The 281,437-nt window shown below is 45.4% G+C and overlaps 1 protein-coding gene across 2 annotated transcripts; it reads left to right on the top strand.

Annotated features, from left to right (window-relative positions):
• The first annotated feature begins 51,341 nt into the window (after positions 1-51,341).
• LOC138268424 (semaphorin-7A-like) lies at positions 51,342-239,309 on the top strand. 2 transcript variants are annotated; one of them, XM_069218045.1, is made up of 14 exons: positions 51,342-52,093; positions 85,666-85,805; positions 89,368-89,430; positions 132,468-132,566; positions 139,440-139,533; positions 144,050-144,148; positions 169,108-169,247; positions 170,764-170,939; positions 180,496-180,604; positions 186,680-186,884; positions 202,108-202,223; positions 206,201-206,373; positions 206,507-206,562; positions 238,450-239,309. In XM_069218045.1, exons 1-14 carry the CDS (start codon positions 51,958-51,960, stop codon positions 238,791-238,793), a joined length of 1,950 nt encoding a protein of 649 aa, XP_069074146.1. In that variant the 5' UTR covers positions 51,342-51,957; the 3' UTR covers positions 238,794-239,309. The 2 variants fall into 2 exon arrangements, with proteins under 2 accessions (XP_069074146.1, XP_069074147.1); XM_069218046.1 differs by having other exon boundaries at positions 51,818-52,093; positions 85,663-85,805.
• Positions 239,310-281,437: the final 42,128 nt, after the last annotated feature.

The raw sequence follows: 281,437 nt of genomic DNA, 5'->3' as shown, positions 1-281,437 counted from the left end.
TGAGGATGCCTCGATGACAAGACTCTCAGGTGTGGGGTGTTGAGACAGGAATTGAGGGTCGTTCGGGGTGGGTCGATGGTGGCCTGTGATGGTCCTATTCACAGGAGCCCCTGTGTTGGGTCTGGACCAAGTACCCAATAGGACATCGGTAAGGGCTTCATTAAATGGCAGAAGAAGCTCAGATGTGGAAGCCCCTGGCTGAAGCACCTCCGTCAGGAGATTTGACCTGACCTAAACAGTAGGCATCTCAAGGCCGAGGACCTCAGTCACCCTACTGACCACCTTAGAATAGATCACTCCCTCCCCCGTAGCCAAGGTAGGAGGAGACAGCGTGTCAGCGTCTGGAGAAGTGTCCATGCCACTAGCGTTGCCCAACTCCTGTGCCCAGTCCAAATTAGGGTCATCCTGGTACTCATAAGGGTCCAGGAACCCCTCCAATCCTTCCCCAGATTTGTATCCATAAGAAAAAGGGTCAGAATGCGACCTGGGGAGAACAGGCCCCATCGAAGACAGAGGCGGTGTCAGCTGATGCCGGTCAGACTCCAAGTCGTTGGGGATGAGGATCGGGTTGCCGTCAATGGTGGGCACCACCGACGTCGGGAGAGTCGACAATATAACTGGGGTCGGGGAAGGTCTCAATGTTATGACTGGCACTGGTGCAGATCCACAAGCGGATCTGGAGGGGACCTCGGTGGCCGGAGCTGCCAGCGCGGAACCGAAGCGCGGGCCCAGAGGCTCCGTATTGGGGTTGGCCTGCCCAAAAATAAGGCGCGTGGCCTCATACAATTCCCTTAATTGGTCAGATGTAGCTCCGGCTCCCGGAAACTCAGGAGTAGACCCAGAAGCAGGCTCCGAAGACAGAGGCCTCGAGCGTCGACACTCCTCCTGCATCGCATCAGCCGAGCGACGGAGTGAAGTTGAAGGATGATGAGATCTCTTCGACTTTCTCTTCTTACTGCGTCCCGAAGACTTCGAAGAGGAAGAATGGTGGTGGCTCTGCGAGCGGTCTCGAGACCTTCCCCTCGAGCAAGGCTGGGACCTATGTGGAGTCGAGCACCAGGCCGCCATAAGCTTGAGGGACTGCTTCCTCAAGGCCTTTGGGTGCATTGCACGGTACTCGGAGAACGACTTCGGGTCGTGGTCGTGCTCCAGGCACCACAAACAGACCCGATGCTGATCCGTCACCGACATCATGCGGTAACAGTCCACGCACAGTTTGAAACCAGTCTTCCAGGACATCCTCGACACACCAAAAAATGTAACAAAATGGTCGAAGTCAATCAAAAAGAGATTAGGGTAGCTCTCTCCGGTTCAGAGCGTGGCGCAGAAAGAAAAGAACTGACGTCACTGCACTGAGGAGGCATCTATGTACTACTTCCGACGTCATCACGGCGACTACGACGCCAACGACGCCTGCGGAGTCTACCGATGCCACCTACCAAGGTGCAAGGGTACTGCTCGAAGAAAAAAATCTCCAGATCCAGTCTGTCACCTGGGGAAAATTCTAAGGTAAGGACTCTGCAACTAGAAGTCTCTATCATATAAGAAGCACCGCAAAAGGTACTTTCAGTTAGCCAAAGTCTATAAAATGACATGGAATGTCAATTTCAATCATATAGGTATAGAGGAAGGGGCTAGCACACCAGCACACATCATTGCCCAGATTCAAGATGGTGCGGAGTCAGGCAGCCATGTCCATATGATTGAAATAGACATTTCATGTCATTTTAAATATTATTTGTGCAAAGCTACCCAGGGTTAACCACAGATTATTATAATTACTTTTTGTGGTCCACCATTCCAGGAACTGTGACCGTTGCTTGACCAGGGCTCAAACGTCAGTCAAGCAACAACCCACATTCTCACAAAGAATATTTGCAGTCTTTCTTGACTCTGTTGTGTGGTAGTGAGATATCCTTGGTGCTCTATATCTGTGTTTGTGCACTTCTGGGGTGGGCTGCTGGCTTCTACAAAGGCAATATCAGCTGCATGGTGGGCAAGCAGATCTCCAGTTGGGTATTACCTTTAGTCTTTTTCTTGTAAATATTTATGTGTGTACCAACATCAATATATATTGTGAAAGGAGTGCTGAATAATGCTGACCATCAAAGGATTGATTAAATGTTCATAGACTACACCGTAGGCACATTCTGGTGAATTATGGTATGATGATCCTTAAAGACGTACCTTCAGTTTCTCCCTGAATTACAGGTGGGTCTGTGCATTTTGGATACTAATAAAAAAAACTGCTACTGGTCTTAGGTGCTTAAATAGAGAAGGCTTGTCTTCTATTTTCTTCCTTCTTACACCTTATGGTCCCCCAGTTTGGCAATGTCCTATTTCTGGTTGTGATACTGACCAATCGAAATGCCGACCCCAGTAAAACCCCACAGAATTTGAGCTTACACCATCTTAACCTTCCACAAGCACGAGAAATCAACCATGATCAGTGAAGAGAAGGTACCACAGAAAGTAAGACACAGCGAACCGCCATTGACTATAAAAAGTCTATGACTGGGAGCACACTGTTGATGGCACCAAAACAAAAAGAGTGAAAGACAAAACAAATCCCGACCAATAACGCACTTTACCCATTGTTCATGTGCAATGTTTATCTCTCTCACATAACAAGTCCCCTCTATGAACACTCACATGCAACCAGGCCTTGCACAGGAGACCAAAGTTATCAGCAAAGTTTCCTTGGACATGGTATCCTGGAGAAAGGGTGCAGGTCAAAACATGTGCCAGTTTTAGGGACTATGGTATTATTTTAGAACACATATTTTATTCAATAAATGAGATGCCATGAATTAACATGCAGTCTAACAATGACATTTGCTTCAGAAGGCCAAAGATACCTGGATCATGGCTGGCAGCAAGAAGTGCAGCAAAGATTCAAAACTGTGCATAGGGCAAGATTTCTTTCTCTTCGGAATGTCTATGTCTCTTGTCTAATTCTCACTTTCCATTGGCTGATGATTGCTCACTTACTCTGGCTAAACCAAATTTTAATCAAGCTCAAACCCAAAAGCACCTTCTTGCTGACTTACAAACATGCACCTAAATTCTGTCCAATATATTCTTACCCCATACTAAAATAAACACCTGGCGTCCTAGTGAATGTCTGATCTGTTCTCCCAGTCATAGGCCCTTACTATGACCTTGAAGGTAAATAATGAATAATGCCATGCTGACTGCTGCCAGCATACCGCTGAGGAGGAGGACATCCGTCTGCCACATAATGACATAGACATACAAAGTCGACCAAAAACAGCCACAACTACAAATCCGCCAGACCTACTGAATGTGATAAACTGTCGGTACTACCACCCATACCGTTACGCCACTAACACTACCACTAACACTATGCCCTCCAAATGATGACCCTCCAATCACCACAGCGGACATTCAACTATGGTAAACCATTGGTGGTGAATACCGCTGCAGCGGATAAGGCTACCCAAAGACAAACAAGACAACATTGGCCAGTACAAAAAACCCACACCTGACACAATTACACACACCCCACGCACCCACCAACAGCACCATAAAATACCCCCACACAATCCTTTGCCAACACAAAAAGTCCGCAATAGCTAGCCATGCAATCACAGAGACAACCACACACAACACAACCACCCATTCAACAGTCATGCACCGCACACCCCACCACCTTACTCAACACCCTCTGCACAACACACAACACCCATGTCCCCACAAAGGCATCACTGTTTCACTGATGAGGAGTTCCGGGTCATGGTTGAGGAAATAGTCGGGTAGAGAAACAGCTGTCTGAAGCACAGGTACAGCAGATCCCCGTTGCCAGGAAGATGGAGCTATGGCGGAGAATCATGGACCGGGTGAACGCCGTGGGACAGCATCCACGAACAAGGGTCAACCACAGGAAGAGGTGGAACGACCTATGGGGGAAGGTACGTTTCATAGAAGCAAGGCACCAGCTCGCTATCCAGTGGACTGGCGGTGAACCCCCACAGCTGACAGCATGGGAGGAGCAAGTCTTGGCAATCCTGCATCCTGAGAGACTCCCTGGAGCTGCAGGAGCACTGGACACTGGCAAGTCAACATTTACTACCTATCCCCCCCCATGCCTGTATGCCACCACCACCCCTCACCCTGAAACCCATCACTCCACGCCATCCCACCCAGTACACCACCACAATTAACTAACCTAAATGCCAAGCCCTGCATGCCATACACATTGCATTCACATCCCTTCAAGCCCTGCATGTACACCCACCCCCAATGCATGCACAGCACAGAGAACTAACAATCCCACAATACATCACCATACACAAACAAAGGTGGCAGTGCTACATCAATAATGTAGGGGTAGCTAGGGATGCAGAACATGTCACAGACATAATATGCCACTTACATCCCCACAGGTGCCCCAGCCAATCTCAGCAGGGAGGAGGTGCCACGGATACCCAGTCTCCTACCAGAAGATGCCCCCAGTGATGACAGCAACTCTGGAGTTCTGGATCTGGATGAACTCTCTGGCCCATCAGGGACCACTGATCAGTCAGACACCCCAGCCCAAACCCAGTCCACCACAGAGCTTCCCATCAGAAGATGCCCCAGTGATGACAGCAACTCTGGAGTTCTGGATCTGGATGAACTCCCTGGCCCATCAGGGACCACTGGTCAGTCGGATAACCCAGCCCACACCCAGTCCACCACAGAGCCTCCCCTCAGTATCCAATACCACAGCAGCCACCCAACGTCCCTGACCTCTATCCCCAGGACACGTCTTTCAGCAGTGTGCCCACCTGTACAGGGACCCCAGTCCACACCTCACAGGCAAGACAATGAGGGTCCTGGGGTCGGTGGCAGTGGGCACACCGTTCAGGGGACACAGGCACAGGGGGCCACGGACACTCTGAGGACAGATGTAGGCCCGGGGGTGGGGGCGTGGGGGGGGGGCAGGCCCAGGAAACCGTCTGTCCAGGAGGCACTCACTAATGTCCTAGGGGCTTACCAACAATCCCAGGACAAGATGGGTCAGGTGAAAGACATCATGCAGGAGAACCAGCAGCTGCAGAAGGAACACCACCAGGAGATCAAGAAAGAATTGCAGGCCCTGAACACCACCATGGTCTCCATAGCATGGGGTGCTGGGTGGTATGGCCAACATCATGAGGAAGTACACATCACACCAGCGGGCCCCTTCCACTAGCCAGTCAACTGACTAGCCCTCCACATCTGCTGCAGCCAGTAGATAGAAGGCCCTGCCACAGGACCCACAGGCCACCAGCACCACTCTCCCTGCAGAAGGTGAACCACCACACAAACGTTCCCTGCGACCCGGAGAGACACCAGCGACACTTGCCAAGATCAAGACCACCGCCCGGAAATGAGCCCCTCCTGAATGTTCCCCTTGTGTTCCACTGTGTCACCTTGTCCACTTTGAACTGCCATTGCTCCGCTTCCTATGGTCCCTTGGATAGTGGACCTGGGCTACAAACAGGCTGGCCCACTACCCTGGACTATTCCCAACCATCACCCCACTCTATTGCACTTCCCATTGCAGAACAATTTTCAACAAACACCCTTGGACACAACTTGAGTAATAGTGCTTTATCTACAGGTAATGTACAATGTAACGAAGTGTAATGAACTGTATGATCCTTTTGTAAATGTCTAGTAACATGCTGACCGACCAACAAATGTGTCTCGGCAGTCTGTACACATCAAAGCAGTACACTGTTGGCACAACACCAACATCTGCAATAAGAGAAGATATAGGTGACAGACAGGTGGGATGCAAAGGGAATGACTGGCATCATGCTGCAGTCACACAGTACAACACTAAAATGTAGTATTGCTTAGTTCAACAGGCTTATCTGAGTGTTATTGGATCAAATGTGACCTGTTGTCCACATCCTTCTCCTCACTGTCCTAAGTGTCCACTGTTGCACCAGCTGCATTGTCACCCCCCTCCTCCTGCAGATAGGGTACATGCTGTTTGAGGGCCAAACTGTGCAACATGCAGCACACAACAATGATTCTGCCGACCTTTTCAGGGGAGAAGCATAGGGATCCACCGGTCATGTGGAGGCACCTGAACCTAACCTTCAGGAGACCGAAGGTCCTTTCTACAATCCTCCTGGTACACACATGGGCATCATTGTACCTATTTTCAGCCACTGTTCTTGGATTCCTAACAGGGGTCATCAGCCAGGAGAGGTTTGGGTTGCCGGAATCACCGGCAAGAAGTAAGGGACACACATTAGCCCTGCGCAGTGGCATGGGCCATGAATCCTGAAGGCATACACTCACAAACATTGGGTGGGGACACAGACTCACCTATTAGCCACACTCTGTGCCTCTGTAGTTGTGCCATCAACTGTAGGACACTGCTATTCCTTAGGACAAAGGCATCATGCACCGACCCTGGATACTTGGCAGAGCCGTGGAAGATGTACTGGTCAGCCACGCACACCATCTGGACATTAAGTGAGTGGAAACTCTTACAATTCCTGTAAACTTGTTCATTGGCCCTTGGGGGGACTAAAGCAATATGGGTCCCGTCGATGGCCCCAATAACATGAGGTATATGTCCCATTGCATAGAATCCAGCCTTCACAGTGGGTAAATCATCTACCTAGGGGAATGCGATGTAGCTGCACATGTGTTTGAGCTAGGCAGACAAAACCCCTGCAAGCACTATCGAGAACACTGACTGTGACATCCCTGCAGCCAAGCCCACTGTCACCTGAAAAGAGCCTGTTGACAGGAAATGGTGCACTGAGAGTACCTATACAAGAGGGGGGATTGCTGTGGAGCTATGGATAGCATGTAGCAGATCAGGCTACAATTGTGCACACAGGTCTGATTGAAGTCCTGTCCAAACGATAGGTGAGTATGATGTGCCAGTCCTACAGTGTAGCCAAGTCCACAAGGGGTCTGTACACGGGTGCTTGCCTCCTCCTATTCCTCCGCAGTGGTTGGTAACTAAGGGACCCAAATGTAGAAAAGGAGTGTCAACAGGAACCATGAACACACTACAGCAGTGTACACAGAGCATGTTTGTATGTTGGACTGTAAGGAAATGCCTCCTTGGCATGGTTACCCCCTGACTTTTTGCCTTTGCTGATGCTAAGTTATGACTTGAAAGTGTGCTGGGACCCTGCTAACCAGGCCCCAGCACCAGTATTCTTTCCCTAAACTGTACCTTTGTCTCCATAATTGGCACAACCCTGGCACTCAGGTAAGTCCCTTGTAACTGGTACCCCTGGTACCAAGGGCCCTGATGCCAGGGAAGGTCTCTAAGGGCTGCAGCATGGTTTATGCCACCCTGGGGACCCCTCACTCAGCACATGCACACTGCTTCACAGCTTGTGTGTGCTGGTGGGGAGAAAATGACTAAGTCGACATGGCACTCCCCTCAGAGTGCCACGCCAACCTCACAATGCCTGTGGCATAGGTAAGTCACCCCTCTAGCAGGCCTTACAGCCCTAAGGCATGGTGCACTATACCACAGGTAAGGGCATAGGTGCATGAGCACTATGCCCCTACAGTGTCTAAGCAAAACCTTAGAAATTGTAAGTGCATGGTAGCCATAAGAGTATATGGTCTGGGAGTTTGTCAAACACGAACTCCACAGTACCATAATGGCTACACTGAAAACTGGGAAGTATGGTATCAAACTTCTCAGCACAATAAATGCACACTGATGCCAGTGTCCAATTTATTGTAAATTACACCCAGAGGGCATCTTAGAGATGCCCCCTGAAACCATACCCGACTTCCAGTGTAGGCTGACTAGTTTCTGCCAGCCTGCCACACACCAGACATGTTGCTGGCCACATGGGGAGAGTGCCTTTGTCACTGTGGCCAGGAACAAAGCCTGTACTGGGTGGAGGTGCTTCTCACCTCCCCCTGCAGGAACCGCAACACCTGGCGGTGAGCCTCAAAGGCTCACCCCTTTTGTTACAGCGCCACAGCTAGTGGAGATGCCCGCCCCTCTGGCCACTGCCCCCACTTTTGGCGGCAAGGATGGAGGAGATAATTAGAAAAACAAGGAGGAGTCACCCATCAGTCCGGACAGCCCCTAAGGTGTCCTGAGCTGAGGTGACCCTTACTTTTAGAAATCCTCCATCTTGGGGATGGAGGATTCCCCCAATACGATTAGGGATGTGCCCCCCTCCCACAGGGAGGAGGCACAAAGAGGGTGTAGCCACCCTCAAGGACAGTAGCCATTGGTTACTGCCCTCCCAGACCTAAAGCACGCCCCTAAATTCAGTATTTAGGGGCTCCCCAGAACCTAGGAAACTAGATTCCTGCAACCTTAACAAGAAGAAGGACTGCTGACCTGAAGCCCTGCAGAGAAGAAGGAGATGACAACTGCCTTGGCCCCAGCCCTACCAGCCTGTCTCCCTACTTCAAAGAAAAGAGCGACGCATCCAACAGGGACCAGCGACCTCTGAAGCCTCAGAGGACTGCCCTGCAACCAAGGACCAAGAAACTCCAGTGAACAGCGGCCCTGTTCAACAATCTGCAACTTTCTTGCAACAAAGAAACAACTTTAAGGACTTCACGTTTCCCACCCGAGGCGTGAGACTTTCCACTCTGCACCCAACACCCCCGGCTCGACCTGCGGAAAACCAACACTACAGGGAGGACTCCCCAGCGACTGCGAGCCCGTGAGTAGCCAGAGACGACCCCCCTGAAACCCCCCAAGCGACGCTTGCAGAGGAAATCCAGAGGCTCCCCCTGACCGCGACTGCCTGTAACGAGGGACCCGACGCCTGGAACCAACACTGCACCCGCAGCCCCTAGGACCTGAAGGAACGGAACTCCAGTGCAGGAGCGACACCCAGGCGACCCTCTGTCTAGCCCAGGTGGTGGCTACCCCAAGAGCCCCCTGTGCCTGCCTGCATCGTTGAAGTGACCCCCGGGTCCCTCCATTACTTCCTATCTAAAACCCAACGCCTGTTTACACACTGCACCTGGCCGCCCCTGTGCCGCTGAGGGTGTACTTTCTGTGCCGGCTTGTGTCTCCCCCGGTGCCCTACAAAACCCCCCTGGTCTGCCCCCCGAGGACGGGGGTACTTACCTGCTGGCAGACTGGAACCGGGGAACCCCTGTTCTCCATTGAAGCCTATGTGTTTTGGGCACCTCTTTGACCTCTGCACCTGACCTGCCCTGAGCTGCTGGTGTGGTAACGTTGGGGTTGCCTTGAACCCCCAACGGCGGGCTACCTTGGACCCAACGTTAAGACTTGTAAGTGTTTTACTTACCTGCAAAACTAACCTTTACTTACCTCCTGAGGAACTGTTGATTTTTGCACTGTGTCCACTTTTAAAATACCTTTCAATTGAAGTATTACTTGTAAATCTTAAACCTGTGGTTCTTAAAATAAACTAAGAAAATATATTTTTCTATATAAAAACCTATTGGCCTGGAGTAAGTCTTTGAATGTGTCTTCCTCATTTATTGCTTGTGTGTGTACAACAAATGCTTAACACTATCCTCTGATAAGCCTACTGCTCGACCACACTACCACAAAATAGAGCATTAGAATTATTTCTTTTTGCCACTATCTTACCTCTAAGGGGAACCCTTGGACTCTGTGCATACTATTTCTTACTTTGAAATAGTATATACAGAGCCAACTTCCTACATGGACTCTTTAACTGTGCAGGTGAGTACATTCGACTACAATGACGCACTTATTAATCTGTACAAGTGTACCAGAATTAGAAAATGGCACCCGCATGTCCTGTATTCAGGGACAGGTGGAAGTGACCTCACACCGCTGGCGTTGCCGTCATGGCGGAAGGCGGCCCGCACCGCCGTGCAATTCCTCATTGGCTAAGATGGCCCTTCATGGAGTATGGGAACCAATGATGATCAACGCCTGCGGTGATGGTGTTCACCACCGCAGACGTGACGGCCATTTCCTTTCTAACACTTCACTTGAATCCTGACTTTCCACAGAACGACATCTCCTCTGCGTGTGCTGCTGTGACCTGTGTCTGGACCCTGCCATGGCTCATGCTACAGGGGAAAGCGCCCCAGCCTTCACATCAGAGGACTTGGAGTGCCTCGTGGACGGGGTCCTACCCCAGTATGGGCAGTTGCAGGGGCCTCTAGACCAGCAGGTGAGTACACCATGGGTACGTTGCATGCAACATGACTGCATGGAGATGTGGGTGTGTGTGCTGGCAGTGTGTCGGGGGATAGCTGGTGGCAGCGTCAATGCAGAGGTACGGGTCATGTGTGTGCCTGATGAGGGGAAATGCTTTTTGTGGGCCATATGTGTGACAGGCTGGATTGTCAGGTTCATGGTGTACTGCCTTCTGTGTTTTCTCAGCAGGTCAGCGCCCATCAGAAGAAGGGATTGTGGCATGCCATCGCCAAGTACGTGTGGACCCTGGGGGTCTATAGCAGGCGGAGCACCCACTTCTGGAAATGGTGAGAGGACCTGAGACGCTGGGCCCAGGAGACTGCGGAGGCCCAGCTGGGGATGGTCTCCCAAAGAGGGAGGGGTGCCCGTCGGAACCTGACCCCCATGATGGCCCGCATATGGCGGTGGCCAACCCAGAGCTGGATGGGCACTTGAGGGCATTATAGCAGCCACAAGGGGGTGTATACAGTGTGTATGTCAACCATCTCTGTTTCCTGGCATGGGATTTGGGTGCATGGTACTAGTCAGTGGATGCCCCAATATGCCAGTTCAGATATTGTTGTGTGGTCCAGCTCAGATACTAGGTTGTAAAGCATGTATTAGATTGCTAGGTAGGTGGCTTCCTATGACAAGCAGGGCTTAGCTGGTCCCAGTTGGTGTGTAGCTGGCAGGGTTTGGCTCCTACCTGCTGCGGTACTTAGCCAGTGGTAGGCCAGTGTGATCCATACTGCCCATTCGCAGTCTCAGTGTGTGACAGTGATGTGTCTGCCCTCCAACTACCACTACCCAGTCCAGTCTCCTCACCCCCAACCCATCCCACGCACACATTCACAGAAATATGCACCCAAAACAACACACAAGACTCGCACTGACAAATACACACTTCAGTCCACAAGCACACCCACAGCCCACAGACAGATGCACAAACAACATCATCCACTGCCTCGACTGTCTTCTTCTCCTCCTCCTCCTCCTCCTCCCTCACAGTCACATACTCACTAACACTTGCATGGACTGCATCAACAGTCGCAGATACTGCCACCTGCACAGCCTTGCCCACAGTCACCACAACAGCAGACATGCACCCCACACACCACATACACAGTCACCACCACCTCATGCAGCACACCCACCTCACTTTCAGACACCACAACATCCATCCACATGTCATGTTTGTCCTCCCCCCACCCTGTCTGTTCTCCCTCCAGTAACACACACACGCTCGCACTCAGACCCCCAACAACCATCCACCTCACACACGCACTGTCAATGCACCTGCACCCAAGTCCAGCACACCACCTCCTCATACAACCACTCCCTCTACCTCCACTCCCATGCCTCCTCCCACATCCCGCCCCATTGGCTCTTAGAAGTTTTTCCTTGCCCGCCTTGACCTCTTCCCTACCCCTCCACCCCCTCCTTCCCGTAAGAGGAAGGTCACACCAATCCAGGCCAGTACCTCAAGCACCCAGTCTGACACAGCTCCACCCCCAATGTCTCCAGCTGCCACTACGGGGCACATGAGTGAAAAGCCAGACCCCCGCAACACGGACACTCCCCCCCCACAAACGGAGGGCTAAAGTACCGCCCCCTCCCCAACAGACTGGCAAGACCATGGGACCACCTCCAAAACCCAGGACCACCTCCAAAACCCAGGGCCAAGGAGGCCCCAAAGAAGTCCTTGTCCAAGGAGGTCCCCCAGACATCCAAGGCCAAGGAGGCCCCCCAGATATCAAAGGCCAAGGAGGCCCCCCAGATATCAAAGGCCAAGGAGGCCCCCCAGATATCAAAGGCCAAGAATGCCCTCCAGAAATCAAAGGCCAAGGAGGCCCTTTAGAAATCAAAGGCCAGGGACGCCCCCCAGACATCCCTGGACAATGAGGCCCCCCAGACATCCCTGACCAAGGCGGCCCCCAGAAATCCCTGGACAAGGAGGCCCCCCAGAAAAACCCTGGACCAGGGGGCCCACAATATAGTGGCCATAGAGCAGCACCTGGAACCAGAGGCCAAGGAGCAGAATCCGGAACCAGAGGCCAAGGGGTAGCATCAATACCCAGTGGGCAGCCAGCCCCCTCCTCATCCTGTGCGCAGGAAGACCCCTCCAGAACCAGTGGGCAGCCAGCCCCCTCTTCATCCTGTGGGCAGCCAGCCCCATACTCATCCTGTGGGCAGGAATCCCCCTCCAGCACCAGTGGGCAGCCAGCCACCTCATCTTGTGGGAAGCCAGCCCCCACCTCATCTTGTGGGCAGCCAGCCCCATTCTCATCCTGCGTGCAGCTAGCCCCATTCTCATCCTGCGGGCAGCCAGCCCCATCCTCATCCAGTGGGCAGGAAGCCGCGTCCCCCCCCCCACCCCCCCAGAACCAGCGGGCAGCCACCAGCTCCCTCCTCATCCTGTGGGCAGGAAGCCCCCTCCAGAACCAGTGGGCTAGGAGTCCAGTGGGCTAGGAGACCCTCACAATGAGTTGAACCTCCACAAACCCAACCCCCGCCCCCTGAGGTGCCTGCCCATTTCCAACATGATGCCACTGAACAGTGGAGTCCCAATGTTGTCAGGAGTCAAGCTGGGGCTTGGACTTTGTCCTGTGGGCATTAGTGACTTTGGACTGGCCATTTGGCCTGCATTTATTTATTTTTGCAGTTGTACATGTTTTTGCATTTTACATATTCATACAAAAGGAATACAGTGGTTGGAACTGTGTGTGTCCTGCTTTTATTTACTCCGGGGTTCTGTTACTGTTTCTTCCTGTGCATGTGGTTCTGGGTGTGTTGTGTGTGTGTGTGTGTGTCACTCTCCCACCCTCTCTCGCACCCTTGTGTGCTCGGCGGCTGTAAGCACCGTCCTCGTCGGCAGTGGTGCTCCAGGGCGGCCATGGTGTGGTACAGTATCGGGAATATTTGCAGATCAGGATCCATGGCAGCCGCGGACTCTTGTGTGTCCCTGGAGGTGAATGGCTCCTTTTAAATGATGTGTTTCTGCCAGGCTTTTAGTGTCGTTGCTACCACCCCGGAAATCGTGACAGTGTGCTATGTCATAATATGGTGGGCAGATCGTCCACTTCTTCCTGCCTGTAGGTGGCTACCGCTGTGTTCGGTGTTCGTAACGCGCTGGCAGTTGGTGTGGTACATTGGCTGTCTATGGGAGGGATCACCGCTATGGGCATAATTTGGCAGTCGTTACCGCCAGCCTGTTCGCGGTCATACCGCCACATTAACCACCAGGGTCATAATGACCAACACAGTCTTTTAAAGAACTGTCTAAATGTCTGTAATATGATTACTGAACAGAATTTCAACATTGCATTTGTTTGACTGAAGTATGGCTCACCGAATGCTGTTGCTCACTTGTTTAAGACATACTACCCCTAGCTATTCCATTGTATTGACTTACGCTAATGGTAAAAGGTGTGGTGGACTTTCAATTATTTACAAACAGCCGATAAAATGTTTGAGTCTTTCTGCATCCCATCCTTAAAAACACTACAGTACAAATCACAAATTGGGGATTTCAAAACTGGAATATGTTATCTGCCCCCACAGATCTCCCCTTGTGAAGTTCTAGATATATTTTATAAACACCTAGCTAATTTATCATTAGATAAAAACCACCTGATTCTTATGAGTGATTTTCAAGTCCATGATGATGTTCCCTCTAATCAGGCATTTTCCAGAATCCTTTTAACACTGTTTACACTAGCTAATTGTGGAACCAGACACTGTGTGAGCTGACAATGATTTATGCACTAGTGTATCTCCACTAACCAGTGTTTGGTCAGATGATTTTGCAGCTCCCTTTCTGTGGGATGGTGAGCCTTTAACTTCAAAGCATGCGGGGCAGCTTTGGTGTCAGGCCTGACATTGTTGTGGTCTTCCTCCTAACTTATTAACGTCACCCCTCTTATCTTCAGAATTTGCTTGTTGGAATTAGGACCGCCATTCAGTATCAATCCAATTTATGAGATATGAGTACAAGCATAACCCTGGAGTTTTTCATGTAGCTTTCATTCATGTTTGTCTATGCGTACGAAGGCCCCAAAAGTACTTTGGCCCTGTATTTAGAAGTTTGGATATAACACTTGACAAAGTACTTTAACAGTGATATACTGCAACCCACATTCACTAATGTACATATGTCATTTGTTTCAATTGCTTAGGGTGTACACCTCCTGCTGAAGACACAGCTCCAAAAACTGTAAACACATGGGTCGAAATGTCGACATCGATCGTTCCATGAGCTTGATACATATGGTCTGCTAGGGGCAAAATATGGTCTGACTTTTTGCCCTATGGACTGTGTATAGAATATCCACAAGCTCTTTATCCGTTTTAATACATGTTGTTCCTGGGTTGTATTGTGACTTCATCTTCACTTTCACATGAACTGTGCCATTTTCCACATTGTGGAACACCTCTATGTGATGCACTGTTTGCTTTACATTGGGTAACAGGGTTTGCTTCCATTACATTGAGTGTTGAGGGTGTTCAATACATAACTTGTGAAGAGGAATCCTTGTGCCCCCTGTATTTTCCGAGTCCAAAAACCCTTTTGTTTCTTCAAAACAAATTGGTTCTCCAACTGCACATGGGATGTTCGAATCCTGGCTAGAATGGATCTCATCCAAAACTGATGTTCTGAGAATCTCAATGCTGCTGCCTGAGCAGAGCCCGGCTTTCGAGAGGTGCAACTTTGTCCTTTACAAAAAGGGACAACTCACTAAACACCGCCTGCTCAAGAAGCTTTACTAGAAATGGTAGTTGGGAAATAGGAGCATAGATATTAATCCTATCAGTGCCTAGCATTCGCTTCTTAGGCAATGGAATAACCTGAGTCTCGTTCTAGTCATCTGCAGCACATGCACATCCCGGATGAAGGAGGTAGTAATAATGTGTTTTTCAGAGGAGCAGAAGTGTAACAAAAGCTGTTTGTACATTTTGGCCGGGACAAGGTCGGCTCCTGAGCCTGATGCATTCTTTGCTCCACATTGCCTAAAACTGTTTGCTTCCCTTAGATAGAGTGTTGTGGATGGTCAATACATACGTCTTGAAGGGGCTTCCTTGTGCCTCCCTTCTTTTGGAATTCAGGATCTCCTTTGTTTTTTCAAAACAAGTAGGTTTCCTGGCAGAATCACTTTGTAAATGTTTATGTAGTAGAACCAGGGTTACCTGGTGTAATTTAATTTTATGATTTTAACATCCTGGCACCCTTTTTCCTTTTTGGCTGGCTTACTTTTATGCATTTGTTCAAGTACTTTTAAGCTGACTGGAGGCTCTCCGTAGATTGGGCACAGCTCCACTCTAGCTATAGATATTTTACCTCGGAGCACTGTCCAAGTCCACCTGGACTCCCCCTTGGCCAATAACATGTCACTGTATGTGGAGCCTGTAAGGACTCTGTATTGTCTTCATTACTTTTTAATATGTACACTGTCCCTCTGGCTGCCATCATTCAGTTGTTTGGTATGTCAGTGGACATGTATGCAAATGACACAGATAATTATCAGGATTGCTGGGGAACACAAGAGAGCTGCTTCATTAGTTACCTGCTTTCAGTCAGTTCAGGTTAAGTCAGTCAGTTCATACTTATTTCAACAACGCATTTTAAAACAGATTATTCCTGTGTTCACTTTTCCTTATTGAGTTAAAAACATCAGTGCGTTTTATTCAATGTGATCGGTTTGCTATAATGCTTTTATCTAGACCCTTACAACAACAAGATGTTAAAAACTCTAAAATGTATTTTAACGAAGTTAGTGTCATTTCTTATCGCTCTGTCCTGGTCTGTTTGAAGCAATGACAGGTTCGCAGTTCATTTTAGCGCTTCATGCACATCATCAGTACATGTTATGCAATAACACTATTAGTCTGTGTGCACTGTATTAGTCTAATAACAGTCGGTGGCTGTATCACTTGTACAGAATGCCACATATATAAACGGTTTCTAATCTGTGTATTCACTCATGCAAATGGTACCTGTTCAGTAGCTTTCTTTACTTCTGAAGCATGACATAAGTTGTGGCTAGATCTTAGCAACTCTGTTTCTTAAATGAATGCATTTCAAGTTCTTGTTTTTTCTTCTCTTCAGCTGAAGTATCAAGAAGCCTTTGTTAGTTTTAATAGGCCCTTTATGTTGTAGGGAACTGTCAAGATTAGTTCATCTAATTGAAATCTCGCTGCAGCTATGTAGTGCGCAGGGATGAGGGAAGCCTCCTGCATCAGTCTGTCTGTACTGTTGCTAACTTCAAGGCCATGCAGCTGTGTGTATCCTTGACTGACCCTGGGAACCTAGGAAGTTTACTTGCTCCCAGAAGATATTGTCTCCTGAATGGACTATCTAGAGACGGTTGATGGGTAGAAGCTTCCAGAACTTCCCATTGCTTATTAATTGTGTGTTATTTGGAATAGTTTAGCAGATCCTGTCCTGATTTGGCCCAGAGAAGATCTTTTTCAACTCTGTCAATTTCCTCTCCACCTGATGATGAAAGCTTCATGCTTGAATGCCTGTTTCCTCCCAAGAACCTTAATTTGTTTTTTCTAATGCTGACACATTCCTCTTTTAACTTTCCCTTGCCACTTTCCATGCTTTATTTACAATACGGAAATTCCTCTATGGAACCAATCTATTTAATACTGTGTGCTCTTTACAATGTTATAATTCACATGTTTTTTTCACTATATATATGAATTTAGTTTGCATGATTAGCCAAACATACATGCCTTGTGGATAACATGATTTACTAAATGGTTAATTTGTAACCTGTACTGAATCAGCTAGTAAACCTTCATGGTTTGGATGCTATCCTCTCTGTTGTTATCCTGAAGTCACATTGGTTTCATTGTGCTGACTGTGTGGTACATGCTAGCTCCTTTCATAAGCTTTCAGTAGACAACCAAAAGTCCATACGACAGGTGGAGACTTCTATATAATGATGTACAAGAACAAAGCACTGGGTGCGGTCTAGGCGCCCGTCTGCGCCTGGACCGAACCCAACGCCAGAAATCCTGGGTCCCGTTAAACCAACCCCTGGACCTCCGCCGTTACGACTCCGAGACCCTCCTCCGCCTCAACACCAGACGTCTCAACAACTGCTGTACCATCTCCCCCAAGGACACCCATGGAGCTTTCACCTGCAGGAACTACAACTTCAGTGTCAACCTCAACAAACCGAAGATACTCTCCGCCAGTGCTTAATTTGTAAATAAAAAGGTGCCGGTGCCCAAAGCCCTCCTCTTAAACACGCAGCTGCTGCAATTAAATGTGTGAACATGGAATACTGAGGCAGCGTAATCCTCGGCCTCTTCAATCCATATAAGGCCACTCCCTGCCGCTTCAGCTCACTCTTGCAGCTTTCTACTTTCTCCCTTTGTGACGCTTTTTCATTGTTCCCTTCATCCGTCTTTCCCATATGTGTCTTTTGCTCGCAACAAATGCTTGAGGCAGAAGAATAAGCCCCGGCCCTCAAAAATAAGTGCTGGTGCTCAGCACTGGAAACAACAAATACAAATTAAGCACTGCTCTCCGCACACAAAGATACCAACAAGACCCTACTCTGCCTCAACACCAGACGTCTCAAAAACTACTGTACCATCTCCCCCAAGGACACCCATGGACCTTTCACCTGTAGGAACTACAACTTTAGCACCAACCTCAACAAACCAATGGTACTCTCTGCACACAAAGACACCAACAACCTCTACAATTCCATCAACTGCCTACTCCTGAACAGCCGCTCCCTCCACAAACATGCCACCGATCGACCCCACCCGACCGGACTTCGCCTTCCTCACCGAACCTGGACCAACCCCACCTCGGGTCCAGACATTGCCATTCCCGACGGTTACAGCATCCTAAGGAGGGACCAGCCCTTCCGCCCAAGTGGAGGACTCACCATTGTACACAAGTCCTCACTATGTGTAAAGGCCGTCCAAGAAGATCACTTCACCACCATGGAACACCTTCACTTCCTGGTCCACTCCAACCACAACTCCTCCATCCGCGGCACCCTGGTGTACAGGCCACCCGGCCCCTGTCCAGCTTTCATAGACGACGTCGTAGACATTGCTACTCCCCAGGCCCTGGCGTCAGTCGACTACCTCCTCCTCAGCGACTTGAACTTCCACCTGAAGGACTGCACTGACCCAAACACCACCGCTCTAATCGACAATCTCACCACCCTTGGCCTCAGACAGCTGGTCTCCACACCCATTGCAGGACACACACTGAACCCCATCTTCACCTCAAGCTACTGGATCACCATCAAGAGCATCTCCACCCCAGACTGGACCAACCACTGCTGCATTCACTTCACAATCACCGCACCCTGCACCCGCACCTCTAGGACCCCCCCCCCCACAGTAAATGGAACGAAATCACCACCAAACTCACCTTATCGCTCGCCAAATCCCCCCCCCATATGACGTCAACACAGCAGCACGCAATCTCAATGCATGGATCACCAGTTGTACAACACTCTAGCCCCTCTCCGGCTGACATCTGCCAAACGCATACCTAAGAAGGCCAGGTGGTTCACCACCAAACTCCAGGAATCAAAGCGTGCTTGCAGACGTTTAGAGAAAAAATGGAGGAACAGCAAATCCAGCAAAGACCTCGCCTCATTCGGAGCCGCAACCGCTGCTCAACACCGAAAAATCAAGACCTCAAGGAAGGACGCACTACGGAAGCACATCAACTCCTCCGCACACAACTCGAGGGAACTCTTCTCAGTCATCAACGAGGTCACAGACCCCCTCCAAATCCATCAGCATTCCCCCATCGCAGGACCCCTGTGACAAACTCACCTCCTTTTTCCACCACACGATCCAGGACATCTACAACAGCTTCCTGTCACCTGGCACCGTAACTGCGACCCCCCCCCCCCCCCCCCCCCCCCCCCGGAACCCGCCCAGACCATCCACGACTGGTCCATGCTCACCACAAAGGAAACAGTCAACATCATGAATAGCTGTAAGGAAATGCCTCCTTGGCATGGTTACCCCCTGACCTTTTGCCTCTTGCTGATGCCAGTTATGACTGAAAGTGGGCAGGGACCCTGCTAACCAGGCCCCAGCACCAGTGTTCTTTCCCTAAACTGTACCTTTGCTTCCACAATTGGCACAGACCTGACACTCAGATAAGGCCCTTGGAAGAGGTACCCCTGGTACCAAGGACCCTGATGCCAGGGAAGGTCTCTAAGGGCTGCAGCATGTATTATGCCACCCTGGGGACCCCTCACTCAGCACATGCACACTGCCTCACAGCTTGTGTGTGCTGGTGGGGAGAAAATGACTAAGTCGACATGGCGCTCCCCTCAGGGTGCCATGCCAACCGCACACTGCCTGTGGCATAGGTAAGTCACCCCTCTAGCAAGCCTTACAGCCCTAAGGCAGGGTGCTCTATACCACAGGTGAGGGCATATGTGCATGAGCAATATGCCCCTACAGTGTCTAAGCAAAACATTAGACATTGTAAGTGCAGGGTAGCCATAAGAGTATATGGTCTGGGAGTTTGTCAAACACGAACTCCACAGTTCCATAATGGCTACACTGAAATCTGGGAAGTTTGGTATCAAACATCTCAGCACAATAAATGCACATAAATGCCAGTGTGGAATTTATTGTAAAATGCACCCAGAGGGCATCTTCGAGATGCCCTCTGAATACCAGTCCAACTCCTAGTGCTAGGCTGACCAGTTTCTGCCAGCCTACCACAACCAGACGAGTTTCTGGCCATATGGGGAGAGTGCCATTGTCACTCTTGTGACCAGGAACAAAGCCTGTACTGGGTGGAGGTGCTTCTCACTTCTCCCTGCAGGAACTGTAACACCTGGCGGTGAGCCTCAAAGGCTCATGCTTTTTGTTACAGCACCCCAGGGCAACCCAGCTAGTGGAGATGCCCGCCCCTCCGGGCACTGCCCCTGTTTTTGGCGGCAAGGCTGAAGGAGATAATGAGAAAAACAAGGAGGAGTCACCCACCAGTCAGGACAGCCCCTAAGGTGTCCTTAGCTGAGGTGACTCCTGCCTTTAGAAGTCCTCCATCTTGATTTTGGAGGATTCCCCCAATAGAAATAGGGATGTGCCCCCCTCCCCTCAGGGAGGAGGCACAAAGAGGGTGTAGCCACCCTTCAGGACAGCAGCCATTGGCTACTGCCCCTCAGACCTAAACACACCCCTAAATTTAGTATTTAGAGGCCCCCCAGAACCCAGGAAATCAGATTCCTGCAACCTGAACCAAGAAGGACTGCTGACCTGAAAGCCCTGCAGAGACATCGGAAGATGACAACTGCTTTGGCCCCAGCCCTACCGGCCTGTCTCCTGACTCGAAAAACTGCAACAGCGACGCATCCAACAGGGACCAGTGTCCTCTGAAGCCTCAGAGGACTGCCCTGAACCTAAGGACCAAGAAACTCCAGTGAGCAGCGGCTCAGCGCAGAGGATTGTCAACAAGGTGGATGCAGTGGGGAACCATCCACGCACAAGGGACGACATCAGGAAGAGGTGGACCGACCTGCGGGGGAAGAGTATGTTCCCTGGCATTACAACATCAAATTGCAGTACAGAAGACTGCCGCCCCCCACCTCCCGAATACACCAACTGGAAGGAGAAGGTCTTGGCTATCCTGCACCCGGAGGACTTACTGGAGGACTGGACTCGGGTAAGTCATATATTCTCCCCTACCATGTGTCCCACCTGTAATGCATGTCTCAACCTACCCCTCTCACTACCACTGAACACACTATCCCATACACATCCAACATCCCAAATACAACAGTACCCAGAATCCTTGCATGCCCACAACACCCCATCCAACTCACAACTCATCCCTTTGTGCGCAATCACCAACCTCTTCATGTAATGCATCCTGCCCTACATCACCCACAATGCACCACCAATGCCTTAACTAAAAATGCATCACACCTATCCCAAAGGGCTCCTGCATGCAAGTGACTGGGAATGGAAGCACAACAAAGAGGTGGCTAGTGCTGCAAGGGATATGGCAATGTCAGCCTAAGGGGCAGAAAGCAGGAGAAAATTACGACAATGACAATGACTACAAAACAAACACATAGAACGATAAAAATACTCAGGGACAGTACTGTCAATGCCAAATCCTCTCCAGCACTGCCACTGCACTACACCCACTAGCCACAATGCATAACACATTGCAGGAAACCAAATTCTCATTGATTTGACACACAGGTACCACAGCCCATGCCACCCGGCCTGAGATGGCAAGAGGTGCAAGTCCCCCACCAGAAGAAGAAGGCGCCAGTGAGGAGAGTGCAGCTGGATGTCTGGACGAAGAGGAATACCCTGGCCCATCCGACAGCCCTGGGCAGTCAGCCTCCAGAAGTCCCACCCAGGACACCACTGACACCGCCACCACTCAGCCACCACCATCACCCGTGGCCCAACGTCCTCACACCAGTGTCTCACCGCCACGAACTGTCTGCCCACCTGTATAGGGATTGGAGTCACCACCCACCACCAGCCTGGACGATGAAGGCCCCAGTGCAAGTGGGACTTGGCCACCTGTGGTGGGGACACAGAAACAGGGGGGCTAGGCCCAGTAGGAGGGTGTCAGTGGTCCGGGGGGGGGTGGGCTAAGGAGGGATGCGGCTGCCCATGAGGCCATATCAGAGGTCTTGAGGACATACCACCATTCCCAGGACAGGATGGGCCAGATCCTGGCCATGTTGCAAGACAACCAGAGGCTGCATGTGTTACACCACCAGGAGGCTGTGGAGCAATACCTAAATGCAACCATGGCCTCCATTGCAAGGGTGCTGCAGAGGTTGCCTTACATCTTACCAGAGTCTACCACCCAGCAGCAGGCCCCTTCTACTAGCAAGGACACAGCCCAGCCATCAACATCTGCAGCAGCTAGAGGAATAATGGCCCTGCCAGAGGGCTCACAGTGCACCAGCACCACTTCCCCTGTAGCCCAGGAAGTCCCTCGCAAACGTGGCCGGGGAGCCAGACAACCCAGTGACTCTGTAGCCAAGTCCAAGCCCACCGCCAAGAAGTCACTCCTACCCTGAACTGCCTCCCTTATGTACCACCGAGCCATCTAGTTGACTATCCACTGCCATTTGCCCATTTCACATTGGCCCCATGGATTCTGTCCCTGTGCTTCCAACAGCTGTGTAAATGAAACGTTCACCATGTGCCCAATCCCTTCCACATTCCCATCCCTTTTGTCATGCACAAAATCAATAAACAGTACCTTATTACCCCAAATATTATTTGTTATTATTTCATACTAATGTACCGACATCATCAAACATGAACCTTAGTGCACACATCTTGCAGGAACACATTGTACAGAGAAGTGGATGGCAAGTACATGATACTGCACAGGCTATGAGTGTTAAATACATCCCTTCAACATCATGTAGGATCTCATTATTCTGTTGGGACTACTGGATTTTGAGCAGCAGGATCACCTGCGTTGTGGGAGACTGGGTCTGACCCACTACAGGTGACACCTGTCGCCCCAATCCGGGTTTTGCTCCGGCTAACTAGCAGTACCTCATCTCCACCCAAGGGCGGGGATGATTGGGCAGCCGAGCGCATGACATAGTTGATTTCTCAGGGAAACCGTGGTCACTCAGGTCTCATCCGGTTCTCTCAATTACATTAGTCTGACATGCACAGTGACAAACAGAGACAGTATATGTTTCAATAATATTGTAATGAAGGAACTGCATCTTAGATAGCAAAGCATGGGCTGCAATAATCAGGACGATACAGCATGACAAGATTAAAATGGTGACAAGGACAGTGAAGCATAGAAATAACGCTACTATATTGTCACTGAAGTCAATAGACTAATTCCTACCTAGGCTATAATAGAGCACAGCGTGTTAAGCTCTAATTCTGCCCTTCAGGTTTCCCAGGGAAGACATTATCCCCCATACCTGAGCAAAGGCCTGAAGTCTGCATAAGCAGCTGTAGCAAAGCATTTGGCAATCAGCATACAGTTGTGGTTCTCTGGCTGGAATTTCCCTCTAACGTGTAAAGGACAGGGAAGTGTTTTTATAATAAAACAACTGATATTCTGAGAAAATGTCCCTACGTAAAGATGTGTGTTTTTCTATGAGTGTCAGAGACAAACATTGTACCACGTTCAACGGCAACCTATCTTACTACAGCCTTGAAAGAAACACAGAGTGAGCAAGAATGTCTTGTTTGAGAACGCAGTGCTGGCCTAGGCAAAAACAGCTAGATAGAGTAAAATAAAACAAGATTACAAAAGTGGCTATTGTAAGAATAATAAAATGAAGCTGAATAAAATATATCTAGGTTAAAGTGCACAACGGCAGGCCTAGTATGCTAAAATAACGTGCATGGAGCTATGACTAAAATGGCTACACAACACCCTCCCCTTGTCGGTTGAAGGTGGTTTAAAGCCTAAATATATATATATATAAGCTTCTAAAACTTAACCTAAGATATACATGTAAAAAATGTCAATAATGACAAGTTAAAGGGACACATGAGCATATATGGAAGGACAATTTAAAATGTTAACATGTGTCATAAAAGGACCGAATTTCAAGAGTCAGAGTTCTTTTTAGAATGTCCAATCGAGTCCGGGACAATGGAGGATAGGAAATCTTCCACTTCTGCAGGTGTTAAAGTTGGAAAGGCATTGCCGAGAAGAACCAAGGAGCAGTTGTGTTCCATAGCCTGAGCCTCAGCCAAGGCGGCATCCCATGGTGTGCCCAATGAGTTAAGAGCCACATCCTCCAGGAAGGGCAACTCATAAGCAGCTTCCCGTAGCAAACGCACCCTCAACACACATGTCTGGTAACGAGCCCTCAGCAAGAATATCAACAGACCAGCGTCCAATGAAAGGAAGCACTGCGTAAAAAGACAAACTTCCAGTGCATGTTCGAAAGAGCCCCAAAGGCACTGGATGCACACAATGCAAAACCGGTTTGAATGACAGGGACCAGTCACACACCAATTGCTCCAGGAGTGTTGCTCCAAAATACTGCATTGTGCGTACACGACACAGCTGCACTGATGGGAGCACTCTCATTCCTTCTTGTTTTGCGGCGGGACAGCCATTGCGCATGAAAAATAGCAACAGCAAAATGCCAACTATTATAGCCAAAGTTATTGGAAATCCACCCCAAAATACTGGAGAATACTGAGTGAATGGCTGATGTATTAAACCGAATATGGAGGAGAATGTGAATGAAACCAGAACCAACAGCTTTAAGGAAATGTGCGATTCCAGTAGTACTGGACGCATTAAATATCCGTCCCATGAGTTCACCAAAGTGTCTCGGAAAGTTGGTACTTAAAAGGGACTGTTTCTCTACTGACGACTTTGCCACTCAAAGTGCGTATGTCTCGCGTGCAGATGTGAGGGCCACATGTTTTTGAAACAGTAAAGCTTTGAGTCTGCTCAACGTGTCAAAATTCACATTAGAAGTAGCAATATGAGGCCAAATGTCAGCTATCTCTTTTATTCTAGTGGGAGGAAAAAGTACGTTCCCGCAGCATGTGACAATCTTAGAGACCGAAACAACAAACTATTCTGGCTCGCATCCCACAACAGTCTCCACCATTGAGGAGAACATAGCTGCCGTTTGAAAGCACCTGGAACATAGGTCTAATCAAGGTTACCAGAACTCCCTTCAGATAACAAGCCAAGTTTGCAGCAGACGCGTTACACGCCCCATGCAAGGACAGCTGTTTACAAACCATTGAATGGCTGACAGAAGTCTTGCATTCACTTCTCCTAAGAAAGACCTATTTCATGCCAGTGAGACATTTATATGAGAAGGGTAGCTCCCACACCTCATGGATGTAACTATCTCCCAGCCTTTTATATCTACCTACCGGAATGTGTTTTAAACAGGAGGTGAATTGAAGTGTGGAAATAGGCAGATTAATGACCCTGTGTTTTAACCACTCAGCAAATGGTATTTCAGCCACAGTAAAAGGCAACTTTTTGCTGTTTAGCATGACATAAGCCGCTTCTTTCTTAGCCATTAGTTGTTGTTGCGTTAAATTAAATGTGGAAAATATTTCCCTTGTGCTGACGTGTTGCCAGGGAACGCGACCTACCTTCACTGTTTGATGTGTCCAAACCAACTGCATAATGGACCTTAGTTGACTCTGTCCATGGTGTAAGAAAGACATATCTGTTTGTATGATGTCTATAGCAGAAGAGACAATGTTGTTTAAGGTGCATATTCAGTCGGAGAGGGTATTAATCCCATTATCTACAACAGCTAATACTTTCTGTAAGTTTTTTTGTTCAATTTGCCATAACCGGGCAACAGCTTCTTGTTCGGAAAACTTCCAAATTTCATTATATACTTCATATAAGAAGTACTTTCTGCGTTGTTTTCTGGGGCCTAACAGTAAATCCTGTAAGTCGGTGTTATTAGACAGGAGACTGAGGTGTTCTCTAACTGTGTCTACTGAGGAAGTTTTTAACCACTGCTGGCATAGTTTCCCTACACTGTATGTTGTTACTATACCCGCATGTTCGGACGATATATAACGAGGGTCCGGCCTGCTAGTTCTAAAAACCCCCATGGAGTTTATAAAACGTTTATGACACCCATTGGCATTTTTTGGCCACAATAACCACCCACCAGGGCGTGATAGTGAAGCATTAAATGTGACATTCTGGACCCATTCATCAAGCTGATCTTCAGTTGCATTGATATATTTTTGCCATTTATAAAATTTAGCAGGTGTAGGAATACTGGGCGTGTTCAATTCCTTAATCTTTGCTAAGCCTAAACAACTTGTTTGTTGTACAGTTTATTTTAAATATATAATTTTAACAGGTATCAAGCATGTTCTAAACAAAGCTTCTTTCCCCCGTATTTGCCAATGTCTAGTTGACCACACGTTTCTTAAGTCAATCGTCTTTAGCCTATATTCATAGCCTTCTATGGTCAATCGGGAAACAAAGGAATCCGAATAAATACATTTCTTATGTGTCAATAGTATGCATACATTTACTGTCGGTGGCAATTTAAAATAATATGACTCAGCATTTTTTACATCATGGCCAGAAAAAAAGGTGAACCTTTCAGAATACGTTTTATAACTCTCTTGCGGAGGAGTTGGACAATGTTCCCATTGTGTGTAATTAAAAACAGTCTTTGGGGTAATTGCTCTGGGGATGAAATGGTGCCCATAATAATTGTAGCAAAACATATCACCATAATTCTCTTTAGATTGATAAACATCTTCGTTTTCAAAGACAGTATAATACTGCAATTCAGTCATCATAGAATCAACTGTTTTCACATCCCAATCATCAGAAACAACTCTGGGTATTATTAGATTGTTCATTGAAAGTTTAAACACATATAGTATTTGAATGACCTCTGTAGGGCTGGATATATCAAATGTTACTTTATCTCAAACAATCCCATCAGGAATTGGTATGGCTGAAATGTTCACAAATGACAAGTCTCTGCGGACCTTGTGAGAAGAAAAATGTGGTGTTAGGACCTCATCCACCAGTTCAACTGTTAATTTTTCAGAAAGAAAATGGACATGTATTAATAAAAAGAACGTTATGACAACCCCAATCCAAAGTAGGAAAGTTAGTACAGTCAAGGAAAGCCACAGATAGTTCCATGGAAGAATAAAGTAAGTTGCTTTAAGCCAGTTTATCATCTTACATGTTTTTGACAGTTAAGGTGTCAAAGAGGTGAACGAGTCCGAAACGTTGAGGTTAATGTCGACAAAGTATTCAGAAGCAGTTTGTCCAAAAACTGAAGTCGTATCTGTAGGTGGAATGGGTATTTCCCACAGTGGCTCAGAGTAAATGTTGCCATCCGTCTGTGTTGAAGTTGTCAAATCGATCAGTTATTTCTGTATTATTTCATGTTAGTGGAACCAATGCAAGATCGTTTTCCACCCTCCCCAAGCTCAGAGAGGTGTCAGTGTTGCTGCTTACAACTTGTAGAGGAACTTCTTGACCAGTAGTGAGAGGGATTTGGGAACTACTGGCTGTTCCTCTTGGTCTGCTGTGCAGGATCGGCCATATGGTGTAATTTGACATTATTGATAGAGACAAAGCGTTTTCTCTTTGGCACCTACCACTGGTGGTAAAATGGCAGTTCTGGCACAGTGTATTCCCAAAACTGGGACTGGTGCACATTAAGAAGGGCCAAATCTTTTCACCTACTAGATCCCGACTTTAGGAATCCAGCCTGTAGACGTTATAGGTACATCTTTAATTCCTGTGAAGGCAGCACTGGCAGAAGCGTTGTCATCACTGAACTGTTGCAAATCCTGTAAGACAGCGACACGTTCATTTATGTCAAAGGGTGTTTCTGCCGCCTCCAAGCCAGGACCATCAAGATCTGGAACATACATTTGAGTTCCGAACAGGCACTCATATGAAGTACGACACCCCAGTGTCATTCTAGGCAGATTGTAAAGTGCTCTCTGGACTCCATAGAGGTGGTTAAGCCAACTACAACCCGTACCTAGGACTCTGGCTGTTACGTATTGCTTTAAATCGCGGTTTAATCGCTCCACAACACTATTTCCCTTGTGATGAAATGGAGACAAGTACTGGAGTTAGACCCCCAACGAAGCCATGGCGTTCCTGAATGCCCTGGAGGCGAAAGCAGGGCCTTGGTCTGAGTGGAAAGCTGCAACTGCATATGTACTGATAAAGACTCGCAAATCTTTAATAACAGTCCAAGTGTCAGCAGAGCATTGTGGCCACACCCATAGAAATCTGGAGCAAGAGTCAACAGCGACTAAAATATATTTGTATGCACTGTCCGGTCTCAGGGGACCGCAGTGGTTCAAGTACACACATTGTAAAGGTTTATTGGAAATTAGGAGGTGTGTCTGCGGTGGGCGCTTAACAGTGGAAAGTTTAATTTGTTGCCAGAAGGCACAACAAAGGGAATACTGCTTGGCCTCTTTGTATAGGCCTGGCCACCAAAAACGGGCTTGTAACATTGATATTGTAGCCCCCTCATGCGCTGCTTTAATCAACTCTGGTCATATATCTTTATTGGGAATTTCTCGAACTCCTACGCCTGGTATCTTAACCTCAGCATTTAGGCAGCCTCCCATGCAGTAGGAATATTTAGCAGGACATGCTTCTGTGTAGGGCGTACCATCAGCAGTAGCTTTCACAGCAGCCCATATGTATTCAGGGACAGGTGGAAGTGACCTCACACCACTGGCGTTGCCGTCATGGCGGCCCGCACCGCCGTGCAATTCCTCATTGGCTAAGATGGCCCTTCATGGAGTATGGGAACCAATGATGATCAACGCCGGCGGTGACCGTGTTCACCACCGCAGACGTGACTGCCATTTCCTTTCTAACACTTCACTTGATTCCTGACTTTCCACAAAACGACATCTACTCTGCGTGTGCTGCTGTGACCTGTGTCTGGACCCTGCCATGGCTCATGCTACAGGGGAAAGGGCCCCAGCCTTCACATCAGAGGACTTGGAGTGCCTCGTGGACGGGGCCCTACCCCAGTATGGCCAGTTGCAGGGCCTCTAGACCAACAGGTGAGTACACCATGGGTACGATGCATGCAACATGACTGCATGGAGATGTGGGTGTGTGTGCTGGCAGTGTGTCGGGGGGGATAGCTGGTGGCAGCGTCAATGCATGGGTAAGGGTCATGTGTGTGCCTGATGAGGGGAAATGCTTTTTGTGGCCCATATGTGTGACAGGCTGGATTGTCAGGTTTATGGTGTACTGTCTTCTGTGTTTCCTCAGCAGGTCAGCGCCCATCAGATGAAGGGATTGTGGCACGCCATCGCCAAGTACATGTGAACAGTACTTTCTCGCCAATCAGCTACAGTGGGTACATCCCCCACAATGCTCATTTCTGTTTTATCCAATGCTACATCACCCAAAGAGCCTATCTCACTACAGAAAAGATAAACTGCTATTTTTACAGTGCCGATGCTCAATGCCCCAAGTGTCATCTAGTATAAGCCAATCTTCTTCACATGTTATTAGAGTGCCCATCCTTAACGAACTACTGGAGCGGCGTCATAAGGCAATTAATAACTGTACAGCTCGCACACTTTTAAACACTTGGGAGGTGTGCATTTTGAGACTTTTTCGTAGGAGCAAGGGTCACAAAGTCACATCTCATTTTATTGACCTACGTCAGTTAATGGCTGAGTGACTAATCACAAGACATGAGAAATCGCCTGCACCCCCCTCCTCCCTAATAGCCTGGAAACAATCTCTAATAGTGTGGGCCCATGCAGAGAGCACAGCGCTACACAGAGAAGACTCCTTGAATCTCTGCAAATACCCTATTGCTGCCAATTGGGACACCATCCTACGTGACTTCCAACACAAACCAAACCCAGATACAGAACACTTGGAAACAGAGAGAATTCGAGACACACCCAAAAACAACCTAGGTTAGCATTCCACATAAGCTGCGTGGATAGACTTTGACATGCCAGCCCCTCGCTCACCGTATAACCTGTAAAACTATTGCTTGAAGTGATATACACAACTGAAGTTCCAATGGGGGTGGAGAGCCAAGGGGGGTAGTTGAGGTTACCAGTGTTGGGATAGTTTACTCTCTTTTGTATTAATTTTTTTTCCTCCTGTACAGAGAAACTGTTTAACATAATACGCCATTTCTCCATAATGCGTACTGCAGAAAATATACCTAGATGCTCAGTAACACTTAAATACAAACTCAGCAGAATGGAATGTCCCAAAATACTAAGCCCCAAATGTAACTGAATGTTTGCCAACCACAACCAATGCCATTCATGAACATAATGTATTTTCGACCTCACTGAGTTCTATGCATGTATCACATACGTTCTTGAATTAAGTTTGACAAAACTCTTTATTCTAACAGAAATTGCTAGTATACAAACGTGTATCACATATATATTGTTTTTTTTGTAAACAAAGCAAATAACAAATAAAACAGATAAAAAAAATGTTGATAGGTGACGTTTATGGCAAATGGTATTGTCTTAGCCATGAGGCAGGTGAAAGAGTGGTAGAAGGAAGTTCAAGGGCAGCATGTGATAGGATAAAGAGATACTGGAACTATGAAGGCAACCAAAGCTAAAATAGGTAGGTAGATGGAAACAGTTGTGATGTGTGGAGGAACTGAAGGATGATGGGTGTGGCAGTCCTAAAAATAAATTAATGAGTGCATCAGGATGTGGAGTGGAAGTAAAGGCTGATGTAGAAAGTGTCTGGCCTGCTCATGTGGCAAAACATGTTGAGAAGGCTATGGAGTCCCATGTGCTCGATCGGTTTTGAGTCAAAGATTGTATTTGGCCTGTATTTTATATCTCTTTGAGAAAAAAACATTTCTGATAAAAGTGCTGTACACAGAAACATTAAATGAGTGTTTACATTTAGTTAAGAAAGGTGATACATGATTGCTGAGAACTTAGTAAACAATTTGCAGCAATATGCATGTTTAACATTATAACACAGTGGCCAGCATGGGGCAACACAGGGTCAGGAGCTGCATTCTGATGTCTCTTTGGGGGAGAAGACAGAATTAAAGTGGCAAGTAATATGGGACAACTGTGAACGCTGAATTTTACTAATAAATATTAATGTGTTCTTCACTATGAATCTGCATAGAATTTGACTTAATATCGAAAATAATGTGCGATTTTGAAAATGTGCCCACTTGAGTGGCCATTAGTCTTCTCTTCACGAAGTGTCCTTATTAATTGCTTATTAAAATGAATTGATGTGCTCATGTTTAGATTAATGTAGTAGTATGTTATATTAATGATTACTTATTATGTATTCGCTTTATTAATTGTAGGCCTTAAGTTAGCGAGGTCTTGGGCCTATTTGCACAGCCTCATGTTAAGCTACACTGTTAAGATAACGCTGTGAGAAATGTTTGCTTGAAGAAATTAATATGTGAATTGTTCTTTTCTACTGAGTTGACCAAACAATAGCAAATGGTTTTCTTTTCCCATGAGAACTGCTTGCTAGAATGTGTTGTATTAGTTACTGTTACATTGTATAGTTTAGTGTGTGAGAAAGCTATTTTCCCAGGAGCTAACAATGGATGTACTGACTGGAGAATGTAGTGATACAAAGTTGTAACCTGACAAGCCTGATGATGGGAACAGGAGAAGAGGAGCCAATCATCGACATGTGAAAGGCAGTTTAGTTATATCTTAGATTTGAAGTTCTGCCTTTATTGGACTAAATGTAAACGTACGATTCTTTGACCAATGGCTTCGTAGGAAGTGTTTGAGATGATTTTAACTTAGCCTGACTGCACACAGAGAGAAGCGATCATTCTCATTTCCACCGACCAGGTGTACTGGCCTTTTGATTCTCCTATTTAGAGAATTATATCTTTAACTTTATTGCTTAAACTTCTGATGCTGAGTGCTGATCCCTTAGACATCGCTTTACATATGGTTCAGATAGCTTAACAGTCCCCATTTCTGAACCATTCTCTTTCATGGCCCGTTGCTGATGCTGACCGACCAGATGTCCAACTGACGAAGATAGTTACAGCTTGATGATCCATACTGAGGAGAGGTATAACAATATTTTACTGTTCTTGTTGTATTTTGTTTCTAGGTACCAACCACAATTTTGATAGAGCCATTGCTAGATGCTAGATGTTTTTCAAATTTATGTTGACTAAATTGTTTTGCATGAAGTCCAAACATGCTATTCTAATCAGAAGGTTTGTAAAGGAAATCCTAAAATGCTAATAGGTTGCTATTAATAAATAATTGATGTTACTCAGTTGCTGAATCTAGATGTATGCTATTAAAATTATGCAGTTGTCCTTGCTATTGATTTGTACTGTAACTCTAGAGTGTGTAGTAATTCATGCTTTAGTTACATTGAAATTCTTTAGAAGGTTTGGTCAACTAATGTTGTTTTTGTATGTATACAATTTGATTTTGAGACTAAGGCCCTCATTCTGACCCTGGCGGTCAGTGATAAAGCGGCGGCCAACCCGCCAACAGGCCGGCGGTCCAAAATATGCAATTCTGACCCTGGCGGGAACCGCCAACACAGCCCGCCGCATTAACACTCCGCCCGCCACGGCGGAACAAACAAACAGCGCGGCGTTCCCCGCCAACAGCCAGGCGGCAGACAATGTACCGCCCACCCTATCACGACCCACCAATCCGCCACCTTTTCCGGGGCGGGAGCACCGCCGATAAAAACAGGGCGGAAACAGACTACGAACGGGAAAACGCTCACCTCCACATACACCACGCGAGATTCCGGCAGTATGGAACCCGAGTTGCAGGTCATCCCCGCACTCCTATACCTGCTCCTGTACCAGGAGCACGCCCGGCGGCGCGGAAGACATCGGTGAGTACTGCACCTACGACACAGGGGAGGGAAAAGATCACCGGCACACACCCACCCACCCACACCCACTACAACACACACATCAATGCATTCCCACAGATCACTGTCACAACCCACAATCCCCCCCCCCTTCCGAAATAATGCAAAGACCAAAAGAAGAGATCTCAAACGGGCAGATATATTGAAAAATGGACAGCAGTAATCCAAATAAATAAATAAACTATGTACAAAATATATACAGCTACTAAATGTAGTCCAACCACTGTCCGTGGACCACAGGGGTCCTGAGCAAAGGGGCAAGGCCCAGTCCCACGACAAGAACTCCACGGAGAGAACACTGCAGGGGCATCAGAAAGAAAAAAGGACAGGCACCTCAGGGGGAAGGGAAGGGGGGGCACCTCAGCCACTTGAGTACACGACGCCAGATCCACGAGGGGACTCCATGACCACTGGCCCATCCTGGGGAGAGCAAAGCCACAGTCCAAACAGTCCATACAGTGGGTGGCCTGCCCACTGGGCCATCCTGGGGAGAGCAAAGCCACAGTCCAAACAGTCCATACAGTGGGTGGCCTGCCCACTGGGCCATCCTGGGGAGAGCAAAGCCACAGTCCAAACAGTCCATACAGTGGGTGGCCTGCCCACTGGGCCATCCTGGGGAGAGCAAAGACACAGTCCAAACAGTCCATACAGTGGGTGGCCTGCCCACTGGGCCATCCTGGGGAGAGCAAAGCCACAGTCAAAACAGTCCATACAGTGGGTGGCCTGCCCACTGGGCCATCATGGGGAGAGCAAAGCCACAGTCCAAACAGTCCATAACAGACTCCACTGCCACTGGAGGAGGCATGTTGGCCAGAGGACATCCTGCAGCCCTGCCCGAGACAGATCCTGCCCTGCCACGTCTGCCAAAGGGCCAGCGGTTCTTGCCTTGAAGGGCCCAGTTCAGCGGTTCTTGCCTTGAAGGGCCCAGTTCAGCGGTTCTTGAGACGGCGGTCCCCAGCGGAGCGGTGCTGGAGACGGCGGGGCCCAGTTCAGCGGTTCTTGCCTTGAAGGGCCCAGTTCAGCGGTTCTTGAGACGGCGGTCCCCAGCGGAGCGGTGCTGGAGACGGCGGGGCCCAGTTCAGCGGTTCTTGCCTTGAAGGGCCCAGTTCAGCGGTTCTTGAGACGGCGGTCCCCAGCGGAGCGGTGCTGGAGACGGCGGCCATTCTATGGCCAACTGCTCATTGCCTGGTGGTGCCCTCCTGGGCAGCGGGGATGGTGCTCCTTCAATGCCCACCTGGGCTGTGGGTGGTGGGGCCCTCCTGGACAGCTGGGCTGGGTCCTCCCTGGGCAGCGGCTATGGGGGTGGTGGGCTCTCCCGGGGCAGCTGTGCCGGTTCCTCCCGGGGCAGCGGCTATGGGGGTTGCGGGCTCCTCCTGGGCAGCTGTGACGGGTCCTCCATGGGCAGCAGGCCTGCTGCCTGACTTCTCGGCCTTGCTGCCCTTGCCCTCTTTAGTCGGGAGTCTGTGGCCCTTTCCTCCCTTTGGAGCTGTGGCTGTTGACGGTGGCTGGCTAGTGTCCTGGGGGGATATCGAATCCGGGCTCCGGCGGCGGCCCTTCCGCCTTCTGCTCCTCTTCCCAGGGGGTGGGCTGGCTGTCCCCTTGCTGCTGGGCGAAGATCCAGACCTGCGGGCTGGTGGGCTCCAATACCCCTGCACCCTTGTCAAGGGGGCTGCAGGGCTGGTGGTGGCTGAGGTGCTCTTTTTACCCCGACGAGAAGGAGGGGGGGGGCTCAGGGTCAGGAAAGAAGGTAGCAGTAGAGAGATAGATTTTCTTGGGACAATGGAGAGTGGTAGGTACAGTGGGTATGGGAGTGGAGGGAGAGGATGTGGTTGTAGGTGAGTCACGTTTGCTGTCTTTGGGTGCAGGTGCAGGAGGCTGTCGTGAGGTGGATGGCTGTTGGGTGGGTGGGTGGCTGCGTTTGTGTGGTGTGGAAGAGGGGGTGACAGACACAGTGGGAGAGGACACAGGGGACGTGTAAATGGCAGTGGGGGTGGTGACTGCACGTGTGCGGACTGTACTGGAGGGTGTGCTGGTGATGGAAACACTGGCTGATGGTGAGGTGAATGAAGGTGTGAGTGTAGACGTCACAGGGAGGGAGGAGGGAGACGAGGAGGTGGGGGTCACAGAGGTGGTAGTGACTGTTGGCATGTCTGCATCGGAATGTTGCTTGTGTGAATGTCTGCGTGATCTGTGGTGCTTATGTTTGGATGAGCTGCTCTTGGGTGTTGAGGTGTGTGCAGGCTGGTCTGATGGTGTGGGTGGGACAGGCAGAGGAACAGGAGACTGGGAGGAGGGAGTTAGTAGAGGGAGGCAGGAGACAGGGACAATGGCTGCCGTCAGTGCTGAGGCCAGAGCCTGGAACGATCGCTGATGGGCAGCCTGACCCGAATGAATGCCCTCCAGGTACGCATTGCTGCGATGAACCTCCCTCTCCACCCCCTGGATGGCATTCAAAAGGGTAGTCTGCCCAACAATGAGCGTTCAGAGGAGGTCAATGACCTCCTCACTGAGGGCAGCGGGGGTAACAGGGGCAGGGCCTGAGGTGCCTGGGGCGAAGGAGATGCCCGGCTTCCTGGCAGAGCGGGCACGGGGCGAACGCTGAGGGGCTGCTGGGAGGGCGGAGATGGTGCGCTGGGTGGCGGCTGTACCTGTAATGGCGGGGGGCACGGATGGTGCCACCCCCGCAAGGGAGCTCCCTTCCGAGGACGTGTCCGTGTCGCTGCAGGGTCCAGTCGTCCCCGTTGTGGAGCTCCCCTCGCCCTCCGTCTCACTGGTCCAGTCAGACTCTGTGGCATGGCCCTCCTGGGCCATGTGAGATGCAGCTCCCTCCTGCCCCGATGCCACTTCTCCTCCGCCTGATGATGCTGATGCACACAAGCACAGAAAGACAAACAAAAAGGGGGGGGGAGAGAGAAATAAAGAGATTTTGAGTACATGGATCACCGGTACAGTTAGCGGACATGACAGACACAGATGCCCCCTGCACTAAGTTGCGCACTTGGGGTCCGCTACGCATTCCGTGGAACATGCCCTACACGCCTAGAGTTGACAACTGCACCCATGGATGACACGGCCCAGCGATGGCTGTACTGACACACTACTGAGGGTGGTGGCTGGGGACACAGGGGCTTACGGGGGTGCCCAGCCTACAGATATCGCCCTGGCCTAGGGGGACCCACAGCCCTCCTCCCCCACCCAGACACCTCCACTGCGCGACAACAGAGTAGATAATGCTTGTACTCACCCCCTTGTGTCTGCTGTGCTGCCCTCACGCGCCCATCCAAATCAAGGTAGGCCACCGCCAGGATCCGGAACATCAGGGGGGTCAGGTGACGGCAGGCACCCCGCCTACGTTGGGAGGCCATCCCCAGCAGAGACTCGGCGGTCTTCTTGGTCCCGCGGCGGATGTCCTCCCACCTCTTGCGGCAGTGGGTGCCCCGTCGATGGTGGACCCCCAGGGTCCGGACTTCCTTGGCGATGGCACGCCAAATCCCGATCTTCTCATGGGCGCGGACCTATGTGACACGTACAGGGAGGGAGAAATACCACGTTCAAGTTTGTCTGCATTTTCGTTGCCAGTGGCCCAACGCCCCCCATCCCCGCCAGGCCCCCCGCCAGGCCCAACATGCCCCCCATCCCCGCCAGGCCCCCCGCCAGCCCCAACATGCCCCCCATCCCCGCCAGGCCCCCCGCCAGGCCCAACATGCCCCCCATCCCCGCCAGGCCCCCCGCCAGGCCCAACATGCCCCCCCATCCCCGCCAGGCCCCCCGCCAGGCCCAACATGCCCCCCATCCCCGCCAGGCCCCCCGCCAGGCCCCCTGCCAGGCCCAACATGCCCCCCATCCCCGCCAGGCCCCCCGCCAGGCCCCCCGCCAGCCCAAACATGCCCCCCATCCCCGCCAGGCCCCCCGCCAGGCCCAACATGCCCCCCATCCCCGCCAGGCCCCCCGCCAGGCCCAACATGCCCCCCATCCCCGCCAGGCCCCCCCGCCAGGCCCCCAAGCCAGCCAGTGGCCCCAAATCCATATTGAATTAAACTCACTTGTTGGTCTGGAGGACCGTAGAGTAGCGCATACTGGGGGAGGACCCCATCCACAAGTTTCTCCAACTCCTCTCCAGTGAAGGCAGGGGCCCTTTCCCCAGTCGCAGCAGCCATTGTCCCTTCCAGACCGAGGTCACAGCAACACTTGCAGTATAGGTCCTCTCCTGTGAAAGTTCAAGTCGCAAGTGGATAAGTAGATAGGAAATGGCAGTCACGTCCGCGGCGGTGCGTGCTGCTGCGGTGCGTACCGCCACCGCCGGCGCCCTTCGCCATTGGCTCCTGAAACCCATAGGCTTCAATGTTAACCAATGCGGCTTCGCGCCGCGGTCTTCGACCGCCGACCGCCGCGGTGTGCCACGCCAGCGCATTGACCTCACATCCCATTGTCACACTTCACAGGTCAGGCAGCCGCCATTTCGAGGGTCCACATGGCTCAATTTCAACTGCGTCACACAGGCCTAGGCCTTGCATAGCCACTCAGACACGCCATTCACTGCATAGAGAATCGTTTACTGTGCAAGCTGTGAGTACGTACCTGTGGGTTGCTTGACTCTGTGCTCCATGTTGTCCTTCCTAGGCACCGTCCGCTGGGTTTGGCGAGGAGACGGATGAATCCTCGCGTGTACCGACCACTGGTGGACCTGTCGACAATGGAAGAACGCCACATTATCCTGACCTACCGGCTTGACCGTGCCACTAACCATGAACTGTGTGCCCAGCTGGAGCCCGACCTGATGTCCCCCATCCGCCAACCCACAGGGATTCCCCCTCTGGTGCAGGTCCTGTCAGTACTCCATTTCTTGGCAAGTGGGTCATTTCAGACAACAGTGGGAATTGCTTCTGGGATGTCTCAGCCCATGTTTTCGAAGGTGTTATCCAGAGTGTTGTCTGCCCTGATGAAATACGTGAGGAGCTACATCATTTTCCCTGAGGTGGGCGAATTGGCTACAGTGAAGGGTGATTTCTACGCCCTTGGACATATTCCCAATGTCATTGGTGCCATTGATGGGACCCATGTGGCTTTGGTTCCCCCAAGAGACAGGGAGCAGGTGTACAGGAACAGAAAAAGTTACCATTCCATGAACATCCAGGTGGTGTGTTTGGCTGACCAGTACATCTCGCATGTAAATGCCAAATTCCCAGGGTCAGTGCATGACGCCTACATCCTGAGGAATAGCAGCATCCCTTACGTGATAGAACAGCTAGAGAGACACCGTGTTTGGCTATTGGGGGACTCTGGGTACCCCAACCTGTCGTGGCTACTGACCCCAGTAAGGAATCCCCGGACCAGGGCAGAGGAACGGTACAATGAGGCCCATGGGCGTACTAGGAGGGTGATCGAACGCACCTTTGGCCTCCTAAAGGCCAGGTTTCGGTGCCTGCATATGACAGGTGGATCCCTAATGTACTCACCTAAGAAGGTGTGTCACATCATCGTGGCCTGCTGCATGCTTCACAACCTGGCTTTGCGCCGCCAGGTGCCTTTCCTGCAGGAGGATGGTCGAGACGGTGGTGTTGTGGCAGCTGTGGAACCTGTGGAGAGTGACGAGGAGGAAGACGACGGGGCTGAAACAGACAACAGGGACAGAATCATTGAACAGTACTTCCAATAGGACACAGGTAACAATTCAAACATAATTTAGTAAATGTGAACTACTCTCCTGCATCTCTGCTGCCTGTCTATTTGCCCCAGTGTATGATGACTGAGTTGTGGCTTTTCCCTCCCTATTTCAGATCTGGGGTCCCCACTACGAGTCCTGTGCTTCGTTTCCCCATGGACTACAGCTTTGTGGCAGCTGTTTGTTGACTTCACTATGTACAAGGACATATTTGCACTGTCATGTCAATTACAATATTTTGAAATCACAGCCAGACTCCAGATAGTTTTGTGCAAAATAGGTGTTTATTTCAGTGCTCAAAATGGGATGGGTGGTTTCAAGTGGGTGGGGGCTATGGTGAAGGAATGTCCATGGCAGAGTCCAGAGTAACAGTCACACAGGTGCATTGTCCAGAGGCCTGTGGAGAGATGGAGCATGGGCAGTTCAAGGATGGACAGGGTGACAATGTGGGACAGTGGGATGACATCAGGTGGTATCCTTTGCTGGCGGGGGTCTTGACATCCTACTCTGTCTTCTTGCGAGATCTCAGGGCCCTCTTGCGGGGTGGTTCTTCTCCTGCAGGAGGTGGGGGTCTGGTGGGCTGCTGTTGTGCGGGGGCCTCCTGTCCACTAGCGCCGGCGGAGGTGGTTGGCTGTTCTTGGTCCAGGCTAGTAGCAGGGGCCCTTTGTTGTTGTTGAGTGTCCGTCCTGGTGTTGATGAGGTCCTGCAGCAGCCCTACCATGGTAACCAGGGTGGAGGTGAGGGCTCTGATGTCCTCCCTGTACCCCCGATAGTGTTCCTCCTGCAGTACCTGGATCTCCTGGAACCGGGCCAGTACCGTCGCCATCGTCTCCTGGGAGCGGTTGTATGCTCCCATGATGGTGGTGAGGGCCTCGTGGAGAGTGGGTTCCCTGGGCCCTTCCCCCCCGTCGCACAGCTGCCCTCCGAGTTGCCCTGTTTCCCTGGGCCTCTGCCCCCTGGCCGGTGTGCCCACTCCCACTGCCCCCAGGTCCCTGTTGTTGTTGGGGTGGTGGGTTATCCTGGGTGCCCTGTAGTGGTAGACACACCGCAGATTGACGCGCCCTGGAGACAGAGGCATGGGCCCGCTGGGTGGGAGCTGTGCTGGTGTTCCCAGAGGGGTTTGGGTCTGTAGTGGCCTGTGCCTGTGTGAGGGGAACCGACTGTCCAGAGGTCCCCGATGGTCCGGGCTGGTCATCAGTGTCCAGGTCGACAGAGCTGCTGTCATCGCTGACGGCCTCTTGGGTGGGGGGTGTGGAGAATTCTGGGCCCTCCGCGGCGGTGTGTTGACGGTCGGGTCCTGCAGGGGTATAGAGGTATGGTTATAGTTTCAATGTGTGGCATATGGGTGTATCTGTGGGTTCCCGTGTCCCCAAGTGCTGGCATTCGTGTGTGGGGGCTTTGGTGAGGGTGGCTTGTGGGGGGGATGTGTATATGCATTGGGCATGCTTTGGTGATGGGTGTCCATGCTTAGTGGACGCATGCAGGCCTAGGTTTTGGGATGTGTGGGTTGTGATGGTGAGACATTGGCAGGGAATAGGTGTGCTGGGGGTGGGGGTGAGGATGGTGGTGGGGGTGAGGATGGTGGTGGGGGTGAGGGTGGGGGTGAGGATGGGGGTGGGGGTGAGGGTGGGGTTCGAGGATGGGGGTGAGGGTTGGGGTATGATTTGGCATGCAGGTGGGGGGGAAGCAGTAGTGAAGCTTCAACTTACCAGTATCCATTCCTCCGCCGACTCCTGCGAGGCCGTCAGGATGCAGGATGTTCAAGACTTCCTCCTCCCATGTTGTAAATTGTGGGGGTTGAGGTGGGGGTCCTCCGCCAGTCTTCTGCACGGCGATGTTGTGCCTGGATACCATGGAACGCACCTTCCCCCGTAGGTCGTTCCATCGCTTCCTGATGTCTTCCCGATTTCTGGGGTGCTGTCCCACAGCGTTGACCCTGTCGACAATCCTCTGCCATAGCTCCGTCCTCCGGGCAATGCTGGTGTATTGGACCTGTGTGCCGAAGAGCTGGGGCTCTACCCGAACGATTTCCTCCACCATGACCCTGAGTTCTTCGTCTGTGAAGCGGGGGTGTCTTTGGGGTGCCATGGAGTGGTGTGTATGATGTGTGGGGTGGAGTATGTGTAGTTAAGTGTGTTGAGTGTGGTGGTGTGTGTTGTTTTGTGTGTGGATATTGTGTGGGTGATGGTGTAGTGTGCCTCTGTGTGATGGTATTCTGTGATCGCTGATGTGTCTCTCAGTGCTTCTTTCTGAATTTTTGGTCGTAGGGGTTTGTGGGTGATGTGGGTGTGTGTTTTATATTGTATTGTGTGTGTGGGAGTGGTGTGTGTATGTGTATCAGGTGTGTGGAATTCAAATCGGCCAATGTGGCTGAGTTTTGTTCGTTTGTGTGTATTCTGACCGCGGCGGTGTGTACCGCCAATGGAAAACCGCGTTTGAAAGACCGCCGCGTGGATTCGTGGGTCGTAATGGCATGGGCGTATTTCTGTTGGCGTGACGGTGGAGGTTTGGTCACCTCCACTTTTCCGCCGACCGCTGGTCTGGCGGTCTGTTGTGGCTGTCGGATTTTCGGAGGTTTGGCTGCTGCGGGTCAGAATGACCGTGGCGGGTTACCGCGACCGCGGTGGAATTATGGAGGATTTCTGACCGGCGGTAGGCGCCTTTTACCGCCGAGGTCAGAATGACCACCTAAGTTATGCGATATTAGCATTGTTAATACGGGGAAATAAACATTCTAACTTTTACATAAAGGTGTGGTTATTCATGGCCAAAGGGGTCATGGTGGTGAGATTACTGACTACAAAGATTATTAATGTTGCTGTTTGATATTGTTTGATGGTTTGTATTGAATTCATAACTTGTGGTAGGATTTGCTCTAAGCGTAGTCAAAAGGTCCTTCGAACCGCTAAGGCGTCCCCTTATAAATTAAAGATAAGAAACCAAATAAGGTCAGAATCGCTAACACAACACAGACGTGAAAGAAGAGAATACAGGGAAGTGGGCTATCTCAGCATTTGATTTGAGCTCAAAGGAAAGATCTGTCCAGTGGCTTGTTGCATAGTTGCACTCTAAGAATTTTGTTTAGAAATGGGGTGCAAAAGAAAGAAAGGAAAAAAACTTTTTTGACGTCAGCATATTCACAAAACTTTGAGGAATGTAAAAACAATTACTTTTAAAATGTGGGATGGGGCTTAACGGGTAGGTTAAACATAGCCCATGCTAGTCTGCATTCTATTTCTACTGCTACCCAAATGGGGAGGATCTTCAGAAGCTGGACTGAGACAACCTGCTAATAAAAGAAAAGGTAAGTAACAGAAGCACTGTGGAGAACAAAATCTTTAACAGGAAGAGAGCCTTGTCAGCCTGAAAGTCCACAAAAATAATAAGGGGAAGGGAGCAGAAATAAAGAAAGGGGAAATGCAGCACAGCATGCACATATGTTTGCTGAAGAGAGCTACATTGGCCTCATGAGATAAACATACAATGAAAAAAAGAGGGAATACTGAAAGACATACAAGTGAGAAGCATTGAATTTGAGCAAGGAGGAGAACCCTGTGTAAAACATAAATCAGAATACTGGCAAAGCATTTTTTGGTTATGCTTTAAACAAGACAGGGATGTGGAATTCCTATCGCCCAATGCCTAGGACATATTGTTTGGGGTCAAAGGCAACATGCCGTCATGTTTATTTTGTCCTTGGGACAAAAATGCCCAATCGCCTGCTAGATAAACCCTTTGGCGGCTTGTTTACTGAGAAAGGAACTGTCAGCAGTTGAGGTAATATGCGTGTCCATATATTAATGCTGTTCGAACATGTATTTATGTTTCATTTTTTAAAAGCCTTCATTATTAGTGTGAGCGCTGTAAATAAACGTCTTAAGGTCACACTGAACTACAGACAGTAGTTGCAGTAAAAATAAAAAGTGTACACACGTTAGAAAAATTTAACAATATGAGGTGAAGTATAATGCTCCCAGAATGCTCTCTAATTAGATGCAAATGTTTGCAGAAACTTGTAAGCAAGAGTGATGATCCTTTGCTTTCAAGATAAATGTTCAGAAAAAAATGGAAGCAGGAAAATAAAGCTTTTCTGCTATAAAATTTTAGGTGCTATTTCTTTAAAGCGTCATTTAGTAAAATGTGTTGATGCATGCTAGTATTTCCCAAAAATATTCCTAATGGAAAATCTGTGTAACCATTTTCAACAAGATGATGGGAAGCCTGAAAAGAAACAAGCACTGGCAAAGCTGGTTTAGTCAAGACATGGCTTTTGTAACACTTTATTGTTGTGGGAGATGCCAGGCCCTCACCATTGTAACAAACACTGGCAAAACGAAAACAAAAAAAAGTTTTGGGTCTTAAAAAGCACACATTGCCACTAGTGGCATAACAATGGCCCTGCAGCCCCCTCCAGGGGGGTCCCTCTGCACAGCACCTACCCTGAGTGAGTCTGGAGTAGGGGACCCCCCTGTTCTTTGCAGGGGGGGACCTCCATTTTTGATACACCACTGATTGCCACAGTAGTTCCTGGCACTGAACAAAACTACTTTGCGTGTAAATATGTTCCTTGTGGAAGAGCCAAATGCTATCACTCACAGTAAAGCCAGCCGACAGAGAGAGAAATAGAAGATTAATAAAAACAAAATTTCTTTTTTATCGACAGGCCTAATAAGGGACACAATTCTTAAAGAAAGTCACAAAAGTGCACCCATGATATATGTCTTTGAATTAATGGCATTCATGAATTCACAAGAACTTATTGAAGTAGACAAGGCAATCGTACTCCTAGAAAATACTTGTGAACTGTATTTTGCATGAGCAAATATGCATGTATAGATTTGCTCATGTGAAAATCTATTGAGCGTTTACAAGTTTACTTTCCCCCCAACCACTTTTCCCCAACCCTGGAAGAACTTCTACTTCTGCCATGGTCAGGAGTAAATTTCCAGTCTTTCTTATTTTGGGAAAAGATTAGAGAAGAGCTGGTGAAAATCCTTAAAACATGCAAGTTAGTAGGTGTGCTTATTCAAAGCTATTCCAGCCCAGATCTATTGTTTACTGCTTCCTCCAGCCCCAGTATGTAGATCTACGGAAAGGTAGCAAAATAAGGAAATTTCTATAATAGGCATTGAGATTGCTAGTATTGAAGCCCTACTGTAGTAGTAGCCCTGGCATAATCAGAGAAGCTATTATCAGAGCTCTTACATAATGAGATTGCTGCCATAAGCTGTCACCGCACTAGTTGGCACTGAGTAGATTTTTTTTCAGGACAAGTAGATTTAAGAAGCAACCTGTCCCATGGACAAGTAGATATTTAATTAAATTCCACACCTCTGCAAGGTCAATAAATCTTTTCACCCAGCATGAGGGGGTGGAGAAACAATGCAATCAAAATCTCTACAAACAACACAATTTAAAATGATCGTATGACCCATGTGGCCACACAAGAGAAACTCCAGTCTGAAATAAGGTTAAGGGGTTTTATTACAAACTCAGACTCAAAGTCAGGTAGATAATTCTCAAAACAAACTTAGCAAGATACAGAATCACCATGAATTTACCAAGACCATGAAAAACATTCAAGCAAACGAACATCAAAATAACTAAACATTCAACAATGAAAATATAAAACAGCAACAAGCTAATCTGATGGGTGAAAAACAAAAGCTGTTCTGTACTTTTTAACATAAAGTCAATTTAAAAGCCATCTAAGCTTAGCTAGCTAGGGCATAGAAAACCCCTACAGATTTGCAAGTCACAAGTTAACGTGTTGGGCTAGAGCAAAAAGTTAAAAAAATATATATACAAAGAATTTGGAAAAATGAAATCAAAAGCGTCAAAATGTGAATAACCAAAGTAGGTAAAAAGGGAAGGCGTCAGCATTTCAGAAGCTTGGTCAAGAGTTTTCTTCTTCAGGTCAGAGGAAGAAAATCTAAGGGGGTCATTCTGACCCCGGCGGTCTGAGACCGCCGGGGCCAGGGTCGGCGGGAGCACCGCCGACAGACCGGCGGTGCCCCGCAGGGCATTCTGACCGCGGCGGTTCGGCCGCGGTCAGATGCGGGAAAACGGCGGTCTCCCGCCGGTTTCCCGCTGCCCTGCAGAATCCTCCATGGCGGCGGAGCGCGCTCCGCCGCCATGGGGATTCTGACACCCCCTACCGCCATCCTGTTCCTGGCGGGTCTCCCGGCAGGAACAGGATGGCGGTAGGGGGTGCCGTGTGGCCCCTGGGGGCCCCTGCAGTGCCCATGCCAATGGCATGGGCACTGCAGGGGCCCCCGTAAGAGGGCCCCACAAAGTATTTCAGTGTCTGCTATGCAGACACTGAAATACGCAACGGGTGCCACTGCACCCGTCGCACCTTCCCACTACGCCGGCTCAATTCTGAGCCGGCGTCCTCGTGGGAAGGTTGATTTGCCCTGGGCTGGCGGGCGGCCTTTTGGCGGCCGCCCGCCAGCCCAGGGCAAATCCCAAAATACCCTCAGCGGTCTTTCGACCGCGGAGCGGTATTTTGGTGGGGGAACTTTGGCGGGCGGCCTCCGCCGCCCGCCGAAGTTAGAATCACCCCCTAAGTCTCTAAAAAGCACTGGAATAAAGGGTAAGAGTAGAGGGATCTGTACCTCTCAGGGTCCAAGGGGATCCAGAAAGAAGAGAGGGCTGAACAGACTACCTTAAGTCCAACTGGGGAAAGGTATATTAAAGCCTATAGTGCAAGATGATTCACTCATCCATCACTCCACATAACTCGGAAGGTGTAATTGAAAGACTATAACACAACATAGTATTGCAACATCAGGAAAGATTCCCATTAACCAACATGGGAAAGGCATCCATCTTAGCTCATCTGTGTGTGTTGAAACAAATGTATACAGTCTACTTCCACAGCTCCTCAATGTATTGAGCTCAAGGTTAATTTATCATGCTCGCTAGGCATAGAACAGTAGGACATCTATTTCCAAGCTAGCATTTCATGGGAATGAAATCTGAAAGAAACATGTTAGTGAAAATGACTAAACATTTTTTCACAATACACATTTATGAAACAGGGACTTGCAGGACTCACTTAGGCTGAGTAAAATTTATTAAACTGGCACATTAATTTATATCAAACTAGACACATATGCAGTTCAAAATTATGAATTCAAACTTAATAAGCTTTCTCAGTGCTCATGTTACAGTTGTTTTAAAACTAAATAACTCTGTTAATATATTGCATTAACTATAAGGCAGAACTACATTTTTTGACATTAGAATATAACATTTAAAACATCACTTTTCAAAAAATCAGTATTGTTTTAGTGCAAACTATTAACATGATAAAGAATTACATGCAATTGAATTAATTAATTATACATATAGTTTTGGGGCTTTACCACAACACTTTAGTTCTCTATTCTACAGTGAACGCAAATTAACATAGTCTTTCAGTTTACTTTCACTTTACAATTATTCCATTAGTGTTTTGAATAACAAAATGCAAACATTGTCACATATAGGCAATTACTGTGATATCAAAAGTAGCAATAACATTTGGGAAAAAGAAGAAAAAGGGTTTATAGCAGGTAGATTAAAGTCAATGAATGATGAAAAATAGGTGCAACCCTGTTGAATGTCTTTTTTCCACTGACCTGAAAAAGGGGGTTCACCGTGTTGCATTTGTCAGCTTGTTGAATGCAATGCATAATGAAAAATGTGATGAATCCAATATGATAGGTCAAAGAAATCTCCTTATATGCCTTTAGGGACTGAAAGAGTTTATTGACAAAAGTAAAATTATCAGTCTGTGCTTTACAGAGCTAATTGGCTCAGGGTCTCTGAAAAGGTAGGTTTAGGTAAGCCTGCTAGAGACAGGCAAGGCACAAATGTATACTTTACGTCATCAATTCTTAACCTGTGGGCCGGAAACCAAAAGGGTCTGCTACATACTCTGCAGGGGTCCGTGAGTGCTTAGAAAATTGAATAGTCTTAACAGATTAATACGTTTACATAAAGAAGCAAAATTGACACTTAAAAATTTTAAAGCATTCTGCAAATGTGAAGAAAATTACAACTAGAAGCTCAAAATTGAACTAGTATCCTGTCATTAGTTTGTGCATGCAGTGCAAGTGTAAGTGCAATAGAATTTTCAAATATTCTGTAAATGTGAAGGAAATTACAACTAGGAGCTAAAAATTCATTTTGTATTGTCTCATTGGTTCGTGCAATCAGTAGAGAATATTGTATGAATGATAGGTGGCCTCCACTGAATTCTAAAAGTTGCAACATTCAGATTAAAATTATTATTATTTTTTTTATATTTGTTCCTGAATTAAATTAAATATTTCGTCATTTGTTTGATGTATGCTTGTTTCTGTATTTTTGTGTATTGTTTTGTAGTTCAAATCAACTGAGGTTCCATGCTTCCAGTAATGATTCAGTGAGGTTCCCTGGACTCCAATAATGATTCAGTGGGAGTTCACAGAAGTTTAAGAAACACTGTTCTACTGTCACATGGTAGGATCTCACACAACAAATAGGAACAGATGCCTATCTGAGAACACAAGAATAGGAAATGACTTCCATTTAGTAACAAAAGCATAAACATTTTTCAGTTAAAGAGTGTCACCTTGTAAGCCAAAACGCATGGCGCTTCAACGTAGGAAGAAGACATAAATAAAACAGGCTATAGTTGTACTAATACAGGCCAGTTTCACTGATTGAAAGGGGTCAACAAAACCTATTTCACTCGGGTTTTCCCATTTCCATTGAACTAATTATCTTTGTCCACATGAGGTGATTTTCAAAAAGAAGTAGGATGTGAAGTCAGAAAAGAGAGTTAAACGTTTATAACTGCCATCTGTTGTGACTGGATGGTCACAAGTTTCGCTCCTGTGAAGGCCACCTCAGACCTCCATCCTTCTGAGGTCGGTAACTTGAATGCCATTAGTTGTGATAACAAGTAAAAACTGTTCCTCGTAGTGCTTTCAAAAACTGTAGTGGGTGCTTACACCATAAAAAAACTATTTCCCACATTGGTATCTTGAGAGTGCAGATGGCTGCCATGATCCAGGCTTCAAGACAATGGGGAGACGGCTGGATGCCTCAGGAAGGATAGGGAGAATGAAAGCTGCCCTGAGTGAACCACTGAAGTTGTCCTAGATGGCTCTGTCAAGAACAGGGACCAGGTGGATGCACATGTGCTGTGGAGAATAGAGGCAGGGCTGAAGCTGATTATTGGTAGACGGACTTCAAGGTTGGGGTTATGGGGGTGGGAAGCCGAAGGACAAGTGAATTAAGGATGACAGAATTGAGAGGGGTCAATAGACGGAGGGCAGTGGGCGGCCATGTTTATGTGAAATGAGGCTGCGAGATTTGCACTGTGATTGAGTGGGGCAGGAACGGGTGTTAGAAAGGCAGAAGTTGGAGGAGTCAGATAAAGAGAATGGGCAGCATATGATTCTCAAGTCAACCAGTACTATGGAAGTGTTAGAGGAAGGTACACAGTTTGAGCTTGCTGCAATCTATCACTGTGGTGCAGATCTGCCAGCACATACAGCAAGACAGTGTGTCACATGATAACGCTACTGTCACACAGTCAGTCTGGTGAAGAGCCGCTATCACCAATGCTTAATTTGTAAAATACTGAGGGTGGTAGTACTGAATCCATCTCATGTCGCTTCAATCCACCACCAGACACCCCCCTGCCCCTTTATCTCACTATTGCAGGTCATGCTTTCCCTTTTGTGATGTTTCTTTTTATCTTTTTCTCACCCTCCTTCTTTCCTGTGTGTGTGTTTTAACCTTTCTTGCTTACTGGAAATGTCTGAAAATAAAAAATAAGTGCCAGCGGCGCCCACCAACAACCTCTGGGTTAAATTGAGCACTGGCTATCACATAGTGGAACAAAAACTGGGATGGAAGCACCTGAATTGAGTGGCTTTCAAGCTCGTACTTGGAACTCCTGCACAGCCAGTGCCCATTATGGGATGTGACAAGATCACAATACATGGGCGATAGACGGAGAATTATTATTATTATTTTTTGGGTGGAGGAGGCGTAAAAGTGCCTCACACGGAGTATTCTGCGCAAAGTCCCACCCCTCCACATCCCTGCCTAGTCTTCTCACACAATTAAAAATATTTAGAAGTTAGCTGCTGAGATGTTGTGGTGATAAACACAACTGACAGAAATTCTACGTCAGCGGGCGATGAGTAAAGCTGAAACAGAGGGCATCACCTGCCAGAGGAAATGGTAGCGGGGGTTGGTTGGTGGAGGGGGGGAGGGGGTTTGATTCCATCCGTTTTCCGACCTGGCAGGTAACGGAACAGGCCCAAGCGATAATGGAGCATTGATTGAAGGCAAGAGTGATGCGAGTCCAGGCCAGACAGGAGTGCTGACACACTCCTGCCCCAGCACTCTCTGAGCAATTTAGCCTTGTCTTCATTCCAGCTCGAAAGGGCACCTTCTGGCTGCTCAGCAACACAGGCGGGTCCCTACCCGCTGTGTCTCTTCCCACCGACATCCTCTGACCGGTTTCCCACTGCCGTACATTGCTCCTTTTATTTTCAATGCAGTCTCTGCCCCACCCAATAAGTTGGAATAAAGCACTAACATTTTTAAAAACACAAATAGAAAAATTCCACAAAATTATTCAAAACTTTCTTTTGCTTTCTTGTTACGAATTTCTTTATTGTAGCACTCAAAAATATTTACGATACCGTTTTTGTCATTTTACAACAAAATATGTTTCTGTCACAATAAGCATAACTGGTGGTTTAGTAATGAGGACAGTGAGAGATGAACATTTTCTGATACTTTAGTTTCCTGTACCGCAATAAAACCGGACTAATTGAAAAACACGAAGATAGAAAAAAAACTTGGCGGCGATGTTATAAATCGGGGTTTAACCCCCAGAGCGCTTGAAAAATCTACTGGGGAGTACTGCACCCCATGTTAAAAGGAGGGTTTAATAATGGGCATCTTGGCATTCACCCTTTCAGCCGATAAAGTGGCTGAGGCTAAAAGACACGCCGACCTTGACTTATAAGTTCTATACAATACGACTGAGTATTCTTCATGGTTGGTAAATGCCATTTCCCTGGCCTAAGCTATTTGTTGAGTTTGGAAAATATCTGGTATTCAGAACTTTCAACTTCGAAATGAAGCATCGCTCGCAAAACCATTTTAACAAATCAAGGGCCAGATGTAGCAAATTAGCAATTTGCGACTTACAAATTGCGAGTCGCAGGGACTCGCAATTTGCAAGTCGCAAATTGCTATGTAGTACGGTGTCTCAGACACCGACTGCACCTCGCAATGGGGTCGCAATGACCCACCTCATGAATATTCATGAGGTGGGTCGCAAATTGCGGCCCCATTGCGAGTATAGGCACTCCCTAACATGGAGGCCTGCTGACGTCAGCAGACCTCCATGTTAGCGACCTGCTTTTAAATAAAGCAGGTTTCTTTTTTTTTTTAAGTGTAGCCCGTTTTCCTAACAGGAAAACGAGCTGCACTTAAAAAAAAACGAAACCTTTTGTTTCGGTTTTTTTCAGGGCAGGGAGTGGTCCCTTGGACCACTCCCTGCCCTGAAAAAATATTTTGGGCTCCAGTCACAAACTGGAAGGGGTCCCATGGGGACCCCTTCCAATTTGCGATTGGGTTACCATCCACTTGAAGTGGATGGTAACTGGGATGCCATTTGCGACCGCATATGCGGTCGCAAATGGTATTGCATCCCAATGCGACTCGCAAATAGGAAGGGAACACCCCTTCCTATTTGCGAGTCTGAAATTCATTTTGCGAGTCGGTAACGACTCGCAAAATGCATTTCTGCATAGGAAACTGCATTTTGCGACTCGCAAACGGCACATTTTGCCGTTTGCGAGTCGCAAACAGTTTCCTACATCTGGCCCCAAATTCTGCATGTTTAACCTATTTACCAGTCTTTACCCATGGTAAAATTCAGTAGTTTGACCCTACCAGAGTCTCTTACGAGACGAGTGGACAGTGTGATAAATATCACACAGTGTGTTACCTCGATCACTGTGCAAACTCACCTTTGCTTATTTGCAAAGTGCTCAGAACTGACGCTTCAACTTGTAATCAAGGACAAAGTGAAATATCAGCAGTGCTTGAAATGGAAATATACAAGTGCAGGGACTCTTTCACGATACAAATTGCAACCCTTCTGAGAAGTACCTGTACTGTCGTTTTCGAATTGAGGATGTGTAGTACTCCCTATCTGACAGGACCTGCCTCAAAAAGCACCAAACGTCAAACTCTTGACATGTGAATGACCACTAGATCCAGCCGTCTTTTACAGGACTTGGCCTGGCAAGTGACAGGCACTGTCTCAGGCCTGCCGTCTTTTCACAGTGGCACGACTCTTCCCCGGCCCGCTAGACCATTAAAATAAACATCTTCCTTTCAGGAAATCACAGATTTCTCTAGAGACCTGTCTTGTCCTGGGTGGAAAAACGTACTTTCAGCATATTCCATAAGCAAGTAATGAATCTTTTCTAGGTCCTATCACCCCAGGATTTTGGAGATATATTTTGTAGCTGGCGAGTCTTTGTTTTTTAATGTTTTCTTACCGACACGCCGTTTACAGATATTTTACAATAAGGACATATTTTCATTTTTACCACAACATTTCAAAAACAGTGATCGAATGGCACAGAACCCTTAAACAACCCATTATTCATATTGGTTCGTCTGAAATACAAAGGTCATAACAGTTTCGGATACATAGGTACAGAACTAGTGTTTTCTTGAGTCAATCAGTGCAGCATAAAATGGAAACAACTGTGTACGTTTCATGGCCAGTGATGCTTCTTTTAATGCTTTTTTGTGCATTATTGCTAAATAATTTCCCGTTTGGTGTGCTTTCTATCCTTGTACACACTGCAACACTTCGAAATGAAATTGGATATGTCATGAAGACCCAGTGATTTTTAAGAGGACCTTCTTCTGATGCTGCGGGAGAGGGTGTAACACACAGGAAAATGTGAGCAGACTGCAGATTACCAAGTAAAGAACAGGGCGAGAGAGGAGGGTAGAGAGAATGACTTAGGGGGGAGCTGCAGCAGCAGAAATGTCTCCCACAAATAATATTTAAAGAGACAGAAGGAGGGAGGCAGTCTGTGGGCGGTGAAGGAGGAGCAATAAGGCAAAAAGACAGCGGCACAGAGGGCGACAGGGAAACAGAAACAGTGTCAGAGAGCCTGAGGCAATCAAACAGACGGGGGACAAGAAAGAGAGAAGGAGCCAGGGGGCACAGAGGACGGGGAGAGAAAGAGAGAAGGAGGAGACTGGGCCATAGATGAAGAGAGAGAGGAAGTGAGCAGCTGGATTTGGAAAGAGAGAGGAGACAGAGAAAAAGAATCGCAGAGAGCCAGACAAGGAGACAGAGCAAAGGAGGAATAAAAAACACAGGCGGATAAGACAGAGAGGTGGGGGAAAAAGAAAGAGAGGGGAGAGAGAGAAGTGGAGCCAGAATGTGGTAGAGAGATAAATAGAAGTAGAGCGTTGGAGAAACCGAACGGCGGAGAGGATATCGTGACAGGGGTGGTGGGAGCCAGAGAAAGAGGCAGAGATAACGTCAGTGAGATAGAGGAAGAGAGGTAAAATACCAGTGGAAGAAGGAGAGGGAGGGATCAAAGAAAGCAGAGTGTAGAGGGGGGAGGGCGCGTCAGGAGAAGCGTGGGTGTGGCACATAGCTGCAGCAGGATATGCTTTAGTCCCAGCGAGAAGCTGGTTGGCAGGTTTACATGCAGATGCTCTGCTCTGGGACCTTTGATGGTTTGGGAACTAACTGCTAAAAGAAACCCCGCATTTTCGATTAGAAACATGAAACTGCTGCATTGTTTCCTGTTGTCCATACTGTCTTTGGTTTCTGCAGAGAAGGTTCCACGCCTTAAACTGCATGAGAAAGGTGAGAACCCACTAGACACTTGTCATTCGGGCTTGGCTTAGATGTAGGGCTGCACTTTAATTTGGAATGTGTCGTTTGGTTTTCAGTGCGCTGTGTCCTTGTATGTTTTGACAGGCAGTGGTGGACTGGGTGGGGAATTGATGTGTTGCTGCACAGGACTGTGTCGACCATATGGTTGGTAGTTTACATGTGTTTTGGACATTCTTCCTTTATTCTATGCATTTATTTTGTAGGACATTTAGTATAGTGGCGGTTTGGGAAGTCGGGTCGAGCTGTGAGTTATGTGCTTCTTCTTTGAATGTTAGGAAATTTGGTGTTGTCGTTGTTTACTTGTGTGAAAGTTTCACCGTATCGTTTGAGTTATTTGAATGAAACTGATGTTCAGTTGTGATGTATGTGTGGAGGGGGTTGCTGCATCTGGATTTGGTGATGGGCAGGTTGCGGTCTCAGACCATTGTGCAATGGACAACAGTGTGCTTGGAATTTGTAGGTTCTTGGTGGGAATTCCATCTGATTGGTGTTTGATGTGGTTTAATTGCCTTCTGGCCTTATTGTGATTGGAGATTGTGGGTATGAGAGCAGATTTGCATGGTGTGTTGGATTTTGACTTAGCGTGGCTATTCTCTTTTAGGTGCGGATTGAGTTTATACTTGAATGCTTAATGTGTGCCATGTGTGCAAGTTACATTTTACATTGGGGTGCTTGAAGCTTCTGTGGGTCACTGCCCTTGATCTAAGTGTCATTGTTGAATATCTGGTAAGTTTATCATTTCGCAGTTGCGATCTCTGAGCTTCATAACAGTGATGTAGTTTTGCATGTTATCAATGTTATGTTTGGTATTGTTGTGCTCAGAGTTTCATATGGGTATGACTGCTGTTTGCCACAGAGCTGCAAGTTCCCATTGCTAAAAGCTGGAAGACGATGCTGCAATGTTCGGAGTTTCACATGGCTGTGATTGGAGTTTTGCATGTCAGTGGTCAGAGTTCCTATTGGCTGTAATTTGAGTTTTTGCTTGCTTACAGTTGAAGTTAAGCATAAATGTGATTTAGATTTGCCATAAGCTAAGGTGGGTGGAAATGGCTACGAGTAAATATTGCATGGGAATAATTAGTTTAACAAAACTGCGGTTGGAAATGGACATGCGTGTGTTGTGTCTTTGGCATTGGATCATTTGGAATTGGGTATGGCTTTGGTATGAAGTTGGCACGATGCATCGGAAAGTGGACATGTTTGAGGGTGAAGTGTAGTAGCATTTTGGGGGTTACAATTATGCTTGGCTATCGTTGCAAGATAACACAGATGTATTTGAAGGTTGAAATAAATGAGAATATAGTTTGCCATGCATACACTCAGTTGTAAAGACAGACATTAATACATTACTGAACCTAATTGTAGGGACTCCTAATCTTGGTTGACATGGAAACTGAGGCAAAGGTCAATACAATTATTTGCCCATGCTCACATAATGTGGTAAAGTAATTAAAAAGTAGAAATAAAGTCTCCTGAGTCCAACAATTCAGCCACAATTCAGTCCTTATCTTTTCTGCAATGTGGTTGAAGTATTCCATGATTGTGAAGATTGATATGAGTGCGACTCTGTTTTGCTGTGTGTAAGGTTAAAGTTAAAGTTTGTGCAGCTAGAGTTTGGCATGTCAAAGGTTTGAGTTTGGCATGGTGCGGTAGGACTTCAATATGGGCATTACACTTTTGAAATAGTGATAATTCGGTGTATATGTGATTAAATGTTTGGCTGTCAAAGTTGCTGTTTTGTGTGCTCTTATGTGATGTGATGTGCCAGTGATGTAATGGTGGAACTGGCTGGCGATAGTTGTGATGTTTTTGTAGTGCAACTTTGGTTTTGCATGTGGAGACAGATATAAGCTTGAGTTGTATATGGTATTTTGAAGTGTGTGGTTTCTAAGGTAATGATAGAATTTCGCTTTCCAGCAATCTGCTGCTATTATGAATGAGACATTTTTGATGGAGAGATGTGTGACTAATTCAAACTTGATGGAATTTGTGGAAGCGTTAAATAATATGATGTTGGTAGAGTCTGTCAAGGTGTTATTTGTGCGTTCTCGTGGGTACTGAGAGATATATCGGTGTGGAATTGTGAAATTACTGTTTGACTTTGGTACTACTGGAGTTTAGTATACGCGAGATTTGGGTATTGTTAAAATTTGGTACTGTGGTGTTGAGTGGTCATGAAGTTTATTCCAGTTGAAGTTCAGTGTAAACAGAGTTAGAAATGTAAAATTTGATCTGATCGGATCTTGGTTTAGATGGAATATTTGTTGGTGAAGTGTGATTCCACTGCAGCTTGGGACTGGTGAAGTTTGTTTCTGATGGAGGTTGGTTTAAGTATTTGTTATTGATAGACTTTGTTGATGGTGTGGATGGACAGTGATGTGATTAAACATTGGCCATACTTAGATCTGTAGTACACGTATTTTGTTGTGACGGTGTTAATAATGGTGAACTTGGTAGTAAATGTAATTTGACTGACTGGAGCTTTATGTGACTGAAAATTTGGTTTTAGTTTGCTTCCGTAGAGGTTGATGTGATTGAGGGTTGACACCAGTGAAGTTTTAAGTTACTGGTGTTTTGGGCTAGTGAAGTTTGTTGCTGTGATGTTGGTGTACTTTTGGGTTGGAGTTAGTGTTGAGGAACTTGCGGCTGATGGAGGGTCCTTGCAGTAGGCTTTGGTCTTTGCATAGTGGAATTTACTGCTAGTGCAGCTTGTTATGGTTTTCAATGTATTTACATTAGTGGAGTTAAACTGCAGTGGAAGCTGCAGAATTTGGTGCTGGCGTAATTTGCATCTGGTGAATTTGATTGATGGTGGACTTGGAGTGGGGACTGCTTGGTTTCATGCAAATGGAATTTGGTGTGTGTGATTGAATGTGGCTGTTGCTGGTGTTCATGATGAATATGTGAAGCTTGGTGTTGATGGAGTTTGATGTGAATAAAGTCTAGTGTATCCTGATACTTGTAAAATACACTATGTGGTCACGGTTGTTTTTGGTGCATGTGGACTTTGTTGGTATGAGGGTATCTTTGTGGTTACATTTGGGTCTGATGTAATTCAATACAGCTATAATTTGTTTCTGAGTTGGGTTTGTGTTGGTTTTGGGGGAGTGTTATGGTGGATAAGATAAAGGTAGGTGTGTCGGAGTTTGACGCTTTGGTTTCTGAGTTTTGTGTTGTGTAGTTTGATGCAGGTGGTATTTGGTATTGCTAGGGCTTGGTGCTAGTAACATCGGACTGCTGTTGAGTGCCCCATAAGTGGGTCTGAATTTGGTGCTGATGGGAACTGGTCTGGTTGGGTTTGATGCTAGTGCTCTTTGGTGGCAGCATAGTTTGATGGTGATGGCATCTGAGTGAATCACTGATGGAAATCAATAACCATGACATTTAACTTGGGTGTGGGAAGGTTTGGTGCACACACTGCAGAGCTGTCTTGCTTGCAAAGTACCATGATTTAATATGTTTGAAAGCTTGTCCTTCATCATCACCCACCATAGCTGGATCCCACGTGTGTTATACAAGCTACTCGTACGTCCTGTTTATCCTCGCATCCTCCTGCAGTCCTCTTAATTATAACCTCGTGAGGGATCCAGGACTCTCTCTGACCACAGTAGAACTCTTCACAACTACCACAAAAGGACGGATCATCACATATTTTGACTCTGGTTCTAAATAATTGGCTACACCTCAATTTTACCATGAGCCAATTAAGTTGCTCCTCTCGAACCATCACAAAACATACGTCTTGTTTCAGGGTTAGTATCAATAGGCTAGCTTTGATCTTAACAAAGCATAACATATGGACATCACAGCTGACTCAGTTTTAGTCGCATCTCCACACTGGTTTGGACAGCAGGTCAGATGATCATCCTTGTACGGATCCCATTGATAGGAAAAACACATCGCAAATAACGCTTCCTCAAAGGCTCAATTGCATGTCCATAGACAGCCCCTCGACCTCTCATTGACCAACATCACCCCTACTAACAACTGCCCCTATAAGCAACGGGACACCGTCGGGCAGCCCTCCATCAAAGTGCTGTGAGCAAATTTATGGACGAATGGGCGCTGTACTAAAAACACTAATATGGCATAACAAACATACCAAAATTACATAATTGTATTTCCGGTTCAGTGTTGGCTGCATTCTTTATTACCTACACAATTTATGGTGAACAACTGCAAGAAAGCTGAACGTCAGTTTCCAGTGCCGCGAAAAAAAATGCCTCGCAGCTGACTTTGTAATTCTTTCACACAGAGCCAAGAGAGAGCGAGGGAGGAAATGCGCAGCTCCGACTGCGCGTTCCGTAACAATATTACAATCCCTCGGATTGACCAGCGGTCTAGCCAGACGGCTGGGGAGAAATCCCCGCGCCTTTTTTCGGGAGATTCCTCTTCCTTTGAGCTTCGCGAGACTGGGTGTTATTCTAGGTCATTGCGTCGTGTTCTTCCTGCAGACAGGAGAGGGGCAGCTATTCTAGGTCACCCGGCCCCCGCGTTCTCTGCATTGCAGATACTGTAGACGTGAGCGGATGCTGCCTGCAGCACCGCAGGGACCACCTTGCACCAATGGCGCAGTGTGGCGGGGCATCACCGGATGCTGCCGGACGGAGGATGACGCAGGAGGGGAAGGATTCTGATTAGAATCCCTTCATCCATCCTCCTCCCATTACCCAGTTTGTCCATCTCCCTCGTCTTCAGTTCTACCGCAGTGAGGACAAGTGTTTCAGCACACAATTTACCCGCACTAACCAAAAACTGCTCACATGAGCCCCTCCCAGACTGTCGCCCTCCCCTCTCCTCCTCTTCCTCCCGCAGGGGTACATGAGCTGCGTTAGCATGACTGATTTTTGTAGCATCATCTGTATTTTCAGTCGGATATGGACAAGCTGAGACTATTAATTGTAGGAAGGACGAGAATATTGGAAACAGATCTTTGACACAAAAATGAATAGGTGCCACCGACGCAAAAGCAAATAATATTTTTGTGTCTGTAATGTTAAAGCACGTCAGAAATAATCTCCGTCCTATGTCGCGCCTGCGGTTTGAGGTGGAGATGGGCCAATGTTTTGAAGTGATAGTGAATTCTGAAATTTATAGCTCAATGTATAATTGGTACTGTTACATTTACCGCGTCAAACCACTGTTTGGTCCACTGAAACGCATTCCAGGATGGGTCGCAGGCTACTTCATTGTGGATTATATGGTTGGCAAAAAGTTGTATTTTGTTGTCCTCGTATGTGGAAAGAATTTTGATGCCCAGATATCTTGGCATAGCGCCTAGAAGTGTGACGCACTAGATGTGAGAGATATGTAACCAAATTATAATTATGATTGCAACTAAAACATATAGGCAACTACACAACACCAAACTAGCCTGAGGACGAAAAGGGTGCTGTGTGCAAAATGGGATATGTACACCAAAATTACACATTACACCAAAATGGCACATGTACACCAAAATGGTCGGCGGGGGAAATCGAAGAAGGCCTAGTAATCCATAGGTCAATATGTGCAAGGCAGAGATGCTATCAAGTGAGTACAGGAATGCTCAACGGGCAAGAGTGGGAGTTGGTGACCAGGAGCAGAGAAGGGAGGAGCACCCACCTGATGGTAGGAGCTAATTCAGATGCAAGAAGAAAAGAAGAGACAGAAGGTGAAGTGAACTAGCAGCTGGGAAGGGCAAAGCAGCCCCCCCAACGAAGGGGTGAAAAACAAAACACATACAGAAAACAAGGTCAGACAGATGAAATTGCAGCCATTAAAATAGGATTCTAAAAGCTTTAGCAAAATAGTCCAGCCAATCTAAACTAAGAGGCACTGTGCTTTTCCAAATGGGCTTGAGTTCAGCTGTGGCACAAAGACAGGTTGTCTCATTGCCGCAAAGAGGAGGAAAGGCCAGCACTTGTGAAAGTGTGACCAGGGCAGGGAGCAGCGGAAGGGGTGGCTGGATACAGTGGAGCTTGGGTTGAGGGAAAGCTGGGTGGGGGACTGAGGAGCAGTCAGCTCTTGTTTTCCCAAAAGGCCTTTAGGTCAGAAGAGGCATGAAGACAAGTTCTCTCAAAGCCACCAGGAACTACAGAAAGACCTACATGCCATGGGAGGAATGAAGGAAGTATTCGAACAGCAGAGTAAATGGCATAGTCGATTGTGCGGCAAGGGAATGTTTGGGAAGAAGCAGCTGCTAGAAGAAGGCAGAATACAACTGAGGGAGGAAAACAATACACAAAGAAAATAGCATCCAAACGGAACTGCAGCCCTAAACAGTTCTATCAGCTTTAGATTTAGAGCACAATTGTACTGGATTGCAGCGATTTATGCAGTGCTTCATTTACACACGTGCAGGACCGAGCACATTTCCCGATGTTCAGCAAATTACAGTGTTGGGCAGTGCGTGGTTGGCAGAGCGTTGCATTTGTTTTAATCCTATTTGGGAAGTGTTTCAGTGTTGTGTGTGAGTGGACAGAAAGGTCCTCTTGCCTTGTTTTGGTGTGCAGTGCCAAGCAGTGGGATGGGGAGAAGATATAAGGGACGGGTGCTTCAATTACAACTATAGTTAAGACTAAAATTTATAGAAAAATACCAACAGCAGCCCAACCAGAGGGGCGAGGAGTCTTGTGTGCATGTCGGCCAGAAATCAATATGTGCAAGGCAAGGGCAGGGATGATGCTGAATAAGTATAACGATACCAAAAGGGCAAGAGAGGAGTAGGTGACATGAGCAGGAGCCACGCACCTTTTTTTAAAGGCAAGGGTACTCCATAGTGCTGCACAAACACACCCCATGACGGTGCTGGGTGTCAAACGTTACATTTTACACCACGATTGGAAAGCAAGGTAAATGTGTACTGTCCAAGTCGATGCCAGAAGGGTCTCAGAAGCTTCTGAGGGAATATGCTATTGGTTTCGTGATTGGAAGTGGTTTAGATTTTTTATGTTATTTACCTTTTAGGGTCTTTTATGATAAATTATAGTAAGTGGCGAATTTTGATGTACAACATTGGACCTGTAATACTGGTAAAAATAGGAAAGTAATTAGAGAGAATTTCACACAATGATTTAGTGGTCTTCCTCATAGGACACTATTGTGAGGAAATCTATGGGATTGGCACATTTTTAAGCACACTTGCCAATTATCATTGGTGGCTGTTCTCCCGAAGAACCTTTTAGGAAAAGTTGTGACTAACATATTTTAAACCACAATCAGGTAATGATATTGGCCAAATCTGTTAATGAGATAAATGCAACACTGTAAAGGATTCACCTGATTACTCTTTTTTTTTTAGATAAGTAAGTTGAAATAGATAGTCTAGAATCGTATGTGGGCGGCTGTGTCAGTAAAATTGGATGGGGTTCACAGATGATTCTAAACATGATACTCTCTTGATAATCTCATAATGTTAAACTCGTGCCCATCTAACCAGCCTACACCCAGCAGGCCACATACCCGGTATAGCCTGGAGTGTCTGACTGTTGTGACCTCAAACATATGACATCCATTGTTGTGGTGGCATCACGCCTACATATTACTGCTATTGCACCAGGGGTAACATGGAAGTGGGAAAGCTTTGCAACTTGAATCAGCTTGCCCCTGCTTAGTATACAAACATGACAATATCCTTGTGCCTACATGGAAGTCCACGGCCCTTAAATGTGCGTACAGACCCTATTAATATAACCCTTCACAAATGGCAATAACCCACCACAGATGTCATAACTAACCATACACCTTGCCCATTTCACCTTCATTCCTTCTATCCACCACCATTTACTTTCTATATTGCCCTAACTCCTAGCCCTAAGCTAGGCTCCCATGAAAATGTTGTTGTACCTGCAAATCAGCATATCTTGTGTGATTAAAGTATTTGCATAACTTCTTCAACCTCAGATATCAACAGAAGTGTCTTGTGCGAAAAAGAAATTACGGCACAAGACATTTTCTCCGTGAACCAGAGAGTTTTGAATGTGAGGGATACCTTTGCATTCAGGTTTCATTCCACATATCAGCAAGTGCAGTTCACACACTTCTGTGGCAGTTTGTTTACATTTGTGAAGTTTCACAACATTTTGCAAAGAATATGCCTTAAGCCCCCTTTTTGTTCTGTTTCTCTCGTCACTTATTCCTGCTCTCTGTTAAGTCTTGTCCACAAATTCCCTTGTGGCATCCAGTCAGTACCATTTCGATTATACTATTGGGCAGACAATGTATTTGATTGCTGTGCTTCCGATTGATACAGGTTGTGGTCAGCCACATAGGGAAGGAAATGTCAAACAAATATGTGTATACCATAGGGGTAGTAGTGTAGCATACATAAATAAGGTGTCCTGGTACATTCTTGTCTCTGGAAGCTAGTATTATTGGCCGGCGATGGACATCTAACTTACAGCCAGGAGGACATAACCAGTCTCTCTTCCACAGGCCAATGAGGGAAGGGCCACTTGATCATAATGACGTCTCATGTTCCCTGAGTGAAAGCTCCTGTACACTCCACACACAGCAGAAAAAGCAAGCTAAAACGAGAAAGCACACATACGAAGAGGCCAATCACTTCAATACAGTTTACAAACCGCTGCTTGGTTATAGCTTCATAGATTTCCTGGCACCTGGTAACGTTAATCAACTCCCAATCCACGCCAGCCCAGTACTTCTATGCAGATAAATTGGACCTCCCAACTTCTCTCATGCACAGACACAGCCTGATGCTGGGTCACTTGAACCATCACACGCTTCTCTAGTTGTAAGCTGATCGGTGCCTCCTGGGCATAGCAGTTACTTTGGGGTGAAGTACCAGAGGAACCCTTAGTGGTAACAGAGGAGAACTGCTTGCAGCTTTGGATACATGGCGATGGGGGGCACACTGCTTGTCTGCTCTCTACCTTAAGTTTCACACTCTCAGGCCAAGCTTGCCATGCAGACAGAAGATGTTGTGTAATGGCAGAGCTGTCGACTTCGGAGCTGAGGAACCAGGTTACAACCTGTTAATCTTGGGCAATCACTTAATCTCCCAGTGCCTACCAAAAATTAATGCGTCCTTGTGTAATGTAACTGGTGCTCATGTAAAACGCTCCAATACCTTCAAGTCGAGATTGCGCTATATACAAATGCAAAAACAAGCATTCTCAGTGGGTCAGCTATACTCTTAATGAGCCACTGCAGGGTACCTTCAGCAAGGATCAATTCCAGCACCGGTCAACAGGAATATGATGCCTTCAGTGGGCAATACTGGGCTGTAAGAGGGCTGAAATACACTTGGTGAGGTGAGACATTTACTTTCCATAAATCTTTATCCCTGCAATGCAGAGCCACAAACTTGAGGAATGAAAAACAGAGAGCAGAGCACAGCCATACAAATCACAGCAATAGACAGCTGCACTACGTCACAACACAAATAATCTGTGTGCATGTACACATACCTGTGCCTTCAAGTATTAGTACTTGGCAGTCAGACTTGTTGGCCTTGACGATGTTATGATATTTCTTCTAATGAACTTGAGTGACATGGGCCTAGCCCCTGCTCATCCCGCCCCATCCCTTCTTTGCTTCGGTACAATGAACATAGGTGAGTGGCACTGGACTGCAGAGACAGGCATGCACCAGTGATTCTCTGCTCACCAGTGATGATAACGCAGGGTGGTGGCCTGATGAGCAGCAGCTGTTGGAGCTGGAGCAAGGCAGATGACAGCACACCAGGGTCGCCTGCCCCTTCACCCTCTCCATACTCCGCTTTGGTAATCCAAACAGGTGGTGGAAGCTGAGGCAGGTGCGCTCGAGTACGGTCTCACCCTCACTACAGAATCCTACCAGTTTTCTTCTCTGGCTGTCAGATTCCTTCTGACAGCGGTGTGTTTTGGATATCGAGGTGGTAGCCTCATTGCTCCATATACATTTTGAACTTGTTAAGTTGTTGTTTTGTTTACTTATTGATCTGTGACTCTTTGTCAGAGTTGAAGTTGGTTCACATGGTCAGTGCTGTGATGCGCTGTGTATAGCAGTCAAAAGGGTTTGCAGAAATGTAAACAAGTTTCAAATCAGTGGGTTTTCTTTTTGATCCAATCCTTTGTAGAATTTCACGTGGAGTTTGCGGAGATGGTCATCCAACTTCTCAACGCCCAAATCTCTGTGGAGGTCTGCTGTTCTTGCGAAGCAAGGAGCACATGCAGCTATCCATAAGGCCTTCTTCTGTAGTTCTGCAGAGGCTTCCGATACATCCAGCTTGCAACTGCTCCACACTGGTGAAGCATTTGTCATTGTAGGCCGAATAATTGTGTGTATTGCATGCACTTTGCACCCGCATAGTCACTGCTTTTGTTCTCAGAAGCGGATACAATGCAGCCAGTTTGGATGTTACTTTCTGGCATGTCTTCCCAATGTGGTTTCTCCACCTGAGTTTGGAGTCAAGTGTCATTCCTAGGTATGAGCTGCTGCTTTCCCGCTTTATCTTCTCTCCATTGAGGTGGATCAGTGGATGCTTTTTGATTTGCTTTCTGGTGAATAATGTTGCTGTGGTTTTGCTTATGTTGAAGTTTATTTGCCAGTCGCTGTACCATCCAGAGATTCTGCTGAGCGAAACTTCAAGATTCTTTGCCGCTTCCTTTTCGGTCAAAGATTGGGAGATGACTGCAACATCATCAGTGTAAGGAAATGCCTCCTTGGCATGGTTGCCCCCTGACTTTTTGCCTTTGCTGATGCTATGTTTACAATTGAAAGTGTGCTGAGGCCTGCTAACCAGGCCCCAGCACCAGTGTTCTTTCCCTAACCTGTACTTTTGTATCCACAATTGGCAGACCCTGGCATCCAGATAAGTCCCTTGTAACTGGTACTTCTAGTACCAAGGGCCCTGATGCCAAGGAAGGTCTCTAAGGGCTGCAGCATGTCTTATGCCACCCTGGAGACCTCTCACTCAGCACAGACACACTGCTTGCCAGCTTGTGTGTGCTAGTGAGGACAAAACGAGTAAGTCGACATGGCACTCCCCTCAGGGTGCCATGCCAGCCTCTCACTGCCTATGCAGTATAGGTAAGACACCCCTCTAGCAGGCCTTACAGCCCTAAGGCAGGGTGCACTATACCATAGGTGAGGGTACCAGTGCATGAGCATGGTACCCCTACAGTGTCTAAACAAAACCTTAGACATTGTAAGTGCAGGGTAGCCATAAGAGTGTATGGTCTGGGAGTCTGTCAAACACGAACTCCACAGCACCATAATGGCTACACTGAAAACTGGGAAGTTTGGTATCAAACTTCTCAGCACAATAAATGCACACTGATGCCAGTGTACATTTTATTGTAAAATACACCACAGAGGGCACCTTAGAGGTGCCCCCTGAAACTTAACCGACTGTCTGTGTAGGCTGACTAGTTCCAGCAGCCTGCCACACCAGAGACATGTTGCTGGCCCCATGGGGAGAGTGCCTTTGTCACTCTGAGGCCAGTAACAAAGCCTGCACTGGGTGGAGATGCTAACACCTCCCCCAGGCAGGAGCTGTGACACCTGGCGGTGAGCCTCAAAGGCTCACCCCTTTGTCACAGCCCAGCAGGGCACTCCAGCTTAGTGGAGTTGCCCGCCCCCTCCGGCCACGGCCCCCACTTTTGGCGGCAAGGCTGGAGGGAACAAAGAAAGCAACAAGGAGGAGTCACTGGCCAGTCAGGACAGCCCCTAAGGTGTCCTGAGCTGAAGTGACTCTAACTTTTAGAAATCCTCCATCTTGCAGATGGAGGATTCCCCCAATAGGGTTAGGATTGTGACCCCCTCCCCTTGGGAGGAGGCACAAAGAGGGTGTACCCACCCTCAGGGCTAGTAGCCATTGGCTACTAACCCCCCAGACCTAAACACGCCCCTAAATTTAGTATTTAAGGGCTACCCTGAACCCTAGAAAATGAGATTCCTGCAACTACAAGAAGAAGGACTGCCTAGCTGAAAACCCCTGCAGAGGAAGACCAGAAGACGACAACTGCCTTGGCTCCAGAAACTCACCGGCCTGTCTCCTGCCTTCCAAAGATCCTGCTCCAGCGACGCCTTCCAAAGGGACCAGCGACCTCGACATCCTCTGAGGACTGCCCCTGCTTCGAAAAGACAAGAAACTCCCGAGGACAGCGGACCTGCTCCAAGAAAAGCTGCAACTTTGTTTCCAGCAGCTTTAAAGAACCCTGCAAGCTCCCCGCAAGAAGCGTGAGACTTGCAACACTGCACCCGGCGACCCCGACTCGGCTGGTGGCGATCCAACACCTCAGGAGGGACCCCAGGACTACTCTAAGACTGTGAGTACAAAAACCTGTCCCCCCTGAGCCCCCACAGCGCCGCCTGCAGAGGGAATCCCGAGGCTTCCCCTGACCGCGACTCTTTGAATCCTAAGTCCCGACACCTGGGAGAGACCCTGCACCCGCAGCCCCCAGGACCTGAAGGACCGGACTTTCACTGGAGGAGTGACCCCCAGGAGTCCCTCTCCCTTGACCAAGTGGAGGTTTCCCCGAGGAACCCCCCCCTTGCCTGCCTGCAGCGCTGAAGAGATCCCTAGATCGCCCATTGACTTCCATTACAAACCCGACGCTTGTTTCTACACTGCACCCGGCCGCCCCCGCGCTGCTGAGGGTGAAATTTCTGTGTGGGCTTGTGTCCCCCCCGGTGCCCTACAAAACCCCCCTGGTCTGCCCTCCGAAGACGCGGGTACTTACCTGCAAGCAGACCGGAACCGGGGCACCCCCTTCTCTCCATTCTAGCCTATGTGTTTTGGGCACCACTTTGAACTCTGCACCTGACCGGCCCTGAGCTGCTGGTGTGGTGACTTTGGGGTTGCTCTGAACCCCCAACGGTGGGCTACCTTGGACCAAGAACTAAGCCCTGTAAGTGTCTTACTTACCTGGTTAACCTAACAAATACTTACCTCCCCTAGGAACTGTGAAAATTGCACTAAGTGTCCACTTTTAAAACAGCTATTTGTGAATAACTTGAAAAGTATACATGCAATTTTGATGATTTGAAGTTCCTAAAGTACTTACCTGCAATACCTTTCGAAGGAGATATTACATGTAGAATTTGAACCTGTGGTTCTTAAAATAAACTAAGAAAAGATATTTTTCTATACAAAAACCTATTGGCTGGATTTGTCTCTGAGTGTGTGTACCTCATTTATTGTCTATGTGTATGTACAACAAATGCTTAACACTACTCCTTGGATAAGCCTACTGCTCGACCACACTACCACAAAATAGAGCATTAGTATTATCTATTTTTACCACTATTTTACCTCTAAGGGGAACCCTTGGACTCTGTGCATGCTATTCCTTACTTTGAAATAGCACATACAGAGCCAACTTCCTACAATCAGCATAGAGAGTGAGGTCTGTTTTCTTTAAATCCTTGGGAATATAATTTATAAATATAGTGAAGAGAAACGGTCCAAGAATTGATCCCTGAGGCACTCCAGCAAGAACAGGGCGTATAGTTGAGCATTCCTCACGCATCACCACGTGGGAGGTGCGTCCTTCCAGCTAGCTAGTCAGCAGATTTACCAGGCAGCTGGGAAACTTCAGCCTAATAAGCTTGTAGATTAGTCCTCGGTGCCATACTCAGTCGAAAGCTCTGGCTCGGCCCAGGAAGACAACTCTGGTTGATTTGTTGATCTTGAATCCATGGCTAATAATGTCCACAACTCTGAGAAATGGATGATTTGTAGAGTGTTCTTTCTGGAGTCCAAACTATTCTTTGGCAAGAAGGTTTTCACTTGATGCAAAGTCACTGAGACGTGCAAGAATTACCTTTTTGAAGAGCTTTTATAGATCAGATAGCAGACTTATAGGGCGGTAGTTTGCAGGATCTCTTAGTGGCTTCCCAGCCTTAGGGAATACAATGACTCTTGTTCTTTCCAGGCTTTAGGGAAATGCTGGTGCTGGAGACATGTGTTGTAGATTTCAGAAAGATGATCCACTGCAGCATTTGGAAACATCTTGATGGCTTGGTTGGTTATTTCGTCTTTTCCTGGGGCCTTGCCATTTTTCAGTTTCTTTAATTCAGGCTTTGTATTCCGTCACTTGAGAATTCCTATATGGTTGCAGCTTCTGTTTCCAGTGGATGCTCCAGGTAATGCTTAGTGATTTCTTGTTCTACTTTGACTGTCAATTTGCTGGCCTGGTTGGGCTTGAAGGATGTCTCCAGGGTGCCAGCCAGGACCTCTGCCTTGTCTCGGTTGGTGCATGCCAGGTGAGTCTTTACTTTTATCGGTGGGTTTGGTTTCTTTCTTCCAGTCATGCACAGTGTCATTCTCCAAAGAGAATTGTCCAAATCCTTCAAATGAGCTGTTGCTGCTTCGCATTTTTCACCTCTGTGTTGGCTCATTTGTGTCTACAGCAGTTTTGTCAACATGTTGTACTTCTTCAGCAGGTCAGGGGTGCAATACTTCTGCCACTGTCTTCGTACTCTATTCTTCTCGGCAACTGACTGCTTGATGCCACTTGGGAGGTCGTAGAGATAGCAGTGTTAAGGTTTCTGTTAAGGAATGCTGCATTTGATGGCAGTGTGGACGGCTTCTGTGAAACGGTCAACAGCTTGGTCAATGTCTTTGATACAGCGTATTGGATCAAGAGTCAAGGTTTCATTCAGGCTTCTCTTGTAGCGGTACCTTGCTCCCTGCTGTTGGCATTTGATTTAGTCTCCAACAGTGATCAAAACTGTGTTGTCGTCGGACATCAGTGCTGTTAAAGTCTCTAGCTTCATAGACTGGGAAGGTTCTTCATGCCGACAATGTCCAGGATGTCCGGTTTCTGCCGTGTGGCACCTGGATAGTGCATTGGATGAGTTGGGCCAGCAACTACAAAGTCCTTTCTTGAGTGGGCAAGAAGAGCATGTCCTTTGCTGTTTGCGGTCTGAGAGTTCCAGTACTGGTGCTTGTCATTAAGGTTTCCTCCAATTAGGGGGAGGAGCCAAGATGGCGACCGGGATGGACGCCTAGTACGAGCACTCCATCCCGGCCCTGCTATAACTATCCTGCAGGACGCCCCCGGGGCGACGGGGGTGCGGCGGCGGCCGTGAATTGATTGCGGCATCCCAACGGTGCTTGGAGTCGACGGGGGAGAGCCTCCAACTCGAGCTTTCCTCCCAGACTTGGTGCCGAGGCGAGGAGCGCCCGCCATCTTGTCTCGGCGGAGGTGCGGAGAGCGGCCTGGGGCCGTGAGACGTGAGTGCTCGGCCCCCGACCCGGAGGACTTTCAAGAGACCTCCCTCGCCCGTGGGGCGCGGGGGAACGCGGCGCTTCGAGGCGGGGGCGCCTCTCGCCCGGAGCGGCCTCCAGAGAGCGAATCGCGGCCCGCCCCCCTCCCTCTGCAACGGGGACACCATCATCCCGGGGCCGAAAAACAGGCGGTGCCCGGATTCCAGGGGCGTTGGTGGCCAGCCCGCGAAAGGAGGGATCGCCGCGGGGAAAAGGAAAAAAAAAAAAATTAACAAACCAACAACTTTAAGAAAAAAAAAAAAAAAAAAAAAAAAAAGTAAAAAAGTGCCACTCCGGGCACGAGGGGTGCCCCCCCCCACCACCTGGACCCGTGGGGGTCGCAACAACTGCGAAGGCACCATATTTGTAGGGGCAGAACTGCCTGGCGTAGGCGGGCACAGGTGCCTAAAGATTTGCTCCCCTACAGGCTGACAAACTGTCCTACAAAACGAGGAGGGGCAGCAAGAGAGGGCTTGGGGGGGGAAAAATTATCGTGGCCTACCAACCACGGGTAGGTCGGAGAGGCCGGGCCCGCGCCTCCCCTCTCCCTGCCCCTTCCCCCTCCTGCCCCTGCGTCCCCACAGAGGGGCGCCCCGCCTGACGCCGAATCCGCCTCGGGTGTGCACTGGCGCGGGGGGACCGGCGGGAGCGGACTAGGGTATTGCAGGCACAAAGGCTGGCATGATTAGCCTCCACCCAGTCTGGATCAGACTCTTCCCCCCGCGCCAGTGGCAGCTGAGACCGGACGGCCCCCCCTAAGCGCCCCGGAAGTCAACAGGGGAAGGCCATGAACACTAGGCTTGCAAACTAGGTCCAACTAAAGCCTGCCCCCTGGCACGAGACCTAGCGACAAGGAATCATAATTCGAGCCGGCGAAGAGGGACAGAAGGGGGGGGAAACCCGCCACAACCCAACACCGCAGAGTGCCTTGCCGTGCCCGCGGGGGCCCCCCGCCGGGGGTGCACGATGGCGGGCAGACTGAAATCAGCCAAGAATCAAGATCGAACCACGCAAAGCCCAGCTGCCACCGACCAACAGCCAAGCCCGACTCTACAAACGCTGGAGAGTACACTTGCGTCACAATCTGTGCAATTGGAGAGGGTACTACAAGCGATAATGGACACTAAAACCTCCCTGGAAGGTAGAATAGATGCTGTATTGCAAGACTTGAACCTTCTTCGAGTGGATCACCGCAAGCTATCGGAAAGAGTCAAAACAGTGGAGGAGAGACTGACCGAGCTATCTCCTACAACGCAGGATAACCAAAAACAGATTCAACGCATGGATGCGGAATTGAAGGCGCTATGGAAACGAGCGGAAGAAGATGAGAGTAGAACGCGCCGGAATAACATTTGCTTTCTGGGATTTCCCAAAAATATGCAACAACAAAGCATGGAAATATCCCTAGAACAATGGCTAATCACCGAGGTGCTAGGCGGGGCCCCATCTAAGTTATTTACTGTGGAAAGGGTGTACAGGATACCGGGTAGGCCCCCGCTCCCTGGGCAACCACCCAGACCATTGATCGCCAGATTCTTAAACTTCCGGGACCGTGACGCAATCCTACAACAATTCCGCAACAAAGGCCCATTCAAATATGAGGAAGCAACCATCAATGCATACCCAGATTTCACCCAAGAGGTGCAAAGAAAACGCAACTCATACGTCAAGGTCAAACAACGCCTGCGTGAAACTAACATTAAATACGCATTACTCTTTCCTGCCAAGCTGAGAGTGATAGCAGATGATCGTACCCACATATTTAACTCCCCGGAAGACTCCTGGACGTGGTTACATGCCAAAGGCCTGGCACGCATGACTGATGAAGCGGAGGGGGGAGAAGAATGGTTGCCCTCGACAACAAGGAAACGATCCAAAAGGCGTACTGGGGTCCAGCCGTCTGCCCAACAGGCAGCGGAAGAAAGAGCAAAAGTCTTGAAAGAAACCCCCCTGCTTAGACGAAATAACTTTGAAGTAATTAGGGAACTACCTGAGATCAACTCGGACTTGGACACGACCAGCTCCGCTTCTACTATAATAGAGGACTCAAAAGGGCCGAGGGTCACCCCCAGAGTGGCGGATGATCTCTGACCACTCCCAAAGGCACCATCTTTGTTCTGATTACTCTGGGGAGATGTAGCCGAGCGCTCTGGAGGTCCTAGGTGTGATATGGTTCCCCGGAGAAGCAGCATCCTATTCAACAAAAGTGTATCTTTTGCATAATCTTATCCTTGCTGGGCGGGGCGGCGGGCTGGGGGGTGGTGGGGTGCGGGGGGTAAGTGGTTGGGGGGGGGGGGAAACACGCCCCGGGGGCGCCCACCAGTATTAGCAGACAAAGTCCACGGTCCGATGTGAGCCCCACAAATGAGCCACATTAGACCGTCATGACAACACCACCATGGTTATCCAGCAGGATAGTTTTTTTTTTTATATATATACGAGTTACGTAGTTCCATATCAATAGATAAGAGTGCGAGGTTATTAGTTGGGGGGAGGGTAGTAGTAAATCAATAGAAACACACATCATAGATCCATTACAAATCTGCAAACGCTGCTGGGATAGGCAAACATAATTAATGGCACAATCGGAGGGGCAACCCACTGGTAGATCAATGAGCAAGACTGAGGCACAGAAGCAGACCCACCCCACGCTTTCTCATGACACCACAAAATAACCGCAACAGTAATCAATACAACATATTGACGTGGAATGTGAGGGGTATGGGCACAAGAAATAAAAGAGCACGCATCCACGCACGCCTCAAGCGACTGGGAACACACATTGCTATCCTCCAAGAGACACACTTACTGGAACCAGACTTGCAGGAGCTCCGTGCGAAATGGGGCGGACAACTGGTAGGCACAACATACTCCGCGTTCGCACGGGGAGTATTGATATGGATTGCGGGAAGAGTCCCATTTCACCAAATAGCACATAGAGTAGACTCAGGAGGCAGATTTGTGGTGATGGAGGGCCAGCTAGACGGTAGACAACTTTCAATAATAGGTATATACGCCCCAAACGGTGGCACAGCGGGATTTCTGGGCACCCTCACACCGGCATAACTAACAAACCCATCAGCTCCGGCAGTTTGGGGTGGGGATTTCAATAGTATACTAGACACCACTATGGAAAAATCCAGCGCTCAAGCGAGCGCAGTAGCAAGGAGAAACACCATAACCCCACTGCAACATTGGGCGGGCGACCTGAGCCTTTACGATATATGGCGTAAAAGACACCCCCTCCAAAGGGAATATTCATTCTACTCAGCCCCTCACAGAACACATACTAGAATAGATATGATGTGGGGCACCCAGGACATAGTTGCCTTAGTAACCGTAACGGAATACCTAGCGAAAACACTTTCAGACCACTCACCGCTGAGAATATCATTAGGCTGGGGCAGGAGTTGACGGGAGATTCCAAACTGGCGATTACAAGTAGATGCGCTTCAGGACACGGCTTTTGTAGATACGTTAAACACCACACTACGACACTATTGGGAAACAAACAATATAACTGCAAACTCGAGCGCCGTGGAATGAGACGCACATAAAGCAGTGATCAGAGGGCAGTGCATCAATACAAGCTGGGGAGTAAGGCGCGCACTTCACTCGGAAATAAATAAAATTGAAAAAGATCTAAGATCGGCGGAAATAGCAACTGCACGGGGGGAAACCCCCTACACAACATTAAAAGCAATCCGCATAAAATATAACGAAGCAGACAGCAGACTTCGGTGTCACGACTACAATTATCACTTAATGTGCTTGCAAACGGAGGGCGACAGGTCGGGCAGAATGCTGGCTTGGTTACTCCGTGAGGATAGACAGCATTCTCCCATAGGAGCTATCCGGGTGGATGACCACACCATGGCCACCACACAGGTAGAGATAAATGAAAAATTCAGAGACTACTACAAGAACTTATACACCAAATGTACCTCGTGCACAGTCACACAATTTGAGTCTTTCTTAGGGGGCTCCCCTCTACCGCAATTATCCCAAGGAGACAGGGACACACTAGAAGCCCCCATCACAACGGGGGAAATAGACCTAGCTCTATCACAGATGCCCAGGAATAAATCACCCGGAATAGTCGCCCCGCTTGAAACCCCAACTACTGAAGGTGTTCGAGGAAGCCTGGACCACCGAATTGCTGCCCCCTTCCCAGACGGAGGCCATGATAGTGGTACTTCCTAAACCGGGCCGAGACCCTACGGACGTCAAATCCATAGACCACTCTCTCTTCTGAATTTAGACTGTAAGATATTGGGTAAAATACTGGCCAATAGACTCGCTCCCATCATCCATACCCTAATACATGAAGACCAGAACGGCTTCATCCCGAAGAGAAACACTTTTTTAAATATCCAAAGACTCTTGAGTGTAATAGGAGATACCCCCCTGAAGCATGTAACAAAATGGTGAGGTCATTGGATATCGAAAAGGCGTTCGATACGCTGGAGTGGGATTTCCTTTTGACTACAATGAGACAGATGGGAATAGGTCCTAACTATGTGCGCTGGGTCCGTACACTATACTCCAACCCGCGAGCCAGAGTAAAAACAGGTGCAGTGATTTCTGACAGCTTTTCCGTATCAAGAGGCACGAGACAGGGCTACCCTCTCTCCCCGTTATTATTTGCTATCACAATGGAGCCACTAGTAGCCAAAGTACGCTCCATGGCAGATAAATGGGGAATAATCAGGAACGGAACATACCACGCAATCTCGCTATACGCAGACGACGCTCTTATATATACCCGGAAGGGCACGGAGTCGTTATCCTCTATAATGGCACTCCTAGTGGAGTTCGGTAGGATATCTGGCCTGGCAGTAAACTGGGACAAATCGTGCGTGTTCCCACTGTCAAGATGGCCATTAGTAAGGCAGGAGGGGGCACCACGCAGGCGCCTGAAATGGTGCTTTGAAACATTTAAATACCTGGGGGTCCACATATACCACAGCTCGGAAGACCTCAGAGATGGTAACCTGGGGAGAGCACTAGCCTCCATGTAGGGATCCTTACGCCTCTGGAACAAACTACTGCTCTCCCCACCGGGCAGGGTAGCGATCCCAAATATGCAGATTTTGCCTAGGTTATTATATTACTTTGCAGCACTACCAATCATCCTCCCACGCAGCTTTTTTAGTAACCTAAACACAACGCTGCTACAGCTCATATCGGGGGTAGCAGAGCGCGGGTGGCACTATCTACATTGCAGCTACCGGTGGACATGGGCGGACTGGGGGCCCCCAACTTCGAGCTTTATTACGCAGCGGCGCAACTACAGTGGCTGCAGTTATGGCTCCACAGACCGTCGGCTGCTGAGTCTGTATGGATGCAGAATCAGCTTAAAGGAGCTCACCTGTTAACATGGTTGGCAAATAAATACCCCAAAAATTAATCCACCAACCCACTACTGGCTGTGGCACATACATGCTGGGCGAGGTATGTCCAGAAAGGGCACGGGGCGGTCCCATACACACTGTATGTCCCATTGGAGTATCTCCTAGACCAACAGACACCAACGTCGCACCCGTCTCGGGTGTGGTCAGATGCGGGAATACGGCTGGTGGGTGACTGTTTTGAGGATGGCAAACTAACGGATGTGAACCCTGGCCAATTCTTATCGTATCACACTATATGCCACGTAATAAAAAAAACTTGGGGAACAGGAGCCCTAGAACCAGATACGTCCCCCATAATACACCACATACTACAGGACGGCGCTCAAACAAAAGCAGTCTCTAGGCTATACAAAATCCTAAGCAAATCTTCAAAACCCTACCTAGAAAGAGCCAGGGAGAGGTGGAACAATGTCCTTCCCGTCCCGATACCTCAAGAAGACTGGCCGAAAGTACTGAGTCACGCCCGGGGGATATCGAGGAACCCCAGATTCCGGTATACCCAGTTCAACTATATACACCAAACGTATCTGTCACCGGCCAGACTAAAACGCATGTTCCCCGACACAGCACCGACATGCCCAAGATGCACGGAACCAGCAGCCCTCTTCTACCACATGGTCTGGGAATGCCCCCGAGTGCAAATAGAATGGAACAGGGTGGTGGAGCTACTGTCAGACTGGACTGGACGGGACTGGTGCTGGAAGCGGACCCCAGATCTTGCTTATTGGGAATGAGGACAAGGGCAAAAAACATAGACATCTACACAAATTTGTAGACTTACCCTATGTGATGTATAAAAGGCTGATAGCAATGCACTGGAAAGCACCTAACGCCCCGGACCAGAAATCCTGGCATACCCTCACACTGAAGTGGGCCCGCACAGAACACCAAGTGCTCATAAAACTGACACGAGAAGGTCAGACACACACGGGATGCGACACCTGGGAAACACTGGTATCCAAACTCGAAGCAAAAAACGACAACAAACCTCCATGATGGGGCCCCACACTCACAGGAACATAACCAGTTGTAATAGTAAAGGTAATGACTAAGACAAGCACACCGTATAGAAGAGCTCATCCCCACTCCCCTAAAAAGGGGTCAACCCTTACGCTCACACCGACATAGGAGTAATAGTAAAACACAGGACACATCAGGTGCTCCCACTGCCCATTGATAACGCGCGCAAGAAGGTACACCTTAGGTCTCCACTGGAGAGTGACCATAAACATCAGAGGTCCCGTAGCAATCATAGGGGGTGCCTCTCCGATAACCAGCTCAAGCCTAACATCAGGTGCAACGCAGCAGAAAACAATAATATTGTAAATTATACATGGTCAGTTAAGTGTGTAAATAGGGGGGTTTGGTTGTTTGAACGAAAAATTAATTCAGATAAATGTGATCCTGAAGTATTTCTGACTAATGCTTGTACTGTTATCTGATATGTAAAACCAATAAAAATGTATATAAAAAAAAAAGGTTTCCTCCAATTAATGTCTGGATGCTAGAGTCCAGTAGAGCATCCATGTCGCTTGGGCATAGCTGGCTTGATGGTGGGTACAGGGTGATTTGTTGTGCAGTTTGCATATATTGTAGGTTCTGTTTCTCTATTCCTTGTGCATTGGTTGGAGGGATGTTCCACTCCACAGCTTACACACCTTGGTTTCTGATGGCAGAAGGCAGAGGTGTGCCCCAAGTGTTGGCAGATGTAGCACAACTTGGCCCCGTTTCCCCTTAGGTGGTTCTCTGGTAACGGCGCATCTGCAGAGTCTTGTGACTACTGAGAGTTCAGCAGGTTTTCCATCTTGGCTTGCAGACAAGTTTACAATGAACATGGGGAAATGTCTTGTTCTTGTCCATAGGTGAAGCAATCTGTGCTATGTTTTTTACTGGAAGTCCAAGTTCCGATAAATCACGGGTGATGTGTCCAAGGGATGCATTTGCCGGTAATCCCCGTATTACAAAGCATTGTGCTTTTACTGTGGTCAAGGAGAAAGTATGGTATTCCAGCTTTTGTTCCATAAGTACGCTGGTCAAACTCCTATATTGGGCCAGTGAGGACCTGGCTTGGCAGTTCGGGCTGGACTGTTCCCATGAGGAACAGGGTCAAGACTGATTTGCATATGGCTGGGTCCAAACTGGGGTGGCATGGTGAGCAAAAGAACGATGGATTAAACCCAGATCTGTGACTGGGGGTGAGTGTTTGACAATGTTCAGCATTCCGTCCATCACTTGTTGTTTTTGCAAACTCCTATATTCTTCTGATGTTGTTAGCATTATTTTGGCATGGTCCTGCTGGGGCTATGTTGTGAAAGTGGAGGTGCCGTGCTTCCAAGAGTTCCACAAAATCGCTCTGAGTGGGCAAGGTCTTTAAAATGATAGGTGGAATCCACACTCGCTGTATAAGGCAAGAAACTGTTTCACTTCTGGTCGTCGCGTTGCTTTGTTGGTCAGTGTCGCAATCCATGATCTGCTGCAGAGCTTGAAAGTGATTAGCAGTATCAAAGCTTTTGAGTGGTGCACAGGCTAGCTTGGGTGCTTTTTGGCAAGGTTGGGCACTAGTTGCATTCTCTCTTTATTTTTGTGTGCCATTCCATGTCACCTGTAGTGTAGGTAGAGTGTGCACTGGTTTCTGCAATTGCTGCCATTGCGTTGCAGTGGTGAGGTAATTTCGCTGGAGAGCTTTGCAAGCTGGCCAGTTGTTAGTGCATTGCCGGATACGCCCACAACAGAGCTCTCTGTAAAGATATAATAGCAGGAAATAATAGCTTATTTGCACTCTAGTGTTCTAGGGCCATATGTTAGAACACTTTTTCCAGTAGACACAGAATGGGTAAAAACCTTTGCTACATCTGGCCCCTAGTGTCTCTCTATGTGAGACACAGAAGCAAAGTAGCAGTCTGCTGTAGAGGGTCTCTCAGCGTGAGGTGCAGTAGCTAGGTAATAGTTTCCTTTCCTCCTTTGCAGCGTCTTCTCTCTGCTAGAAGAAAGAAATGAGCTTCCTCTGTTGGCTCTCTGCCCTCTCATGCCAGGGCCGTAATAGAAACAGAAGCGGGAAGAGAAATCAGCATCATCGAATAAGGAGAATCATCCGAGCATCTCCCCTCAGCAGAATCAAATCGAATGAGATTGCCAGAATCCTAAGCAGTTCGGTTCTCAAAATGTCGTCATGCCACCGGCTGCATGAACCACGTCAGGTAGGGGCATAAGCACTGAGCAATGAGATTGTTATGTTGTAGGGTGGATCACTCAATTTTTTTGAAAGACCACTTCTCCTGCCCTTCTGATGGTCTCTACTGTCACATGGTTATTTTTTTTTTTATAAACAAATTTTTATTGCTTTTAAAAGGAACAGACAAAATATATAGGTAATATACAAGCCCTGGTCCGTTGGTCACCGGCTGAACAGTCAATTCTAATCTGACATTTCTGTACTTGGGATACACAGGATTCTCCAAGATTTCATAGTTTGATATTACAGCATATGCACACAATCTTCTAAGCCCCTTTAGTCTAGCAATCCCGTACATTTCCCCCAAATCTTCTCATACTTATGGGGACATCCCCTTGATCCGTACACCACTTTTTCTTGGGCTGCACACCAGTCCACCCCGCCTCCATTTCTGAAGGGAGGGGCCTCTGGTGGTCTTCTAAGCGGCCGCAATGTCTCTCTTGGCCACCATCGTCGCTGCTCCCACCAAGGTCCTGTCCGCTCTAGATCCCTCCATGTCGTCCATTACCCCCAATAGTACCTGTTTGGGGGTCAATACCTGCGTTACTCCCAAGACACTGTTCAGCTCATGGTTTACTCCCTCCCAGTACGCTCGAACCACGGGGCAGGACCATATCTTATGAAAGAAGTCGGCTTGGTTTTCACCGCATCGTGGGCATTGGGCCGAATTGTGGAAACCCATCTTGTGCAGTCTATCTGGAGACAGATATGCTTTATGTAGAAAATAAAATTGTGTCGCCCTCAGCCTTGCCGACATTGCCAGCGTTCGGGGAGCCATCAATGCCTCCGCCCAGTCCGCCTCTTCAAGTGGACCCACCCAGTTCTCCCATCCCTTCCTAAGGTGGTCAAGGTCCCCAGGTGCATTGGTAACTAACATTTTGTAGATCAGAGAGACGCCTTTCTTCCCCAGACTTCCCATGAGTATTTTAGCCTCCACTCGGTTGAATTCCATTACGGGAGTCGGCTCTTTTAGGTGCATAGCCAGGGCATGCCGGAGTTGGAGATATCTAAAAAATTGATTCGGGGACAATTGGAACTCTTGTTGAACTTCTTGAAAGGACTTCATCATACATCCCTTCCACACATCTCCCACCAAGGATATGCCCAATGTGTCCCAATTCCCGAATCCCTCCAGTTCGGCTGTCTCTTTCAGCCAGCTACCATGCCACAATGGGGTTTGCCGAGTAACCACTTTGTTCCAACCAGTGTGTCTTAGGGCCACTCTCCATGCTAAAAAGACCGCCTTGGTGATAGGCTCCAGTTCCCTAGGGATCGGTGCACCATATAGCACATTCAGGATACAGGAATACCCCAAAGCGTCTAATTCTACCTGGTAAGCCGGGTCCGACCAACCCCCGTTGAACCAATCGTGAGCCACCAGCAGTTGTGTCGCCAAGTAGTACAGGTAAGGATCGGCCATGCCCAGTCCCCCATCGTATACCCCTCTTCGGCAGTTCCGGGATGCTACTCGGTGCCTTGCCCCTCCCCATATAAAGGAAATGGTAATTCCATCCAGCTTTCTAAACCATGATCGGGGGATCGCGAATGGCAGGTTCCGGACCACATATAGAAGTCGTGGTAGGACCATCATCTTGTATAAAGCTACACGGCCCAACACATTCAGGGGCAGTGATTGCCATCGCTTAAGATCTTCCCGTATGCAAGACACCAGTGGAGTCAAGTTCAGGGACTAGGCTAGCTCTGGGAGCTGCGCAACCCATATACCTAGGTATTTAAAACTTATCCGATACAGGGGATCACCTCTTGCCAGTCAAAGCATTCTCGCGACCGTACCAGAGGAACCAGTACCGATTTGGCCGGGTTCATTTTGAGCCCCGAAGCCTCCTCGAAACGCCGTAATAGATGGAAACCTCGGGGCCGGTCACTCCCGGGTTCGCCATGTACAACAGGACGTCGTCCGTATATAGGGCCACTCGGTCTTCATACGAAGAGCCCCATTTCCAACCCTGGTAAATCGGGTCTTTCCTTATCATCTCCGCCATGGGCTTAATGGCCAGTGCAAAAAGGAGAGGGGAGAGGGGGCACCCCTGTCGGGTTCCCCGATGAATCGGAAAGGCCGAGGACAAGACTCCATTGACCTGCACCCGTGCCGTAGGCTTTGTATACAGGGCCCGGACCAGTCGACGGAACCTTGGTCCAAAACCGGCACGCCGGAGCACCGCCAAAAGGAACCCCCAGTCAACTGAGTCGAACGCTTTTTCGAAGTCGATGAAGAGGAGGGCTAGGTGTTGGGGCAGTCGGTGTCGCCCCGCGAGGGCCACCTGGAGCCTTCGTATACAGTGACGCGTGCTACATCCGGCCATGAAACCACCCTGATCCGGGTGCACTAGCAGGGGCATCACCCTCTTGAGACGAGAGGCCAGTATCGCGGCATAGATCTTTAATTCACTGTTAATCAGAGATATGGGCCTGTAGTCTGCGCAGGAGAGGGAGGGGGGTTGAGTCTTAGGTAATACAACAATAGTGGCAACATCTAGCCGCTCTGGAAAAAGGCCTTTCTGGTCAACTTCTGCATAGAGATTCATTAGATGCGGGACCAGGTCATCCCTGAACCTCTTATAATATTCTGGAGGAAAACGGGAGTTTTCCCCACTCCCATCGCCGCTATAGCCTCCCCAATTTCCGTTTCTGTGAACGGTTCCTCCAATGCCCAGACATCCACCTTGGTCAGTTCCGGGAGCGAAGTGTCTGCCAGGAACCCGTCTGGGGAGTTAATCTTCTCTGAATTTGTCGCTCGGTACAGGACCGTATAGTATTCAGCGAACGTTTCGGCCACCCCCTGGAGTTCAACCAGCCGTTCCCCATGCTTATTGCAAATCTCAGGGACGTTTCGGGGAGCTTGTTGTTGGGAAATCAACCAATATAGTAGTTTCCCTGTTTTATTACCCCAACCATAAACTCGGGCCGTGGAAGCGCGCCAAATGTGTTTGGCCGCTTCTAGGGATAGACTACGAATCTCCTCTTGAATCAGCAGGAGTTGTCTGGTTATCCGTTCATTCGGGTGTGTTTCTTGCTCTGCTTCGAGATGAATGGTACGGGCCTCCAGATGAGCAATTTGAGAGTCCCAGTCACGTTCCAGCGCATGGATTAGGCCCCTAGCTGTCCCTCTCAGCACTGCCTTGCTCGCCGCCCATAGGGTTCCGGGTGACCTCACCGAGCCCCCACTAATATTAAAGTATTCGCGTAACGACTTCCTCAAGCTATCGACGTAGTCCTCGTCCTGTAGGTACCATGCGTTTAGCCTCCATATGGGGCGGGCCAGCGGGTTTGCGAGGCCCATCCTGAGGCGGACCGGCGCGTGATCTGAGATCCCCCGCTGTAGAATCTCGATGTGGGAGAGATGACTGCAGTCGTTGGCCGACATGAAAACCAGGTCTATCCTGGGTTGTGTGTTGTGAGCTGCAGAGATATGTGTGAATTGCGTGCGGCTTAGGTGCCAAGCTCTCCAGGCATCACAGAGCCCAATTGATGACATCCATCCGGACAGACTAGCGGTCAGGGCCTGTCAGTGGGCTGAGGATCCCCCACTTGTTTCCAGCCCTGGGTTCGGGACTGCATTGAAGTCACCCCCAATTATCGTGTTCCCTAGGGGCAGTTCCGCCAATATTCGTGTCAGATCCCCCAGAGTCTTATGCACCATATTCGGGGGGGCATATACGCTCATGACGTTCATTGTTCGGCCCTCTATTGTACCTGATATCGCCACATATCTCCCTTGCGGATCTCTCCATTCTTGTCTCACCACCATTGGTAGTGAGCGATGCAGCATTATTGCCACCCCCCTTGAGCCTCTTGTGAACCCTGCGTGAAACACCCTGTCAAATCCTCTACAGGCTAAGAAGGGGCACTGATTTCCCATGAGATGTGTCTCCTTCATCAGGAGTATATTGGGATTATGTCTGTGGACGTGAGCAAGCACCGCTGACCTTTTAATCTTATCAAGGAGCCCGTTAACATTCCATGATATTATGTGAGTCGTTCCCATTTTTCCCCCTTTGTTTGTCTATGGACTGACCTCATTGATCTTTCCCCTGGCTCCCCCTGTGTGACCCGGAGCTGACGGGAATCAACTCTACTTGTATGCGTTCTTTGCTGGTGTGACCTACTTCCATTATTTCCAGCCGGTAATTGAGACCCTAAGCCTGAATTAACTGTGGAGAACAATAACAGCAGCCAGTTGGCTGGATGAAACCAAACATACCCCCCAACTCCCCACCCACCCCATACTTCCCCCCAGAAGCATCTGTCGCCCAATACCAACAGCTCACTCCTGAACATAGTGAGCTGATAACTTTAGTGTTCGAGCTATGGTGGACCCCTCCATTCTTGCGGATTAAGAAGTGTTACGTTTGAACATAAGTGCCATTACCTCGTCCTGGTCACTGGCTCTCTTGGCCCAGCCCTTCCCTCTCCGGAGGGGATTCACAACACTGGGCTTCGAGAAGGTCGGTATCCTCCGCTGTCACAGGGAGCAGTTCTCCAGAGTCTCCGACTCAGTGGTCATCTCCACCATCCCCCGGCACCCTCCCGCCTTCAACCCCCGAGCTGTTTCTCCCGCGGAACCCCGGGGGGAGCCCGACGGCGAGCCCCCTTTCTCTTTGCGTCTTCTGGAGCGAGTTATCTGGCGGGACCCCCCCAATCATGCGATTGATTGTTCTTCTGTTGACCAGTGAAGACCCGTCGCCGTTCCTCTCCATTAGGGCCCAACGGGACCTCTTCAGTCAGCCATGTCCATGCCTGTTCAGGGGACTCGAAGAAGTAAGTCTTGTTGTTGTAGACCACCCTTAGTTTGGCCGGGAAGATAAGGCGGTATGGCACCTCCATCGCTCTCAACTTTTGTTTACCTTCTATGAATGAGCGACGTTGCATTTGAACGTCTCTTGTGTAGTCAGGGAACACCATGATTTTGGTTCCATCACAGTGCAGGTCTCCTTTTGATCTTGCCGCTTGAAGTATCGCATCTCTGTCCCTGAAGTTAAAAAGTCTGAGGATCACCGGCCGTTGCGGGAAGCCGGGGGGGTCTGGCCTGCAAGGCCCGATGAGCGCCTTCAATCGCGAACCAGGGTGCTAGAAGATCCCGGGGCATCCAGGACCGGAACCAATCCTCCAGGAATGTAGCCAGGGAGGAGGCCCCTGTATTTTCCGGTAGTCCCACAATTCTGAGGTTATTGCGGCGGGATCTATTTTCGGCATCTTCAGCCCTTCGGTATAGTTCTGCTGTTCGGGCTGTTAGCGTTGATACCTGTGTTTTGAGGGCAGCCAGGTCATCCTCCACCGTGGAGATTCTGGACTCCGCGTCCGTGATCCTCGCTGTCGCATTGCGGAGGTCCTGGCGTACTAGGACCACATCCACCCTTACCTCTCCGATTTTAGCCTCCACCGCTTCTTGGGATGACTGTATCGCTTGGAGGATGGCCGCCAGGTCACTGTTCCCAGCTTGTTACCCTTCACCACCTTCCGCCTTTCGGTCATCCTTTGGCGCTCCACTAGGGCCTGTGGCAAATTGGTCGATACGCGTCTGTGCCGTGGCAGGCCAGGTTTGTCTGTCTTTCCCCATTACGTCTGTCCTCTGGAGCCTGCTTGCGGGCTACCTCCATGCAATGCTTCTCGCACCTCCAGACGTCGTCTTTTTAGACCGCTATTATCCAAAGGGGGGGGGGAGAAGGCAATCCTTTCAGTTCTACCGGTGTGTCTTTGATTTCAACTCCTCCACCGCCCCTCTCGCAGCACAGATCACTAGCCTCGGCTCCGAAGTTTCCTGGCCCTAGTCACTCCTCACCTCCGACCATGGGGGCCCCCCCCCTCCTCCTGCGTCAGGGTCTCCAGCTTGGCCCGCTCCACCTCCGTCCCCCATTCACTTCAAATCTTAGAGTTCCCGATGTCCGGCAAGTTATGAGTCCCGGCAGGTGGTCGGGGGGGAAGGCCGCTCCGTCCGCTCCCCAGAGCCTTGACCTCATCTGCTTGTCATTATCCAGGAGCCCCGGGGGCCACACCCCGGATGAGGGGGGGCCAGGGCCTTTTCCCACAGTAGCAGCCACTCACCGGTGCCCCCCCAGTCCTGGGGGGGGATGCGGGGGGTCGCCCCGTTTTGTTTCCGCCCGCCGGGCGATCTTTGGTGCCCGTCAAGCCGCTGCTCCTGCTCCTGCTCCGGCGCCACCCGTGCCTCTCCTCCGGGTCGGTGCCACCTCCTCTCCCCTCTGGTCAATGGGAGCACGGGAGGGGGGGGAGAAAAAGACCCCCGCCTCTCGCAGCCGAGCCTGCTAGGACCAACAGCTTCTTCTTGCGACCGGAGCGCCCGCCATTTTGTGCGCGGGGCGCTCTGCTTGAAAATCTCCATTTTTTTTTTTCAATTAGTGTCGCTGATTTTGCAGTGCGGACCGGCACCTATGGTCCCACGCGCTGCCTCTGCAGTCCCAGGACCGCCTGCAGCCTCAGCCGGCCGCATCTTATGTCTTCGGAGCGCCCGCCATGTTGGACGCGGGACGCTCCGTCCGTTTTCTGCTCCCCTTTGAGCTGAGAGCTCCGAGACGCGGATCAAACATCCCCGGAGCTGCCCACAGCCTTCCTCGGCTTCTCTTCTCCTCAATGGAGGGCCGTCGGTGCGTGTATCTTGAGCGGATGACTGAGGGGTCCGGAGCACTATTAAAGTGCGACCGCCATATTGACGCTCAAGCCACGCCCTCCCACATGGTTATTTAAGTTAATAAATAGACCTGAGAGAGGAAAGGAATGTGTTTATAAATAAATCTGCTTGCTACAAAGCCACTGCAATTTGGTCCTCTTTTAGAGGGGGCTCAGATTGGTAGTGGGAGTTAGCTAGTTATCTGCAGGGGATAGGTGGTGTTGCTGCAGAGCTTCATTGTGGTTAGTCCTTTATCCATCCCTACTCCACCTCAAGCCACTGACAAATCACTTCTCCGCAGACTCAACTGCACGCTCTGCCCCCTAGGCCTATGACCATAGTATGCTTTTACCATGACATGCTTACACAAAAAAAAACAATGCTCCTGCCTACCTCAAGGTGCCAGCCCTCCACTTCTGTACTCAATTTACCAGACCATTGTCCAGGAGGCACTCATGACTCCTATCATATGTCTTCATCCTCTCTATGTCACTCCTTCTGAAGAGTAAATGACTCCTGAAAGGTACCTTATGGGGAGAAACATCAGAAGTATCCAGGGAAGGCTCAGAGGTTTCTCCTAGGGCACCAGAATCATTCTCATGCAATTCTGTGACAGGCAGTTGTGGTTTATATGGTGTTCTGTAGCAAAGAAGGATCAGTTTATTTGCCCTCTACTCATCTCTAATCTGTAAGGATCTGCTTTCTCTCGCTGGATTCCCAGCTTAACATTAAATATCTTCCCACTGTTGTGATGTAATGTCTTTTCTGTTTGGATTTTACCTCAACTCTAAAATCACTATGGATATGTAAAAATATACTCCTGTCCCTTGGGGCACTCACTGTGTGGTCTCTAGCAATCTTTTAGTCACCCTTTGATAACCTCCAGTCTGTACAGTGTTGTAGTCTTGGATCCCAGCTCTCTCCTATTCCCAACCGAAGGGTCATTGTCATTCGGTGGAGGGAAAGGAAACTGCTTCTCAAAGCCGTTCATCAAGCCAGTGCGCAGCCAAATCCCAAATTTGTATCCAAAACAATCTATCTCCAACCTCTCAACTCCAACACATTTCCAAACAGTGATTAAATCCCACTGCCACAATTCTAATGCAATCACTCAATTCATACACAACTATTCAACAGTGATGCTCCTGAGAAGGCTCATGCAAACTACCCATTGACTTTTGACACCTATGCAGTGAGAAGGAAGAATAGACATTCTGGTGGATGTACTTTAATCCATCCATTGATGCAGTGAGAACTGGACATAGATATACAGAAATATCCATGAATACTCATTTTCAATAAAGGTATTCAGAGACATACAGGTGGAAATGTCAGTGCTGTTCCAAATCACAGGCAATGATACAGTGAGAAAGAAAGACAGACATATTTGATAATGATCTGTGTTTGAGGCAGTGATAGAAGGAGATAAAAGGATAGAAATACCTGATGATGTCCTGTGTTTGATGCTGTGACAGAGGGAGATAGGATAGACATATCTGATGATGTCCTGTGTTTGAAGCAGTGACACAGGGAGAGAGAAGGGTGGAAATATCTGATGTCCTGTGTTTGAAGCAGTCATAAAGGGAGATAAGATAGAAATATCTGACAATGTCATGAGTTTAAAGCAGTGACATAGAAAGAGAGAAGGATGGAAATATCTGCTGAATCCTAAATTGCATGCAATAATTGTTAGATGGATAGAAAATGCCTTGGAACATTCTTTATTCCATAGTGGAATGTGATGAAAAATTATAGCCGCTCCCCTGGAAGCTCTATATTACATGGCAATGAGAGGCAGAAGGATAAAATACTTAGGGGGGTTTTGTTTCACATGGGGAGACCATGCTAGGAGGATATAAATGTGGAATATTGTGTATGGGGAGGGGTATTTGAATCCATATGGTGGCATATTCTTTATTCGTCATAGAAATATAGGACCCACAATTTGAGAGTTGCAAACAATCCAATTCACAAAATTACAGGACTTGCAACTACAAAAGTGTGTTTTCAAATGTATAAACCCCCTGTTCAAGTTAGAAAAATCTTTCCAAGTTGTAATTGGGATTTTGAGATCAACTGAGAATTGCAAATAGGTGCGGGCATGATAGGTGTGTGACATTCCTATAGGGAGTTACAATGGATGTATCAATGTTTTTTTATTATAATTGCGGTAGCAAACCATTGATCAGATACTGGCACCTGGAAGGTGGGAAGAATATGGTTTTGAAAGAGAAAGTTTTTCCTCTGAGGTAGCTTACCCTTTTGGAACCATATCAGTCAGGGTCGGGGAGATCGGGCAGGGGTAGAGAGGACTGCCTTCCCCCTCTGGAAAGTTTAGAAACAGCATATGCCTCTTTAATAGATATAGTCAGCTTAAAAAATATATTTCCCATTTGTAAAAGCAATTGCTAAGGTGGTGGTATGCAGTCTATTGCAAGCCACTATCTCTCCATTCACAGAAAATCACAGGGATTACAAATTGTGACCTACCTACCTAATGATCATGATGTAATTCATTTTCCATCCCCCTTATGAATGTACAATTTGTGGTGTGACCTGTTGGTACATTTGTTACTTTGCTAACTGCACTCCAAGTTGCGCACCAGTAGGTGTGCAAATCACACACTCTGGTTTATGAATGGGACTTTGCATATTGGGTTCCTAGTTCCCCTAAAGTACTGAAAATGTCTAGAGGTCTTCGTTTTGTTTTCTGATACAACGGAATAGAACGAAATGATTAAATGTTCTGTATCCCATATAAATAAAAGACAGACAGACAGAGAGAGAGAGAGAAATATCTGAGAATGTTCTATATTCCATGCAGTAAAATAAGAGGTAGTGGACTGGAGATGTCTATAGTCCATACGGTGATACAGTAAGAGTGGTATTTAAATATGTCTAGTGTGTTCCATATTTCATGCTATGATACAGTGTGCTAGAAGTATATAAATACCTAAGATGTTTTATATTCCATGCAGAGATATAGTATGAATAAATGGACTTCGCTTACTGAAGATTTTTTATCACCTTTTTCTCCATTATCTTTCCAAGTAGATTCAACTGTTTTGAGCTTTAAAGGTGTGGAAAACTACACAGTGTATTTTCATGATGAGGGCTCCAGTCAGGTGTACATTGGTGGGCGCGAAGTGGTACGAGTCCTCTCATTCACTGATGGATTGATCACAGAGACTCAGGTGAGTGTCATTCCTCTAATTATTTGCTTTCATTGATACATGGTTGCAAAGGGAAATTACATTGCCTGTATGAAGAAGCATGATCTCTCAAGTGCATGACTGCACCGCGATATGACAAAGATATTTGCACCACTTCCACATTCTGCCAATTTCAACACATCTAAACAGGGTTCTCCTTAGACTGAGATCCATGCTTACAATTTCTAAAAGTGGGGTTCTCTATCCTCTGTTGGGCAACAGTAGGATTTGGTTCCATTAAGTTGGCCCGTGTTAGGTGTTCAGTAACTTATCTTTAATTAAGATCGAATTGCTTTTCCTTTCCAGGCCTTTTAGTCCCATATGTATGACTAGTAAAGTAAAACACTACAAGTACCGGGCTCAAAGTGGTGAAAGCCAAAAACCAGGATTCACTAAACATTTCTCATCTGTTTTCGGACTGCATGCAAGCAGCTTATATTCAGTATACATATTGATTGTGTATTTTGCTTGGTTAGCATACCCTTGGTGGAAAATTCTTGTAGATCGCTCAGTATCACCGTTACTATGGAAAGACATCCATATGGAGTGAGGAATAACATTGGTTTGGGTTCTGCAAGGTACTGTACCCCAATAGAGAACACCCTGGTGGATCTATTGACCTATGACACTAATTTAAGTTACAAGAACTGTAATTTTAGCAGCACACATAAAGTAAGGCTATTAGGCTTCTCTCTGAGCTGCACAGGCATTCAAGAGCCTCGCTGCTGCTTCTCGGATAGCTCTACTGCCAATCATAATTTATCGGGTTCTTGTTATCTGTAATGTAAGTGAATGGTGTGTGGCAACAAGAAAATGTGGAGTGGCATTTTGAACTATTCTGTATACGATAAATGTGGTTGATAAATGATGATTTAGAAACAATGCACTTAGCAACAAGTAGCCAATGTGTGCTTGTCAAGGCTGGCAAGAAAAGGTCATATTATTTCAGATTTCTGGTTAAGGCATTCTAAACTAACGGTGAAACCACCAAGGAATAGTTTGATAAGCAGTGGTACACTTTATCATAGACAGACATAGATTTGATAAATGTGTTTGGTGCCTAGGTGTGGGCCTGCCATCAATAGGAATATACTAGTGAGGCTACATATGGAGAATAGATGGTCAATAAGAATACTTAAGAACTTCACTCTTTAAACATAAGAACTACATTGTCTGTTTGATGTCTAAGTAGGTCTTCTAGACTGGTAAGGAGGGTTCTATTTTAAGTTCATTCAGCTTTATGAAACTGCTAGCCTGCCGTCATCGCGTCACTGCTAAGCAAACAGCAGAAGCAACTGACGTGGGGCTTAGGTGATTCAGTACTAGTGATGGTACATGCGTATGAATTCACAATGGTGACAGCACCTGTGGTGGGACATCCTTAATGGATTTCGCCTTATTACAGCTCATATGTGGTAAAATATCCCTATGGATTTTAGTAAAACATTTTAATGTATTGTGCTCGGCCACCATATTTGTGCATTGCACAAACCCTGTAGTCACACAGCCTCATGAATTCCGAATTGTCGTGATATTTGTGGTAGAACATGCCTACAGATTTCTGGAATCTATGTAGTGAAACATCCATATCGATTCTGCACAACAAATATAAGCAGTGAAGTACATGAACAGGGTTTCTTCTGGGTGTTTAGACCTTAATGGATTCCGTGCTAACTTTATTAAGCTCATTTAGACTAATTACACTTTTTCTGCCTACAATCAAGCTTTTCTTCAAGCCTCCTTCTGGCTTATCAAATATTTGAAAAAATCATGCTGCTTATTTCAGAAGACCATCAAAAGTCTGTGGCGACTGCTATAATTCATTTGCAGCTCAACAATATTAACCCATGATACTTTGCCCTATCCAATAATTAATAAAAAGACCTCAATTTGTTTAGAATTCTGTGACGCGTCGCATCGCATTCAGGGTCCTCTGTCAGGGAACTTGTATCATCTATTCTCGTTCAGCTACATTGACTGCCATAGAGCATAGTCCTTGTCAAAGCCACAGTAATTCTTCATTGAATTATCCATGGCTCTGCTCCTTCCATTCTGAATTCCAAACTCCATATCCATATGCCTAACCTGCCTTGCATTCTACTGGCCAATATTTGCTCAACGGCCTCAAGGTTCGAACTATTTATTTGGGTACCAAGCCTCTTCTGTGGCAGAAGCTTAAGAATGGGCTAAACCTGCTATCTAATTATGCATGCTGTCTTCTCTTCCTTTAGTCGGCACAGATTAAAAATGTGACTTTTTAAAATTGCATTAAACTCTTAAATAAGTTGTTTGTTCATATTTGTTTGGCAGACACATTTTCTCTTCTACCCTGTTGTGTTATCTTCTACAGTTCCAAGTAACGCTGGTGTTTGTGTACTTTACAATATCCAATACCTTAACACATATGTACTTTACAATATCCAATACCTTAACACATCATAACACACAGGTTAAAGAAAAAACTACTTTCATTATTTCATCAGACTCAGGAAAACAAGGCTTTCAGCACGCAGGGCCTGATTATGAGTTGTGAGAGTAATGTGTACAGGGTGGCCATAATTAGCGATTCTAGCTGACATCGCCATGCATATATCCCCTTATTATGAGTAAAATTCCACAGGATACGGAATAACTGAGTGGACCAGGACTTACTGACTCAAATTCCGCAGGGAATTCTCAAAACCATAGCCACTGGAGCTGTCCACTGATGTACAGTGCAGATAATTCTGTACTTCTCCCTGGACGGAAGCAGGCAGGCTATAACTGAAAAGAGAATGGTCTTGATGATGTTTGCGAAGCTGAGACATCACCTACATTATCCAAACTTTGTGTGTCTAATCTGAACTTGAAGATTCGTATATCTCCAGGATTATGTGTGGTAAGGGTTGATTATGTAAATTTTTTATTGATGCCTCTTTTCTTCTTTGTGTAATATTCTAAGGCTGCTCTCAGGTTTGGCTTGCTTATTCAAAGTTTTTTTAAATACAAATTACAACAAAATACAACTGCTGTTTGTCGTATCCAGATCTGCTGCCATCTATGATTGTAAAACTGAGGACTTTGTGCTTGAAAGCTTATTTCTGTTCCACCATACCGCCTATATCCATTTATGTTTTGTTGACTTGTTTAGTTGACAGACACTGGGCCAGGGTGCTCCTTTACACAGTAATACACACAGATATTTGCCATCCATATTGAATATATCACAAACTGAACTGACTCGAGGTCCATCACTCATGGGACTGGCTGTTGCTCATCTCAATTATGCTTATTTTTTTGGCCTTGGACAAATAAAGTAGCCTGATCATACCAAATACAGTGGCTTCTAGGCCCCACATAGACTACGGTAACACGCCCTTGGCCTACTTGAGTTCTCATTCCATCTTTCATCATGAGATCCTGGTACTCCTTCTACGACGCAATTGTTTGGTAAGGAATACATAAGACCGCAAATACAGCTTCCGAGGTGAGAGGGTGAGGGGAGCATGGAGCTGCCTCTATGAGATGGTGGTGTAAATTAGACCGCTTTTGTTCTTTTTTTCAGATTCGGTTCAGTGCAGATGAAAAAACGAAGAAAGACTGCAAAACCAAATATCCAAATTCAAAGGTAAAGTGAGCTCCTACAGGGCATTGGCACAACATGTTGGATGGCTACTCCAGTCACCTTGCATGCTTTCACACCATCCTACTCTGGTTTTATCCACTAAGGTCATTTATTTGCTCCGACATAGTTTGTTTTCTCACACACACCTTTATTCGGCTGTCAGCCATGAAAGGGTAAAACATCAGAATGATCATCATCATAAAATAATAAATAGTTATATAAATACTATAAAAAGTAGAAAAATAATTACATGAGTAGTAAATAGTACTTCTAAAAAACCTTAGATTACAATCAGTTATCATAAGTCCTTACACTAAAAAGCCAAATGTTTCTATAGTTTGTGTCCTGCCCAAAGCATTATCAATGTCCCATGGGCTTACAATAGAAGGCTAGATAACCATTTTATAACAATTGACGACTATAAAAAGAAAAGAAAAAAAGAAAAACTCCATGAGTGCAAAAAATGGTCATTTGAAATCTCACTTTGTGTAAATTAGTTGATGATACATCCTAAGCATAATGTCTATCCGGAGTCCATTAACTTGCAAGAAAGAGATCCCATTTGCCATTTCAGGCATCATAAATTTATCTGTAGGGGTTTATCGGGGTTAGAACACCTAAAGTCTCAGGCCCGCCTTGTCTCTGATAAATGAAATTGCTAAAAGAAACCGGCTTATACCAAAAACAACAAATGGAAGGTACTAGATCTCAAGAATCTAGCCGCTTCATTATAGTTTCTGATTCCTACGTTCCTGCAGATAGGTTGAATCGATTTTCTCCTTGGTTTGTCGTAGGCTTTACAGGTTAGGAAAACATGATCCGCAGTTTCAGAGGTCCCATATTACACAACCCATATGTCGCCTCGTGTCTTCTCTCACTCTGGGGGCCCCATTTAATAGTAAATGCCCTGACCTGGAGAATCCCATATCGAAACTTCATAAATAGTACTTTTGCTCGCCTGGGTTGGATTGTGTCTATCCATTCCTCAGCTCTCGGTATTGGTTTAATGTCCAAGAAACTTGAGGTCAGTCTACCTAGGTCCTTGCTGTGAAGGGGGCTGGTTAGAGAGAAGTCCCAATATATTTGCTTTAGTCGAATCTTGGATTGTGTTGTAAGTGTATGCGGTTCTTCCCAATAGGATTTCAGCCCTAGATTTTAGAACCAGTGCCTTATGTGGTGGAGCCACGGAAGGGAGTCAGTCTTATCCAGATCCATGATCTCAATTAGTACTTGCCTATATTGGATCAGTTCAGGAGTTGTCCAAAGTCTACACCAATAAAGCAATGGCCTCAGGGCTGCCAATTTGCCTATTTGTTTCATGTTAATGTCATAAGTTAGAGGAATCAATGGAGTAGATGGAGGCAATCCCAATACCCCCCTCATGAAATTGTTTTCCTGGATTGCCAGCGGGGTTAAGTTTGTGATTCCCCAGAGCTCAGCACCATATAAGGCAGCAGCCTGCGCTTTATACCTATAGATCTCAAACACTGGTGAAACTATCCGGGATCTTGAGCTTTTGTGATTTTTGCTAATCGCCATGGAACTGTGGGCTAAGGAGATTGCAGCTTTGTTGACATGCGGCGTCCATGACAACTTGGCGTCCAACAATATCCCTAGATAGTTAAAGTTTTTTACTCGTTCCAATTCCCGCCCTCTAATCAGAATATTTCTCTTGAGTGCTTTATGGGGGTTAACGGTCAGATATTTTGTCTTATTTGTGTTTATTTCTAGCCCCTTCGAGCTACAGTATTCACTGAACTTCCCTAGTAGGGTTTGTAGACCCATGGGAGTTTGGGATATTAAGATGGTATCGTCTGCAAAAAGGAGGGCAGGAACTGGATCTCCATTCAGTCTTGGCGAGTCATGATTACTCTGTTTTAGGTACTCTACCAGATCATTAATATATAATGAAAAGAGAGTTGGGGCAAGCACACAGCCCTGCCTCACCCCCCTCTTAATGGGTATTGAGTCTGTCAGCTCTCCCTTTGGACCCCACCGAACCTTTGCATATGTATTTTCGTGCGACCTCTCTATCTGGCGCAGGAGACTCCCGGCATGCCCTGTTTCCCTAACGCAGCCCATAATGAGTCTCTTGGCACCAGATCAAAGGCCGCGCGCAAATCCACGAACGCAATGTAGAGATGGCCCTTCATTAATTTAGTGTATTTCCACATTATTGCTAGTAGCCTAAAGGCCTGATCGATTGTACTTGTCTGCTGTCTAAATCCTGCTTGATATATAGTCAATATACTGTTTTCTTCTATCCAGCAGCTAGTTCTATTCAGCAACTGCCTAGCATATATTTATTGCATAACATTAATGAGGCTGATTGGCCTATAATTCCCAGGATCTTCCCTAGATCCTTTTTTATAGACTGGGATTATTTCTGCCCCTTTCCATGTCTCAGGTACTGGACCTCCCCTTGCTATAGCATTGCTTAGTAGATTTATATAGGGCGCCCATGTTTCTATACTATGTTTGAACAGATCCCCAGGGATCTTATCCAAACCGGGGGCTTTGCCTGTTTTGATCGCTTTAATGGCAGTCACCGTTTCCTCCAAACTGAATTGTATATCAGATAAAATGCCCCTAGTAGCTAGATCTTTGTGCTGGGAGGGATAAGAGTCAAGATTGGGGGGATCAGAATAAAGGTATGTAAAATGGTTAACCCACGCTTTGGAGTCTATATGGTGTTCTGTGTTGAATATCCCCTCTTTACTGCCGTGAGTAACTATTTTCCAAAAAGTCATTGCGTCATTACGTTTGGCTGCTTCCAGCAAATCATGCCATTTTTGGTCCTCCCAATTTTTTGGGGCTGTAGCCAGTATTTTCTTATAGCCAGCCCTTGCCTGTTGTACGGCTAGTGGATTTTTTTGTTTTAGGGCCTCTACCAATATTGTTTTCCCCTCCCTACATTCGGTGGTATACCATGGACTGGATGGGGTGGTTTGCACCTTCCCCTTTATATGCTTTTGCTGTATCTGTTTGGTGAGGTAGGGTCTTAGTGCAGTGCTCATTGATTGATGGATGGCCATAATGGGGATATCAATACAATTTTTGTGAGCGTGAGATTCCAAAAGATCAGCGTATATATTATAGATATTTGTCATGACGCCCAAATTGCCTAATATTGCCGGCCATTTTACAACCCTTCTATTATTGCTAAGAGTGGGTTGTAACTCCACCTTATCATGTTCTATATATTCCAAATCCAGGAGGTAGCCCCTAAGTTCGATTATTAGCAGAAAATGGTCGCTTTCCCTCCTTTTGTCTATTTTAAAAGTCACTATTCTTTCCCATGTAATTGTGCTATGCATAATATAGTCTATTTTCGAGGTTGTATTGCCTCTCTGAAAAGTATCCATATTAAGGCCGCCTTGGCCCACTCTACCATTACACGCCCTCAGTCCGTGCTTTAGTGTGAGGCCCATAAGTTGCAAAGCGGCCACAGCACTGGGGACAGTTTCTTCTATTGTTAGATGGGGGATTGCTCTTGCTAGATCTTCGTCTTCTGCTATATATAATTATAGGTTCGTAGTTACAATTAAAATCGGCCCCTATCATAATTGTCTCTCCTACTGGAATCTTTTTGAGCAAGCCATCTAATAATTCTACTTCGGGTGACTCCAGATTTGCCCTTCTAGGCCTTATATACACATTGAACAAGTGGGATATCACCTTATTTGTATTTCCCAATACCAACCACAGAATATCTTCAGACTCTGTGACTTGTGTACATATCTCAGTATTTAGGGAAATTTTCGCCCATGCAACCAACCCCCCAGACGGCCTCCCTCTGGCTGCTGAAGTTGCACTAATAAAAAAGGTTTTATATCCCAATTTGTGCGGTGGATCCTTAAGCCAGGTCTCTTGGAAGAGACAAACATGATATTGATCGATGTAGTCCTGCCATTCAGGATCTATGAGCTTACTTTTTAGGCCCGCTACATTCCAGGAAATCATAGTGACTATTCCCCTTCCATTTGAGGTCGTGACGTTAGAAGTGGGGCTCAGGGATGTGGTCAATTCATTCCTGCGGGGCAAATACTCCCCTATACTCCCTTCCCCTCTAGCGTGGTGTTTATTCCCTTTATGGGGCTCAGCTACTATTGAGTCCCCAATTGGTCCCACATATACCTGATCTAATTGGGTTAGTCAATCCACTGTTTCAAGATCAGAATCTCCATTTCTCATTTGCGTTCCCCCAATATTATGCTTGACCCTCTGGACTATAGGTTTGATAATGAATGGATCCGGGCTAAATCTCATAGCATTAGTTTTGGGGGCAGTGGTTCTCTGTTCCATGTCAATCAGACCTTCAGTTAATCTTCCATCCTTGAATGTCAGTACAACAACGTCCTACTTCCCCGTATCTCCTGGCATTCTTTCTGCCCTCATAATATCTGAGCGGATTATGGATAGGCAGTGTCGTTTATATCTGATCCAGTGTATAAGCTTATTCTTTAGGGAATCCTCATCTTCTATGCTATTCTGGGCCAATTTCGGAACATTTAACAGATAAACAACATTAGTCCTAGTGGGACTCTTTTTCCCCTCAAAGTAACGGCTCTGTGTGATGGGAGGGATAAGAACATTATGTGCTAGGGTATAGGGTTTCAAGGTAGGTTCCACCTTTTCTTTTTGTAGCCCTGTTTCCAGGCGGGGTTCTCTTCGAAAGTTCCCTGGTTCTTGGCATAGAACTCCAGCCTTGCTTATAGGATAATTAGGCAATCCAATATTTCCCTCGTTTACCCCTCTCATGCATCCCTGTGGTCGATGTAAAATCTTAGCTATAGCTGGGATAGGGTTTGGGTGGGCATTCAAACTTTGAGGACGTATAGATCTACCTTGTGCGTGTAGTGGTGCTAATGGGTTCTCATTTTCACTCTGAGTTCCCCTGTCCCCCCCCTTTTCCACAGTAGCTGATAAGGTTCTTACTTCATGTTTTAACTCCCTAACTTCCTGGATTAAGCCAAAAAGTAGATCATAAAGATCTACTAAACTTCTTGTTTTGTGTTTTAGATAATTCTCTAGTTCTTGATTGGTTAGTGATATCTTCTCTATAGCTGACTGTACTATGGGGATGGTTTTATCTAGCTTATCCACAAATTCCCTCTCCTGTGCATTCTGTACTTTATTAGTAACGGGTTCTGCCAGGACTGCGTACTTGTTAGAGCACACAACATCACTCTTCTGCATACAGCCCTTCTTCCTGGTACTATCTACGGTAATTGGATGTATGGCTCGAGTTATGTCATCTTTGGGGCTACCTGTCCTAATATCGGGCGGTACCTTTCCCTCTTGCTGGCTATCACTCTCAGTCAGTTTATCTTTCTCTATTTCAACTTTCTTTGTATAATAGGAGGTAATCTTTTTATCTGGACCTTCCCGAGGGGTAGCCCTATTGCTTAATAATGACTCTACCTCCTCAATGAGATCATCAGTTTCAGCTATAGTACAATTCTCGCCTGCATTCCTGAGTTTTTTTGTGATTTTCTTCTTCCCCGTGGGGCTTCTGATGCCTTACGTTTTCCCATGCCTTTAGTCACCTGTTTAATACTTCGGCTCTACTAGGTCCAATTCCAGGACTCTGGATTCTTACCCTGATGGTATTGCTTAAAGTGACCTAAAGTGCCAGGCACGGGCTACTTGGTCCCTAAGCAGACTAGGAGGTAAAATCCTCTAGAATACAGGTAGGTACTTTTGTTATTTTTGATTGGAGGACCCGCCTCAAAAATGTCTGGTCCTACCTGTCAGCCTCTGCTGAGGGGTGGGGGCATCCCACTCGCTGACTATAAGCTTGTTTAATGAAGCCCTCCAAATTATATCCAATTAGCAGTTGCAATAGGAGAATTTAGAGGAAGGTCTAGTGAAGGTAGGGCTGAATAATGAATATTGGCTTCTCAGGTTAAGCGTAAAAAATAGTACATTTAAGCTTTACTCTCTTAAATACAAACTAGTCTCTTACTGGAAATGAGAGAGATGGGGCCCAGCCTCCTCCGGTCTCTGGCGGTCAAGGACGGGCGCGCTGCGCTATTGAAGGGGGACTTGGCCCCCCCCCCTCAGTATGGCTGCAGTCCATTTTGAAAATGAGCGCCAACACTTATGAGCTGCCTAATCCAAAAGTCTTTGGAGGGATGTCAGGGGGGCTCCTGTCCCTGAGTTCAGCTCCCGGCACCACCAGCGTGCTTCCCGCGACAGTGGGAGCGCGAGATAAATTTAAAGGGCTCCTGCCCCTGAGTTCAGCTCCCGGCACCACCAAGGTGCTTGAAGTTTGTTTTCGCTTACTGGCACTTTTGTGCAGTGATGGAAACTACGGTACTGATACTTCAAGAGAGAGGAGTGGGGCTGAAAGGTACGGTATTCTACACAGCAGCAGGTCTCGACAAAAAAGTGTGTTCATTGCAGTGTGTTGTGTCATGGTGCATATTGGTGTAAGTCATGCAAACTGATTCATTTTTTCGAAGTCGATGCCAAAAACATAAACTTTGCTCTGGCGTTCACAAAGCATAAATTATATTTCAGGAAAATGGTAACACTGGTTCGGTCATGACCCAATTTTCTGGTGGGTCGTGAAAGTCCAAGCAATAAGTACAGATGCCTTGAAACTCTATTTATCTTGCCACATTTTCTGTGCTGTAAAGGCGGAGTTCAAATGCAAAACTGTGCCTGACACCTGTAGATGAACTGTACACATTCTGCAGTTATAAAAGCAAAAATGAAGCACGTTTTTTGTAATTCTAAAGTATCACGGAAGCAACGATTTTAACCCCTTAACTGCCCAGCCTCGCCCCAACCCACATGCTTAGCCCTTTTTTGGCTGTCTGGGGTAGTTCATGCTTAAGCCCCACAATGTAATGTCCACATAAGCTGTCCTTGCCAAATTTGTGTCCTTTTTTCCCAGCATCCTGGAGAGTGTGAAGGTAGCCAGGGTTTGTGGATTCCCCAGGAGGAAACCAAGAACATAGACAAAAAATAGCTAAATATAGCTACATTTTGATTTTTGGGGGAAAATAAGTAAAAAGTGCTCTGGATAAAAGTGTTTGTCTTTTCCAGAAAAAAATAGCACCACCAAATATTTTGATGTGCTAAAGTCACCATCTTCCCAGCTTTCAGGAACATGCAGAGCTAAATAAAAACATATTTTTTACCACAGTTTTGGCATTTTTTAAAGAGGTAACCCATTTTTCCTATTTTTGTGCTTTCAATCAAATTTGTTTGTGGATGAAACCCATGGGTGTTCCATGAAAGCTTATATTTCGGAAAAATAGACAAAATCACAAATTCAGCCATGGGTCATATGTATATATTCCTTAAGGTTTTCCCAAAGAAACTGTTAAACTACAGAAATACTGGAGTGAGTAGGAACAAACAGCCATTTGTGACAATGTTTTCATCTTTAACTTTCGTGGCAATGGCCAATTGTTAAACTTGCCATCTTTTGGCATGGTTCCCCCTGACTTTTTGCTTTTTAACCTCCTGTTTTGACTGTGTGCTGAAATAATTTTTTGCTGGCTTTAGGACTCTGTGCACCTTTTCACTTCTGACCAGTGCTAAAGTGCATGTGCTCTGTGTCTACAACATGGTAATATTGGCTTCTTCATGATTGGCATATTTGGTGTATTAGTAAGGCCATAGTAAAGTGCACCAGGGCCTGTAAGTCAGATGCTACTAATGGGTGTGCGGCACTGGTTGTGCCACCCACTACGGTAGCCTTACAAACATGTCTCAGGCCTGTCATTACAGAGCCTGTGTGTGCAGTTTATACTGCAATTTCGACCTGGCAAGTGTACCCACTTCCCAGACCAAAACCTTCCTTTTTAGGTCGAGCATAGCAGCACACAAACGTTGCTCTTCTTGACATGTTGTGATCTAATCTGTGGGCTTTAACCACACCCATCACTTTAATTCTTTCCTGGGCCTGCCTTGCAAAAATCCCTTGATGTAGTTAGTAAATGCTTCACGTTTGTCCTGCCTTGTCTTGCTGTTTGGAGACTGACCTGTTACATGGATTATTGTATGACCGGGAAAGTACCTTAGTGTGGAGCGCTATTTTTTCCTTTACCTCGCAGCTTCACTCAAGGAAGTATGCTGTTTCTCTGTTTTCCTTTGCTTCGGGCATCTTGCTGTTTCTTTGCGACATCTGCGGGGGCTTTATATATTTTTCCCCCCAAGTTTTATGTAACGCAAACTCGACACAAAGGTATTGGAGCGCTTTATTTATTTATTATTATTGCGGTTTTATATAGGGTGAACTAGACCCAAAGGTATTACAGCGCTTTACATGAGCACCGATTACATGACACAAGAACACATTAATCTTTGGTAGCAAGGGAAGATTAAGTGAGTTGCCTGGAATTACAGGATGTTGAGCCAGCGTTGAGACTCAAACCATGTTCCCCAGCTCCAAGTTTGGCAGCTTTGTCCCTTACACCACATACTTTCCCCTAGGGTTCTTTTTCTGGTGCATGTTGGACCATTCTGGGAATAACTTGTTTTTTTATATAGAGGTTGGAAATACAGATTCTGCCATTTCATAGTGCTGCAAAGCAGGTGCCATTCTTAACAAAATTGCTATAATTAATTTGCATCAACCTTTAAGAGATGAAGAGGAGAAAAAGCTATGTCAAGGTTGTAATCTGTAACATTCTCGTTCTATCAAGACCTCTGCAGTGGGTGCATTAACCAACTGACTTGAGTAGAACTTAACAGTAAGTGATAGCACGTGCTCTTGATAACCTCCGGAGGGTCACCAACCAAGCAATTCAGGACTGAGGACATTCTACCAGGAAGAAGGACCGCTGTGCTGTCAGGAGGGACTGCCACTTTGCTGTTTGCTCTGCTGTGTTGGCCTGCTACTTGCTACTTCTTCCCTGGGAGTGATAGGACTGGATCTAACTCTCTACATTATTCTAGGCAAGAAGATGGCAAAAGGTGTTGTCTCCAAAATGGTGGAAAAGGAGTCGTGACTCCAGACCCAAGCACTTCACAGCCTCAAGATTGATAGCAAAAAAATCTAGCCTTTGGATGTAAATTGGGCCTCTTCAAATAGAGTTCAGGTAGCACAAATTCAATACAAAGGAATTACAGTGCTTGACATGAGCACCAGTTACATTGCACATTCATTTTTGGTAGCAAGGGGAGATTAAGTGATTTGCCCAGAATCACAGGATGTTGAACCGGTGCTGAAACTCGAACAGTGTTCCCCAGCTCAAAGTCAGCAGCTCTGGCCCTTACGCCACATCCTCTCCCCTTGGGTTCTTTGTCTGGTGCATGCTGGGTCTGTCTGGAAATAACTTGTTTTTTCTTATATAGTGCTTCGTAATGCAGGTTCTGCCATTTCATAACACTGCAAAGCAGGTGCCATTCTTAACAAAATCACTATAATTCATTTGCACCGAGTTGCAGAGATGAAGAGGTGAAAAAGCTATGTCAGGATTTTAATCTGTGACATTCTCATTCTGTCAAGACCTCTGCAGTGGGTGCATTAACCAACTGACTTAAGTGAGCTTAACACTAGGTGATAGCACATGCTCTTGATAACCTCTGGATGGTCACCACCCAAGTATATAGGTTAGTTTTAGGCAAGAAGATGGTGAAAAGTGTTGTCTCCAAAATGGTGGAAAACGACTTGTGACTCCAGGCACTTCATGGCCCCAAGCTTAATAGCAAACAACATCTAGCCTTTGGATGTAAATCGGTCCTCTTCAAACAGAGTTCAATTAGTGTGAACCAGATACAAAGGTATTACAGCACTTTACAAGAGCACTGGTTACACTACACAAGAACACAATCATGTTTGGTAGCAAGGTTTGATTAAGTGATTTGCCCAGAATCACAGGATGTTGAGCCGGTGCCAAGACTTGAACAGTGTTCCCCATCTCTAAAGTCGGCAGCTCTGGCCCTTAAGCTCTAAAGTTGGTAGCACTGGCCCTTACACCACATCTTCTCCCCTAGGGATCTTTGTCTGATGCGTGTTGGGGCAGTCCGGGAATAACTTGTTTTCTCTTAAATAGCACTTGGTAACACAGGTTCTGCCATTTCATAGCGCTGCAAAGCAGGTGCCATTCTTAACAAAATTGCTATAAATCATTTGCAGTTAAGCTGCCTCTTCTGTTATTCTCATTGTATAGAATCAATGTTTCTAAAAGTTAGGCTGGTATTGCCAATGTAGAGGAATCATTATTTTAAAAGTTTAACACACAGAAATATATGGCTGACCCCTTTTCTTTGCTCCTAACTCTTTTGACCCCCCTCATTCTCCGGGTTAAATACCACAGAGGTGCCTCTTTGTGGCTTGGTTGGTGCTATTAAAGTTTAGGCAAACACACTTGAATGGGTTGCGTCTCTAGGGTATCACAGCCAGTCGGCAGGAATGAGGAGAAAACACCCCCAAAATGGTGGCCTTGTTCTGTCCTCTTTCCTACAGTGACAGGCCTGGGAGGGTTGCTGTGGCACGTGACATACATCCACTACACTCCAAACCAAAACAAACAGGTAAAATACATTGTCATTTAAAATACCAATATCTCTAACTCTCACAAATGGGAGACCCATTGCATTTCAAATGCTTATTACATGTAAGTCATCCCTAATTTAGGCCTTTGGTAGCTCCAAGGACAGGGTGCAGTGGATTTAAAAAGTTGGCCATGTACTTTTAACTTTAACATGTCCAGGTAGAGAAAAAAACTCTTAAATTTATTTTTCACTATTGCAAGGACTATCTCTCCCATAGGCTGACATTGGGAACTACCCTGGAACATCTTCTAAGTGTAATTTCCAATTGGGAAATGATAGAAAAATTGAGTTTGGTGTCTCTGGACTCATAATTTAAAAATACAGCTATTGGTAAAGTTGGTTTTTAAATTGCAGGTCAGAAAATGCCATGTTTAGAAAGATGGCATTTTCTTACTTTAACCATTCTATGCCTTAGCCCGTCTCTGAATACACACCTGGCTTAAGGTGACAGCTACATATGTGCATTCTCTCCAGACAGCTACAAAAAGTTAGGGCTGGGTGTGACAGGAGATACATCTGCATAGTAACAGTCCTGTGCAAGGAGAGGGAATTGACGCTTACATCTGAATAGGCTGTCCTGCCCTCACACAAAGGGCTGATTACCCCCTAATGGTAGTCTGGAGTCAGGGCTGGGTTGAAAGGGAATGTTGTGCACTTCAGAGAATGCTTTTAAAGTTACCCTTACAACTAGGGCCATTTTGGGTATAAGTACTTGGCCTCTGACACCATATACTCAGAACACCTCTGCACTGAGGACATTCTACCAGGAAGAAGGACCGCTGTGCTGTCAGGAGGGAATTCCACTTTGAAGTTTGCTCTGCCGTGTTGGCCTGCTGCCTACTACTTCTTGCCTAGGAGTTATAGGACTAGATCTAACTCTCTACATCCTGTAATCTAAAGTTTCTCTAGGGGCCTGACTAAGCTTGCCTCCTGTTTCTGCAGTCTCAGGAATATCAAAGACTTTACCTGCATCTTGCTACCAGCACCTGGGCTCCTCTACTGTGAGTCCTGCTCTGCCAATTCGTGTCAAATACAGTCCTGGGCCCTGGGGGTGAGTGTGGTGCTGCAACCCAAGAACTGACTCAACAACACTGGTGTGTCACTTGGAACTGACGCATTCTGCTGCAGAAACAAAGCTTTGCCGTTGCCTGCACCAAAGCTGCAGACACCTCTCGCCGACTGCGCAACGCAATGACTCTGACATACAACACAGCCCAGGATTGGCCCACACAGAACTGATGCATCAAAACCAGGATTTATCACTTCTGAACATAGACACATCAACGACATTGCCCAAACAGGAAAAGATGCATTGCCTGCAAGCACAACGCATACCCACCTCTAGATCAACACATAGTTCCTGAGCATCGATGCAACAAAGGTACTTTAAGCAGGTCTGCGTAACTATTGAACCCAGTCTACGTTCCATCGCAGTTGGACTAACCCCAGTCCAGCATGACCAGATAGCTCCACTTGGAGCTATTGCCTTCTAAGCACTGAATTTTGATTTAATATTTAAAAATTCATAACCTGACTTGAGTATTTTAGATTTTTGTTGTTTTGGTCTTGTTTGGTCACCCCACTTGTGCCAAAAAAAACGCTGCCCCACTTGTGTGCCTGGCCCTAGTGCCCATGACAAAAACAGATCAAACCAAGGTCAATGGGAGACCTGTTGCGGGGACTCCTACTGACTTCGCCCAACTACACAAGTGGTGCGGTGTTTTTATTGGCACAAGTAGGGTAGTGCTGTGTGGTAGGAATTTTGTGGATTCAGGCAGATTACGCAAGTATCCATTATAAAATATATAATGAAAATGAGTAATTTCAGGCAAAAGATTGAGGTGAGCAGGGCACTGTGGGCAAGAAAACTTTGATGGATTCATACAAGGCACACTATTCTGGAATCTCCTGGTTGTCTAGTTTTCAAAAAATGTCTGTGGTTGGTAGGCTTCCATGGGTGGCAACCAAACATGGCCCTTAATCTTGCAGCTACCCCTATTACTGATGTCTCCAGGTAGCACTTTAAGGCCCTTTGTGCCCCACCCTCACAAGTGCAGTACCATTTTTATACTTTTTTCCCCGGAAGACCTAGGATATGCTGTGTGGTAGGAAATGTTTGGCTCTCTGCAGATTACAGAAGATTTCCTCACAGAAAGGTGATTAAAATGTGTGTTTTTAGTCAACTTTTGAGGTTTGTAGGTCACTGTGGACAACAAACTAATGCAGGATGCATGTGAAGCACACCACCCTGGACTCCCCTGAATGTTTAGTTTTCAGAACTGTCTGAGTTAAATGCCCTATCTCCCCAAGAAGGGCAGCAAGTCTATTGGGCCTGGGGACGGGATGAAGCATAGGATCCAAGGCAGGGGCTCTCCCCCTCATAAGATATAACATTAATCTAGTACCTATTGTCGTTTGGGCTTTCTGCTCCTTGGAGGAAGATTGGGGTAATCACCCCATCTGTCACCAGGGGGGCAGAAAAGCTGCCTGCTTTGTTTTCGGGGTGGGACATGGCCATGAACAGACCCACCCCATGTCTCTTTTAAACTAAAATCCCTGGTAACTAATGGGTTTTCTTCCCCCCTGGCGGAGCAGATCGGGGGAATTCCTCCTTTTGCCCCCCAGGAACCAGAAAGACTGATGCCCCATTTAATTAGAGTGGGAGCATGGCCATGCCAATGGTCGGCAGCCCCACCTTTAAATTAAATAAAATGCTTTCCTTGGCATCCAGTAAGATTTCTGCTCCCTGGGAGCAGATCAGGGGTAATGCTTTCATCAGCCACCAGAGCGGGGGCAGAAAAACTGATGCACTATTTAAATGGGTTAGAGGCATGGCCATGCCTATAATGGGCAGCCCCCACCCTTATATTTAAAAACATATATAAGTCCTTTCTATAGCATCTAGTGGGCCTTTTGCCCCCATGGGTGCAGATTGGGGGTAACTAACCCCATCTGCCCCCTACGGCGGGCAGAAAGACTGATGCCACATTTAAACGGGCATGGGGCATGGCCATGCCCACCCCTATAGTTAAATGCAAATCCTTTCCCTGGCATCTAATGGGCTTTCCAGGGAGGGCAGATTGTGGGTTCCCGGTGGGGCAGAAAGACTGATGCCCATTTAAATGTGATGGGACATGGCCATGCCGGGTAGCCCCACCTCTGTATTTAAAAAAAAAAATTCCTGACATACCCCCCGCCCCGTCCCATACTTGAGGGGACAGATAGGGAATAAGGATCCCCATCCGCACCCTGGGGTTGGGTGGGGGGAAGAAAGACTGCAGTTGGAAATTATTATGCAGCAGCACAGGCTCTTGTCTAAGAGGCCGCTCCCCCATCCCTGGTGCCTAGTTTGTGGATCCCTGCTTGGGGATTGAACTCCTGTGACGATCTCTCAAGCAAGGATGTACTAGGAATAGGTATCATTTTCCAACTATACCTATCCCACCCCAATCAGTTGTTGCGGGGCTGAGATGTGCCCCTGCAGACTGATGCAGTGAAAGTAAAACAATCCCTTCAGCTTGTTTTATTTTCACTCTACATAATGATGTCAACGTGCTGATCGTCATTGCAGTAAAGTTTCAAAAACACAGGCTGCTCGGAAAGCTCTCCTGAGCAGCTTCATCTTGAAATGAAATAAAGGACTCCTTTTGGTGCAGTGCACCTGAGGGGCCTTTATTTAACTCTCCAGTGTCGGCCAAGGGGTTAATACGATCAGAACAATTCAAGGCACTTTACTTGGAGAAGCACAAATGATAAATATTCACTGAACCACGATTACCCCGAACACTATCATTTGTGTTCATTATAGTATTATCAGTAAAACCATATGTCTGTGCAAATTTAGTGGCCATTTCAACAGAAATGTTCTGTCTTTAAATGAGTGTGCTGCTACACAATGCTTTAGTTACATTAAATAATCGCCTACCTCATGGTCATTAGAGCTAGGTGAGTCCTGAAAGCTTGTTGTTCTAATAAGTGGGGCGTGGTGCTAAAATGTTTCGGAAGCACTGCATTAAAGTATGTCCACTATAGTATTAAAATGTATTTTTACTTCAAATATAAGAACATTCTACATGTTGCTCCAACAATCCATAAAATAAAAACACACAGCAGAAGGTAGTCTGTAAGGGACAACCTAAACATTAAATATGAGGTCATCTAAATACAGAAAGCATATAAAATGTGCCCAACATAGCAATCTTCCTCCAACAGAAGCTCTTGCAGCCGCTCAGTCCCTGATGAGCAGGTTTCACATTCTTTAGCAATATGCGCACCAGTAGGCAGTGTTATTTGTCACCGATTTTGAAAGGGGCTAAATAATAGTAATGAATGTGCTATTACATTACATCATATTTCTGCCTCTACATGTGCTCCATGTATTATGTCGAGCTGTCTTTGTCTCTATCTGTAGCTGTCGTTCATCTCTGTGTGTGACTATTTGTACATCCCAGTCGTTTCTGCTTTATCGCTAGCTGTTTCTTTCCGTCCCTCACACACCCACTTTCTGCTCTTACTTGCCTATTCTTTTTCTGTCTCCCTTTTCATTCTGGGGATTTCATACCTCTTTTGCCATCCAATCCACCTTAAGTCTACCATCCATTCTATACTCATCCTCTTTTCCCTCTATTTCACACTCACCCATTCCTTTTCTCACCAACAGTAGACTATAAACGTAAAATTATTTTTTCTTGCCACATCTTCTTCCTCTGATATACTCATCTCTCCCCACTGAAATTATATTTCCTCACTCTCTGCTGAGTTTTTGTAACATTCTCCCACCCCTCTCTTGTTCATCCTTTTACTCCAGTTACTTTAAACTTTCTTCCTCTATCTTTCCAATCCCTATCATGCCATGTACCTTACGTTCACCTTCCCCTTCCCTCTCCTGTTGTTCTCATTCTTTCCCGTCGTTTTTCTGTCTTGTCCTCCATTTCCTTTTCTCACCACCTTCTCTTATTCTTCTCACTTGGCTCCCTGCCCTAATACTCCCCTTGATGAATCCCACTGTTCACCAGCCACTGGGCTGTCTATGGTGATTGCTCTTTGTAGGAGCAGCTGCCTGACTGGGGGTGAGGTTAGTTGGCGTCAGATGGGTTTTTCATGTCCATTTGTGCCTCTCTACAAGTGCTGTTAATAATGGCTCTAATGTAACCTTTAATATTGTTAGATTCGGTGGCAGACCATTTTCAATGCAGGCCTCTGCTGCCACTACCATTTATTAAGATTTAGAATAACAAAAAGAGAAAAACACTTTAGACAAAGAAGCAAAAAAAAGCGCTTATAAACCATTAACCTTTCCCATCTCCATTCAAGGCTACAATTCTAAAATTCTGGTGAGCTCGTATTGTGCAAATGCGCTTTAGCAAGTTCAAAATAGAGATCTCCAGTACAGAGATATAGTAAAGTGAACATGTGCTAAAGTGCAAACACAGAGTAGAAGCAGCAACACACAAAAACCCTTAGACTTCTCCATCTCCCTAGAAAGCTAGTCTCCTGATGGACTCAGATTGTACAAATTTGCTTTAACAAAATCCAGAAGTGGCTAATAGATAAAAACATCCAGTGCAATTACCTATGATGCATATCCTCAAACTAGTAAAGTGTGCTAAACTGTAAAGACAATAAAGAGGCGAGAGATCGCGCCCATTCATCTCAGAATTGGACTGAGGATCCAAAGTAATGCATAATGGACATCTACAAGTAGTTAAATCCCAAAAATCCGATCCAACAATGCATCAAGCATTGAGTGACTGAAACGTAGCAAAATACTAAAAATTGAAAGAAATAACAGCTATACACATTTCATGATAAATCGTAAAGGTAGTACGCAGACTCAGTGCTACTAGTTCAATTGCTAATATGATACCGATTAAATATTGTTTCCCTGCATAGTCTACTATTACCAGGGCCTATCCAAAACCCAGATTTGCAAAAAAAGTGTGGCATTACTGCAATAATTTACCTAATAAGAAACCAACTCCCACATGTTTAATGAATTCCAGATAATGCCATAAAGCAGAGAAGTTCTTTAAGTCTCCAACCCTTTTGGCATAGGCCTCCTCAAACCTCCTTGTTCTGAATAATTTATTCAACCTGTCATCATAAGATGGAACCCTATCCATACACCAGAATTGTAAAATTAAAGAACTGGCAATAGATCGTGCAATTGACAAGAATAATTGTGCTGGTTTGCTCATTACGGAACACTGAGCCTGTCTAGTAAAGTCAAAGAGGATCAATGACGGTTCCAAATCTATTTCAACTCCAAGAGCCCAGCTCAAAGCTGAAGAAAGATGATGCCAAAAATGCACCAATCTAGAGGAAGAATATAAAAAATGCAGTCAAGCCCCTGCACATTGCTGCTTATACCGAAAACACTGACCCTCTACTGAGGAGGACATTCTATGCAAGGCAGATGGCGGTAATATCCCATCCATCAGGGAGAAAATTCCATCCTTTTAAAATCTGCTGCCCTTAAGGCTTTATGGCCTGCAAGTGATAAAGTTTGCCAAACATCCTTCGAAAACCGACACCATGTAGCCTCGCTGATTTTGTCTAGGAAATTGGACGGAGACCGCCGCAACCCTTGGTTACGTAATAGCTTATACCAGTCCCCTATACCCAAGAGTTTAGACCTGAAAAGCCCGTGCAGCACAGGATGTGTATCTTGGATAAGATCCTGGTAATGAGTCTGCAAGAAATGAGCTATCTGTTGAAAATCGCTTCCAGTAGTCACCACACCAGGCACAAATATCTAGCCATGTCAAACATTTACCCAGTAACAGAAAATGCCCTACCTATTTGAAACCACAGAGATTTCAATATCTAACCTGTGAGGAAGGAATTAAGAAGCCCGCATACCAGGCCTCTTGAAGTTTAAGAAATGTATAACCGGATTAAATGTGATTGGAGAGATATAATGCGATCAACCGAGCAATCAAATCCTGTAATAGCTTATTATCTGTTTTTCTCAGAAATCTCGGGACCTTGATAAAAACTGGAAGCTGAGTTCCAGCATTCTGCATCATTGCATCTAGAAAAAACAAATTAATTGTCCCTTCATTATCAAATGTTCTCACCAGTATACCTAGGAGAGCTGCCTCGTAATAAGTTTGAATATGGGGACGGGCCAGCCGACCCTGTGTGATATCAAGTTGAATACTTCATCCTAGGTGCTTTTACATTCCAGACAAACTGTCGGAATATTGTATCAAAATCGCTAAAATAAAATAAAATAAAATAGCTCTTAAAAAGAATTGAGTGTTAAAAAGAAGCAACTGTGACGCTTTGATGCTCAGAAAATAGTCTTGGTTATTTCTTTTACGCATGAGTGCAAGTTAAAAACATCTTAATAAGTTAATCTATAGAGCAATTGGGGAAATTCTTTGAGAGTCTAAGCTATTGGAAAAAAAGATCTGTCTGAAAAAGGCATAAAGATGAAAAATGAAATAATGGAAGGAAGGCAAAAATGAATGGGACATAAGTCAAGGGTCTTCTTAGCCTAAGCCACACTCAGAAAAGCATGGGGGATAAAGGGAAAATTCAGAGGTCTGTACCTCTCAAAGTCTGAGGGAAAGTGTCCTAAAATCAATCTGTGAAAGTCCTAATTAATACCACAAAATTCGATCAGGTAACACCTTCAATCAGGAGCTCCACTGTACTCTCTTGTCCCATGGTGAAACCTGCTACAAATTATTTCTCTCCCAGAGCAGCCCTGAGAACATTGCTGTCCTTGGTCTTCTAGATATCGTTTGCAACATTTATGAATAAGGAACAGTATTCTCACACTTGGTTTCTTCACGTTCTTTTATGAAGAACTTTTTTTCAGACTTTCTATTAGTAAAACCATAGCACATCTATTTCCAAACTAACATTTCGTGAGCATGCACCTGCAATGAAATGACACATTAGCAGAAATGGGAAATAGTTTCTCACATTAAAGAAATCAGGCCTACTCATAGCAATTTAGAATATTATTAACTCATGCACATTTAATTCCATGTTATACTGTGCACATATTTATTTCTACCTTTATATAAAAGTCAGTTACATAGTTTTAAAGGAAACATCATGTTAGGTTAAATAAATTCAGGATTCGTTAATACGAGAGTCTAAATATGGCTAAGAAATACATTTTCAACATTAACTATAAAACATTAGTGCACACTTCGCATAAATTGTTATTGTTTATAATACAAATACACTCAATTAACATGAGGATGGTTATTAAAAACAATCCAATAATTATGTTTCATTTAATAAGATTAAGGCACACTAAATACAGTTTTCCTAACACTACAATGAATGCACTTTATTATTGAATTTGAATGCACCACTTTACATTAGTATAATGGTAAAACACCCAATACATTGCCATGTTATGAAAACATAGGTCAAGACTGTGATGCTAGGGGTTGCAGCAAAATCTACGCAGCTCCAGCAGTATATCATAATAATTCCCAATTTACACACGTTTTAGAGTCAAATGAACACTTCCTCACTAAGGTCCTGATTTAGAAATTTGTTGTAAAAAGACAGCTGGTGAAAATTGACTGGTGTCCTATTCACACTCGTCATGAAACCTTGCACAACATACAAAGAAAGAATTGTTCTTTTCACATAGTAGTCTTTCAGATAAACAATTTCAGCGGACCCAAAGCCAACAAGAATGGCCTCCTGTTAAAGGGTGTCCCCGCGCAGCTCAAGCAAAGTGCATTAAGTCAACCTATGTGAGTGGGATTGTGATGGACGATGTCAAAGGCTACTACAAGACACCACACCTACTGATTATTAACGACTGGTGGAACAATACCCAAGTTGACCCGGCTGATGCAACAGAAAAATGTGCCCTGTGAAGACTCCTGTTCCACTTCGTCCTATATAGTGGGTGGAAGGACTTGACGCTCCCCCTGGCAACCGTGGTAGTGATAAAGGCATGGAACTTCACCCTCTCCAAGATGGGCTGGGGCAGCAGACCTAAGGAACAAACCATGCTTTGGGGAAAAGATAAGCTGAAACAAGTGTCTGTGTTAGAATCTTCAGACAGTGTCCTAACCTGCTTAAGCGCTGTTCTTGGGTAGAAAATCCTAAATCCTAAATTGGCACTTCTACATATGAGCGACGACCTAAATAGGGACAGATACAAAACAGCCCAACTAAATTAGGGATTATTGGGAGCCAAAATGGCACGGAGATGGGAAAACATTGAGCCCCCAGCAGTCAATAAATCGAAAAAGGGACTGGACCATTGCATGAGTTTAGATAAACCGATATATATGGCTAGGGGATGTCCCAGAAAAAATACATAAAAAATTGGCTGGTGTGGGCAAAGTACCAAGGGTTTTGATCTGGATGTCTGGACAAACAAATCAGAGTTGAAGTGTTTACTCCAAAGAAAGGATAAAAAGTGAATTGATATGAACACTCACCTAATATCTCCTCAAGCAGCATTTTCTTTCACAAGAGTCAAATGTTAAGGTTACATAAATCACTGATTAGGCATCTAGGCATTCACCCCTCACTTTATTTCCTACTCAAAGCTTTTTTTTTTAGCACAACAGTATAAGAAAAACCCACGAATGGCTTGATAAAGGTATGGATTACTCTTAGAAACAAAAAATGTGACAGCAGATAAAGACCACTGACTCAGTTCAGCAGACTACCATGTCTGTGGTTTACTTTAGATAAATGTTTTTTTTTAATGCAGCCAGCTTTCTTTAAGGGAAACATAGATGCACTTTTATTTTTTTTATTATTTTTAGCTTGCTTGAGAGATAGCAGTGGTCCATTTGACAACTGCTTACTCCACATCAAACTTTTTTTTGGTTACATCCACCAAAGTCAAGGAATCCAAAGGGGGCCCCTTCCCTTTTAAGAATGGGTTAGCATCCCAACTAATGAGTTGGTATATTTTCAAAGTTTTATTACTGGATTAGTTGAAAAAAATTGATACATCTCATACTGATTTGCGATTTGGAAGGGGCCACTCCAAAACACACTTTTCAAACTGAAAATCTGTATCCAATCAGAGTTCCGTTTTTGGAATCCGCAAACTACTACATATATGTGTCTCAAGTTCACCGATTTTGAGAATCCCACCAGGCCCTACATTTCTAGTAAAAGTGCAGCCTATAGTGCATGCCTCCGATGGGAACATGGATGCCTTTAGTTGTGTGCTCTGAATGTGCATACAGTGGTATACACCAAGGTTGCTATAGACCCAAATGCAATCAAGCAAATACCTCCTACTCCACCAGTTTGGAATAAAAGTGGTAATTGGGGTTGGTGGTTGGCAGCTACAACCAGGGCCACTGGACTTCATTAGTAACATCATAACACCCAATATAGCAAAAGGCAATGGAAATATAAACAGTCAACTTGCAAAGCGCCTTCCACTGTCATGTTCTTGTATTTTTAGTAGGTTGTAATCTGAGCTAAAATCAAAACAATTTTGGGGTACACTCAGCATATTATGCAGCAGATGAAGAGTTATATGGCAAATGCGGAAATACATAATTATTTGGAAAATGCTTCAGCCACACAATTGCATAATTCCAGTAGCCCTAGCTATGACTGAAGCATCTGATGCAGTGTCCCTTCACATGTTTAGTTTCCAGTGCTGCTGCGCCTTTTGCACCCATGTTATCCGTGCACCTCTAAACATGTCTGTATGTGTGTAGCTACATCTGTTTATTGGTATGTATGTGCGATTTATTTCAAAGGATGCATGAATGTGTGTCTGTGCAGGCTTTATTGGCTTTGTTAATGTTTCATTCATTTTAGCCCTGACTGAGAACTGAAAGGTTCCTCACAAAAAGATTTACATTTTGATAATTCTATCGAATGAACTTTGACCAATAAAATGACATGCTGAAGTATATTACCAGCATATGAACCACAGGTTTAAAACACATTCAGGGTCTCCCCTCTCTCTCGCTCTTCCTGCTCTACAGTCTTCCTGTTTGTCTGTAGCCTTCAGCGTGAGGTCCTCCCGCCCTAATGAACCTTCACTATCCTAAACTGACCAAAGCTAATTCCCGTGTGGCACCGGTGCATAGAAATGTGCCATTCCCACAAGGGGCACAAAGCAGGATTATATGGGGCTTTGGGGTGGGATCGGGGGGTAGCCGACCACGGGGTTATTGGGGAACTGGAGCAGGGCTTCTTAGGCTACTTTTAGGCTATCTGGCCTATGGCATGGGTGCAGGGGTATATAACTGGACATTTTGTCCTCCCTAGCCACTATTTTAGTGAGGTGACAAGGTGGCTGGGCATTTCAGCAGAGGCCTATTAATTTGTCCCCCACCCTCCTACCCCTAAGGTTAGTTGGTTAAGGTAGGGTGTACCTATTTAGTGGAGTGGTGTGCATTGTTATGGGTAGGTGCGCCAGTTAGTTAGATGGTTTGTTCATCGTTGCTTGGAAGCAGGCTCACAGGTCCAGTTGACTTGATTTTCAGCATTTTAGGCTTAAAAGTGGAAGCCCAGGTAAAAGGGAAAGAGTAGACTGGACTGCGCCCGGATGAGCCGAGCTGTTCAATTTTCAGCTTGACGTTATGCTAGTTAGAGTTGCAGAGTTATTATCAGATGAAAGTTTTTTTTTTCTTTTAGACAACAATCACGTAGTTATAAAAGAATTTCAGGATCGCAATAATCGATGTGGGGGGGAGAGCAGGGGTGGGGGAAGTTTTACAGGTATATTATATGTATAGTGAGGTTGTTAGTTTTGTGAACGCAAAGGCCTAAGTTGTGGTAGTGTTAGGTGTGCCTGTCTTCAATAAAAACAGCCTTTTCCACACAGCCCAGTGTCAGTCTCGGTTGCTCCCCCTTTTCCCCAATGCTTGCCATGAGTCATACTGGACTACAGAGACATGGGGAACTATCCAGTCAAACAGCAGATTTGACGACGTAACGGTCTAGTCCAATCCACTGTGCAAGGCTAACCAAGCTGCCTCAAAGAACTCGATTCCAGTCGAGTCTTTAGAAGCAGAGTGAGAAAGAGGGGACATGTAAACGAAACCGCAGCAGCGGCCAGCAGGGTTGAGTTTCTGGCCTGCAGCCAGTCAGCCATGATTCATCGCCTCTGTCCCGCGCCTCTGTTCCAGAGGCACCTGCCTGTATTTACTGTGCCGCAGTGGCAATTACATTCTAAGAAGCGTGGGTACAGAACAGAGGCGTGTGTTTGCTTCCGCTGGCATTCCCCCAGCAGCCTCTTCATGATGCAGCATGGTATTTCAGTCCAGTCCTTCGTTACTGAAGAGAGAGGAACACCTCCTACTGTGCCACCAATGGTGCCCTCCTAATGAGGGGAAGGGAGTTGTAAAAAATAAAATCATAATAAATGCAGGGGTGTAAATTTTTTCTTAGGAGCCCGCACCAGTGCAGAATGCAGTGTTTTCCATATGGCAAGGCTGCTTTGCCTTTCCCTTTTTGCCCCATGCTTTGCTTATTTTAGTGATCAGGACCTAATTTTCATCACTGAACTTTGACCCAAGGGCAATAGACAGGCAAAAAATGGAGAAGGACAAAGTAAGAGAAGGATAGAAAACAGTGTTGCAGCAGAGAATTTGCTGAGACCCTTGATGTTAAAATCATGACCTATATGTACTCATGACTTTTAATATAATGTGTGGATTAACTGGTTAACCTCTTATTAATGTAAAGTGGTGCATTTGAATACAGTAATAGAGTGCATTCACTGTAGTGTTTGGAGAAAATGTATTGTGTGGCTAACTTTATTAATGCAACTGTAATCAATGAATGCTTTAACCATCCTTATGCTAACTGAATGCTTTTGCAATAAAAACGATAACATTTGATGTAATGTATGCACTAATGCTAAAGGTTAACATTAAAAAAATGTAGATCTCCATTGTAGTAAAACCAGTGTTAACAATTTCATTTTGTTAGTCGTACATGAAGTTAAATTGAGAAGGTGTCACTGACATTACATAAATGTAGAACTAATATGTGCATACTATGACATAAAATCAAATGTGCATTTGCTTAACTTTAGCTTGACTAAGCCTAAAACTTATTTAACATGAGAAACAGTTTTTCATTTTCTGCTAACGTGTCATTTCATCACAGGTACTTTTTTCGTGAAATGTTAGTTTGGAAATAGAGGTGCTATTGTTTTACTAATAGAAAGCCTGAGAAAACAACCTTGGAGAAGGTACGTTGGAGAGACCAACAGAGAGGTGATTGTTCCTATTCATACATGTTGCAAATGATGTTCAGGAGACCAAGGACCCAGGACTGTAGTGAGACCTAAACCTACTGTTGCAAGTTACACTGTGAGATGGGAGAATAATGAAACCCATGAAGGTTCTGATCAATGGGTGTTGCTCAGTGGATTATTTGCAGTATTAACTAGGACTTTCACTGATTGATTGGCAGGCAGATTCCTTTGGACTTTGAGATGTACAGACCTAAGATGTTCCCTTTTTGCCCCATGCTTTGCTGAGTGTGGCTTAGGCTTAGACTTAACTCTCTAAGGAGAATCTTGACCAAGCTTCTAAAATGCTGATACCTTCCTACTAACCTTTTTCAGAATTTCCTTTTTAATTTTTGAAATCTTTATGTCACCTTATTTCCCTTATGTTCTTTACTTGGGTTCTTGTTTTGAAGGTTTAGGTTTTAGGGAACTTGCAAAACTTCCCATAGTTATCTTAGTCAGATGATTTAATTTGCACTAATGTGTACAAGAATTGGCCAGCGTTTATTTCCTACTGTTGATATTCTGCATTGGGGTTACTGAGTATTTGGTTTCTCTCATGTTAATTCGTCTACATTTCTTCAGAAGATTTGGATACCCTGTTGTGATTTTGTGTCTTTACATTATCTTTGTGAGGTCTGTTAACATTAACCTTAGTGTTAATTTGTAATAAAACCCTTAACTTTATTTCCGATTTGGGTTGTCATTGTTTGGCCTAATTCGTTATACTGTAAATTAAATGTTGGTTAACGTTTTGTTTGGTTCCCTAATTCATTCCTTGCACGAACTCCAAGATCATCAACCTCAAACTAGGGCATAGCAAATGCTCCATCAACAGTGGAAAAGGGAGAAAGTAGGGATGAAAAATAATCTGAAAGAGTGGGGTAAAGAGATATGAAGAAAGAGATATGAAGTGCACTGAAGACTAGGGAGCATGGTGTTTAACAATCCTGTCATTCACCATTCTAGCTGTTGCAGCGCTGACTACAGGCTCCTATGAAAACTTGAAATTTTACATTCAGGGCCTAGATGTGGGCTGAATGCTTGTCCCCAGAAAGGACAAGCTTCCAAGATCTAAGAAAAGTGATTTCCAATTAGATCCACATGGCCATGGATATCTGGAAGTTGCTGACTGTTTGGAGACTTTGATTCTGGAAGCCTGTATGCAAACTGGCTAAGAAGTTTCTGAGTCCAGAGAAAGAGAGAGCTATTTTCAAGATGATTGATATTCTTGGTATCAGAAAGAATGACGAAAGAACTGGGATTTAGCAAAAATGTCACTGGAGCCTACAGCGTCTAATTGGACCCGTCTAACCTTCTCTATGTTACTGGCTCAAGTTGTATATTTGCCAGGTCTGACCATTGCTCTGCAGCGGCCACGCCTGTTCTACAAATCTTCTAACAGGTGTATCTAATTCAAATGTCTTTTCATAGATTACTAAACTGATAATGACACATCAGACTTTCCCCTTAAGGGGTCTCTTCTTTAAACACACAAGTTTTTATTGGGACTTGAAATCACCGGCAACCAATTCTGTTAATAGTTTGATGTACGGTGCCACTTAATTGAAGTCACCGGGACTGATATGAATGAAAAATATTTGAAGTTTAGAAGGCAAATCTTAACTGCCCAAAAATGCCTGAGCCAACTGACTGTCAAACCCTGCCTCAAGTCACACTAAGTAGGGTCCCTTGCTACCTATGACTTTCAGATGAAGTCTTCCCCACGACTGCAGGTTTTCTAATTTTCTTCATTTTTGTTTTTCACTATTTACCTCATGCATTTTTTGTCACCTGTCAACTTGGTATGGACCTTTACATTTTTTAGTTATCTGTATTGGTGTATGGCTGGTTTGTTACACACATCGTAAACATTTTCTTTGAGAAATGCTCCTTGCTTCTTGGGCCGAGCTTTCAAAGTTAAACCAACAATACCTGTAGTCCCCGTATTCCCTGTAAATTCATCTTGAGGGGTATCTTCTAGAACACTTCCCACAGAGGTTTCACTCCCCCAGATTTTTAAGCACTAGTAGGAAAATAGAACCCTAGAAAATAAGGGGAGCTGAGGGGAGGAGGGTGGGTTGCTTGTGACTGTATGAAATATGCCTACTGGAGAACTACAGTTACAGGTAAGTAACACATTCTTCTCCAGTACTGGAATCTTTCATAGATCCCCACGCTTGAACAGAACAGCTGGCAGTTAGAACACATGCACGACCATAATTACAATGACACAATAGGGGGTAGTGGGTAATTGAGTAAACCATGGCTCAAATTATTGGATAGATGACGTAACACTGCTTGTCCCGCAGCACCATCACTCCTTTCGGAGGACTCCAGGCAGTAGTGCTGTGTGAACATTTGCCTGTTCCTCTGTGTTGCTGTTGACATATTTCCTCAGTAGGTACACCAGAGAAAATAGTGATGGTCATATAGACAGCTCTGGTAAAGTGCGCTCTTACATTGTCTGTCAAAGGTCTTCCAGCGTTACTGTGACAGAGCTTGATAGCTGCTGCAATCCACCAAGCTATACTCGCCTTGGAAACTTGAAAGGCCTTACAATGCATTAACGTATGCAACTAGCAGCTGGTCTGATTTTCTGAATTGTGTTTTGTCCAGTACAGATATAATTTGAGGCTTCTTTTAACATCCAAATTATGTAAGGATCAATCAGCAGTACTCTGAATATTTGGGAAGAATGCGTGTAGGGCAATTGGTTCATCTAAATGAAAATCCAATGTGAACTTAGGCAGAAATTTGGGATTGATTCTAAGAACACCACCATCTTTGAATAGCAAATACGGTTCTTTAATTGTAAATTCTTGAATTTCACTAACTCTTTTTGCTGAGATCAGAGCTTAAAAAAAATGCCATTGTCCGCGTTAAAAATGCCATATCTTATTTATGAATGGGCTCAAATAGAGCTTTCATCAGTTATGCAAGCACTGTATTGAGCTGCCAATATGGAGGAAGTTTCTTGATTGGAGGAAAGACTCTTAAAAGGCCTTTAAGGAATTGTTTGACCGCTCTACTAGACCACTGAGAAAGTGAACCACTCGATATTCTGAATCTTGAGATTGCTGCAAGGTGTACTTTAATCGAAGCATATGCTAAACCGGATTTTGCTAAAAGCAGCAAGTAGGGCAGAATTTGCTTTAATGGTTTTGAGAAAGGGTGAACTTCTGATCTTTGGCACCACGATCAGAAAGATTTCTATTTCAGCTTGTAAGTCCGATTCGTAATATCAGCTCTGGCTTTCGCAAGAATTTCTCTGCAATCTTGAGGAATATGTAAGTTTGCAAACTCATTGTATTCAGGAGCCAGGCCGACAAGTGCAAGGATGTTGGGTTTGGATGAAGTACCTCATTGTGGTTTACTGTCAGTAATGTAGGCAGAGATTCCAGGTGAATGTGACTCTCCTCCAATAGGAGCAGTAGTTCTGAGAAACAATACTGGATGGGCCATCTTGAGGCAATCAATCATTCTGCATGGTTCCCTTGTCGTTTTGCTGAGAAGGTTTGAGACTAACAGAATTGGGGAAAAAGCGTAAGCAAAGATACCTGACAATCTGATTGAAAATATCTTCCTCATGTCTCCTGATGTGGGTGCCAACATTCGTAAACCTGCATTTTGTGAATTTCCTTTGTTGTGAACAGATTTAGGTTTGGTCTGCCCCAATAATCTAAAATGCAATCCAAAAGTCCCTGGTTGAGCTCCCATTTGAGACCGCTTTTGCTGGTCCTGCTCAATGTATTTGCTATGACATTGATTGATCCTGGAACATGCTCCATCTTGATTGTAATTTGTAAATGTAGAGACCACTTCCAAATGTCTTGTGCTTCTTATGATAGAGCTCTTGATCCTGTATCCCCTTGTTTATTTATATAATGCATGCTATTGTCCGTACGAATCAATACTGACAAACCTGTTATCCTGGGCAGAAATGACAGCACACTCAGTGCTACATCCAGCAGACATATTTTCATTTTCATTTGGCACTGAGTCCATTTTCCACAGATTCTCAAATCCTGTGGGTGAGTGCCCATCCCTCTAGGATAACAAATTCAGGTATCTGAGGTAGGACAGCTAATCCTCTTGAGAGAGCGGCATCCTTTGTCCACCAGTGTAAAGATGTTTTAGTTTGATTTGTATTACATCGTCGAATGACCCTTGAACTTGAAACCATTGTTTGTCCAATTCTTCCTATAAAAATTACATTTTTAGACAGCAGTATGGTACTAGGGAAAATTCAAGAGTACATCATCCGAAGGAGTGACTTGAATAGGCGTACTGAAACAAACTTTCTTTTCAGTAATCTCTGTGCTAAGAGCTTGATTCTTATTCACATTTCTTGCAACAAGAATGCTTTGTCTTGAAATGTGTCAAGAACCTGCTCCCAAAAATGTTACCTTTGTTGAAGGACTGAGAGATGATTTCTGTGGGTTGACTGTAAGGCCTAGGTTGCTGAGCAGCGTAAGACAGATTCTTGTTGCTTTCGTTGCCCGACGAGACGTTGACACTTTTTTTCAGCCAATCATCGATGTATGGAGATACTTGAAAACCCATTTGTTTAGAATGAGCTGCAACTGGAGCTAAGTGTTTTTTTTTTTAAATACAGGGAGCATATTTAAGTCCAAAAGAGAGAACTTTGAATTGATAATGAATACCGGCCACACTGAATCTTAGATTGAGAAATGAAAATAGGCATACTAGAGATCCAATGTTGACATTTAATCACCCTGATTGAAAAGATGCAGGATCTCTTGCAAAGTAGGCATGTGAAAGGATTGTTTTCTTAGTTATTTATTTAGCTTCGGCAGATCTGATATGGGTTACCATTCTCCTGTCTTCTTTCTGGGAGTGAGGTACTCTTAATCGCACCTTTGCTGTTCATGGGTACTCTTTCCCTCTGAAGCAAGTGCAAATGCGGAGGGAATGCTCCCTTTTGAGGGGTATTTGGAGGTTTTTAAGTGAATTCCCAAGTATGACCATAGGTGATTAGATCAAAACCCACCTGGCAGTTGTAATTAGTGTCCAATGAGGTAAGTAATTTGTGATTTAGCCCTCAATAAATTGCTGGGATAGAAAGCCTGTTTACAGCACCATCTAGCAATTACTGTTTTCAACCAGTGTCCCTTCTTTGAGAAGGTTGTTTCCTTCTCAGAGTTTGTGGACTGTTTGTGGCTGTCTAAACTGGTTGTTGTGTGGAGAAGAAGGTTGTTAGACCTGGCATCCTTGGCATGGTTTACCCTGTCGTTTTGCCTCTGCTTCCTGTGTTTTTGATTGTGTGCTGGACTTTGTTTTTGATACTCTGTGCACTTTACCACTGCTGACCAGTGCTAAAGTGCAAATGCCTCCTGTGTAAATTGTGATTATGATTAGTTATCCCTGATTGGCATATTTGATTTACTAGTAAGTCCCTAGGAACGTGCACTAGAGGTGCAGAGGGCCTGTAAATCAAATGCTATTAGTTGGCCTGCAGCACTGATTGTACCACCCACATGAGTAGCCCTGTAAATATGTCTCAGACCTACCTGCCACTGAAGTGTGTGCGTATGCAGGTTTGCACTGCCATTTCGACCTGGCAAGTGTACCCACTTGCCAGGCCCAAACCTTCCCTCTTACTACATGTAAGTCACCCCTAAGGTAGGCCCTAGGTAGCCCCATGGGCAGGGTGCAGTGTATTTAAAAGGTAGGACATGTACTGGTGTGTTTTACATGTCCTGATAGTAAAATACTGCCAAATTTGTTTTTCATTAGTGCCAGGCCTTAGGGTAACATGGGGACTGCCTTTAGATAACTTAAGTATGGGTTTCCATTGGGAGCAGATACAGATGCGGAGTTTGGGGTCTCTGAACTCACAAAGTAAAAATACATCTTTTGGTAGAGTTGGTTTTTAGATTGTTTGAAAATGCCACTTTTAGAAAGTAGGCATTTTCTTGCTTAACCATTCAGTGCGTCTGCCTGCCTGTGGAATCCACGTCTGGGTCAGACTGACAGTTGGGCTGTTTATGAATTCCCTCTAGACAGTGACACAAAGGGGGCTGAGGTGTGTCCTGCATATCCTGATGAGTCTCCTAGTCTACAGTGGGGAGGGAGGAGGTGACACTTACACCTTAAAGGGCTGTGCCTATCCTTACACAATGTAGTATCTAAACCCCTGGCAAGTCAGGATCTTGTGAACAACTGAGACTTTCCTTTGAAGTCTGCCTACTTCAAAGGCAGAAATGAGTGTAATTGGTGGACCGAAAATCCCAGACTATTAGAATACTTCTGAATCAAGAGAAACCTCTGCCAAGGAGAAGAGCTGGAAGAGGAGTACTGCCCCTTTGCTGTGTGTGCTTTGCTGGGTTGGCCTGCAGTTGCTGTTTCTACCTTAAAAAGGACAAAGACTGGACTTTACTGTGTAACCTGCTTGTGAAGATTCTCCATGGGCTTGAACTGAGCCTGTCCCCTCTTCTGAAGTCTCAGGGCCATCAAAGACTTCATCTGTCAGCACCTGGGATCTCTTGCTGAGACCCCTACCCTGCCAAGTAGTGCCACCTCCAGTCCCTGAGCCCAGGAAAGGAGAAGCTGGTGAATTCAAGGAGAAAATCCACGCACTGGAGCAGAGGGGCAGAAAAATCAATGCAGCTCCAGCACCGCTGCAGAAAAATTGACCATCACCAGTAAAATCGACGCATCACAAGCTCAGCGTGGATTCATTGCTGCTGTGCATCTGGATTTTCTACACCTTGCACCTGGACGTTACAACCTGCAACATCACTGGGCAGACCTGAGGCTGCTTGCCCAGAAATCAACACCTCTTCCCTGCAAGGAAACAATCAATACATTGCTTGCCCGGCGGAGAAAAAAATTGATGCACGGCCTTACTTGCGAGTAAGAAGATGATGCATTGTTTTCTTTTCTGACGCATGCTCGCCCGTGATGCTTTATTTTTTATGCATACTAGGTACTTTGTGCTAAAACAACCATCCATTGATTCCTATGGATTAAGACTCTTTTTACTTTACAAATTCAACTTGTTTGTGAATGTTGGATTTTTGTTGTTCTGGTCTTGTTTGATTTAGATAAATATTGCCTATTTTTCTAAAAAGGTGTGGAGTCATCTTGTGGTGTTTTCACTGTGTTATTGTGTGTGTTGGTACAAATACTTTACATATTGCTTCTGAGATAGACCTGACTGCTTATGCTAAGCTACCAAGGAGGTGAGCATGAGTTATCATAGGTGTGTATCTCCATACTCCGACTAGAGTGAGGGTCCCTGATTGGACAGAGTGCAAACTGACTGCAAACCAGAGACCCCACTTCTAACAAAGGTTGATACTGTTGTTAAAAGGGCTGATATTGCTGAAATCTATATACTTTTATCCTCCACTGTAGGAGTAAAGCCTTCGCTCTCTTGCAAAAAGACAGCTTTCTCATTTGTAAGGTACCTAAAGATTTTGCGGTATACATGTCTGCCTTAATTGCCTGCACAGCATTGTCCACGTGCTTGCCAAAAAATGCTTCACTATCATATGGCATATCCAATATTTTACTTTGGATTTCTGGTCTGAACGATGTTTCAGCCACCCCTGCCTCTCGAGAACAGCAGCTTATTCCAGCTGGCAAAAACCTGTTGATGCCATGTCCATTGCACGGTCAATCATTTCAAAGGAAGTCATTTCCCCTTCCAGTCGGATCTTCTTTGCTTCTCCTCACATCTTCAGCCAAGAGATCCATGAATGTGGCCATGTCGGATCACATTTGCCTATCATAACGACCAAGAATAGCAAAAGAATTGACTACTTGCGCAGCAGTGGCTGACATAGTAGAAAAACATTTTCCTATGTTATCCAAGCGCTAGCCTTCTCTATCAGGTAGTGTGGATGCACTCTTCGATCAACATTGAGCGACTGAGTTAAAACTGAATCTGATTTTGGATACCCATTTAAGCATGCTGACAAATTTTCGGGTGCTTTATGTTTTTTATCTAGCGTAGGTAACATCGTAAAAACGGCAGATGGGTTTTTCATTTTTTTATACCTTCTTCCCAAATAAAATCTACAACAGGGATTGCTCCGACTGATTTTTTTTGCAGTTTCTTTAAAGTCATATAAGAAACAATCCAATTGTTTTATCATTAGAGGCAATTGAAACTTCTTTGCTGCTCTTTCCGTCAAATTATGAAACCACCAATATCGTTCAGAGGAGAGTCCACCTGTACCTGGTTTGCATTGAAAAATCCTCGCAAGGGGCAGCAGAGGAGGAGATGCGTGGAAAAAAGGTAGGTGTGCGTTGGTTTCGCCCCTTCCCACATGGACTTGCGTCGATATTTTCCACGCGGGGAAGCCATGCGCCGATTTCAGGGGCAGGGACTTGGATCCTCTTCGGTTTGCGGGGTTTTCGGACGCCCCGGGGTTGATGCGTGGAAAATCCTGGGCTCACAAGCGCTGCATCGATTCCAGTGGGCGATGCGAGGAAATTTTACCCGCACGGCAGGGGCGGCGTCGATTTCTCTCTGGCAGTCGGGCTGTGCTGTTCCGGGTCAGCTGTGCGTCGACCCAGTGGGCCGTGCGTCGAAGTTCCGGTTGCGTCACGGGCGCTGCCTCGATCTTCCTGTTGCGGAGTCGGGCAGAGTTGTTCCGGATTCGGCGTGCGGTGATTATTCACTGCGTTGCAGGCTGTGTGTCGTTTTTCGCAGGCTGTGCATCGTTTTTCGGCGCACAAGGAGTTTCTTGCAGAGATGAAGTCTTTTCTGGTCCTGAGACTTCAGGGAACATCAATCCAAGCCCTTGGAGAGTACTTCTGCAGCACAACAAGAGAGCAGCAAGACAGCAGGGCAACAGCAAGGCAGCAGTCCTTCACAGAAAGCAGTCAGGTGAGTCCTTTGGGTGGCCAGGCAGTTATTCTTGGCCGGATGCAGGTTCTGGTTCAGGTTTCTTCTCAAAGAAGTGTCTGTCTTGGCAGGGCAGGGGCCCCGTTTTTATACCCAAAAGTGCCTTTGAAGTGGGGGAGACTACAAAGGGTTACTCAGAAGTGCACAAGTTCCCCTTTCAGTTCAATCCTATCTGCCAGGGTCCCAGTAGGGGGTGTGTCAGTCCTTTGTGTGAGGGCAGGCTACTGTCCATTGTCATGTAAGTGTCAGGCCCTCCACCCTCCCAGCCCAGGAAGACCCATTCAAAATGCAGATGTATGCAAGTGAGGATGAGTATCCTGTGTTTGGGGTGTGTCTGAGTGAATGCACAAGGAGCTGTCACCTAAACCCAGTCAGACGTGGATTGTAAGGCACAGAAAGATTTAAGTGCAGAGAAATGCTCACTTTTTAAAAGTGGCATTTCTAAAACAGTAATATTAAATCCAACTTCACCAGTCAGCAGGATTTTATATTACCATTCTGGCCATACTAAATATGACCTTCCTACCCTTTTCAGAACAGCAGCTACCACTCAAACACTGTATGAGGGCAGCCCCAATGTTAGCCTACGAAGGGAGCAGGCCTCACAGCAGTGTAAAAACAAATTTAGGGGTTTTACACTACCAGGACATGTAAACTACACAGGTACATGTCCTACCTTTTAAATACACAGCACCCTACCCTATGGGTTACCGAGGGCATACCTTAGGGGTGTCTTATATGTAGACAAAAGGGGAGTTTTAGACTTGGCAAGTACTTTTAAATGCCAAGTGAAACTGCACACACAGGCCTTGCAATGGCAGGCCGGAGACAAGGTTAAGGGGCTACTTAAGTGGGTGGCACAATCAGTGCTGCAGCCCACTAGTAGCATTTAATCTGCAGGCCCTGGGCACCTATAGTGCACTTTACCAGGGACTTATAAGTAAATTAAATTGTCTAATTGGGTATGATCCCATGTTACCATGTTTAAAGGGAGAGAGCATATGCACTTCAGCACTGGTTAGCAGTGGTAAAGTGCGAAGAGTCTAAAAACCAGCAAAAACAGTGTCTAAAAAGTGGAGGGAGGCAGGCAAAAAGTTAGGGATGACCACCCTAAGGCTGTCAGGTCTAACAGTGTCCTTCTGGTGTCAGTGCCAGAGTTAAAGTACATGGTGTGCACATAGTGAGGGTTTACATTTGAGGGGGCTGTGGGCTTGTTGGGTGAAATAGTGATGCAGTCTTGGTAGGCTTGGAAACCTCCTGTAATAATCCAGTATACACATATTTTGAACATCATTTATTAGAGTAACTGGCAACTGAACCATGGCCACTGGAAACTGATGATGACCATAGAGTTGGTACTGGTCTACATACTGGATTTTTTTTCAATATAATCTTGTGGTCCTGAGGAACAATAATGTTCTTAATAGTATTCCTCGTAATCTTCCTCCTGATATTTAACATTTACCTTGGAAGGGCTGTGAGTTGTTCCAAAAGGTTCTTTGTCCTCTGACTCCTCCTCGTCCAGTAACGAAGTTGGTGGGAGAGGAGAGCCTTTACTTGGGGAAGTATGCTCAGGCTCTGCAATGCAGAATGCATTTTTTCTCTTGGTGACGTGTCATTGATGCCATAGCTGATGACACAACTGTGATCTTTATAGCTGTCAAAGGTTTCCTCATTGAAAGTACTACCATCTGTCATCAATGTTGCCTGTGTCAACGGTGCCATTGTCAAAGGTTCCGGTGTCTATGTTATTGTCGTTGACAGTACAGTTACATTCGATGGTGTAATCTGTATGGATGTTGTTGTTAGAGTTGATGTATTCGTCGATGTCGATGATGCTGCAGTCGTCAATGACAGTTTTATTTGTGACTTGTCGCCACTACTGTGACAGATTTTCCCATCAATGGCACTGAGAAGGAATTCTTCAAATATAATACTGGACAAGGTGAAAGAGTAGTGGGGTCAGATCTTATCTTTTCTGATTAGACTTCCTCACTTTTCTGTGTATGACATTGTTGCCCTGGTTTTCTAAGCTCTCCTGATGACCCATGATGGGTCTTTTTTAATAACTTTTTAGGTAATCCTGATTGCATTTTCTCATGTGATCTGTCTCTTTTTTGGGACATCATCTCTGTTGTGGAGACATCCTCACTATCCTCCTCAGAAAGTTGACCCTCTAGATTTAAGCATTTTGAGCCATATAAGGATCCCCCTTCTGTATCCTCAGTGTCTTAGAAGAAATGGTATGACATACTTTACAATCCATTGCCTTTTGTGAAGGATGCAGAAAGTAAATACACTCCTCGTGTGGCTCTCCTGAGAGTAGCCTACAGTGCTCTGTTGTAATTGAAAGGAGACATGTAGCACTTTGTGAAAACTGATAATAAAAAGCACATGTTGAGATCTTCACTACATATACAGATAAATATGCTACAGCTCTGCCAATGCAATCTTGACCTACAATACTTCCCTCTAGACTACAGTTAGCAGCACCACAAAGCTTTGCACAACTCTAACTTGACCTCCAGAGCCCTTTTTTAGTCTATACTGGGAGACACTGGCAGCTCTGCCTAGGGGCCTCAATCCCAAGCCTCAGCACAGTTATCTTCTCCATGACATAAACTGATAGTCACCCAACCTACCTCATTCTTCATAGATTTCATCCCTGCTACTGCAATACAGGATGCACACGCCACTGACTAGCAGTAACCAGCATTGAAACCAACCCAAATCTGTGTTAATACAAACCAGTGCTTCCCTTCAACAACCTACATTTTCAATTACCAATATCTTGGCCTGATATTTAACTGCTTCTCCAATGTGAAAGGGGCATTCTACACATTATTGATGACTCTCTCTGAATCCCAGACCCAGAGGACTAATGTCTACTTGTGCTCCTGGACCTATCAGCTGCCTTCCATACAGTCAGCCACCCCACTCATATTAACATCCTGAAGAAATGGATGGGTGAAAGGAAATGCCTTTTTTTCCATGCTCAGCCCCACATTTCTGGATGGATGCTGCTGGTTTTTTGACGCTGAAAGTGCACTGAGGCCTGCTAACCAGACTTCAGTGCTAGTGTTTTAACTCCATACAAATTGCAAGTCGAATTCAATACACCCAATTGTCAAGGCCTAGCTTACTTATAAGTTCCTAGGATATGGTCCCCAAGGTATTTAGGGCATGTAAGACAGAGTGTCCACTCAGGGCTGCAGCACTGTTTGTGCCACCCTTCGTGAGACAAAGTACAAAATGGCTCACAGCCTGACACAGCAGACTGGAAGGGCAGTGTTTTCACTGCCAGTTCGACTTTGCCATTTAAACCAATGGCTAAACCCTATTCCTCAACATTGCATGTACGTCTCCCCTAAGGAAGGCCTATAGAGTCCTATAGGAGGGAGTGTTATTTTGTTAAGTAAGACATACGTTTTACAATACATCTTAGCAGAAACTCTTACAAACTGTCATTTTGCTGTGGGTAAAGTTGGTAGCCCCATTCACTAATACAGAGTTACAGGGTGGCATCCTAACCTAGCTAACTTATGACTGGGACTACCAAACGGCGTCATGTAAGTTATCAAATTAATCATGCCAATGCCAGAGCAACTGCACCTGAAGAACTTTGGGCTAGCGGAGTTTGGACCACAATGCATGCCCTGGCTCTGGGAAAGCTGATTTCCCGCCCCATTCTGAAGCAGGGACTCTAAAGGTCAGTTGGCTGGCCTCCAAGATTGGCATTGGAGACATGAAAGCTGAAAGAGCTGAAGAAGCACTTCTGGTAGCCTCCGCAGATGTTTTGCTGCTACTGGACACCCCATAGGAAAATTTGAAGATAGCCAAAAGGTGCACCAGCGTTTGCTAGTGTTGGTTGTGACCGGATTCCTCGCCCATTTTCACAGTGACCACTGTGTTGCAAAAGTGCATGGTCTGCCTCTGCAGCCCTTGGAAGCCTGCAAAGAGAATTTTATGATACCCTGAGATCCATGAACAGAGTTGCCCCCACTCACCTGTGGACTCTCCCACAAGGCATCAAGAGCATCCTTGAGCATGTTTGAGCCTGTATCCCTCAGCACCAGGCTCACTCCATAGTCGTCTCTATCGGTCACCAGGTAAAGTTTGGGTCTTGCTCTAAATGTCCACAGTATCCTTTCTGGCCCCTTAGACCTCTGTCCTTCTGGACTTGGTCACCCAACTTGGGCTGGAGTTGTTGAACTAACTTTTAAAACTTTTCAAAAGTTTCCAAACTTTTTGTTGGCCAATGCTTGTTTATGGTTGATATAAAAGTTATTTATTACTTCTAAAATCTGTATCTCCAGAACCCCTGGTGGATTGTGATGATCAGGTGTACTGCATGGTAAGGCTCCCCTGTGACACAATATAGTACTCTCAAATCCTCACAATGGCCATCAAGGTGACAGTCCTAAAGTGGTTTGACTCATATTTGTCTGAACATTCACAGATAGTTAAAATAGGGATCTCTTTCTCAGGCAAAACCACCCCGTATTTATACTTTTTTAGCACCGCATTTACCTCGTTTCTGTGATGCAAAATCGTCGCAAACTTACAAAATACAATTGTATTTTGTAAGTTTGCGCTGCTTTTGCGTAACAAAATTATGCAAGTGTGGCGCTAAAAAAAGTATAAATATGGGCCTGGGTCTCCTATGCTCCAAACTCCAACATTCATGCAAGATAGTCACATGAGTTAGGCTGTCAATACCCCTTTCTGAGAGACACATGGCAAGAGAAGATGCTGAGCTCATCTTTGGGGGTTGAGGCTTGTTACTTTTGATGTCCTGGGCCCGACCTACTATGGGTCCTTAGCAGCTGGGCCAAGTTCTACCCCTTTCTTCACGACTTCAGTGGTAGAGTGGAACGAATAGCCCGAGGCTTCTCAGGAGCAGGCAGATGCAACGTGTACAGGTAAAAGACTTATAGTCTATCCAGCAATCCCAAAAAAGTGGATGTCCAAACATAAAATGAAATATGGCACAAAACAATATATAGTCTTTGTAATGCCAGCACTCTAGCAGTGTCTGGGTAAGGTTCTGTCTAATGGTAATGATTATTCATAATTTACTTAAGGCAACATTCAGGTTAGACCCCTCTTGTGAGCATGAGTTTTAGAACCCCCATAATGGCTTTTCAGAAGTCAAAGGGCCTGATTACGACTTCAGCGGAGGGGATTACTCCATCCCAAATGTGGCAGATATCCCGCCCACTGAATTACGAGTCCATTATATCATATGGAACTCATAATTCGGCGGGCAGGATAGCTGTCACATTTGGGACAGAGTAATCCCCTCCCCCGAAGTCGTAATTAGGCCCAAAGAGTCTCAGCGCTTTAGAGCTATGAGTCAGAGCATGTCCATTCGGGCTGTGCATCCCAATGATCAGTCAACCGTTCCCGGTGTTGTGAAACTGAAAACCCCAAGAACATTCAGCAGTCCGGTTTCACGTTAAACTGGAACAGATGCCAGCGCTGACCTTTAGTCTTGTTGCTGCAGGCACTGTGGCTGGGCGTCCATGGCGCTCCTTCAGTGAAGCCTAACTTTATCTGATCTCAGGCAGTCGCGAGGTGTTCCGGACTTTATGTTAGTCGGCTCGTAGCCACACTCCAGTGACACAGGTAAAAAGGCCAATTAACACTACTGATCATCATAACAAAAACACAGTATGCTGCCACCACTGTGCTACTTAACTCTTGGTAAAAGCAGCAACCATTTACCGCTAAGATGGTGGCGCCTCCCAGTCTAAGACCACAATCCGTGAGACAGGTCTAGATCACTGCGCACACTGATGATTTGTGTTTGCTCATGAAAATCTGTACTAAAGTTTCAGATATCATTTCAGTTGAAACGCATAGGGCTGGGGTACAGGAATTCTTTGGTAGTGCAACAGATCTCTGGAACGCCCTCCCACCAGCCCTTCGCAAAACTTTTGAACTACTTGTCTAATCACATTCAAAAGGGAACTCAAAATCCTCTTATTTGAGATTCACGGCATGTTGTTCGCATCCCCTCTGCTGACTTGATCGGTCTATCCTGTCATAAAATATTTGTTTTCTCTTCTCTCGGGGCTTGCCACTGATTTCTTATGATTGTTAGCTAAGTACTCCTATTAGTTTAGAGTCCTTCCTGGTAAGAAGTGTTTTTTCCTTTGCTTTCCTGGTGCTAATGGTTGTTTTATGGCGTTTGCCATTCCAGAGCAGGACCCACATTCCAATCTGTCTATACCACTCACTCTCAGAAAGCATCACTCTGGTCAACTAGTACTGGGAGCTAGACTCCAACGTACCTGGATCTGGTACCTCTGTACACTCTGCTATTCCAGTAACGGAATATACTCATCTTGAGCAATGCTCCTCAGAACTCCTGACCTGAAACATACCCTTTGTTTCACAAATAAGGGCTCCTATACAGCTGTGCACAGGAGCCCCTCCCGGAAACATTTCTTTTCCACCAGGACACTCCCACACAACTCTGCCAGTATATGCAGCCCTGACATTCAGACTCATATGCAGAGTACAGAGCTCCACTCCCCTCTCTGCAAATAGAGATCAGTCCGTTTACCGTCATTAATTACTCCAGCGTTTCTGTAAAAAGAATATAGGCCCATATTTATACTTTTTGACGCAAAACTGCGCCAACGCAGTTTTGCGCCAAAAAAATTAGCGCCGGCTAACGCCATTCTGAAGCGCCATGCAGGCGCCGTATTTATTGAATGACGTTAGCCGGCGTTAGCCGCCGGCGCTGTCTGGTGTGCGTTAAAAAAAACGACGTACACCAGGCAGCGCCGGCGTAGGGGGATATGGGGCTTGGGCGTCAAGAAATGGGGCAAGTCAGGTTGAGGCAATTTTTTCGCCTCAACCCGATTTGCGCCATTTTTTACAACTCCCAACCCCCATAGAAATGACTCCGGTCTTAGCAAAGACAGGAGTCATGCCCCCTTGCCCAATGGCCATGCCCAGGGGACTTCTGTCCCCTGGGCATGGTCATTGGGCATAGTGGCATGTAGGGGGGCACAAATCAGGCCCCCCTATGCCACAAAAAAATAAAATAAAAATACTTACCTGAACTTACCTTAATGTCCCTGGGATGGGTCCCTCCAGCCTTGGGTGTCCTCCTGGGGTGGGCAAGGGTGACAGGGGTGTCCCTGGGGGCATGGGAGGGCACCTCTGGGCTCCTTCAGAGCCCACAGGTCCCTTAACGCCTGCCTTTTGCAGGCGCTAAAAAACGCCGCAAAAGCGGCCGTACGTCATTTTTTTTTACCCGCCCACTCCCGGGTGTGATTTTGGCCCGGGAGTATAAATCCGACGCACATGCCTCGGAGTCGATTTTTTAGACGGAAACGCCTACCTTGCATATAATTAACGCAAAGTAGGTGTCCACGCTAAAAAATGACGCTAACTCCATGGACTTTGGCGCTAGACGCGTCTAACGCCAAAGTATAAATATGGAGTTAGTTTTGCGTCGAAATTGCGTTAAAAAAAACGACACAATTCCGGCGCAAACGGAGTATAAATATGCCCCATAGTTCTCCCCTAACCTCAGGGGATGCTGAGGCACTATGCAAACATTAAAAACACAATAAAGATAATGTACTGAGTTACCCTCCAACACTGGCACTGAAAATAAGAAAAACAAAAGTCAACATAAAATTGAATATCGAAAAATAGAACAAGTAAATAAAAGGGTAAGAAAAGGGTCAAATAATTCCCATTTGGGAAATCATTTGATGCTTACAAGCAACTCAGCCTGCAGAAAAGTAATAAAAAAATTTTTTCAAAACCTTTGAAATGTTTAAAGACCCGTTAATGCTCTGCTTTCTCTGCTAACGGCACGGCGGTAACCCAATGGCAAAGCTGCCGCAGAAACCATCTGATTGGAAAAGTCAGCTTTGAATAGACATCTTTTCGCTGGCTGGTCAAACAGCTAGGGTGACCATATTTGGAGAACAGAACAAGCTTTGGCAAAGTCAGTAGGTCTCCCGTATGAAAGAGCTATTAACTTTGTCAATGTGTTTTAGCTTGGTTGCTGTTCAGCATGGCTAAATGTTAGTAGGGTAGAGGACAGTGGCATAGAGTGGTGTGGCGTTGTATATTGTGGAGTGGCATGAAGTGCGTAGAATGGAGTGTCGTGGAGTGATACAGAGTGGCGTAGAGAGGAGGGGTGTAGAGTGAACGGATAGAGTGCCATTGAGTGTTGTGGCATACAGTGGAGAAGTGTTTTATTGTGGAGTAGACTGTCTTTGAGTGGAGGGGCATAGCTTAGAGGGGAGGAGAGTGTCAGAGTGGGGTGGCATGGCATAGAGTGTTATAGGATAGAACAGAGTGGCTCAGCGTGAAGTGGTGTAGAGTAGCTGAGTGCCATAGAGTGGCATGGCATAGAATGGAAAGTGGTAAGTGTCATAGAGTGGAGTATCGTAGAGTGGAGTGGGGGTATTGTACAGTGGAGGGTAGTAGAGTTGAGTGGTGTAGAATGGAGTAGAGCACAGTACAATGAAGTGAAGTAGAGTGGAGAAGATTAGAGTATCGCAGAGTGGAGTAGAGGGTCATAAAGTGGAGAGGCGTAGACTGGAGGGGTGTAGAGTGGAGTGTCGTAGAGTGGAGTGTTGTGCTGTAGAGTGGAATAGCATACAGTGGAGTAGAGTGTTGTGGAGTGCCATATCGTAGAGTGGAGCAAAGATTTGTAGTGTGCAGTGCCATAGAGAGGAGTGACAGAATGGAATGGTGTAGCGTAGACTGGAGTAATGTGTCACTGAGTGGAGTGGCGTAAAGTGGAATAAAGAGTGTTGAAGAATGGAGTGGCAAAGATTGTTGTAGAGTGGAGAGGTGCATATTGTTGTGGAGTGTCATAGGATGGAGTCGCTTAGAGTGGAGTGGAGTAGAGTGGCCTAGAGTGAAGAGGAGTTGAGTGTCGTGCAGTGGAGTGGCATACAGATGCACTGAGTGGAATGGGGCAGAGTAGAGTGTCACAGAGTGCAGTGTCATTGAGTGGAATGGATTAAAGTGTCAAAGAGTGGAGTACAGTTGAGTAAAGTGTTACAGAGTGGAGTGGCATAGAGTGGAGTGGAGTAGAGTGGAATGGAGTAGTGTGTCACAGAATGTAGTATCGCGGAGAGGAGTGGCATAGAGTGGAGTGCCATAGATTGGAGTGGCGTAGACTGGGATAGCGTGGGGTAGAGTGGAGCAGAGTAGAGTGACAGAGTGGAGTACAGTGTCGTGGAGTGGCATGGAGTATCGTGGTGTAGAGGGGTAGTGTTGTAGAGTGTTGCAGAGTGGAGTGGCATAGTGTGGAGTAGAGTTTCATAGAGTGGGGTTGTGTAGAGGAAAGTATGCATGGTGTGAAAGCGCACTGCTGTTACAGGCAACACATTTTCAAATGAAATGAACAGTACATTTGCACAGACAAAGAGGTTTACTGATAAAACTATACAGCGCACAAACAATAAGGTGTGGAAATGGCATCACCTAGTGTATTGATTTGTTTTGATCGCATTCCAATATTGGTTTACACCACACTTTTGAATCATAAAAAGTGTGCTTTATTTGTGCTTTCCTAATTATGATGTATTCTGAAATATTAGTACAGGTCATTTACAAACATTTAAATGTTGTTATGTGGTAGAAACAAATTATATCGTAAATCCTTCCTCCAGCACATGCCCAGTACCAAGCAAGATTGTCACATAACACCTTTCACGTTGAAGTCCGAGAAAAAAAAGTTAATTAACATCAAGCTTCTTTGGAAGACAGAGCCTGACATTTGACCTCTGTCTTTGAAAGGACAGCAAATGTGATAAAAGATTAGAACAAAATGTAAAGGCTGGTTTACAGAAAGCAAGCATTTGTGGAAGAATACAAGAAGTGATGTTAAAAAGGCTTTGCTCCAAAGGAGAGACGGAGACACGATGGACAGCCTAAAACAAAGCCAGCAAACAGAAAGCAAGGGAATGTGAGTTACAAACCACAAAGCCAGTGGTATGGAATGGGCGGAACGCATTCCCAGGGAAGCTTTAAAAATTCTCCCAAGAAGAGTATGCAAACCAGACAGTGCTTCAAACTAGAAAATCAGGGTGGCTATAGTCAGGGAAGTAGGCCTAACTGTTAAGAGCCACCATGAGCACTGAAGGCCTACAATGCAGCACTCAAAAACACTGACAAATGCGTATTCTGTCACATCCGACAAACCTAAAAAAGCCATATATATACAAAAGCCCAGCATTTTGTATCATTTTCTCATTAATAGAGGCCAACCGAAGAAAGTTGTCAATAAATCAAGTTGTCTAATTTCACACGTGTAGTCCACTTTGCTTTGCATTCTAGAATATGTTGTTCTGTTTTTAAAATGGTACTATGAGACTACAACTTCCAGTCCTTCATCGCCAGTCCTTACAACTCAAATTGTCTCTTTCTTACCCTCCGCAGGCTGAGTGTCAGAACTTCATCCGTGTGATCCAAAGGTTGAACAGAACCTCCACCCTCGTGTGTGGCACCAATGCTGGCTCCCCCAAGTGCTGGTTCCTGGTAAGTGCTGGCACCAGTAAGAACAGGCGTCAAAGGGCAACGGGGTTTAGGCACCCAGGGAACTAGTGTTAGCTCTGAACAGCTAGCAGTAACCCCCAGCATTCAGAGCAAAACCCCATGGTGCTTTTTGGCAACAGCGCACTTCACTGTAAAAAATCTATCCAGTTAAAATTAATGCTGCGTTCCCAGTGCACACTAAAGTGCCAAAATTGCCACTATGTTTCTCTAAAAATCATTAGAGTGAGAACTACTTGCCCATTTTAATAGTATTTAAATTGTGTATATATTGCGTAGCAGCTCTTCAGGACCAACATTCTTGAAAAAGTCCCCCTCGCTATTAAAATTAATGTGTCTTTAAATCCTACTCAGTTTTGAAATAATGTTACTGACTATTCCTGAACGGCAAGCTGGTTTTAGATATTGTTCAGTTTTGCATGATACTTGGAACATCAAATATTATAAACCCTTGGTGGGAGCCTCCAGTCCCTGTGTAAAATTGTTTTCTAACCTTATGTTAATTTAGACCTGTGGTACTCAAAGTACGGCCTGCGGGCCGCCAGCGGCCCGCTGACCTACCTTGGCGGCCCGCGGACCGGACCGCTTGTCGGAATATACTACAATGGCGGCCGTAAACATGGAAGAGGGCCGCTGGAGCATCGGTGATAGCGGCTTCATTGCGCATGCTCCTGCGGCCCTCTTCTATGTTTACCGGTGACGTCACAAGCCTGGCCAGTGGCGGAAAGCCAAAGCCCCTTAAAAGTCAGCGCTTGCAGCTAACTTTTACGGGGCTTTTTCGTCTGCTTCCTGCCACCTTCTCCACCCGGTTTTCGCCTGCCGCAAAGCGCCCACCTGCCTGCTGCCAGATACTGCCACCTGCACCAGTCTCTGCCCACAAGACATTTACGGTGAGTGAATGGAACACAGGCCCGCTTCCAGGAATGTAAATCTGGATGGGCCAAGTGTGCGTTTGGGAGGGCCAATGTGTCCACACTGCAGCTTGCCTCAGACATGAGCTAAGGTCCCCACTGGGCTGTTTTATTTCTTAGGCATGCCCAGAGTTTTGTCTCAGGCAGTAGAAAAATAGGGACAGTCATTTAAAGGTGGTAGTTTTCTCCCTAGCAGTACACAAGTAAGACAGCTATTATCAAAACAATGCACTATAAAATGTAGAGAGGTATAATTTTGTGTTTTTTGTCCAGATGTCTTTCAATATTGTGCTGGTCAGACCTAAGCAGCAGGCCTATTATTTATTTATTGAAATTTTTGTTACAGAGCCAGGGCTGTTGAAAATATCTTACAATAATACACGTTTTTTTATCTGGCCCCTGGTCCAGTGTGGGCACTTGAGTATAGCTAAACTTCTTGGAGTGCTTCGCCTTACTGGGTTTCTGTTGTTTCCTCACTCCTAGCTGGTTCTAGTTAAAAGCTGCCTTTTAAAAACAATAGCTATAACCAGCAGTGGTGGTTCGCGGGAGGGAAAAGGGGCAGGGCGGCAAGTGCAGGGGGGGCAGAATATAATATATTTTTTATAAACTTACGTTTGCCAAATGCAGGGCACGGAAGGAGGCACAAACAGATAATTGTCTTTTCACCGCCACCACAACGCAGTGCTTAATTTGTAAATGAAACCGTGCCGGTGTTCAAAGCCCTCCTCTTAAACATGCGGCAACTGCACTTAAATGTGGGAACATGGAATATGTTGACAGCTAATCCTGAAGCCCTCTCCGGCCTCTTTAGTTCATTTGCAGCCACTCCCTGCCCCTTCAGCTCACTTTTGCAACTTTCTGCTTTCTCCCACTGTGACGCTTTTCATTTTTCTCTTCCTCTGTCTTTCCCATATGTCTTTTGCTCAGATCAAATGTTTGAGCAAGAAGAATAAGCGCCTGCCCTCACAAATAAATGCCAGCATGGACCTATTCTAGATTTCCAAACATCAATTACAGATCAGTATTTTTAAGATGGAGGGTGTGAGGGATAATTAATGGCAGCAAAAGTCCTGCAACAGTGTGTCCCGCCTGAATTTCCTTCGGCAGCTTGAACTCTACACAACATTACTTCAAAAGTCGTATTTCAAGTCCAAATTTCAGAAAAATAAATTGAATTTAGTGGCATCGTGCTAATATAAGCCCCGTTTAGGCCCTTATTTCTTGAGTAATGTAGCCAAGATATCTTTTTAAAGATTTTATAGCAGTGCATCATATTTGAATCGTTTGCATGACCCACCCCCACCTATGGTTCTCTTTCCCCTTGATTCATGAGGTTTGTGCAATAACACGTGTTGCCTGTTTACGAACTCATCTTCACAGAAATACATTATTGCTCTTCTAACATCTGAAGCATGTGATGCCCTTTCAGATGGAGTTGTTGGATGTTGTAAAAAAGGATGGGAGTGAATAATGTGATTTAAAAAATAGATACATACCACCTTTGCAATGAATTTTGGGGTTTTCTTTGTGTATTTATAGGTAAGGCTTTTTAAACTGGAAATGCCTACATCATGATTACTGACAGTTGTTAATTCAATACTTTGGCCCTTCCATGCCTGGAACGGCTGACAAATGCATCTTACTCATAGCATAAATGAGACTGAGGTATACTAAATGCATAATAAGATACTGAAGCATGACTTCTTTATCTGTTTGTACTGCCTTGTATCTGTTAATATACAACAAGGTGACAAAACATTTTGATTTTGCGGTTTAACACTGCCTGTCGCTGGCTCTTTTGCTTCTTTAAAAAAAATCTTTATATGTGTGTGGTAGGTAATGGTTCCAACTTCTAAAACTTCAAGAGCAAAGATACTCCGCTGAGGCTATTATAGGGACTGGTGGTCTAAATCTTCTTTCACTTGTCATGCTATCTTCTGTGCACTGCTTCACTTTGTGACTGACTCTCCCTAGATGCTCCCTGTCCATGACACCTCTGGTTCATTAGCAAGTTCTGTTTTGGGCACATGTGTAACGAAACATACAGTATCAAGCTGTTACATGATACCATCATTCCCATCAACTTCATAACTGTTCTCAATGACACCGACTGTGATGTGTGGTAGCGGTATGCCTGTTACTGAAATGCCTGGAATCTCTATTTGATGTTGCAACCTTCGCTGTGGTCATATGTATCTCTGGTCCCAAAGATATCCTATGTTGAATGTGGCCAAAAATTTCTTGTGACTGACACTGAAACCCAAAGAGTGCACTAATGTATTCACCTGGTTTACACTGTCCTGGCATTGTTCCATTGATGAGGTATGGGTACATATGTTTGGGCTGTCACCCAAGAAGTACCACCACTACAGCAGGAAACCTGTCTGTGGCGTGTTAGGTGTCTTGAATCCTAATCTATCATCCCTAAAATATGCTGCAGTCCTGTATTAGTTTGGTTTTCTGGCATTTCGTGCATAATTGATTTCTATTGCTGCGTGGCCCAGCGCGCTGAAAAAAAACAATCTTCTAAAAATGGGCCAATATACCATTCATTGGCCTCATTATCACTATATGATGCCTAGCAAGTTGCAAGCATAATTGCAAAAAATAATTTTTCTAACATGGTTCTCTGGGAATTGGCAGAGGCCAGTATGTGTGTTAACAATTATATGTTTGATCACGGTGTGCATCGTTTCCTTTTACACATCACTTTATATTACTTTGGTGTTGCGCACAGAGGTCTGTAGTGAGACGCAGTGTTGGTCCATTGGTCGTGAGGCGGTGTTGGTCCATTGGTCAGTCAGGAGGCGGTGTCAGTCCATCGGTCGGTCGTGAGGCGGTGTCGGTCCATTGGTCGGTCGTGAAGTGGTGTTGGTCCATCGGCTGTGAGGGGAAAATCTGATTCCTGACCCTTGATACTCATTGCACAAACCCGCCTGAGACCTTTGCAATGGCCTACAGTCCAGTTACCAAGCCTTGCAAACGAACCAGATCCATACAGAGTGAACACAGATCATTCCAGGCAGCATGGGAAGAAGAGTACTTGTTTGTTGAATGGCCAAAGGAGAAAGCCACCTGTTTGCTTTGCAAAGAGAAAGTAAATGTTCTTAAAAGATATAACCTGGAACAGCACTACAAAACTCGACACGTAAGTTATACTGAGAATTTCCTATTGCACTCAAAACTGCGTACAGTAAAAGTGGCATCCTTAAAGCAAACTCTTCTTTCCCAGGAGAAGCTCTTCCTTTGCCAAATGAAGGAATCTGAGGCTGTTACAGAAGCATCATTCAAAATATGCTATTTGCTTGCCAAACATAAGAAGCCATTCACGGAGGGAGAGCTGGTGAAGAAATGTTTCCTTTCAGCATCTGAAATTTTGCTTGAAAACTATAGCAACAAATCCAGCATTTTAAAAGAAATTGGTGCATTACAGCTATAAGATTCCACTTGTGCACGCAGAATAGAGGCAATTGGTGAAAATGTCAAGGAGCAGGTGATCAAAGCTGTCAGAGAGTCACCGTTCTTTAGCATTGCCATGGATAAGTCCACAGATATAGGCGATGTGGCCCAGTTATTAGTTTGGGTGGACCAATCGCTTCATCCCAAAGAAGAGCTACAGTGCCTACTACCACTGCAAGGGCACACAAGAGGAGAAGATATTCTGGACAGTATCTGCAACTACTTTGAAACACATCACATACCACTTGACACTCTTGTCAGCATCACAACAGATGACGCTCCTGCTATGGTAGGCCATAACAGAGGCTTTGTATCTCTGCTTAAAAAGAAGCTCACTGGGCAGACTGTGATAGACTACCACTGCATTAGTCATCAGGAAGTTTTGTGTGCAAAATTAAAGCATGGAGAACTGAATAACGTCCTAAAACGTGCAGTGAAAATTGTTAATTTTATTCATTTCAAAGCCCTTAACCATAGACTTTTTAAGGCTATGCTGCAGGATTCTGAAGTTGAATATACAGACCTCTTGATGCACAATGAAGTGCGATGGCTAAGCAAAGGGAAAGTTCTGGAGCAGTTCATTGCTTTGCTTCCTGAAATTGAACACTTTGTAAACAGTAGAGGTCAAACATTCCCAGAACTAAAGGATGTGAAATGGCTTTTAATGCTCCATTTTCTTTCAGATCTATTTGCACACTTTAATGCTCTTAATTTGATGATGCAAGGCAAACAACAGCTTGTGTGGTCCATGATAAATGGTATTTACTCATTTGAAAGAAAGCTTGTGCTATTCAAAGAACAGCTGGATGTTGCTTACTTCACCCACTTTCCAAAACTGTTGGCTGTGACTCAGAGGTTTCCAAATGCACAAGAAATGCTGCAAATGCTAAATCTTGGTGCATGTCTTGAGGACATTTCTGGGGAGATCAAAAATTATTTTTCAAAACTCAGAACCCTCACCCCTCTGCTCAGGCTGGTTGAAAACCCCTGGATGGTGAGTGAACGAAATCTTGATGCTGTTGAACTTATTGGCGTGAAAAGACCGCAAGCACAAATGGAGCTGATAGACATACAGCACAACTCAGCTCGCGAAGCATCTTTTTTGGGGCAGGCACCAGATGAACTCTGGAACATAGTGCCTTCTGACAAATTTCCTGTTCTTTTTACAGTGGCCCAGAAAATTATTTGTATGTTTGGGTCAACATATGTTTGTGAAAGTTAGTTTTCCACAATGGGTTTGTTGAAGAGTAAACTCAGAAATAAGCTAACAGATTTATATCTGGATCAGCTCTTAAGGCTTGCCGTTTCAGACATAATACCAGATTACAGAACACTAATAAGAGACATGAAGTGCAAAATAAGTTCTTAGTATGTCTTCCTTTGACATACCTATTTTTCAGACTCAGATAAACCTGTGCTGCATTCGGCCTGTGCTAAATATCCAGTTCACAAGGATTGCCATGCCTCTTAAGATTAGTCTATTGTCTGATAGTAAAAATGTTTTTCAAAATGTCCTCTTTGTATGTTTGTAGTTATATCTGGCTTCAAAATGCATCATTGTCTAGCAATGTTTTGAAAAAGGGGGGGGTGGTTGTGCGCCCTAGTAGTCCCACCCATGACCCCGCCCCCACCCGCTGGCCCTTCAGTGCGGCCCTCAGCCACAAACCATACTGCAATTTTGGCCCCTGAGAAAAAGTTTGTGAGTACCCGTGATTTAGACCTATTGAGCATCAAAATATCCCTTTGGCCACTAATTCTCCCCAAGAAACCTGGTTGTAAACCATCATATATGCAAGATAACTTTTACATTTTATCCACTTTAATTATAGTTACTGGGTCAATGTGCTCTAAAATGAACCAGTGGTCAAAGGATTTCCTACTCATGTAGTGGTGTGGGCGTGGCCTGAAATTTCCAATTAAAATTGTCTACAATTGTTTAAATATTATCCAGCCTTAAGTAAGGTTTCTTTTCGATTGTGCTTTAAACTGTATCACTTGCTACTATTGTTCCAAAAATCTTGGAGGAGATCCATCAAACCACCCTCTAAAGCTGATGGTAATTTTCAAAGACAACTTTTAGGGAGAATCCGTAAATCCCTCCAATAAAGTTGCATTTAAATATAATTGAGAAAAAATCCCAAATTTGTCAGCACATCTACAATCTGTGAAGCCTAATCAGTTATACATCCTTAACTAAGGCCCTGCCATTTTAAGGCATGGCTGTCACTTATTACAAAATTTTCTCAGACAAATCTGTCCACTGGGATTGACATAAATGATAACAGTATCAGAATACAGCACTAATATATGTACTCATTCACTCACTTATTCTCCTTGAAAGTTCTCTCATTCCCCCACTCTGTCACTCGGCTATTATTCCAACTCTGGTGCCTGTGCTGTGCAAAAGATCAGTGCCCTCACCCTGGTATAGTTTGAGCATTCCCTTCACAGAATTCAGCTCTTCTAAATAATTTTCTTTGCTTCCAAGACAAATGAAGGCAAGGTGCTCCCTGGCGTGACCCTCAAAGGTGAAAACATGGTCCCAGCTTTGCCATCTGACCCGGCTGTGTCCATCTCTGCAGGTAAGGGCTGGATCTCTGCAAATATATGTTGATTTTACTGTATGATGGAAAACGTGTGCAGGCCCAGGTTCGATTTCTGCATTGGCCCATAATCATCTCTGTAGGTTTGTAGTATGTCATCAACTGTCTCTATAGTTCTGGGGTTGCTGCCTCTGTGAACCATCAACCATCTCTGCTGATAAGGACTTGCTCTGCAAGAAAGGTTGATCTTTCTTGGGGAAACTTGTATGGCCACAAGGCTATTCCCACTGATGCTGATTGTCATCTCTGCAGGTTCAAGATCGGTTCCTTTGCAAGCTATTTGCCATCTCTGCAGGTATGAGGCTGATTCTTTATTTAGGCCATTGCTGCAGTTATGGAGTAAACATCTCTTTAGGGCATTAACTGGCTGTAAGGGTATGGAGCTGGTCAATCAGTCAGCCATACCTACGGGTGTGGTACTGGTACTACTGCGCATCACTAACTATTTCTATGGGTCTAAAGTTGTATCTTACTGGAAGAATAATCTGTGAAGGCACATTTGTGTTACTTTAGTATTGCAGTAAGCATCTCTACCGTAACAAAAATGAAATCTGTGAAACTTAATCACCTCTTCAAGCCCAAAGTATCCTAGCACTCTTGTGACAATTTCAAGGTAGCTCTTCGGGCCACTGATTCACTCTGAACTTTGGAAGAAATGTCTGATGATGACTAACAAGTTGGTTTGCAATGTCCTCTAAAGCTGCTGCATGTACCGCAACAGTTGCATCTTGCTGCTAACCATGACATTCAGTTGGCTAAGCTCCCAGAACAGACTGTAGCTTTGGTCACAGTGGTGGCTACAATGATACTGCAGCAGTTGAAGCCAACCACCACTTCCATTAGCAGACTACTTAGAACAGGTCAATACTGAACGACTTGGCTCACTATAGTGGATGAGATGGGACTACAGCGGTTCACTCTTGAAGGCAGCCATGACTTGGCACTAGCTGAGGTTTTGGAGCAGGCTCACACTGTGGTGGGTTATCTCTGTTTTGAGAGGGATGGGAATGAGGGAAAATACTATGACAACAAAATAGCTGCCTGTGAAAGGCCGCAAACTCATACTTTGGGATCTGACAGGCTGCCATTTAGGATTGTGCCTAAATTTCTTAAAACCATTCAGTACAGCAGAGTCTGACAATATCTCTCTCTCTCTCTATATATATATATATATATATACATATATATATATATATATATATATATAGAGAGAGAGAGTGCGAGACAGGCAAGGCAATTAGATGGGGAGTTAAGGGTAGTAAATGTATACTTATGTAGGCTATATGCTGGTAGTAGAAACGCAGGAAACATTTGAAATAAAATCAAACACTTAGGCCCTCATTACAACCCTGGTGGACGGGGGTATTTTGGAGAAAGGTACTGCCAACAGGCTGGCGGTACGTCTCCCCAAAATATGACATTGGCGGTTTGGCTCAAGCCAAACCCCCAATGTACCACTCCCTCTGCCAGGGCGGTAACAACCACCGGGCTGGAGACTTCAGTCTCCAGCCAGGAGGCCGTCACTGTCCCACCCACGGGATTATGACCCTGCCTACCACCATGGTTTTCGTGGCTTTCTTACCACCACAAAAACCATGGCGGTAGGCACTGTCAGTGCCAGGGAATTCCTTCCCTGACACTGATAAGGGTCTCCCCCGCCCCCATCCCCAGAGTCCTACCCCACCAGAACCCCCCCACGACATACACGAACATTCACGCACCAACATACACACGCATACGCACACTCATACCCACATTCACCCACGCATGCATACATACATACACACACAGATATAGATACAAGCACACACACATTCACACAACACAACATACACGCACATTCATACCCATTCATGCACACACATTCCACACGCCACACACCCGCATGCACGCACACACAAACATACACAACACCCCCACCCCCTCCCCTGTCAGAGCACCCGACTTACCTGCTTGCAGGGGGTCCTCAGGCAGGAGACAGACATGGCGCTGCTGCCAGCAGCAGAATCTGCCAGCAGAACACCGCCAGGCCATATCACGGATCATGCTACTGTCTGCACCGGTCTACTAGCGTGGCGTTGCTGCTGGCAGTAGCGCCACCTTACCGCCGTCTGCGGCCATGACCGTAGCCAGGATTCCAGCTACGGTCATAATATGGCGGACAGTAGGTAGCTGTGGCGACGGTGTTTTGGCGGCCGTCGCCACGGCAGTAGGCGGTCATTACTGCCATTGACATAATGAGGGCCTTAATATTTTGGCATAAAAAACATCAAAACCCCATACATCAGTAAGATATGTTTTTAACGTACCAGGGGATGGGTTTTGTAGCATTTAAACAGTTATATAATTGTTCTTTTGCCTGTCTGCTATCCACCTGAGCCCCGAGAGACAATGAATCTCCCTGGGCTTGGTTGTGGCCTGTTCCTTATTACACTGGATGTGAGAAAAACTAATAATAGCGGGGATCGACACAGCTCATACCTCATAACTGGAGGATTAAATGGTTCAGTCACTGCACCGTGTGGCCAGAAAATACTAGCTCAGCATAAAGAAATAATTTTCACTTTTCTGCTTGGCTTCTCTACTCTCGGGATCAGTGTTGGAAACTAAACAGAGATGAGAGAGAACTGAAAACCCAAACCTTGAGGGATCTGTTGCTTAGCAAGTTTTGTATCTGGTTAGTTTTGTATCTGATTCTACTTCTGTATGACCTGAAGCAGACAGCAGTGCCAAGGATGGCCAGGGTTGGCAATGGTTGAAAAAGAATGATAGGAGTACAGTGGGTAGTTGCCCAGTGCTCCCTCTTTCCAAGGGGCACTCAGGTGAAGTGACTGAGATAGCTAGAAGTCTAGAAGTCCCCCCTGACAATGGTGTGAATATGGCACAAAGCACAGATTTACCTCTCTCTGGTGAACCTCTCTCAACCTCACTTCTCCACCTCTCTGTCCAATCTCTTTCTCATCTTTACGCTTATCACTCAAGTTTCTCATTTTCTCTTTTCTTCAAAACTCTCTCTTTTTCATGGTTGTCCCAGCCTCTCTCACTCTACCTCTGACTCTGTCTCTCTACCTATGTCCACCTCACCACACTCTCCCTTTCTGTCTGTATCCCGTTCTCTACTTCAGCTATCTGACGATTTATCATAATCATTTCTCTTTCTCGCCTCATCACTTTTTATCGCTTTCTCTACTTCTCTATCTACCTTCTATGACATACACCTGGATTCTTCTTCCTCTCTCTACACCCCTCTCCTTTCTTCTTTCTTCTACTTCTGTACTACATCTCGCTGTAATGATGTGCCTCATCTCTTTCTCCCTCACCAGTCACTAAACCCTGCCACACTTTTCTACCTACCCCTTTCTCCCAGTTGCTCCTGTTATTGGCTAGGTGGCTATACTTTATTCACAAAGCTGTAGGTACATAATTTAGGCAACTAATAGGTTTGCTACAGTGAAAGCCACCCACATTGCCTCCCTCTGATTTAGGGTTTCCATATCTACAATTTTTCACCTTCATTTACATGATGACTTATTAAAATAACAACAGAACGTACCCAGTTACAATCCCAACTACAAAATACCTACCTGAATAGATCTAGCACAGATCTTGACATCAAAACCGCTACATGCACAAATCTCGAGATCAAAATCTCTACATGCACAGATCTCGACATCAAACTTTTGATATGCATAGATCTTAACATCAAAAGGCCTGCACGCAGTGATCTCTCAATCAAAATGTCTTCCTGCGTAGATCTGAACACCAAAATCCTAACTGTAATTATACATCATTTCACTTGTCCGCATATTTGCTGCAAATAGGCTCAGAATAGAGTAATAACCGAAGCCAATATTGTTGAGTGAATAAATAGTGCCTTTATTGCAGATATGCTTTTGTGGTTGAGAACTGAAAAAGTCAACATTTGAGGGCTGAGATTATCCATTTTTACATACAACGAAATGGGCACTCATGTAATAAGAGACCAAAAAAAGTTGCACAAGAGACATGAATTTGGGCCAAACGGGCAGAGTGGCACAAGAAGGGCGAGGGAAACAAAGATGGGAACAGGGTGCATGGCAGTTATGAGTTATCTCATGGTTGATTTAGGGTTGCTTTATTTGGAGCAATTTGAAGAGAGTGTATTATTATTTTGATGTATTTTTTAAAAAGCAATAACTTTCTAGCAAATAATGTAGTGTGTGAACAAGTTTGCGCTCACTGGTGTGGGAAGAACTGCATTTGATGGTTAATTGAATGACAAAATCTTTTTGAGGAAAATCCTCATTCAATACTTTTAAAAAAACGTATTTTCCAGATCTTTTCACACAATTGGTTGGCAATTCGAAAAACTTTGGCCAAGCTTGTGAGGGTTCTGAGAAAACTTTATGAAACTGAACAGGCTAAGTTACAAAAATATACCCATCCTACCTTTTGTTGCACCAAACGTCAAGATGACTAATTGTTTCTGGGCAATGTACTCCATGTTTTTTTTTAGATGGGAACTTGTACTCAGCTCTTTCCCAAGAGAAGAGCGTTATCCAACGCAGCTATGGGCCGCTGAAACTTATCAAGTCTGAGGACAAGTGGCTTTCAGGTAAGAGATAATTTAAATCCTGATTTCTATGAGGTTATCGAACGTTTGAGGCAGACGTTTCTGCATCATCAGTTTGATCAGTTTGGACTTGAATTTGCTAGTTGCTTGTCTCGGTCTGTTACTGCTCATTGGATGCTACTTCTGATGACCCTATGATGGGAAGGTCGATCTTGCCCTCCAAAAGACATTTTCAGTTCAATGAGTTCCTTTTTCAGTTGCTCCTATAATGCCTAGTCTTTACTCACGGACTCAGTCTCTCTTCTAGGTCATGCTGTGTAATGATGTGCGAGATCTTCAAGTGGCTACCCCTACACACAAGACCCACCGCCACACAAGCCCTCATCACCAGCCGACTGTACTACAGCAACGCCCTATGCATAGGAATCGCCGCACACTTGACACAGAGACTTCAGACCATACAGAACGCCGCAGCCAGGCTCATTCTCGCCTTCCCCGACAAACCCACATCACACCACACCTCTGCCAACTCCACTGGATCCCTGTACAGAAAAGATGCCAATTCATGTAGTACTGACCCACAAACACAAGGCTCTACACAACCAAGGACCTGTGCAGATAAACCACCGCCGGAACTTTTACCAACCATCAAGAAGACTACTCTCTGCCTTCCTTTCACTTGCCCATACTCCCCTGCATCTACCGAAGCGAAAGTGGAGTACACTCCTTCTCTCACACTGCAGCAGAAACTTGGAACAACCTCCCCACGCACCTCCGGACTATCACCTCACTTCCAGAATTCCATATTGCCCTCAAGACCTGGGTGTTTGAATAAGTCTCTGCAAATGCCTGGATACCCTATTAGCAGCGCTTTATAAATCCTGATTTATGTGTGTGCAGTATTGTTGCAGAAGCAAGTGTGCATCATTCTGGATGTAATGGTAAATGAAATCCAGCGGTTGCTGTTGCTACTTCTCTGGGAGCACTCTAGCCACACTTAGAAAGTGCAGGATACACACTGAGATCTATAGATCCACCTCCCTATTCCACGGTCTATGCTCTTTGATCCTCAGTTTGAGACTGACCTTAAAAAGTCTATGGAAGATCACAGGACCCTTCTTCTATTTCTCCAAGGTCCTTTGATCAGCGCTGTGATTTGCTGGTGGTGAAGAATAACAATGGTACTGGTGCCACGTTTGTGGTAGGCCTTATCGTCAGGGGTTCTCCAATGCTGGAAGATACCAGACTCAGCTCCTGCTTTCATCTCTGCTCTTAGTCACAACTAAATCATGAATTACTGCTACACCCACCAACCCAGAACAATAAGCTAGTGGACCCTCATCTTGTTAATTTTCTGGCAAAGTCTTAAGTGTCTAACCAGTGAGTTGTCCATGTCCTGGAACTGGGTGAATGAATCAAACTGTGGACGCAGCCAGTTAAATACTTTTTATGTCGGACGTCTCAGCTCTGCTCTCAGTTGTGGCAGTCTACTTAGCTGAAATGGGGTTAAATCTCAGCTCACTCTGAGGGAAGAAGGGCGGGTGGTATAGTCTATCCAGTATTTGCTTAATTGTCCCTTCATAATGACTACTCTGCAGACTATCTTGCCTCCAAGGGATTTTCAGGCAGTGTTTGACACCTAAAACCATGTTCTGATCCACTGTCAACCTCAGGAAGCCAGGCATTTTACAGCGCGGCATTGCACTGTCAATTTCCAGTAGTTCGCTCAGGGTTGTTAACAATCCACAAATGTGTCCTCTTGATACTCTTTTTTTTGCCCAGTGTATTAGCCCATTTCTATATTGATTGCCTAAGTGCTATATTTTCTTTCTCTACGGCAGTGGGAGACATCCAGGTGGTGTGCCTGTCACTGAAGAATCATGTGTCTCTAATAATTTAGGTCCCATCCACTTCAAGACTTGCCTTTTATTAGTGCTTAATTTTGCACTTTCTGGGAGAAAGAGGTTTTCCTGGGGATCCTATGGCCCTCTCTGATCTAATTTCGCCCTCTTTACAGGGACATCTGCTCATAATCAGAAGTGTTTACATCTCCAAGGGTACATGGCAGCAATGCCATTTGTTTTATATGGCTCAGTTCTCCTCAAGCTGCTAGTGAATCTCATAATGCCCCATCGATCTCTGGCTTTCCAGCTTTATGAAGCTCAGCTAGAGAAGATGGCACACTTAAAGGTATCCCTTTGCTGGTGGCTGAAGAAGATGCATAGTTCCAAGGCGTGTTGCTCAAACCTTTCAGCTGGGGACCACCTTGGGAGATCTGTTGGCAGAGGGTTCTGTATTGTGCTGGAAGGCGGGCGATCATCCAACTGTCCGGAGTAGTGCTACTCCCAAGGCTCTTGGGTTTTTCACACAGCAGTTGCAGGATCAGCATCTCATGCTCTGGACAGACAACCAAGTGATCTGGTCTACATCAACTATCGGTGGGATCGATTGTTAAATGGGATTTTTTTTCAATGGCTCATCTCCTGTCTTTGAGGGCCATATATCTCCCTGGGACTGAGAATGGGCTTGCCCACCACCTTTGTTATCTGTTTTTTTCCTTGATGCATTCCTGCCTTCGTTTGGATGTGTTCCTTCAAACCTGTGTCAGTTTGAGAACTCATCGGGTTGACTAAGTTGTCTTTCAGAAGAATGCTCTGCTGTTCTGTTTTGTCCTGTGTCTCCATGTCCACAGGTTTGGGAGCCTTGCTGCTCCTTTGGTCTGGTACCCTCTGTGCTGCTGCTCTGCTTCTATTAAGTTCGTTTTGGTAGATTATTCTTGGCGTTTTCACTTGTGGGCTTTGGAGGTTCAGGGGATTGGTTCAAACCTGGTAGGACGAGTAAATGAGTGTTTCCCATTCAAGAGGGACATCATCACTCTACTTAGAAAGTGCCTGCCAAGCACAGGCCTCAGATTTGATCTTGTTGTTCTTCATATGGGTTTCATCCCAGACAGTATGACCCTTTGTGCATCCTTTACATTTTGCAAGATGGCTTGCTAAATGTACAGCTTTTTCCACTATCTGGGTTCAGTGGGTGGCTGCTAAGAATTTTTCAGAGACCTGTTTTTTTACACTTCTGCCTAGGCTTTTCTAACCGTAGACCTGTGGTGGATTCATCGGTGCTTTATGGGAACCTCCCATGGTGCTTTAGATTTCACAGGCTGCGTCTTCTACACTTCTGTTGGACATTCCCTTGGCCGGACCCTCTCCCTGCCACAGTGCTTTTCCTTGCAAGTAATTCCTCAGCCTTGATGAAGGATGCGTTGGACAAATATTTATTTTTTGAGCCTCACCTACATCTTTCGGCAGAGAAGGTTGTCCTCTGCCCTGCTTCCCCCATTTTGTTTGAAGACTTTTTCTGTTTGTAATGTTACTGTGGATCTTGTCATGGTTTTATTTGATCAACAATGACCCTGAAGATTTGGTGTTCCATTGTCTTAAGGTACCCATGCCCAACTCTATTTATCTTACAGTCATGTCTTCGATCTGCTTGTTCGAGGCCCTGTTTATTATGTTTGGTTACTCTGGGAAGGAATTTGTACACCTTCAGTGGGCTCTCAGTCTTTGGGTTAAGCAGACTACTTAAAGGCTTACTCCTCACCTGGAGGTCCATCTCCATCCTCTTATTGAAGTCTGGTTTACTTGTAGCACAGTTGCATCCTAGCTGAATTCCAGAGAGCAGCAAGCTATGTCAGCTGCTGTGCTGTTTGCTGGGCTCTCCCTAGCACCCTTATGAAGCATTATACGTTGATGGGAAGATGCTTTCTGATGGGGCTGCAGATGGTGATGGGGGGCTGGTTGTACTCCATCAACTTCCCTTTTTGTTTTTGAAAAACATGTAATTAATTTTCGTATTAACAAAGCAATTCCCACAGTTGGTACGTTGCAAATAGCAGACTGTACAAAATTACAGCAAGGCATTGGTGAGCGACTAATAAATCGACATGTCAAGGTATACAAAAGCACTGTAGCAGCCTGACCCCACAACAGAGATCCTAAGTGGCTAGATACCCACATGCATAATCCAGGACCCCTTTAGAGGAGTGCAAGTCCCCGTTCATGGACCAGGGTTGTGGCGGGCATGGTTCTATTGTGATACTGTGGTGTTTCTGGAGGCCCCCATCGCACTTGTTATATTGGGCGTTCTAGGCCCATGCAATGATCCAGGACCACAGCTCAATTGGTGGCAGTCGGGGGTGCGGTGGCCTTCCACGCCTGCACTATGTTTTGTTTAGCATTATCAACTTCCCTTGTTGATAAATCTTTGTGCAGTACTCTGTGTAGTGTGTGATCCATGTGTAGGTTTGCCTGTTTGGTGCTTACTGCCAAGTTATGACTGTTAGAAAGTCGCACACAAAGGTAATATCCTGATCAGACCCGGTTGCAGAGGTGGAGAAAGTCTACATTTTTTTTAAAGCTTCATATGTGTCTGTTGGTTTTACTCAATGCCTTAAGCTATAGACGGCTTGCGCGGACAGTTGTGAAGTTAACATCTCTCCCCCCCAAAAACGAACAGAAGGGTGTCCTGCTAAGCTCCACGTACAATAAACTACAGGGAGCGCAAGCTCGTATGACAAGGTACTGAAAACTAAAGGAAGCTAAAAGAAGGAAACAAACTGAAATTCCTGTTTTGCCCTTACAAAAAAAGTAAATAAATGGGTTTGTTTTATTTTCGCACTGCAGTAAGGTAATTCCTAACTCGTGGCACATTATACATATATGGTTTCCTCATTAGTTAAAACCATTACAACGTCTTCACAATCTAACGAAAGAAAGTAAAGAAAAAAATGCTTCATACTTAATGGAGAATATGGAAAGATGTAATGGACCAATCAGTTATGATTCTATGAAGACATATACAAAGTAGTGAATCATTTTTTATAACTTCCCAACCATGTGAAAAGCTACAAATACAAAAGTTCAAAAAATATATAACACCAAAAAGTAGGCTCACCACACCAGTATGTGACCCCTGCCACAGTGGCCCATGAGCATCCTTCGTCCTACCAGCTCCGATAAGCCACAAATGTTTCCTACTTTGACGTTGGAGTTCAACTGGTGGGAATTTTCGCCCGCTGGGAGGGGTATATGACATGTCTTAAGGCGACTATTGTATTCCCTGCTGTTATCCATGGAAGATAGCACTAAGTGACAATTAAAAAAAAACTGTTCTTTGCAGTCATATATCCCGTGGAGTTCTAGCTGCAGGAAATATGACTGGGTAATGCAAAACTTCACAGGCAAAGATTATAATCTGAATGCTTTTACTTAGGTATTGCCTACGTAGGGTTCTCCTCATATGGCAACCTTGAGGGTAACTTAGTAGTAAATGTCATCAAAACTCCGTAACATTTTACCTAATATGTATTTTTATACAACATCTTTTTTGAAACAGTAATATGCGTGTTGACAACAGTATTACATAATAGTGCTGTATGTAGCAGTATACAATACTTTTTTTCTGTCAGTCTCATTGGTTAACATAGTTAACTAATTGGGCTAAATAAACTTTGTACATTTATGAAAATAATACATCCTGATTATACATAGGCTACAGTACACACTGCTATACATTGTGAGGATATTTCCAGTCACTAAGTATTTCTGGGGCCAAATAAAGGAACAAGAATGAATGATTAGTACCTTTAACTGGCCATGGCACTCCAAGATGACTGGCGATGCTCTCTTAATGTACGGCAGAGGGTATTTTATTCCTTATAATAGATGGTCACACCTCAACTTCTCCACAAGCCACTTAAATCCTTGTTATCAGATTCTTTCATATGTATGGCTGCGGACATGAAGAATAAAAACAAGATCTGTGATGTCAATTATAAAATACTGAAAAGTAGAAGCTAATCTGTTGCAAAAAGACACTAGAGTCAATTTATTGTAAATTAGATTGAAAATACTGTCATTCAGAATGTGTAGAAACAAGTAGAAAGAGTATTTCCTCAAATTACTTACTGTTGCATTTCAAGGAGTTTGGACTTCTATCACTCGCAGCTGGCCTTGATCACCTTGGTGCTATTTAAATAGTGCCCCGCCTGTACCCTCAGCGCGGGCTGCACGCATGCCGTGCCCGGTACAAGTGTGAGCCCAAAGGAGGGTGGGCCACCCTCCCCCCGCCCCCTCAACGTTTGTATTTTTGTGTCAACAGTGGGCAAAAGGATGTCCACTAGCAACAAGGGACCACTTTGTTCAAAAGTACATCGCAAGTGTGAGTCTATTACTTTGTTTTTCACATTAAGAGTGGGGGCCATGAACACTCAAATGTTGAGTGCTGAGGAAAAACTGGGCATCACTGCAGAGAACGATAGCGAAAGTATAACAACCAGTGGAAATGCTAGGGATATGAATGAAATAATCTTAACGTCGGGAAAGGGGAACTTGCCTTGTCTGACATACCCTCAAGAGAGACTACTCCTGCCAAAATCCCGGTCCCCCCGCCCTCTTTCTCCTGAATGAATACCCCCATCCAAACCTAGGAAAGATCTGGGAGCCAAACCTAAAACTCTAAAAAGAAAACCCATCATTGTAAAGGACAAAAATGCTGTAGCCCCAGCAAAATCTCATGCTATCAGCTAGGGAAGACTAGGGAAGACTTAGGGCCTCATTACGACCCCAGTAGTCATGAGACCGCCAGGGCCGCCGTGGCGGTGTCACAGCCAACGGGCTGGTGTTGAATACCGCCAAAGTAGGAGTTCGCCGAGCCTCCACCCATCCCGCTGCATTACCGCGTATCGCCGGGCTGGAGGTGAGCACCTCCAGCTCGGCGTAAGGCGTGATACTGCTAGTGGTATCATGATGCAGGAGACCGCCAGCATTTTTCTGCCGGTCGCACCGCCAGAAAAAGATGGCAATTTTGCACCCTGGCAACAGGAATAAGCATTCCTGTCGCCAGGATACACTCACATGCACTCACATACATCCACACATAAACACACCCCACGCACTTGTGTCATACACCCCCATTCACACTAACATAAATACACAAACACCGCACTCACGCATGCATTTACTCCCCCTGCGCATACATACATACATTCACACCCCTATACTCCCCCCCATACTCCCCCAGTGCATACATTCACACACCCTTCCCCCTGCACCACATACACGCACTCACCCGCTCTCCCCGTTCACTCACACAAACATGCATTCCACTCCCCCACTCACACAAACCTGAACCCCCGTCCACATACATACACAGGCACACGCATACCTGAACTCACCCCTTCCATCCGCTCATTCTCACTCACGCATTCAATAGCTCACACCCACACAAATGCACTCACACATCTCCCCCATCCACACTCACTCACCCCGCTCCCCATCCACAAACACTCACTCCCACCCGCAATCACTCACACACACAGACACCCATCCACAAACACCCCCCATTCACGACATTCACACACGCACTCACACATGCATACACACACACCCTCCCGTCAGATGATCCATTTACCTCGTCCGTCGCGGAGGTCATCCGGGAGGGGACGGGTCATTACGATTCCACCGTCGGCAGCGCCTCACCATCTGGACACCGTATTACAGGTGGTACTGACTCTGCATCGCAGAACGACTGGTCTCACAATACCACCCGATTACGGGCGGAAATCGGAGATCAGACCTCCAGCACTGGAAGTAGTTCGGCACTGGCGGCTTCGGCGGTCCTTGGAAAAGACCACCAAAGTCGTGATGAGGGCCTTAGTGTTTTGATTCCATTGTTCACTTTATTAAGAAAGAGTTTGAGTCCCTGTTCAGCAGCCTATTGGATAGTATTGTAAAATTTGTAAAAGCTTAACAGATGACTTGCACATTAAATTGAAAGCTCTAGAAAAAACTGTTTCCAATCTGTCTCTTACAGTGTCTAAGGATGGGGTAGGGCACTGGATACACATGAGCACTAAGCTGACTCCCGGCCAGTTTGTAAACGCCCTTTTCCCAAAAGAATAGTATTTTTACAGCAAGCAATGCAGGTGGGACTCAGGTGGATACCAATCAATCCAGGAAAAACTGGGACACCACAGGGAATACTGGGGTTAATAATCGCCTGTGTAACAAGTGAGTCTACTAACTGAGCTCACAGGGTTCATCTGGTCCTAGGACAGGTCCTCAGCCTAGACATACCAGAAGGCAGAGTAGATTTAATCCCCACCAGTCTAGCGGCCTCGGGCCTGTAGACCACAGCAGATTGCAATTACTCCCTAAACCACCCCGCTGGTGGCTATGTCCCTCCCATGAGACCCGGTGTGGCAGAAACCACCACAGAACTCATCCAGAAGGTCACTCACTTGTGTAGCAGCCAAGTCGGGGATGGGAAAAGCCTGTCCACACATATAATCATGGCAAGAAGAGTGAATTGGGTAGGTCATAGAGAGAAATTGGGAGGGGGCGACTGCATTGTTAATAACTTCAACAAATCCGACATAGCAGGCTTGCTAATACCTCAGATGGCCCCCGTTAGTCCCTCAAATACATGCATTAAAGTGCTACAGCTAGGCTTTTTTATCCACCAGAGGCAAACCTGGTTACCAGGAGGAGAAGAATGCCAATGTGCAAGGAGGGCACACATGCCCTTCAGGGGAGGAGGGGACAGGTAGCTGATACTGAACCATCCAATAGATTACTCCCATTGAGTACATTAGATATTAATGGTTGAATGACATTTGCACATGTAAGCACTCCCCATGGGCAGAATAGAAACAGACACTTTGGTACCAATTATCCTGAGGATATTGCAGTTCAATTAGGAAGTTGAGCATATCACTCCAAATGCTTAGCAGTTAAGCCAGGTCCTTATTCAAGGGTTATGTCCTGGAACATAGCAGGGTTGTTTAATGAAAGAGATAACAAAAGTTGGATAAGTTTACTAGCAGAGAAGCACATACTGGTTTTGCAAGAAACATGGTATAGGGATAACACATTCTTTCTGGATGGATATGTTTCGTATTTCTTCGCTGCTCTTCCTTCATAACCGGGTAAGGTTAAGAGGGGCCTAGCTACCTTGATCTCACTAAATATTAAGTGTAAGTCTATGCAGGAAGCAACAGAGTCCAGTTATTTGTTGGCTGTGCAGTCAGAGTTTTAAAGTGCTGTTACTTTATTAATCTTAAAGTTTGATAATCCATTTGCAGAGTCTAATCCTGGAAAACTTCTGCTGATAGTTAAGACCCTTTTCAGAATAATGAGTTAACATATATACCCTACCTTACGCAGTTTTGCTTTTAGTTTTGAGATTTCAACATTCATTTTTGTCATTCTAGCTGTCACATATCTAATAAGCATTTTCAGGAAGAATGTATTCCTAATCAATTTGAAAACACTGTCCAGAGAGTATGTTGGATGAAATCACTGCAGACTTTAACATGGAATGCATTCAGGCATGTAGAAAGGGCAGAGAAATCCCCACCTCTAAAGGATGAGGTGCTAAATCCATCACTGATTATATGTTTCTATCTGCAGCTTTAGTTCACCAAGTGCTGCATTATGAGGCTAAGAGGATTCAGCCTAGCGACCACAATTCCCTGTTTTTGAGTTTGGAATGGACATTGAGTGAGGAGGTCCACCCCGAAGTAGGCACTAAGAACAGCAATAAAGTAACCCAGGACCAAACACGCACAATACAAATGGAGTAAGGTGCCAGTACACTCTTTCCTACATGATCTACATAATAACTGCGACCAGGACATTGATCTTGGTTTAGAGGGTAGTACGGATCCGGATCGTCTTTTGTGTGCCTATGATCGAATTTGTGGGTATGTTGCTATGAATTTGACAAAGGCTGAAGGCAAGCTCAAGCAGGCGGAAGAAAGGTTGTTTGACCAACATTATATAAAGGCACAGCACAATCTCTTTTTAGTTTTGAAAAAAACACCTTAGAGACATGGGGAGGTCGCCCTATGTAGTAAGAGATACAATCAAGCCCTATTAAAACGGAATAAAGAAATCAGACAGGAAGCATGGTCCTAACTACTTCAGTCCAAGTTGTTAAGGAATAGTTCAAATTTGTGGGAAATTGTCGATTGCCCTTTTTTAATGGGATGACTAACAGAGCTCTAGAGTATGTAATAACTTCAGATAATGGAATTAATGGGAGTGGGGTACCGGCAGACTTATTTAAGATGGACAGTTATTTGGGCAAACATTCTCACTCATATGTTGAACGCTGCTTGTAAATTAGGAATGCCAGCCTCATAGTCTAGATCCATAATTATTCCTGTTTTTAAGAATGGAGTAGCAATGGACACTAGATGTGATAGCCCCATTTCCTTAATAGATTCACTGGTCAAAGTTGTAGGGAGAGTGATCCTCTCAAGTCTAACTGCTTTGTTGGACAAAAATGAAGTAATCTTGAATTTACAGTACGGGTTCAGCTAGGAAAGGGTACTCTCAACCAATGCTTTACCTTGCATCTGATCACAGAGAAATATACAACAACTAAGAAAAGCATGTTACAGCTTGCCTTTATAGAACTAATGTCAGCAGCTGACAGAGTAGGCAATTCATAACTCTGGCTTCTTCTTATTAATATGGGTGTGAACTGTGATATAGTTAGCTTTTTGCATGATTTACACTTAGATCTCTCAGCTGTGGTGAGGTATAACATTAATGGGAGTCTATCAGCACCCATCATAGGGGGGTCAGACAAAGTTGCATATTAGCCCCACTCCTATTGACATTATACATTAACAAGCTGGCTCCCAAGCTATGTTCTGCCAGTAAAGACATTCCCTGTAAGGGCTCACATCTAATTCTTGCACTTTTATACGAGGACGACGGCATGCTGCTGGCCAGAACAGGGGTGGGACTGCAGTGTCTTCTTGACAACTTTGTGTATTTTATTAATTCACTCCATCTAGGTACAGATTATACAAAGTCCCAAACTGTGGTTATGGGCCCTGAAAGAAAAAACTAGCTTGAAGAAATGTTTTGGGGGTAGGGTTGAAATCAATTGGGTTAATACATTTTCCTATCTGGGGGTACACTTCGATGAGAGCGGCTAATTGACCGCACTATGGGGGGTCTAAAGAAACACCATGTCCAGAGCCGCAACTGCGTTTTTTGATTTAGCAAGCAGATTGGGTGCCAAACCTGTCCAGGCTCTTCTGAAAGTCTACCAATCTGAATGTATTTCTCTAGATAGTTATGGTTGTGATATATAGGGTTACAAGACGCTGTCAGAACTACACGTAGTTAAAAATAATTTTTTGAAAAGATTGTTAATGGTTCCTCAATCCACTGCATCTTTTATTGTTCGATGAACTAGGAGCTGGTTAAATTTTTGATGTTTTGGCCTTGGGTCCATTAGTAAGGTGGCTCAGGATTTGGACTAATCTGGAATTAAAATTAAACCCAATTTTTTTTTTTAAAGTTATCCTTGAGAAGGGTAGCGGCATCCAGTGATTTAACTACATTAGAGTGCCCATGGACAAGCTAAACCACCCTGAATGATACAGGCCACCAAAAAACAATCAACAGGAAAGAGCTGGCCTAGGCCAAGAAGCACTTTCTATCTTTGGCCCAAGTTGAACGAGAAGCTAGAGAGTTATGCAAACCCACAGTTCGTGCATGTGTCTTATTAAAATCTCGCCCTACAATTGAGCCCTACTTAGAAGTAGTCACTATTCCTCAACACCAGTTCCTCCTCACAAGATGTAGGCTGAACCTTTTGCATTGGCTACTAGCCGAGCCACAGGGACGGAATACCGTGGGCAAACCTGGTCCCTTGTAGCTGTGACAGTTTTCACCCCAGGACACTATGGGGGTCATTCTGACCCCGGCCGGCGGCAGAAGCCGCCGGCCTGGCTGGAACCGCCAGAATACCGCTGCGCGGTCAAAAGACCGCCGCGGGTATTCTGGGTTTCCCGCTGGGCTGGCGGGCGACCGCCAGAAGGCCGCCCGCCAGCCCAGCGGGAAACACCCTTCCATGAGGATGCCGGCTCCGAATGGACCCGTCGCGATTTTCAGTGTCTGCATGGCAGACACTGAAAATCTTTGTGGGGCCTTGTTACGGGGGCCCCTGAAGTGCCCATGCCGTTGGCATGGGCACTGCAGGGGCCCCACGACACCCCTTATCGCCATCCTGTTCCTGGAGGCCAAAACCGCCAGGAACAGGATGGCGGTATGGGGGTTGGAATCCCCATGCTGCGCCGCCATGGAGGATTCCCCAGGGCAGTGGGAAACCGGCGGTACACCGCCGGTTTTCCGTTTCTGACCGCAGCGGTAACCCATGGGAGCACCGCCAGCCTGTTGGCGGTGCTCCCGCGGTCGTTGGCCCTGGCGGATTTTACCGCCAGGGTCAGAATGACCCCCTATGTACTTTGTTATATTTGATGATCATTACCGCTTCCCAAGACACAGATATATTCTTCTATTTTTAAAAGGGATGCGCTTTGTACAGGCAAGCCCTACTCTATCATATTTACAGATGATACATAATGTACAAATCTGTTTTAAATGTGGCTGGTTATTTTAATGGGGTCTCTGAGATTAAGAAAGAGATGACCAGCTTTGAATTCGGGATTCTAGAAATACTGTAGTTGTATCTTACATTGACTGTGTGAGTTGTTTTTATCTGGGGGTTTTTATGTTATATTTTCAATATTTATTACGTTTCTGTCTTTTATGATTTTAATTAATCGAATAAAGAATACTTGTCAGACTGACTGACTGCATGGAAAAATTATCATTACATCAGTATCTCTTTTCTGGTGATCCCTGTTCATTTTAGGAACCCACTATGGTTGGGGCCTGGTCTGCACCCATGCAGTATTCAGGACCACTAAATACAGTAGCCACTGATCAGTGGGTGCAGCGCATGGCCAATGGTGCTATCTGTTAGTCCGCAAATGACCAAATAAGTGTAAATTTCACTTCTTTTACATTTAATAATTGTCCGTTTAAAACAGTACATTACAGACCCATGCCATGCATTTTCGTGGCCCACCCATGCTTCGTCTTGCCCCTCCTGTTGCCAGAATCCTGGAGCTGGGTCTGGTCTTGATTATTCCCTGTAATCTCCATCACTCCGAGTCTGGCTATCCTCATTTGGCAAAATTATGCATACATCTGTTTATTGAACAACTAATGAAGAGCTATTTACCAAAAAATGACACCCAGCTGGAGGTGCAAGCATCTTTCTTCTCTTTATTTGAATGCTCCAGTAAGGCGTACACAAATTCTATTTGGATTATGATCCACTGATGAGATGGGCTCGGATGAGTACATATAAGGATGTCCGCCTGAGTTGGTGTATCACTCCTCCCTTTTATGGATACTATAATATAATTCTCTTCTGAGGGACAAATAATAGTCTACTGGTGGTTTTGCCAGTTTGGCATAAGTTCATGTACAACTATAACACTGCAGCTTTCTAAAGCACAGAGAAAATAGATGACTGCAGGTGCTGTCATGCTTCTGGGTTCTATCCCCTATTCCTTTGTGTTTCACTGCAGAGAGTCTGCCCGCAAACACGGCACCGCAATATTTTCCAGATAAATACTGTCAGGTCAAGTCAACTTGATGGCTGTCAAAGAAAGACTTAAAAAAAAAAAAAAAAAAAAAGCTTTATCTATCATTTTTTATCATGTCAAACAAACACACATCTTAAGAAAGGGGATAACTTACTGGTTCATATAATACATGACAAAGGGGGTCATTCCGACCCTGGCGGTCCATGACCGCCATGGCGTAGGGCGGCAGAAGCACCGCCAACAGGCTGGCGGTGCTTCCTGGGCTATTCTGACCGCGGCAGTAAAGCCGCGGTCAGAAAAGGGGAACCGGCGGTTTCCCGCCGGTTTTCCCCTGGCCCAGGGAATCCGCCATGGCGGCGCTGCTTGCAGCACCACCATGGGGATTCCGACCCCCTTCCCGCCAGCCTGTTTCTGGCGGTGTCCACCGCCAGAACCAGGATGGCGGGAACGGATGCCGTGGGGCCCCTGGGGGCCCCTGCACTGCTCATGCCACTGCCACTCTGCTTTGCATACAGTGAAAATTGCGACGGGTGCCACTGCACCCTTCGCACCCCTGCAACTCCGTCGGCTCCATTCAGAGCCGGCTTCCTCGTTGCAGGGGCTTTCCCGCTGGGCCGGCGGACGGCCTTTTGGCGGTCGCCCGCCGGCCCAGCGGGAAAGTTGGAATGACCGGTGCGGTCATTCGGCGGTAACCGCATGGCGGGCGGCGACCGCCACCCGCCGCGGTCAGAATGACCGCCAAAGATACTAAACACAATAATAAATACTACAACAGCATCACATTCTGCCATGCAATGATATAGTATATAGGTCCAAGGCCCACTAAGTGCTCAACCATATAGGATAGTATATGTAGTGCTCGCAGCTCATCTTAAGGGTTTATTCAAAGTGGCTGGGCTGACTCCTGGGAGTCCAGTGTCAGAAGGTAATCCCTCAATGGTTGCCAGAAGTCTTTTGGTCTGGAAGTGGTGGTTGTAGAGCTGTGTACAGCTTACTGTTAGTATCACACTACATTAAACTTTTTATCCATGCTGCTATTGTAGGTTGGTGTTTGCTTCCACAGTGTATGACTGTAGGAAGTTGGCTCTGTATATACTACCTCAAAGTGAGAGACAGTGTGCACAGAGTCCAAGCCACAGCACCAGTAACACAGGGCCAGTCAGGTGCAGAGGTTAAAGGAGGGCCCAAAACACATAGGTGCCTATGGAGAACAGGGGTGCTCCGGTTCCAGTCTGCTAGCAGGTAAGTACCTACGTCCTCGGGGAGCAGACCAGGGTTTTTTTGTAAAGCACTGGGGACACACACAAGCACACAAAACACCCCCAGCGGCACAGTGTGCAAAGTAGGGTTCGGGTTTTGCGCTGAAAGCAATGGAGGGACCCGGGGGTCACTCTGGCGATGCAGGCAGGGCACAGGGGGGCTTCTCGGGCCAGCCACCGACTGGACTAAGATGAGGGCCGTCTGATGGTCACTCATGCACTGGTAGGTGGTTCCTCTCGGTCGTGGGGGCTGTGGGTGCAGTGCTTGGTCCAGGCGTCTGGTTCCTTTGTTACCAGGCAGTCGCGGTCAGAGGGAGCCTCTGGATCCTCTATGCAGGCGTCGCTGTGGGGGTGCAGGGAGGTCGACTCAGGGTGTCCATGTCGTTGGAGTCGCCTGGGAGTCCTCTCTGAGGTGTTTGTTGTCCTGAACTCAAGCCAGGGGCATCGGGTGCAGAGTGTGAGGACTCAAGCTTCTGGCGGGAAGTGGGAGTCTCTTTAAAGTTGCTGTTTTGTTGCTGTTTCTGGACAGAGCCGCTGTCCTCAGGAGGTTTTTGGTCCTTTAGGTGCAGGTGAGTCCTCTGAGTCCTCAGAGGTCGCTGGTCCCGCTGGATGCGTCACTGTGCAGGTTCTTTCAGTTTGGAGACAGGCCGGTAGGGCTCGGGCCAACTCAGTTGTAGTCTCCGTCGTCTCTGAGGGGCTTTCAGGTCAGCAGTCCTTCTTGTTGTTGTAGGTTGCAGGAATCCGATTTCCTGGGTTCAGGGTTGCCCATAAATACTCAATTTAGGGGTGCGTTTAGGTCTGGGGGGGCAGTAGCCGATGGCTACTGTCCTGGAGGGTGGCTACATCCTCTTTGTGCCTCCTCCATGAGGGGAGGGGGGCACATCCCTAATCCGATTGGGGGAATCCTCCAAAACAAGATGGAGGATTTCTTATGGCAGGGGTCACCTCAGCTCCGGACACCTTAGGGGCTGTCCTGACTGGTGGGTGATTCCTCCTTGCTTTCCTCATTATCTCCTCTGGACTTGCCACCAAAAGTGGGGGCTGTGTTCGGGGGCGGGCATCTCCACTAGCTGGAGTGCCCTGGGACATTGTAACACAAAGCCTGAGCCTTTGAGGCTCACTGCTAGGTGTTAAGAGTTTCTGCAGGGGGAGGTGTGAAACACCTCCACCCAGTGCAGGCTTTGTTTCTGGCCTCAGAGAGCACAAAGGCTCTCACCCCATGAGGTCAGAAACGTGTCTCTGTGGCAGACTTGACTAGACAAGTCAGTCCTACACTGAAGGATTGGGTAAAACACAGGGGCCATCTCTAAGATGCCCTCTGTGTGCATTTTTTTAATAAATCCAGCACTAACATCAGTGTGGGTTAATTATTCTGAGAAGTTTGATATCAAACTTCCCAGTGTTCAGTGTAGTCATTATGGAACTGTGGAGTTTGTTTTGACAAACTCTCAGACCATATACTTAATATGGCCACAACTGTACTTACAATGTCTAAGAGTAGACTTAGACACTGTAGGGGCATATTGCTCATGCAGCTATGCCCTCACCTGTGGTATAGTGCACCCTGCCTTAGGGCTTTAAGGCCTGCTAGAGGGGTGACCTACCTATGCCACAGACAGTATTTTGTTTGCATGGCATCCTGAGGGGGATGCCATGTCGACTTTACCTTTTTATCCCCTCTAACACACACAATCTGCAATGGCAGTGTGCATGTGTTAGGTGAGGTGTCCCTTAGTGTGGTACAACAAAGTCTGCAGCCCTTAGGGACCTTCCCTGGTCACAGGGTCCTTGGTACCACTGGGTCCTTTTACAAGGGATTTATCTGTGTGCCAGGGGTGTGCCAATTGTGGAAACAATGGTACATTTTTATTGAGATAATACTGGTGCTGGGACCTAGTTAGCAGGGTCCCAGCACACTTCTTAGTCAAGTCAGCATCAATGTCAGGCAAAACGTGGAAGGTAACTGCAAGAGGGAGCCATTTTCCTACAACAAACTTCCATTTGGCCAGAAGCAACACAACTGCAATATATGAACGCAGAGATCTGGGTATGTTGCGTACATAGCCCAGTGGAGCTAACAAAGGGGTGGATCTGAGTGCAATGTGTGTCATCAGGTAAGTCTGTCAAACACCGCCCACCAATACGGTGCAATATTATAACATGTCATATGGGCAAAGTCTGTGGTCACTACGCAACATTTACGGCAGTCGGAGGTTCGAGTAGGATCTATGTGAGCAAGCATTCCGGGCGTCACAAACTCTTTGCAGGAATTCATAGTGTATAAGCGTATGGCGATGGATAATGGAGACAAGATGTGTCTGAGCATAACAGGTCTATTCAAACCTGGTAGGTTAAGGGCTGTCGCAATTCTGCCTCCCGTGCAGCTCTAAGTCTGGAGTCTCGAGTCGAAAGAAGATACAAACTGGTGTGATATAATTTGGAGCTTAACCTATCTCCTTCGCTGTCAGTGATCACCAGCATCAGTGGCGTGACCTCGTCAGGGGCCAGTGGAGAAGACTGGACTTGAGCCCTAGGCACACTCTGAAGCCATCGGAGCACAAAGTGGTCCATGTGGGTGGCATCTTGAAATCAATTGTCTTCCATACGGGAGAACACATGCCCATCTGGGAAGAGGTCTCCAAAGGTATGTAAAGCATGTTTGTCTGTATGCCCTGGACCAGTCGTTCCCGGGTGGTGGGAAACCCGGGATTATTCACCAGTGGGATTGCGTGTAGTGTAGCGTCCGGCCACCCTACATCTGAGTCAACCTCCTCCATGCCCAGCTGGTTGTGGCCAGGGTATGTATGTCCTTAAGGTCTAATGGGAGGCCTGTCAGTAGCAGAGCCCACAGTGGTATTGGAGCGCGAGGACTTTTTCGGGTTTGGAGTAGGGTATGCAAGCATCTCTGTGATACCACACAAATGTAAATGAGGAACTCCAAAGCCTCCATGTTCATATGGAAGTACCAGAGTGTCCCACCCAATTCGAGCCTGCCTGTCCGCCCATATAAGTCACAACAGTATACTACGCAAAGCAGCGAAGAACGAATTGGTGAGCGGAAGGGGGATGTTTTTAAAAAGGTCTAAAAAATGGGGGAGTCCCACCATTTTTAAAATAGCAATACTTTCCATTATGGAAAACAGGAGGCGGATCCATCACTCTACTTGGACAGTCAGTCTATCCACTGCCGAGCCATCATTTAAAAGTATAACTTATTCCTTGTCCCGATGTATATGACTGCCCAGATATCGGATGGGACTGTTGCACCACGTCAGAGAGAAGTCACAGAGCACCTGAGTGGTTGCGTCTCTGAGTGGGAATAATTCAGACTTAGTCCAGTTATGTAGAGGCCAGGCAGGACCCCATATCTAACGATCTTGTGGAAGATCAGATCTAAGTTTTTGACAGGATGCCATGGAGCGAAATTGGAAGGTGGACTGGTTGAAACTGCAAGCCCCAGAGTAGGTGTTTCCCCTGCAAGTGGCGTACAAGTGGATCCATCCAGTGAGAATGGAGAAGCCCGGCCGTGACCCCCTCAGGACTGTGAACGGCACCTATAGTGCACCATAGACCTTAATCTGAGCTGTCGGCAGTGATTAGAGAAGGGTGATATGGGAAGAAAAATTATGTGGAAAGCCATTTTATAAAGTGTGGCTTGCAAGAATGGCCATTCCAGCGAATCAAAGGCTTTCTCTGCATCTAACATGGCGAATGTGGTGGGGAGTGTGGGGGAATATTCCACTAAGTACTACACAGACAGTACGTAAGCCGAGGGACGCTCAGCGGTGCAGGATGAAGCCTGACTGGGCAGGGGAAATGATCTGTTTCATCAGCAGTGCAAGTCGGCTTGCCAGTAATTTGGGTGTAATAGGTGAGTAATTCAGTCTGCATGCCCACGATGTCTGTGACTCGAGTGCCATCGGACTGCTGCAACTCGGATTTATAGGATGTTCCCCTGAGTGACTGCAGGAGCTCAGTCAGCGTTCATCCCAGCCTCCCCCCCTCCTGTAACAACTGGTCCTTGCAAACGTCCCCAGGAAGTGGGCCTCCTGCTCTGCTAGATCCCTGAACTAAGCCACTAATGCAGCACGTTAGTGTAAATTAGCCCCAGTGTTCTGATGGGCATTTGCACTATCTAATGCCGCCAGGTCAGTTTCAATGAGGGTCAAGCTCTTGCACAGGTCTCGCATCATCCTGGAGTGTTTAGATATACATATGCCGCTGGTGTAGGCTTTAAAGGCATCCCACAGGGTGACCTGTTATTGAACAGATTCTTTGTTACGTTCAAAATACTCAATGATGTCGGAATGGAGTTTAGTGTGAAAAAGTTTGCCATGAAATGCCATGCTGGGAAATCGCAATTGGCATTCAAGGCCTCCTGCAACAGGAATGCACAGTGTCATCAATGAATGATCAGAGAGCATCCTTGGGAGGAGTGTGATGGAGCTAAGTCATGGTGTAAACATGGGCAATAGGAGCCAGTAGTCTATGCGTGTCCATGTATTGTGGAGCGCTGAGTGAAATGTATAGGCTGGGGTAGCGGAATTTCACAGGCACCGGGGGTGTTTGAGCGTGAATGCATTGCAGATGTCCAGCAATAAGCACAGCGAGCAGGATTTTTCCACAGGAGTCTTTGCCATAGTATCCAGCTTGGGGTCTAGGAGCATATTAAAATCACCTTGCAGTATCGTGTGATCTGCATCCATGTGGTCGATTAGGGTCTGTTTTGAAGTGTTTGAAAGAATTCCAGATTGTCATTATTAGGGGCATAGATTTTAACTAGTAATACGTTTTGTCCTGCCAGATGACCTGCCACTAAGACATATCTGTCCCCTTCAACAGTATGGTCAGCAATGAGGCTGAAAAGATATGCTTTTATGGATCAACATGCATACCCCTGCTAGTAAGTACTGTAGCTGGAGAAAAATTGATGTGGGCCCCCGGCATTTGGGAATGAGTGTGAGGGGCTGGGTGGCAAATGAATCTCCTTCAAGAAAGCGATAATAACGCCATGTCTATGCAAATATTGTAGCACTTGTTTGCCCTTGCGGGGATTGTTGAGGCCTTGAATACTCCAGGATTCCATTGAACAGCAGGAGTATTCTCAGCAAGGGTAAGGTAGAATCGCAGCAAATGGCAGTAAAGAGGCCCCACTGGGTGTGTGGTGCAGATACAAGGGGCTAAGGAATGTCGCTGAGCATACAGCTTCCCTGAATGGGGATGTCTTCAGAGCTCTGGTGCACAGTGGTTCTTCACTCCGGCCTCCACCCAAGCCACAGGCACTTGTAAGCGGGCTGTGTAGGATTATAGCGGCAACTGTCAGCTTTCTTTGGCATCCCGCTGCTGCAATGCCACAAAGCGCTCAGGGCAAGCACGATTGTCCTTAAAGGCATGGGCCACACTGCACAGCCTGTTTGTGAGTGTGTCAGTGTGTTTTACTGTGTCACTAGGATCCTGCTAGCCAGGTCCCCAGTGCTCATAATGAAAACCCCATTTGTCAGTGTGTTTTGCCTGTCTCACTGGGATCCTGCTGGCCAGTAGCCCAGTGCTCATAGTTTGTGGCCTAATGTGTGTGTTGTCAGTAGTGCTTAACTGTGCTAACCAGAACTTCAGTGCTTATGCTCTCTCTGCTTCCAAATTAGTCATTATTGTTTAGTGACTTCATATTCCAATTCCAATTGGCACACTGGACCCCCCTTATAAGTCCCTAATATATGGTACCTAGGTACCCAGGACATTGGGGTTCCAGGAGATCCTTATGAGCTGGAGCATTTCTTTTGCCACCCATTAGGAGCTCAGACAACCCCTTTCACGGGACTGCTGTTGCAGCCTGTGTGAATTAGTGCACACACTATTTCACAGCCATTTTCACTGCACTTAAGTAACTTATAAGTCACCTATATGTCTAACCTTAATTTACTGAAGGCTAGGTGCAAAGTTACTAAGTGTGAGAGCACCCTTGCACTAGCAAAGGTGCCCCCACGCTGTCCAGGGCCAAATCTACGGACTTCATGAGTGCGGGGATACCATTACACGTGTGCGCTACATATAGGTCAATACCTATATGTAGCTTCACAATGGTAACTCCAAATATGCCCATGTAAGGTGTCATTCCAGATCTGGTATTGGGGGCCAATCCCATGCATCCTGGGGCTCCACCATGGACCCCCAGTACTGCCAAACCAGTTCTCTGAGGCTTGCACTGCAGCTGCTGCCCCCTCACAGACAGGGTTCTGCCCTCCTGGGGTCTGAGCAGCTCAGTCCCAGGCAGGCACAACAAAGCATTTCCTTTGGGAGGTGGGTGTTACAACCTCTCCCTTCGGAAAGAGGTATAACAGGCTTGGGAGGGGTAGCGTACCAGAGCCTCTGGAAATGTTTTGAAGGGCACAGATGGTGCCATCCTCGCATAAGCCAGTCTACACCAGTCCAGGGACCCCCAATCCCTGCTCTGGTGCGAAACTGGACAAAGGAAAGGGGAGTAACCACTCCCCTGTCCATCACCACCCCAGGGGTGGTGCCCAGTGCTCCTTCAGTGTGTCCCTGGCGTTCGCCATCTTGTTTTCCAAGGTGTGGGGACACATTGGAGATCTGTGAGTGGCCAGTGCCAGCAGGTGATGTCAGAGACCCCTCCTGATAGGTGATTAGCTGGATAGGTAGCCAATGCCCCTCTCAGGGCTATTTAGGGTCTCTCACGTGGGTTCCTCTTCAGATTCATCTTGCAAGTTTCCACCAGGAATCCTTTGCAACTCCTGCTTCATCCTCTGCCCGTCGGATCAACCGCAGACTGCTCCAGGAACCGCTGTAACTGCACCAAAGTACCCAGAAAGGCTATTGCGACTCTGCAACTTCAGCTCCAGCCAGCAACTGCAACAGCTTTCAAAGTGTGCACGCTCTGGGGACTCTCTGTCTTCACCCTGCACCAGAAGGACCAACAAAATCTCCCATGGAGTGACAGCGTCACTTTCCTGCTCCAGCAGACACACCTCTGGGACTCCTCTCCTGATGACGAGCGTGCTCTCTGAAACACAGGTGGTGGACCTCTTTGACACAGACTGTCCTAAGGTCCAGCTGTCCAAATTTGGAGGAGGTAAGAGCTTGCCTTCCCTGTTTGCGACAGTAACCCTGTGCACCATGTCATCTTCACGTCCTGAGGCCTCTGTGCACTATTTGCAAGAATCCTTCGTGCACAGCCTAGCCCAGGTCCCCAGCACTCTATCCTGTGATGCTCAACTTGCTGAGTTGTTTTCCAGAGGCGTGGGACCTTCTTTTGTAGTGCTGCAGCAAACGCAATTTGCACCTTCTTTGTCCCTGTGTCCTGGGACCTCCGTGGATGCTGACTGGTCCTCTGTGGGTTCCCTCCAGTGTTGGGAGCCCCCTCTGCCTCCTCCGGTCCCTCCTAGGTCCAGGCAGCACCATTCTGACGCAATCCGTGACACTGCTAGAACCAAGGCTTGTTGGACGAATCTAGTGCTGCAACTCGCCTGCATCCAACATCTTGACGTAGAACATCCTTTGCATCATGCAGGACCCCGCAGCCATCTTCCTTGGTGCTCTTCTGCAGACTTCTTCCAATCGGAGAATACTCTTTTGCACCATCTTCTAGGTTGGCAGGGGCTCCTGTTCTTCCATGAATCTTCTGCAACTTCTGGACTCGGTCTCCTCTCTTTACAGGTCTTCAGGTCCAGGAATCCACCACTTGTTGTTTGCAGTCTTGCTTGGTTCTTGCAATAACTCTAAGCACAACTTCTAGTGTGTCCTGAGGAAACTTGCAGTACTTTACTCCTACTGTCCTGGGCTCTGGGGTGGGGTATTTTACTCACCTTTGTGGTTTTCTTACACTCCCAGCGCCCCTCTACACACTACACTTGCCTGGTGGGAATTCATGATTCGCATTCCACTTTCTTAGTATATTGTTTATAAGTACTGTGTAACTATAGTGGTATTGCAGGAGCTTTGCATGTCTCCTAGTTCAGCCTAAGCTGCTCTGCTACAGCTACCTCTAACAGCCTAAGCTGCTAGAACACTACTACATTTCACTAAAAAGGACCTGGTATAAGGTGTAAGTACCCAAGGTACCCACTACAGGCCAGGCCAGCCTCCTACAAGGAGATAGTGTGAATATATGTACTTTCCAGTTCCAGTCCTCTTTGGTCAGATCAATCTCAGTCCAAAAGCAATGCCACCTTTGCCTCTTCCTTCTACAGAAGCGTGAGATTTTGCTTTTTTCCACCCTTGCCCTCAGTTCTTTGTAAGCTTGACTTGAGACCATCTTTGTCATGACCGTCTCAGGTCAATCCCAATCTATTACCTCTCTGGGCATGCCCTGGGATTGCTGGTTTGCAATTTGCATCGCAGTGGTCTGGGCACTCTTTCTCTTTGAGGTAATGGATCTGCAAGGGAAGTCCTTTTCATCCAGCACTCTGAGGGGCTACCTGGCCTTTTTTTATGTCTCTATTGTGAGTTAAAGAGCAGTTCCAAAGGTATTTAGATCACTTTCAACTCTCGCCTCAGCCAAGATAATGGTGGAGCGGACACACTACTTGTTTCTAACCCACTTGCACTTCTTCAGAAAGATATGGTGCTCACTTCTTTGTCTTCTGTTTATCTTGTACTTGGGTAGCAAATGCAAACACAACAAGATGAGAGATGGAATCTTTGAATTAATTTCAGCCACTGGCAATCGCTTGGGGCCTCATCCCAATCCATTGTTTTTTGTCCATCATGCCACCTCAGTTTGGACCCAGCCATATGAAGCCAGAAGTTCGCACTAGGTCCTGAAGGAAGCCACAACATCTCTGTTGAGGGTGACAGGCAGAAACATGTTGACCTTTTTTTAAATGTGAACATACAAGTCTAGATTAACCCTGTTCTGTCATGGTTTCAATCCTGACCCAGAAATGCATGAATAATTCTATTAGCATACTCAGTAGTCAGTTTTAATGCACAGAACTTTCTCTTCTTTTTCACATTGGTTAATCCTCTGCCCTCTCACCACACATCGCATACCAGCATAGGTTGATTGTACCTCTTAAAACACCTGTAAGAGCTCTCCCCCCTCCGAGCGGAAGGGGCTGTAGCCCGAACCATGATCAACCATCATGGGGCAAGGAGTTTGCCTATGACAACGCATGGCACTTCTAGGTGGGTGAGGGAATTTATCCTATAAAGAAGATGCCTTTGTAATAACAAGGCCACGTCACTGACGTGGTTTTGCCTTATGGGTTTTTTCTTTTCTTAGACTTTTCCGTCAACAGACCTGGGGGTTTTGTAGTGATAGACAGTGATTCAACTGAGGGGGAGACAACTCCTGCTGGTCTTTAAAATTCCCTTAGCCCTTTTTTGTGAAAGGATGATTATCTTCTGGTCATTTTAATTATACTAGTTCAACTCTTCCTTCATGGACTACTTCAGACTCTCCTCTGTTTGGATGGACTTTACAGGGAATTCTGGGCGAGTGGGTGGCCTTATATGTACAGTCGCCCAAGGGGAGAGTAATTTTTACAAGGTTGTCTAAAATGATCTCACATTCAAAGTTAAGAAAAGTGCAGGAAAAAACGAGACACTCCTTAAACACGAAAAGTAGGCTCAAGTGTGTGACTAACAGGAAAATATATATAAATAGATTACTACCCAGACAGAGTTCTCAGAATGTATTATTTGGGGAGTGAGAGGTGTACTAACTCTAGTTACGTAAGTGAAAGGCTTGAAAACATATGCCTAATAGGCTACAAGCTTTACATTACTATAAGATCCTATATTACAGAAATGAGTTTCACGTATATTGTCTCTGACATGCAAAAAAATTTATGATTTTGCAAAGTTGACCACCATGAACAACACTTGGTGGGCCTCTCTGTAAACATTTACCTTCAAAACATATACTTCAATAACAAAGAAAAATAAAATGTAGGCTGCAAATATCAATTGCGCACATTCTTTTGCACCATTATTCGGATCCATTTGAACAAGAAACAGTACTGAAATCAGCAAAGTATGTTGTAAATTATGTGGCACATAACCCTACTGCCCCGCACCTGTATGTATCTCCCTCTCCATCTTCTATTTTCACTTTCTCTCCAAATAATGGAGGGTGGGATTACTTTTATTAATGTGATGGTGCTGGAGTAATTTCCAATTGACGGTGTGAATTGTTGCACCATTGCCTCTCTTACCTCAAAGCTATAAGACCAATTAATTGTCCTAGTGTTTATTTTGACTGTTTCTACTGACGTATAAGTGTTTCCTTTATGTTCATTTTTCAGGGGCGGAGTTTGTGAGCGCAGCCCTTCTACCAGCTAAAAACAAAGAAACTGAAGTGATCTATTTCTTTTTTAACGAAGCCAATAAGACGGCCGGGCTGGACGGTGTGCTTTTCAAAGCCTGGCTGGGACGAGTGTGCAAGGTAGGGACAAATTACTCGCATATGGGGTAGGTGGCAATGGTTGGGATGAATGTAAGGGACAAGACCGTGAAAGGTACCTTTTCCGATGAGCACAGTACTTTACGTAGATAGACTTTCTTCCATTGCATACCATTCCACCTTGTGAACTTATGAAAAGTGCTACTAAAACTGTTCAAAGTAAGAAAGTGGTCAGCTAGTTCATGCTTGTGCATTGCGCATGCTTGTGCTTTCTTGTGAGTTCTGTGCCTATGTTGCAAGGTGCTGAAGTCATGGAAAATGTGTATTTAAGTCCAGATTGGCAATCAATACTGGTTAACAAGACCTAGGAGCTCAAAGATTGGGAATACTGAAATGACCATGAAGATATCGTTGCCTTAGACTGGCTCAGTTATGCTTCCAAGCACAACAGATTACTAAGCAGAGCGGATGCTAGGATGCAGATAAAGCACTGGTTCAAGCTGGACTTCAAACGAACATGCCACAAAGAACAGCTTGTCTGAATTTTGCATCTACTCTGGTTATTGTACTTGTGACAAAATACTACACAAGGCATGCACTGCCATGTTTTGTTTTCACACCTTTATATCTTCCTTAATTTTAGAAAACACTTTTTGAAACAAAACATAAAATAAATGTAGACAATTTACAAGACACTTACTATTAAAGAAGGTAAGAGAGAGGTGCAGAAGAAGTAAGGAGTTTACCAGGGGAAAAATAGTTACTTTGAATTTAATCCGGATAAGAATGCATAATAATAAAACAATTAAAATCCTCATTAAAACTTCTCTTGAAGATGTCAAATCTGTGTCACAACTGTAAATACAGGCAAAGGTGACTGAATTGGGTGATTATGCAATTTATTGTGGCTCCTGACAGGACTGCGGTTGGGTTGGTCTGTGACCGAGTCAGCTGCATGCTAAGCATGCGTTCTACTCTTCTTTTTCAAAAATAGTTCAAATTGCTCTCACTTACACCCCGTTTTCAATGACCCCACTATTTAACCCCTACAGATGTGCCATGTCATATCTGGCAATGGAAATGCAGAAAGCCCGCGAAATTTTCATTACACCAACATAATTTCAGGCACTTGGGGCCATATGTACGAACACATTTTCCCATTGACACAGAATGGGAAAAACCCTTTGCTACATCTGGCCCTTTGTGTTACATTTTATATTTTAGTCGTGCGGAAGTATTTTGCACTACAATACAATGCTAAATTCGAGATTCGAATTTTGAGTAATTTCATGGAATTCTTCCCAGTTTTCGTGTAATTATGCCGAAGGAAACTATTCAAATTTCTTGTACTATTTGAAGAAAGGTTTTGTTGTAACTATTCAATTTGTAAAACGTCTGGGGGCGGATATAGCCATTCTCGGGGACTTCTCTGTCTATCAGGGTGACAGAGGACTAAACCTCATTAACAACAACTTCAGGACTATCATACTATACATTTCCACTTTGTGAGTTTTTCTTGCACTGCATACAGCCAACAATTCTACATTTTCTTTTACAGGCAGATGAAGGAGCCAAGACTGTTCTTGTGGACTCCTGGACAACATTTACCAAAGCCCGTCTGGTCTGCGGCAGCTTGTCCGACCACCGGCGTTTCGAGAAGCTGATAGATGCCTTTGTGCTTGTGGAGGGCAGTGAGGATGGTGGAGCGATGTACGGAATCTTCGCCAATGAATGGTGAGTTAGAGTTTGACCTTCTACTCAAAATCGTCTCATGTAATGGGTGACTGCAGAATGGGACATATCTGTCAAAGATTCCTGCACCCAAATATTGCAGTGAGCAGCCTCAATGCTTTAAAGACAGGACGGTACCTTGCTCGTGAACAATGGTGTATTTTGGGACGGGATTAACGCCTCAGGTATCAGTCAAAGATTCATTCATACAAAAACATATTGTGTCCTCAATGTCTCAGGTTCCTCTTGTACTAGAGAGTCCACGTTTCTTACATTTCTCTCAAATAAAAACGCTCCCAAATGTAATGAGTGATGCAGGTAGTTATTGACAGCCATCAGTAATTTGGTGGGTGCACACAGGGACCTCAGATGCCAAACAAAGGTCCATTGACTTAAAATATTCTATTTGAGGTCCCAGTAACTCAGATGTGTTTGCACTGAATGTTCCCAACATATCAGATATCTGGGGAGAGTGCACACCCAATATTTCAATATGGCAATAATATGACATATATTACATCAACATGACCGCTACATTGCAAGATAAGTGTAGGAAGAAATAATAAATTAATATTGTTAAGTAGACGCTCTGAAGTTAACAATAGGAAAAATATACTTATCCTGATGATATAGTGGTTGTCACAATATTGTAGGTCGATACGATGACACTTTATCAAGTGTCATACAACGGTAAGGAAGATGTGTTTGCTCAAGGAGTTACTGGGCGGTATCTAAGTTTCAGAAGCTTGTTCGATATCTCATACACCTATAAAGCACTTTTTCAGAAAAAAAATATAGATGATCCCTGTGTCTAAAGGACTAATATGTATATAAGCAACTTTGTGTACTTCTCTCTATGTCCATGCAATCGTGTGTCTTTTTATAGGGAGTTACATAAATATAGAAGAAAAACAAAAACAGAAAAAACAAGTTATTGTACAGTCTATGTATGTTTAAACAGAATACACAAGTAAATGTCTAACCATTAAGTATGACTACATGTATGTGGAAATTGGTGCACATATAGGAGGTTTGTGCTTTGCACATAAAACATAAGTATAATGTGTTTATATATGTATGTATGTGTACATATATCTATATACTTAGATGTGTGGTTATATCTCTATACATGCATATACTGATTTTTAATTATTGTGGGAAAGAAATATAACACACACACACACACACATATTCCTTTTCAACCTTTGTCTGTACCTTCACTCTCTGACTCATCCCAAACCTTGCTGACTAGTCTTTTAACAGGTTCACTCGTTCATCACTCCCACCATCTTGCATCTTCTCTTTATGAATCAACTTACATCAATCTATAGGTTCCAAAACAATAAGCTAAATGCATAAAATCTCATGAGCACAAACTTAATATACTTACCATAGCTAATCCACATCAGAGCAAAAAAAGACCTTTTACTAATCCACTACCTTCTTCCTTCTAACGTTGGGTTCCAAAGTAGCGTTCTACTGAACACAAAGCATGTTAACTGCTTGTCAAGCGCTATATTAACACAATTAACAATTACAATTCTTTTAAAATGTGGTAATGCAGGTGGTGCTGAAGGGATAGGAAGGTGATCTAATATCTCAGTAGCTTACTTAATCTCATAAAACTGTAATGGGTTCCAAATGATGCATATACTTTCAAGTTCATCCACAAACGTGCACTGTTGGTCCCATTGTTCCTAATCCCTAATGAAGACTCGTTGGTACAAAATCTTCCTGTTGAGTATCCCAGGTTGATGGGGAAGATGCTTCATTTTATATAGCTGATTAAATTTAAAGACCCATTCACTTTAAAGGGTTATTTGCACAAAAATGTTGCATTGTTGGTCCCAATATCTCATGTTAGTTGAAGGCTCATTTGACGAGAATTATATAAAGTGGGTAGTGATGAGTGGTAGAAAGGGTGTTATAAGATCTCAGAACCATGTCAAATACACATTAACTCAGAAATCTGTAATGGGATCTCAGTACCTCAAACACCCGTTGAAGAGCTGTTCATCAAAAAATGTGTGTGGTAGGTTCCAGTATCTCAAACACCTGCCAAAGACTTGTTTAGGCATATTGTTGACTGTGGTAGTGCTGATTTTGGATACATGTCTAACAGACGCGCTAACAGGACCAGAGGGACTACATATCTCAGATTGCTTTGTGGCCCCAGGAGGCGGCCATCTTGTGCATCACCTGCTCCCACTTGCCAGATCCAACGAGCGCTATAAAGCGCGAGGGGGCATACCGCAGCGCGGGACGTGCTAACAGGACCAGAGGGACTACATATCCCAGACTGCTTTGTGGCCCCAGGAGGTGGCCCTCTTGTGCATCACCTGCTCCCACTTGCCAGATCCAACGAGCGCTATAAAGCGCGAGGGGACATACCGCAGCGTGGGACGCGCTAACAGGACCAGAGGGACTACATATCCCAGACTGCTCTGTGGCACCAGGAGGCGGCCATCTTGTGCATCACCTGCTTCCACTTGCCAGATCCAACAAGTGCTATAAAGCGCAAGGGGACATACCGCAGCACGGGCACGCTAACAGGACCAGAGGGACTACATGTCCCAGACTGCTTTGTGGCCCCAGGAGGCGGCCATCTTGTGCATCACCTGCTCTCACTTGCCAGATCCAACGAGCGCTATAAAGCGCGATGGGGCATACCGCAGTGCGGGTTGCCCTAACAGGACCAGAGGGACTACATATCCCAGACTGCTTTGTGGCCCCAGGAGGCAGCCATCTTGTGCATCACCTCCTCCCACTTGCCAGATCCAATGAGCGCTATAAAGCGCGAGGGGGCATACCGCAGCGAGGGACGCACTAACAGGACCAGAGGGACTACATATCCCAGACTGCTTTGTGGCCCCAGGAGGCAGCCATCTTGTGCATCACCTGCTCCCAATTGCCAGATCCAACGAGTGCTATAAAGCACGAGGGGGCATGCCGCAGCGCAGGACATGCTAACAGGACCAGAGGGACTACATATCCCATACTGCTTTGTGGTCCCAGGAGGCAGCCATCTTGTGCATCACCTGCTCCCACTTGCCCAGATCCAATGAGCACTATAAAGCGCGAGGACGCATACCGCAGCACGGGACGTGCACTGGAGGCGCCCAGGCAAAGCCCGGGCCAAGTTCATGCCCATCTGCGACCGACCGAGGCCGGGCAGGGCCAACCCCCTGAGTTTGGCTTTTGCCTTAGCCACTTCGAATTTTTCTGTCCCCCCTTAGTCCTCCCTCATCTATCATCTTAGGCCCCTGTCTCGTCCCATTACAGTGCCACAGATATTGGTAAAAGAAGAGCAATCGAGGGTGGGGTTGGGGCCGGGGGGAAAAAACACAAGAAAAACTTCAAAAAGTCGGGCTGCAACGAAGTACTAGACTGCACTGATAACCTCCTAGCTGACTGCGGGGAAATATTAACTCCATCACCTGGCACCGACCAGCCATTGAGTCCCAAACCGTGCCCTGCAACCCAACAATTGACTAGGAAGCAGGGAAGCATACCCAATATGTTGAACAAAGCCAGTGTACGGGTGAGGACCGAGACTAGCGCAGTGCCCCCCCCAACCCTGCAGATTCAGTCCCTAGCCCCTGTTCCCTTCACGACCCAGCTACAGAGCCCCCTCCGTCACCTGTTACCTGTACCAATCATTTTCATCTGTTATCATGTCCCTCCGATCCACCTACAACTCAGGATCTCGCAGTTTCACCTGCCCAGGCCAGGGCAGAAAGCTTCACAAATATCCAGTCATCCCTCCCTCCCACAAATGACGACCTGGCAGGGTGCATACAAACACTCAGGGCAGAAATAGCAGCCCTTAAGTGCATAATAGGCGACCTCGTGGTCACAGTGGGGCGTCTCATGGAAGAGAGAGGGAGAACAGCTAGGGAAAGTGCAGCCACCCCAGCAACACTACCACTCTGACTCTACCTGTTCCCACCATGCTCCATCACGTCAAACACCTTCGAGCCCCCCCAGGTTCTCTACTTGAGGACCCCGTCCCTAGGACTTTGGTCGGAGCCCGCATATTGGGTTCCCGCACACCATCAGGCGAGCAAACTGACTATCCTCTCACCAACCCAGAGAACACAAGTTCCAACTCCACACCCCTCATTTCAGGGGAGGGCCGCCTCTCTGGTAGTATATATTCTCCCAAGACTACCACTCTCCTTCCCCGGAAAATCTTTATGACCAACGTACCTAGATCTAACTCTCAGGGGGGGGAGGTAAGGGGAGGATTCCCTGATTAACAAAGTCACCCATTGGATTCGTCATAGCAGAGGATGTCTTTCAGTAATTAGGAAAGATATTCTTAGGGCCAGACAACACCGGTCCCAGAGCTCACTGTCCGATTATATCGAGCTCCTCCTAGTAAACGGGCAGCTAGCCTACGACTTAGTAGCCTTAGACCAAAGAACCAACCCCCCGGGTGGCTCCACCATTCAGTTTAAACTCGACCCATCCACTTCACTTTGTGTACCACTCTCCCTAGTGGCTCTAGAGCAAGACACTGTCTGTTCCATGATTGATTGGCCCTCCACGATTGAGGTGCAGGCCCCCCGCGTCAGACCTGATAGTGGCATAAGCTCTAACAGTTGTGCCCGCACCAATAGTCACTCAGCGGTCATCACTGATCAGACACACAGGACGGTCTCTACTGCTTCCCACAACGTCACCACACCAGTCACCTCAGATTTCCAGGTAAACCTGCTCCCACTACCCAATTCCCCGACCACCAGCCAGAAAGAAAAGATTGTCTCATGCAATGTGGCAGGCATAAAATCCAAGCTTCCGTTGCCGCACTGGAACCTTTTCATCGACCAATACAACATGCGTATCTTCCAGGACAGCTGGCTAATTGAACCTGCCCATAAACCTGGCTATGCAACCTACCACATACCCGCCGCTCCCAGCAAGGCGGGCCGCCAATCGGGGGTCTCCTAATTTGGATAAAAATCGCACTAGTGTGTAGTGAAACGGATACCCACCAACACCCCTGACATCCTTGGTATTAGCCTCAAGGGAACAGGGCCTACTGCCACTGACATTTTTACCATCTATGCCAGGGGAACAAGGAGGACCAACCGCTCTGTGACCCTGCAGTCCCTAGAGACCCAACTGGGCGAAAGACCCTCCAAACATGCCCTTATCGTAGCAGGGGACTTTAATACCACCTTTGAACCCCTTGGTCTGGACTATATGGGTGATTTCAGGGAATAAGATAACATTTGGCACATACCCAGGTGAGAGCTCTCCCCCCATTAAAAAGTGGCACTCGACTGCCCTTCAACTTAATGCCCTGACCCTCGGCCAAGGTCTGAGGGCTGTAAATAGAAGAGCCAAATCATATAAGCATGCCACCCACACGTTCACTGGTTCACAGGTTCTCAGGGGAAGAGCTGCATGGACTATATATTGATGGACCTTAGATATTGGCACTTGGTTGATGACATGGTAGTCCGGACCCAAACTGACAGTGACCACAATCCACTCTGTCTCAGTTTAGAATCACTGTGGGGCAGGGCGCCCACAGCAACAACCACTACCAAAGTAGCCAAAGTGATACAGGCTGAGAACAACAGACGGCGACTTTGATGGAACAAGGTGATCCTGCGAGATGACATTCTCTCTTCCATCGATTTGGACCTGACACTTTGTGTATCATTGATATCTACGATGGGAGAGGATGTGGGAAGCTGTTCCTCCCTAATCAATGTTCACACTGAGTTTTTCCAAAGATTGGAACAGCTCCTATCCCTGCCAGCTGCTCAAAATTCCGGCAGTGCTTCTCCCCACGAGGGGGTTAATTGGTACAATCGTGACTGCCGGCTGGCACGAACAAGGCTAATTAGCGCAATCAAACATACGGATGTCGCCCAAGTTAGGTCTCTGTGGAACCAGTACACACAGACGCAGAACAAGGCCAGGAAGGACTGGGAGGAGGAAAGATGGAGCCTCCTGAGGGCTGCATGTGAATGCAGGGACTCCAGATCTTTTTGGGCCATAATAAGCAAAAGAAACCTAAAGGGAGCCCCTGCAATTGGCAATAACATCCTGCCCTGAGATTGGTTCCACCATTTCAACTCTATATAATGTCAAAAGCCAACTCGTAACCATCTCAGCCCAACCCCAGCCGAGTACCATCTATCGGGATTGTCTGTTCAACTTGGGAGACATCCGAGAAGCAATTAACAACATAGTTCGACTGAAAGCTGCTGGCCCCGATGGCATCCCTGGAGACCTCTTCCTTTACAACATCGACAAATGGGCCGAGTACATTCTTCTTCTATCCAATGCAATTGTCAGGGGAGCTCCCATTCCCGAGTCCTGGAGGGGTGCCGAGGTAATACCCATTTACAAGAAAGGCGACAGGTCCCTACCCGCCAACTATAGGCCCATTAGCCTTATAGATACAGTACAAAAGTTATTCTGTTGTGCACTATCGAAAATCCAAGATTGGATCAATGAGAACGGCATTTTATCACCAATCCAGGCTGATTTTAGGTCCAAAACAAGCACCATAGGTCAGGTGTTTAGGTTTCTGCTCTTGTATTGGAAGGTCGTTGTAATAGGGAAGGGGAGTCTCTATGTAGCCTTCATAGACCTTAAATCAGCTTTCAATGGTCCCTAGAGGTAAACTTTTGGAGGTCCTCAAGGAGATGGGTATGCCCCCAGGGCTTCTGACCACAACAATCTGATTACACGAGGCCAACTATGCAGAAATACGCTGGGGGAACCAGGGCGATCTCACCGATCCGATCCAAGTAGTCAGGGGAGTTCGGCAGGGCTGCGTACTAGCTCCCACTCTTTTTTCCCTTTATTTGAATCAGGTCATCGATCATCTCACCTCGCAGCCCTCTGATGCATCAGCCCTAGGCAAAGAAAAGATCACGACACTTTGGTTCGCAGATGATACCCTGATAGTATCCAAAACCCTGATGGGCCTCCAATCCTCGTTGAATCGATTCAATGACTTCTGCTCCACAAGAGGCCTAGAAATAGACACCTCTAAAACCAAGTTCATAGTCATGACCACCCACAGGTCACATAGGGGGAACCTTTTCCTAAGTGGGTCCAAACTAGAACTAGTCAACACCTTTGATTACCTGGGGATCAAACTATCAGACTCAATGTCCTGGAAAGCCCATATCAACTCCACATCATTAACATTAGGCCAGTTGTGGGTGTCCTTTTAAGAGAGCACCATGCCTCATCATCACGACCAATAGCTGCTGCTCTCCACATTTAGAACAAGAAGTCTGTTAGCGCAGCTCTATACGGGGCTGAACTCTGGGGCTTCGAGGATGTAAGGGAACTCACCCATATAGAGAATATGTTTATGAGAAAACTCACCTCTAGGCCCCCAAGCACCCCGTTCCTTCCTCTGCACATGGATCTGGCCCGCAAACCTCTAGGTGCTATAGCTGGTCTTAGGCAGTTGCTATTCTGGAGGAGAATCATGGCAACTCCCAAACTTTCCTCCTATGCCACCGTGTTTAGGGAAGTTTGCTCTATGGAAACCTCCAACAAGATCAGGTGGATCCACTCAGTTAAGTCAGCATTGATTGCCATTGGGATGGGAAACTTGTGGAATCTTCCACACACAGGGCATCCACCGACCAAAGAAAGAGTGAATTCCTGTTATTGGGAGTGGGTATCCCAGTCCATATCTTGCTCGCTCTCACTAGGGCGCCTATCTAGCGAGTTTCTGGACTTCAAATCTACCTGGTTGCTAGAACCTTACCTGGACTGCATTTTAGATCCGACCGATACGAAGCTCTATATGCAGTTTAGATTTGGTTCCCTCCCCCTTAATACCTTTACCAGCAGATGGCAAAATAAGGCCCCAAGCAACAACTTATGCCCATGCTGTACCCTGTATCAGGAGTCAACTGCCCATGTCTTCTTTGTTTGTCCATCCTACGCTCATCAACGAAGGAAATGGCTCACGCCAACTTGCAAACAGTTCGGGACCCGAGATCATGCTGTGGCCATGAGAATCTTAAGATCAGCCTCCAGTCCGCCCATTGCCATTACAGTCGCCAAATTTCTCGGGGGAATGTGGCGCACCAGGAAGGAAATCGACTAAGACAGTCTAACCCCAAGTCTTTGTAGTTAAACATGTCTATCTTTGTCCCAATACTGTATCTTGGAACAGTGTTATGCCATATTCTTTTTATTGTACTGCATTTCGTGCATTATTATTTTTCTTATTTATTTCAACCCAAACCTGTTTTATGAATTTGAACCCATTATTTATTGTGGCGCTATGCAACTTTAATGGCACTGGATGCCAAAATAAAGTTTTATGATGATGATGATACATGTCTAAGCCTATTACATTCAAAATATTGAACATAGGTTGCCCTATCAGATGTTAACTGAATACTTGTTTGCCTAAAATACTGTGTTGGGAAAGAAGTGATCGGTGTAGAATTTCACATCTCTCTACATCCAGTTCACCCAAAAAGCTGCAGCGTTGGCCTCAATATTTAAGATACTTCTAGAACTTCAGGGCACTGAATGTTGGAATTGGGGTTCTGAGTAGCTGATACTTAAAGGTGTCATACACCCAGAATGGTGAAAGTAGTTTGAAAATATAATGATATAAGTTATTTTATATCGAATACCTCATTATCGCCCTTGTGCCTGGGTTGTGTATATCATAGATATGCCTGCAAATCTTGTTATATTGACAGCAATTTTGCTTCCTATTGAGGGCTTAGCACACAAGTTGCTGTTTCACCCTTTTTTTATGTAAGAGATGAACTTGCCTGTTAGTAAAACTTCCGATTTCCCAACAGTTCATTTGACCTCAGTCTGTATAACGCTCCTGAGAAGAGTTTTAAGATTAATCTCCCTACTTACTGCTGCTTGGAGCCGGGGGAGGGGACTCACTATGTTACCTCAAGAAATAATCCAAGCTGCTGCATGACATACTAGCACTTATGCTCGGAAGCTACCTTCTTTGTAAAAAATTACCCTTTGTCTATTTCGATTAAACACTTAGTGAAATGATCTTATATCGAAATCTGGTCTATTCAAATGGGTTGGTTCATTCTGAGGACGGGAGACTTGTGGTTTGCAGGGTAACTGATAACACTGGAATACACATTAAATATGTCTTATACTATTTCATCCAGACCAATTAGCCTGAACTCTTGTATGGCAGTGTTTTGCTGTAGCATATGCATGTCTGACTCTTTGTTGTAAAGATATGTGTGTGACTTTCTGTGTCCTACCTACAAATTAAGATCGCCTTTATTTGGTACATCACTATCGGAAGGAGAGAGAAAGCCTTTCACCGGGAGTATGGGATACACTCTCATTGCGTAAACACATAACACGAGGGGTATCCTAAAGCCCAATTTATCTTCAAATCAAGCATACGAGTTGAACAGTTATATCAGGAGCCCTTATTTGTTTGTTTTTAAAACCCACACCCACTCCGTTAGTGTCATTCTCCATCAAAACTGTGATCTACTGCCAATCTTTGAGAAGAGTTCATGTAATATTTTTCCATTTACTGATTTCCATGTTTAAATGACAGGGGCTCTACAGCTGTATGTATGTATTCAATGGGAAGAATCACCTCGACATTCACAGCCTCAAAGTTAAAGGGTTTCACCGGCTCATTTTCGCCACACGTACCTGGCAAGGTAAGAGAAGAGATACGTAAAGTGTATAGTTGTGCAGCAAAAAAAAACACAACAAATCCCTGACAAGTTATGAAATGCCCACAACTGTCAGAAATGCTCAACACACGACCAAGAGAGGCATACAGAACATGCACACCATTACAACCAACAATTGACCAAAACTCTCAAAGACATGCATGTCCTCTTGAATGATGGTCAACCCAACACTTATACAATCAAGAAATGACCCACATGCATATACGTGAGCTGATAAATGAACCAGAAAAGCTTACCTGTTCAGAAACGAAATCTCCATCAAAAACAACAGACCAGGCAACAGATGTCAATTGTCCACACCTGCATAAGCAAGAAATGCTAAAAAACACAAACACAGCCAAACAAGAGACAGTATACAGGTATACCCCTAAAAGCAAGAAATGACTAATATACACCAAACATACACATAGCCTTGTTTACATACAGACATACCTTTATCCGCTTGACCTAAATACTGGTACAAGCACTAAATGGTCAACTCACACTCACACCTGCTCAGGTAAAGAATATCAAACATGCATACCAGTACAGGAAAGAAATTCGACTTCTGGCTATGCAAGAGATGTTTGTCATGAACACCTTTTCAAGTAATGAATCCTAAAACACACAGATAAAGAGGCACACACCCACACAAATATGCATGGCCACGTGAGAGATACCCATCATTTACACCTCTAGCAGCTAACATTGGGGTGGGCGGGGGGATATGAGACTAAGGTGCTCCTAAGCTCAATTACATTAAATAATTGACAAGTTCTTTTTAGTCCTTCTTTGTCAGTATGTCTGCTGGCAAAAGCTCATAAATAACAATGTAAAGAAAAACATGGCAAGGCTGAAGGGTGCAGGCTATGGTGGCCAAGGAGAGTGACAGAGAAAGAGACAAGGAGCCTGATATAGAGATGGTTAAGGGATGCTCTCTAACAAAAATAAGGCCCTGTCCACTAAACTTTTGGTAAATTCTGAGTCGGAAGGACCATCAGTGTACTGATGGTGTGCCACTGCTGGGTCTACCATTAAAAAAACTAACTTCAACGGACCAATAGAGTTAAGCCGTTAGAGTAAAGCCATCAGACAGCCCGTCCTGTTTTTTTAATGTGTTTTTTAAAGTGACCGCCAGGAAAAACCTGGCAGTCAGGGACGCAAAAAAGAAATGACGACTCCCTCATCCTGGGAAAAACTCCTTGAGTGTAGGGCAATACTTATTTGTTTTTCAAAAACAAACTCCCCGGGAGTTTGGTTTTGCAAAAAAGAAAAAGTCTGGTGGATGTCCGTCAAAACAGACTGCTGCCATTCACCAAACTTTGTACCTTCAGAGGTACGGCTGTGACTGTGGATCCTCAGAGGGCAGAGAGATCAATGCTGAGCAGACAGTGGTCTCTAAGTTAAGCAAGCAGTAGTCCATCTGGGTGACAGACCTAATATTCTCTTTCATCATGACTTATGTATTATCGTCACCCAAACTCGAGTCCAAAGAAACAATGCAGATGGACAGACAGAAGAGAAAAAAGTAGAAAAGAAAAAGTGAGATGGAGAAAAGAAAGGTTGGGAAGAAAGAAATGATGAGAACGCAATTGTGAATGTTGAAAGTAGAAAAAGATGGATAATTAATGAAAGGCAATAAGGAAAGAATGGTGGAAAGATGGAAGGATTCATGGGAAAGAGGTAGGATGAAAGGAAGAAAGCAAAGAATAACACAAAGAGGAAGGAAGGATGGAGGCAAGGAAGGTAAAAGGAAGGAAGAAATGGCAAGTGAATGAAGGATAGCTAGATGAAACTATGGTCAACATGCATACTTATCCAGAAATTAGATATCCAATATTCACTCCTTCAGCTGAAAGTTAGATAGGCAGTGGTAATGTCATCGAGTGGCATTTTATACATGTTTAAAATAACGAGTTGTTCCAAATAATGAATGTATGTCACAATACTAATATTGTACCTAGAAAATCGACTGCATCAATATAGTGATGATAAGTATATACAAGATAGAACAGATTTACTAGTCTTAACTGCACCCCTGTATACCTTCATTATAGGTGAATGGCCAAAGTGCAGTGACGTGGAATTAAAAATAGTAAATAAATACACCCATACATACTTAACTCAAAACGTCGTGGAAACAGATATTATGATAACCATATTTTGCCAGGACGGTGTTTAAAACTCAGTGTATAAGAACAACAAAACAATTAATTACGTTACCAGCAACTTACACCTGGTGATATCTGCCAATACAATCAGTGTACAAGGACCATAGCACAAAAACACCTGTGGGGGAAATGCTCTGCTCGCGTTATTCCCCATTACTTACCACCGGCGTTTAAGTAAATACAGGTTTTCACTCGGAGCTAATATTATTTGCACCTGGTTATTTTTGCACTTGTTATGGTCTCCTGGGTTTAAGTGACACCACATAAAAGCAAAAATAGGTAGCAGGCACTACGGAAACAAAGGCAAACGAAAGCAGTTCAGAAGAAAGTTGGAAACAGGATAAGAACGAGTAGCACCAGTGAAATCTCAGGGGTTCAAGTTGAGCATGAGAGGCAAGTTGTCGTTAGGAACCTCGTCCATTTTGATAGAGACCTGGGAGGTAGTAATAAGGCACAAGTGGGGGGACGTCACAGGGAACATTTTTTAGAGCCAAGAAAGGAGAAGAAAACGTGGTACATTGATGGACCAGGCACAAAACAAAAGCGGTGCGAGGGAGCAGTACAGGAGTGGCATCGTAGGGAGACATGTAAAAAGGGAAACAAATTAACAATCAATTGATGCAGTGTTGCGGTGAATAAAGGCAAGGTGAGCAAGTTATACAACAAAAAAGGTTCCTCCTTTGTAAGGGGGAACCGTAACAGAACTTCGAGACTGGCTAGGAGGCAACCATGGAACCCGGTGAATCAAACTAAGTTGAAGCTTATAAACAAAATATACCAGAGGGCAGACTTGGAGGAGAAGGTAGCAACAAAGCATCTGGGCAAAAGCTCGAGCACTTTCTGGGAAATGCTCAATAACAAACAGGGCTCCAACAGCAATCAGAAGCTCTAATCTGACAGAAACACACTCGGTTGACTTCTTACCTGAACACTTCAGTCAACCACTGGAGGCACTAGTGCTTTGTACCCAAGAGATAGGTAGCAAACCGCCAACAACACAACCTACAAGCCCAGATGCTTCCATGCCTAGTTTCTCCAAAGTAGAAATCTGCAAATCTATCCAAAAGAGTAGAGAAGACGGAGCACCAGGCCCAGACGGAATCCCAAATGCACAGTACAAGACAAACCCCACTCTTTGGGCAGCTAGCTTGTTGGTAGTTTTCAATAGTGCCAGCCAACTGGAGTCTATTTCGGCCTCGTGGAAAGGATCCGTAATCACCCCCTCTTCAAAGGGGATGACCGTCATCGTCCGGAAAATTACAGCCTCTTTATGCTGATAGACACTGAGGCGAAGCACTTTGTATGTCTTCTTCTAATGGATCTCTTGATCTGGGCGGAAGACAAGCACTTCTAACTAACCAATCTGGATTTGTCCAAGGGGCAGGCATGGTAACCAACATTCTATCACTTTCTGCAATTATGGATAAACAAAAGTTGAACAAGCAACCCATTTACCTCTGCTTGGTGGATTTTAAGTCGGCATTCAACTGTGTGCGGCGTAATCTTCCCAGGCAAAAAATGGCACACTGGGGCATTTTAGCATGTCTGCTGAGAGCAATACAGCTGTAATATTCGGACACCTGGACAAGAGTGAGACTTGAAGACAGCTCTTTCTTGCCCAGGAAAATACAAATCTCCCAGGGTTTAAAGCAAGGTTATGTACTGGCACCATACATTTTTAATCTCTTCCTGGGTGACTTGACTCCAGCCCTGGATGCACACTCCCCTAAACAAGGAGCCATGCACATCTCAAACCTTCTGTATGCACATGATGTGATACTCCTAAGTCAAACAAGAATTGGCTTGGAACGTCCTATTGATAAGTTATCACAATATTCGATAGCCAATGGCATGCTGATAAAATGAGAAGAAAACAAAGGCTATGGAAGTGATAAAAAAATAGAGAAAAAACACAACTGGTACTTGCAGGGTAAGCAACTGGAAACATCTGAAACCTAACAGATACCTTGGAGTTTTATTTGACGACAAGGGCTCTTTTCTCCAGCACAGGCTAGACTTTGCAGAGGAGTGGGCAATGTCACCGCTAAAGGTAATAGTAGCAAAGTTATCACCAAGTATCACCTATGAAAGGAAGGCACTACAAAGCAGAGACGCGATAACTTCCAATGCGATCTTTACGAAAACATACAGAGCCCTCTTTCATCTCCCTTGTAACTGTTCTCCAGTCCAGACAAGGTTTGAGTTCAGCCTCCTAGATCAAATCACAGCAAGAAAAGGAAGCTACATTAAAGTATGGAAAAGCATAAACTCATTCAGGGGAAACCAACCATGCCAAGCCCTTTGGCAAGAAGTCAAAACGAGTATAAACGCACCTTCCAAGAAGTATCTAGTCTGGGCGATAGATGACCAGGCCATTTGAGAACTATGGGAAAGGACCTTGCCTTTAGAGTCATTCAAAAAAGCAATCAACGGAGTGATGAAAAAATCTCTGTGCTAAAGGATAAAGAGGCCCTTTCATCTAGATCTCATGTCTTGGTGACAGTAAACGAATACAAATCTCTCAAACCACAGCCCTATCTAGAAACTGGGTGATCAAGGCAGCTAAGAGAGCTCATTAAAAGGCACCACCTTGGCCTCCTCCCAGGTATCGTGCACACCTCTCCCTGGATCCGGGACACTAAAAAATATTGGCTGGAGACTGTGTAAATCTGGGGAGAAAAATATTATCCACATAACATCTTTCCCACGGCCTGCTGAACGAGAGGAAAAGACTAGTAAGAGCACTTTTTAACCAGCGCGGAATTTGCTTGTGCAGTCAAGCTGTGATTGCATGCCTTCAGGCAGCGGACTTCCCTTTGAACTGTAATCTTATACATTTTTTCATATTTTTAAAGCCTGCGGCAAAAAATTGGAAGGCGGTGTGATCACACCGTTTTGAACCTTCCAATGTACGAAATCCTTATTTTAAATGTGGTCATAGATAACTACTATTATCACAATGTCTTGACTTTTTTTTAACGATGTTTTGGTACCTTTTACGAAAAGTTGCTGTAGCAGGTTTTAAAAAAACATGCTAATGTTTGCTATGTTTTTAATAACTACGCATGACAATACAATCATTCATTCCCCTGTCATGTGATTACATAGGCATTCTTCCTGGGGACGAAGGATGAGCTCAGAATGCTTCTTAGGGCACACTCATTTTCTTCTCCCTAATATTCCCACTTAAATTATCCTTTAAGTCGTGCAGACAACAAAATACACTATGAAAACACACTTGGCATGTACAAGAACATTTTAATATTCAATCAATGAGATTACCATTATCATGTAAACAAGGATACAATGATACATGTACTCAGTATTAGTCATTCATTGTTATAGTTACCTGTGTTTAATAACTTACACATTACAAAATTAAATTATTCAGACAAGCAATGCTGAACATACCTACTTAGGTAAGAGACACATTGCACACATCTTGCCCAGTAACATGTATCTAATATTCATCCGATTTTAATATATGCACACATCTCTCAGGAGAAGATGTACGCTTTGGACACTACTATTTAGGAAAGTGATTAACAAACTTCACATTTGTAAACAGTACATGTTCTAATGCAACTCTGGCCAGGTATTAGTTATTGAACAGTTTGAAACCTAGCAGGCAAAGTTATGTCTTGCTAAACAACCAGCAATGACAGCAAATCTAAGCAGAAATACTTGCTTTTGGGTGAGCTATGCTGATTTGTTCTTAGCAGGCATACATTCTGTATCTGCAACTTACATTCTCATACTTCAAGACCACTGTAGCTAAAGATATGTCCACTTTCCTTTGGCTACAGTATACATTTGAACATTCACCCCACCTATTGTACTGCGTAGTATGAAAATGAAGGATGACTGGTCTCTTTTTATGCATTCACAGTGTATCTCCAGCTCAGCAACAAGTTCCCTCCCGAAGCACTTTCTGACAACCATGAAGGATTACCCAGAGCTTGATGCAGTTGTCTTCCCAGATGAGGACCGCCCTCTTTATTCACTGCCAACAGGCGAATCCTACACAAGAGTTATTGCAGACAGGGTGTGGGACACAAGCAACAATTCACACACAGTCCTCTTCCTTGGAACAGGTAAGTCCTGGTGTTCTGCTTTCCTGCTCTTATCTCATAACCAAGCTTACAGAACCTCTCCGGAATGCACTTCTGAGTTTAAAGAAGACATTTATTGTAATTATTACTTCGCCACGAGGTTCTTGAGAGACGAAATTAGTAGATTGGAAGCACACGTTCAAAAGTAGTCGCAGCAATAAAAGCAAAATATATCAAAGTACTTCTCAGCTGCAATGTACACAGCAAATACATGTGAATATATTATAACATAACTTCAAAGCAAAGCATAAAAGTCAAAATTCATCACCGTAGGGCAAGGGGGTCAAAGTAGGGACTATATTCAGCTTAATCTTTCTGGGGCTTCAAGTTGATGACTCCGTTCAACTGCAAGAAAGAGATTTTCTACCCAAACGGGAGACAGGCAACTGACGTCTCCGTTCCTGTCTGAAGTCAAGCAGATTCAATCTACCCCTGCTGTAATCCAGAATCATCCTTAAAAGCAAACTCAGTGTGAGAACCGAAGAAACTTGGAGAGTGGCCAATTCTCCCGAACTCACTCGTTCTCAGACTGGATTGCGAGGTAAACTCAAAATCTACGTTCTCTTATCAGCTAAGGTCTGGTGTGAAAAACACTGCTTTGTCTACCATGTGGAAAAACATAGCTTGGAAAAACACAGCTCATCGGCAATGTCTAACCCCATGTTAAAGACAATAGGCAGCTAACCTAAATATCAAATGTAATGTCTAATGTCATGTCAAAGCTAATAGGCAGCTAAACTGAATACAGAATGTAATGGCTAATGCCATGTCAAAGCCAATAGGCAGCTAAACTGAATACAGAATGTAATGGCTAATGCCATGTCAAAGCCAATAGGCAGCTAAACTGAATACAGAATGTAATGTCTAATGCCATGTCAAAGCCAATAGGCAGCTGACCTGAATACAGAATGTAATGTGCTACTGGTGAACATTGAGCAACTAATATGCGCAATGGTGAAACACAAAGTCATTGGTCAAACACAATTAATAGCATCACACCTGGTGATGGTGCAAGAGTAAAAAAGAGGATGTTTTATTATAGTATTTACCACTTATGAGTGGACTAACACTGACGGTTTGGGGCTAAGAAGAATTGGTCAGCAGACCAGAAACAACAATGCCACATTGCAGATATAATTATTGACAACCATGTCTCTGTGGCCTTTCTAATCTGTAGCAGTGTGGGTTCTTTCCCAATGTAGGTAAGCAGGGTGCTCCAACGTTTTGGGGCATACTGACTGAATTAAGTTTCCATTAACCCAAGTGATTGGTGATACTGAGCCTTATGAACTATAGTGAGAGACTTGATCACAGTTCTCCTTCAGACCAGAAGCTATTGAGGGGTGGGAACATGTTACATCACCACTTACTTAATCTAGTCACTCAACAAGCTCCACAGATCTAGACAGTCCACAGCGGAAATAGAATCTGTCTACTAATCATGGGATACACGTTGAGACAGTTTTCCTATTTATGAACTTTTGTCTATTAAAATAGGTGAATGAACTACCTGCAGATCGGTCAAACCGCTTGGTAACAAGAATTAAAATGAACTCTCCTCCAAAAGATCCTCTCAAGTTTTATATTAAGCTTCCACTTTTTCCCTCACCATCAAGCAAGATGCAGGAAAAGCTGTGAACCTAAAATACAGAAGTATAAGAAACTAAGCAAAGGTCTCTGAAACTTCTGTTTCAGATACAAACCGTTAAAAGAGACTATATGATAAGCCATCACTAATCCAAGTTCAAACTATTCCTGCATGTGAACACGAAAGAAGACATTAATCAGAACAGAGGGCACTTCAACAGAATTATAAACTCACCCAGTAAAGATGCTTAAAACTTGGGGAGTTTTTCTAATAAACTGATGCCCACACTGTCAAAGTGGAATAAAAGTCAAATGAGCCTAGTTCTATGCAGTTAAAATCCAATGTTTCCAAATAATCTATAGTTTCCCCATTCCTTGTAGTTGAGGTCTGATATCCCCATAGGCAATGTGTGTTGCAGATGAAGACCTTTAATGCCCCTGGTTTACTGGAACACTAGGCAAGTCTCTTTTTTGGGGCCTTGATATCAAAACTTAAAGTGCATTGTCAAAACTTCTGCGACTGGTCAAAATAATCCAATGAAGTTGTGATTTCTAGGAAACAGGCTGGCCATCTCCCTATTAGATCTGGTATGCCCTCGATTTTGGCAATACATATTTCTTTCCATGGGGTCAATTTTCGTGGATTGAATGGTAGCCCCTCTGTAAGATGACAGGGGTGTAGATGAGCACTAATCCCAAACAATTGTGTAATCTCAGCCACAGTATGCCAAAGGTCACCAAGTGGATTTCACTCTCTGTGCCCAAGAACTAGGAATCTGGAGTACAAGTGCTAGCAGTTACTGAGATTCTACACTGTCAGGTAGTGTCAGAGAGATCATAGTTTAGCTCTGGGTGACTCTCCAGGCATCTTGGTGCAAGACTGGCGAGGCCCATGCAGGGCCATGACCGATGGAGATGATGGGGTGCTGGGGATATAATAGTGGTTCCGATGTTTAAAAAGGGTCACTTAGAAGCGTGGGGGACATTTTTCCATGCTGAACGCCAATTCTGGGGGAAGGTCTGTTAATTATGGTTGCTGTAAGTATCCACTCTTTTTGTGAGATGTCCTGAAACTCTTTATGGTGTTCTTTGCTGCTCCTGTAGACTCCATAGGGTTTCTGAGTGGTTCTTCTAAACCACTATTCCAACCAGCAGGTAAGTTGAAAACAACTTTGTACCAGAACTTCAAGCTTGTCCCCAGCTTTGAAGGGACTAGCAGACCATAGTTCTGATGTAAAAAGCATCAGCAGCCTATGAAGGTCTATCATATGCCCTGTCATCCGCATATGACACCATGTTTATCCCGTGGCTTTTGACGATGTCAGCAAGAGGGGCCATGTATATGTTGAACAGTGTGGGACTCAGTGAGGATCCTTGGGGGACTCCGCAGTTGACTCCTGTGGGTCTGGAGGTGTAGGGTGGGAGTCTGACCCTCTGCATCCTCCCAGAGAGGAAGGAGTGGATTCATTCCAGGGCTCTTCCGTGGATTCCTATGTCGTGGAGTCTGGTGCGCAGAGTGCTGTGGGAGACTGTGTTGAGAGCTGCTGAGAGGTCAAGGAGTATGAGTGCTGTGTTGTGGCCTAGGAGTAATTGGATGTCGTTGATTGCTGCCAGGAGTGCTGTCTCCATGCTGTGATTGCTGCGGAAGCCGGACTGGGAGCTGTCCAGGGAGTTGTTGGCCTCAATGAAATTCTGTAGTCGTGAGTTGATTGCTTTCTCTAGTACTTTGGCGGGGTAGGGCAGCAGCGAGATGGGCCGGAAATTATTTAGTTCTGAAGGGTCGGCTGAAGGTTTCTTTAAGAGAGGGTGTATTTCGCTGTGTTTCCAGTCCACAGGGAAGGTGCCCGTGCTGATGGACCAGTTGATTGTGTTATGGAGCTCGGGGACGATGGGTGTGCTGGCTCTGATGTATATGTGGTGCGGGCAGAGGTCCGAGGGGGCTCCGGAGTGGATGCTGTTCAAGATGTTGACTATTTCCTCTGTGGTGTGCGTGGTCCAGTTGTGGATGGTCTGGGCAGGTTCTGGGGGTGGGTCGGTTGCAGGTTCCGGTGCCAGGTGACAGGAAGCTGTTGTAGATGTCCTGGAACTTGTGGTGGAAAAAGGAGGCAAGTTTGTCGTAGGGGTCCTGTGGCGGGGGATGCTGGTGGCTTCAGATGGGGGATCTGTGAACTCGTTGATGACTGAGAAGAGTTCTTCGAGATGTGTGCGGAGAGTTGATGTGCTCCCGGAGTGCATCCTTCCTGGCGTTCTCGATTTTTGTCTGTGGGCGGCGGTTGTGGCTCTGAATGAGGTGAGGACTTCACTGGATTGGCTGTTCCTCCATTATTTCTCTAAAGGTCTGCGGGTACGCTTTGATTTTTGGAGTTTTGTGGTGAACCAGCTGGCCTTCTTAGGTACGCGTTTGGCTGATGTCAGCCGGAGAGGGGATAGAGTGTTGGTGCATCGGTGATCCATGCGTTGAGATTGCGCGCTGCTGTGTTGGCGTCGTCAGAGGGGGAGGGAGGGATTTGGTGAGCAATGAGGTGAGTTGCTCGTTGGTGATTTCGTTCCATTTCCTGTGGGGGGTCCTGGAGGTGCGGCTGCTGGGTGCGGTGATTGTGAAATGTATGCAGCAGTGGTCGGTCCAATCTGGGGTGAGGATGGTCATGATGGTGATCCGGTCGCTTGAGGTGAAGATGGGGTCCAGTGTGTGTCCTGCAATGTGTCTGGGTGTGGAGACCAGCTGTCTGAGGCCGAGGGTGACGAGGTTGTCTAGCAGAACGGCGGTGTTAGGGCTGGTGAGGTCCTCGAGGTGGAAGTTCAGGTCGCCGAGGAGGAGGTAGTCGACTGATGCCAAGGCCTGGGGGGTAGCGATGTCTATGACATAGTCTATGAAAGCTGGGCGGGGTCGGATGCCCTGTACACCAGGGTGCTGCAGATGGAGGAATTGTGGTTGGAGTGGACCAGGAACTGAAGGAGTTTCAAGGTGGTGCAGTGATCTCCTTGGACGGCCTTGGCCTTGACACATAGTGAGGATTTGTGTATGATGGCGAGTCCTCCACCTGGGTGGGAGGGCTGGTCCCTCCTTAAGATGCTGTAATTGTCAGGAATGGCGATGGTGATTTCTGGACCCGAGGTGGGGTTGGTCAAGGTCTCGGTGAGGAAGGGGATGTCCTGTCAAGTGGTGTTGATCTGGTCCCAGAGTCTAGTCAAGGCAGCTATTCAAATTGGAGTGCAGCTCTTGGCAGCACTTTCAAACAATTTTTAATCTGGGCTGAAAGATATCCAATTGCCATCCAATCAGACTAGCTGAATCTTTTCAGGCTTTTGCATGCCTTTGGCAGTTTACTTGTATATGCCACTCATCTCGAATAAAAGGGGTGTCCTGTTGCAAAGCAGATGAGTGTTTGCATTGCCTCCAGGATGCTATGAGAGCAATCCTCTGGCCACCATTTCAGGTAAGCTCTGCGAAAGGGAAGCTTTGTGGATTCCTTTCAAAGCTGTAAAGAGAAAAAATGGCAATATACCCAACTGCATTTATGATTCGGTGAGTCTTTTAAAAAGTTGATACACTAAAGAGGCCTCCATTTGTCTTAAAGTAGTAGCAACCCATTAGTTGATCACTGAAAGTGCAGAAAATATGGCTGCCACAGCTCCAATGTGCATTTACCATACTGGGCTGAAGCATTTCAGTGATATGTTCACAAGAAGCCTCGAGCACACCCCAAAAACAGTTGCTTTGTTCCTTTTAGTTTCTATCCTTGTTCTGGCGAGAAAAAGAACAAGTTAATTACCTTCTGTAACGCTTTTTCTGGTGGATTACTCACTTTATGAGCTCTCCCCATGCGCCAGCATTCGCTGAAAAACAAATTCCTCGCTTTCCACGTCAACGAGGACGTCACAATTGCACGGCTCCGCACGCAACTCCATCTGACATCATCATGGCAATAAGAAGTCCTCGCCGGCGTGCTGACGTCAGTTCCCTTTTTTCCACGCCTTCGACGCTAACTTTTTTTTCCTGCTCTCGAACAGTTACTGTTTCAAAGCAGTTGTTGTCAAGTTACAATGTCTCCACTGAAAAAATCGGGCTCTAAGCCTTGTCATGAGTGCAGGGGTGGCATGTCAGTTACAGATCCGCATGAGGACTGCTTGTGGTGCCTAAGCTCGGGCTACGACGTGGAGGGGTGCGTGTCCTGCCAGCGGATGAACCCAAAGGCCTTGAAGGAGAGAGAGGCAAAAGTTAAGAAGGAGCATAAGGGTCATCGAAGATCTAAGGCGAGGGACTCTTCTGCACATAAGTTCTCGAGGTCACATAAGAAGCGGCGCTGGCATGATTCTCAACGCCGTTCTTCCAGGGATCGGTCTCGGTCTCAGTCCCCTCCGAGATGGCGGCGTACAGCGTGGGAGGTCAGTCCAACGATCACTCCTCAGCGCCTACAGGCTTCTCCAGGGACGTCGTTGATAGTGGTCTTCGAGTCCCCGGTGAGTCCTCCAAATCACTTTTCTCCTGTGTCAACTCATGGTGAAGAGTCGGAGGTACAAGCTTCAGTTTCGGTTCAAGTGCGTCAGGACGAGCAGAGGTTTCCTGCCTTCCTGACTCGGGGAGCGGATCCAGCAGTGTTCCTTAATGCTATGTTTAGCATTTTCCGCAGAGCTATGGCCCCTGCTGGTGCACTGGCAGGCCCCACGGGGTCCATCAGCTTCCACGCTGGGTTCACTGGCACCGTACAAATAGGCCCCATTTGTACCCTTATATCCAGATGATGTCGTCACCCCAGATGATGTTGCCGACGGTGCTAATGGAGTCGATGCTGGCGCCGGATAGGTCCTGATTGGGATGCAGTGTCTCTCCACCCTCTCCTCCGCTGGAGAGTCCATCTGCTTGGAAACCAGCATCGTCAACGTCGGCTAACTCTCTGTCGACGCCGCGGTTGGATGCCAGACTGAGGTTGAGAAGGAGGGCCTTGAGGCTCTTGGAGGAGCGGGAGTATCGGCAACAGCTGTTGGAGGAAGGGGAGATTCCTGAGCCTATGGGTGAATTTCAGGGTCTGGACTCTGCAAGTGGCCCCTGAGTGGGATCTTTCATCCCCTGGCGAGCTCCCAGAGGAGGGAGCATCTTACCACAGCGTGATAAGAAAGGCTGCTGAGTTCTTAGACCTTCCTTTACCAGCATCGGAGGTGAAGATGAACATTCTGACTGAGGTGTTGCATCCTTCCGCTATGTCTTCAGAGCCCCTATTCCTTTTTAATGATGCCCTTACTGAACCCATACTAGACAATTGGAGGAAACCTGTCACGACTCCAGCGGTTTCCAGGACTGTGGCTAGGAGGTACAGAGTTGCTCCTGGGGATCCACAGTTTTTGTCTCAGCATCCAACACCTGAGATCTTAGTAGTGCAAGCCTCTTGTTTTGCCCAGTCTGCACCTGGTTTGTTCCCTGCTACTACATCAGATAGAGAGTCTAAGCGAATGGAGAAAACAGCAAAGAAGAGTTTCTCCTCGTGCAGTATGGCCTTGAAGTCTGTCAATGCTACCTGTGTGCAGGGAGGTATATTCATGCCCTGATGGACACGGCAAGAGCTGTGGTGCCAAGCTTGCCTCAGGATGTGCAGGGGCCGTTTGATGAACTCCTGTTGGACACTCAAGCAGCGGCCAAGCAGGTTATCCAGTCTGGTTTGGATATAGCAGATTCAGTTGCCAGGGCAATAGCCACTTTGGTGGCAACCAGGAGGCATCTGTGGCTTAGGTATTCTGGCTTTTCCTCAGATGTTCAGACAACTTTGCTGGACCTTCCGTTTGATAGCGAGAAGTTGTTTGGATCCAAGACCGACTCAGCTATGGAGCGTTTTAAAGACAGCAGGGCTATTGCAAGTCCTTGGGATTCCAGGCTTCAGCGTCCATACCCTTTAGATCTTTTCGGAGGTTCAGGGGTTTTGGCCGTGGGTCCCCTTTTCGTGGGAGGCCACAGTCCAGCATGCAGCAGCCTGCCAACCATCTCTATAGGTCTTATAGAGGGCGGGGGTTAGAAAGCGAGGAGCCACTCAGCAGCCTCCTGTCTTATCTTCTTCCTCTGGGGGAAGCCATCAAGGAAAGCAGCCCTAGTTTTCTCTCCATCTTGCATCATACTTCTCCCGCTTAGGGGGAAGGCTATTTCATTTTCTCCACGAGTGGTAGTTAATCACATTGGACTCTTGGGTGCTGAATATTGTGGGGAAATGTTATGCCCTTCCTTTTCAGGAGTTTCCCCCTCCCATCCCGCCCGTCATTCGTTTTCAACGGAAGATCATCTCCTGTTGCTTCAGCAGGAGGTGCAAGTCCTTTTATTAAAGGGTGCAGTGGAGTTGGTTCCAGAGCAGGAAAAGGGTCAGGGATGCTATTCAATGCTATGCCAATGTGGGTTACCCCATTAGCAGTCCACTCTTCGAGCCCCCTCAAGGCTGCACCTCAAACTACCAGCTTCAGCCTTTGAAACAGCAGATCCAGCGAGCAGGGCGCACAAGTATGGGTACGCAGTAGACAGTGCTGCCAGCATCCCCAGATGATCAGCAACTCTGCGGAACCCTCCCTGGGAGGTTGTCTGGGATTCAAAATGACCTGAAACAGGACTTGAGAGCTTGGAACCAAGCAGATGACCTCTTTTCTAGGGTTCATCTGAAAATGAATCCACTGGCTGTACCGCTAAATTATAGGCCTCTAGGTCTGGCACCGTCAGCCCCCATTCTGTTGCTGGGCGATCTCATTTGAACGATCATCAGCGACTCAAGATCTCAAAAGATCTGTCAGGGAATAATGATGGACTACGTTGAAACAAATACAATAGTTGGGGGAGTGCCACATTGATTCTACCCACCACGGGCAGTGGTAAGAACTTCCAGAAGGCCAACCAAGTAAATGCTCTAAGTGCTGCCCCAGTGTTACCGCCCAAGAAGACTGGAGGACCATGGTAAATCTTAACACCTAGATATTTCAGGTAGGTCTATTCCCATGTAAGTCCACGTAGATGTCAGGCCTGGGGCACGTCGCTACAGAGCGGGATCAAATGGGATTTCTGCCAATTAATGCACAAACCCGCCACCCTCCCAAAGCTCTCTAGGAGAGCTATTGCTCCTGGTAGGTCTGTGCCCACATCTCGAAATAACAAGAGCATATTATCTGCATATAAGGCGGTGTAGTGAGAAATGCCCTGTAGTTCCAACCCTCAATAGGACACACCAGAGCGAGCACTGCTAGCCAGAGGCTCCACTGCAATAGCAAACAGCAATGGAGAAAGTGGGTATCCCTGTCTGGTCCCCCACACCACTATACAAGAGTTTGAAATCAATTTTACTGCTCCAAACTAGCGCTGTAGGTGCCGAGGAGAGGAGCTTAGTCCACTGGACAATCCCAGGTCCTGTACCCATTTGCAACATCACTGATAAAGGAAACTCTATTGCAAACCATTGAAAGCTTTTTCAATAGCCATGACCACTGACCTACGTTTGTCTAAAAAAAAAATCTGCATCTATGAGTGAAAGAAGTCTATGAATGGGGTAATGGTCCAGCTTCAGTGGCAGGATCACCAGAGCTTCGCCAAGTGTAATCCGGGAGGCAGCCTGCTTCTTGGGCCACAGCATAGGGGGCGACCAATTTCAGTGCCAGTGCTTCTGCCAATGTTGCATACAACTCTGCTGGCAGGCCATCTGACCCAGGGACTTTGCTTCGTGCCATGGCCTTGGTACTAGTTTGCACCTCCTGGAGTGTGATAGCATCACCTAGTTCTTCTGCTGCATTACATGTGAGCATCAGTAGGGCCAGTGGGTCCAAGAATTCCTCAAGGATCTGGGGGGGCAAGCCAAGTGGAGGGGAATATAAGGATGTATAGCATTCTTCGAATCTACCATCAATGCTGTCCTGGCTATAGGGGTGCTCACCAGCTTCTGATTCCACTTCCAAGATTAAAGAGCTGCTGGTCGCTGGGTTGGGGAGCCATGCCTGCAGGGTCCCTGCTTCATCGCACTTATCATTGGTAAGCACCATGTATTCACTGTAATTAAAGCGGAGGACCTTCTCAATTTGGACCGCCAATGGTTCTTTCTCTTCTAGTAATGGTTGTTTCAATCTTGGGTTCTCAGGTCTGGCGAACTCCAGGAGTGCCCACCTCCTGGGTCTCTACTTCCCCCCCCAACGTACAGCATACCCCCACTCAGCAATACAGCACCCTCTAATGGCAGCTGTAAAAGCATTCCTTAAATCAGGGGTGAAGCAGTAAGGAATGCATTATCTTCAAAATAGTTCTGTATGGCTTCATCAATAGTGTTTTGAAACACAGGGTCCTCCAAGACCCCGACACATAGTCGCCAATCAGATACACAGGGACGCACTCTGTGACAAACTATAGAGATTAATACTGGGTTGTGGTGTGGGTTTAAGCCCACATTTAACCCAGCAGCAAGGTAATGATTGAGTCAACACTGTCCACATATACAGGCGTATCTCAAACAGAGCCCTGTCTTACTCAGCAAATACCGGCTCAGACAAATGACCTCATCAGAGGTATTGGGGGTTATCTGGGGTCGGGAGCCCACTGAATTATGCATGAAGACAGTACACTGTCAGAGTCAGTCTTCATCACCGCCAATCACAGAAGGGGGGTTAGAGCCTGCTCCACTCATAGCCGCCACCACCTCTACTGTCCACGTTCATTCAGTGCCTGGGACCAAGCCCCACCCCTCACTTTCTTCCTGGGAGGTGTTGAGATTGTCTGCCACTCTCCAGCAGGAGCCACCTGGGGGAAGCGATCTATCAAGTTGCACATCAATGGCAGAGAGGTAAAGAAGTGCACACTGTCCCCCTGAACCATTCGCAGCCTGCTAGGGAAGAAGATGGCATAAGAAATCCCCAGCTGTCTAAGCTTCTTATTTGCAACCACAAAAGAGGCTCTCCGTTTTTGGACTTCTCTGGTAAAGTCTGGGAAGATTATTACACTGTGGTTTTCAACCATTACGTCTCCTTTGAGCTGGGCCTGGCTCAGGATGTGATCACCATCTTAGTAATGCTAGAGTTTAGCCAAAACTGGTCTGGGAGTTGCACCAGGTAATAGTGGTAGTGCAGGGAACACTGTGTGCACTTTCGAGTGCACAGAATGGAGAGAGTCCTTCTGGGGTCACTTTTTCTTGGAGCCACTGTTCCAGAAAGCCTGTCATTCATATTTGGTCCCTCTACGTACTCTGGCAGTCCTATAATCCTAAAGTTATTCCTCCTGGCCCTATGTTCAGCATCTCCATCCCTAGTTTCCAAGGTCTTAACTCTGCCTTCCAAGTGGAACATCTGTTCACGCATGGACGCAATTTAAGGAGTAATGTCCGCTAAGGAGCTTTCAGCAGTAGTGACCCTTTCTGCTAGTCTTCATTGCTCATATCTCAAAAGCCCCATGTCCATCATCATAGTATCAATTTTCAATTGAAGTGCTTCCCAAGAGACAGCAATGGCCTGTAGAATAGTGTCCAACGTCACTGCATGGTGGCCCTAGCTGAAGGCCCACTGTTCAGGGCTACTTCCTCCATGTTAGTGGAACCCGACTCTTTGGGATGGACAATAGTTGTTTGCTTCCTCCTTCTTAGGGTATTTACCGATAGTAGTTCAACAGTTCTGATCTCAGGAAGGGGCACGTCTGGTATAGCTAGTAAGTATCTTTTTCTCCTAAATGGAACTTCAAAGGCTCCAAGTCCGGCATAGGGGTGTAATCCGTGTTGCAAACAAGAGTCGCCACTAATCACACAAGATCCGAAGAGACAGGGGCGACACAGTTAATATTGTATGCAACAGGCTCTCTATACAGGTCCCAAGCCCAAAAGTTAACCAGAGAAGTGGTGCTCTGCCTGCCGAGGTGTTTCAGGTCTCCGAGTGATAACCGTTTCCCACTTCCTCAGCTGCCGTTACGCAGGACCCCACTAGGGCAAGGATTTACAAAGTCTGAGATCTCCTCGGCTCACAGGATTCCAAAAGGGATGCGGGAGAAGGAACTGCTCAGTTGCTCATGTCAGGTCAGCACTATTAACCCAGGGAGCAGGCCTCGTGTCCCAACTGTTCTGTGCCTATGGTGGTTGGTGCACCAGCCCCCCCCCCCCCAATCGTAGCACAGTGCACAATCCAACAGTTGGGGAGGAGAGGTCAAGGCAGTCCCAGACCCCTGGCCCCAGGCAGTAAGTGCAACAAGTAAGGGAGTGTTGTAAATGTCTCTAGTAAGTTCGGGCTCTGGGCAGGGGAGTGCTGGCAGTACCTCCAGCGCACCTGTAACGTTGATGGGCAGTCTATACTCCAGATTGCTCTGAGGCCACTAAGTTTGATTGCCAGTATGGGGCAACCCAGCTGAGTTCTACGTGAACCTCCAGCAGTTTGTCCCCACAGATTGCAGTAGTGGAGCCTCCTCGGGTGTGTGTGAGGCAGGAAGTTCAGGCCCCTAATCGAAGACCAGTCATCATGGGCAGTCAGGACCGCACGTTGCAGCTCTGCAACTTTGCTGCACCACACCGCACACCTAGGGTGCTGCCGTGCATGTAGGGGCTCAGTGCGAGACACCCAGCAGTTCTCTGGCAGCTTCCTTCAATATGCTGCAGGCCATACGGGCTCTGGAGGTGTAGCTCCGAGCGGGGTGTAAATAACTCTTTAGATTACTTTTTTTCTGTGTTAATTCTATTCGTAAAATATGTGTTTTTTCTGCTACAATCCAACACTTATATTAGCACATAAGTTGTATTTATTTTTTTCATCAGCGCAATAGTTTTTTCTCCATTTTCGTTCCTGACATCTGCATTTTTGTTTTAATAATTTTAGATCTTGTGAATACCACAAAGCAGAAGGCTTCCTTCTGTGGTTTTTAATTGTCTATACGAGGGCCAGCTTAGAGACTCCGGAGTCAATCCAGTCTGTAAAATTATCAGTAGCTGTGTCAATATTACTCTCAAATATGGGGTAAAACTTCAAGAGAAAATTGTTTAGTTTAGTCTCATCTATTTTTTTGCCAGGGGTGAAATTTAATCAAAGTTGGAAAAGTATGGCTTAAGCTGTTATTGGTCTGGACTTTAACGAAAAGAAACAATCCTTTGTGGTCAGTTCAGGTCAGGAGGCAGAACTTTCTCGAAACTTAGCACATGATTACTAATAAAAATCCCATTGATGGTGTGATTTGCCAGATGGGTCGCTGAATTTATTATTTGAGTAAGGTCAAAACTAAGCAGGCTATCAAGTAGGTGTTCTGTGTCTTAAATGTCTAAAATCTCTAAGAAATTTAAATCCCCAAGGATTGTAAAGTTAGGGAGATTCATAAATGATTCAGTAAACTCATTAAGGTTTGAATGAATTTTGGTCTGGGCCCGTGGTGGTGATAGATAAAAATGCCATTGAAGGTGACAGTGTCGATCAAGTTAAAATTAAACATAAGGGCTTCGCAGTCCAAGTGCATGATGGGCTGAAACAAGTTTTAAGATGGTTGCAAAAAATTATTACAAACCCACTGCCGCGTTAGCTGGCCGGTCTAGTCTGGAAATATTGTAACCAACTGGAATAGCGATTCCTAAATCAGGGTCTGCTGTAGAATCGGCCCAGGTTTCTGTAACAAAATAATATCTGGAGAATAATAGTCCACAAACTCAGAAAATATATATTTACTTTTAATGAGAGAACGTGTATTGAGGAGAATACAAGTGAGTGAGTCAGTCGGTGGAATGGATTTAGGGGTCAATGGAAATGGAGTGCAACATAGTGCACACCTCTAAACACGAAGGCCTGTTTGGTGTGAATGTAAAGTTGCAGTTTATTCTGCCAAAACAGTCAGTATTAAAATGAGGTTGTTCCTACCTTGGTTGCTGAGCTCCAAGAGCATTCCTCTTGAATATACATGGGTGGGATACCGCCAGGGGTCCTAGTGCAGGGCAGTAGATGGGCTTGCCTTCGGCGTGCTCACCCACTGCACGCATCAGCACTGACATTCGCCCAATATAGGCCTTGCCAAGTCCTCACACTAGACTGCCAACCCCCAAAAATGCTGGTACGGTATGTAGCAAGATTCAACCAGGAAGAGTGGCAGTACAAGTAAAAAACTGATGAGACGCAAACAACACAAGCTGTGACAAACCGAAGGATGATGAGGTTATATGCAGCGCAAAGAAGGCACATGTAAATTACGTCCCCTCCAAACAGTCTCACTAACAAGTTTAAAATGAGCAGTGTGTTTAAAAATCAGGGACGCGGCAAGTCTGTGTCAGGCTGCACGTTCCCCTGATATAGGTGTTGCCAAGTCCTCAGCACGATATGTAGCAAGATTCAATCAGGAAGTGTGACAGGACAAGCACAGCCCTTTACGCACAAACACCAAAAGCTGTGACGGACCGAAGTGCAATGAGATGATATGCGGCAGAAAGAGAGAAAATGTAAGTTCCCTCTCCCCCAAACAGAGTCCCACTTAAAAGTTTAAAATGAGCTGTGCGTTTAAAAAAAGTCAGTGACACAGCAAGGTCGTGTAAGGCTTTGCACTACTTTGTTTCAGGGGGGCATTCAATGATTGGTACTTAAGGCATTCAAGTTTTAACACCTATGGTTTTTTACTCTAAGCCAGGTCTACAAAGATTGCCAGATCTTGCTTTGCGATAAAAAAAAATAGCACCGCTTTAAGACAGGTGCAAAGTCAGAGAAATGTACAGCACACAACCAATGTGTGAAATATTTTTTTTAAAATGTGTCTAAGCATAGTATTTTGAATTGGGAGGTTATCCTTTCAATAGAAACCCTATGATACGAAACGCAGATTCCAGGTTTCAAAACCACCAATTACGATTGAGATGACGACATCACTGGAATTTACATCATGGGATCGAGCGCCCGATAATGACATCACAGAAATGACAACATTCGAGCCAGGTAATGTGAAAAGTGGAGAGACATAAATGCGAGACTTTTGGGGACTGTGTAACACACTTAAAACTCTAACTCATATCTTTCCTGGAAATAAAAAATACAAAATCAGTGCAATGTCGCCAGTTAATATATCCAGTTGCTATGTTATATTAATATTTATCAGCGCATGTACACTGAAGCTTCTTGGCAATGTTGGACTAAAACAAACGCACAAGGATAAAACTAGGTCTACTGCACAATGGCAAAATCAGAGGTCAAATTGTAAAGTCTTAAGCACTATGGTGCAAAGGTGTGTGAACTCCAGGTAGCCTGTTTGCCACCAGTACAGGGCAAGAGACCATCAGCAACATATTTTAGTAGATATGGATTGGGGATGCTCTTTCTCCGTGGCACGAATCCGTGCAGCAACACTGGTGCTACACTGTGCGTCACCATTTTTAAATAATCTACCCCCTGTATTTTTAAACCCATTACCTATCTTATGTTATAAGTACACTTAATAAAACACATGTCCACCATGGGTTTCTTGGCTACAAGTCCAAGTATGAAAGGTACTATTTGATAAACAACCAGGAATGGCTGAATGTATCAATGAACATAAGGACCACTGTGGAGCCTACCTATTTCTGCCTCTCCCTGACCCAGAATATCTAGTATCTGATACTTGCATCCAGCTTTATGAATTTTAACTTCGGGCTACAATTGCTCATGGCCTTCAATCTTTTATTAATTACTTTTTCTATTTCAGATAAAGGGAAGATCCACAAAGTGCTGCAGAGTGGTTCCCAGACTGTCATTCTGGCTGAACTCATGCCCTTCATAGAAGAATCACCAGTGTCCACCTTGGGCCTGGACTCCACCACGGTGAGTCTGTCCTCCTCAATTACCTAGCACCATGATCGCATCTCAGTCCAATATTCTGTGGCCAAAAGAGGAAGGCTTTCTACATCACGTAACCGTACACCAGATAATGACGTCACAGGAAATGACAACACTGGAGCCAGGTCACGTGAGAATAGGACTGCACATAACTGTCAGAGTTTTGACCACTGTGTATCACACTTAAATCACTAACTCATATTTTTCCTGGCCCTAAAACATACAAATTCAGTGCAGTGGAATGTAGTCAGTAAATAAACCGAGTGTTATGTTACGTTAATATTTATCTGCTTATGTACAGCGAAGCTTCTTGGCAATGTTGGGTGAAAAAACTGTACAATAATTAATTAGATCTGCTGAACAACAGCAAAATCCGAGGTTAAATTGGAAAGTCTTAAGCTTTTTCTAGAAAGTGAGGAGGCATATACATACTTCAAAAGTCTGGTAGTTACGCTCTTTCCCTGCTACAACTGTGCAAGCCCGATCAACAACAGCTAAACCGGCTACTTTCTTTAGATATCCGGACTTCTATCAGTATTTGTACGAGGAACGTAGTTCTTAGGGTACATATAGTTGCTGCAGAGCATTGATTCAAGGTACAAACATCCTTGTTCAGAGTTCAGTGAACATTCACCAGCATGGTCGATTACTCAGTTCTTCAAACTGATGCTTCACCCACTCGAATTTAGAGTCAGGGAAACCGCCATGTTTCTGCCGCCTGAGCCGCTGCTGATGGAAACCTTTGATCAATGGCCCAAATTACTTTCTGGGGTATTTCTTTTCCTATTTGGGACCACCAAGTAAATCATGGCTCTTCTGAACAGAAAACCAAATAAATGATACACATACACACACTGTGGGAAAACCTCCATTGTATCAGGGGCATTTTCTATATGGGTGCATAGAACCTAGCAAGCAGTATAGCACAAAGCTTCAGTGTCTCTACAGGAGCCCTTGGTGGCAGCTCCTTTGACTGTATAAAGATCTCCACCTGGTGGTGAATTCTACATATGGCAAGCTGTAGTCTAGCAGGGCAACAGAAGACATCTGTTCACTGCTGTGGTTTAATGTAGTACATTCAACAGTACACTAAGTGAGGCCTGACGTAGGTTTCAGAATGTAGTTTTAATCAACACCTTCTCCCAAAAGCAGCAGGTTTACTCCCGTTAACTGGTGCTTTGCTACAAACAGAGAATCCAAAGTCTTGAATCAGTAGCATTGGCCAGCTGGCAGTGCTGTAGACCGTCTCAGGATCACAGACAGAATATCAGAAACAAAAATATCATGTGGACAGAATATCGTGTAAAAATACAGAGGACCAAAATATTGAGAAGGTAAGTGCAAATAGGTAAGTATAGATTTGCTATTCCTAACTCCACATACCATGGTGATATAGATATATATATTGTCAAGGTACAGATATGTGGAGTTCTATATATATATATATATAGTAAAACTCTGCTTACCTGTAAAAACTTACCTTCACAATATTTTTGCCCTCAATATTCGATGCACAATATTTTGTCCACACAATATTGTTTCTCCTATATTTTGTCTAAACACCCTGTCTCATTTGCCTTAACTACTGCCTCCCCTTAAAATCATCCTCAGATGCACACTTCATATAACCTTTCACACTCATTTATAGTGCTTCGCAACTTGTGTTTTCTCACTCTCAGGCCTTTACTGGTCAGCTGAAATCTACTCATTTCAGTGTGCATGCATAGTTATGAAAATTGCTATGACTTCTCAACAAACATTCAGTAAAAAGAGGTTGTTCACCCTCAGCGCCTGTGCAGTTCCCATAGCACTTTACCCTTCTAACACTTTCCCCCTCATACATTTTATTGTGCTCACAGTCTCCACGTGCATGGTCATCATTGCTTTGTACCCTCATCCAAAAACACAGTCATCATTACTTTGTTACCATCACATTCTACCCTTACAAGTCTCCCTCCGGTGGCCCCCAAAGTGCTCTACCTTCACAAAGCATTCCTCCTCATAGCACTTTACACTCCTCATGAAGCTGCTTGTTATCCACGGTAACAGGACATAAACAGGCATCTTCACTTAAAGTGACGCTTATTACAAATATTCTGTATTCATGGTACCCTGCCAGGAGCTATGATTGTTCTTTGCTTACTACACTAGTCTATCCGCCTAACAAACACTAACATCATCATATAGCAGGTAATTGGGTCACAGGGACACCAGCTGCAGGGCGCGGGGTGGGTGGTTATAGGTGGTTGGCCGCAGGGTCTGGCCACAGGTGGAGGTGATCCCAAGGGACCATGGGGCCCATCCATCCCCCCTAAATATATATTTAATGTTCCCAACTTTAAGCTCCAAATCCCTTCGGCCATGCATTGGGCGGGATTGGAGCATAAAGGTGGTTGACAGCAGAACCTGGCTACAGGGTTAAGTGGTTATAGTACTTTGGCCACAGGGCCTGGCTGAAGACCATGCATGGCGGGGTGGGTGGTTATAGGGGGATGGCCAAACCCTGCTGCCCACAGCCAAAGGCTGTGAGCAGCTGTGGTTGGATTAACATATAGTAATTAAAATTAGTTTACATGAAACAAACATAGAAACTCACTGAAAGAAACAAAGCCTTCATGGACATTATAGTTAGGAAACAGAATTAAAAAACGTAGAAATGCACTTAAAAAACTCAAGCTTACATGGACGATATAGTTAGTCTTACATTTTAAACGTACAAAACCATTGAAGTTCAGCTGTTATAGTTAGAATTATTCCAAGTAACTTTAATTCGTGCACTAAGGTAACTATACCTCACACCCTCGCCAAGCACTGCTATTGACCCCAGGTAGTACAGCACACATGGCATCTTTTAGAACACCATTGATAATGTCATTGTAACAGCTGCAGTAAAATTATTGATAAGATAACTGTGCACGACTGGGATGCTAATAATAGTTACTTTAGTGCACAAGTTATAGTTACCTGAAATAACTAATAATATCAGCTGAATTTCTATGATTTCGTACATTTAAAATGTAAGCCTACCTATAACATCCTTGTAACCTTTGGTTTTTCAAGTGAATATATATAAAGGTTTACAAAAAACATTACAAAAACTTTATCATAGCCAAAAATGGGCAGGGAAGAGAGACCTATTGCCTTACCAATGCTTGTTTAGCTCTGGCATGCTAAGTAGTCTCATTCACTCTATCTCTCTCCATCAAAATCTCCCTCTTTCTCTGTATAACGACATTCCTTGAAGTTAAAGCAAACAGCCTCAAGCCCTTGTGATGTGAACAGCTAAAGTAGGTATTTTAAGTGCCAATGTATCACAGTCCCTCTTTTTGGCTTTGCAGCCATTTCATGGACTTCGAATAGGGGCAGTAAGAGGCAGCGCGTACTACTCCTGGCTTGCCCTTTGGTAAGCCTGTCTATGTTCCTGCTGGTCCTGCTCTCAAAGTCATGAAGACACTGGCAGAATCAGCATGTAAACAGAGCTCTGAAACTTCTGTTTAATTCCTTTAGGTTGCACTTCGTGTCCTTTCACTACATCCCTCCGCAAAAAATAAAATGCTATTTAGCAACTAAGGGAACGAGAAAAAGGCTCAGCCCTCTGATGCCACTTGGCATTTTGGTGATTTTACTTTCTTGGCTTAAATCTAGAGAATTTTTCCAAACCCATGCATGTCGCCCAGACGTTTGACTGAAGGAAGTATGTATTCATGTCATCTTTAACATGACAGGAACCATGACATGTTTCTTTTCCTTATTGACACACTATGGAAAATATAATGCCCGATGAGATAATTTCCATGCCCAAGCTCACTCCATCTCACCTCAGTTACTAAATTGCCTGTTGAAATAGTCAGGTGCATCGTCGGATGAGCAGAGTTTATTTAATACACCACTCAATGCCAGAGTTTCCTCAAATTTTGGAAAAGTTGTGTGACTCTCTCACAACTAATCTGTGTCTCTTTCAGGGGCACCTTTATGCGAGTACCGAAACTGAGGTCACCAGGCTTCCTCTTGCGAACTGTTCACAGTATGGCAATGCCTGTTGGGAATGCGTCTTGGCCCGCGACCCCTACTGTGGATGGGATCCGTCTGGTAAACAGTGCACTTTACTCTCCAAACCAGTGAATGACACCACCAAGTGAGTTCTGAATACAATAAAAGTGCCTTACACACTTGCTATTTCTGTGAAAATGCCATACACCACCTTCTCCACCACTTTTTCCTCTTATGTGTACAACCTCCTCTTACCTGTGATATCTTTTTGCCAACAGCAACATACTTCAAAGTCTGGACGCAAAGAATGTAACTGCATGTGAAGATGTGTTAGGTAAGTAAGTGGACATTCAGTCATCCAGGGGCGAGAGATGAGGTTGAATAACCTGTGGAGTATTTGTTGTTGGGGAACCTCGACCATATGGAAGCAGTATCCTAAATATACACTGACAATGCATTTTCAAAGGCACCAATCACAGAAATAATTGTACACAGAATTGATCCTCTGAAGGCACGGAAGGCTGGGATGGAGATGTCATGTGACAGTTAAATTAAGAGATTCTCTAGTGGTTAAGATGAGATGTTGTCTATTGGGTAAATTCAGATGTTATTTACGTTAAATGTTTACCTAGTGGTTAAAATGAGATGTTGGATAGTGGTTACAACAGTGGTTATGTGTTCTAGTGGATATTTTGGAAGACATTTTGGTGCGAAAGAGTTGAGCTGTTAAGGTGTTATGCACTTTACTTCTGACTTGGAGATATGCTTCAATAGGTAGGTTGAGGTTTGATATGGTGGTTAGTTGAGTTAAATTGGTTATTCTGATGTGCAGTACAGTCAGCAAGATGAAATATGGTGTACTGAAGGAGATGGGGTTTCTGTGGTGTAATTAACACATGCTCTAGCTGGTGATTCCATGGGGCACCAAAGGACAGTCTCTTATGAAACCAGATACCTGACAATAACATTTTTCAAAAAATCACTTTCGTACTCTTTGAGTTTAAAGGGAGACCTGGTTCTAGTTACAATATATTTTGAAATTATGATTCTGCTGTATGATTAATGCCAGCCTCTCGGGTATATTACAGTGCTCATGATGAGATATCAAACTAAAAATATAGATATATATTTTAAAGACTGCCACCAACCACGTTGTTCTGTAACTAATGTTGGGATGTTAATCCCGAGTGAAATACGATACTATACATATCTTATATCTGTCATAGGTTACAAAATCTCACGAAGAGTGCAATCAATTTGAAAATAAATATAACAGGTTCTGGTTGCAAACCCTTTGTTTTGGTAAAACGATGTGTTGGAACGCTGCCCAGAGCGAATGGCAGCTACTTAAATCAGCAGTTCTTATGTTTTTGACTTCCGTTGGCCATAACTAAATCACTACTGGAAGCCGGCAATCCCGTCAAAGAAATTTCCCCCGTTTGAACCTCAAAACAATACACAAAATGCAGAAACAAGTATACAGCAAATGTGCACAAATTATGATATATTTTATTTAATTGACCAAAGAAAATAAAAAAAATCAAGTTTTTCATTCTGATGGGAAATTTGGAGCTTTTCAAAATGTGCTTTCATTTGTACAAGATCAAGTGATATGGTAGCCTTTACTCTATCACGTCATCATTTTTTATCCTAAGGCATATCTTAGTTTTGTCCACGAATGCCAGTATTTCCGTTGTAAATACTAGATTCTGTTTGGCAGGCCTCAACTAAGAATACCATTTTACTTTTTAGCCTTCAATTACAAATGACTTGATATTTATGTAGCATTTTAAAATTGTCAGTTTTTACAGTTTGTTTTCTATGTTTTTACACTTTTTAAATCTGCTAATATTATTTAATTTTCTAAACACTTGCGGACCCCTTAACAGGCAACATGGGTCTCGAGGGGATCTCAGTCTACAGGCAAGAATCGTCTGGACTATTTGCAAGTATTCCTCCTATCATCCTTTGTGCATCTGAAGTAACACCCTAAGTGGCCTACAGTATGCTCAGAATTGAGTCCCCTGCTGTCTGTGACAGCTCACACAGCCAAGCTATAACACATGGCTGAGATCAAAATAAGTTGTTTGTGTTCTCTTCTGAAGTAGACTTCACCTGGCTGTCCAGGATGGACACTCCCCTTGATTAGGAGGGTCAATAATGATTTCCATGAACCAGGTTTTGTCTCGTGTGACACAGTGGGTGAAAAACGATAGGTTGGAATACTAACCAGTGTAGCTGTCAATAGTCTGTGCTATTTGCAATCATTCCTTGATACACCTGTTGGTCATTCTTCTTCACAGCTCTGCTATCCTATATAAAGAAAGTACAGAAAACGTATTCATCGCAGGCAAAGCTCCAATTTGATTCTTGAACTCTCTTTTACAGTAGATAGGCATTATAGAGGAAGTCCCTGAAATATCCAATACAACAAAAGACTTCAGGATACAATCTCTGCACATTATCTTTGGGCTTGAGCCTGTCATCTTTATTTTTTCCATTTCATCAGTTGTTCCTCTTCCTGTACTTGTAAAACTCATTCTAAACCTGGGCCTCCACATTAAAATAGTCCTTAACTCAACAGAAAAACTATTTCTCTAGTCCTTCTGTATTATACTACCATTAGCGCAAAAAACTTTCCGAGGTCAAAGCTGAAATTGATAATGCAGATATTGTTGATCCTGTCTTCACTACCTGCTCAGGCATAGAAACGTGATGTGAGCAGGGACAAAATCAAGCACAAATGGAGCCCATAGGAAGGAAGACACACATTAGTGTAGCTGCTTAGAATGAGCAGAAGAATCCCCACTGGGGCATGAATTCATTGCAGTCCTCAATCATCCACGTCTTCAAACAGAGATAGAACACCCGCTCGGTGATTCATGAGGCTGATGAAAGTTTGCAACAGGCCCATTATTATAGGTGGGGGAGCATTTTAGGTATGCTCTAAATGAGGTTGACAAATCTTTTCACCCGAGCAGGGGGTAGAAGCAGTGAACATGACAACATTTAATTTACAGTATGACCAATTTGGCCACACAATGAAAACCCAAATCGGAAACAGAGTTAAAGGGTTACAGAACAATAAAGGCAAGAACTCGTGCTCTGAATAAATGCTGGCCAACTCTTCTAAACATTGGGGCAATTTAGGAATCATCTAAATATCTATCTAAGCAATGGGGAAACCCTCCAACAGCAAGTCACTAATTGACATATGTGGAGCTACCAAATATGGGGACAAAAAGTTATGAGGAAATAAAGGACAAAAAGAAGTTGGAAAAATTGCACCTGGTGCAACGTGAAACTAACTACAGTTGGCAAAAAGTAAATGAAAAGGGGAGGTATCAGCATCTCAGAAGCTCGTTCAAGAGTTTTCTCATGCGTCAAAAAAAAATCAAAGTTCTCTCAGAAGGCACTGGGAAAGTGCGGGCAAGGGTAAAGAGGTCTATGCCTCTCAAAGTCCAAGGGAGCTCTCCTACTACAGATAACTGAAAACAATAAATTTAAGTCCAAAGTAAATGATAATTTATCCATTGGTAATGCCAAATAGATCAGGTTTCATTGTCTAGTCACTTCACATTATGCAACAGGCATCTGCAACAACCATGTATTGTCCCTAGGGGAAGGCATCCATCCTTGTTGTCCTTGACAACTTTGCAACAGTTATGACTTCAGCTAATCTTCACGTTCTCCATGTACTGTCTTCAAGGTTACTTTCTCAGGCTCTCTGTGAGTAAAACAACAGCATGTCTATTTCCAAATTAACATTTTATGGAATTGACATCTATAAGGAAAGGACATGCTAGCAAAAAGAAAACAGCTGTCCTAAGTTTATGAGACTGTGGCCTAGCAAGACTGAACTAAAGAAAAGTCAAAATTAAATTGCACACATTTAATTAGGGTGACCCGGCGTCTTGGATTTGCAAGGACAGACCCGGTTTTTCACCTGATTTCAGGAAATTCAGCTCATGTCCCGTTTTTTTTTGCGAGGGTTGAATAAAAGCAGTGGGGGGTGCCTTTTTATGTTTTCCTAATCAGGGATGTATAGCAGCTGTTATAAGGAAGCAATTTATTTAACAGGCATGAGTCTGGCTTTAAGAATTGATTTTACTTACGTTCTTAGCCCTGATGATCGCTGTCATGCAGTGTGCTCAGTTGAAGTAACATTGTTGTCCTTTTTCTATGTTTATGAACATTAGCCTATGACATTTAGTGCACATCCATTCTGAAATTCATTATCCTTTCAAAGTTAACTATTCTCTAACATCATAAAAACATTAAGTGGTCATAAATGATTATATTTCAGTTAATATGGTTATATCACACACTGATAAAATATTACATTATAGTGAATGCACTTTAGTATTGACTTTTAGTGCGCCACTTTAAAATTAGTTTGTTATCAATCCACACAATATAATGTCAATATGGTCACTTTTAGATAACTATAGGGATGTCAAAGGTGCCAGCCAAATCTCAGCTGCACCATAGACTAAGTCTCAATAGGGACTAGGCTCAGCTTTCAGTTACAATGGTGCAGTCATGTCCCTCGCTTCAACTTCACAGATTCTTCTCATGGACCGGTCCACAGTGCAAGATTTAACCTTTCATTATCTAGCTGCCCATAGAAATAAACCTCTCCCTTATGTGTTTATATGCAATCCTTCCTCATGACCTACATGCACTCTGCAATGAACGCCTTACTTGCTGATAAAGCCAGAGCACATATATTGTTAACCCGTGCCAGCCTCACCACTTAATAATGTCAGCACTTAGTTACTTTAAGCATGTAGATACAACAGGGGCCCGTTCACTCACTGGCTACCTTGCATCAGCTAATTTTCATTAACTACTGAATGTTTCAACAAACTCAGCTAGCTACATACTCACAGCAGGTTTTTTAAATTGCAACCTATCACAGCGGCTATTCCAATTTATTTCACCTTGAAATATCAACATAACTCCTATTTTCTTTCACTTTGTTCTCTCCTGTTGTTAGTGCTTTAAATATGGGTGGTGGGACTAGGATGTAGGTTGTAAATTTACACTAGGCTGAGGTTGATGAGGGTTAGTGAGTGTGAATGAAAGCAAGCCGAGTATGCCTTAAAAGTGGTGTTTTGTGGGGGGTTGGGGGTTAAAATCTGTTCAGTTCCACAAGGCTTTGAAGAGTTAAACTAGGTTACCAGCTCGAATTTGGGTCTGATTCTGGTGGAGCATTGGGTATCTTGGATTAGCTCATCATAGCTGGAGAAGGAGGTGAGTGTTAGCTTTATTTCTGTTTGATCAGGATATGTTTGATTGTGAGCAATGCCAGTGTAATCAGTTGTGCGAACCATGCTAGCTGGTATGGAGAGGTTGTGGTTTTAATACGGAGCCAACCAAGACTGAACTGAGCGCAAGTGTGTGCAGTGCGCTTCTGTCCACATTGTCTTGATTATGTTGGTATTTCCAAGTTGGGATGGGTGATGTTCAATGCATTTATTCAATTTACCTTTACCAATTTAATTCCCCCATATTGTGGTGGTGCTGCACAATGTATTAGCTCTTGAAAACGAGACCTACCACTAACAACGTCTGTGAGGAGTGACATGAGAGGGTAAGCGATTCTGATCAGAGCAGGTTGAAGGTTCATGCACTGGTGCTCTAGAGAGAGTGCAACTCTTTAATAGGTTGACAAAGTATCAGTTTGTACCCTGATAGGTCCTTATTACTCCAATCACTGAAACTTCTACTTCTTGGAATCAAGGTGATACATGGTTGGTCAACCTAATATAATCAGAGGAGATTATTTTGAATCGTAGAAAAAGCCTTTAAGGACATTTTAGAGTGGAATGCTGCTTGGAAGCAGGGAGTTTCGTGATTGGCCCAGCATGATCAAAAGAGATCACTGCTGGATGGCAGATGTGACCTTGTGGCTAGAGCTGTCAAATTTCGAACTTGAGAAACTGGTATGAATTAGTGCTTGATTCAACATGTGATTCTGGGCAAGTCAGAATCTTCATGTGTCTAAACATGTGAAATGTAATATGTGATTTTTATTAGTGTAATTCCCACTTGTTGAACACTGTCTTGGAGACTATGTACCAGTGCTTAATTTGAGCCAGTGGTTTCTGATGCTCACCACCGGCACTTTATTGTTAACACTGGAATTTCTGACTGGCTGGCACATGGTGGCATTGTTTGAATAATTTTGTGATGAGCACAACAACAGCTGCTTAATAATTCCATATACATTAAAATGACTCAAATCTGCTTCCCTATCCTATAAAAATAGCTTGGGTGGTAGGTATTAGTCCCTTTTTAAGGATATATATATATATATATATTAAAAGTCTGAACTATCACAGTTGTAGGAGAGTGACATTGGTAGTTATGTTGGTGTTCTCACTGGCAGTGTTGGTGGGAGCAATGGGTGGTGCAAGCTGCAGTGGCCTCCCGACAAGGGCCCAGGCATTTTTTTTTTTTTTTTTACAAATTAAGCACTACTATCTACCGTGTCCCCTCCCTTCCCCCAAAAACAGTAATGTTCAGCACTCTGCTGCTTTCTCTAAGTTTGCGCTTTGACAGAAGAAGCCTGTAGGGCGTATAATATTGCAGCGGAGGAGAGATTGATATTTTAAAATCAATGAGACTAATTCATACACAAAAAATGTCAGAGTATGTTTGGAGAATCTCTTCTGCTTGTACGTACGTTTACATTTTCTTTTTGAGTATTCAGATGGTATTCTTTTTTGGCACGCGCCAGTCGCAGGTTACAAGGCGCTGTTGGAGAAAGTCATGCGACTTTTTGATTTGAGCATTTTGCCAAAGGCAGAATTGCAAGCACAATATAATCTGCAAACAACATGTGCAATTGCTTATTTTAAATTTTCTTTTTTTAATTCAAGGGGAAAATATTCCCCCCGAAGAAACATCCTCATGATGTTTAGTGTGTTCTCTTTCACTTCAATTCATGGAAAGGGGATTTTACTCCTGCTCTTTAGTGGCGTAAATCTCTGAACATTTCCAGGTTTGAGAAGGGATGTAGAGGAAATGTGTGAACGCTCACAACCTGATGTGCTTCAGAACAATTACAAACTCGCAAGGCTAAGTAAGCAATCTCAACAAATTCATTAATCATTCCTGGCCTGGGAGCTAATCTCCCATAAATATATACTGCAGTGGCATAAAATTACACAGGAAAGTGAAACTGGTTTATTTAGTCCTAACACGGATAAAGGTCACTGACAAGGAAGGAGACTGTTGTGTGAGGTGGTGAGCAAGACCTTTGCTATTCTGTATGCATCTAGGTTGTTCTGTTGGTGTTGCTCCTGTACCTCTCTGCTTCACGGTTGATAACCTAGCCCTTTTATAATTCAGCCTTTGGATTTAGGCAAAACGTGTAACCGCGTCAGCCGATTCATTAAACATAACGCCCAGGCTGTAGAGGCTTGTGAGTTGTCTACCTGGGCCACCTGAGATGGCGTTTGGACCATGGTCAAAGACTATTTTGCTCGCAAAGACTGGACATCTCTGTATTCGCAGCATTCATCTGTTATATTTTCCTGCCATCTAGTGGTTAGTCTGAAAACTGCCGCTTGCTTTCTTAAGTTTATTCACCGTAGGCGTCTGCCAACTCTTCACCATTGAATCAAGGAGCACTTCAGAGTGCGACACACCTCGGTACCTTCTTTAGATTGATTTTTGTCTGCATTATCGGTAGCAGTGAATATGTGCGCAATAAATTCACCGCAAGAGACAGCTGGAGATCAGGTCGTTCAGGACTGTTTTTCCCCAAATAATTTACATCAGCAATGTGATATGATTATAACCATTTTTAGATAATGTACAACTTCTGTACGGTGAAGAGTTTTTTGAGGTATGATACTATTGAAGAAATTGCCTAATGCCTGCACTTCTCTTGGGAATATAACTTCCACACTTTTGGTTACCACAGGATCTTCTAAAATCCTACTGCTCTGCTGGTCTAAGATACCCTGGGCTCCAATGGTACCCAATACAGGAGTGTAATGCAAGCCCATGTAGCCCCGTGGGGTTCCAGCCGTTCAAGGGACCCTGTACAAACGCCTATTAATATTTGTGACAAATTGGAGACTTTGGAGTCCCTTATCACATTCTTCAAGTGGGCCCCATTAGTGTGCATTACGCCCTTCTTTATCTTTTTTTTTCTTTTATCTGAAACAATAAAAGTGACACTGTGGACAATGGTCAAAACGCTGTCCTAATTATTTTGGATTTATGGGCAGCGTTTGATACAATCTCGCATTCCAAACTCCTTCAGCATCTCGCTGAAACTGGCATCACTGGCAAGGCTTGGACTTGGTTTAATGTCCTTACTTGCAGACAAGAGGCAACTGGTTCAATGGGGTAGTACACCTCCGAAGCCAAAACACTCAAAAAGGTGTTCAGCAGGGCTTGAAACTCAGTCATTCTCTATTTAACACTAGTATCTCCGAATTACGTCTTTGGTATTTCAACCACTTCCCGAGCAGATGCTACCCAATTTATTTTATCTTTGGCAAAAAAATATTTTGGCTCAGGACAAAATGTCAAGAATCGTTTCACCAGTATTACCTGAAATGCAATTTGTCTAAAATAGAAGTACTTCTGTTTGGGAAGAAAAATATGTTCTCACAACTGGTGGCCTGACCCTTTGTCCCCTCCTTCGCCTCCAGTAGAAGTTGTCAGAAATCTAGTAGTAAAATGTGAAAATGGTTTGTCCTTTCGGCCACAAGTTCCATAGGTAGCAGCTCCATGCTTCTCCATGATTAAATCACTCAAAAAATGTTTTAATTTTTTCCCTTTGGCTGCAAGAAAAACTGTAGCTTTTGTGTTCATAACACCTGGGTTGGATTACTGTATCAGCCTCTATGTAGGCATGCCTGAGCAACTTCTACATAGGCTTCAAGTGGTTCACAATTCGCCCGCAAGACTTGTGGCCAGGCTTCATTGGGTCTTTCTGATTTTTATTCTAGATTATTTTTGGTTGCAATTTGCGGCTGATGAAAGAGGATTGGTGTCTGAGCAAATGCCAGGATGCTCTGTTTGAGTGATAGCACACTTTATAAGCACCTTTCATACATTTATGAATTAACTGGCCCACCAGTGCCAGCTCTATATTGTGTTGGGGTTCTAAGTGGTATGTATAGATCTGTGCGAATCAGTGCAGCTAATGTCATATCTAAGAGACTCTCAATGGACACTCATTTCTTTTGTCATAACATCTGTACAGCACTCGGTACAGCTGAGGCAGATTTAGGATGGTACTTTGAATGACCATAATTATACCTGCAACCATATGGGAACTCCTGAAAGGGAGACTTAGAGACAAAAATTGCGAAAAAGGAATGCCACAATTAACTTGCAATGTAGTGGAGCAACTTTTTAGGCAGGAGAATGGGAAACTAACCCTTTTTGTTTTAAGTCAGAAGTCTCCCCTCCAAATATGGAGTGTTGCCATATATACAAATTAGAAATTCTTCATTAAATGTTAAGTCCATCCAGAATCCACTTAAATGTGAAAGAATACTAACTAATCGCAGGGACCTGAATTCCTTAGTCACTTTCCTCTGGGAAACCTGCATTTTACTACATAGGCAGAGACATATATGGGTCGGGATACTTGTAGCTCTCTGTTCTCCAGTAAAGCACTTGGTAGCAATCAGTATGAAATAAGTTACTTAGATTCACATGCTTGAATACTTCCCAGTATTTTCCAATCATAAGTGCTGAAATAACCCAGAACACTGAGAAGAGAGAAGGTGAGCTCCTCCGGGGGTGGCGGGCGGGCTCCATGTGAATCTTTGAAAGCTTCCAGTACTGGAGAACTACAGTAACAGGTAAGTACTTATTTCTTACTCCAGTTTTGGAACTTTCAAAGATTCACATGCTTGAATAAGAGTAGCAAGCAGAAACTAATTTTTTTTTTGCATCAACAAATACTGTCTATCCAATCATCATAGAACATTGTCATTAGACCGTTACGTGCAGAGCAATACAAATAAACCTTTAAAACATACATGAATATGCAAGAAAGGTTTGTTAAAAATGAAAAGAAAATGTGATATTATATCAGAAGCAGATGGTGGGAAACAAACATCTCACCTTATCTGAACAAATGTCTAAGAACTGCTTGACCCACCGCAGCATCACGGAGCGTCTCAGCATCCAGGCAGTAATGCATCGTGAAGGCGTGCGTTGTCCTCCATGTGGCTGCTCGACAGATGTCTGGAAAGGATACCCCAGAGAATAGTGCACAATAAGTGGACACTACTCGGGTAGAATGTGCACGAACCTTAGTGTCCAGGGGCGACCAGCCTTCTGATGGCAAAAGGCTATGGCAGTTGAAATCGATCTAGAGATGGTTTGTTTAGAAACAGGAAGCCCTCTTCTGAGCGCACTAAATGCTACAAACAGTTGACTCGGCTTTCCGATCGAAGATGTTCGCTGCAAATGAAATTTAAGGCGTTGTTTGATGTCCAAGGAATGCAGCGATCTTTCTGCCCCAGTCTGAGGCCGCGGAAAGAAAGTCTTTAGCACTACTGGCTCGTTGATGTGTAAGTCAGATGGCACTTTGGGAATACATTTTGGGTTTGTCCGTAGGATGATTTTATCATCTGTAAACCTCATGAAAGGCTCTTGGATGGTAAAGGCTTGGATCTCGCTTATTCAATGAGCGGATGTTCATGCTAAGAGAAGCGCTACCTTCCAGGTAAGATACTTAATGTCTGATTTATGAATAGGCTTGAATGGTTCCTTCATCAACTGACTCAGAACTGTATTCAGCTGCCAAGATGGAGGAGGTCGTTTGGCTGAAGGAAAGGATCGGAACAACCCCTTCATAAACTGCTTGATAAGACGATGAGACCATAGGGACGGTCCTTTGGATAGTCGTCTATACCTGGAAATGGCAGCTAGGTGAACCTTAATGGATGCATGTGCAAGACCAGACCTTTCCAGGTGGAGAAGGTACGGCAAGACCTGCTGTGGAGCAGATGTAAGTGGATGAATATTATTTGCAGTACACCATAAACAAAACCACTTCCATTTTAAGGTATACGTCTTGTTAGTACTATCTGCACGTGCTTTGGCCAAAACAGTTTGACAGTCAACAGGGATATCTAGATGGCCAATTCACTGAACTCAGGAGCCATGCACATAATCTGAGAGGCTTGGGATCCGGATGCCTCACTTGGCCCTGGCTTCCCGTGGAAGAAGAGGTATCGGACGAAAGGCGTAAGCGTAAATCCCTGACCATGCTATCGAAAGGGCATTTCCCCACGACACTGGTTGGTGATGCCAGCGTGCATAAAACCATCATTTCGCGTTCTGAGACGTCGCACAGAGGTCCAGGTTCGGTGTTCCTCACTTGCAAAATACTGCACCCAGCGTTGTCTGGTTCAGCTCCCACTCATGTGAAGATGTTCTGAGCCTGCTTAGTGAGTCTGCTGTGGTGTTGCTGACTCCCAGAAGATGATCTGCCCGTATGTGCACTGAATTCTGAATGCACCATGTCTAGATGACTTGAGCTTCTGTGGAAAGCAAGTGAGACCGAGTTCCGCCTTGTTTGTTTATATAGTGCATGGTGGATGTATTGTGTGTCCGGACAAGCACCAATGAACCTCGGATTCTCTGCAGAAAAGCTTGCAGTGCAAGGTACACAGCTCTGAGTTCGAGGAGGTTGATGTGCAGCGCAGCATGAGAATGGGGCCACCTGCCACTAACTTGAAGATCTTGAAGACATGCTCCCGATCCCTCCATCAAAGCATCCGTTGTGATCGTAAACGTAGGGACTTGATTCAGGAATTCTACACCTTCTGAGATATTTGCAGGTGTTGATCACCAATGGAGAGAGTCACCAACCTTGTTGTTATCTGAATGATGTCCCCGAAGGAACCTTGCTCCTGCTTCCACTATTTGTCAAACTCTTCCTGAAGTGGGCGCATCCGAAGATGACAGTGCAGAACTAGATTGATACAGGAGGACATCATCCCCAGTAATGACTTGAACCTCCGAACTGAAAGAGACTTTTTTCTTCGAACTGAGTCTGCCAGGGTCAGAAGCTTGAGTTGACATTTCCTCGGCAGGGAAGGCTTTTACAAGATTCATGTCCAATATAGCACCCAGAAAAACTATCCTTCTGGTAGGTTGAAGCTGTGACTTTTCTCTGTTGAGAGTGAGACCTAGTTGCTGGAAGAGACGTAACGTAGTCCTGAGAGAGTGGCATAAGGTAGAGATGTCTGGAGCCTTTAGCAACCAGTTGTCCAGATATGGGAATTTCTGGTGTTTGAGGCATCTCAGATATGCTGCAACTGGGGCTAAGCATTTTGTGAAAATCCGGGGGGGCGGATTTGAGTCCGAAGGGTAGCACTTTGAATTGAAAGTGCCAGCCGGATACCATGAAGCTCAAAAAATTTCTGCGTTTATGGTGAACGGGTATGTAGAAATACGCATCCTGCAGATCTAGGGAAGCCATGAAATCGCCTCTGTTGAGAAGCTGTAGGACATCCTTCAATGTTACCATACGAAAGGATTGCCTTTTGAGATATTTGTTGAGCTACCTCAGATCCAGGATGGGCCTCCACAAACGGGACTTCTTTCTGATGAGGAAGAACCAAGAATAAAAGCCGCTTGCTCGTTGCGAAGAGGGGACTACCTCTATAACCCCTTTGGATAACATGCCCTCTATCTCCAGGAGGAGAAGATGTAGATGTTGTTGATGCTCCCAGGAAGGTGGAGTTTCGAAAGGCCTGCAAGTGAACTCTAGCAGGTGACCATAAGTTATGATATCCAGAACCCACTTGTTGCTTGTGATCTGCCTCCAACGTTGCAGGTGACGAGTCAAGGAGGGAGAGGTAGCCGGCCCCTGGGGGCTGTCATTGCCTACGCGAGGTGTCCTTAGACTGTCGTCCCGATCTTCCTCTAGGAGGCCTGCTGTATGCCGCCGCAGGAGGCTGTCTTTGATGGTACTGGGGTCTGGATGATTGGTACTGGGAGGAGTAGGCTGGATATCGAAAAGATTGGTAACCCCACGAAAGGAGGAGTGGCCTCTACCCCTGGCTCCTCGAAAGGTAGTGCGTTTATACTGTAGGGACCCCAAAGACCTGGCAGTATCAGTATCAGCTTTAATCGCCTGAAGAGCATCGTCGACATGCTTGCCGAATAGGTCTTGGCCATCGTACTGGATGTCCAGGATCTTGGTTTGGACATCCAGTCTGAAATTTGTGTCTTTAAGCCATGCCTGGCGCCTTAAGACGGCTGAACCAGCCAGAAGCTGAAATCCCATGGCTGCAATGTCCGGGGTGTAGTCATTCACCTCTCCAGAGGTCCGCTGACCCCCCATAAGGATCTTTTTTGCTTCAGACTTGCTGGAATCCGGAAGCTCATCCACAGAGTGCGAGATGTCGGACCACAGCTGCCTGTCGTACCTGCCCAGTAGCACCAAGGAATTTGCAGCACGGACTACAATTGCAGACATAGATGAGAACCTCTTTCCGATGTTATCCAGGTGCCTTCCGTATTTGTCAGGAGGAGCCTATAAAGGCCCTGAAGGGTTCTTGGAGCGTCTCTGGGCAGCCTAGGAAACCACTGAGCCTGGTTTTGGGTGACTCACCAGGCACATAGGAGCGTCCTCTGTCGCCTTATATTTTTTTGTCCAGCTTTGGTAACACCGCTCGCACTGTCACTCGGTTCTTCATTATCTTAAGCCCTTGACTCCAGGCATGGTCAAAAATCGGTATAGCCCTGACCGATTTTCTGTGCGGCTCTTTGAAATCATATAGAAAGCAGGACTGCTGCGTAGATGGCACCTGCAGCTCAAACTTCGCTGCAGCTTTCTCCAAGAGGTCATGGAAAGAGCCAATATCCTGAGGAGGAGACTCGACTGCCAACGGCTCTGGTGAAGGGGGTGCTGGGAGTACATACTCATCCCATTCATCCTGGTCTGAGAGAACCTCCCCTTCCTCTGCCGCCTCATCCAAAGAGGCCTGGACCTGGGGACTCTTTGGAGCCTGAAGAGGAATTTGTGGCGTTGCAGGAAAAACTGGCAGAGGTGCCGGAGTAGCTGGTGCAGTCACTGCTGGCTTGGTGTCCTTGCCCGGCTGAGGGTAGAAGCGCTCTCTATAATCTGCCAGAATAGCTTGGAGATTGGACACAAGACCGGAAGGCAAAGATACCGTTCCCGGTTGTGTGGTACTGGGTCCTAATAGTGTTGACCATAATATGAATCGTCATCCGAGTACTCCTGGCATTTGACGTGCAGCTGCGAAGGACTCCTAGCCACTCTAAACATGGCATCCTGATCTGAACCTCATCACCATCATCGCCATCCAAAAACCTAGATGGCAAGAGCCTTGAATCCTTGCTTGGTGACGTGATAGAAGATGTCAAACAAGCCTTTGAGAGGAGTATGTTGCACAGATTGACTCAAAGGCAATGTAGATGGTCTTTGCCTCTTCGTTGGAAACATTTTTGCAGTTGAAGAAAAGAAACCAGCTATTGTCGACAGGGGCGTCAAATATATCGTCGTTGCTGGAAACATTGTAGCCGACGATGGTTGAACCGTCAACGAGAGCATCGTCGACCGAGGCGTCGTCGGAATCATCGTCGACGGAGATGTTGACGAGGGCATCGTCGACGGGGGTGCCGTCAACGGGGGAGTGGTAAGATCGATCGTCGCCGGGAGTGTTGTCGGCGAGAAAAGCGTTGACGAGATGGGCCGCACCGTCGACTAGGATGATAATGTCATTGACGAAGATCCTGCAGCCACTGCCGTCGACATGGAAATAGTTACCACCACCGGCATCACCGATGAAACAGTTGTCGACGAGGGTACCGACGACGATGGCGTCGTCGACGGTGCTGAGCTAGACTTCTTAAACTTGTGAAGCACTTTAGGAGGAGGAGTAGCCAGCTCTGAAGCAGTTTTCTTTGCTTTCTTGAGGGATTCTGTCCCCACTTTCTTTTTCTGCGGAGAGCCATGACTTTTAGCAGAGGCCCCTGCTGTCTTTTGCGCCATTTTTCTAGGTGGCTCTTGAACCTCAGAGCTTTCCTGTTTTCTCTTCACAGGTGTTTTAGGAGCAGAAATAGAAGAAGAGGCACTGTCCTCATCAGAGGCAGTGTGTCCAGTCTTACCTCTTTGAAGCCACAACAGAAGGCGACCCTCCCTGTCCTTCAGGGTCTTTGTAGAAAATTTCCTGCAGATTTTGCAGTCTTTAGTCTTGTGGCTGGGGTACAGGCAATAAATACACTCCTCATGAGGATCCTCCACATATAACCTTTTCTTTAAACATGAGGCACAGGGACTGAAAAGGCCTTTCTTTGGTGTCTCTGATGTGGCAGCCAGTTTAAAAAACCAGAGTAGATAGAAATGTCCAAAAGCTGTAGAAACAGATCTTCTGAAAGAAAATCTTGAGCAGAGCTCAAGGGAGACTCCTCAGCACAACGTGCGGTGGAAAATCTGAGGGAAGGAAGCTCCTCACAGGAGGTTCGAAAGGGGTGAGGCAATCTGATTGGTTCAAGTTTGAGTTTGGGACTGTTTTTCAAAACGACTATGATAGGTTATTGTATTAAGGCCTAGTCCATGTATTGTGTGCATACATTTTCAGGCCTGATTTTATATTCCAGCGGAGACTCCCATCTCGACGACGGGGAAGTATTCAAGAATATGAATCTATGAAAGTTCCAATAATGGAGTAACTACAAATCTATAAATTAATCTAGAAATCATGCACTTGACCTTCAGGTCAGATAAACTGAGTAATTGGCTCGCCCAAAGGAAACAAAACATTTGTCTGCTCTGGACACCAAACAATGACTCCCCACTGTCTTTCTGAAGTCTGTGCATTGCATGTGGATAGGAGTGCTTGCAATGGGGGAACTTCAGCTTTTGAACACTAGAGAAAACACTGATACAGAGAACAACAAATTCCTCTCTAGACGTTCTTGCAAACGTAAGAACTAAATAAAGAGTCTTTCCAACATCTCAGAAGTTGTGCCTTGTGGTGGAAGAGCTGCCAGCTTAAAGTTTCCAATGGCTGAGTCAACGGAGAATCCACCACCAAAAAACAAGCAGTCTCCAACTTTGAATGAGGTAGAGGAGATTTGGGTATTGTGGACGGGGCATCTACCAAACCTCTAGGAGTCAGATGTATCAAAGACCTGGTTTGCATTTCTGAAATAGCGAATTTTAAGAAATCGCTATTTGAGAAATGCAAAATGAGATGTAAGAAAATAGCAAATTTCTAATAGCGATTTCTTAAAATTCGCAATCGCTATTAGGGAATGAGACTCCATTCATCCCTATGGGCCTGAAGGCCCACAGGTGTGAATGGTTTTGCATTTCCCAATTAGCAAATTCCTGTTAGGAATTTGCAACTTATCTAATGAAAAGCCAAGGGTGCCGGAGGCCCAAGGCCCGAGTTGATGCACCCCCCCAAAGAATCCAGAGAAAGTTGGTAAAATAAGCAGAAATGAAACACTTTCCCTTCTCCCTATCTGAAAAAAACACCATTCTAAAAATGAATGTACTACAAATTCCTCTCAGCATCATATTGACTCAGCTAACGCTTCTAAACCAGGTGAAAATACCCAGCTTAATCATTACAGAACTAGCTCCTTTGTGGAACTGAACACACACTGTGCTTCCTCTTAAACCCGCTGTATTTGGCCATCAGAACAGAATGCAATGGGGACAAAACATGGTCAAAACTTTGCAAAACGGATTCCTCTTGTTATTCTCCATTACTTAAAAAAGTCACATTCTAGTACAAAACAAACCTGATACCCGGTGCTACTGCTATTTTCACTTGATGTTTTTTAATTCATGGATCTAAATCATGCTGTGATGATTTCTCAATGTGTCTCCAGACTTGATGCGTTGGATCTAGACAATGTCTTCAGAAAATTGCCGCTGCAGGCTAGCAAACCTCAGATAATACACAGTGGCCTCACGATGGTTAGGGTAAAGGATCCCGGGGCTCCAATGCATCCAAAGTAAGACCAGGCCGTTTGAATGCATATCATATTTTGATGAAACCTACTGACTAAGACGATTAGTTCAATTTCAATTTGTTGTATTTAAATGTATCTTAAATCGATATCCTGACTATTCTGAAAATGTGACATGGATCTGGCACTCGTAAACCTAGGTTGGATATCCATGTTGTACTGGGGCCTAATTATTTAGGGTAAAGCACTGGATCCATGGTGTAAGCCACATTGCTTGTAAATCCCTAATCTCTGCAGCCCCTCCTATTTTACCCCCACACCAATTTGTGTGCCATCCTTATATAAATTAGGTATGATCCTACAACCAGATAAACTCTAACCGCTTACAGAATCATACTAAGAGTGCAGTGGTAGGTTTTATGTGTTATCACAGTGGCTTATGTAAGTCACATCAAGGTCTTTTCACTTTGTCTTTTCTGGAATGTGATGGTTGTTCCAGAATCTTAGAGTAAAGGCCTCTTATGAGCTCCTGGGAAGTTATCTGTGTCTTTTCCTTTGTGTGCCATGGTGTGATGCATGTGTACTCTTCAATAGATTAACACGAAGACTTTGAATCCAGCCTATTTGCTTCCTAATACTGGCGACGTTCAGTTTCATGACACCCTGTACACCAAAGTGAAGATAACTGCTGTTCTCCAAATTGGAGAAACAATCAAACAAGCCTTGTTGGACTAACCTTTCTTCAAGGCTGTACAGTTGTGTACCAACCATGGGCACAACTGGAAAATAAGAAAGCACTGCTGATGCCAGAAGCTCTGTGGCACAATTGCACCCTGAACTGATTTCCTGTATGACTTCCACCAACTGCTGAAATGAAGACATTTTTATCACTGTAGAAAGAGTACCACAAGTATTTACCTGCATGGATTGTTTGAAGCTTTCACCTTTTAGATGGAATTATAAAGTAAACAACAAAAATGACTCACTTTTTTTTACTTTCCCTGCAAGGTGAATGGTGTGATGACTGTGGCCATTCACAACAAAGTACGAGGTGCATATAAATAGACACACACACACACACACACACACACACAGTTATATCTATCTATATATATATCTTTATCTCTCTCTCTATATATATATATAATAAATATATATATATATATCTCCCCTAGGGATGGTGTCCCTGAGGCTAAAAACTGCCTGGGGAGAAGGAGACGTACCCACTCCCCCTCAAAATTTTCTGGGCCCCAGGGATGGTGTCTCCGGGGCCGAAATCAGTGCATAGAGTGGGCTGCATGTCCCCCACCAGGCTGGCTGCCTCTGGGGACGTTGGCCACAGGGCCTAAATGCAGGCCGGGTCTTGTGGCCCGTTGCCGGCTGCACATAGCCAAAGGCCGTGTGTGACATGGGGCTGGCTCCATGAAGTGGGTTAGTTGCACGGCTTGGCTGCAGACCAGTGCCCCAATGCTACCAGCTATAGTTTCTTAACATAAGTATAACTATAATTCCTGAATTTCTATGGTTTTGTGTGGGTAAAACATATATATATATATATATATATATATATATATATATATATATATATATATATATATATATAAATCATAGCTATAATAAAATATTATTTAAATGTCCTGAGGTCGGGTTTTGGAATTAGGTAAGGAGTGGCAATGTGATTACATTTTGGGAGGAAATCTTTAAGAGAGAAGGGTGTCCAGGAAAAATTCTGACAGATAGCAGATAGTGAGTCACAGTTTGTATCAGCCCAGTTTGCAGGGTATCTGTAGGGACATGGAAGAAAGCACTGCTCTATATCACCGAAGAAAGAATGGCCTGGAGGAGAGGTTTAATAGGAAGTTGATGGAATGTGTACAGTTAGCAGAGTGCAATAACCTGGATAGGAAATAGGAAGTGCAGAAGATGTTGTGGCTGTACAGAACAATGCCACATTCTTTGAATGGTGACTACCCATTTTTCCTTCCAAAAGGTAGGATTCCATGTACAATTGTCACTACAGCATGGGTTGAAAGGATGGACAGGGTGGAGTGAACAATATTTGAGAGCTCAAGTGCACCAATTTCAAACGTAGTATAAGATTGGACATTATGAAAAGTTTACGGTATGTAAAGGCAATGTAATGTGAGTGATCTGGTTCAAGTGTGATTTCAGGTTTCCCACATAATAGGCTACAAAGTGGGATGTTCCCAAGAGAAAAGAAGAACTGAAGAACTAAATGGTTGTGCGTGATGAAGGGAAAAAGTGGACTATGTGGAAGGTGGGTTGTTTGTAATCAAAAAGCGAGTGAAATGTGGAAAGAAGTTCAGCAGGGAAGGAATGACATTTGTAGCAAGGAAGGTGGAGAGGAGGATATAGTAAAATCTAAGAACTTGAAATCTTGCACTACAACAGACTGGAGAAACATAGCAAATTTGTGTGTGGAATTGATATTACGCATGTCTAAAAATTCTTATCATGGAATGTTAACTATTTGAAGTATGTGCCGTGGAGCCTGCACTCACATTAGCTATATACGTGTTTGCAAGTTTATATTATCACCATGTGTCTGTGGTTATTGTTTTGGATTATTTTGGAAATGGGATGTGTTGGGAATTATGTGGTTTACGTAAGTTATGTTTCACCTGGTCTTTTCTGGCATATGATGTATGTTCAGAATCTCAGGGTGAGGGTGTCTTATGAGCTTCTAGTAAGGCAGTCTAACCAGTGCCTTTGTTTGCCAGGGTGTGTTACGTGTGCACTTTTCAACAGATTTTCATGAAAAGTTTGTACCCAGCTGTAGGAGGCTGGTCTGGCTTGTAGTGGGTACCAAGGGGTACTTACACCTTGCACCAGGTCCAGGTATCCCTTATTAGTGTAGAGGGGTGTCTAGCACCTTAGGCTGATAGAAAAGGTAGCTTAGTAGAGCAGCTTAGGCTGAACTAGGAGACGAGTAAAGCTCCTACAGTACCACTAGTGTCATATGCACAATATCATAAGAAAACACAATACACAGATATACTAAAAATAAAGGTACTTTATTTTTATGACAATATGCCAAAGTATCTCAGTGAGTACCCTCAGTATGAGGATAGCAAATATACACAAGATATATGTACATAATACCAAAATATGCAGTAATAGCAATAGAAAACAGTGAGGGTTAGAAAAATAGCCCACCCCAAGACCCTGAAAAGTGGGTGCAAAGTGCACCTAAGTTCCCCAAAGAGCACAGAAGTCGTGATAGGAGAATTCTGCAAGGAAGACCAACACCAGCAATGCAACAACAATGGATTTCCTGACGAGAGTACCTGTGGAACAAGGGGACCAAGTCCAAAAGTCACGATCAAGTCGGGAGTGGGCAGATGCCCAGGAAATGCCAGCTGTGGGTGCAAAGAAGCTGCCACCGGATGGTAGAAGCTGTGGATTCTGCAAGAACGACAAGGGCTAGAAACTTCCCCTTTGGAGGATGGATGTCCCACGTCGTGAAGAGTCGTGCAGAGGTGTTTCCGTGCAGAAAGACCGTAAACAGGCCTTGCTAGCTGCAAGGGCTGCGGTTAGGGTTTTTGGATGCTGCTGTGGCCCAGGAGGGACCAGGATGTCGCCAATTGCGTGAGGAGACAGAGGGGGCGTCCAGCAAGACAAGGAGCCCACTCAGAAGCAAGCAGCACCCGCAGAAGTGCCGGAACAGGCACTACGAAGTGGGGTGAACTGGAGCTCACCCGAAGTCACAAAGGAGGGTCCCACGACGCCGGAGGACAACTGAGGAGGTCGTGCACTGCAGGTTAGAGTGCCGGGGACCCAGACTTGGCTGTGCACAAAGGAAATCCTGGAAGAGTGCACAGGAGCCGGAGTAGCTGCAAAACACGCGGTTCCCAGCAATGCAGTCTAGCGTGGGGAGGCAAGGACTTACCTCCACCAAACTTGGACTGAAGAGTCACTGGACTGTGGGAGTCACTTGGACAGAGTTGCTGAGTTCAAGGGACCTCGCTCGTCGTGCTGAGAGGAGACCCAGTGGACCGGTGATGCAGTTCTTTGGTGCCTGCGGTTGCAGGGGGAAGATTCTGTCGACCCACGGGAGATTTCTTCGGAGCTTCTAGTGCAGAGAGGAGGCGGACTAACCCCACAGCATGCACCACCAGGAAAACAGTCGAGAAGGCAGCAGGATCAGCGTTACAAGGTCGCAGTTGTTGTCTTTGCTACTTTGTTGCAGTTTTGCAGGCTTCCAGCGCGTTCAGCAGTCGATTCCTTGGCAGAAGGTGAAGAGAGAGATGCAGAGGAACTCTGATGAGCTCTTGCATTCGTTATCTAAAGAATTCCCCAAAGCAGAGACCCTAAATAGCCAGAAAAGGAGGTTTGGCTACTTAGGAGAGAGGATAGGCTAGCAACACCTGGAGGAGCCTATCAGAAGGAGTCTCGGACGTCACCTGCTGGCCCTGGCCACTCAGAGCAGTCCAGTGTGCCAGCAGCACCTCTGTTTCCAAGATGGCAGAGGTCTGGAGCACACTGGAGGAGCTCTGGGCAACTCCCAGGGAAGGTGCAGGTCAGGGGAGTGGTCACTCCCCTTTCCTTTGTCCAGTTTCGTGCCAGAGCAGGGCTGAGGGATCCCTGAACCGGTGTAGACTGGCTTATGCAGAGATGGGCACCATCTGTGCCCATCAAAGCATTTCCAGAGGCTGGGGGAGGCTACTCCTCCCCAGCCCTGACACCTTTTTCCAAAGGGAGAGGGTGTAACACCCTCTCTCTGAGGAAGTCCTTTGTTCTGCCTTCCTGGGCCAAGCCTGGCTGGACCCCAGGAGGGCAGAAACCTGTCTGAGGGCTTGGCAGCAGCTGCAGTGAAACCCCGGGAAAGGTAGTTTGGCAGTACCCGGGTCTGAGCTAGAGACTCGGGGTATCATGGAATTGTCTCCCCAATGCCAGAATGGCATTGGGGTGACAATTCCATGATCTTAGACATGTTACATGGCCATGTTCGGAGTTACCATTGTGACGCTATACATATGTCGTGACATATGTATAGTGCACGTGTGTAATGGTGTCCCCGCACTCACAAAGTCCGGGGAATTTGCCCTGAACAATGTGGGAGCACCTTGGCTAGTGCCAGGGTGTCCACACACTAAGTAACTTAGCACCCAACCTTTACCAGGTAAAGGTTAGACATATAGGTGACTTATAAGTTACTTAAGTGCAGTGGTAAATGGCTGTGAAATAACGTGGACGTTATTTCACTCAGGTTGCAAAGGCAGGCCTGTGTAAGAATTGTCAGATCTCCCTATGGGTGGCACAAGAAATGCTGCAGCCCATATGGATCTCCTGGAACCCCAATACCCTGGGTACCTCAGTACCATATACTAGGGAATTATAAGGGTGTTCCAGTATGCCAATGTAAATTGGTGAAATTGGTCACTAGCCTGTTAGTGACAATTTGGAAAGAAAATGAGAGAGCATAACCACTGAGGTTCTGGATAGCAGAGCCTCAGTGAGACAGTTAGTCATAACACAGGTAACACATACAGGGCACACTTATGAGCACTGGGGCCCTGGCTGGCAGGGTCCCAGTGACACATACAACTAAAACAACATATATACAGTGAAATATGGGGGTAACATGCCAGGCAAGATGGTACTTTCCTACACCCCCTCCCCCCCCCAAACGAAGGACAATAAGACTAGCCATGACCTGATGAGTCTTCATTGTGTAAGTGGAAATATCTGGAGAGTCCATCTGCATTGGAGTGGGTACTCCCAGGTCTATGTTCCACTGTATAGTCCATTCCCTGTAGGGATATGGACCACCTCAACAATTTAGGATTTTCACCTTTCATTTGTTTTAGCCAAAGTAGAGGTTTGTGGTCTGTCTGAACAATGAAGTGAGTGCCAAACAGTGCCGAGACCACAGCAAAGGCCTCCCTCTCTATGGCAGACCAACGCTTATCTCTAGGGGTCAACCTCCTGCTGATAAAAGCAACAGGTTGATCCTGGCCCTCAGAATTAAGTTGTGATAAGACTGCCCCTACCCCTAATTCAGATGCATCAGTTTGGACAATGAATTTTTTTGGAGTAACAGGGGCTTTTCAGGACAGGAGCAGAGCACATGGCCTGCTTCAGCTCCTCAAAAGCTTTCTGACAGTTTGCCGTCCATAATACCTTTTTAGGCATTTTCTTAGATGTGAGGTCATTAAGAGGGGCTGCAATGGAGCCATAGTTCTTTATGAACCTCCTGTAATACCCAGTGAGGCCTAAAAAGGCTCTCACCTGAGTCTGAGTTGTAGGGGGAACCCAATCTATAATAGTTTGGATTTTCCCCTGAAATGGTGCAATCTGTTCTCCACCTACCAGGTGTCCCAGATAAACCACTTTCCCCTGCCCTATCTGGCACTTTGAAGCCTTGATAGTGAGGCCTGCCTTTTGCAGGGCCTCCAAAACTTTCCAGAGGTGGACCAGGTGATCATTCCAGCTGGAGCTAAAGACAGCTATATCATCTAGAAATGATGCACTAAAAGCTTCCAGCCCTTGCAGGACTGTGTTCACCAACCTTTGAAAAGTGGCAGGTGCATTTTTCAAACCAAAGGGCATTACTGTGAATTGGTAGTGCCCTCCAATGGTGGAAAATGCAGTTTTTGCTTTTGCATCCTCTGATAACGTGATCTGCCAATACCCTGCAGTCAAATCAAAGGTGCTTAAATACTTGGCAGATGCCAGTGTACCTATTAGCTCATCTGCCCTGGGTATAGGGTGAGCATCAGTTTTAGTTACCTGGTTGAGACCTCTGTAGTCAACACAAAATCTCATTTCCCTTTTACCATCTTTGGAATGAGGTTTTGGTACAAGTACCACAGGAGAGGCCCATGGACTTTCAGAGTGCTCAACCACTCCCAGTTCAAGCATTTTCTGAACCTCTTGTTTTATGCAGTCTCTGACATGGTCAAGCTGCCTATAGATCTTACTTTTGACAGGCAAGCTGTCTCCAGTATCTATAGTTTGCTCACACCAAGAAGTGGTGCCTGGCACAGTAGAAAAGAGTTCAGAAAACTGACCCAGGAGATTTATACAGTGGTCTTTCTGCTCAGCAGTAAGACAATCTGCCAGAACTACACCTTCCACTAGAGCATCTTGTTCTGTGGAAGAGAAGAGATCAGGGAGGTGGTCACTCTCTTCTTCCTGTCCTTCATCTGTTGCCATGAGCAGGGTGAGATCAGCCCTGTCATAGTAGGGTTTCAGGCGATTGACATGGAGCACCCTAAGGGGACTCCTGGCAGTGCCTAAGTCAACCAAGTAGGTGACTTCTCCCTTTTTCTCAACAATAATGTGGGGTCCACTCCATATGTCTTGGAGTGCTCTTGGGGCTACAGGCTCCAAGACCCACACTTTCTGCCCTGGTTGGTACTGAATCAGAACAGCCTTCTGGTCATGCCATTGCTTTTGGAGCTCTTGGCTGGCCTGAAGGTTTTTACTGGCCTTTTTCATGTACTCAGCCATCCTAGATCTTAGGCCAAGTACATAGTCCACTATGTCTTGCTTAGGAGCTTTTAAAGGTTGTTCCCAACCCTCCTTCACAAGTGTTAGAGGACCTCTTACAGGGTGTCCAAATAGGAGTTCAAAGGGGTTGAAGCCCACTCCTTTCTGGGGTACCACCCTGTAAGCAAAAAGGAGGCAATGTAACAGGACATCCCATCTCCTTCGGAGTTTTTCAGGGAGTCCCATTATCATTCCTTTGAGAGTTTTATTAAATCTCTCAACCAGTCCATTTGTTTGTGGATGATAGGGTGTGGTGAATTCACACCACATTCCTTCCACATGGCCTTTAAGTAAGCAGACATGAAATTACTTCCCCTGTCTGATACCACCTCTTTTGGGAAGCCCACCCTGGAAAAGATTCCCAGGAGTGCCTTTGCCACTGCAGGAGCTGTAGTGGTCCTCAGAGGAATTGCTTCAGGATATCTGGTGGCATGGTCCACTACAACCAAGATAAACCTATTGCCTGAAGCAGTAGGAGGGTCAAGGGGGCCAACTATGTCAACCCCTACCCTTTCAAAGGGAACCCCAACCACAGGCAGTGGAATAAGGGGTGCCTTTGGGGTGTCACCTGTCTTGCCACTGGCTTGACATGTTTCACAGGTCTTACAAAATTCCTTTGTGTCCTCTGACATTCTAGGCCAATGAAACAAGGGGACAAGCCTGTCCCAAGTTTTCATTTGCCCTAAATGTCCAGCTAAGGGAATGTCGTGGGCTAGAGTTAGGAGGAAATTTCTGTATTCCTAAGGAATCACCAATCTCCTGGCAGCTCCAGGTTTTGGATCCCTTGCTTCAGTATACAAAAGGTTGTCCTCCCAGTAAACTCTGTGAGAGTCACTGACATCCCCATTTGCTTGTTTGACAGCTTGCTGCCTTAGACCCTCTAGTGTGGGACAGGTATGCTGTGCCACACTCAGCTCCTCCCTGGCAGGCCCCCCTTCACCCAAAAGCTCAGCAGTGTCTGCTTCCAGCTCCTCTGGTGTAGGTTCTGCACAGGGTGGAAATTCTTCTTCCTCAGAAGTTGAATCCACTGTAGAGGGAGGGATAGTAGGTAGTGTTTTACCTTTACTAACCCTAGCTTTAGGGAGCACCTGGTCTATTCTTCCAGGATCCAAGTCACCCTGTCATTTTTGCTTTTTGGCCTGAGCCCTGGTTAAAGCAAAAATATGCCCTGGAATGCCCAGCATTGCTGCATGAGCCTCCAACTCCACTTTTGCCCAAGCTGATGTCTCTAAATCGTTCCCTAGTAGACAGTCTACAGGTAAATCTGAGGCAACCACAACTTTCTTTGGACCAGTAACCCCCCCCCCAGTTGAGATTCACAACAGCCATGGGGTGGCTAAGAGTGTTGTTATGAGCATCAGTCACTTGGTACTGGTGACCAAGTAGGTGTTGTTCAGGGTGGACCAGTTTCTCTATTACCATTGTAACACTGGCACCTGTGTCCCTGTAGGCCTGAACCTCAAACCCATTTATTAGGGGAAGTTGCTTGTACTTATCCATATTAAGGGGACAAGCAACTAAGGTGGCTAAATCAATAGCCCCCTCAGAGACTAACACAGCCTCTGTGGTCTCCCTAACAAGACCAACCCCAACTAAATTACCAAAAGTGAGCCCAACTACTCCCTTGGATTGGCTATTAGTAGGTTTGCTCCCACCACCACTGCTATTACTAGGGGCACTAGGTGTAGCAGCAGGGGTTGTAGTGGTAGGAGGCTTGGTGCTTTTCTTTGGACAACTGGGATCTGTTGTCCAATGGCCTTTTATTTTACATAAATAGCACCATGGTTTATTTTCTTTGTTTTGATTTGAAGGAGATTTGGGCCCACCACCCCGACCAGAGTGTTTTTGTGGGCCTGATGAAGACTCATTTTTAGATTGGTCCCCACCCTTGTCAGAAGACTTACCATCCTTCTTCTTGCCATCCTTGTCACCCCCTGTATGAACTTTTCTGTTCACCCTTGTTCTGACCCATTTGTCTGCCTTCTTTCCCAATTCTTGGGGAGAGGTCAGATCAGAGTCTACCAGGTACTGGTGTAACAAATCAGACACACAATTATTAAGAATATGCTCTCTCAGGATTAAGTTATACAGGCTTTCATAGTCAGAAACTTTACTGCCATGTAACCACCCCTCTAAGGCCTTCACCGAATGGTCAGCAAAATCTACCCAGTCTTGTGAAGACTCCTTTTTGGTTTCTCTGAACTTGATCCTGTACTGTTCAGTGGTTAAGCCATAACCATCAAGGAGTGCATTCTTAAGAACTTTAAAATCATTGGCATCACTTTCCTTAACAGTAAGGAGCCTATTCCTAACCTTTCCACTGAAAGATATCCATAGGATAGCAGCCCACTGCCTTTGAGGGACCCCCTGTACATTACAGGCCCTCTCAAGTGCAGCAAACCACTTGTTAATGTCATCCCCCTCTTTGTAAGGGGGAACTATCTTGTGCAGATTACTAGAATCATGCTCTTTAACAGGATTACTATCTGTAATACTGCTGCTGCCACCATGGGGTCCAAACCCCAACCTCTGTCTTTCTTTTTCTAAGTCAAATGCTTGTCTATCTAAATCCAGCTGTTGCTTTTTGAGCTTCAGCCTGGATTCTTCCACTCTCAATCTATTGAGCTCCCTTTCTAACACTCTGTCTTCAGGGAGGGTGGGTTGGGCATGCCTTGACACAGAAGAATGGTGAGAATGAACAGAGGGAGACCTGTCCCTAACAGATGGCACTCTAACAACCTGGCCTAAAGGAGTTACCTCTATACTATGATGAGAACTCACATCAGTACCAACCCTGCTAGGTGGTCTGCTAATGGGCAGGTTGGGAAGATTCCCTTCTAACTCCTTTACTAGGGGGTGCCCCAGAATCAGAGTGGGAACCATCAGCTAATCTCTCACCAGAAGTGCCAACTAAGGTCTTATCTTGTTCAATGAGCATATTAACTAACAGTTCTCTAGAGGGATTCTTCCCTACCCCTAAACCTCTTTCAATGCAGAGACTCCTTGCTCCTTTCCAGCTAAGGTGATCATAAGCAAGTTTGGTCAGATCAACAGTTTGACCTGTGCCAGACCTTATAGAAAAGGTTTAAGGGACAGAAAAAGAAAGAAAAAGTTTCAGAACTTTTTAAAGAACAGAAAAAAAACTTTTAAAACTTTTTAAGAACTTTTTGAAAGTTTTAGAGGTACTTTTCAGCACTTAGCAAAAGAGTAAGAGAAGAAAAGCAAAACTTTTTGGTTAGGTTTACATACACTGAACTTGTTTTGTATATTTTTCTCTTATGAAAAGTACAATATGACAAAGTAGTAAGTAGTTGCAAGTACTTATCCCACCGCTGCACAACCAATGTAGGAGGCTGGTCTGGCTTGTAGTGGGTACCAAGGGGTACTTACACCTTGCACCAGGTCCAGGTATCCCTTATTAGTGTAGAGGGGTGTGTAGCAGCTTAGGCTGATAGAAAAGGTAGCTTAGCAGAGCAGCTTAGGCTGAACTAGTAGACGAGTGAAGCTCCTACAGTACCACTAGTGTCATATGCACAATATCATAAGCAAACACAATACACAGATATACTAAAAATAAAGGTACTTTATTTTTATGACAATATGCCAAAGTATCTCAGTGAGTACTCTCAGTATGAGGATAGCAAATATACACAAGATATATGTACACAATACCAAAATATGCAGTAATAGCAATAGAAAACAGTGCAAACAATGTGTAGTCACAATAGAATGCAATGGGGGCACATAGGGATAGGGGCAACACAAAGCATATACTCTAGAAGTGGAATGCGAACCACGAATGGACCCCAAACCTATGTGACCTTGTAGAGGGTCGCTGGGACTGTAAGAAAACAGTGAGGGTTAGAAAAATAGCCCACCCCAAGACACTGAAAAGTGGGTGCAAAGTGCACCTAAGTTCCCCAAAGAGCACAGAAGTCGTGATAGGGGAATTCTGCAAGGAAGACCAACACCAGCAATGCAACAACAATGGATTTCCTGACGAGAGTACCTGTGGAACAAGGGGACCAAGTCCAAAAGTCATGATCAAGTCGGGAGTGGGCAGATGCCCAGGAAATGCCAGCTGTGGGTGCAAAGAAGCTGCCACCGGATGGTAGAAGCTGTGGATTCTGCAAGAACGACAAGGGCTAGAAACTTCCCCTTTGGAGGATGGATGTCCCACGTCGTGAAGAGTCGTGCAGAGGTGTTTCCGTGCAGAAAGACCGTAAACAAGCCTTGCTAGCTTCAAGGGTCGCGGTTAGGGTTTTTGGATGCTGCTGTGGCCCAGGAGGGACCAGGATGCCGCCAATTGCGTGAGGAGACAGAGGGGGCGTCCAGCAAGAAAAGGAGCCCACTCAGAAGCAAGCAGCACCCGCAGAAGTGCCGGAACAGGCACTACGAAGTGGGGTGAACGGGAGCTCACCCGAAGTCACAAAGGAGGGTCCCACGACGCCGGAGGACAACTCAGGAGGTCGTGCACTGCAGGTTAGAGTGCCGGGGACCCAGGCTTGGCTGTGCACAAAGGAAATCCTGGAAGAGTGCACAGGAGCCGGAAAAGCTGCAAAACACGCGGTTCCCAGCAATGCAGTCTAGTGTGGGGAGGCAAGGACTTACCTCCACCAAACTTGGACTGAAGAGTCACTGGACTGTGGGAGTCACTTGGACTGAGTTGCTGAGTTCAAGGGACCTCGCTCGTCGTGCTGAGAGGAGACACAGAGGACCGGTGATGCAGTTCTTTGGTGCCTGCGGTTGCAGGGGGAAGATTCCGTCGACCCACGGGAGATTTCTTCGGAGCTTCTAGTGCAGAGAGGAGGCAGACTACCCCCACAGCATGCACCACCAGGAAAACAGTCGGGAAGGCGGCAGGATCAGCGTTACAAGGTCGCAGTAGTCGTCTTTGCTACTTTGTTGCAGTTTTGCAGGCTTCCAGCGCGGTCAGCAGTCGATTCCTTGGCAGAAGGTGAAGAGAGAGATGCAGAGGAACTCTGATGAGCTCTTGCATTCGTTATCTAAAGACTTCCCCAAAGCAGAGACCCTAAATAGCCAGAAAAGGAGGTTTGGCTACTTAGGAGAGAGGATAGGCTAGCAACACCTGGAGGAGCCTATCAGAAGGAGTCTCTGACGTCACCTGCTGGCCCTGGCCACTCAGAGCAGTCCAGTGTGCCAGCAGCACCTCTGTTTCCAAGATGGCAGAGGTCTGGAGCACACTGGAGGAGCTCTGGGCACCTCCCAGGGGAGGTGCAGGTCAGGGGAGGGGTCACTCCCCTTTCCTTTGTCCAGTTTCGCACCAGAGCAGGGCTGAGGGATCCCTGAACCGGTGTAGACTGGCTTATGCAGAGATGGGCACCATCTGTGCCCATCAAAGCATTTCCAGAGGCTGGGGGAGGCTACTCCTCCCCAGCCCTGACACCTTTTTCCAAAGGGAGAGGGTGTAACACCCTCTCTCTGAGGAAGTCCTTTGTTCTGCCTTCCTGGGCCAAGCCTGGCTGGACCCCAGGAGGGCAGAAACCTGTCTGAGGGCTTGGCAGCAGCAGCAGCTGCAGTGAGACCCCGGGAAAGGTAGTTTGGCAGTACCTGGGTCTGAGCTAGAGACTCGGGGTATCATGGAATTGTCTCCCCAATGCCAGAATCTTAGACATGTTACATGGCCATGTTCGGAGTTACCATTGTGACGCTATACATATGTCGTGACATATGTATAGTGCACGCGTGTAATGGTGTCCCCGCACTCACAAAGTCCGGGGAATTTGCCCTGAACAATGTGGGAGAACCTTGGCTAGTTACAGGGTGCCCACACACTAAGTAACTTAGCACCCAACCTTTGCCAGGTAAAGGTTAGACATATAGGTGACTTATAAGTTACTTAAGTGCAGTGGTAAATGGCTGTGAAATAACGTGGACGTTATTTCACTCAGGCTGCAAAGGCAGGCTTGTGTAAGAATTGTCAGATCTCCCTATGGGTGGCACAAGAAATGCTGCAGCCCATAGGGATCTCCTGGAACCCCAATACCCTGGGTACCTCAGTACCATAAACTAGGGAATTATAAGGGTGTTCCAGTATGCCAATGTAAATTGGTGAAATTGGTCACTAGCCTGTTAGTGACAATTTGGAAAGAAAATGAGAGAGCATAACCACTGAGGTTCTGGATAGCAGAACCTCAGTGAGACAGTTAGTCATAACACAGGTAACACATACAGGGCACACTTATGAGCACTGGGGCCCTGGCTGGCAGGGTCCCAGTGACACAAACAACTAAAACAACTTATATACAGTGAAATATGGGGGTAACATGCCAGGCAAGATGGTACTTTCCTACACCAGCCCATTTGCTTTCTTAAAATCAGGCCCCACTCTTCTCTGACAATGATGATTTTCAGCATCCAGACATACCCTTGTCTGTGATGGACAAAAGGAAGGTCAGTGGATAAACTGCAGTTGATTCTCTTGCTGCATGGGCTACAAGAGATTTAATTCTGGAGGGCTACTGTATCCCCAGATAGAACAGTACATGTAGATGAATGGCCAACTTCCCCCTTCTCACAATATTAACTATCTCAATCTTTCATAAAACCCTTTAAGACTCCAGTAGTTCTACGGGTACAGATCCAAAACAACTAGTAGAAGAATGTTCCAAGAGCCTTAATGACCAGTATAACCACTGAAAAATGGACTGAAAGTTGGTAATTGCTATATAAGTGCTCCTGTTTTTCAGAATAAAAGAAATGCAATACATGATTATTCATGATTACCTCTCTTTTAAAAGGCAAGGTTTTTAATGGTAGACCATCTTGTCTGGCTGTGCTCCCGAATCCTTTCTCTCTGGGACCAGTAATTTCCAAAGGCAGGATGACCCCTTATGGTTATCCTACATAAATTCCCTACAGTGCCTTTTGAGGGATATAGATTTCTTCCAAATTTTAACAATAAGGGTAACAATCTCCTCAGCAGGACGAATGAAGCTCCTCCAACTATTGAAATGTGGTTGGAAGCTGTCCGAACCGTGAAGAGCTGTAAGGTGATTGTTCATAGTGAAAGCTGGCGTTTAATGGAGTTGGATCTAGGCTAAATATACTGGAGCAATCTAACCCCTTTGAAGATTTCAAATGTAGATTGAATTGTTTGTAGGTCCTTGGTTCATATTTCAACAAAAATGTTCTGCTTTTTCACCTGGATATCCCAGTCATATGTTAAGACTGACAAAGGGCTATTCAAGTCAGCGTGGGCATATATAATTACCACGGCCAATGGCCAGTTATGTTGACTCCATGTTTTGTTTGCTGTTTACTACCTGATACATATAATGTAACTAACAAATTCCAATACCATAGACTAACTTTGATGTCATCTGAAGCCATTAATATTGTTTGTTTCTCAGTTTACAGAAATGTGTCTTAATGATTTTATTTGCTAACGTTTATTATCCTGAGGTAACTTATCTGCATGATGTGCATGATTCTTACAAATAAAGGCGTTAGGGAGAGGTTTATATATGATCTGGTGGTGACGTTCAAATGCACTGCAGTGGGTGAGACATGGTCTAGTGCTTAACAAACAAGTTGTGGAATAAGGAAACACAGCCTCCCATCCAAGCCTATCCTGGATAAATCACTTTATCCTCCTGTCTCTCTCTCAACCAAAAACTGGAAACACTTAAACCCAAGAGAATGATAAAATTGTCTTTTGTAAAGAAATATAGATATTACATATGTATTTGTCCTTTCTTTTTTCCTTCATGGGTCCCAAACAATCACCAATCTTCAGAAGTCCGCTCTCCTGATGAGGACATGAGAGAAGTGACGGTAGGTCCCAGTAGCTACATCTACCTACCGTGTCCAGTGCGGTCCTACCACGCCTCCTACACATGGAACAAGGATTCTGCCAAGCAGTACGCATGCACCATGGATGGTGAGGCTTGCCTGCTACGCTTTGGAGAAGACACGCCCCTCGAGCCCGGCCTGTTCACCTGCAGTGCTACAGAGGAGGGTGTCAAGGAGGAGATCACCCGCTACAGACTCTTGAAAGCTGGTGCAGCTGGTGTCCCACAGCTGGCCCTGATGCCCGCTGTACTCCTTCAATTTATCGCCATTTCTGTGGCCTTCATTTAGCATGCTGCTCTGAAGGGCTGCCAATCACACTGCCCACTAATGCACTGTTGCCTAATATCCCAGGCTCTCCTGTGAGCCGAGCTCCCACCAAGACATGCCTGCAGACGTAACAACTCTGGTCAGAATATGAAACTCCAACACATACAAAATAGCACTTCTCAAATTATTTAAATTTTTAAAATGCAATGACACATATTGGTCATGAAGCGTTTTTCAGAGGTGACAACTTATTTCAGAGGTGAGCGATGGCTCCTTTTCAGATGTGACAATTGTTCTTAGACACGTTCTTCCTACATGGCAATGCTTTTTGTGAGACAACGAGGCATCTGCTGTAAGGACAGATCCCACACATGAAGACATGACGTTTTTCAGACATGATAACACAATTATGTGTCTTCAGACGCAATAGCACTTTTTAAGAAGTAACAACATTTTTTGGAATTGGTGAAACACCTTGTAATTAATGAACTACCTTCTGATATGATCACATAAAACATGACAGCACAACATCTATACAATAAAACACAACAGAAATACAGTATTAGCAATGATACAAATACAAGGAAATGGCCTCAACGAAATGTGCTACACCCTTTAACACAACAAAAAAACCTATTCCCATCCAACCACATATCAAAACATGCATAGTGACCCTTGGTGGGCGAGGAGAAACATTGTAGCCCCAGTAGGGTTTGCACCGATTCCTGGGAAGGGCTTTGTAATGGGCAGGTTAATTCTGCCTTCTTTATCTTGTGCTAAAAGGATATCATATTAGCGCCCATAGCTGTTTGTGTCTACTGGAGCATTAAGGTTGCTTATGCCATCAATGATTAGGAGTAATAGCCCTCATCTACATAAACTCATTTGCCCCATTTGGGGACATCACTTTGCATTACTGTAGGATGCTCCGCTCACTCTGTCCTGATGAAGACCCCAGCCATAGATTTTGAATAACCTGATCTTCAGTGGGTCAAAACGCCAACAATATTCTAAGATTGTGGCCTGGATTATTACATCTTCCTGTGAGGGGATCAATAGATTAACGCATTATCCCTCAGCATATGGACTATACCTACATTTACAAGATACTGGACAGGCTGGATGCAGTTGCCTGTGTGCACTGTGATTCACATCTCATGGTCTTAATAATAGATATTGTATTATTCTGTCAGTCTTTCACGCTTGCATTTTTTCTTTCACTCTCTACACATTTAAGGAGCAACCTTGATTACTCTAGAATTGTCTCTGGTGTGTTCATTGTTTTCTTTTGTGATACCAATTGGGGTCACTATATATGTTCTAATACATGTTTGTGTGGGCATCGTTTATTTGTTGTTTTAAAGAGTGTAGCACATGTCTTTGCATTTTGCTGTATCTATCAATTGTACCCAGGTCCTGAAGATATTTAGGTTACCCCATTATACAGTAATGAGTTCTAGACATGACACAGCATTTTAAAATAAAGAACACATCTTAAGATGTGATAATACATCTCAGATATAGCAACAAGAATTCAACATAAACACAAATCTTCAGTCAAAACACCTTTAGACACTACGGCATATCTTCAGAGATGCCTAAACATCTTCAGGCAAGATGGCACATTTTAGATAGGATGACTTTAGATATGACAAGACATTTTCAATCAGAAGAAACATCCTTATGCTTGATGAAACTTCTTCAGACAACATAGTATACCTTTAGTTATTGACCACGCATCATAAACTTTGCCACTCAACTTAGGAAACAAGATGCATTATAAAACTGAAAGCAATTTTTAGGAATAATAATTAATAATTGGGCACAATGAGGTATCTAAGGGTGCCACGTTTTCAAACCCAAACTGCGCTTCCAGACGTGATTTGACACTTCAGACATGACTTTCTAAAGTCTACAGTTAGGTAGAAGAACTAAGTACATTGGACACTCGAGACAGAATTTTTTACATTTTGAACTTTTGCTCCATTCAGGAAAGCAAGCTTCACTTTTCAGAATCGTCTGCTGTCTTCACCATTTGTGGGATGTTTTGAAATTTTATCTTTTGTGGTACTTAATTTAATTCCAACTCATTCCATTTATAGCACTTATGGATGTCTCTCCTTCGCACTTTCTCCCCACCACTTCATATCGGCAGCTCGATCTGTCTCCTACATTTTCTTTAAAGTCTTCCTGCCAAATATTCTCTTCTATGTGTAATTCCTGCCTCTTGGGTGTCTCTTTTCCCAGCAGCTTCTGCTCTCTGTCATACCCTTTGCCACCCTCGGTTAGTTCCCTCTGCCCTGCATTTTCTGTAGTCTGGCAGGCTTCTGTCATTGTTTGGAGTTGCTGCACACTTTAACGCCATCTGTCACTAACCCTTCGCAATTCCTACACTGCCAGTCTCCATCATTCTTTGCAATTCCTCCAATGCCAATCTCTGTAATCCTTTGTGATTGTTTGTGGCCCTGCACGCTGTATCTCTGTTACCCATTGCAGTTTCTGCACTATCAAGCCACTTGTGTTACCCTTCTCCCCATACTACTGTGTGCGGTCCTTGCTATTCAATCCCTCTGTCAGTCCCTCTATTATATTTTCTGCTATCACTGTCTCTCGCCGCCAGGCCCATTATTCTATCACCCTCATGGGCACCTCGCCCCTCTCGCCTTATTTACCACACTCTTTACACTCTCTATATTTAACCTTTCATATTCAGACTCCTTCGGGACTTGCTGATCATGCTCTGTACCAGACCATATCTGCATTTCCTATTGTCTCTGTCAAACCATCGTACCAACACACTTTTCTATATGTTAAAAAGTTACTCAATTGCGAAGGAACTTTAATATGTTACAAAGTTACTTTATTGCGAAGGAATGAGAGAATTCTGAATTCATGTATCCTCGGCCACATATTCCATACACTCTGTAATGTCTCTACAATCACCTAATATAGAACAAATGTAAATCTCTGCCACATCTAAACAAATGTACCCGCCCCTTACTTTGCTTTGCTTTGTTTCCCCCGTTCGCATTTCTTTAATAATTCTAATTTTCTGCTTCCCATTGCGTCCAGGCCGACCAATATGTAACCTCCTCATTTTCTAAATCCGATCTACCTGTCCCCTGACAACTTGTACATACCGATCTCCTGGCCAGCCTGCCATCGCTGGGTCAATGCTGACAGTGGAGTACCCTCTCATCTTTCTACATATTTTCGTTAACTTACCAGACCTTATATTGGCACTCCCACTTCTGTCATTCTATTGCCACCAGTAAAAAATCTCTCCCCAGATAGAGTAACCAATTCTGTTACTAACAGCAACAGATGCACACAATCCTCCCCGAAGAACAAAGGATGCCTATACAGAGTCTTATCCACTCAAAATGGTTCATTCCGACAAGTCCGAATATTTCCTATTCCCTTCTTCTTTATCCTACCAAAGGATGTCTGTTTCATCACCCCTCACTAAACTCTCCGAATCAGCATTCTTTTGTTCTTTGCCTCTTACTTGGAACATACTGCGAATCGTTCCACATCTGATTTATAAACTCGCAGCCTGTTACCTGTATCAGGTCATTAACTCCCCACAAATGTACTATTGCTGATCCCAGATAGGGCTGCACTCCTGGCACTTCTAACAACATGGGCCTACCTGATGCAACTGCACACCCCGTTGACCCGACCTCCAGCTGTGACAAGCCCTAGTGTCGTCTGTATCGTCTCTTACTACATGCGCTTCAGACCTTTTGATGACGTAGTAGCTACTTGCCTAATTTCTTACTTCTTTTGGCCTTGCTTTTCGCTCCCAATGTAACTTAAAGAAGACCCCTGGGGGTCTTATTTTAATGTCTCTTGTTGCGTTTTCAAAAGCACAGAACTTGTGTACCTCTGACAAAAGTCATCACTTGTCTCCTTGGACATCGGCCTGCCTAGTTCTTGTCTTCTGGCTGTTCCTAGCAGACCTTGAGTCTTCATTGCTTTCCTGATTCCAAACGAATGTGTGGCAAACACTCTGGGGACCCCTCACACCTCTATTGTTTTCTTTGTGCCTCTTCGTTGTAAAGAATCTATGGCTAGTATCAAAGGACATGACTGTACCTCCTTTGATTTCTGGGGCTCAACTTGTACCCCTTTTCTCTATTGATCTGTTTTCATCTTCCGTACCTACATTTGATTCTCACGCTATGAAAGCTGCCTATTCATCTGTACATAGGTAATGCCTTGCTGGTGTGGCTAGTGATCCCTCAAAAATGGCTGCAGAGCCTTCCTCCTCATACTGTCTAAACGTCGGGTGAAACCCAGCCAACTCATGGAATCTCTATCACTGCGAACTAGATAAAGTGCTTGTCATGCTGTTTACCAGAGCTGATATAACTCGGGCTTTGAAAAGTGTTTTTGATCTTAGGCACGCTAAAATTCGTTTTTCTAATAGGACATAGTGATCTTTATTTTGCTGTGGTGTTCATATTATGCTGCCCACTGCCACATTGGCTACGGCAAACGTAATCCCTTGATTGTATAGCTCTCAGGGTCAGACTCGGGCAGAAAATAGGCCCAGACACCAAAATAAAAGTGCCTCCCCCATTAGCGAACCTCAAAATTAAAGAAAGTGAGCCATGTTTGCACTTTGGACCGTTTGGAACTTGTACAGACACTTCATATAGGTTCTGCAAGGTATGGGAGACTGTATGCACTTGTGTTTGCTGTAACCAATGCTTGTGGTAATATCAGGGAAATCAACAGTAAAACCCAGCCCACCAGACCATAAAGAAGCCCACAAACAGCCAACCAAAACTCTATTCGCTTACTTACCAGACCAGTCCTCAAAGCACTGCAAGGTTGTGCTTTAGAGCAGTCCAACCCTGATAGTTCTCTCATACTCATTTGCACAGCCAGCACCACTGTGCAAACATTATGAAAAGTTAGGCTATGCTTTATGTTCTGCATAATCAGAAACCGACACCCTAAATCATACCGCTAGACTTCCAAATTCACCTAATACCTTCGTGTTTTCACCCTTCTTGTCTTGCCTACAAATAGAACATTTTTGACATAGTGCAGAACATGTCCTCATCCCATTTGTCTCTTCTTTGCCCATTCCAGGAACGTACTAAACATAAAAAACAGTCCAGTTTATGGCAAAACCAACTGTAATGGTCGTGGCCATATAAAGGTAAACTCTTCAGATGTAAATCATCTGGATGCACAACCCATAAACCAAAGGCTTAAGACTGTAGATTGCTTTTTGCCATTTCTGCCCCCAATCTGGCAATTTCATTATTCCACTGCCCTATTCAGTTCAGAGAAGTTCACAAGGCACTGGATTAATTAATAATTCACTCCAGTGGCACTTGCACCTTCTTTGGCACTATATTAAAAGGGGGTATAATCAACTTTTGCAGCGGTACTTGTGTTAGTGGGTCCACCATTCTACCTTCTTTTACCTCACTCATCAACCCACCCTTGATCCCTCACTAACATCAAGTTCACAGCCCATCTCCCTTACTTGAGCCCTTTGGAATGTGTCTGAAACCCGAATTCAAAACCTCTTACACACCTCCTCTCTCCATCTTGGGTAGTGGGCCAACCCTTGTTTCATTTTATTAAATACTAATCACTGTATGAACCCTTTCCTAGCAGCCTTCACCCTTCCCTCATACGTCTGCTTGGGCATGTATATGCTCTTTGTGGGACGCAGTAGCACTGAACTAGTTGTTGCTTTCCCCTGCATTTCACAAATGTGTGGTAATTTACATGGGAACCTTTTGCACAACACCTTGTTAAATGGCTGTTCCCACAGCCCTAGTCATCTTCAACTGTGTCCCCCTGCTAAGGTGGGATATGATAGGTTGTGTAAGGAACCAGTAAGCCCCTACATATGCACTACATTATTGGCCTCCATATGCCATCTGCTGGTGTCAGTGGACATCTCTGTTATCACCCATCAAGCTCCACTGACTGAACCTCTGACATTCTAGACCATACCTCTTTGTTGTAACGGAGTCAGATACCCTCGATCCTAACCTGTGTTCTCTTTATCATATCTGTGTTTAAATACTGACGTGCTCTGCTTGGTTCTCTTTGCACAGTACATCTAGAATAAACTGGGCAGGCAGTGGTCCAAGTGTCTCTGTTCATGGGAACCCTAGACCTATTAGCTAACTCTATTTTCTCTTTTTTGGACTATTCCTTGTACCATATTTTCCTGTGTAATCATTTAAAAACGGCCATAAAGTTATACATCTATATTTCTTTCTGGTGCTTTGCAATGGATGCGCTTTTATCAGGTTTTAACCCCATAGCAATGTCTTCACGTTACTGTTTTTTTCTACAGGCACTTAAGAGTGTACCCATTATTATTTTTATGGATAACATGTTTTTGATCTTTCTCTGCCCTTACCGCCTTTTTACCTTGGGTCTGGCGTTTCTTGTTGGTAAAAGCATTTGTTGTAGTGCCTCATCCGAGTCACTCTCAATTCCTCTATCTCGTTTCTTGGTATTGCTCCAACTTCAATCAACCCTTTTACCTTGACTTCCGATCATGTTTTTTACCATATTTTCTTTAATAACGAGTCATTTCACTGATCTGTTGTCCAACCTCCCTTAATGGCCTTCCTCTATTTGTTTTCCTTCTCTCTTCTCCCATGGTTGCCACCACTGACTATCATATTTAGTCACTAAAGCATCTCTTCTCTCATGAGAACTGCTCTCCTATCTGGTGTACTCATCTTCCATAGAAACCCTGCTGTCCTTCGATATGCAGACAGTTGAATTATTTCTCTCTCAACCTCTGGCAACCACTCCGACACCGGTGCTACCTGTTTTTGCATGCATTGTTCATATATATTCTACTATTTCCGCTCAAGCCAGTCCTCTCCTTTTCTCTGCCCTGGCCATCTCTTCCCTTAATTTATGACCATGCTGTTCTGCCTCTTGCTGTCGCATGCCATTTGGTCTTCCCCTTCCCTTTTCTTAGGGGGGCCACTATTCCTTATATTCTCAGCCTCTTTATTTAGTAATGAAGGGAAGTGGGAGTTTGTATATCTAGTGCAGCCCCTTTGGACTGACAATGGTTTAGGATAGTGGACTGACTTCTGTTGGCCAAGAATGAGTAGAGAAATTCAGGCCTGCAATGGCTAGGCTATCCTGCCATCCACAAGATGAAGAGGCAGGCAAGGCTTATGATGGTATTGATGGCTGAGCGGCCAAGAAGAATGTGTGAAGCTTTATCCTTTGTATAATGTAGAGTAACTATGGCATAGGATGGGTGAAACCAGACCGATCATTCATCACATTGATTTTCTGAGGTTCATGGGCATAGAGGAAGTCTGTCCAGCCCTTTTCGTGATCTGTGAAAGCATAACTTCCCTAAGGGAGGATCTAGCTACTACGCCAACTATCACAATATATCACGAACAGTACAGGGCACTAAACATTTGCCTGGATGTCCAACCCACAGCAGTACCATAGGAACACTGTCCTGAAGAGCACCCAATCCACAAAAAAAACAACAGGTCACTGCTCTATAATCAATCCAGCCTCCCTTCTCAAAGAAATTCTGCATCCCTTTTGTCTGACACCCCAAAAAAAACTGAATTAAAACAGGATAGATTGGAAGGGTTACCCTAGGAATGCACGACTAGTGTGTGTTCAGTTCAGTTTTTTACATAAATACTGCACTGTACTGTGTCAAATCCACAGCATTACCAAAGTGATTTTGTTTTTTTTACATATATTTTTGGAGCCCCCAGCCAAAAATGCAGTACAGATGTTACATCAAATACTACATAACAGCATAGGAATTTATCTTAACAGACGGATCTGACTTAAGAGACGGTGCGATAAATGAGGCATTGTTAGATTGAGTAATGTAGTTTGAAAACAATCCTTGCATTCTTCAGGATGTACTTTCTATAAGAGATGGTAGTGGGTTTAGTGGCATGTTTTCAAGATGGAGGAGATTAAGTTTTACTCTAAACGAATCAAATTAGTTTTGTATCAAAAATGAGTCGAACAGTGAGCGTGTTTCTGCTGACAAACATAAGGAAGTACAGGAAGAAAGTTCCTACTCTATATTGTCCGATAACCTTGTTGATATCTGTAGATGACGGGGGTGTTTCTTGCAGTGTTAATCAAGGAACAGGTGGTAGAGTTTGCTTGTTTTGAACTGTGTTAGTGAGAAGTGGACGTCATGGTAATAGTGATAGATGATCTTGCTTTTGTGAGTAATATTTACTCAAAGTTCCATGCCTAAATGTGAACATTTCTGTAGTCTGGCAAGAAATATTTTTAGGAGCAATACATGAGGAGAGGCATTTGAATACAGTTTTACCCAGGTGGCCATTAAGTTGTGTGTAGTTTGTGGCAGAGAGGCAGTAATGCTCAAAAGTGTGTATAGAATCCATAGATGTGAGGAAGCAAAGGGAGATTTGAGTGCTATCTGCAGAGAGTTGGTAGAAAATACTGGCCGAAGGGATGACGTTTCCACAGCAGCTTGATTATGTGGATAAGAGTTTGTGGCATAGGATAGAGCCTTGAGAGATACGGATGGGCAGTGAGGTGGGACTAGAGATGTAGGATCACCAAGGCACTGACTAACACATGTTACCAAGCCAACCAGTACAGTCCTCACCATTGGTGTCCAAGGATGACACTGTCATAAGCATGTCAAGATTGAAAGACCCCAGAGAGATCAAGTTGGGCATGGATGAGAGATACTCCTAGTGGATAAAGGTTATGAAGTTGGACACACCAGTCATTTCTCAGTGGAGTGCATTAAATGGAACCCTGTTACAGGGAACTGCAAAGGCTGGTAGTGTTGAGATACTCACCAGATAGACAGAGATGGGGTGATAATTAGACAGGTTGTTCCTATAATTTTTGGGAGCATAGACATAAGCAGTGTTGAATCAAGAGTGGCTGATAGCAGAAAGTAGGAACATGGTAAACACAAGAGCTACCTAGAGGAGAGTGTGTGATGAGATGGTTATTTAAGGGTGTAGCTGTATAGGATGGATTGCCGAATGAGACCAGATACTGTCCTTGAGACTGGAAGTAAGGTAGAAGGAGACAAGATAGTTGACCAAAGACCTCTAGAGCATGTGTCTCCAAACCGTTCGATTGAGAGCTACTGATAGTTCGCTTACACCTTCAGAGTAGCTTGCAACATTGAGGTCACTGTTAAATAAGGCTGGGTCAATAAAGGGTTACATTTTAATTTTAAAGTTAATGAACCCTGTATTTATTTTAACCGGCTCTTTCAGCTGGAGGAAGCAGGCCCTAATAATGATCTGTGTTCAGCTAAGTTTATGACCTAGGGTGGGGCATAGAGGTGAAGAACTGTAGTATTGATGCATTTAAATCGAAAATAAAAGTTGATGTCAGCTCAGTATCAGAGCATTAGAACAAAATGTTTCTGAATGCTTTTAAATGGGAGAAAATTAAAATGAAGAGTTAATCCTAATGATTGAGTTAACACTTCATTCAAATTGTCTCCTATTTCAAAGTGTTGAACTTACACACAGTAGGCATCTTGCTCCCAGTGGCTAGTAGACACTACATATTTATAACCGAAAAATATATAGCTATTTTTTTAAGTGGGAGAAATTCTCTCAGTTAAGAAAATGGTTCTATGCTTGTGTTACACATTCAACTGGTCCACATACTGTGAAAGGTAAGGCAACGCTCTTACTGACACACATGACAGCCCTGTCATAGTGACCTTAGTCTAAATATTTGTTTTAAAACCATAGTATTTAGCTCTATGGACATTAGGCTTAAAAGGCAATAAAGCTGGGTATGGGGTTGTCTGGTAACAACACACAAGTTGCTTCGCCTTTACTAGCTCATGATGATTTTCACTGATCAGATGTATCTTTCACTACAGAAAAGGTTTGAGACACCTGCTTTGGAGTGAGTAGTACAGAGGCAAGCTACACTGGAAAGGAGTGAATACAATTGCAAAATGGTACAGCTGCATGTTGTATATACATGAAACAGAGTGAGAGGTATCATGGTCCTAGAGAACTGGTAGGTTTCGATAGAAACAATGCTCTATGGTTGAATACTGCCCTGCAGGTTGTAAATTCACTGTAATACCATCAGATCACTGAACTACTGTGCTGAATCTACAGCATTTACAGAATATTGCACTAGTGTGTTAAATCCACACTGTTACTATAGGAGTACTGCTCTGCACCATAAAAGCCCCAGTATAATGACATGAATACTAGACTATACTGTGCAGCATGAACGTCATTTCTACAGCTACCTTGTGCCCTGTAAGTTTCAACAGCATTACCAAAGGAATAGTGCAGTATAATGTGCCAAATCCTTGGCTTTACCAAAGGAGCACTGCATTGCATGGTGCCAAATTCATAGTATTGCCATTCAAATCCTGCATAGAAATGGGCTATTTCTACATCATTACCATAGCTGTACTGCAACAGTGCATTACATCCACAACACGATCAATATAAAACCGCATTAAGGTGTGCCAAATCCATCACAGTACCACAGACATCCTGCACTACATGTCCCAAATATGCATTACAGTAGTAATACTGCGACTTAGTATGTAGATTCCACATAATTAGCCAAGTAGTACTGCAAAGAAGTGCACAGTATGCATTACATTACCACAGAAATGTTGTTCTGCATTGTGCCAAATCCACCACATACACGTATGAAAATAATAATCCAGTGTTTAACTGTTCAAGGCATTAGCCTAAGAGTCCTTATTTTGCAGTGTACCAACCCTGCCACGTTACTATGGGTAGACTACTGTATAGTGTCAAGTCTACAACACAGACATATAAATACAATGGTTTAGAAAGTCAATTAATTTGCATTAACATGTAAGCGCTATTAGGCGCCTTATCTAGTCCGTTAGAGTGGGGATGTGCACTAGTGTTAAAAATGCACCACACTGTCAGAGGAATATTGCACTATGGTTGCGTGGGACACTGACCCCGTAAAAGTTCGACTAGGATGAAGACCTTTTAGGAGGTCATTATGGATAGTACTTTTGAAGGAAATGCTTTTTTTCCATGGGAAGCAAATTAAGATGAAGGGGAAAGTATGAGCCAAAATGAAATTATCGTTTCCAGTTTCTAAAAACAAGACATGGGGTGGTTTGGTAGCAAAGAATATGAAGTTCTAAATGCATGTATTCAAGGAAAAAGTTCTTTAATACTGGATTCTCGTTTGTTACATGCAGAATGTGGAGTTCTGTAATAATTGGTTGAGGGGAAGTGAAATGTGAAAGTCTGCATTAGTGGGTGACTGGCTCAAAAAGTGAGGTACTAGTTTGCCATAAGGGATGTCTATGACTTACAGAGGGGAAGGAAAGGTCTAAAATAGTGGGTATCCGGAATCTAGGGGAAGGGTAGGTCTCTAATAATGGGAGGCTGTGGCTTACAGCGGAACTGTCTGTAAGTGGGATGGTTTTAATTTGTAACAATGGTGGGCTAAGAGAGTAGTATGTAAGATCATAAAGGTCTCTATCTTCCACTTAAGCAGAAAGTAACGTTAGATTCCTCTGTAACCGATGTGACAGAATTCGTAACCTCACACATTCAACTTACGTAGTTTAAAGTTTGCCTAGTAGGAACCACCAGATGTTGTCTCACCTTTCCCACCACTCTCTGCTATTGAACACACCTGGAACCCTCTTCCTGATGTTTGTCATTAGTGCCTCTGCTCTTCTATTTTCTTTTCCTTACTGTGCCCTCTACAGCTTTGACAGTCAACACTCGATGGCACGGCTTCGATATAATGAAATGCTCATTTCTTTGTGTGTGTATCCACCAGAGCAGAATAAACCGGAGAGCCTGACAAAGCTTCCATGTCTGCTTCCTTTGTGTCCTGATACTGTTTATGTGAACCTGAAGAAGGTGCAGTCGGTTTCCTTTGTGTGTCCTCGTACTGTGGATGCAAGCCTGACAAAGCTGCTGTGTCTGTTTCCTTTATGTGTCCTGGTAGTATTTATGCAAGCTTGAAGGTGCTGTGTCTACTTCCTTTATAAGACCTGGCAGTGTTTATGTGAGCTTGAAGAAGGTGCTTTGTCTACTTCCTTTATAAGACCTGACAGTTTTTATTTGAGCTTGAAGAAGGTGCTTTGTCTACTTCCTTTATAAGACCTGACAGTGTTCATGTGAGCTTGAAGAAGGCGCTGCGTCTACTCCCTATAGGAGTCCTGGTAGTGTTAATGTGAGCTTGAAGAAGGCGCTGCGTCTACTCCCTATATGAGTCCTGGTAGTGTTAATGTGAGCATGAAGAAGGCGCTGCGTCTACTCCCTATATGAGTCCTGGTAGTGTTAATGTGAGCATGAAGAAGGCGCTGCGTCTACTTCCTATATGAGTCTTGGTAGTGTTAATGTGAGCATGAAGAAGGCGCTGCGTCTACTCCCTATATGAGTCATGGTAGTGTTAATGTGAGCATGAAGAAGGCGCTGCGTCTACTCCCTATATGAGTCCTGGTAGTGTTAATGTGAGCTTGAAGAAGGCGCTGTGTCCACTTCCTATATGAGTCCTGGTAGTGTTAATGTGAGCATGAAGGCGGCGCTGGGCGTGTTCCCCTTATTTGTCCTCATTGTGCATGAGAGCTTGATAAAGCCGCTGTCTGCTTCTATTATAGGGCCTCACGTCTGATGGAGCTGCAGAGTCTGCTTATTTTTTGTGTACTGCTACTGAGAATGCAATCCTAATTCAAATCCCGTTTTGCTGGCACCCCTCTCAGGTGCAAGAGACAATATATGAAGAAGAAGAAACGGTGGGAGACATTTAAAAGGGTATGATTACTAGTGGTATCCAGAGTGAACATAGGTGTGCCTAGTTTCTGATTTATTACCTTTACATAGTTGGGGAATGTTTTTTAAATTCCTACCTCCGAGTACCTTTACATAGTTGGGGAATGGTTTTTAAATTCCTACCTCCGAGTATAGCTTAGCTATATAGTTTATAAGGTGGGAGGGGGGGTGGGGGGGCAAAAAGCATACCCCATTTCACACAATTTCTTTTTACTCTCTCGGCCATCTCCAGTCCCAAAACAAGCAAAATGGATCTTCAGGATCAACATTTTGGACATAACAGCATACTTTCCACAGCTTTTTTTATGACTGACACTTTAGTCTCACAATAAAATGGTACAGAAAGTTACACTAAATTGCACTTTCATGCAAAATTGTAAAAATAGGGTTTATACAATATTAAAACAGTATTGCCAGTCACAAATTTTCTTCAAAAACCCCTCATGAGGAAGTTCTGGACCCCGGCGTAATTTTCATCTTTTTTTGATATATTAGCAAGGTTTGCTACCGAAAAAATGCAGATTTGTCTGCCCCTGCACAAGACCATGTTTTCCATTAACAACAGTGTCTATGATTCACCTAACAAAATATTTTAAAATACCCAGACCCCTTTTGTTCTGAACAATGCCACATGAACCATTCTCTAGAATTGAAGTCTACATGCCTACGGGGGCATAGTGTTCTGTCTTACTTGAACCATTAAATTAACATGATGGCAGACCTTTTTGCAACATCTTAGAGTAGCCAGTGGTTACTGAGTAAAATTATTGGTTGCCAATCTTGTATACAATGCCGTGTATTTATGCATTTATTTTGTATTTATACACAGTGCAACTCTAGTGTGTTCTACAGGTTACAGCGGCAAGGGCCTAGGTCTCCATCTCAGAAACAGAACATGTAAAAAGGGAGATGGATGAGAGGAAAATATTCCATCAAAGGGAAACAGAAGGTGTCGCTGCAACAGGATGTCATGCCTCAGTTAGTATCGAGCAACTGGAACAGCAGGTGGACACAATTCATTTTATGTATCTATTTATATTAATAATTTTGTAAGAGCTAAGCCTCATGGGCGTCACATCAATTTACAGCAGTGGCACCCTACAAGTAGAGTATATATACGCAACAGGGTGTGAATTTGCATGGTGTTGGGAAAGAACAGTAATCGAGTGCAGTATATTGCAGCATTCCATGCAGAGCATAAAAAAGTAGTTATATAATAGGGTGCTGCTTTACATGGCCCTGCTCAATAAGGAGCCACTTTAGGTAGTGTTGCAAGGGAACAGTAGAATATAAATCAGTAAAAGTTAGAGTAAAGATTATCGGTCAGGTCTATGGACTGTCAAGCAAGGAAATGGTTACACAGGTGAAATTCAGCATGTTATAAAATTGTATTCAGAATGCAATTCATATTTTCATTAGAGTCAGAAAGTTTAAAAGAAAAGTCTTCGAGCGTTTTTGTCATTTTTTTCCCCCAACGATAGCCCACTTCTCTTATGGCCACACGATACTGGGAGGTGACTTTAATGTGATCCTCCATCCCAAAAAGGACAGACACCTGGCATGGTAGACCTGCCCAAGAACTCCCACTTTCTTTGTCCTGGGAGTAGGCGACCTTAAACTTAAGGACATACGGAGAACCCAACAAACAAAAAGGAAAAAGATTACACGTATTATTCGAATGTAAACCACTCCTACACCTGCATAGATGTTTTCCCTACTTCTAAGGCCCAACGCCCACAAATAATCAACTTCGAAATCGGCCCAAAACTCCTGTTGGATCATGCTTCGGTATGGCTGCATCTAGACACTGTGGAACCATACTGTAAAAACCTGCGCCCCATGGCTCTTGAGCGAGACAGCGCTCAGGGATACTGTGTTGAAGGAACGCATCTGTGAAGCTCTGGACCACTATTTTCAGGACAATGACACTGGGGAGGTGAACAACTCCGTGCTCTGGGAAGCTGCCAAGGTGGTGATGTGTGGGGACCTCATTTCCTACACCGTCACATATGAAAGAATGAATAAACAAACGAAAAAAGAACTGGAAGCCAGCCAAAGTGGGTAGATTATATAATCTTCACAAACAAAACACCTCGATCCACACACAACGGGCCCTTAGAAAAACATGAGGTGAATTAGAACAGCTACTAATAAAGGAAGTGCCAAAAACTATCATATATCCTACAAAACTACTATGAAAAAAGGAATAAGTCAGACCCCATAATGTTTTACAAGCTTGCCAGCTCCCACCTAAAACCACATACACAAGATCAGCAATGCACAAGTTAATTCCCACATTACTAGCCCTGACAGATTGACATGTTTTACCTCTTATTACACCACCCTCCTCAATGGGGAAGCATTATCCGCCGACCCTCAGGACAACTATCTTTTCAATTACCACTCGATCATTAACAAGCAGAGCATCCTTCCCATGGGGGAACACATTACTGAGGAGGAGGTTAGGACAATCATAAGTCACATACCTGGTAGGAAGGAACCAGGGCCTGACGAAATCCCGGCTTCATTCTATTAAGTGTTTATTAACTTGCTAGCAAAGCCACTCTCCAGTGTCTTTAACGGCATATTACACCAAGGCACTGACACAGACACAATGCTTAAGTCACAAAATATGTTCTTGCTAAAACCTTTTAAGGACCTTGGCAAATGTTATTCATATCGACCAATTACCTTGCTCAACACCGATGTTAAGATTTTTGTCTCAATCATAGCCTTAGACCTGCACACAATATGTCCCATCACAACAGGCAGGATTTGTTAAAGAACACCATATGAGGGATAACACTAGGCTGGTGCTCACCCTTATGGAAAGGGTAGTTAAATAATAATAAAAAATAAAAAGTACCTGCCTCTCCATGATGAGCCGCTGCGCTCGCCTCGTCTTCTCTCCCCAACCAATCACAACACTTCTTTCATGCTGTTACACAGTACAAAAGAAGTACTGACATTAGCCTGAGCGGGCAGAAATGCTGCTCAGGGGAAGAGTGGGGCACTGCACTTGTTCTCAACTCGGCTGTAAAATACAGCCGGGTGGAGTTTCTAAGTGCGCATGTCAGTTTGGACGGCCTCAGATGGCCTGCCAAACTAACATGGGCACTTAGAAGGGCACATACCACTCCTCCTCCACCTGACGTGGAGAAGGCTGGTCCCACCCCACCCTACGAAGGCAGAAAAATAAAGAGATAATAAAATACTTTTATTATCCCTTTATTTGGCTGCTTTTCGTCAGTGGGGTGATGCTCCTATGCAATAGTAGACAGGCCACACCTAAAAAACTGTCACTGAACACTGATATCCTCTGCTCTCTAACTGACCCAGAGGCCTCCCACCAAGCACTAAAACAGGAAATTACTCTTTTTGCAGAGGCTTCTGGGTCATCTACTCCAAATCTTGCAGCATGAGTATTCCATCAACATACACTGCCACAAATATAGCTCTCAAAACTAGCAGCTATTTTTTTTTTTTTTTAGCTCAAAAGGGGCCATAAAATACCTTGGCATTTACCTACACACTTCAGTGAAGGATCTCACCAGTTCTGCAAGGGCTCTACAAAGACCTATACTGATAGGATACTTCAATTTGTACAGTTCAAAACAGATCAATTACAGATGACAGGGATGTAGAATTCCTATAGCTCTACACCCAGGACATATTGTCTGGGGTCAAGGATAACAGGTTTTCATATTGATTTTGTTCCTGGGACAAGTAGGTCCAACCACCTGCAGCACAAACCCTTTGGCTGCCAGTTTTCAGAACCACATTATGGAGCAATGAAGAGAAGTGTCTGCAGTTGAGGTAATATTTGTATCCATATGTTAATACTGTTTGAACTTTTATCTATGGTCCATTAATGCAAAGCATTTATTATTAGGGTGAGCGCTCTACACAAATGTTGTAAGCTCGGACTACACTTCTGACAGTGTTCCAGTAAAAAAAAAAAAAAAAAGAGTACTTCCGTTTGCAAAGTTTAACAATATGAGGCTACGTATAATGTTCCCAGAATGCTTTCTGAGTACATGCAAATATTTGCAGAATCTTGAAAGCAAGGTTTGTGATTCTTTGCTTTCAAAACAAAATGTTAAAAAAATGCAACTAGGAAAAAAATGTTTTGCTAAATTACTGTGAAATGTTAGGTACAATTTCTTTGAAGCATCATTTAGTAACATGTGTTGATGCATGCTAGTATTTCCCAAAGATATTCATAATAGAAATTAAGTGTAACCAATTTAAACAATATTATGGGAAATATTCAAATAAACAGGCACCAGAAAGCCAATAGGTCCATCACTGGTGGTCAGTATTTTGGTTTTGTCAATGCAGGTCTTGTTTTGACATGGCTTTTTTAAACCTTTATTGTTGTGGGAGCTACCGGGCCCTTGCTATTGTAACAACCATTGGCAAAAAGCAAAGATATTTTTTGGTCTCAAAAAGCACAAATTGCTATCGTAGTTCCTGGCACTGAGCAAAACTACTTGTGTGCCGATATGCTGCTTGTGAAAGAGCAGACTGCTGTCACTCACAGTGAAGCCAGCGGACCCATGGCTAAAGAGAGTGAGAAAGAGAGACCTACTTTTATTAAAAACAAAAGGTCTTGGTTAATGCCAGACCTAACTAGGGGCCCAATTCTTAAATAAAGTCACAAAAGTACTCTCAAGGTAGAAGTCTTTGCATTAGTGCAGATTTATGTATTTCATGAATTCATAAGAATTCACACAAGTAGATAAAAAAATGTACCCCTAGAAAATATCAGTGGTTTGTATTTGAGCACGAGCAAATATGCAGGTGTAGATTTATTAATGCGAAAATCTGTTGAGTGTTTACAAGTTCACTTTCCATCCAACCCGCTTTTTCCCAAACCCAGGAATAGATTTTACTTCTGCTCTTGTCGGGAGTAAATTTCCAACTTTTATCAGTATTAAAAAAAAATTGAGAAGAGCTGGTGAAAACTCTTAAAACATGCAAGTTAGTAGGTTTGCACAGACTGAAAGGGCTATTCTCCCCCTAGTACTATTGCTTACTGCTACATCCAGCTCCAGTATTTACATCTGTGGAAACCTAACAAAATAAGAAAATTGCTAGAATTTATGCCGTTCTATAGTATCAGCCCTGGCATAATCAGAGGGGCTTTATCTGAGCTCTTATATATTAAGACTGCTGCCATAATTTGCTGCTGCACTACATGGCACCAAAGGGACAAGTAGATTATTTTAAAGGACAAGTAGATTTATGAAGCAACTTGCCATACGGAGAAGTAGTTATTTTTTTAAAATTCCACACCCCTGGATGAGGCTGCTCCAATTTGTTTGGCAAATTCTGCACACAGCCGGGTCCCCCACACTCCTTTCCTCAATGTCCCCCATCATCAACAACCCTGACTTCCACCCTGGAATCTATGACCCTAGTATCAAAAACTGAAATGACAATACCACCTCCTCCATCCTGGGTGAGCTCTGTTCAGTCTCTACCCTAAAATCACATGGAGACATATGGACCCATCTTCTGCTGCACAAGTAGGACACCAACAGACTTATCCAACTACTGCACTGGGCTGCAACAGTAGTTTAATGAAAAAGCTCGACAGAAGCGGACACCCCTAGAGAACACCTTTCACAACACTACACTGCAAACCAATTGATTTCTCTTACTGACATTCATGAAACAAGACAGGTAGCTGGGTTCCGGCCCTGGGAGTGTGACAGAAATGGTGCACAGACATGGTCTTAATATAATAAGCACTGACTCTGAGGACTCAAGTGAAGAGGGTTCTGAAGCTTGAACAGACTTGGTCTCACTACATTTCCTATTGTGCCAATGTATTCTTGATGTATATTTTAAAAACGTATACAGGTTTAAGTCAACACAGTTGATTGTATGTTCCAAGATGAAAAATAAAGTGATTAACAAAAGAAAATTCTTTAAGGTTTTATGTAATTTTAAGTGGTTTTCCTAGCACCTTAGGCCATGTGACAGTGTTTCAAAGAGTGGGAGCATCATCTGTGCACGATTAGGATTCAATTACACGAGGTTTGGCTTTCTTTTGATCACGTCTTAAGACATCTTCATATCTGAGGATTTTTGGCAAGATTTTAAAGCGGAGTGGGTATGGGCTGTTTTTTGCACATAAAAGCTCTTTGGTCATTAATTGAGTCTGAACTTCAATCTGTCTACATGGATAGAAAACAGTGCTCAGGGGTGAATTCAAATTTCTTTGTACCAGATATCAGGTTAGCTGTGGAGTGAATTAAAGCTTTTAGTGAAGTCATGTACAATTTCCATAAACTAATTAACATGAAGATTACACAATTTGTAAAGGATACTAAAGGAGCGTGATTGTATAATTGTGGTAAGTTAAGCAGTACCATTTTCCTCCCTGGGGGTGAAGGGGGAATTAGTTTATAACTGAGACAAAGTAAGAATTTTCTGTGGACTCCAGTGAGTATTTCCTGTGATTATTCTACTTGCAATCTGTTTAGGATCTGCATGGAATTCAATCCATCATGGAATCTAGTCTGCATTTTACTTCGAATTCCGTCAGTTTGTACCTTGGAAACTTATCAGCGTTTCACATGTAATATGTGCTTTCTAAGTAGGCTTTGTTTTCGTTGACATGGTGATCATTTATTGCTTGGAATCAGACCCTTGTTTCCCATAGAGTGAATCTGGTCTGTGTTTTCCATAGAGTGAATATGGCTGTCTGCTTTCTACTTCAAATCCAGCCTGTGTTCTCCTTAAGATACAGTTACTATTTTACATAAAATCTTTCCACTCATCATTTGGAAAACTGTTGGGTTGGTGTTTTTCATCAGAACCTGTTTTATTAAGAATTCAGTTTGATTTTTAACTTGAATTTGGTCCCTGTTTTCGTTTAGAATAATGTCATCATTTTCTTTGGAATCCAGGCAGCATTTCACTAAGAATCTGGTCAGTATTTCCTGGGAATTCTCTCCACCTCTACCTTGAGAAACAATCTCTGTTTTATCTGTAATTCAGACCCCGTTTTACTCAGGCGTTGATCCCAACCTGATGCATTTTGTATTTAGAATTCAGGGCCTGATTTAGAGTTTGGCAGAGGGGGTTACTCCGTCACAAATGTGATGGATATCCTGTTGCTTTATTATGATCCATTATAGCCTATGGAGATGGTAATAATGCTGATGGAATATCCGTCATGTATGTAACGAAGTAACCAGTGTAACCCATCTGCCAAACTCTCTAAATCAGGCCCTCAGTCTGCAATTTGCTTGAAATGTGTTAGAAATAGGGTCTTTGGTTGGCAGTCAGGTTACCCCCTGTCCAACAAGGACCCTCACTCTAGTCAGGGTAAGTCACACACAATTCAAATTATCCTGTGCCCACTCTCTGCTAGCTCGGCACTGAGCAGTCAGGCTTAACTCGGAAGGCAATGTGTAAAGTATTTGTGCAATAAACCATGCAATAACACAGTATAGCATCACAAAAATACACTACCTGGTGTTTAGAAAAATATATAATATTTATCTGATAAGATTCAGGTCAAAACAATTAAAATGGAATAAGTATATGTTGAGATATCACTGTAAAAGTGATATAAAGTGTTTTTAGTCTTTTAAAAGCAATAATTGTCTCTTTCAAGCACAAAGTACCTGGTTCGCGTTCAAAATCTCCGCAAAGAACCGCAGAGGAGGAGCTGCGCGGAAAACAAGGGGGCGTGCATCGATTTCTCGGGCCGCATACGGCGATGCGTTGTTTAGTTTTCATGCAGGGGCGGCTGTGCGTCGATTTCTGGCACTCGGTCATGGATCCTCTTCAGGTTGCGGGGTTTTCGGACGCCTCGGGGACGATGCGTGGATTTCCGGTGCTGACAGGACGAAGTCACAAGGGCTGCGTCGATCCAGTGGGCGTTGCATGGAAATTTCTACCGCACGGCAGACGCTGCGTCGATTCCTCTCTGGAAGTCGGGCTGCGTCGTTCTGGCTTGGCTGTGCGTCAATCCAGTGGGCCGTGTGTCAAATTTCCAGTCCCTATGCTGGCGCTGCATCGATCTTCTCTTTGTGGAGCCGGGCTACGTCGTTCCGGTTCGGCGTGCAGTGACATTTTTCACTGCGATCCAGGCTGTGCATCATTTCTGGCAGGCTGTGAGTTGATTTTCGCCGCACAAGGAGTCCTTCTTGTAGAGATGAAGTATTTTTCAGAACAAGAGGCAAGCTCTATCCAAGCCTTTATAGAGCACTTCTCAGCACAGCCAGAGAGCAGCAAGGCATCAGTTCTTCACAGAAAGCAGTCAGGTGAGTCCTTTGAGCAGCCAGGCAGTTCTTCTGGGCAGGTCGCAGATTCTGGTTCAGGTTCTCTTCTCCAGGAAGTGTTTGAGTTGGTAGGGGCAGAGGCCCTGTTTAAATAGCCAAATGTGCCTTTGAAGTGGGGGAGTCTTCAAAGAGTGGCTTAGAAGTCCACAAGGTCACCTTTGCGTTCAATCCTGCCTGCCAGGGTCCCAGTAGTGGGTGTTGCAGTCTTTTCTGTGAGGGCAGGCTACTGTCCTTTGACATGTAAGTGTCAGGCCCTCCACCCTCCCAGCCCAGGAAGACCTATTCAAAATGCAGATGTATGCAAGTGAGACTGAGTATCCTGTATTTGGGGTGTGTCTGAGTGAATGCACAAGGGAGCTGTCAACTGAACCCAGCCAGACATGGATTGTAAGGCACAGAAGGATTTAAGTGCAGAGAAATGCTCACTTTCTAAAAGTGGCATTTCTAAAATAATAATATTAGATCCAACTTCACCAGTCAGCAGGATTTAGTATCACCATTCAGGCCATACTAAATATGACCTTCATACTCCTTTCAGATCAGCAGCTAGCACTCAAACAGTATATGAGGGTAGCCCTTATGTTAGCCTACGAAGGGAGCAGGCCTCACAGCAGTGTAAAAACGTATTTAGGAGGTTTACACTATCAGAACATGTAAACTACCCAGGTACATGTCCTGACTTTTACCTACACAGCACCCTGCCCTATGGGTTACCTAGGGCATACCTTAGGGGTGACTTATATGTAGAAAAAGGGGAGTTTTAAGCTTGGCAGGTATTTTTAAATGCCAAGTCGAATTGGCAGTGAAACTGCACACACAGGCCTTGCAATGGCAGCCCTGAGAAGTTTAAGGAGCTACTTAAGTGGGTGGCACAATCAGTGCTGCAGGCCCACTAGTAGCATTTAATTTACAGGCCCTGGGCACATATAGTGCACTTTACTAGGGACTTATAAGTAAATTAAATAATCCAATGGGGTATGATACAATGACATTATGTTTAAAGGAAGAGAGCATATGCACTTTAGCACTGGTTAGCAGTGGTAAAGGGGGCAGAGTCTAAAAACCAGCAAAAACTGTATCTAAAAAGTGGAGGGAGACAGGCAAAAAGTTAGGGGTTACCACCAAAAGGCTGCCAGGTCTAACAAAATGAATTACATATTTTATTTGGAATCCCATTCTCAATTTAAATGGAATCTAGTCTGACCTGCAGTTGCTCCATAATATGGTTTACCCTTCAAATGAAGTATAGTCCTTATTTTATCCGTAATTTGGGCCATATTTTATAGAGAAACTTTACTTTGGTTTACTTATTCTGAAGTGCATTTTATTCAAAATCCAGGTTGTGGTTCACTTGAAACCTGATTTGTGTATGATTTGGTTTGCCTGAAATTGTTTCCACGTTGGAAGTTGGTCTGAATTTTTCATACGATCTCAACCTTGATTTATCTTGTATTTTGTTCTTTTTCAGAATCTGTTTCTAATCAGGTCTTTAAATTACTTGAAATTCAGTCTGCAATTTTTTTAGGGATCAATCTTTTATCGTTGTCAATCAATTTTTAGGAATCAATCTTTTATCTGTAATAGGCTCTACATTATTCACAACTCAGTCTGCACTGTTGTTACGATCTGGTCGGACTTTAGTCCTATTTCTACTTGAAATCTAGTGAGCAAATCACATACATTTTGAACTACATTTTCCTAGGAGTGTGAAAATGTTTTAATTGTAATCTGGTTTACTTACAATTCAATCTATGCTTTCTATGGAATCCAGTTCATATTTGACTCAGAAACTAATTTCTGGAAAACCTGGCACATGTTTCACTTGGAATCTGCACCATGATATTCTTGAGACCTGAAGCGAATCTTCACTTTACCTACAAATCGGTAGCTGTTTTCATTGAATTCTGCCCTGCATTCTACTTGAAATGCAGTCTAAAACCAGTCTGCGTTTCGAATGGCGTTTGAGATTTCCTTAGAATAAGCTTTGCATTTTATTTAGAAAATGGTTTGTGTTTTTCCAGGAACCCAGCCTATGTTTTACTTGTTACCTGGTCTTCATTTTACATTAAATACGGACCACATTTTACTTTCCATTTGGCAGTTATTTTATCCGGAACGTGGACTGAATACTTAAGTCGAAATTAGCTTCAAATCCAACCACAGTCTCTTCACTTAAGTTGGAAACGTTTATTTACAATCCTTTGTGCCGTTTACTCATCACTTTACTAGTAATTTTGTACAAATCCAATCTGCAAATCAGATTGGAAGCAGACCTATATTTTATATGCATTCAGCCCACAAAATTGATGTAATCTGTTTGGAAAGTTTTCTTTACATTGGCTCCTTAATTGCCTAGCAATCCACTGTTTTAGTTGGAATCTGGATCAAATCCTTTCAGTCATGTTTTCCAGTACGTGCTTTCCATGGAATCATATCCATTTTTTCCTTGGACTGTGTCTGTTTATTTGATTACATCTTGTATTTGAAATCCAGTTCAATACCTTTACTTTGAATCTGCTTTACCTTTAATATACTTTGCATTTTAGTTGACATTTAGTCAGAAAGCAATCAATATTTCATCCCCAATATTCTGGGCTTGATATAGTGACCCTCCAATATTCTGCCTTTTATATCCTCAAAATCTGTTGTATCCGTCACTATGTGAATTAGCTTGATAACATGGTTTTTGTATTGGACAGAAAGGTTTATATAATATCTGAGGTGGATAGTATGTGGTTGTAGGTTTTTACAATGCATGTCATTATCACGCGTCTTTACCGTGTATGTAATACAATACGTTGACAATATGCCAGCCTTCATCATGCCTACCCCCCTAAATCCACTGTTTCTTCAATGACTTAGGGTCTGCAGCTGTTTAACTATCACAGCATGTTTTACCCTTCATATGAGGTGCACCCTGCAGCTGGATAACAGCCAAAAAGTTCAGGTTCCAGGAGGGAACCCCTTTTTTGCGAAAGCAAAGATGGTAAGATTGTGGCAGAGTGGTTGTCATAGAAATTGCATTGCCTACAGAAAGCTTAAATTAGAGCAATAAACAACCTTTGAATGCATGCCTATAGGTACAAACCAAAGGCAGTTGACCCACACTTTATGAAAACATTCATGTGCAGTCAGGATGCACTAACCTTGTAATCCAGATCCAAATGGGAGGCATTCATGCTTCCACACTTCTCCAAACCCACTGCCAATCATCTACTGACAATATGTAGGTTCGTCTAGGGCTTAGGAATCTACTGTGTGTGACCCCAGAGATCTTAAAGTTCATGGCTGGGCTCTGCAATATCACCTACTGAGGAGATATTTTCTGGTGATTTGTCGGATTCCTAAAACCCTTACTCACATGAGCAATAACTCAGTAGGAGGCTTGAGAGGCAACTGCCAATATTAATTTTCTCTGACAAGAGCACAGTACCCTTTTTGGTCTTAGGAAATCTCCCAGGTGTGACCTGAATTATTTCAGGGAACATGACAATTATACAAGTAGACCAGTCAGACCATGTGCTCATCCTGAACTCTACTAAAGTGAAAATACTGGGGACAGCCAAAAAGTTCCAAACAATAAATCAGAGACCTGTGTAACCTAGACAAACACATTCTAGCCTACACAATATCTTTCAAATTACAGGAATCACATCTAGACAAGAGGTCCATGAGTTCCCAGTCAAGTACTCTGATACACAGAGGAAGCTTAAGATATGATGGCTCCAAAGCCCTCAAAAGACAAAAGGGAACATAACAACTGAATGGTTCTTGAAGAAATTCGATAAAGAGAGAAGATCTCAGAACTTAGGAGTGGTTCTGGCGACAAAAGCCATTGCCACAAAATGACCTAACTTCATCGAAAGAGTTACTTTCAAGAACCACATTTGAAGCCAAAGGTGCTCTCCCTAAGAAGGAATTAAACCAAGCTAAGATTTACCTCAAAAGCTGCTTGAAATTGTTAAAGCATGACACCAACTGATGCCACAAACACAATGCTAATACTTTAAAACAAAAATGCAAAGAATTAACTTTCTTCTTCATTGAAAAAAATAGAACATATTGAATATTGAATGAAGGTTTTCAGCCAGATTTAGGATATTGTGTTACATATTCTTTTCATTATAAAACGGTTATTTATGTTTTCATGACACATAGTCAGTCAAACAGTACTATGCCTGTAAGTCAATGTCATGGATAGCAGGGCACTCTGATTTTCATAACACATGACCCCAATGCAAGGTCATTTAATAGTTCATACACTTGCACACAGTTTTAACTCTTATTTTGATACTATGGTTCCTCAAAGCATAACACTGCCTGGGAAAAAAAGGCAGGGCTTGGTAATTCCAGAGGTAACACTTAGCAAGAAGACAAGGCCAGGTAATACAATGCTACTCAAGGTATAATTGAGGCTACTAAGCAACACAGGAAAGGAGATAGACAAGAACAAAGTGTGATCAAAGTAAGGTGTGTACTGGTACATGAAAAAAGAGGACTCTTGGTAGTTCAGAGAAAGCCCTTTGGACTGACATCAGCGGATTACTCGTAACAACAACCGTAAACCGAAATCATAGTGGGGCCTACTGTATAGAAACTGTTGTACTCAGCGCATGGTGGACGGGACTGACAACAACACTAAGACAGGTAAGACTCCAAATGACCTGGGTACAACATCAGACATCTTTCCCTTGCCTGATCGGAACAGAGACCAGGCCAGAGATCACACTGTAAACGGATAGGTACTGAAACAGACAGCGGACGGAATTTGCAATGGAACAGAAAACTTGGAGTTGCAGAATAACCAGGATACAGGTCAGACAAGACAGCAATCAGACAAAGAGGACAACAGGACAAGGAGTTATGAACAGGGCTTCAAAAACAAAGTACAGGGATACAGGAATCGAAGGCAGGCTGTACCCAGCAGACAATGGAACAAGTAATGCCCCAGTGGTACAAGGAGCTGGAACTAGCATTTAGAGCAAGGAACTTGAGGCTATAGCCAACAGGCACTGGAAACAGAAATCCCCCGTTGGTACAGGGAAACTGGAATTAGGATTCAGAGAAAGGAACTTGAGGATGTACCCAAAAGGTACTGGAACACGTTATGCCCAGCTGGTACAAGAGATAAAGACAGGAATTCAGAACAAGGACTGGGCAGATATTAAGAACAAGGAAATAAAGGGAACTGCTGCTAACTCAGCAAATACGAGGTCAAAAGCCCAACAGAGAAAACTGAGAAATCAGGATATCAGGCTAGAAAGGAAGGTGAGACTGAGAAACAAGGAAAACACATACATACAATGCTGCCCATTGCAGCCATAGGAAAACAAGATACTGCAAAATGCAGTAGCAGGAATTAGAAACTCTTCTCAAGGCTTCAAGGATTCCGGAGAGTAGGCAACTGGAGAGAAAAGCAGGAGTATCCAGCAACAGCAGCAGTTGAAACACAAGTTCCGAAAGAAGAAGCCAGGTTTAAATCCCTCCTCCCAGCTAACAGCCACATAGGGTAATTGGAATTCAGAACAGGTGTGAGTAGGCTGCAGTACAGTGCAGGTGTGAGCAGACAAAGTCTCTTGTCCAGCTCTCTGCCTGAAGGAGTTCACAGACGTTCCAGGAAGCAACCAGCAGGCAGAACGAAAATCTGGAGTGGAACATGTATCGGATCTTATTTAATAATATGATAGGGATTCATGCACAAGAGCACATGGGAAGTGGTAAGCTAGAGTTCCAAGTGTAATAACATTCACCCAAAGTCTCCTTTCCAGCGCTCATGATCGGGTAAGACATACAAGTACCATAATGCATTAGTGATTGATAAGTAAACCATGGAATCAAATCTGGAGTGGATCTGATTTCCAAGAGGTTTTAAATACTGAAGTTCAGCACTAGTTCCAAACTAGGATTCATGATGGCAGCAGGCATGCAGAAGGTCCTCACATAGCGCCACCTAGTGGCAGGATCTTGACAAACAGACATTGACAAGTACAAACACAATGAGTTTCTGAATGTAGCAAATGACTTACAAAGTTTAAAACAGTTAGGGTGCATAAATATTTTTCTGTGCTCTGGTGGGAATCGGGAGTGGATGGCTAGAAATAAGGTTATAGAAAAAAGAATGTTCAATCAAAGTGTTGAATTTTAAAACAGCAAATCTTGAACTTAGCTCCGCCAATGGCTTCCTGATGCGTATGCAGGCCTAGGAGCGGGTATTTAATATAATTCAAAACCTTGATAAAAACAGGATCAGAGGCAAGAGTTTGATTAGTTAATGTTCTGAGTTCTGCATCAATGTATCTTACACTGATTTACTTATAGCAGTATTCTTTCTCAATACGGCATTCCTGCTATGACCTGGATGCACATACATGATCACAGGAAATTTCACCAACTTGTCCTAGTGAACCAATCCAAGAAAACAGCTGCCAATGATCCAGGTTCACAGTGCCAAACTTCAGTTGCCTGTTACTCCCACTTAGGCTTGAACTGCAAATGCTACATTTTTGTTCACCAAGGATCTATCAGTTTGGTAGAGGAATTTCCCATTTCTTTCTTCAGCCTATTCTAGGGTCTGGTATGACATTTGTTCTGTGCAAAAGTTGCCATTGTGTGCTGGCATCCTTTCTGTGTGGTAGAGAGTGACAAAAATAATATTTCTCGTACCTTGTGTCCCTCTATTTATGGGTTTCATTATCCTTTTTACATAAAGGCTAGCCCTTGAATTGACTGGACTTTAAGACGATAGGCTCTATCCTGAAAGATGTATAGGGCCCACACTGCATAGTTAAACTATTCAAAATGAATATTAACCTATTTAAAGACTCCGACTCTACTGCTCTTCTTTTGTAAAGTGACTTCTACTGAGACTTTCACTTGCCCCCTGTCACCCTGAGTGGTAATTAACATTTTGGCACGTTTCTACACTTTGGAATACCAATATATTTATTTTTTATAATCTAATTTAGAAATTTGCATAGCTACTTAATTTTCAAATGTCTACCGCCTTCCAAATATTAGATTCTGATATCACAGGATCTAAACAAGTCAAGAAATCTTACATTGTTTGTAATAGGAGCTCATGGATATCCACATGTAAATATTGAACTTTTATGATAGAATCAGATTTTCTGTAATACATTTTTTTAAATAATTTTTCAGGTTTTTGAAAACTGTATTCTGACTCTCAAAAAACAAACTGGGTGCACACACTGTAGTTACAGATCAGTAATCAGTTCTCACGGCTTCCTCAGGACAGAAGTAGATAAATCTGGAGACATCAACCCCCTTTGCCTCCACTGTGGATGACCTAGCACCAGAATATTTTATGTTCTCTTTTCACGTTAATAGCATTGCATTCAATTGAATATGTAAAAAAATCCATAAAACTAAATTATGCAGAAACATGTATTGCTTTGGCAAGGCCACTGTGGAAAAACCTCCACAAATCAGACTGGATCCTGCCGCTCAGCACAAGATTGGCCATGAGATATTTTCCGAATATGGAATAGGACAAGTACTTGGGTTCCACTGAGGCCTGTTTTAAGGGGAACAAATAGGGACATTTTGTTTTATATGTGCATAGAATTTGATGAGGAAATTTAACTAGAACGCCTCATTTCCAAACAGCTAAAGTTACTTGCTCCATTCTTATAATTTCACTTTGAATTTTGCAGCATTTTGCACCTGAGATATTATGTAGCCAAATCAACCACAGTAAATGCACAAGCCAGTTTGTAGTTAACAGCTTCATGGCTCTACAAATCCTTTTTTAATTAGGTGTACAGCGCACAACTCTCACTCGCAGACGAGCCACTGGGCCACATAAAACTCATTTTCCAAATAACAGTGTCTCTCTTTGCACTTTCATTTTTTAATGGACTATTTTGACTCGGTGTCCAGTACATGATGACAGCTATGACATGGGTTTCCTCAGAAAGGTTTGATATCCTGAGCAATCAACATGACTCTTTCCATGATTCCTTGATCAAAGTTACGTATGAACATCAGACGGAGAAGACAAGAAGAAATGAGAGAGAGAGAGAGAGAAATTAGAGAGGCAGTAAGATAGAAAAGGTCTAAGAAAAGAGCCAAAATTAATTGAGAGAGGAAAGAGAAAGCAGAAAAGGGAGTGACAGTGAAGGAGAGAAAGATAGAGAGGGAGACAAAGAGAAAATCTGAAAAGGTGAGTGACACAGAAGCAGGGAGAGGGAGGAAAGTAGAAACAGAGAGAGAGATTGGGAGAAAACAGAAGATGTAAAGATCGATCTAAAAGGATAGAGGATAGAAGGTGTACACTTGGTTGTATCACATGCAATTTATAAGATTCTCCTCCAGAAGTGACCACATATGTCAGACTGATTGTTGATTATCTGGGTGATTCTTATGGGGCTGCAAAGCTCAAACCAGAGACTCTAGATCATTGATACTCAAAGTATGGCCCGGGGGCGCATGCGGTCCTCCTGACCTTCACATGCGGCCCCCAGCAGAACGACTGCACTGGCCTGCTGTTTACCTGATCGAGCAGAGACATTCAGAAACATGTTAAATAAAGTGAAAGTGTTTGTTTAAACCATCTGATGTAGAAGAGAAGAAACAAATAAGGTGCCCTGCACCACTTGACTTAGGAATGCACTGTTTTTTAAAGACATTTTTAAAACAAATATGGAAAAATAAGATTAAGGGCCTGATTACAACTTTGGCGGAGGGGGTTAATCCGTCCCAAATGTGACGGATATCCAGCCCACCGTATTACGAGTTCCATTGGATATAATGGACTCGTAATACGGCGGGCAGGATATCCGTCACATTTGGGACGGATTAACCCCCTCTGCCAAAGTTGTAATCAGGCCCTAAATCTCTTAAATATTCAAAAAAGTGTATTTCATTAACATGCAGAGGTGTTTCACTTTACTATATAAGATCACATTAAAGCATTCAGAAGTATTTTTAAAGCTGACAGTTTTAAAAGTGAACGTAGAAACATTCATGCCTCTGCCCACCCTGAAAGAAATGGCAATAGTGAAGTAAAATGTAAGTCAGTTGTCACACAGAACCTTCTGGGAGATGTGGGTTGTTAAGATATATGGACAACATTATAATTAATTAAAGAGTTGGTTTTGTACAGCACATATCCCGAACGTGATTATTTCAAGGTGCTCTTATATGTCCTACTGAATAAAAAGGAGACAGAATGAAATTAGACAATCGTTTGGGATCACAGAATTTGGTCAAGTCAGGATTTATCCCAGGTTTTCTAATTTCACATTGTGAGATTCTATTTCATTTAAATTCAATAATCAGGTTACTTGCTTTTTACGCTTAAAACTCCCAAACTAGTAGTAGGACTAACCCTAATCCCTCCCCACACAAACCCCACTCCTATAATGCGTGCATCAGTGTGGCCCTGGGGCACGCCACAGACCACACATTGCGACCCCTGGGGAAATGATAGCGAGTACCCATGCTCTAGACAGTGGCTTGACTTGGCGACCTCAAGCTAGTTCATGCCTAGGCCTTTGATCTTGTGAGTATAACCTAGTGTTGTGGCGTAAAGCACGGGTGGACCACAGGAATGACATCTATTGACATTCCTCACTTTAAAGGTCCAATAGCACTATTAAAGAGGGAGAATGGCTACCAGGTCCAGTGTGAATGAGGATCACGTCTATTTGTTTGCATACACCTTTTTAACCAGGGCAGTTTATGGGATGGGAAGGATGTATACATGACGTATACATGACAGATGGTAGTTTCCATTTTGCTGTGGCACGAATTCACTGTGAATGTGTGATGAAGGCCAAATCCCACAATGAATAGGACTGTTTACTGAACCATGTGGGTACAAATCACCACATTTTCAGTTTTTTGTACTGTGCCTAATGAAGTTCAAGAGAAAAATGTGACGAAAAAAAAAAAAAACCTTAGACCATGGGCTAAGATTGAAGGCCTGAAAATGATGTAGTCTGCCCTGCTGGTTGGGACCTAAACTTGGGACACTGAAGTGAACATGATTTTCAATGGGCTGCTGTACACGATTTCACAAAAGCACAAAAAACATAAATACAATAGTACCAGAACAAAGCGCAAGGAGAGTATGGGCTGTACTCACAAAATGGGAAGGCAAGAACGCTTTTGGCAGCTTTTATCAGCTGCAGACTACTCCCTTGGGAGCAGAATGTGGGTGTACTGAGCCAGAATGCTTTCCTATTGTGTGATTCCTTTGATTATTCAGACCTTACTCTTTTCACAGGTAGCACCTCCCTATGCTTGTGAGAGCAGAGCAGCTACCAGCCAGACTGTATAGACACTTATGTGCTGTAACACAGTCCTTTAACCCAGATTCGGCAGATCACAAATACAATAAGCATGAGCATCACCTGTTGTAATTGATATGTAGATCTGCTTGAATTATTAGCATACTATTCCTTTGGGAAATACCCTCTTTTGTGTTCACATACTATGACCACCACTAGTAGAGGCTGGGCAGTACTCTTAATATGCCTCCAAACTCCTTGGATTGCCAAATCTGGGTGGAAGCTCAAACTTTCAGAAATCCTGTATGAATGCATGAGCTCTCAGAAATATGTTTAATCTTGGTGATCATCTTGGGTGTGGCCCTATTAAAGCTGCACCTTATTAGGACCCTGCTGCTTGGCCTCCTGAACCATTGCTAAAGAGGATACACTTGTTTCTCTAGCTTTATGTCCATGTCCCAAATTTGTGCGTCTTTCAGCCTGCCTTACTTCAACCCGGGTCCAGAGGAAAAGAAATGATCAAGATTTGAATGACACATCTTTAATTCACTACTTGCTGGTTACAAGTGAAAGCTTCAGTCCATGTCTAGAAAGATAATAATCGAAAATAAAACGAAGGAGTCATATTAGTAATATTGGAACATTCCAGTTCCAGTTCAACTGGGTTAATTCAATGATTTGTATAAAGGACGTGCATTCTAAGAACTGATAATGCAAAGCAGTAGTGTTTATGCACACAGAGTGGCAGGACTTGATGGTACACTCTAAGGATATCAATCTAACAAAACTAAGAATCAAAGTTTCATTTCCGAATTCTAAGCCATGACTAAAACTGTGCATGAGAAACTCAATGACTGAAGCAACTGTGTTTTTTACAAGTCCATTAATTTGCAACTTAAGATCAGAAGATTCACAACTAGGACACTGTCTCCAAGGGGTAACGCTTTTGATGCAATGTGAACAAGACACTAAAGAAGCTATATCAAGCTAGACTCAAAACTGCAGTGTGTAACTCACCAGAGTATTTAATGAAGTAATCAGGTGCATGCAATCATTTGCTCAATCCAAGCATTTGGCCTGTGACAAAGCAGGAGATGTCTGAAACGCGTAAGGCCTGGATAATGTGTAAAGAATTCTTTGAATGTTACTGGCTTCGCTGCTTTCCAAAATAAACTGCAACCTGTTGAGAGTGCGCTTTCTGTCCGGAGGACAACTTTCTTTGTTTTGTGTGTGTATATATATATATATGTATATATATATATATATATATATATATATATATATATATATATATATATCCAGATAACACTTATGTGGATACCTCATTGTACCAAACTCCACTGAACACAGAACCGGGTGGAACCAACACCATAACACCAAAAGAATGTGCTCATATGTAGAACACCTCAGTGAACAGAACTCAATGACGTGACATACTTAAAAAAAAATCAAAACCATACATCACCAATACGTGATCTTAGTACCCATATAATCTACGTCTAGTCCAGAGATATATAAAAAGTGAGTTGTAATCATTCTGGTAGAGTCTATACCATATTTTCATGTCCTTAAGTAAGGTGGAGGGGCTACAGCTCACTAGAATCTTCATAGTACAAAGACTTCCATGTCATACTAACAGCAATTCCATTTCGTCATGCCAAAATGTGTATGCTAGATTCCTCAGATGATACTGATCTGTTTGAGAGAAATAACAGCTCAGTAACACCTGCTATATTACTTGCAGGTCACCCTAAAAGGAATATAAACTCCAAAAAAGCCACTGATGTACCTCAATTATTTGCAGTCAGAGCTTGGGAGGAAGGGCTCTCAGTATCATGGGATAACTTGCTAATTCCTGATACATCCTATTTTAATACTCCCAGTATTGTGGAGCCTGAAGCGAAAGAGATTCACTATTACAGCACAAACTCAGACCAACACTGCTGTTCAAACAGACTAAGGAACTTTCCCAGAGCATCCTACTACACCAAGGCCCTCATTTCAACCTCGGCGGTCTCCTCCAGAGACCGCCAAGGTTCCCATGGGCTGAAGACCGCCAGTGTTGGCGGTCTTCAGCCAACCATATTATGACTGCTGGCGACCCTCTGCCCTTTTTTGGACGGAGAGCGCCAGCAGCATACTGGTGTAGTGGAGGCTGCTCCACCATCACCGCCACATCATCAGAACCCCGCCCACCGTAATATGACCCAGTATTCGGCATGGCGGTATTCTAGGGACAGGGTGCTGGCAGCGGAGCAGCCCCCATGGATCCCGTTCCCTTCCGGAGGATCACCGGAACAGGTAAGGTGACCGGCCGTTAGGGTAGGGGGGTGGGTGGGTGTTATGTGGTGTGTGTGCGCATGGGGGTGTGAGTGTGTAGAGGGATTGTGTGAGTGCGTGTATGTATGCAGGGGGTGTAATGTGTGTATGGGAAATGCAACATGTATGTATGTGTGCATGTGTGCATGTATGTCCGTGTGTATGTGCGTATAGGGGGATGTGGGGGGTACGTTTGGGGGGCAGTGGTGGGGAGGAGGGTCCTACTACCTTTGGGGGGTGTTAGGGGGGTCGTGGGTGTTGGGGATGGACTCAGGGGAGGGAGGGGGAGGAAGGAGGGGGAGACCCCAATCAGTGCCAGGGAACGAATTCCTTCCACTGATGGGTGCATACCACCATGGATTTCGTAGCGGCTGAAAACTCCACGCAATCCATGGCGGTATGCAGGGTCCTGATACCGCCGGCGGACTAGTGACGGTCAACGGGCTGGAGACCGCTGTCTCCAGCCTGGCAGTCATTACCTCCGTGGCGGACGGTGCAGGACATTGGCGGTTTGGCATATGCCAAACCACCAATGTCATAATGGGCCTTATCTCCGTATTTGCACCGTCCACCAGGGTTGTAATGAGGGCCCAAGTGTTTTGTACTTACCCAAAGCAAACAAGTTCCATGTCATAATCCTGTCTACAAGCACCTGGAAGGAAAAATTGGAAAGGCTGCACGTATTAAATTATATAGCCTTAGGCATGTGTCACATGATACGATTCATTATGGCTTCGAATACTCCTAACAAACTTCACACAGTCAAAAGGACCAGCCATCTTAGACTGGTTACACATAATCCCCCATTCGTTATACAATGTCAAAACTGCCCCCTTTAGCTGCCCCACTTTTAACAGAGATGGAAAATATCACCAATCTAGGGTGCAAAAATGTTTTATTGAAATGAAGAATATCGCACAATACTGTAAAAAAAAAAACAAAGCAAAAATAACAATTATAAAAATCAAAAAAAATGATTGTCCTCATAGCAGATCCCATTGGTATCTGACTTACAGATTCGAATACAACTGCATCCTATTAATAGCTGTCCTAAAATAAGGCTGAGGTACCATGGGGGACCAGAGGTACATATCGTGTTGGACTACACTACACAATGGCCCTCTTTACAACCCTGGCAGTCGGTGATAGAGCGGCGGTAAAAAAAATTGATTCACGACCACGACGGAAACCGCCAACACAGACAGCCACTTAAACATTCTGACCGCCACGGCGGTAGCAACAAACACCGCGGCGGTCACCGCCAACAGACAGGCGGAAGACAATGTACCGCCCACGCTATTACAAGGCACCAGTCTGCCAGCTTTTCCGGGGCCATACCAACGACATCAAAAGCACGGCGGAAACAGTACACTGAAGGGGAACCACTCACCTTTTGACACTCAACGAAGAACCAGGACGCCATGGAGCCCAAACTACAGGTCCTGCCGATGCTGGTGTATCTGCTAATACACCAGGCATATCAAAGAAGGAGGCGGCAACGACCACGGTGAGTACTGCACCTAGCAGACAGGGGAGTGGGGGGAGGAAAAAGAGGGTGACACACACACGCGCAACACGCAGCACCCCCAACCTCACCCACAACCCCATACACACAAAAACATGCAGCAACAGTACATGTACACCCCGTAACCCCCTGAAAGAAAGCAAGGACAAAAGGAATTTAGTAAAATCAGTGATATTTAGAAAATGTAGATAAAGTTAACGATGGTAAACAACAATATATACAAATATTTACAATATGTACAGAGGGCCGTACTCTGTCCTTTTCAAATGTTCATGGTCCAGTGGGCCAAAAAAACATGGGCGAAGCCCACACTTGACTCCTGCCTCAAAACGGAGAGAACATTGCAGGGGCATCAGGTCGAAAACACACAGGCACCTTAGGGGGAAGGGAAGGGGAGGGGAGGCATCTCAGCCGGAAGATGGTACTACGCCACTGCTCCAGGAGGGGGCAACATGCCCACTGCTTGGTCCTGGGGAGTGCAAAGCCACAGTCTCTCAAGTGGGTGGTTTGTCCACTGCTTGGTCCTGGGGAGTGCAAAGCCACAGTCTCAGAAGTGGGTGACATGTTCCACTGGTTCTGGAGGGGGCCTTGTGCCCAGTCTGCTTCATCCTGCCAAGGATAGGGGGAGTGGATGCATATCTCCACTGGTTCTGGAGGGGGCCTTGTGCCCAGTCTGCTTCATCCTGCCAAGGATAGGGGGAGTGGATGCATATCTCCACTGGTTTTGGAGGGGGCCTTGTGCCCAGTGATGCTGCACCTGGGGTGTGGCAGTTCACATTCCCTCACCTGGGTGTCTGAGGCACGAGATGTGCAGGGAACAGGTACCATGATACTCCATGGAGGCAGAGCCAGACTCCATCCTACGGCGACTTAGGCTGCAAACTGCTGGTAGTGCCGGTGCTGGTGGTGGTGCTTCAAGTGGTGGGTGGAGGGTCCAGGCCATCTCCTACAGCCTCAGACGGCTGCCCACTGGGGATGCTGCTGATGACAGATGTTTTGGCACCGGCTGGGCATGCAGCGGTGCATATGGCGGTGCAGGTGGCGGTGCCTGCGGTGGTGTCTGCGGCGGAGATGCTGCCGTTGCTGGCCATGGTGCAGGTGCTGGTAGTAGTGGAGGGAGACACCAGGCCATCTCCAGCAGCCTCGGATGGCCACTGGAGATGATGGTGCTGACTGTTGTTGTGGCCGTGGCGGTGCAGATGGCGGTGTAGGTGGCGGTGCTTGCGGTGGTGCTTTCCGGGGTACAGGATGCTGGGCTGTCAGGACTAATGGTGGTCACCAGTCCCTCACCTGGAGGCTCCGAGCCCTGAAGTGCCTTGCCTTTGGTTTTCTTGCCCTTCCCCACCTTGGCAGATGTTGCTGGGACCATGGCACTGGCAGATGAAGTTTTGGAGGAGGCCTTGCTGGGTGGGTCGTGCGTCTTGTCCGTGCTGCATGCTGGCCCCTTCTTCACCTTGGCAGGTGGCGGAATCAGTTGGTCCTTCGCATTGGTCGGTGGGACACTGCCAGCCCTGACTGGTGCCCCCTTTGATCCCCTGGGACTTGCAGGTACCACAGCGGACGCCGAGTTGGTAGCTGAGGTGCTGGCCTGGGATCTTGACACCCTGACCCTAGAGGAATGACGGGGGAGGCGTAGGGAAGAGGTCAATGTTAGCCAGGAAAAGTTTTTTAGACACACTGGGATGGGAAGATGGAGGGGGTTTGGGAGTGGAGGAAGAGGGAGTGGTTGTAGGAGGTGTACGTCTGCTGAGCTTGGGTGAAGGTGCATGGGCTGGATGCTGTTGTGAGATGGATGGCTGTTGAGTGGGTGTGTGCCTGCGTTTGTGTACTTTGGGAGGAGGGCTCACAGACACACTGGAAGAGGACACAGGGGATATGTGCATGGTTGTGGGAGTGGTGACTGGCCGTGAGGGGTGTGTAGGGATGGGCGTGGTAGTGATGGAGGTAGTGGCTGATGATGTAGTGCATGCAGGTGTGGGTGCAGATGCTACTGGGAGGGAGGTGGACGAAGAGGAGGAGGGGGACAAAGTGGAGGCAGTGGATGTTGGTATGTTTGCATGGGTATGGTGCTTGTGTGAGTGCTTGTGAGATGATGTGTGGTGCTTATGTTTTCCTGAGCCACTTTTGTGTGTTGATTTGTATGCATGCTGGTCTGAAGGTATGCTTGGGATAGGGTGAGGTAGAGGGGATTGGGTCTGGGAAGTGGAAGTTGGAGGGGGGAGGCTGGACACAGGGACGATGGCTGCCATCAGTGCTGAGGCCAGAGCATGAAATGCTCTCTGTTGAGCTGCTACGCCAGAATGAATGCCCTCCAGGTATGCATTTGTTTGTTGCAAATGCCTCTCGACACCCTGGATGGCATTCAGAATGGTTGACTGCCCAACAGAGAGGGACCTCAGGAGGTCAATAGTCTCCTCACGGAGGGTAGCAGGGTTGACTGGGGCAGGCCTGAGGTGCCTGGTGCGAAGGAGATGCCCCCCTCCTGGGTGAGTGGGCACGGGAAACACGCTGGGGAGCTGCTGGGAGGACGGTGCTGATAGGGTGGGTGGCAGCTGTACTTGTTGATGTGGTGGGCACAGAGCTGTCCGCCACTGCCAGGGAGCTTCCATCGGAGGAGGAGTTGCTTTGCTGTCTGTGGTGTACCCTCCTGTCCCTGTTGTGGTGCTCCCCTCGCCCTCCGTCCCACTGGTGCATTCACCCTCGGTAGAGTCGGCCCCCAGGCCCATGTGGGATGCAGCTCCCTCCGTCGCCGGTGCCTCTGCTCCTCCGCCAGATGATGCTAATGCACACAAGGACAGGGTGACACAACAAAAAGGAGGGGGGGGGAGAGACAGAGGATACACTTGGTCAATGCCAGCAACAACACTACCGTTGGCGGACATAACACACAGGGAGCAGCCCTATGCTAGGCCATCCCCAACCAGTCACTAACGTAGTCACCAGCCCATGGGGTACAATGCCTAACGCCAGCATCTGCACACCTGACACCAACAGGACCCTGCCCAGTAGTAGTTGCCCACTTGTACCATTGGGGTAGGAGTGATTCAGAGCCTGCAAACAAGGGACCTACTCTGCCATAATCGCCCTGGCCTAGGGGCACACACCGCCCCCATCCCCCACCCTGCTAGCTCCTAAAGCACACAAAGTCAGCTTTCAGAATCTGTACTCACCCCTTTGTGGCTGCTGTGATGCTCTCAAGCGCCCATCCAACTCTGGATAGGCCACCGCTGTGATGCGGAACATCAGGGGGGTCATGGTGCGAAGGGCACCACTTCCACATTGGGAGGCCAACCCCAGCTGGGTCTCCACCGTTTTCTTCGTCCAGCGGCGCAGGTCCTCCCATCTCTTGCGACAGTGGGTGCTCCGCCTGTGATAGACCCCCAGGGTCTGCACCTCCTTGCCGATGGCAAGCCAAATACCATTTTCCTGGTGGGCGCTGACCTAGAGGGAAAAGACACCGGAAAATGTAATTACTCACCCTTCCGGACCGTCATACTCATTGCCCACCAGTTCCCACCCATGTCCTGATGCGCATACACTGACCACCTCTCATGCAGCACTCAGGCCAGGACGCCTTAGCACCCCCCAACATGTGGCTTACATCCACACCACTTCAAACAGGCATTGCCCACACATCATGCTCACAGTGTACTCACCTGTCTGTCTGGAGGACCGTAGAGTAAAGTGTTCTGGGGTAGGACCCCATCCACCAGTTTCTCCAACTCCTCTGCAGTGAAGGCAGGGACCCATTCCCCAGACACTCTAGCCATTGTCGCTTCCAGACTCAGGTCACAGCAGCACATGCAGTGTAGGTCATCTCCTGTTGATGGTCAGGTAGAAAGTGAGGGACCGTACCGTCACCGCTGGCGTACATCGCCATTGGCTCCTGGGACACATAGGGCCCAATGATAACCAATGCGAAGTTACGTGGCGGTCTTTGACCGCCTACCGCGACGCAGCACAATGCCAGCGCACTTACCTCATTTCCCCTTGTCCCTCCTCACAGGTCAGGCAGCCGCCATCTCGGGGGGGCACATGGCATGGCACCTAGCTGCGTCACAGCACATATTGGCACATCTACTGACTCTCGAGTTCACGCACTGCTTCTGTGACATAAATTCAAAAACAGTTGTGCCATCTGTGTGGAAATATGACCTTCTGCTCACCGTTCTCCTCCATAGGCTACAACCGCTCAGGCAGATGATGAGATGGCGGCATCCCCCAGTGTACAGACCCCTGGTGGACCTATCGACAATGGAGGATAGACACATTATCATCACATACAGACTTGATCGTGCCACAGTCCAAGAACTGTGTGCCCAATTGGAGCCAGACCTGATTTCAGCTATCCGTCAGCCCACAGGAATACCCCCTCTAGTGCAGGTTCTGTCAGTGCTCCATTTTCTGGCAAGTGGTTCCTTCCAAACTACAGTGGCCATGGCATCAGGGATGTCTCAGCCAATGTTCTCCTACATGTTGACCACAGTGTTGTCTGCCCTGCTGAAGCACATGCGCAGCTACACCGTTCCCCCCAGGTGGATGATTTGGCCACAGTGAAAGCTGACTTCTATGCCCTGGGACATATCCCCAACATAATTGGTGCCATTGATGGTACCCATGTGCCATTTGTCCCCCCCGAAGAAATGAACAGATTTACAGGAATAGAAAAAGCTATCGCTCGATGAATGTGCAAATGGTGTGTTTGGCGGACCAGTACATCTCCCATGTGAATGCCAAACATCCTGGCTCAGAGCATGACGCCTATATCTTGAGGAATAGCAGCATCCCTTATGTGATGGGGCAACTCCAGAGGCACCGGGTGTGGCTAATAGGTGAGCCCAAGGTCCCGACACAGTATAAGTTGGGGTCTGCGTATGGGATTGTCCCTAAGGGGTAGTGTGTGTCTAGCAGTTGTCCCTCGATATTTGCAGGTGACTCTGGTTACCCCAACCTCTCATGGCTACAGACCCCAGTGAGTATTCCCAGGACAAGGGCAGAGGAACATTACAATGAGGCACATGGGCGTACACGGAAGATTATTGAGAGAACCTTCGGCCTCCTGAAGGCCAGGTCCCGGTGCCTCCATCTGACAGCTGGATCCCTGTACTACTCACCCAAGAAGGTGTGCCAGATCATCGTGGCATGCTGTATGTTGCACAACCTGGCCTTGAGATGCCAGGTGCCTTTTCTGCAGGAGGATGAGCCTAGAGATGGTCTTGTGGCAGCGGTGGACCCTGTGGACAGTGAGGAAGAGGAAGCAGATGAAGATGTGGACAACAGAACAAACATTATATAGCAGTACTTCCAGTGACACACAGGTAAGAGACTGTAACAAAAATTTACATTACAGTAGACTTTTGGACATTGTACATGGCAGCCTCTTACCCTCTGACTGTTCCCTTTGGATTCTCTATTTTCAGATCTGCGTACCCCATTCTGTCTACTGATATATATACTGCTGCCCACCAAAGGTCATCCTGTGGTATATTTCACTGAACATAGACTTTGCAATGCTTTGATAATGTTGTAATAATACATCTTTCTAATCATTATACTGACTCCAGTATGGTTTATGTTTCAACTGTGTTTATTTTTTGTGCAAATCAGTATGGGGGTAAGTGCAAGGGGATGGGGTGATGGTGGAGGAATGTCCAGTTAGAGTACAGTCTATTGGTATCACAGGTGCATTGTCCAATGGTGCACTGGAAGGGGAGCATTGGCAGTCAAGGTGGACAGGGTGACATAGAGGGACAGAAGAATGACAATCAGGAGAGTCTTATTTCCTGGCGGGAGTCTTGGCAATGTTCTCCATATTCTGCCTGGATCGCAGGGACCGTTTGCGGGGTGGTTCTCCTTCTGCAGGGGGTGGGGTGCTGGTGGCCTGTTGGTCCTGTGGTGGGGCCTCCTGTCCACTAGCGCCGGCGGAGGTGGAAGGCTGTTCCTCGGTTTGGCTAGTGTCAGGGGCCCTTTGTTGTGCCACTGCGTCCGTCATGGTCTTGCCCATTTCAGCCAGCACCCCTGCAATGGTGACAAGGATGGTGTATATTTTTGTTAGGTCCTCCCTGATCCCCAGGTACTGGCCCTCCTGCAGCTGCTGGGTCTCCTGTAACTTGGCCAGTACCTGGCCAATGGTCTCCTGGGAATGGTGGTATGCTCCCATGATGTTTGAGAGTGCCTTGTGGAGGGTCGGTTCCCTGGGCCTGTCCTCGCCCTGTCGCACAGCAGTCCTCCCAGCTTCCCTGTTGTCCTGTGCCTCTGTCCCATGAACTGTGTGCCCACTGACCCCAGGTCCCTGATTGTCCTGTGTTTGTGGGGTTGCCTGGGGTCCCTGTAGTGGTGGACACACTGCTGATTGACGTGTCCTGGGAACAGAGGTATGGGCCCGCTGGGTGGGTGCTGTGGTGGTGTTTTCTGAGGGGGGAGGCTCTGTGGTGGTTTGAGAGTGTGGAAGGGTAACCGACTGTCCAGAGGTCCCAGATGGGCCAGGTTGGTCATCCTGATCCAGGCGTGCAGAGCTGCTGTCATCACTGTGGGCCTCTTCTGGGAGGGGGTGCTGGATGTAGCTGGCACCTCCTCTCCGGTGACGTTGGGTAGGGGTCCTGTTGGGATGCAAATGCATTGTTAATGTATCTGTGTGTGCCATCTTGTGCAATGGGTGTGTTTCCCTGTATGATTGTGCTTTCCCTGTCGGCTTGGCCTTGTGTGAGTGGTGATTTTGTGGGCTGGGTGAGTCTCTCTATTGGGCATGCTGGGGTGATGGGTGCCCGTGCAGGTCTGTGATGGGGATCCATGCATTGTTGTTGCATGCAGGGCTTGGTATTGGGATGGGTAGGTTGTGATAGTGGCATATATGTGAGTTGGTGGAGTGATGGGAGTGAGGGAAAGGGTGGGGGTATGTGATGGCATGCAGGTAGGGTGGTTATATAGTAGTAAAGATATGACTTACCAGAGTCCAGTCCTTCTGCTACTCCTGCGAGGCCCTCAGGATGCATTATTGCCAAGACTTGCTCCTCCCATGTTGTTAGTTTTGGGGGAGGAAGTGGGGGTACACCGCCAGTCCTCTGTACAGCAATCTGGTGTCTTGAAACCACGGAACATATATTCCCCCTTAGATCGTTCCACCACTTCCTGATGGCATCCCTTGTTCTTGGGTGCTGTCCCACGGCATTGAACCTGTCCACGATCCTCCGCCATAGCTCCATCTTCCTTGCAATGGACGTCTGCTGCACCTGTGATCCGAGTAGTTGTGGCTCTACCCAGATGATTTCCTCCACCATGACCCTTAGCTCCTCCGTTGGGGTGCCATGGATGTGGTGTGAGTGATATATGTGAGGTGATGTGTGGGGTGATGTGTTGGGGTGTATACTGTGATGTGCGTGGATGGTGTATGACTGATGAGGTTCTGTGCCTCTGACTGAGTGGGTTCTCTTTGCTTGTCTCTCTGTGCTTGGTCTAT

The sequence above is a fragment of the Pleurodeles waltl genome, chromosome 12, assembly GCF_031143425.1.
Source record: "Pleurodeles waltl isolate 20211129_DDA chromosome 12, aPleWal1.hap1.20221129, whole genome shotgun sequence".
In the NCBI taxonomy this organism is placed as follows: Eukaryota; Metazoa; Chordata; class Amphibia; order Caudata; family Salamandridae; genus Pleurodeles; species Pleurodeles waltl.
This window is presented reverse-complemented; position numbering and strand designations above follow the sequence as displayed.

Excerpts from the sequence above, each read along its gene's own strand:
- LOC138268424 (XM_069218046.1), top strand. The coding sequence starts at position 51,958 with ATGGTTTGGGAACTAACTGCTAAAAGAAACCCCGCATTTTCGATTAGA. Across the intron at positions 52,094-85,662 it reads CCTTAAACTGCATGAGAAAG|TAGATTCAACTGTTTTGAGC; the intron begins GTGAGAACCCAC and ends TATCTTTCCAAG. Across the intron at positions 202,224-206,200 it reads TGGGCCTGGACTCCACCACG|GGGCACCTTTATGCGAGTAC; the intron begins GTGAGTCTGTCC and ends TGTCTCTTTCAG.